The sequence below is a fragment of the Anas platyrhynchos genome, chromosome 5, assembly GCF_047663525.1.
Source record: "Anas platyrhynchos isolate ZD024472 breed Pekin duck chromosome 5, IASCAAS_PekinDuck_T2T, whole genome shotgun sequence".
NCBI lineage: Eukaryota > Metazoa > Chordata > Aves > Anseriformes > Anatidae > Anas > Anas platyrhynchos.
In genome coordinates, this window is record NC_092591.1 from 34,417,589 (window position 1) to 34,661,381 (window position 243,793).

Genomic DNA, 243,793 nt, shown 5'->3' on the forward strand with positions numbered 1-243,793 from the left:
CTGGGGACCAGGACTGGGGACCAGGACTGGGGACCAGGACTGGGGACCAGGACTGGGGACCAGGACTGGGGACCAGGACTGGGGACCAGGACTGGGGACCAGGACTGGGGACCAGGACTGGGGACCAGGACTGGGGACCAGGACTGGGGACCAGGACTGGGGACCAGGACTGGGGACCAGGACTGGGGACCAGGACTGGGGACCAGGACTGGGGACCAGGACTGGGGACCAGGACTGGGGACCAGGACTGGGGACCAGGACTGGGGACCAGGACTGGGGACCAGGACTGGGGACCAGGACTGGGGACCAGGACTGGGGACCAGGACTGGGGACCAGGACTGGGGACCAGGACTGGGGACCAGGACTGGGGACCAGGACTGGGGACCAGGACTGGGGACCAGGACTGGGGACCAGGACTGGGGACCAGGACTGGGGACCAGGACTGGGGACCAGGACTGGGGACCAGGACTGGGGACCAGGACTGGGGACCAGGACTGGGGACCAGGACTGGGGACCAGGACTGGGGACCAGGACTGGGGACCAGGACTGGGGACCAGGACTGGGGACCAGGACTGGGGACCAGGACTGGGGACCAGGACTGGGGACCAGGACTGGGGACCAGGACTGGGGACCAGGACTGGGGACCAGGACTGGGGACCAGGACTGGGGACCAGGACTGGGGACCAGGACTGGGGACCAGGACTGGGGACCAGGACTGGGGACCAGGACTGGGGACCAGGACTGGGGACCAGGACTGGGGACCAGGACTGGGGACCAGGACTGGGGACCAGGACTGGGGACCAGGACTGGGGACCAGGACTGGGGACCAGGACTGGGGACCAGGACTGGGGACCAGGACTGGGGACCAGGACTGGGGACCAGGACTGGGGACCAGGACTGGGGACCAGGACTGGGGACCAGGACTGGGGACCAGGACTGGGGACCAGGACTGGGGACCAGGACTGGGGACCAGGACTGGGGACCAGGACTGGGGACCAGGACTGGGGACCAGGACTGGGGACCAGGACTGGGGACCAGGACTGGGGACCAGGACTGGGGACCAGGACTGGGGACCAGGACTGGGGACCAGGACTGGGGACCAGGACTGGGGACCAGGACTGGGGACCAGGACTGGGGACCAGGACTGGGGACCAGGACTGGGGACCAGGACTGGGGACCAGGACTGGGGACCAGGACTGGGGACCAGGACTGGGGACCAGGACTGGGGACCAGGACTGGGGACCAGGACTGGGGACCAGGACTGGGGACCAGGACTGGGGACCAGGACTGGGGACCAGGACTGGGGACCAGGACTGGGGACCAGGACTGGGGACCAGGACTGGGGACCAGGACTGGGGACCAGGACTGGGGACCAGGACTGGGGACCAGGACTGGGGACCAGGACTGGGGACCAGGACTGGGGACCAGGACTGGGGACCAGGACTGGGGACCAGGACTGGGGACCAGGACTGGGGACCAGGACTGGGGACCAGGACTGGGGACCAGGACTGGGGACCAGGACTGGGGACCAGGACTGGGGACCAGGACTGGGGACCAGGACTGGGGACCAGGACTGGGGACCAGGACTGGGGACCAGGACTGGGGACCAGGACTGGGGACCAGGACTGGGGACCAGGACTGGGGACCAGGACTGGGGACCAGGACTGGGGACCAGGACTGGGGACCAGGACTGGGGACCAGGACTGGGGACCAGGACTGGGGACCAGGACTGGGGACCAGGACTGGGGACCAGGACTGGGGACCAGGACTGGGGACCAGGACTGGGGACCAGGACTGGGGACCAGGACTGGGGACCAGGACTGGGGACCAGGACTGGGGACCAGGACTGGGGACCAGGACTGGGGACCAGGACTGGGGACCAGGACTGGGGACCAGGACTGGGGACCAGGACTGGGGACCAGGACTGGGGACCAGGACTGGGGACCAGGACTGGGGACCAGGACTGGGGACCAGGACTGGGGACCAGGACTGGGGACCAGGACTGGGGACCAGGACTGGGGACCAGGACTGGGGACCAGGACTGGGGACCAGGACTGGGGACCAGGACTGGGGACCAGGACTGGGGACCAGGACTGGGGACCAGGACTGGGGACCAGGACTGGGGACCAGGACTGGGGACCAGGACTGGGGACCAGGACTGGGGACCAGGACTGGGGACCAGGACTGGGGACCAGGACTGGGGACCAGGACTGGGGACCAGGACTGGGGACCAGGACTGGGGACCAGGACTGGGGACCAGGACTGGGGACCAGGACTGGGGACCAGGACTGGGGACCAGGACTGGGGACCAGGACTGGGGACCAGGACTGGGGACCAGGACTGGGGACCAGGACTGGGGACCAGGACTGGGGACCAGGACTGGGGACCAGGACTGGGGACCAGGACTGGGGACCAGGACTGGGGACCAGGACTGGGGACCAGGACTGGGGACCAGGACTGGGGACCAGGACTGGGGACCAGGACTGGGGACCAGGACTGGGGACCAGGACTGGGGACCAGGACTGGGGACCAGGACTGGGGACCAGGACTGGGGACCAGGACTGGGGACCAGGACTGGGGACCAGGACTGGGGACCAGGACTGGGGACCAGGACTGGGGACCAGGACTGGGGACCAGGACTGGGGACCAGGACTGGGGACCAGGACTGGGGACCAGGACTGGGGACCAGGACTGGGGACCAGGACTGGGGACCAGGACTGGGGACCAGGACTGGGGACCAGGACTGGGGACCAGGACTGGGGACCAGGACTGGGGACCAGGACTGGGGACCAGGACTGGGGACCAGGACTGGGGACCAGGACTGGGGACCAGGACTGGGGACCAGGACTGGGGACCAGGACTGGGGACCAGGACTGGGGACCAGGACTGGGGACCAGGACTGGGGACCAGGACTGGGGACCAGGACTGGGGACCAGGACTGGGGACCAGGACTGGGGACCAGGACTGGGGACCAGGACTGGGGACCAGGACTGGGGACCAGGACTGGGGACCAGGACTGGGGACCAGGACTGGGGACCAGGACTGGGGACCAGGACTGGGGACCAGGACTGGGGACCAGGACTGGGGACCAGGACTGGGGACCAGGACTGGGGACCAGGACTGGGGACCAGGACTGGGGACCAGGACTGGGGACCAGGACTGGGGACCAGGACTGGGGACCAGGACTGGGGACCAGGACTGGGGACCAGGACTGGGGACCAGGACTGGGGACCAGGACTGGGGACCAGGACTGGGGACCAGGACTGGGGACCAGGACTGGGGACCAGGACTGGGGACCAGGACTGGGGACCAGGACTGGGGACCAGGACTGGGGACCAGGACTGGGGACCAGGACTGGGGACCAGGACTGGGGACCAGGACTGGGGACCAGGACTGGGGACCAGGACTGGGGACCAGGACTGGGGACCAGGACTGGGGACCAGGACTGGGGACCAGGACTGGGGACCAGGACTGGGGACCAGGACTGGGGACCAGGACTGGGGACCAGGACTGGGGACCAGGACTGGGGACCAGGACTGGGGACCAGGACTGGGGACCAGGACTGGGGACCAGGACTGGGGACCAGGACTGGGGACCAGGACTGGGGACCAGGACTGGGGACCAGGACTGGGGACCAGGACTGGGGACCAGGACTGGGGACCAGGACTGGGGACCAGGACTGGGGACCAGGACTGGGGACCAGGACTGGGGACCAGGACTGGGGACCAGGACTGGGGACCAGGACTGGGGACCAGGACTGGGGACCAGGACTGGGGACCAGGACTGGGGACCAGGACTGGGGACCAGGACTGGGGACCAGGACTGGGGACCAGGACTGGGGACCAGGACTGGGGACCAGGACTGGGGACCAGGACTGGGGACCAGGACTGGGGACCAGGACTGGGGACCAGGACTGGGGACCAGGACTGGGGACCAGGACTGGGGACCAGGACTGGGGACCAGGACTGGGGACCAGGACTGGGGACCAGGACTGGGGACCAGGACTGGGGACCAGGACTGGGGACCAGGACTGGGGACCAGGACTGGGGACCAGGACTGGGGACCAGGACTGGGGACCAGGACTGGGGACCAGGACTGGGGACCAGGACTGGGGACCAGGACTGGGGACCAGGACTGGGGACCAGGACTGGGGACCAGGACTGGGGACCAGGACTGGGGACCAGGACTGGGGACCAGGACTGGGGACCAGGACTGGGGACCAGGACTGGGGACCAGGACTGGGGACCAGGACTGGGGACCAGGACTGGGGACCAGGACTGGGGACCAGGACTGGGGACCAGGACTGGGGACCAGGACTGGGGACCAGGACTGGGGACCAGGACTGGGGACCAGGACTGGGGACCAGGACTGGGGACCAGGACTGGGGACCAGGACTGGGGACCAGGACTGGGGACCAGGACTGGGGACCAGGACTGGGGACCAGGACTGGGGACCAGGACTGGGGACCAGGACTGGGGACCAGGACTGGGGACCAGGACTGGGGACCAGGACTGGGGACCAGGACTGGGGACCAGGACTGGGGACCAGGACTGGGGACCAGGACTGGGGACCAGGACTGGGGACCAGGACTGGGGACCAGGACTGGGGACCAGGACTGGGGACCAGGACTGGGGACCAGGACTGGGGACCAGGACTGGGGACCAGGACTGGGGACCAGGACTGGGGACCAGGACTGGATCTGTTAACCATGATCACATGACAGAAACTTTAAATACCCCAAGTTCCATGTTACAGACACGGTGAAAGAAATCCTCAAGCTCTCCAACCCGTATTAAATTTTTAACCCAGGAGCACTTACCTGCCAGCTTCTGAATTTTACCTACTACCAAATAACTTCATGGGGAAGTAGCACCACCAGGGTTTTCCTGTTCTGAGTAGTCACCACCGATGTTACTAGCTCATAGATTGTCCCAAACTATTTCACAGAGCTTGTAGAGAACACGATGAAAAAAGCAGCCTACTTAGAAACACTGATTCCATTTCACCAGGACAGCAGAAAAGCACCCTAAGTAACCTGAACCTCATACTCCCCTAGAGTGGCAAGTCTTCCCATACTCCTCATGCTTCCTTTATAGCAAACGTCAAATGATCCCCACCTGGCAGATTTCACTTCACATGTGTGGAGTCATGAGACCTTGTGGAATAGGCTCATCAACCTAGGTTTCAATGTTTAAGGTTCAATTGCTCCTTATTGCTAATAGAAATAACCTGATAAGGGGCTTAGTGGTTAGAGTTGACCTAATGAATTAAATACAAAAGGCACGTAAGGCTCATATTTCTGCTAGTCATTCTGTGAGGAAAATTAGTACAGAGCCTGTTAAAATAAGATCAATAAACTTAAATAAAATAAAAAAGAAAATGACCTAAAAGGCAAAATTGCCGTCATAGATTTTCATCTGTCTAGTCACGACAGATAAAGAATATAGCAATCCGAAAGACTTTGCTTTACATTAACGTTGCTTAAATTTGCTTTTCTGCGATCTCTTCTTTATGCCAGACTTTTCAAAATCTAGCGCCATGACATCCGACTGCAGTATTTACTTTGGCTGCATATAAACTATCACATATAAGTGCCAGGATGCGGATCCTCACTCCCTGTTCAGGTCAAGGACCGGGCTGAAAGTTTTGGCTTCAATTTGGTTACATGACTACATTGCTGTTGTCATGGTTTCCCCTAGCCGGCAGCTAAGCACCACACAGCCGTTCGCACAGCCGTTCATTCGCTCAACGCTTGTTGGAGCTGTGCCAGGGGGAACAATGGCAAGGCCAGGAGATAAGGCAATGTCCCAGCTGAAGTGCATCTACACCAGTGCACACAGCATGGGTAACAAACAAGAGGAGCTGGAAGCCATCGTGCAGCAGGCAGGCTACGACTTGGTTGCCGTCACGGAGACGTGGTAGGACCAGTCTCATGACTGGAGTGCTGCAATGCCTGACTATAAGCTCTTCAGAAGGGACAGGCAGCACAGAAGGGGTGGTGGTGTGGCTCTCTATATTAGAGAGTCTTTCGATGTTGTGGAACTCGAGGCTGGGAATGGCAAGGTTGAGTCCCTTTGGGTTAGGATCAGCGGGAAGGCCAACAAGGCTAGCGTCCTGGTCGGGGTCTGTTATAGACCGCCGAACCAGGATGAGGAGACGGATGAGGAGTTCTACAGGCAACTGACAGAAGTTGCAAAATCATCGGCGCTTGTTCTCATGGGGGACTTCAACTTCCCTGACATATCCTGGAAGCACAACACAGCCCAGAGAAAGCAGTCTAGGAGGTTTCTGTGGAAGGTAGTTTCCTGATGCAGCTGGTTAGTGAGCCTACCAGGGGTGGCGCCCTGCTAGACTTTCTCTTCACAAACAGAGAAGGACTGGTGGGAGATGTCGTGGTCGGAAGCTGTCTTGGGCAGAGTGACCACGAAATGGTGGAGTTCTCTATTCTTGGCGAGGCCAGGAAGGGGACCAGTAAAACCGCTGTACTGGAGTTCCAGAGGACTGACTTTGAGCTGCTCGGGACACTGGTTGGTGGAGTCCCTTGGGTTGCGGTTCTGAAGGGCAGAGGGGTCCAGGAAGGCTGGGCGCTCTTCAAGAGGGAAATCTTAATGGCGCAGGAGCGGTCTGTCCCCACGTGCCCAAAGACGAGCCGGTGTGGAAGAAGAACGGCCTGGCTCAATAGAGAGTTGCAGCCTGAGCTTAGGAGAAAAAAGAGGGTTTACAATCTTTGGAAAAAAGGGCGGGAAACTGAGGGGGACTATAAGGATGTTACGAGGCTGTGCAGGGACAAAATTAGAAAGGCCTAAGCTCATCTGGAGCTCAACCTGGCTGCTGCTGTTAAAGACAACAAAAAATCTTTTTACAAATATATCAATGCAAAACGGAGGATTAAGGAGAATCTCCATCCTTTACTGGATGCGGGGGGAAACCTTGTTACAAAAGATGAGGAAAAGGCGGAGGTGCTTAATGCCTTCTTTGCCTCAGTCTTTAGTGGCAATACTGGTTGTTCTCCGTATACCCAGTACCCTGAGCTGGCGGAAGGGGATGGGGAGCAGGATGTGGCCCTCACTATCCACGAATAAATGGTTAGCGACCTGCTATGGCACTTGGATGTGCGGAAGTCGATGGGGCCGGATGGGATCCACCTGAGGGTACTGAGAGAACTGGCAGAGGAGCTGGCCAGGCCCCTATCCATCATTTATCAGCAGTCCTGGCTATCGGGGGATGTCCCAGTTGACTGGTGGCTAGCAAATGTGACGCCCATCTACATGAAGGGCTGGAGGGCAGACCTGGGAAACTATAGGCCTGTCAGTTTGACCTCAGTGCCAAGGAAGCTGATGGAGCAGATCCTCTTGAGAGTCATCACGCAGCACTTGCAGGGCAAGCAGGCAATCAGTCCCAGTCAGCATGGGTTTATGGAAGGCAGATCCTGCTTGACGAACCTGATCTCCTTCTATGACAAAGTGATGCACTTGGTGGATGAGGGAAAGGCTGTAGATGTGGTCTACCTTGATTTCAGCAAGGCTTTTGACACCGTTTCCCACAGCATTCTCCTCAAGAAACTGGCTGCTCTTCGCTTGGACTGGCATATGCTTCGTTGAGTTAGAAACTGGCTGGATAGCCGGGCCCAAAGAGTCATGGTGAATGGAGTCAAATCCAGTTGGAGGCCGGTCACCAGTGGCATTCCCCAGGGCTCGGTGCTGGGGCCGGTCCTCTTGAATATCTTCATTGATGATCTGGATGAAGGCATTGAGTGCACGCTCAGTAAGTTCGCAGATGACACCAAGTTAGGTGCGTGTGTCAATCTGCTCAAGGGTAGGAAGGCTCTGCAGGAGGATCTGGATAGGCTGCACCGATGGGCTGAGGTCAACTGCATGAAGTTTAACAAGGCCAAATGCCGGGTCCTCCACCTGGGGCGCAATAACCCCAAGCAGAGCTACAGGCTGGGAGAGGAATGGTTGGAAAGCTGCCTGGCAGAGAAGGACCTGGGAGTATTGGTTGATAGTGGGCTGAATATAAGCCAGCAGTGTGCTCACGTGGCCAAGAAAGCCAACGGCATCCTGGCTTGTATAAGAAGCAGTGTGGCCAGCAGGGCTAGGGAAGTGATCGTCCCCCTGTACTCGGCTCTGGTGAGGCCACACCTCGAGTACTGTGTTCAGTTTTGGGCCCCTCTCTACAAGAAGGACATCGAGGTGCTTGAGCGAGTCCAGAGAAGGGCAATGAAACTGGTGAGGGGTCTGGAGAACAAGTCCTACGAGGAGCGGCTGAGGGAGCCGCTTGTTCCTCCTGGAGAAGAGGAGGCTCGGGGCAACTTTATTGCTCTCTACAGGTACCTTAAAGGAGGCTGTAGCGAGGTGGGGGTTGGCCTGTTCTCCCACGTGCCTGGTGACAGGACGAGGGGGAATGGGCTAAAGTTGCTCCAGGGGAGTTTTAGGTTGGATCTTAGGAAGAACTTCTTTACCGAAAGGGTTGTTAGACATTGGAACGGGCTGCTCAGGGAAGTGGTGGAGTCACCATCCCTGGGTGTCTTTAAAAGACATTTAGATGTAGAGCTCAGTGATATGGTTTAGTGGAGGACTGGTTAGTGTTAGGTCAGAGGTTGGACTCGATGATCTTGGAGGTCTCTTCCAACCTAGATAGTTCTGTGTTTCTGTTGCAGTCTCCCAGCTCAGAGCCAACTGCCTATTAGTCTGGCGCAACGGATTTGTGTGTTCCTTGCACTAGCTGTTCCTTCACCTCCTCTTCACATACAAGGACACGCATCTCTTTCACGCTCCTTCAGGAGTAAACAAGCCAGGAGAGATTAAAGCCTCTTTCTTCAGGTCAGTAAGATCCCTGCCTTTGGTTTCAGTGAGAATTCAGGCCCTAAAAACTCAAGTGTCTTCTGGACGGTGTTTCTTCTGGTAGGATGATTTCATTTCTCTTTTGAAGGCTTACAGGGATGTAGTAGCAAAAACAAAGGCATAAAACGGTACCTGAGTCACAGGCTACTTTTCAGCCTGCAGCAGACTACAGGTATGATATCATCCTTTGATATCATACCAATATCATATATCATGTTATCATATCAAGAAACGTAGAAAACTGCCTGTTGCTTCTCGGGTTTAAAGTTTTCCCTTAAAAGGTGTATGCAAAGGTGTGCTGAGTTGTCTGAGTACAATTCTCACGTATACATGAGCATTTTCCTCTCCCCTTCCCAACTTGGAGTGCAACACTTTTCATCATACTGTTATAAATTCCGAGTCAACTTAGCTTTATGAGATTTATTTATGGGGTTAATAAAAGGCAAGTAAAGAGCGCCGGGTGCGCAGGGAGTCTGGGCTCCTCCAACACGCACACACGTTACATCAGGCGGCAGCTTTTTCTGCTCCTAGGCTAATACATAGAATCATAGAATCATAGAATATCCTGAGTTGGAAGGGACCCTTAAGGATCATCAAGTCCAACTCTTGACACCGCACAGGTCTACCCAAAAGTTCAGACCATGTGACTAAGTGCACAGTCCAATCTCTTCTTAAATTCAGACAGGCTCATGTTCATTACTACTTCTAGAAAAGGCAGTGTTATTATAATTAGTTCCCGGATTCCGAACCCTCCCACTGGCACATGCGTATCAGTCCCCGGTGGTCCCTCTGGGGGTCTCTCGTGCTGAAGGCTCATAGTCTTCCTCCCAGGCTTTGTCCTTGTCCTTCTCCTTTGTCCATCTTGGCTGGATATCAGGCTTGCCTCTAACTCTACACAAAAAAGAGAGAGAGGCACACCTTTCTACTCTGTCAGCTACTGGCAGACCTAGAGAGAAAAAAAAAAAAAGTTGTTAATTAAAAAGTAATGTTGTTTTAAGGCATTTCACCAAATATGTTAATATTTAGTAGAAACCAGACAACAAATGAAAGGGAAGAAGAAACGGTAGAAGGTACTTGCATGGCCTGAATTTACATGGCAATGGACAACAACAACAACCTGCAATGATTCAGAAGTGCCTGACACCATTCACCCTTGAGACAGAAAACTGGGATTCCCATATGATGTAAGGGGAGTACAATCCCTCTCAAAATACGAGAGCCTGGGGGACGCTACTGAGTACTGAAAACGTTAAGGCTAGGCAGCACCGAACTCAACAGAGAAGGGAGGCCGAGTCTCCCTGGCTGTTCACGTAACAGACAAGAGCCTCAGCTTTTAGCCCTAAGCAGTGATTCGTAGTGCCAGGCGGGGAACTAGTTCTTCTTAAGCCAGGGACCATTTCAGCATCTTTAAAGCTACAGAAAGGCTTGAAAGCTCTGTGGAATCATGTTCCTGGCACAAAAATCTGGGGACCAGGACTGGGCAAGTGGGGCGCAAGTGTGCTGGGGAGCAAGCTCTCTGGGCTGATTACCAGGGCTTTAAACTAGGTTTGATGGGGGAAGGGAGGGGAGCTAAAGGTGACAGAGAAGGGCTGGGGGAAGTCCTCACTACTGTTATAAATGGCTCAGTCTTCAAAACAGGACTATAATCAAAGGTTACAATTTATTAAAGGAATAGAGGTAAGCAAACAGCTCTGGGTGCGCTGGGAATCTCTGCTCCACCCAGACTCACACCAGTTACATCAAGCAGCTGATTTTTATGCTCCTAGGCTAACACATACTCATTACTACTTCTAAAAAAAACCACAGGGTTATTATAATTAGTTTCCGGAATCCAAGCCCTCCTACTGGAGCATGCATAACAGTCTCTGGTGGTCCCTCTGGGGGTCTCTCATGCTGAAGGCTCATAGTCTTCCTCCCTCTGGTCCTTCTCCTTTGTCCAGCTTGGCTGTATGTCAGAGACTTGTGCAGCATCCCCTGCAAGCTTTATCTTTTAGTCGTTCTTCAGCTTTCCCCGTCTCCTTAGTCTCCTGGCCGGATACCAGAGACTTGCGTAGTGTCCCATGCAATAGTCATAATAGTTAGCAGCTATTCTGAACCCCCCCGCAGATATCAGAGACTTCAAGTAAAAGCCTACAAATACATTTCCCTTCAAGCTCTCTATTGACATGATTTGCTAAAACATTCCTTTGCAAGGTACAAGAACTACATACATGTACATTAACCACTCTGTTTTTCTTAGACTTGTGCTTATAGAAGGGTCTGTAGGACAGAAGGTCACATTCATCATACCATGCAGCCCTAGCATTGTTCCATATTGACACGAATCAGATGAACACTTTTCACACCACTGTCACTGCTGAAGACAGGGAAAAACTTCTGAGCTCTCCCATCGGATTGTCTGAGGGCTCCTCAGAGAAGGTAGCGTTCCCAATCCCCTGTCCAGTATCTTCTTCTTGCATCCCCCTGGGGTAACCATACCTGCTGCTTCCCTAAAGTGCTTGTGCACCAGTGCACGGAGCGTGGGAAATAAACAGGATGAGCTCAAGGTCTGCGTTCGGACGCGGGGCCACGATCTCGTTGCGATCACTGAGACGTGGTGGGACAGCTCGCATGACCGGAACACAATCATGGAGAGCTATGGCCTCTTTAGGAGAGACAGGCTGGGGAAGAAAGGGGGTGGGGATGCCCTTTATGTGAGGGAGCAATTAGAGTGTACCCAGCTCCAGCTAGGGGAGAGTGATGGACAGGTGGAGACCGTGTGAGTAAAAAAACAAAATGGGGGTGGGCTGGTATGGGAGACACAGTGGTGGGGTCTACTACAGGTCTCCAGGTCAGGAGGAGAAAGACAATAAGACTGGAAGATAAAAAGTATCACCCCTGTCTTCAAGAAGGGCAGGAAGAAAGATCCGGGAAACTACAGGTAAGTCTCACCTCTGTCCCTGGAAAGGTATCGGAGCAGCTTGTTCAGGATGCCAGCTTGAACCAGAAGGGGACCAGGACTGGGGGCCAGGACTATATACATATATATACATATGTATATAATATGTATAATATATATATGTATGTAATGTATAACTATGTACATTAACCACTCTATTTTTCTTAGACTTGTGGTTATACAAGGGTCTGTAGGACAGAAGGTCACATTCATCATACCATGCGGCCCTAGCATTGTTCCATATTGACATGAATCTGATGAACACATTTCACAATCCCCCATCTCCTTTTTCACGGCATTGATTCGTGTTTTCTTTTCCAATCAAGTCAATACTTGCCGAATCGATACCAATGGATACAAATTTTGGATCTTTGTTTGTTTTTATCATCATCAGGGAATGGGTTTTCTTCTTCCCTGGTTCTGGGTCAACAGGTACTGCAGATATTTGCATTCCTTGTATAATGGAGTATATTAGTCTGGTAATACAAGGTATTAAACATGGAATTATTAACAATACTCCACATATCCCCAATACAACCATCCTTATTTTAGCAAGCCAATCACCACCCATAAAGCCCCCTCCCATCATCCTCTTAGATCGATTCCATTTGAAATCTGAACTGAGACATGTGCAATTTTCTTCATTTCTTTTACAAGTTCATTTACAGGTTTTCTTTCTGTTATGGTTTAACCCAGAAGGCATCTAAACAACACACAGCTGTTCGCTCACCTCCCCCCCTCTTTCTCTGGGATGGGAGAGAGAAACGGGAAAGTGAAGCCTGTGAGTTGAGATAAAGACAATAAAATAATAATAACAATAATAAGAATGACAACAATGAAGATAATAGTACTACTAGTAATAACGTGTACGAAACAAGTGATGCAAACAAGTGATGCACAATGCAAATGCTCACCACCCACTGTCCAATGCCCAGCCTAACGCCGAGCATTCCGACCCTCCTCCCAGCTCTTGCACCCCCAGCCTGCCTGCTGGCAGGAGAGAGTGAGAAGCTGAAACGTCCTTGGCTTGGTGTAAGCACTGCTCTGCAACAATTAAAACATCAGCATATTATCAGCACTCTTCTCATCCTAAGCCAGAACATAGCATTCTACCAGCTACTAGAAGAAACACCCTCGTCATCAATCTCTAAACAGCAATTACTAAGGTTAAATTTTCCACAGACTTCTCCTTCTCTAGTAAATAATCCAAAGCTAAGCAATTTTGATACGAAGCAGTTCTCTTGGTCTTCTTGGTATTTTGTTTTGCAATTAATCCAAGCGCATCTCTGGTTTTATTTACAACTATTTCTATTACAGCTTGTAACCTAATTATTCTATTAAGTATATATATTGGGGTCCTATAGCCCCAGGATCCGTCTTCTGCCCATGTAGCTGGATCATAATAAGCAAACACCTTCAATCAAGGGGTTGGGCCCGCTTTCAGGGTTGATTTGGGTTTGTGTTCCCATTCAGCCTGTCAGGGTGATCCAGCTCCTGGAAAATGAATCACAATTTTATATGGGTTTAAAAAAGAGGTTCTTATGTTATTTTCTCGAGACCACCTGACCTTAGTGTGGGAGAAGTCCGTTCGAGGCCCTTTCGCTCGGCAGTCGATACCCATAGGGGTTGCCTCCCTCGGTAGACCATATACACCGCAGTGGAGGATCCTGCCCCGGCCTTGCCTTCTCCCTTTCCTCCCTTTATGCTTGTCCCCTTTATTTGGCATCCTTAATTCATGCAGAGCCTTGTTACCAGAATATTAGTTCTTTTGAGTTTCAGTTCCCCAGGAGCAGACTCAACCCTCCAAGTTTCAGTAGTTACTGGTCCTTTTATTCTGGATGCGTGGGTCCAACCCCTTTCTGCTGTGAGGTAGTAAGTAAAACAAGGTACGATCCCTCCCGTCAGGGGTTCAATGATTCTTCCCTCCACGTGTTTATTAAGACCTCCTTGTCTCCTGGTTGTATTTTACGAATAGCAAATCCTAAAGGTGGTGTTTGAGCCATCATTCCCATTTCTCTTAGCTCTTGTAATCTCCTTCCAGTAATAATTATACATTTCTGGATGCTATGATCCTCAACTACATTGTTCCCTAGAGGCATCCCTTGAGAAGAAGGCATACCATATAACATTTCATATGGTGAGAATCCAGTCTCACTGTCTGGTTTAGTCTTTATGTTTAAAAGTGCCAATGGTAAGCATCTCGTCCAGGGCATTTGTGTCTTGATCATTAATTTAGCCAATTGCTGTCTTATTGTTTGATTCAGTCTTTCTACTTTCCCTGAGCTTTGTGGGTGCCACGGAGTATGGTATTCCCACTGAATACCTAATGATTGACATAATCATTTTATTATTTTAAAAGTAAAGTGTGTACCCTGATCAGAATCAATGTAGTGGATTATCCCGTATCTAAGTATCAGGTGTTCTAATAGAATTTTTACCACCATTTGTGCTGCAGCTCGTGCTACAGGATAAGCTTTTACCCACTGTCTTAAATGATCTACTATTACCAATAGATATTTTATCCTCCCGACCTTAGGCAATTCAGTTAAATCAACTTGTACTTTCTCAAAAGGCCTATAAGCTGTTTTTTCTCCTTCCCGTGGTTGCTTGTCGAAACACTTTCTTATTTATCTTCTGACAAGTTAAGCAACTTTGTACAATTTGCTTTGCTATTTCAAAAATCCCAGTGCAACCAAATTGTTTAAGTAAATGATCACTTAATACCTTTGTACCCCAATGTGTTTGTGCATGCAAAAGTCCCAATATTTGCTTCACATAAGCTTTTGGCAATATCTCTCGCCTGTCTGGCAGCGTCCATTTTCCTTGTTCTAACTTAGCCCCTCTTTTCTCCAGTTTCTTTTGTTTGCTTTGTTTTGTTTTCCATTGCATTTCAGAGTCAGTCCAAAAACCCCATAGGGGTTTCTTTTGGATCTTGTTGGAACAGATTCTCAATTCCGAATTTAACCAGATTTTGGTATTTACCGTTCATTATTTCTGGGGTGACTATAGTCTCAGTGTGAGGTCGGTCAGGGGATTGCAATTGTCAACAGTTCCCTGAGTGGTCCCATTGGCAATCCGTGCTCAGCATCAACCTAGAAATTCTGTGATTCTGTGAAAAAAAGATCTCCGAGACTGGATAAAAGAGATGACTACCTTCTGACCATTGCACGAGTTGCATACACAAGGTGCCATTCTCCCAGGGCAGTGCCAGCATACCATATTGCTGGCATATGGATGCGCTTTTTATTTTTTTTATACTCATATCAGAGCAATGAATGACTGCAAAGGGGTACAGAAAAAAATAACTGAAAACATAGATAGGGAATACAGCATTGGCAAAGCACTGCACTCCCTATTACTGAATAAATACTTTGGAATTTGCAAGTACTGGTAATTTTTATTTGTAAAACTGTTGTTATCAACCCTCATCTGGTCTCTCAAGAATTTCCTTCAACTTTTCTTCTTCCACTGTTCTGTTGAAGCGGCAGTTTTTCTTTTTCCTTCCTCAAAGGTCATTAGCAAAGCTCATGCTTGCTTTTGTCCCCTCAGTATTTGGTTTCTTGGTATCAGAAGCAAGAAGAACTCTTTCCCAGGTAAAGCAGCTAGATGAACTGAGTTTGTAGAACGTAGTAAAATTACATACTTCAATTATTGCATCTGTAAGACTCATTTTTAATAAGATTATGCGTGGTTATTTAGTATTTGAATGGTAGCTATTACATAGTATGTGTATTGCTATGCACAAGAGAAAATAAGATCTCAGAACGACCAATAAACATATCTACTTAAACAGACCTTTATCTAACGTACACATGAAAATCTTGTGAACACTCCCCATGCATTTTGGATGTTGGTAGAATAAAAATGTAGCAGCAGTTACACCTTGACCATCACAATAATGCAGAAGTCAAGGACATTGGTATCACAAGTTTTGTTGCCATCATGGACATATGTGAGCTTAGAGAGGATTAATAAATGAAGCTATGATTACGTCCAAAGGCTAGGCTGTTTAACTGTTTTTCCAAACCCAGTAAATCTAAGAGTCAAAACCTTAACTGTCATCTTCAGCTTCAAAATCAACTTAGCAGGCAATAAACAGTCCAGACAAAAGTTCAGCAAAAAATTGATGCAATCAGATAATTTTTATCATACAGTTGGCAGAAAAATTAGGCTACTTGTCACATGTTGATCACTCTATCATAGTCCATCAAAAATTTAGACTCAATACAATGACAGCCAGACAGGTAAATTCACTGAAGATTACACTTCTGCCTGAAAGATGGCTACTGAGAAAATAGAGGACAACACATGCAGTTCCATTCTTCAGTTATCAGTCCTCCTATTCCAGATGCAAGCAGGTTTTGGTATCTGGTTTACTTCTGTCACAAGCAGATGTCTAAAAGCAAAGGAAAGCTTTGCTTGATCTTTGCTTTGGTCTCTGGGTCAAAGATAACATACCACCAAGAGTTGCAACTAAATTTGGAATAGACCTCTGTGAGGTAGAAACCTCATCATTATATTTCTGTATATCCACATGGAACACTTAAGGTTGATTAGTGCCTTCCCTTTCACTAGAACAGTGGATAAAGTTTCACAAACTAATCATGATTTGCCTACAACTTTAACATCAGAACCAGCATTAATCCTGACACACAATACTAAATAAAATGAATGATTTTCCTTTTTTTTTTTTTTTTTAAACAAGCTAACATGCATATTTATTCTGTATGGATTCACATTCCCTGGATACTTACTAGTCCACTAACAAGATGTCTGTATTTCTCCTTCTAATGAGATTTGTCAAAATATACTTTTAAGACTGTTTAGATTGTTTAGATTGAGGTTGTGAGCAGTTTCTAAATTGCTTCTTTCGTTCCACTGCAGCTTGCAAAGCTTGAAGAATTAAATGTTTATTATTCAGGATGTTGTAGTGGCAAAGGTTCAACAGCTTGTTGAAATTCTCTTCAGTATATGTAAGCAAACCAGTGCCATAGGGAGCAACAGAGTTGGACACATCTACTCTTCCCTGTTCCATCTCCTCAGGACTGCGCTCCACATCTAAAGGAAACATAGCAAAGTTGAACACAGCAAGGCTACTGTGATGGAAAACTCCTTCCATGCAATGGTTTAAAACACATACTGATAACCCCAGTAAACTGAATTCTCTCAAGAAAATGGTTCAAGATTTAATTGCCACATAAACACTGCTTCTGCTGTACCAATGAAATCCAGCACTTCATTGATTGGACACAATTGCAGCTGATCCAGAATTGATTGGCAGAACAGCTTCATTATGCAAAACACTTTCCTCTCAAAATTATAGTTTTCCATGGGAATATTTCATTTTTTGCTATTTGGAGTTTTGTCTTTTTAACTCTTCTATTAGGTATGTGCAGATGACAGCTCTTTAACTACCAACTGGTAGAAAATTACTCTAAAGTGCCCCTGGATTGGGAATTCTTCCTCTCAGATTGCTGAGATTTACAGTATTCTAAATAGATGTGAACAGGAGAGAAGATGAACTACATGAGGTCTTCCAATAAGGCAGTATATTATTTATTTATTTATTTTTATTATATTTTTGAGGAAGGTTTCCTGGCCCATACTAAATTGGAAATGAAGTTAGAGTTGACGCATGCAAAAGAATCAGCAAACAAACTGAATTTGACAAGTAATTTTTCTAGTGAAACAAATAAATCACTATTTATTCTATTGCGGAATTAAAGAATATAATCGGACAGCTTTTCAAAAATGACAGATATCACACCAGCTCAATACCCTGGCAAAACCTTTATTCCATTATGTTTTCCACACTTTCTAATCTAATTTTTTTCCCCATGTAAACTAAGTAATAAGAGGATCTAATCACATTAACAATGTAAACCGTTATCATCTCTTTTACAAAAGACAGTTAAGTGGTAGTGGTAACTGCTGTTGGTTGACAAGAAGCTCAACAGAAGCCAGCAAGGTGCACTTGCAGCCCAGAAAGCCAACCACATCTTGGGTTGCATTAAAACAAGAATGGCCAGCTGGCTGAGGGAGGTGATTTAGGTTAGATATTAGGAAGAACTTTACTGAGAGGGTTATTAGGCATTGGAATGGGCTGCCCAGGGAAGTGGTGGAGTCACCATCCCTGGAGGTCTTTGAAAGACGGTTAGATGTTGAACTTAGCGATATGGTTTAGTGGAGGACTTGTTAGTGTTAGGTCAGAGGTTGGACTCGATGATCTTGAGGTCTCTTCCAACCTAGACAATTCTGTGATTCTCCCCCCTTTATTCTGTTCTCATGAGACCCCACCTGGATCACTGCATTCAGCTCTGGGTCCCCCAGCACAATAAGGTTATGGGAGTGTTAGAATGTGTCCAGAAGGACACAGAGAGCTGGAGCACCTCTCCTGTGAAGACATGTTGAGGGAGTTGGGGTTGTTCAACCTGGAAAAGAAAAAACTCTGCAGAGACCTCACTGCAGCCTTCCAATGCCAAAAGGGGGCCTAGAGAAAAGTTAGGGAGGGAGTCTTTGTCATGAGTGTAGTAGTAGGGCAAGAGGGAATGGCTTTAAACTGAAGGAAGGCAGGTTTAGATTAGATATAAGGAGGAAATTCTTTACTACGTGGGTGGTGTGGATGCCCCATCCCTGGAGGTGTTCCAGGCCAGGCTGGATGGGGCTTTGAGCAACCTGGTCTGGTGGGAGGTGTCCCTGAGAGGTGTCCCTGGCAAGAGGTTAGAAATAAGTGATCTTTAAAGTTCCTTCCAACACAAACCATTCTGTGATCCTGTGGTCAGTGGATGTCACTTATTAGTTGCCTCCTGTCTTGAGCTATCAAAAGAAGGCAAACAGTCCCAGATCCAGATGACAGACAGTGAGTTTTGCCTCAAGCTACAGCTCTTCATGCTTCTAGTTTTGAAACCCTTCTGTTCGATCCCTGATTAGCTGGCCAACGTTATATCTATCACAACAACTCTGTGACTATGGTGATTTAGCCAACCAAGAATCTTTCCAGTCTTATTTTAGAAAGAAATAAAGAAATTAATTCAATGGATAATTTGGATGGAACAACCTCAAAAAAAAAATTTTTTTTGAAAAAAAAAAAAAAAAAAAAAAAAAAAGATTAATGCTGTTAACTTACTTGGTGCCTTGTATTTTTGGAAGGTATCACACACAAGTGGAAAATAGACCAAGATCGGTGCCTCTAAGCTGTCCTTAAACACATAGCACTCCTTCAGGTGTTCTCTGTCCTCCTGGCTCAGCTCTGTGGAGGGGAAGGGGATCCCTTGCTCCAAACAGTATTCTGAGAAGAGGTCCAATGGCTGGATTGACAAAGAGGAGAAGTGCAACACACAGAGGTTGAAGTAAAGCATGCATAGCCCATAACTGAAATTTTTGTCTTCTAAATCATAGATTGTCTGTTTACAAATAAGGGCAATTACACACTGGAATAAGCATATTCTCGAGTTTAATACATTTGGGTTATATAAATGTGGTTGATTTCCTAACAAAGTACACGTTTAAAGTAAAATTACTGTTCTCTGAAATTTATATGAAATTAAGGACTTTTTTTTTTTTTTTTGATTTATTGTGTGCAGTAGCTGATTCAGATCAGGAAATTTTGATTACACATGGTGTCTCACAGGACACAGGTTCTTGAGTGTTTGCATTCAGTGTATTTAACAATCAACGTTGTCATGCCCTCCTACAAATAAATTACATTAATTTTCATCATACACCCCACTTTTCTTCAGACAGCAAAACATAAGCCTGACAAACTTATGCAAACACCAAGTGAAAGAAAAAAAGAAACTCCAAAATTTCATTCAAAAAGTAGCAAAATTAAGTATTAACCAATTACGTGTTAAAAGTTAGTTAACTAAGTATTGAGACACTTAGTACCAAAATGACAAAGCTGCACAGATACACAGAATAGGTTATCTGTGTGTCTCTTTCTGTGTGCCCCAAAAAGCTACTGAAAATAGGCCCCAGAATGATTGTGTCATTTTGGTCATAGTGTTGACTAACATCACTGATACAATCATTTAAATTAATCAAAACCTGAACATTTTCTGAAAAATAAATAACATATTTATATTTCTGATAAATTTAGCTGGAGTAATACAGATAAAGAACCACCATTTCAAAACATCACCAGAGTCTGTGATCCTCCGCTGTAATTTAAATGCAAAATGACATCCACTTTCCTCTCTGGCCTCAAAATGGGCGGGCAGCTGGTATTGATGAAGAAAGCTGTATCTACCAGCTTGAGGTAGTCACCCATTTCATTCAGTTGGTTGGGAGAAGAATCAAGCACTGTGTCTGAAAGTCAAAAACTTATACTAGCAATTCATTACAGAAAGAGCAAGTGGATTTCTTTCCAAAACAGTGTAACAAAGAAAGGAAAGACAGATTACATTTATATTGGTATTTGACATCATTTCAGAATCCATATCTCAGCCTTCAGATCAATGAAAGTGAGCAGTTTTGAGACTCAGAGTCGTCCAAAATAATACATTAGACTGTTCAGTAAAAGTTATAAATGATTCTTTCATGGCTTTTCCTAGAAGGAACAGAGCTGAAATAATCCTGCTATGACTTCTCCAAGACAGAAATAAGATCAGAAGTAAACCACCTGTGGCTCAGCAAACTAATTCTACAGAGAGCTTCCCAGTCTGTGCAATTAACTGGTTATAACAGTATTAATCAGAATCTGCCTTTACACTAAACCTTATCAAATATTTGTCCTCACCAACTAAGAGCATTCCAGTCACCCTCAAAGCTGCATCTAAAAACAGGTGCCCTTACCTTTCCACATGCAAAAGCTTTCATTCTCTAAATACTTGTCATGCAGCTGTAAGCCCTTGATGAAATTATGATAGTTTGAAACCACTGGCCGTCCTGTCATCATTTCTCGAAGAGTATTGGAAAGGCAACCTTTGGGAACGGATAAGGAAGTTGTTTGCTCATGAGACCTCTTGGGAAGAGCTGGGTGTTCCTCTGCAGAAAGAACAAGAAGAGGATCCATGTCTGCATTAGTGTCTATATAATAATGAAGAATTAGTCTGAATTGATGATTGTTCCATATCAAGAGTTTGTCTGAGTACCTTAGCAAATGACAATGAAAAGAACTGCTAATTAACTAGCTGAGCTCAGTAAACTCCCTAAGCAGAACAAGCTCAAATCATCAACAGCAAATGAACAGAATAGGGTTATTGCAGCAACATGCAACTTGGAGAAAATAAACAAAACAAACAAAAATAATAATAATTCTGTGTTCAGCAGATTGCCAGAGCTTATCAAGCACACAGGAAAAGGTGAGCTCAAGCCTCTGGAATATGGAGAAATTAGCATGGAGATTGTACCCACAAAGCAGAACATACCACCTGTGTCAACTTTAGTGAAGAGGCTAGACAGCCACAACTATGGCCCCGTCTGATGGGGTGTCTGATGGGGTGCATGCACCATCATGCAGACTGTTCTGGGCAGAGGTGAGTTTCAGTGTCACCTTGCTGCTCCTTGCCTAGCCTCTCCCTTCCCAAAGGACTCGTAGTAACCTTCTCATGACTAACAGAACTACCCAGGGATGCTGCACAGAGAGCAGACCAATGCTTTTCCTCTTTTCCAGCACAACTGTTTCTTTTCTACTTTTTCTTGTCTCCTAGAGACTTGGTGGCCCCAATAAAATAGGACACAAAGCCTGAACCCTCCAGAATATCAGGCTTCACATTTCAGAGAGGTGAGAAGATGATGCAGATGCAGGCAAAAAATAATCCAAATAACTAACCAATTTCATGCTCAGTGTCTTGGGTCCATCTGTGCCAGAAGTCTTCTGAATGACCGGAGAGGTAGACAGCATCCATAAAACTCTGGGAAAATATATTACTCCATGTGCCTTGAAAGTTTAAAAAAAGTCATACTTAAAATTACTTTTGAATTTTTAGAGCACAGTTATCAGACCTACTTGGATTCAGTCCCTGTGGTTGTTTAAAAGAGCACTGTTTTACTTATGAAATAGTATGATTTTCAGTATGAACATCAAATGCCATGCCATTCCATATAATGTTTGGACTATTATTAGACCATTTTAAAAATTCAAGTTGCTCATAAGAGTCAGACTGCGATTTTGAATACTTCAAAAGCTCATTTCTCTTTTGCTCTAACATGTTCTTGTTTGCTCCAACCTAAAAAATCCAGCAAATTCATTGCATTCATCTTAGCAGTTTGCTTCTTCTTTTGACACTTTTGGCTGGTTCACTTAAAGTTTAAATTGCATGAGATACATGATCTGGTACTAGCGTTGCTAGTTGCAGACCAGTAGTTACTAAATGCCAATTCTCTGCAGCCAACTATGTGTTTGTAAACTTGACATTTTTCTGAGATGGTAAATTACCTTCTAAGAAGCAGATCCGGGATTCTGGGATTTTCTTCATCCGGTAGCCCATGAAGAACTCACTGCCAAAATCCTCTGAACGAACAAAGGCCCCATATTTCAGGAAACCCACCTCATAAGGCGTGAACTCCACCCATTCTGCAAATAAGGCATCAAGAAGGACTTATGTGAAAAAAGGCAAAAGGAACAGCTCATCAAAGAATCAAAAGCTAAAGAATAAGGCCTGTAGCTTCATCATTGGTGACTGACTGTTCAAGCAACCATATTTTGAAACAAACAGGTGTTCCTCAATGTGTTGCGTGTGAAGCTTGTGTATTCACCAATCTAATTCACCTTCTCCACTAACACATTGAAAAAAACCATTCCGATAAGGGTTCAGGTCCGTTTCTGTACAAGGAAGAAAAAAATGGGGCTGGAAGTCTATTGATTGCTAAGGATGTCCATTAGATGTGGCATTTTTAATTCTTTCAAGTCAGTAACAGCACCAGCTACCATTCATTCTTAGCCTGATAGCCACTGCCTTGTTGAAGCACAAGAAAGCTCAGCTGTACTGACCAAAACCCACCCAAATCTTAGCTGGACACAATGGGACTGCAAATTTTGTCTGGAAGCAGATGACTGGGTACAGTTCCAGTTCATTTCAGCCAGAAAATGTCATGGAAATAGTCAGTGGTTGGCACCACCACTGTTGGCACAAATCCTTAGATCTCTCTGGCTGCTAAGAGGCTCCTGCTCCCACTCCCACTTCTTTTCTCCTCCCTTCCTTGCCTTCTTCCCTCTGCTTTTCACAACTCTCATGAACTACTGCTGCCTTCGCAGTAAACCACCAGGTAAAAGGGACTGTGAGGAGTAGGCGGGGAAGAGAGAGGAAGATCAGTGGTTGCTCTCAAGGCTGCCAGCAAAAGGCCTCTCCACCCCTTGCAGGGTAGTAGTGTCTATGCACTGTGATCTCCCTACCATATTATTAGGATGTATGCTTTTCATACAGGTCAGAAACCAGATGTGAAAACACAAAAAAGAAAGGAATTATTTCAAAAAATTATTAGCTTGGACTTGCAGTAAAAGCTTTTGGCATTCACTCAAGCTTAAAAAGAAGCTCGTTATATCTATACAAATGTGTATAATAATCATTACCTTTAAAATCCAGAGTGCTAAAGTTATCCTTGACGTTAAGGGACAGGTATATGGGTAGTGGATTCTGTCCCTGATTCACTGCCAACTGCTGATCAGAGAGTTTACAGGTGTTTTCCTGTATATAAAGAACAGAAGTCATTGAAACAGATGAGCATGCTGCATTGACTTAATATGGTATCTAAGCATGAACTGTCAATGAAACAACTAAACCTCAGCAGATGTTGCTCTATATACTTCAGTTGTTTGACCACTTAATTGTGATCACGTTCTTCTGTCTGGGACACTTTAAAACCTTGCCAAAGTGTTGTCGCTTACACTTCTGGGGTTTTGTTTTGGAATTGGGATGGAGGGGAAATGTAGCAAGAGTGTTTCTTTGGTCACTAGCATGTGACTTGATTGAAGAAAAGATAAAGCTATTTAGCTATGTTGGAGGTGCTTCAGAGCAAAGTCCACCAAGGGCCACCTGAATACCACCGTATTGTTTTCTGGAATGAGTATATATTCCTGTTTCTGAACTTCACTACCCCTCCTTTGTGTGTTACTAGAACGGTCATTGATCTGAAATTAAAAGAGGAAAGTCAATTTCATGAGCACCCTGACTTTTTACGTGCTCAGACATTTCCCCCAGATGCTAACATTGTAGGTTTACCATGTTATTTTTCTTCTAAAAAGACAAAGAAAGTGCCCTCAGGAGTTTTAAGAGCCTTTCACATCAGGGTATAACTGATTCCAGCATTTTAGCCATGAAAAGTTAGAGGTCCTCTGGAAAAAGGGATGGATATATAATACCTCATCATGTATCATGGAGTCAATGAAGAGTCCCCATAAATCTGTGAAAGACAGCTTGTGCCCATCTTGCTTTCTCTCACAAAGCTTCTTTTCATAGTATTTCAGATGATCCAGGGAGAAACAGTGCAGCTTGCTCTTCATCACATGCTTCCGGATATCATCAACTGGCCCTCTGAGATCTTTCTGTGACCAATTTGCATCTTCGTACAACTTTGCCATGGTCCTTTTCATGATAAAAAGAATACTGTGTTTCAACATTGAACATGAAAATTCACAGGCTTTTATTACACATATGCATTTTGTTTCAGGTTATATGAGGTTCTTACCCTCCAACTTTTACCTTCAAAAGCTCAAACAGAATTTAGACTATACAATGATATTTTGCTGCAGGGAAGTATTCAAAATCATATTAGCTTCTTTCTTCTCAGAATCAAAGGAGTAATAAAAGATCACTCAAGAATTAGCACAAGCTTTTTCTAGAATTATCCTTTGACCATCCAGGTTCATGCTGCAGGTTCTGTCTGAGGCCAGTTCCCTCAGCTGTTCCAGAAGCTGTGTGAAATGTTAAGCAGTTTAGCAGCAAACATTGTCTTGGTCAAATACAAGCCCATCCTTCAATGAAGCAAGCTGTTCAACCGGGACTCCTGGCATATATCAGTGTGCCAGTGAGCCAGACTCTTCAGTTCCATTCCCAGAGTATGGGGAGATTTCAGTCATCCTCTCTCATCCTGACTGCTGCCCTGCCAGTTCTGTCTCATCTCTCTCTTTATGGTGGCCTTCCAGACACAAAATGTTTTAAAGCCCTAGACACCTGCTTGTAATGCAAGGCATTCAACTTCATATGTACTGCACTCTGCATTCCTCAGGGTTTTTCTTTTAATTTCTCCCTTTCAGAGCTGCATAGAAGTTGAACTAGATAAATACATAACAAAAGGATTTCTGTGATGTGTTACACATAACGTAGGCAACCCGAGAGATGCACAAAGAATGGGAAAACAGTCATTCCCTACTCTCACTTCCTGATTGCTCTCAAGCACACTTGGGTCAGGTCTGAGTTCTTGTGGAGATTCAATTTCCTGGAATTCCTGCTTCATGGCTTTTCTTGCACATCTACAGCATCTTCTCTGATTCTTGATTAAGATCCGATTAGTCTGCACTAGCAATCAGAAGTCCTCCTGCAGGAAGCAAATTCTTACAGTACTAATAAAATGCCAGCTTTGGGGGCTACCAGGCCCCATTGAGCCCCTTGTTGTTAGGCATGAACAACTTCTTTTCACATGAAGGGAAACACTGAAATATCTCTGCCACCCCATCTTAATATAGGAATCTTTTCTGCCAGGTAAATCTGGAAAATGAAAAATGGATAAGCATCTAACAGATAAGCTTTGTCATACAGATTTTTCATTAAAAAAATATGTGCATTACACCCCATTCTCTGTTCCAGACACTAAGCAATGTTCTTCACTGGATTAATGTTCTGCTAACACCAACATCAAATACAAACTCTCCTTACCATGTTGTGGCAGATAAACCACTGACATATGAAGCACAGTCCAAAACACCCAATTCCTGGAGAGCCAGAAGGCTGCCAAACATTGATGTCATGGACCGCACTCCCCCTGCTGTAGTCACAACTGCCACCACTGGCACCTGCTCAGCATACAAAGGCAGAGTCATTCATTAACAGATGAAATAGAGGAGTGATGCATATGCAGAAAAGGTAACAGCAATATCCTGATTTCATCAGGTTTAGACTCAATTCAGCTTATTCATGACAGTGTTTAGGTGTATGTCTGAATTGTGTAAATGTTGGTGGTACTTTGCATATGCTGAAAGCATCATCCTGATCCGTGATGTTTCGGTAAGTCATGAGCTGTAAGGATGGCTACCTAAGCTTACGATTAAGCTTTCTAGTTCTGAGTATAGGCCAGAGCATCAAGTGTGCTTCTCACTGCAGCCCCTTGTGGATACTGAGCAGACACCATTCATTTGTCCTGCGGGCAGGCTGCTCTAACCTACACCTAAGGGAGGGTTGAGAATGGCAAAGAAAAAAGGAGGTATAACTAACATCTTGACATCCTTTCACCATCTGTGCCAAAAATTCTTGGATATAGTCTCAGTGCAAATGAGAATCTGGTTTATACACCTTAGTATGACTAAAAAAAAAAAAAAAAAAAGATGTAGAGGAGTTGTAATGCATAGGCGTACAAGTACATAGTACTTAGGCGTACAATACATATCTGCTCTGGTGAGGCCGCACCTCAAGTACTGTTGAGGCCGCACCTCAAGTACTGTGTTCAGTTTTGGGCCCCTCGCTACAAGAAGGACATCGAGGTGCTTGAGCGGGTCCAAAGAAGGGCGACAAAGCTGGTGAGGGGCCTGGAGAGCAAGTCCTATGAGGAGCGGCTGAAGGAGCTGGGCTTGTTCAGCCTAGAGAAGAGGAGGCTCAGGGGTGACCTTATTGCTCTGTATAAGTACATTAAAGGAGGCTGTAGCGAGGTGGGGGTTGGCCTGTTCTCCCATGTGCCTGGTGACAGGACGAGGGGGAATGGGCTAAAGTTACGCCAGGGGAGTTTTAGGTTAGATGTTAGGAAGAATTTCTTTACTGAAAGGGTTGTTAGGCACTGGAATGGGCTGCCCAGGGAGGTGGTGGAGTCACCATCCCTGGAAGTCTTCAAAAGACGTTTAGATGTAGAACTTAGGGATATGGTTTAGTGGGTACTGTTAGTGTTAGGTTAGAGGTTGGACTCGATGATCTTGAGGTCTCTTCCAACCTAGAGATTCTGTGATACTGCATTCAAAGGGGAGACAGAATACCACTTCCCAGGATACTGTCCCACACACCTCATCCTCATTCAGGTCTTCACCAAGCTCAAGAATGTTTTTCAGAGCAGCAGCAACTATTTTCTTCCTTTTACAGATGAAATCCTTTTCCTCTGCACATAGATCAAACCCCAAGCGTAAATCTAAATTCTTGTAGCTAGGGCACAAGACCAAAACAAAGACGACACGTTACCTGTAAGACATTTCTAAAGCTGTTTCTCAAGACATCAAGCAAAAAATCAGCATCAAGAGTAAGCCAGTTCAAATAATAAACCAGTTCAAATAAAAGCTATTTCTATGCACATGAAGATCCATATATACCAATGAGGGCAAGATATCATAGGCCCTGTATTTCCTTACTATGGAGAATTTATGCAATCGTGAGTAAACGAAATGAATCAAGTTCCCTACTGATGAAGATCAAGAAATACACCCAAATTCCATCTGTTTCACACTAAGCCACCAAATCTGGATACCTCTTTGTGCTATTTTCCTACACTTTTCCTAAAGAGCAGGGTGGACCTAGAAATTACTGAAACTTAACACACCTAAGGAAAAATTAAACATTAACATGACCCTAATACAGTGTTAGTCTCATCTCTGCTGCTAATTTGGATTGTAAATAATGGAGATAGACAATGTCTCCTAAATGTTTCCCTTTGTAACTGTACATGATTATGAGCCTCATGTGCATCAATAATTCAATAACTTTTATTTTCATATGGCTACTGTTTTTGTGTTTTGTTTTGTTGTTGTTGTTGTTGTTTTGGGGGGGGGGGGGGAATATTGTTTAGGGTTTTTTTTTTGAGCATATTTTCCCCTTAAGAGTTTATTTTGTCCTTTTTGTGAGTTATAATTAATATTCAGCAAAATTTCCTATTTATATGTCTGCTTGCAATGTAGTGAACTAATCAGTAGGGGGTAATGTTGCCCTTCAGAAAGTCACTGCAAGGCAGACTATAAATGAATTTACTCACTGGCCACTTGTTTCACTGAAAAACATCCTGCAGCAGATTGGTAAATGCATAATGATGTTAGAAAAGTGTCAGAAACATGTTACATTTATATACGTATTATAAAGGTTACAAAACGGAGGTATTCGTAAGCATCAACATTACAAAGTATGAACATTAGGAAAAACATTGTGACTCATCATATCCCATGATTACATACCATCTATATGGTAAGAGTATGCTATACTCTTACCAACCAATTCAAAACCACGGATTTATTAACCCTTCCCCATATCTTAACCTCCATTAATCAATTAGTTTATTTCCCGTTTTCAAAATGATAAGCTATTTTAAGCTGTACCTTCCCTTAAGCTAAAAACCATAATATGAAAAGATAGGAGATGGCCAAAGTAATCATTCAAAAGAAGTAAGATTTACCCACGGTCTTCCTTCACAGACACCTCGTAAGATTCACCCTGCGAATCAAGAACGAAAACACCATAAATTTGAAACAGTATTGAAAGTTTGTAAAGGCACATGTTTACAGTTTTGGCAGTTATTCAGATATGTAGTCCAGTGATAAATCTTTGATCTGTTTCTCAGGCCTTCAGCACACAAACATCCTGCTTTTAAAATGCATTTGAAGTAATGTTACTTTTTCCTTGAATACCAGTTGTATATCCAACTGTATGCAAAGCTGAGCATATTCACAGCTATCACTTTTTTTTTTTTAGTAAGAAAATTAATAATGGACTAGGTATCACATAGATATAGCTTACCCTTTCCTGAAATAATTCCATACACTGTCAAAGTTTACTCACTCTCACTATTGTCACTTTCTCTCCCAAGTCCAGAGAATTCAGAGGCATAGTAAGGGGAATATTTACATCCTTTTCCTTCCTATTTGAGCCATGCTAAATTAAAATGGGAAAAAAAAATAAAGTGTTATAAAAGGAAAAGAATTTACAACTCATAGGTACAAATCTACCAGGAAAAAAGCTAACTCATCATGCCTCTCTCAAAAGTTAGTTTAGCTGTAATCACTGTCAATAAACAAAAACATACACCACAGTAAAAACGCCCCTTTGGCAAGACCATATCCAGTTGGGGTTGACTGTGCTTGACATAATGGAAGGTGGGGGTATGACTGTCTCTCTTGCTGCAGCAAGGACCTGTGGAAACATCCTGGGTTTCTTCATAGGATCCTTTCATTGTGAAGGTGAAATCTCTCCCTAAGAACAAAAAGTAGAGGACAGAGAAATGTTAACTGCATCTGGCCCTGAAAATCAATAAACGGAAGAAATCCAAATAAAGTTTCAGCCTTATTGCAGTCAACACTAATTTGGCCCATAATGTTCATCCTACTCAATCTGCATGAACAAAGACCAGACTGAATAAGCACCAAAAAGACATACAGCATTTCAGCTTCTCCCTTGCCATGCAAAAGAGAGGTTGTGCCAGACCAGTGGATGCCACTGGTTGTGTTCACATCCCCTGAGCTTCCATCATAGTCTTTTCAACTCTTGATGGTTATGTCTCCCCTCTTCTTTATTCTGTCCTCATCAGCAATATTTCCATTCCATCACATCGCAGGAATTTCTCTGAGTTTTTCCTCAGCCACCTCCACAGTTTCCCTTAAGCTATACAGCCATGACATCTACAGATGGCTCTTCCTACTAAGTGGGTAATTCAGGAAACAATCCCCAAGCAGCTCAGATACAAACAGAGGAGGCTGAAATGAATCAAATACACCCCAGATTCATCTGCATCTTCCATAGCACAAAAAGCAGTGACAAACCATTTAAATCAATAACCTCACTTGTGTAAGGGCTCTTGATTTTTTTGTCATCCACTTGTACTTCCACACAGGAAACTTCTCGAGACTGGAAGAGATAAGCAATAAAATCACGGATCACAGAGAGTTCAGAATCCTCACTGAGGATCTAGGGGTCCTGTGAAGGAGAGAGCAGGCTTGGCCATGGTGTCCTGTGAACATTAGAAGTCACACTGGTTGATTCTCAGTTTTTATCAATCATGAAAGCAGTTCTGTGGTCAATGGAACTGGGATGGCTGAGGATATATCTCATTACATTGAAATATCATTAAGTCCCCAACTGCTACGATAAGGAATTTTTCATCCCATCTAGATGAGTTTTAACTCTTGTCTACAGAAGAGTGAGCTAAAGGATACCTACTAACTCTGCAGAACAGCTGAATGGTTGGGCCTGTACTTTAGGACCTGTGGGTTGAAGCTGAAAATTCCCAAGAGTGCTGCATAGGAGGAAGTAGCAGCACAAAGACATCTTACAGCACTTTGGGCATGGTGTGAAAAGAGCCTTTGGATCCAAGATTGGCATCCAGTGATAAACTCTGCAATTACACTGGATTCACTTGCTCCTCTGGTTTCCTTGTTCTGTTTACAGCCATTTCATCAGTGAGCCCTTCAGTGGTTGAGTGATCCATGCCTCTCCCAACACATAATGCACTACAAGCACGATAAAGCTTTACAATCTTTACCTGAAAAATAATAAAGGCTATGCCTAGAGGCATAGTTCTTCCAACTACATCCTTCAGTTCTGCTCTACAATAAGAACTTAAGCATTAAAAAAAAAAAAAAAAGCTTACCACTAGTACGCCATTAGTAATTATCTTTTCTGATACACCAGGACTGAAAAAAGAAAATGAAAAGGCTTATTTAGCAGTGTGTATATGTGGGATAAACCTTCTAATGCAAACAGTTGGCTTAATGTTTTAACAACAGAGCACAGTTTTTCTAGATGCCAAGTGCCAAGTCACAGTCCCACAGCTCTTAGGTACTTCTCCTCTTCTTCTCCTCTTTCTTACTTCCCCTGATCAGCATCATCTCTCCCAAGGCTGAGTTACAAAATAAACACACATACCCCAGCTATAAATGGTAACTGTGACTATCACCCAAGGAGGGATTTCACCAGATTCAGGATACAAAGGGAACTATTGGGAAGAGGACAAGTTGGGATGTTTGAGTATAGGTACATGGAGCCAGTTCCCTGATGCTACGTTATCACTCCAAAACGTCAAGTCTTCTAATAACAATTTCTTTAACTTTTAGACATTACTCACATGTAATCCAATAGAAATTCCACTTCTAGTTCTTCCTGATTCTGAAAATAAAATGCATTTTTCTTTTAAGGTAAATCAATGAATAAGCTTTTTTCTTTTGATGGAGAACTAATGATTTTGTATAAACCTCTCCTGCAAGGTTTTGCTATTCCCACGACCTTGGTGTCATAGTGTACCTGGATGGAGCCTTCATTGGACACCCTTTTGCTTCGTATCTCTCTGCCTCTCTAATGTTTACGAACTAGCTATTCACCCAGGCAAGTATCATGGAACATTCTGTTCATTTATTAGTGGAAGACACAAAATGCAGACAAAGTGAGGTGAATGATTTAGAAGAAAATACTTAAAATAAATGGACCCAGGTGGTCAGTGTACCTGGGTTAAAACAGAAGAATTTGCAGAGTATGGTGATAAAACTTAAAAACTGAAGTGTGGGAAGATACCAGCTTGGAAAATGAAGGGAAGAAGAGAGGATGGGAAAATTGAAGCTGTGAAGGGAGACAAGTTCATGAGGGCCAAATCAAGTTGAAAAAAGAGGAAAGCGTATGACAGCAGTGAAAAGTAAGAGAAGAAAAATTAACACATCGACATATGGGAGGGACTGAATAACTGTATTCCATAACTGCAACCATTTGCTGAATCAGTCATTCCTGTGTATGGGACACAGACAACGCAGGAAATACCATGCGAAAAAAACGTGCAGAGATATCTTCTACATCACCCACAGGGAGGAAAACACCAATTAGTGAAAGATACAAATCTTTCTGACAAGCTCCATGTGGTAAAAAAAAAAAAAAAAAAGTAATAATAATAATAATTCATATTCAGAAGAGCTAATATTTACTGCCTAGCATCCTTTCAGTCTGGCTACACGGCATATTTTAACTTTGTGAAGAGACTGTGAAAACCATTCCAAGCCTGATAATATACTGCCAGCATAAAACCACCACTACAGTAAAGGCAAAAAAGTATTTTTGTAGTTACTACTTCATGTCAGTAAGTCAGAAATTTCAGGTGATTTAGAGCTGTGACACATAACCTAGCAGAGGTTGTTCTGCTTACTCATTTTGCACAAAGTGTCCATTTCATGAGAATTAAGTCAGTTCCAACAGTTTGTAACAGAAGGCTGAAAGATGGATTTTAGGAAGCAGTCATCTTACACAGATACAAGACAGACTTCATCAAGCGTCAGACTGTGACCAGTCTATACTATACAAGCTGATGGTCTGTTCCTACCTCATCCAAAGTACAGCAGAAAAAAAGTTCAGAAGAACTTCGCTTATATTATATATCCAATTGTGCCTGTCTTATGCTCCCATTCTTCTTATTCTGCTGTATATACACATATATACATACACACAAATTGTATTTCTATCAATTCCCATTCACATTTTTGTGGGTGAGAAAAGAAATGGCAAGACTTGTTAGACTACACAGTGAGCAAGAGGCACAGCAGGAAGCAGTCCTTTTGTTCTGACGTAACCCATCCGCTCTCCTCAGCCCTCCTTTTAAGATAGCTTGGTAGATGAAAAATCATTATGGGCAGAGGTGGCAGTACTATTATTATGGTTGCCCAGCATGCTTCATTACTAAAATCATTTTTTAAAAATTAACCCTAAGTGCTCTAAAAATCAATGTTCAGACCACAATCTGTGATGTCTCATGGGCACCCAGGTAGGAGTTATGGTCTGAATAAGGACAGCTTGACCAACACATTCCCAAGACACAGCTCACTGTGCCCTATCACCCCAGCTTCCATTTTGCTGAGACAATGAGTTAAGCCAGATCCATACACACTTCAGAGCAAACTCACAGCTTGAATCACGCATTCAAATGATCTCAGTCACATCAGGCTTATGTAAGGAAGGCCTTAGCATGCTGAAGTGGGTATATTGAAATGCTTAGTAAGGACTGGCTTTCTAGAAAACTAAATACATGTCCTCCAAAGCAATGATAATATAATAAAGGCAAGAGCCTTTTCCAGACAGCTTGGCACAGTGGTTTAAAATGAAACAGTGCATGCACAAGTTGTGAACTCAACCCCTTGTCAGAAACATGAAAAAGCTCCCAAGTTCGGTTACAACACAGCCTTCAAGCAGAAAAGGTGTTTTATTTTGCAGAAAGTAATCTGAGTACATATTTTGCCCTCTCAACAGATGGGTGTGATTTCTCTACCTGTCCTTTCAGCTACTTCACCCACCCAACACTGCATAACAAACTCTTAAGCCTCTGTTTACTATAACCAATTTTCTTTGAAATATATGCAGCACAGAAAACTCCCAGGGCACACACTGACCTACAAGAAAATAATAAAACACTGAGGAGGTAGTGACTCATCAAGCCTTATCCATTCTCTGCTGAAAATAGGCTCAGCTGCCTGAAAAGAAACATGTAATCATGTAACAGAATATTGTAAATACATTTTCTGAGAATTTTTCAATAAAATGCTGTCTTTTACCAGAAGGAGAGGAAAAATATTTTCATTAGAATATATAGACATTTATCAAGCATAATGCCTGAAACGACAGGACAGTTTCTGAAGAAGCTGAGAAGAGGTTCTCCCAACAAGCTACTGGCCAAAGAGGCAGCTTTCCAGAAAGGGGGGCAAGTGGGAATTTTGTCCCCATCCCTGCTCTGCCAATCTCCTACAACACAACAACAGCAAGATCTCTAGCTATCAGTTTCCTCATTTTTCCCTGTTGACATGCCTAAAAAAAAATATAAAAAGGCATTTTATAAATGGCCATCTTTTCTAATACAGAACAGTAACATTTTTCAAATGTCAAAAAAAAATCAGAACAGGAAAGCCATTTTGCATCAAATTGTAATCACAGCAGAAGGGAGACTGTTTCTGACTTCTCCTAAACCTTAGGCATTTAGCTTTGTACTTTAATAAGGTCCTTTTAACATAGTTTTCCTGTGCTAACATTAAACATTGTATTAAATAACTGCAATGTTTAATATGTTAGGAGAAGATTCTGTCCAAGATTATTATTTTGTCTGCCCACCCAGTTTAATTCATCTTTTCATTTCTCACCTCTGGATTCAAGACAAAATTCAGTTGAACCTTTTTTCCAGGTTGGATTTTAGCTACATCAAAGCGAACAGTCAAAAGCTGATCATCTGGTGTCAGAGTATCTTCATCACAGACTGTCAGCTCCAGGATGTTCTGAGGAGAGAGGCAAAGAAGGACATAAACGCCCTACTTGGGGACTAGAGATCCCAGAGGGAAGGCATGAAATGTTTCTGCAATGGTACAGAGCCCAGCTGGCTGCAGAAAAGCTTCACTCAGCTACACAGCTCCTGCAGCTCAGACTGCAAACTCAGGGAGCAACCCTAGAAAGATAAATCATCAGATTTTCCAATGAACAAGAGCTTAAAATAAAGGTAGCAGAAGTGATGTGCATGATGGTGCTGAAAAAAGTAGAGACTACACAGTGCTCATCGACACCTTTTTGAAGTCAATATTTCTATCTTTAAAAATGTCAGCATATCAGCTGAAAATAATAATAGAGGGCAAACTTAGCCCTTTACAAATGGAAGGTAAAGCACATCAGCTTGAAGTCTTTTACCAAGATTTAAATTACACTGATTTTCCTTGTATTTCCTCTGGGCTCAGGTTACTCATAGCAGCTGTAAGAGACACCACACTATTAAGCCATATGTCACTGACTCCCTGTCTAGATTTTGCTACTCACACTCTGCCTGATAATCTATTTCTGCTAACCTTACAAACATTAATTTTATTTTTTAAAAAAGTGCTCTGGGACAGGAAGAAAAAAGCTCTCAACTTTATCCCAAATGATCTAAAACACTTACAAGCTTACACTTATTTGAAGCACTGGAAAGGCATGAATCTATTATAAATCTATCTGTCACATGTAAGGTTTGATTTCTTGTAGCCTATTAGGCTTCTGAAAATGTGCCAGTTTAGTGATGGAATAGTTGGTATTAAAAAATAGTTTTAAAACTGTACTAAGGCATGGTACCTCTTATAATTCACAATGGCTTCACTGTGTGTGCACATGTGAAGCAGGTATTACAAGCTCACAGTAACACAGAGTGAAAATGCCTTCAGGATTGCTCATAAGAAAATATCACTAATCCTTTAAAAAGTTTTTAAGACCTCCTATTCAATTCTTGGGGTCCAGTCCCTGAAGGATTGGAAAGTCCAGCCAGGGCAGCAGAGTCCACATCAAGGTTTGTATGCTTACTTACAAGTAGGATCTTACCTTCACCACACTTTGTATCATGAAGTGGAAAGTTTCGTTCCAGACAGGGTTCCTGCAGTTGGATACAGTTCTTGTCCGGGCTTCCTGGCATGAAGCTGTGGGCAGCCACAGCTTCACGTAGCAATCGGTTTGGCTCACTGTGTTAACAAAAAAAAAAAAAAAAAAAAGAATAAAAAAAGCATAATTACTACAGCAGTACTATTTTTTTATCATCTTTTACTCAATCAGGTGAAGAAAAATATCCTCTGAGTAGTCCTAAATACTTCATTAGACCCAAAGGTAAACATTCTGTGTTTATAGCAATTTAACTGTGTATAAATTTATGTCAATTTCAAACAAAAGTCTATTTTAAACTACCAATACTATTTGGTAACAAACAAAAATATTCAGTTTTAACAATACAAAATGTGCTGGCTCTTCTGACTTACCTTTTTTTTTTTTTTTAATTACAGTTTTCAAATGCTTGCCAAGTTCCAATCAAATGCATGTATGATTTTGTACCTTGGAACTTTGCTCTTCAAAAAATGAATAATATTGTTCCGGGGTCTTTTTGACATATTGCTAATTATAACGGACAAGATACCCACAACCAAATAGCAATGAAGCGACAAACACAATGGTACCAAATACAGCTACTGATTTTTCTTATATTTCCATGAAGGTCCCCCTTTCCGAAGGAAAATGGGCAACTTGTAGGCAAAGGGGCATTGAAGAGTCAGGGAATAGGAAATATCACATAGCGGCCAGCAAAGGAAAGGATTACTTCTTTCTTGACATATAATTTTTTCTTTTCATAGAACACCCTGAGCTGGAAGGGACCCACAAGGATCACTGAATCCAACTCCTGGCTCCACGCAGGACCACCCAAAAATCAGACCACATGTTTGAGAGCGTTGTCCAAACATTCCTTGAATTTCAGCAGGCTTTTTCTGCTTTCCAAATGATTTTGAGTGTAAATGACAATGAAAACAGATATAACTTCTTCAGTCAAAAAAAAAAAAACAAACACTGTTTTAATCCAAACAGGTGTACAAGAGCATTGAAGTTCACCAGTAGTGACTCCCATGATAACAGATACACATGCCATCAGTGATACTTACGCACGTCTGCTTTGCGGAGATTTCGCATACATATAATTTTTACAGTAAGCCAACACAAGTGAGGTATTTCTGGCTGCAAAACAATTAGAAAAATACCTTAATTATTAGAAAAGCAATCAGACATAATTAAATGAACCTCTCCTATAACACTGCAAAGAAAACACCTAGAATATAAGTAATCATAGGCCATTCTCATGTATTAATGCAGTGAATATGTTTTCTTCTTAAGTATTTGCAAAAAAATTCTGAGCATAACTTCTTTCTTGTGACTAGACATGATATAAAATTAGATTCTTGCTTTGTTTACTCACCTTATGTTTTTTTCTTTCTTGTTTGCTTGTTTTATTTGTTTTAGCTTTGCTTTTTGAAGGTTCAGGTTTTAAAGTTTAATTTTAATGCAAAGTCGTAAGAAATATCACAAGATATTTTTCACACAGAAGACATTACGTAATCGCTCCTATATAGTCCAGCTACTTCTAAACTACAGTTTGCTTCTCTGCTTTCAGGCTGACTAAGCACAACAGATTACAACACAGCATTTTCCAATGTGTTCACCCAGGTACCACTGGATGCCCTCCTTCCTCAGGTAGGGACTCCAGCCCATGTGCCACATAACATTACTGCAGAACAGTACAGATACATTCTTTTTTTTTTTATAATGCCCCAGTCAAAATATCACTGCTATCAGCCAATCTGGCTGCATGATACGTAACTACAACAATTATAACAAAATACACAACCCTTAAAAACACATAAACAAATAAATGAGGTAGAGAATGGTTCTAGAAATGAACCCAGTATGGGATTCTAGAACTCTTCCAGTTACATCAGGAGAAACGAGGCTGAAATCAGACGCTTGGGTAAGCATTCTTCCATTTCACGTGAAGGTCCAGCTCCCTGTAAAGCAGCTCTAATGTGTCAGTGCACTGACGTATAACAACATATTGACATCCAATAGCACAGGGCTCTACAGGGCAATGCCTTGAAAGCTGCACAGCCCTATCCATTTTTAGTCTTCTCCCTCCCACTCCCCATCGCAGCTGCATACAACATTATACTTGGTTACAGGAAAAACAAGACAATCCTGAAGAACATCAGAAATAAAACTCCGCATACAGAAGCAGTAGCTCAATTAAAATGAAAGGAGCAATTAAATCTTCAAAGCATCATGACTTCTGAGAAATTGCTTCCTTAGGACCTCCTTGTATACCTCTCATTTCGATATGCCAGTCTCTTGACAAGTATAGATTAACCATCTAAAAAGTAAGTCAATTTCCTAAATGCTATTTACAGCCCATCAGAAAATTCTCAGCCCCATAGTTTTGTATCACAAAGTATGATTTGACCAAAACTAGCACGTTTTGAAGAAATCCATCAACCTCAACAGAATTTTTGGCAGCCATGTTTCTAAAGTGGATGTGGAGAAAATGACAGGAGTTGGTGATCAGAATTTCTGAAAGCTCAAATTTTCATCCTATATACAGAGGATTAATTTTCAATCCTCAGTTTTAGTAGTGTACATAATGAGAAGTTTAGAAAAAGCTTATTCATGAACCCGCTGAAGGGGTTCATGACAAAACTACAAACAAAAGCAACTTATTCTGTAGTACTAGCTGGTAGCGAGTTCACTGCTCTCCCAGATCTAGCAAGCAGGTAGTTTCATAATTTTACATTGAATACTGCGAAGAAGCAGATGCAGGAAAATCCCTATCTCCCCCTCAGGAATGTTGTTTCCCATTTTTATTTTATAGCTATCATTTAAACTAGCCATTACTCAGAAAAGGGAATAAATTGTTACATACTCAGCATGCACCACATTCAAGTTCCTTTCAACACCTTTTATTAGTTCAATTTCATAAAAGCTAGGGGTCAGAATTATTTTCACAGCAGTCACTGAATAATGCATTTTATCTGCCAATCCATCTCCATAGAGCAAAAGAAGAATGATCTGAAGAAAGCCTTAGGTGTTATGAAGTATGATTAATGTCACATTGTGGTGTCACAGAGAAGTCAAGACTAAAATCTAGCTCTCCCGGTTCCTTGCCCAGCATCTAAACCACGAGTTCATCATCTTCCTCACCTTCCCAACCCTCAAGTCATAGTAAATATTTTCCACTCTAGAGAGCACAGTCACAGAAGAAATAACTATTCTCTTAACTAACTGTTAAAAAATAACACCTCTCATAGTAACAGTCAAGTACAAGGACAGACAGTAGCTTCTGATGAAAGACTCCATGTATTACAGCCATTGTTCATACCCTGCAGCCTAGAGGTTGTCCTCTGTACAGTACCTCATCTTCAGCACTGCATGGTCTTCCATGATTCTTCTTCTTGATTCCAATTTTCCTGTGTGGATTTACTCGGATGAATTGATCCTGGGGATGAGGAAACAAGAGAGGCCAGTGAGGAAACCCACCAGTCAACAACTCCTGGTTTTCAGTTTCTACTAAGATTCACCAGGGCAATAGCACAGGGGTTTGTCTTTTCTCCTCCTCAAGATGACATGTCTTCATCTGACCAGTGATATCTATTTAGTTACTCTAATAAATCTGCCAACTACAAACTTATTTGACATTTAAGGACCAAAATAAACCAAAGACTTGCTTTTCATCAACCTCAACTAAAATAGCCAAACAGAACCTCCCACCCCACTGCTGATTTTCTCTTACCAAAGGTGAATAGGCTGATGAACCCATTAGTACCTCTACTTCATAAAATGCAAAGCTATAATGGTCCTGTCTGTATGCCTCACAGCTGGCAGGTGGTTCCTGGAACACACTATTCTCCAGACAGCTGAGGCAGGGAAGAAGAGCTGTATAGACTGACTCATAGCTCCACCTCCCACTGATTTCAAAAGCACAAATTATGTACTTGTTCTTTGCCACATAAAGATTTCTTTTACCGCTGCAGTGATTTAGGGGAAAGGAAGACACAGGCCAAACACTTCGCCTTTGGCTAATACCAAAATAAAATAGCTCTTAATCTCTGTAAGGTTTGATAACCACACACAGAAAGATATGCTGGTCTAGTTGCAACCCTCACAAACTAGAGAAGACCTAAGAGAATATTGCATCTACTGTCATCTGTTGAGAAGTTCTCTAATCCTAAAACCCATATCTGTGCTTTGGCAGCATCAAGTGAATCAATCTGAACTTCTGAACAGCAGCACCCCACCTCTACCTTGGCCAGCCTTGTCACAGCAGGGGTTTTGCTAATATCTCTACAAATCACAGCTACAAAATGAATTCTCATTTGATTCTTGTATGCAGTGGCAAATAAAGAAAACAGTTTAGAGCCTTTTCTCCTCTTACTTCCGTAATGTAAGGAATGTTATTTGGTGAGCAGAACCAGAAGGAACTTTTGCCATTGAAATGTATTTTTTAGTGAACATAATACTTTCAATTAACTTACGTTAGAAAGACATATAAGCTTGAACACAAATAACTACATGGCATTTTTTCAAAATATTTAAACATTAAAGTTTAAATTGTCAAGTCTGATTTCCTTTTCATACTAGAATAGTTTGACATTATTTTACTACAGCACTTAATTCATAGTAACAAGAGTACCTAGCACTATGACTAAAATATGACAGAAGCCACCTATTGCATTAAGCATTTTTAAAATCACTAAATTACTATTAGTAAATAATAACAAACTGCAATTGAAATAAATGTTTGTTTGCTTTTGTTTTTTTGACATTCCCAAGTTTCCTAAATCAGATAGGAAAGCACTTTTTGATGCAGCAGGACTTAAAGAAATTTAAAAAAAGAAATCTGACTTGCAACCATTTCTAATGAAAGTGTCTTATTCTAACTGTCCTGTAAAGGACAGCTGCCTTAGACAAAGACTCAAACAATAATAACGATTAGTCTTCTTTTTCATAGAATCAGGCAGTGAACAAAAAAAATTTCTGCCTGAGGGTGTGCTATCATTTATGCAAATAAGTGTGATGAGTTCTCACCCAGTTTTTTTTTTTTGTTTGGTTCCTGGAGTTTTATGTTTTTTGTTGTTGTTGTTGTTGTTTGTTTTGTTTTGTTTTTGTGGCACAATCTTTTTACAACAGAGAACTATTTCATTTTGATTATATAATAATGCTTTTGAAGCAACGCTCATCAATTTAAAGGAAAAGATTCAGCTAATGCTGTTACAAGAGGTTGAACACAACAGCCAATGCAAAACACTCTGAAGTCATTTTATGGCTCATTTTGATGACAGTGGGTTCTCTCCAGTTCTTCAAGATCAAGAGTCACCCATCCAATTAATATCTCCTATCCTTTCTGCAATCTCCATATTTATGCCTTGTGTGGACTTGATAAATTAAATTAAGCAATATCAACTATTCCAGCAACTATGGGCAGACGTAGCCCAGCAATGGTACAAAGTTTCTTGAGGAGCACTGTGTATCATGAACAGTAGTGCAGGTGAGTCAGAAGGCACACGAGAAAAAAACAAGATAATGTTTCACCAGTACCATTATAACAACAGAAGTCTTCAGCAGTACTAGTTGCTTGGCAATACGAGGACTGAAGTCGCACATGTACCTAAACTGGGTCACATACTTCCAGCACAAGTGCCTGGGGTGGCAGAGGAGCAGACTATTTGCAGTAGGGTCAGCAGAGGATCAACAGCCTCTAGGGAGGCAGCTGTGAGAGCTGGCTACTCCCAGTTGCCACCAGGATCCCAGATGAATTTTGACACAGGCTCAGAATTACTTTCCTCGTATAGAAGTCTGAGGCTGATAATCAGTGTTATTTCCAAATTTTTACATGGTTTCTACATCTAGTATGAGGCAAAGGGGAAAAACAAGCCTTGGAAGACTGCTACTTTCTGACAGGAAGGTGCTATTTATTACAAGCTAAAGAGACCTCTTTGTCTGAGATCTGTTCTGCTAAAGCACATGCAGAGTACCACAGGGTACAACTTTATTTCTGAGCATACTAATGTTTTTGTTCTTTATAAGCTCCAAAGCAAAAGTGGCTGGGCAATTACTCTAAAAATCAGACTTCATTTACCTGACACAAATAGGACAGCCCCAAACTGAATCAGTCATAATCCCCTGTTGACCTCAATTATGACAAAATCCCAAGTGACGGTGATTGAAATCAACAAGAAATTAAGTCTTTAAACAGATGCTCTGAAAATTGTATGTTTGTGTTTGGGAAAGATGAGGAACAAGAGACATCAAACAGCATTTCTTGCTTTGATATATACAGAAAATACCATAAGAAACATCTTTGCTGTGTAACAATCTAATAAGAGACTTGTTAGACTTAACAGTGTCTGTTGCACTTAAATAGCACAATTGTGCTAATATCCTTTTAGAATGAAGGTTTTGTTCTAACACATGAATCAGTAGGAAAGAAGACGTACATTGCTTATTTGGGCCTTATTTGCAAATTTGTTGGTTCATTTTCCTCAGAATATTTCGTAAGTACTTCAGCACAATTAGAATTGAACTGAAACAACTGGCAATGCTAACAGATGCACAGGTTGCCTTGTATTGTTGCTGAGGAGACAGTTCCCAAGGACTGAGCTGCTCAGGAGCGCCTTCCTCACAAAAAAATTCCTAGAGTCACCGCATTCACTCTTCAGGGAATGCTATCTCACAGCACCCAAGATTTTCCGTTCAGACACACAGCTGAGATCAAAAGATAGCATCTATTTATCTCTAATGCATAGAAAACAGGATGAACCCATGCTAGGGGCTCTCAAGTGAAATCCACACAACCAGTCAAGCATGCAATTGGGCATGTGGACTAACAGCCTCAGGGCCAAGGGATTTATCACACTAAGACAAGAGAAGAAAAGATCCCAAGACATCTTCAGTGCATGTTCTAATTTGACACTCACTTTTATTACTTGATTACAGTATGTATTGAGTATGAATTTCTAATTGCAGCTGAGTCACCATCACAAGTTAAAGGAAATAAACAGGCTAAAATGTTCTCTGGTAGTGCAGAGAAAAGCTGAACTGCTCCTTGGAAATGTTTGACTCTCTTCAGTGACGATGATAATCATCCTACCACCACTCTGACACATTAGTTAGTTACCTATAGCTAGAAGCTTGCTTTCCTCACCCTACCTCCACCCCGCCACCTGTTTCTGTTGTTGTTGCTTTTGTTGTTTTGTTTTTGTTGGTTTGTTTTTTGTTTTTAATTTTGGAAAACATCTGTACGTGGGCAGCTAGTAGACATGTAGCAACCATGAAGAATTAAAATACACCTAGCAATGACCTATTCAATTATTTTATTTGAACACTTTTTTATGCAAGGATTTGATTTAAGACCAGTTGCAATCTTCCGTCGTCTGACCCCACTAGCAAGATTATGAGATTAGCAGCCATATTCAGGCAGGCTTAACACTTGAACTCCACTATGCATATAAAGCAAGTGTCATAACTTCTCAAGCAGAAAGAATTAGGACTTACAAGATGTAACGCTGCTATAGATAAATCCCAGAAGAAAAAAAAAAAAAAAGAAAAAGATAAAAGCTTACAGCAAAGTATAGTCTAGGTTCTATGGGTTTGTTGCTCTCGTCTGACTAACAAATTATACTGTGAAGTGACACATTGACATAATTATAATAAACTGTGGACCCCAGCCAGCAGCTAAGCACCTACACAGCCACCTACTCACCCTTCCTCCCCCATCCAGTGGGACAGGTGAGAGAATGTGAAGAGCAAATGTAAACACATTCAGAGCTTGAAATAAAATAAGTATAATAAGTGTAAAAAAGAGGAAAATAAATAAATAATGCAAAAGCACTCACTAATTCCTATAAGCAGATTGATGCCCCATCAGTCTCAGAGCAACAGCTACCTTGGTAGACAACCCCACTGCCTTCTTCATCTACCTAAGTTTTTATTGCCCACCATGACACTGTATAGTATGGAATACTCCTTCAGCCAGTTTGGGCTAGCAGTATAGGCTGTGATCACTCACGAACTCTTGTATACTCCTAGCCTGGTCACTGGGAACAAGCAGAATGACAGAAGAAAAAAAAAAACACACACACTAAAACATGCAAGCACTGTTCAGCAACAGCCCAAACACTGGTGTATTATCCACACTGTTTTAGTCACATATCCAAAACACAGCTTTTCTTCATAACAGCGTGTATGGTGCTAGCTCCACTACTGCCAGACACAGTACATAAATACAGACATTTGCTTAAATTGGGAAGACAGGAACTTCACCTGTTTTCAGGAAACAGCTGTTTGCCAACGTTAACATGGTAGTCCCTACAAGTTGTGTCATACTCTATCAACAGAATGAAAAATGAGCAGTAATTGTTCTCAGCATTAAATAGCATCCAGGCCTTCTTCACTCTAAACCACAGAAAAACCTCAATAATGAAGAACATCTTTACTTGACACACTTAGTTTGGTTACCCGTTTGACTTGAGATGTTCTTGAGCACTGAACACCTAACTTCTCCAGGAGATAACAATTAGAGCAATTCAGATAAGGGCCCCACAAAATGTCTAATGAAAAGACAGCTGTTCTGGAGCAATAATCATCCATAAAATTCAGTCCTGATATCCAACACTAGACTTTTTATATAATGTATAGCAAAATACAGTTTTCAATTGGAGAAGTTTTTATTCACTTCTGAAATGAAATTATATATTACGCACACACACAAATTCTTTTGTTATAATGTTAGACTGAAGTAAATACATCAGACAGGAAAGACTCAAGTTTTCTGAGCACTGACTTCAGTTTATTATGTCTCTTCCAAGCAAAAGCCATGCAAAAGGCCTACAGAATCTGATCTGTTATTGTAGATAATGCAGTTACTTATAAGTATTTTGTCCGAACCATCCTTAGAGTAAGTCACATTCATATAATTATACAGGGAGCAGCAGCTAATGAGAGTTATCATTTCTTCCACCCCCTTCTTCCCATACAGAGCTCTGCTCCACTCCTACAAAAGAAAAACTGTCCTATTAGCAAAATTTTAGACTTCTAAGTGGTACATAGCTGGCATCAGTTTTGGCAGCACCTCTGCTTGTGACAGTTAGACAGCGGCTCAGAATAACTCTCCACTATGCAACCGTTTTCTGAGAAGAATAACTTCAAAAACTGTGCTTATGGAATGATACAAGATGATACTCTCTCTTCTTTCCTTCCTCTTTTTCAGGAGAAGTGGATGACAGGTACTGATGAAACACACAGCATCTGCAAGGTATAGTTTGTCTTCTGACAGTATAGTTGCCAGTCGGTCAGCAGCACAATACACAGAATTGGTCTGTACCTACCTTCATTGTGCAAGGGAATAAAAAGATTCTCCATCATAGACCTTTATCCCATCCTAACAGGGTTCCTTAGAGAAAAAGAGAGGCTTTGGTTTGTTATAGCAATTTAGCTTTTACCACAGTTGACTAGGTGCCACAAAAGAAGGAAGGACTTAAGGAAAATTTACGTAAACTGAAGTAGTCCTGCAACTCTCCCTTGGGGGAATAGGAGAGAAGCAAAAGTCATAAAGAGTTTCCAAAATGCTGGAGTTCTTCCCATGATTCCACTAAGCAATAATTAGTTTTTAGTGTATTCTTTATTTCCTAAGGGATCATAACAGATCATGACATTTTGCACTTTCTATTTAATTTATAGAGTGGTGCATTAGACTAAAGAGTGGACCTGATTTCAAAAGCTCCCATCTTCTTCATTTGTTAAGGGATTATCATACTTCAGCCTCAGTTCACCCAAAATTTGCCTAATGAAGTCCGTGTGAAAGAGCCCCCCGTACCAATAATAATAATAATCAGTTATGCAAACATCCTCTCATCCATCCCTAAACAATTTAAGCTTTACGGAACTGAAGAACACAAAAAAAAATAAAAAATGGTTGCATCACATGCTCTGGACAAACAGAACTGTCAGACCTCCAAACAAAAAGCAGTGTCTCAGGGATGGTGTCGAGAGATCAGGTGCTGTTACAGCTTCTGTAATCTCCTATGAAAGAGTGCCACCTAAGGGCTGATTGTAGGGAGAGAAAGCACACAACACCAGGAACAGATACAAAAGTCCTCAGAAATCCCACTGAATTAGGTGTATCATCAACCAAGTAGTTTCATGATTATTAGTCAGAAATTAATAACAAATAATAACAAATAAAGCCAATAAATAATATTTTCCTACTGTTCCACCTTATAGTTAATTGGTTAAGGTATCTTAACAGTGGATTCACCAGTTCTTCAGAAGACTGTGAAAGCATACTGCAGTGCTTTCCTAGGGGGTTATTGTGAGGAAGGGAGTCAATAATAAAAATCTCAATTCTTTATTCAACTATCTATTTCCACAGGACTTCTAAGGATTTGTCTTTAATAAATAAGACCAATTCAGTTCAGATCAGTCACAGGTTAAAAAATGTTCAAGGAGAATATGCATGCACAGAGAACACGATCACGTAAGACCTGATGTTTTAAAAAAGAATCAGGAAAAAGAATTAGCATTTCTTAGGAAGTTTTTTCAACTTAATCCTATTCTTATTCTTAAGTGAAAAAGGGTCCACATAATAAGGCCTCATAATATTATCATAACACATCTTGTGGATTTTCCATTGTCCTCTAAATCAAGGTTAATTGTATAAAGGGGCAAAAATCAGATATAGATATTAAAGACAGATAAGCATACAGTTATTGACATCAGAAAGTACAATAAGCATATATAGTTCTGTGCCACTCATAGCAGAGGAGGATCCGTAGCTACTTTTGAATTCCTACACTGCTTATGGGTATTTGCAGATATTTTCAAGCATGTTGTTAGTAATTAATTCTTAAGACATAGACCCTGAACATAGAGGTTGAATTTTCTCCTGAAGAAGAAACTTGTCAGAGATATGTATTAAAAACCCTATAAAGAGTGAAAATAGCAAGAATTATGAATTATCTTCCCAGTTTTTGGATAAAGTTTATATATAGACAGATTCAGCAAAGAGAGAAAAAAAATGAATTAGCTGCCAATTCTCCAATAGCTAGTGTAGTAAAATACAAGATGTAGATATTCCACAAGAGTTCTAATTTGGAGTTGTATTTATGAGAACCTGAGCATCCATATGAGCGGACATACATCCTTATGTGCTAATATGAATATAATAGATAATGATCAGTAGAAGTGTTTGCTTACTTTGACATTTACTTTCATTTTCCTCATTCACATTGCAAAACACATTGCTTGAAATAGTTTCCACTAATAACATTAAAATTCTCAAGTGTTCCTCTAGTGTGCATACACCAACATAAAAAACATTTTCAATAAAAATTGTCAAAAGATCATTAAAGGATACAGGTAAGCCCTGTTTAGCTCTCCAGCATGACTCTTTGGAGTAGCGTATCAAATGCTCGTGTGCTTCCAGACATTACCCAGATCTTTCTCGGACCAGGTGGCTTTCTCTGACATAGTCCCAAAGTAGATTCAGTGTTAGTGAAGTGTTACTGTCAGTGTTAGATAGTGTTACTTCTGAAAGGTAAATGTCACTTAGCCAAATGTTTTCCATGTCTTCTCTCTGTTTACATGTTAAATATCCTGTATGATCTATCTTATTTCCACTGGTTCTTGGTCTGAAAAGTGGCTGAAAGTCATGAAGGAAGGACAACAATACGAGGACAACTTCAGTGGCAAGAGCTGTGAAATGAGTAAGTCTCAGGAAAAAGGAGACCAAAGAGAAAAAGAACAAAAAGCAATTCACTTCAAGCAGACTGCTCACAACTGAAATCCTTTGTAACTAAGAAAACAGTTTGTTTTCCTAAGGGTTTTTCTGACATAATATGGCTCTTGGCAACTGACCAGCTCTCAGCTGAGTTTTAGCAGTGCTCAAGTTACCCACCTCAAACATTTCTTTCATTTTTGCCACTGTGAAAATATCCATCATTCACCTTGTTACCAAGGCCTGCAGAAAGTTGGATATCTGGTACTTTTCTGCAGCCTCTCTCCACAGCAACTCTTACAAGCTGCTAAGAACTTCATTCATGCTTTTATCTCACATCTTGGAATCTGTGACTTCTCCATTTTCTATTCTGCCATATGAAATTTAGTTCCATTCAGAAACAAGAGCATATCTGCAAATCATAACCCCCTTTTTTTTTTTGTCCTGTCATCATCCTTTGATGCACTTCCATGTGCTTTTGCCTCATCACTTACAGCACTAGAAACGTGTTTGCAGTTTTTGTCCAGTTTTAATTCTCTTCTGACACTTGAACATGACACAATTCTTCAGACTCATCTTGATAAAAAAAATTATACAGTTGGCTTAACTTCTTGAGCCCTAAGAGCTGTCCATAAAATGTCCACAAAATTATATCATTGTTCTAGTCCCACACAAATTACCATGATTGCCACTACTGTTTACTGTTTCTGAAGAAGAAAATGACTCAGAATGAGCGAATGAACTGCCTCACCATATAAAAGAGCTTTCAGAAGGTAGAAGAGTTGGCTATGAAGGGATCTTAAATATAATGAAGTAAAAAAATAAGAATTCATGGTTAGAGACTGAAAGTGTGCATTCTATCAGGATAAAAAAAAAATACAGGAAGAAAAATAATCTCAAAGAAATTTTCAGTGAGTAATTTGTATTTAGAAAACTTGTCTTTGAGGCAGACTGAGAAGCTAATCAAGGATAATCTTATCTTAATCCGGTAACAGTTCAACCAGAATACTTTTTCTTGATTTTTTTTTTAATTGCTATTTCTTCTTGACATGTTGCTTTAAAGCCACTACTGTGGCATTTTAAATGAACCTATGGCGTGATATTTTCCTTAAAGCATTACATACTTCTCTATGCAAATTTCAGTAATGAATCCACAGTAAAAACCAAGGTGAAATTCATAGATAAAGCATGCTTAAACCTGCTGTGCTTCACAATAAGGTAATGAACACAGCTGTCTAGATGTCATTTTATAGAACTCCTCATTACAAAACACAGGCTAACTTCTGCAGACAAAGCATTCAAGAAGCACTTGTAAAATACAGCCTCAGCTACTCTGAAGCTATTCTCCAGCCAAGCTTCCCATTTCCAAATCTGCTTATCAACTTCCCTAATTTCCTGGCAGCAACAAAATTACCTGGTGAGTTGGGAAATAATTTTAACAGGAGGGGGATCTCCATTGCTATATAGCTTCAGCTTGTGTCCAAATGGTGGAATGCTAAAGGAAAACGATTTCCACAGCTTACATTTAAAATATGTTTACTAACCCTGACAATGACAATGGCACAGTAGTACAACTGCTGCATTGGAGTTTAGGTTTAGATACAGTCAGCCCCTTTACAATAGGATCACATAAAAACACTGGAAATTGAAAGAAATATATTGCTAAGGTGCAGGTATCCGATCTATATCACTCTATTCCATGGGGGTTACGTAATGATATTTGTTGTTTGTTGTGAAGCTGAAGGCTGCATGTAAAAATTTTATTACTTACTAATGATATTGCAGGACTTTAAACAGAGAGAGAGACAGGGATCTGAATATTAATCCATCATTTTCTGAAGAGCTTTCATTCTCCTCCGAGTTATCACACCTGGTTAGTCAAGCTTTGCAGCTCTACGTGCTTACCCTCAAGGTAAACTCAGCCTGGTATTTACGTGAACACCCATGGATGAAACCACACGAGGCAACCACGTGGGTATGAATTCGTCTCCATAGAGTTCTCAGCACGATTTCTGATTTGTAGGACATTACACAACTCTTAGCAGAGCTGAGCTGACTTGAATGCCATGGTCAGCAACCCAATAACCAGTTCACCAAGAAAACAAACAAAAAAATTATCAGCACACACCAACAGCACTGCTGAGCTTGACTGCAATCGTGGGTAAATGTGCAACAGTCAAAACCACAGGCGTGACTACACACACAAGAACCTACAGCAGGGAAGACCACGTAAACTACCAAGAAATTTAGCTTCCAGAAAAATACACTTATCTCCAACTGTTGTTCTCTGGCAAAGAGATTTTAAATGAATGCGCATGTTTTTGTCTTTCACTGTAAATCTGCAGCTACTGCTGTCTCAGGGGTGCATGTACAAATCTACAAAGTTTACACTTAAGCAACAGAAGGTTTCCCTGCTCTCTCCTCTGTTGCTAACCCTGATTCTAACTGATGTATTTGGCCCTGAAGTTTAAAGATCCTTCTGTCAGAGACAGCTCATCTCAGAGAGGTTTGCTGAGACATTTGCAGGAAATAACATAGTAATAATATCATTGAACGGCACGTCCAGTAAATATAGCAGCCTGCTATGGCAACAGTTTAATGAAGTTACTGTTCCTGTACTTCAAGGTCTTGGGTTATAACACAGTAAGATTATAAATTTAACCAATGCTGCTGTGTGGAAGAGCAGTGGAGAGACATTGCAGCGTCATGTAAAAGAGCACTGTCTCTTTAATGTGTTTAAAAAAATACATGATTATGAAAGAGCATGTATATATCTGCATGTCAGCACAGAAGCACAGACTGTATAATCCAATCACTCTGAGGATGAAATTTCAGGACACAAAGAAAACACCCCAGGAGGAGTGCAGAGCAGCCAGCAGTGTGGGGCTGAGGTTTCCTTGACAGCCTGAGCCAGGCAACTGCAGCAGTAGCTCAGTGCTGACACAACTTATGACATATACCAAGGACAAGGCCAGAAGGTACCCACCCTGAAGCACTTCAACAGATACCTCCCCCTTGTATGTCAGCAGCCTAACCATTCTCAACTTAGAACTCCATTTCCTCTCTGCTGTTGTTTCAGAAGTCACTTTTTCTCTGCTTTCAGTTCTGCATGCTCACAGCTAACTAGCCCCATGCAGTGTTACCCTGACACAATCACACAGCCATGGGACCTGCCATGCCACCTGGCACACAATTTGGTGAGGCATGGGGCTGCATGGAGTGTAGTGTAGCTGTGCTTTTGGGGACCGTTCCTCATTTGTAAATTATGGATAAGAGTATCTCACTGGCAAGCAGTAGTACTAAGAGAAAAAAAAAAAAAAAAAAAAAAAAAAAAAAACAGATTAACAGATTTCTCATTGTATTTTGTGTTTGGATACTGTCATAAAGCCCACAAGGCCAAGTTGGGTAAATATTTATCAGGACATTTAAGGACTATCCAAAGAAATCCCATGCCCTATATATACTAATGTGAGGCGTTTCAAATTGGATCATTCATTTTGTTCTTTCCCCACCTTTTGGAAACTCATTACCCTAGGAATGGCTGCCAAGCCTTATTTTTCTGCAAATCCTAACATATGGTTTCCTGCAGAATAAGCAGTAGCTTAGTACTCCACCCTTCTTTAAGTACTAACTTCCTCCCACGTTTTGCAAGTTATTACTTCTTGCAAGTACATTAAACTACTCCGGTGTGTTGTTTTATGTTCATTTAAAAGCTTATCAGTTGTACACAGACCATTCACTCTGAACATTTATGAAGAACCGGAGTAGCCCACATTTTCCTGCTGTAAATATAACAGTGCTAAAAAAAAAAAAAAGTAAAAAAATAGTTACTTCGGACCCAGACTCTCCACTTCCTTAATGCCTTCAGTCAATTCCCAGAGCACAGCTGGTACCCCCTTTGAAAACCATGTGACAGTGCAAGTCTTATCTCTACTTGCAGCTCCCACAACTGACTTTGTCCTGCTCACAGAAACCTTTTCTCTTTAAGCAAAAACCAGCTACACCAACCTCTACAACAGTCTTACCATATGAATTAAAAAAAAAAAATCTTTTTTTAATACTATTCAATATTAGTATTGCTGCAGAACCAGCATCTGTTGTACATGTATATGGCCCTACTAAATGCTACATACAAAATACAGTTTTTGCATCTCAAATTTTATGAGTTCTTTTGGACAGCATGAGAGAGAGAAGATGATGAAAAAGAAAAATCAAAATGAGAACCCAGGTAGCACTCTTGGGTTAACAGTTGGTAAGAGCAATTCCAGTCCTCTGCATACTTTTTCCCTACAGTAGAATATGAAATATTTTTAATTATTTCACAAACACAATAAACTTTTAAGCAGTTAATTTTGGAAAATAAGCAAGCGTTTAATACATGGGGGGAAAAAACAACATGGCTAGTTTGGGTTATCAATTATGAGGTGTATATGATCAGCTAAGTGCACCCTGTCTCAACACAACAAAGTCTTCTTGGAATAAAACTAGTATATGAGGAAGACAAAATGGCCTGCAGGCTAGTTTTGTACACATCTTGTTTCTGGACTAACACTGAGCCTGCATGTGTACCTGCTCTTGCAAATGAACGGTAAGAACAAACACTTAGGCACCCACAGGAGTTTTCAGGACAAAACACGAATCTATGGCTCCTTTCCCCTTAAGCACTCCTTTGTACATGTAAGAGAGCTCTAACAGTAGGACTGAGCAAGAAAAACCTTACCTGCTTCCTGTTCCTCTGACTTGGGATGCAAGGCTGATGTCTCCTTAGTAATGGGCTTGAATTTAAATGCCAGAACAGAAGGCACGTTACTTCTATGGAACAAGAGGCACTTTTAACAAGACTGAAGAACATATGAAGGGCTGTCTGTGCACAGAGTAGTCTGTGCACAACTCTTCTACCATAACATGGAGTTTCAAAAGAGGTGGCTAGTTACATGCCTGTTTAACAAATTAAATTGAACGATTAAGGCCCCATATCTTGTTCCAACAGAAAAGCACTGCTACTATAGACAAAACTGCCAAGAAATTGTGCCCTAAAGGAGTCCCCTGTCTATGTCCAGCAAACGTGATTGGACCAAGCTTTGCAAAATACTCCCTTTCCACATCTATACGCTGCTATCTAAATACCCACACCGTGGAATCACCTCCTATTGGGAAAGGACCTCAAAAGCAAGAAACAAGTAATCAAACCATGCAGTTAACTTCAGATGCACATTATAAGAAAAAACAACACAGGAGGAACAAAGGAAATTCCCATCTCGCTATAAATTCAAAGGCAATGGCAGCAGGGTGAAAGGCAGCTGAGACAAGAATACTTGAAAATCCTGCACAGGAAGGAAAATAAAGCATCACTGAACACGTATGGAAGATGTCAGATTCCTAAAAAGCAGGTAGCTTTTTGGCACCAATTATAAATAAAAAAAGGGTAACATTAAATTGCCGTTTCTCATATTTCAGCTTAAGGAAGTACTGAGGACATAAAGGATATGTCCTTCCAGACATCAAGGAAGTTTAACCACCCAAAGTCACTGTCCAAAATGTATATAAAAAATACAAATCCTTTAAAAAAAAAATTGAGTCATGGTTCCTCAAAGAGAAGCTTTATAATAAAGAGATGACTTTCTACTGCTGCGCAGCCTGAAATGACCTTAATAAGTTACTTTCCCACCTCATCAGTTATAAATGAAGTAATAAGTGAAGCTGTACAATACAGTATTGACATTTTGCTTACCTCTTATTAGAATAAGGACTGTAACAATAATAATGAGTGTTAATAAGAAAAACTGTGAATAACTTTAATAGAATTAGAATTTATTAGAAGAGGAACACATTCCAAAAAAGAAATCAACAACCTTATCTTTGTATAAAACTATACATCATTTCAGAAAATGCTCCACTCTCCAATTTTCAAATACAGAATCAGTACATCTGGTTCATTATAAAAGCCACAAAAGCAAACAATTATTCTTCCTGTTGTTTTTGTGCTAGATATGTTCCAACTGCAAAATTCAGTCCTTTCCTCCAAGCTTTCTGCAAAGTGAGGTAAATTCCAAACCACAGCATAGCAGCATCTGACATTATTTATTAACATTTATAAGGTCTTCCTACCTTGAACATCAATGTTCCTATAACGTGGAAACACACAAATTAATTCCTTGAACAAAGCTCTGTCTGAATTGCAAGCCCAAGGTTAAAAAAAAGAAAAAAGATTTATTTTATATTCCTTCAAGGAGTCTTCTTTCCTCTTACACAGAAAGACAAAGACGAAACTTGTAGCATTTACTGATTTATTTTTAAATTTCATCATCTTGTGATGATCAAACTATAGGAAGAAGCAGCACAATCACATGGTTTGTCTTCAATTCTTAAATTTAAAAAATTTCTTAAATTAAAAAAAAAAAAAAAAACTACCTCAAAAAAAAAATCCTAAAAAAAAAAAATGTTTATCAAAATAATTTACTCTGATTGAACTTTTGGGACACTGAAGGCCATTACTAACTCCTGAGACAGGTAAGAAGGAAATACCAGGTATCTTAAAAACTATGAATAGCAAAAATGGTAGACAGCTAACAACTGTTTGGTCTTGCAAATATACGGGCAATAGCCAGTAGCAAGTTGAAAGCAAAAGAACATTTTCTCTCTCAATGCATGGTTACAATCCATTGAATTATATGCCAGATGAGGTAAATGGTAAAACCTCATGGCGGTTCAAAAAGCAAGAATGTTAAAGATATGGAAGAAATCAATGTTTCCTCATAACTACCCACATCTTTGACAGAGATCCTTTATCCACGAACCAGTGGAGTTTGTGAGATAATCTCCAGATGCTAGCACTCTTTGCACAGATCTCTCTAGTCATCAGCTGCCGTTAGATGAGATACCAGGCTAAATAATTTCCTCCTCTTCCACACTCACACACAACCCTATTTTTTCTGTTTGATATAACAGTATAACACCGATGTAACTCTCTCTTGGGTTTTTCTAAGACCATCTGATACCTTGAATAGACTTTCAATGTCACATGCGTTACTCCCTTCCCAAGAAGACAGTTTCCAGCTAACAGTTTTCAGCTTTCAGGCTTGAACCACATGGCTTTGGTACACTGCAGCCTGCCTTTACCCTCCATTATGGAAGGTACTCATGTATTGGATGTACTGCTGACATTCTTCCGCTTTCTCCTTTGCAGAGCCAAGTTCAGGGTTTTGAAGAGAGTGTCCTTGTTGTTCAGAACATTGTAGCGATTCACTTCCACTAACCTGCGGAAATCATATGGCTCAAGGGTGAAATTCAGTGTACGGTAAGGAGAATCTTTTGTCTCAATGACAAAGTCACCAAAGGATTTCTCATCCTCTGACTCGCGTTCAATGCCTGCAAGAAGAAAAAAATATATATATATTTATATTCTATATATATAAATATTTATTTATTTCTTAAAATGACTCAGCAGTGGCAGACTCATTTTAGTTAGATTCTGCAAGGAGGCTGTATCACAGGTAACTCTGTTGAACCTCAAATCTTTCCTCAGAGCTCTTCCTCAGGCATTTCAGCTCCTTCAGGACACAAAGTGCTTAGAAACTGAAGACAAAGCATTATTACCTCTCCTGCTTCCACTAGACTCCAAAACACAGGATTAAAATGCATTTTCATTATGATAAATTGTTTAGCATGTCCACAATAGCCATGCTTCCAATTGCTCAATTCTTCCTGGAAGTGCTATTAACTAGATAATAAAAGATACCAACACCCTGAGTTGAACTAACCTCAAGAGGCTAGTATAATTTTTTAAAATATGTTTAAAATGGAAACTAGTGGTTTTTAGCACCCTAACATTTAAATCTAAACACTAGTAGTGAAAGCTCAATGTTAAAGTCATTTGCTAAAAACACTTTTGCTTCTTGGTACTACAGAAAGAGCAGTCTTGAACCACAGTCAGGCCCACTAATTTGAATCTCCTCATCTTTGTGCACTGAGAGCCTGGCAATTGTCATTGTATTAATACAGAAAGCATTAACAGGGCAACTTATGTTTCCCTTGTCTGGTCAGTCCTGCATATTCTTCTCTATGTATTCCAAAGTTTTTCTCAGGACGCTGCTCTCTCCCACTAAGGGAAAAATACGGCATGGAATTTTGTCTGTCTCTACCTAAAAGTATAGCTCTACGCTTCATCCCAGCACTCTTGCTTGACAAACAGTGATAGACCTTATGGTCTATATAAATCACATTAACTGAAACAGGGATTGTTTTCCTTAATAACTTGACCTTTACGCTGCAAAGGCACAGAACATTTAGCACTGTTATATGATCTGACATACAGACTGGTCCACAACACTTTGCTGCCTATTGGCTCATTCATATCCAATAAACAAACAAACTTATTATTTAACCTGATTTATTGTGCTTTCCTGTATGTAGGGTAATTAGAAGTAACAGTATCAGACATCAGGACAGACTGATTAAAAATAAGCAAAAACATTACCCATTTTGATTCTTTCTGCCCTTTAGATGGTTTTATTGCTTGCATTTTGTTGCTGTTTTTTTGTTTGTTTGTTTGTTAGCTTTGTTTTTTAATTGCCAGGCTCTTCTCTCACTCTCCCTTCCAAAAAAATTGTGGAAGTTGATCCTACCTTAAATTAATGTAACAGTTTAATAATTTATAGGTAAGTACTAAGGAGAGTGAAAGTAGGAACACTGAACCCTTACCTGGAGCTTTGTATTTCCGGAAGGTGTCATTCACTAATGGGAAATGGAGCACAATGGGAGCCTTTGGATTATTGTTATCCACAAACATGTAGCACTCTTTTGGCTTCTTTTCATCTTCATCACTCAGTTTGATTTTTGGAAAAGGAATCTCCCGCTCCTCACAGTATTTCTGAGCCAACTCTAAAACCTGTTGTCAAAGAACAAAAGTAATTTTGATAGAATACCAGCCATACCTTTAAGATTGCCTAACTACTATCCTCAAAAGAAGAGAGATTCTATCAAAACAAAAAAATCCAAACAAACAAAGAAAAATTCATCTTCCAGTTGGATGAAGCAATTTATCTGGCCAATGATACAGAAAAAAGAATAGTATAACTAAGCACTACTATTAAACATCAACAGTTTTCATCTAAAACCCTTTTTATATATCTATATCTATACCTTGACTTTTCTGCACTTAAAAATAAACACTAGTATACATGTATACAGGACAACTTGCTTGCACGATGAAAGTCACCAATAGCCAATTTTTCATTAGAAGTACAAGCATAGAATTATGTAACAAAGATCTTATGAGCTAAGCAAATATTCTTATTTTAGGTAATATGACATACTTAGGCTTTTGAAACAAATCTTATTAGTTATCACTTCCTATCTCCTCATCTGATCTGCTGCCATTGTAGATATCATTCTGTGCTCATCCTCATGCTATTACATGCTATCCTCATGTAATAAAGTTCAGCTATGTCTCACACCTCAAACGGAGCTTCCCAGGAGAAATTGAACGACAAAATAACATCCACATCTCTCTCTGGCTGAAGTACCAATGGAAAGGGAGAGTTGATAGAAAAGCCACCATCCACTAAATACAAGCTCTCTTCCATGGGGGTCAACTGGTTAGGAAACGCATCCAGATGAGTGCCTGGAAGACATTTCAAGTAACTATAATGCTTCTTTACGCAGCTCTGGATACAAGCAACAAAAAGGTTGTGCTGGGGTTATAAGAGAAAAAGACATTCCAACCCACACATTGAACTGAGAATGGCCTATAACACCCTATAAGGAGCTTGCCTCATATGAGGGAAGACAAATAGTAGATCAACTTTTTGCTATGGCATAAGAAGAGTTAAATTCCCTCACTTCAATGGAATAAAATCAGTCTGGATATAGCACGTTACTGAACATTAACACACTGTCCTATATCCCAGATACATACAGGTTCATTCACCTTTCCGAACCACAAATTTCTTGACATTAACATAATCTTTATGAAGATACAATCCCTGCATGAAGTTGAATGTCTCTCCACACGTGACCCGGGACTTGAAGAAATCCTGGAAAATTTGCAACAAGGGGCCCCCAGGTATAACCAAGCGAGTCTTCAGTCGTGTTGGATCTCGGAAATGAGATCTTCGACAGTCATCTACAGAAACCACAACAGGGTGCAGAATAAATACACAATGCTCATCCAGCTTCATCATTTCAATCAGACTTTTTTCTGCAATGTTTAGTCTGAACACTGATTTTGTCCTCTAATTAAAAAATATTGTAATGAAATTTAAATAAGCTGCCATTTATATGGTTGGATATTTACCTGCCCTATTTAAAAGGGATTATTCGAATCATTGTCCCTTTTCATTTCAAATGCACACAAAGAAACACCTGGTAGCAAGTGACAGCAAGACAACAACAGTATTTATAGTTACAGCAGCACAAGTGTGAAAAATAGATCTGCAGAGAGGAAAAAATCTCTTCTACCTCTATTCCTTATGACGTTATAAACATGCACCTAAGCAACTCTCAGCCTTTAATACACTTCCTTTTCACTACTAGAGAGGCATCATACAAATGAAGAATACTAACATTCAACCAGATTATTCAACATTTAAAAAAAAAAAAATAGGCCAAGAAGGGAACTGAAAACTTATTCTTCACCTCCCGCATAGCTGTTGGCTTTCTGCCCTTCTCTTGTGATAAGGACCCCTGAACTGCAAGAGGTGTTTAAGATAGATCCCAGAACTAGCCAAAATTATAGTCAAGGTCATATTAAAATATATATATATATATATATATATATATATATATATATATATATATTATGTATAATATATATATATATATATATATTATACTCTATTCACTATGTATGCAATAGTGATATGTATGTAATAGAGTAATATACAGCACAAGAGCTATCTGTCCAAACCCATCCCTTATGCTAGCTTTGAAAACTACACACACTACATTCTTTAAATTTTTAAATGTTCTTACCTATAACTTTGATAACATCTTTGAAAGGCTCTAGAAAGCTCAATCCTGTTCCAACTACTTTCAAGCAGATATCATCCAAGCTTGCAGCAAAGGCACTGCCCCACATTCCTGCAAAAGAAGAAAGGAATAATTTAATACTTGAAAGGCTTTTTCTGGTATAACCAATGGCCTATTACTCAGCTGCCATCATGGAGAAGGTTGCCACTCAACCCCTACTATTCTAATATTTGTTGTTTGAGTTTAAACCTTTGAGTGAATCATGACAAATTCGGATGCAATAATCTAATGAAGAAACTTCTATGAGAGGAAAGCTCTTCTATGAGATAAAGAAAGATGGCAAGAGAATGGGAAGACCTAAAGCAGTAGTTTTTGGCAGGTATGATCAAGAGTGGACTGGGTAGAAAGATATAGGTAATTAGAAGAGACTTAGTGCCTAGAGCTTTGCAGACAAACCTACTAAGACAGAAGATTAGCAAGGTATCCAGGGCAGACTCTGAGCAATAGTGATTGGCAAAGAAGTTCAGTATTTCAGGTACATAGAAATGCCTGTATGAAGCAGCAGCTGCGTAGCAAGCACAGTTGCAGAGGGGTTGGAACTAGATGATGCCTTCCAACCCAAGCTGTTCTATGATTCTATTATTCTTTAAGAAAGCTTTAAGAGCTCTTGCAGGGTCTAAAGATCTTCTGACCCAACTGAAGCATTCCAGCTTTAAGTAACTACCATTGTGTTCCAAATCACGGAAAGAAAATACTTCCAGTACATTAGCTGTAGTTCTTTTACTCTGGAAAAAAAATGTTATAAACAATTTATAGTCTTCACATTCCTGACTCTGTTTCTAATAAAACAGCATCTTTGTATGTAGATTGTCACTGCCTGCATACACCTTCAAGGATAATGCTCCAAATAGGATGCAGCTCTTAAGTGTAAAGGCCATTAGGACTCTCTATGATCATGAACAATTAAGATTTAAACATAAGATATAAAATAGACATAAATAACATAAGATATAAGCAGATATAAACAACTAAGGCAAATTGGAGAAACCACCTAAAACTGAGACCTAGAGAACCACACTCACTGACAGCATCATCTCTAGCACCTAACCCAATTTTGCCTCATCTCCTTGATGCACTACACTCATGAGGGGTACATCATGGTTGAATCTGTTACTCAGGCACACCAAAGCACTAGTTTTAGGAAGACAGAGAGACAAATGTCTAATACCACAACCACAGCATTTGCAAGTACCAATAAACAAGGCAGTAAGTACCAATAAACCTTGGAAAAGAACAACACTATCCCAAGCAAAAATATTTTGCAGCGCAGGATACTTCACTCTAAGAAAGCAATAGTCTTCCCTGACCTTCCCTGGATTTTGATCTACAGTAATTGTACAGTAAGTGTGATGTACAGTAATTTATTCCTACAAGGATGTCATTTTAATTGAGGGAAAGGTTCTCTAGTTAAAATGCACGTCCTGTTCAGCAATCTGTCTGATCTCCATTTAACACTGAACATTAAGCTGACACTCGAAATACTTCTTTCTCTGTTCAGGTTCTGAAAAATATATGAGGGATCTTAAGAGACCTTTTAGTGACACAGAAGATAAAGCTGACAGAAGGTAAATGATTTAAAAAAAAACCAAAAACAACAAAAAAAAAACTTCAGCAACAAGGAAGACGATGTAAATGGAATGAAGCAACATGCTGTAACAGACAACATCACCTCCTACACGTACAACCATATCTAAAAGCAATGTGATGCTACACAGCTTGGCTGAACGTTAAATTTTTTGCAAACAGTAATATCAAAAATATATGCCCTCATTTTCTGAATTAATCTAGACACCTTCACTGGGCTTTTGTGACACCACTGGGAGCCAGTCTTCAAAAAGACTCTGCAGACTAAGGAGTATCAGACTATAATACTGTAACAACTGCATCTATACCTTTAGAGAAAGATTTGACATTTTTACCCTTTTTGAACTCTTTAGAAAGGGACAAAAAAGCATAGGTTTCAGTTGATAAGTCCTAAAAGCAATGTGATTTTCTATCTACTCCTTCTATTTACTACTGTAAGCTCATACCTTGTAGAAAACAAATTCTAGGCTCTGGACGTTTCTGGATAAGCCTTCCCATGAAGAACTCGCTGTCGAAGTCCTCTGTTCGGACAAAAGCTCCATATTTGCGAAACCCAACTTCATAGGGAGTAAACTCACACCATTCTAAGAACAAGACATCCGATTAGTGAGGATTTACTCACCTCAAAGTAAGTGTAGGTAAAAAATACTCATTTGATTTCTGTTCACACAAGTGGGGCATAAGGGAGTCTCCCTCCACTTCTTTCACTATTACTGTGGACTTCCTTGCTATTCTTCTCATGGAGCCTCCATCTTACATACACATCATTAATATCAACTGCTGTACAGGTTTCACTACCTCAATCCCATCTCTTTTCTTCCTGGCTTTTTGGAGAAAAATTTTTTTTTTTTGCTCCATTTTGACTGTTACTGCAGAAATATCCTACCCATTTCACCTCTATTTTAAACTTTTTTCATCATGCCAAAGGGAAGCTACTTCAATTTTCCTGTATTTACCTCATCCTGTTTACTATCAGTAAATATTACAATACTGATTTCACATCTCAGTTGACCAACTGTGGTAGAATTCATTGTCTACTTATTGAAATGTCCCTTCATGCTTGAAAGCTCTCCACAAATATTTGCAAATGAAATTCATTGTCCTTCAAGTTCTGCTTTAAAATTCATCTTCCTTACATACACCCACACACACTCTTCCTGAACAAAAGAAGAGCAACAAAAAGGGAAAAAAATAATAGTTGTACAATGATGGACACAACAGTTTGTGTTCCTGTTTGACTCTGTGATTGCTTGTTGCCTTGTATTTAAAATTGCAAGTGACATGCAATAGGACTGGCCTTTTTGTTCTGCAACTGTACAACCAAGAACCCAGGCTGTTAAATACCACTATTTTCATGACACATGCTGCAAGTTTTCCAATCCATCATATTACCTGAATTTTCCATAAATCAGATATGTGAGATTATAAAAGAAAACTCCCATGAAGTAGGTCTCTTGATTACCAAGTACTTCGGTTTTCCAATGCAGACAGACTTAAGTATTACAACAATCTTCCCTCTTAGCTCCTGAATATTTCAGGCATTTTCTTGTAAAACATGCAGAGTAGCCAGCTGAGTTAATACTCTTCCTTCATAGCCACAATGAAAACATTTGTAATTGGGATGACAACACACTGTTATTCATTACCCTATCGCCTTTTAAGCCTTGTTATCTGTTGTCAGCTGTTCATTACCTGAATAGTGAGTTTCAACAAAAGACAACTGGGACTGTGTAGGTGAAAGGAATTTATAGATTTTAGCAAACCAAAAGAAACCTGCCATGTTCATACCTGCAAAGTCACCACTACTAATATTGGGTCTCACATTGACAGCTGCATAGATGGGATAAGGGTTCTGGGCCCATTTCACTGCTTCTTGCTGATCAGACAGCTTTGATGCATCTTCCTGGTTACAAACAAAGAAGGAGAAACATATTAACATAAATTCTGTCCCCATACTTCAGTAATTTGAAGCTGTTTCTTACCATCTGACTAACAATGCTACTAATTCAAAGTCCCTTTCCTCCCTCAGTCCATGCATACAATTAAGTTTTGTCGGGATTTCTGCAGTTGTATAATTAGAATATCAGATGTTATTAACAAGCTACTTACCCCTCTGATTTCAATTAGCATAACAAATACAGAATAGTAATACAGTTTTGCAAAACCAATATCAACATTTTTTCAGGCTTAACCTGCCCAATACAAAAGCTATTAATTTAACAAGTTATTCCAAATAAACGCTCAGTTTTTCTATAGCACTAATACATAAGATTTCAAAATTCTTTAGTAAAGAGGGGTGCTGGGATATCTGAGGCAGAAAGAAATAAAAACCCTCTATGTTTATTCCACAACACTGCCTATTCCCAAACAGCCTATAAAGGCAGAGACTAATTAATTTCTTGACATTCAACATATGGGTGTGCTGAGGTCCCAGCTGGAAGACTAACATGAACTCTTTTACCTTCTGTTGTAGGAAATACTCCACAATAAGACCCCACAAATCTGTGAAGGACACTTTCCGTCCACTACTTTCCATTGAATTCAACTCCTGGAAATAGTATTTCAGTCGTTCTGGGGAAAATGCCCCTCCTTTGCTGCTGGACACAATACCCTGAGCTCTGTTGATTGCATCTTGAAGATCTTTCTGTGACCAGTAAGGGTCTTGATACAATGTTGATAAACACCTGAAAATGATTACATTAACATCATCAGTAAAAGTGGCCTTTATGTTAACAATAAATTATAGCTAAACATTGTTACTCCTGTGAGTAATATTTACTTCATGGCTTGAGAAGTCTAGCTAAAAATAAGACATTGTAAAGAGCCAATAATAATTGATCTCTGTGCTCTAAAACATGCTGAGAACCCTGCATGACAGTTTCTCCCTGATTCCTAATGTATCTTTCACGGACGTTACAAAAATCATGTATTAGCTCATGTGCTAACTTATAAATATGAGTTAACTTCAGGCCATAATGACTCTGAGAGACTAGCAGACAGCAAGGGTTCTATTGCACCGTAATAAAGGCCATAGCCTTCATCAGAACACAGGTCTGGTTAAAATGAGACAGTTTAGATGCTTGGTTAGAGGATGACTAAATTTATTTGAAAGTCTAACTTTGAATCAAAAGGTTAGTTAAAAATGTTTTACAAACAGAAGTTAATGCACAAAGCTATGGAAGGGAAGCTTATATTGTCAAGATTCAAAACTCAGTTAAATCATTTCACGAAAACAATGCGTACTTACAGGAAGGATGGATTTCAACACACACTCCAAAAACTGAGCTACTGAAACATTCTAACCATGTCTGACACTTCAGCACATTGCTCCAGACTACCAAATCCAGTGCTATTCCGCCACTCAGCTGCATATGCCACTGCAGAAGTTAGTGACTTAGTGGTCTGCATAGAGATGTTTCCAGTGTTGCACCACCCTGGTTATCTTCTTGGCAACAGTAAGCACATAGGGCAAGTTTTTGAAGTCAGGGTTCTGAGGGAATCCAGAGCAGCTTTATTCATGTACTAAATTCTGCTACTAGCTGCCATGCTTGCAAAAGCAGCAGATTTATAAATTTAGCCAATAGCTGTATAAGTTACAAGTGATAATGAATCTTTGACTCTTTAGGATTCCCATCAGAACTCTCAGGCAAAATCTGATGAAACATTTAACTTCATTTTCTGTCTGTAAATGGCAAAAATACAGTTCTGGCCTTATTTTTTGCATCGATACTAACATATTCAACTATAAGTTTCTGGAGTCAACACTGCACACAACTTACCAAGTAGAGCCAGAAATCCCACTCAGATATACTGCAGCATCCAGAAGGCCCAGCTGCTGAAGCCCAGCTAGGCTGCCATAGAATGAAGTCAGTGCTCTCATCCCACCTCCAGACCCCAGTACTGCTACAACTGGAACCTGCAGCCAGCAAACTCAGGAGTGACAATCACAGACTTTTAATTGCCAGTAAATCAACAGTTACACAGAAGTAATCCTGTTCAAGTCTCATTCTTACATAGGAAATAATATATCCGTTCCATTTACATTTCAATTAATTTTAGGTTTGATTTCCATCAGCACCCTTTTCCCTGTTCTGTAATTAAAATACATGGCTTACGATAAAGATACCAGTTATCTTCATGACAGTGACTTACTGAAACTGTTATGTATATTAACACACATTTAGTTGCATGCCATACAACATGCACAGTAGAATAGGGGAAAAAAGGAGCGGTGATTCTCCTAACAGCACCTGAAGATCACAGGGGAATATATCAGGATATCTAGAAATAACTGTTTCCAAATCAGCAATTTAGAAGCGGGTTCTCTATGGTGAGCTTCAACTAAACCATTCTAAAATTGTCTCTCCCATCATCACAATTCAGAGCTCAAAGTCCAATATATAGGAAATATATAGCAAATCACACACATCCCTCGGAATTTTAGAAATACAAGATGTGAGATTTCAGTAATGAAACGCTGCAGGGATCTCTCATGGTAAATGTGAACCATATTCTGTTGGTTATAGGCAAAGAATCCTACAATACTTAACTAATTATCAACAAGCACAAAGGATTTATGAATTTCTCTGTGCTCGATACCTCATCTTTCCGAGGGGATTCCTTTAAATTAAGAGTCTTCTTCAGCACCTCAGAAACTAATTTCTTCCTTTTGTCCACAAATTCTCTCTCCTCTTTACAGAGGTCAAAACCCAGACGTATATCTAGATCCCAAGTACTGAAAAAGAAATCAAAGCATACACAAAAAACAGTAAGTTCTGCAGGATTTGGAATTTCCTGGGAAAAGCATTTTTTGTAAACACATTCTAGGTGCTGACATGAATCACTGGATCAAACTGTTAGATGGCTACCACTCAGACTGCTGTCTGAAGTGTATGTCTATTTACTAGCTGTTTTGCAGTAAGAGCATTTGGAATTAAAAATGAAACATCTCCCTGTAGTTTTTCTCTCTATGTCTAAATACAAAATCTGTGTCAGGCAGTCATTCAGGTTAAGCTTCAGGAATTTCACAGACAGGAAGAAAAGATTCTCAGTGGTTGAAAGAAAATTGTACAAGGAGCAATTGAGAACACTACATTGACACGGATGGAAAATGAGGGGAAAGTGATTTTAAAACAGTGTCAGGACGGTACAACAGGAAAACAAACTTGCTATACAAGTTTTTGAAAGGGGAGGAGGATCTTCAGTTAATGACTATATACCTAATTACCCTACCAACTCATAAGACAACTTCTCAATTTTGTGTGTTATTATTTCCTTAGCACTCCTTTCTTGCACCATTCCCCCCATTCAAGCTCTTCACACATCAAGCTGTCCTTCCCTATTTGTCGGTACAGCACCGATATTCTGGGAACTATCTGCATCTATCAAAACTACTTCATATTTACACCATCAGCTTCCCACGCTTTAAGTGTTAGGAAAACAGAAAATGTTGTTCAGATTTCAGCAGGATTAACACCAATCCAAGAGATAGTGTCTTGAAAGAGAATAACCACATATGTGAAAAGAAAAATAATCGAGAAGGTTTTCTCTTTTATCTGTCCCAAGAGTTTGATTGAGACTGCATACTTTCCCAGAGCAGCAGGGATAATCACTCAGCTCCCTATGAGAATTAAGGCCTTTCCTCATTTTAGAGATCTTTGAGGTTCCCACTCACCTCTCTTCAGCTTTCAAACTTATATCCAAACTTTGTCCCTGTGAACACAGAAAAAATCTTGCAATTGATAGCAACTGCATAGGTGGCACTACTAAATACAGGTTATTACATCAATATGGTCACAAGATACTAACTAGAACAGCACTCATTCACAAAACTACCTCTGTGGAACACCTTTCTCTTCAATCTATTTCAAACATTTTTAGTAATCTGAAATAGTTTATTTACAGTGACTAAACAAAATCAGAGAGCAGACAAAACATTTATTTCTTCTGCAAGCTTCTTGCTTCTCTCCTCCTCAGATATTTTTGTTTCTTACCTTTGCCAGCCACAAAAACATTTTTAGAAAAGCTGCACTGAGTAATATTGCTATTTCATTCTAGATCTACAAGAAAACAGCACTCCTAAGAATCACATGCAGTTTGACTTTCCAAATGCCTAAAACCAGTGGGGGGTATTCAAAGCATGTTAAAATAGGTGCAATAGTTGACATTACCTCTCCCAGAGAAACAACTCTATCAACTTTTTGTCCAACAGGAAGGGAATTAACTGGTACAGTCCCCTGTCCCAGAACTGTAGTATGCTTTTCAATATCAGGGTTCATCCCATCCTAATAAAAAATAAAATGTTGTTTGAGTGCTTCAGTAAAAATGTTAATGATATGACTGTCACAAACAAACAAAAATAAAACAAAATAGCAAACAATCCTGGCAATCATTACAACTAACCCTTTTCCAAAGCAGTCTAAGGCTTTCTGAGACCTTGGACTCCTGTCCTGCTCTCTGCTTGACAGATCTTTGCTGGGATTATTTCTGTCACTGAAACAGCTGTTTTTGTGTTTTTTTTTTTTGTTTTTTTGTTTTTTTTTTTTTTTTAAATTATTATATTTTTCTAATATAGCTGTCTGCCACACACAAAAACCTTTATCTCCAAATATAGGATTTTTCCCCTGAATTGTTGTAGTGATACGTGTCAGAAAACCCACAAGGGAACTTGTATAGTCTTCAAAGCAGGATTTGAAATAGAGAAAAATGAATCCATAACAAGTGATAATAAAGATCAACCTAAGCCTGGCCATCGATTCCTAATGCAGAAACAGAAAATACATCAGTTGAAGACAGAATTCTAGCCTAGAAAATTCTGATTTGACCAGGTACAACATTAAAGAATTAACTCTGATTCTTGTATCTGAAAGGTGTATCTGGAAGTGACAACTAACCTTAATAACGAATGACCCTTTCAGCACCACAAGTACCAAGAAGAAACTTGCTTTCAGTGCAAGTTTTTGAGATCCATGCATACCTGAACAATATATCCAAAACTGATATCCCTGGACATCTGAAGACATTGGCTGCCTTCTTATGATCAAACTAAGGCCATTCAGTTTATGTTTAAAGGCTCTTTATAGACCAAAGACACTGTTTTCAGGGTGGATTTATTCAAAAGTGTTTATAACCTTTGTAGCAGCCAGGACAGTTGCTTACCTGTAGGATAGATATTGTTTGCTCCAGCTCCACTTGCAGTTCTGGATGCATTTCTTTGTCCACATGAAAAACAAAGGAGGTTCCATAATCCTTCTCATTATCTGGTCTCCAAGGAATACACAGCTGCTTCTGATACGCCCCTGGAACAGAAAGCTTCACCGCACAGCTACCTGTGTATTAGAATAAGACGTTTAGACTGCAGAATCCATTTGCTGAAAATCAAATACTTTTGTTAAATGTAGCTGAAAATATGAAAACACAAGTAAAGACTCTCAAGTCTCTTTCATGGGGCACCCAATGGAAGTGACCCAATATTATTTTGCCTTTATTTTTAATACTAAATTAACTAACAAAGTCAATTTTGTAGTCAACATATAAGAATACACTTGATAGACAGTGAGGGGTCTCCCCTCTCTCCCACGGAATAAACATGCTGTGAAGTAGATTCTGCAGGCAGACATACCTTGCTGTTTCTCTTTTATTTTTTCTTCTTTGTTGACAGTCCCTTGCAGAGACAAACAAGGATGAACCTATGAAAAGAAGAAACAAGTTCTGGCTATGAAATTTGAGTTCATTTTTTTTGTTGAAGCTTAATCCACCTACTATGGTAGGGACCAGGCTTACAGCTACAATGTTTCAAAAAAAAAAAAAATATTTGAATGATCAATATAATCCATAAAGAGCAAGTTTTGTTTTAGCAAAAAGGGATTATTTGGTCTTGTTTCAGAATGAAAACCACTTCTCCTATTCCAGGTTTTTTTTCAACCTGTACCTCATATTTATAAGTTTACTTTTTTTCCCTTCCTCTTTCTTTCTTCTAATTATGGTTTTGTTTTGTTTTGTTTTGTTTGGTTGTTTTTTTTGTTTTTTTTTTTTAAATGGACATGCGAGTACCTATACAGAATCTGTTCAGGTTCTAGAAAACACTTCATAAATTCTACCATGACTTTTTGTTTTGGATTATCCATGTCCTCATGAAACAGTGTCTCACACCAAACAATCTTCACCTTCCCTTCTAGGACAGGGGATACAAAATTTAATTAACCATAACTGCTCTCAAAGAGAGTAAACATATCTACTGCTTGAACTTAAGACTGATTTGCTGAGGGAAATATAAATACAAGGGGTTCTATACCGTGAAACAGTCTGCAGAAGTAAGCCATTACAAGCCATCAATTTTTTCCTGAAAAATGGAGGGAAGTAGTTCTCTCATTGTTGAAATGCAAAGTTTTAATCTGCATTTCAACAGTGAGATAACTCTTTCCCTCCCTTCTTTCTCCTATTAAAAATTGGCATCTCAGCCCCTTTTCTTTGGAAAAAAAAAAAAAAAAGAAAGATTTTTAATGTATAATGTACTTTTTGGAAAAAAAATCCTGATCACCCCAAGAGAATAGACAAATACCTCCAGAATTATGATCTACTTATTAATGGCAATGAGAAAATCCTAGAAATAATGAATGTTAAGATAAGGAAGAAGACTACATCCAAACAGCATCTAGGATAGAAAACACATGATGGTCCTCAGGACTCACCAGCCTTCTTAAGAGTTTTTTGTTTACATATTTTAAACAGGTATACTGGACAAAAAAATCAGCCTTCCCAGGAGTTGGTATCAAGTTTCAAAAACCTGAGGAATGTTTTTAAACAGCAAATTTTAAAGCAGAGGCAAGTGCTGGCAAGAATATGAGTTATTTGGATCCAGGAGTCGAATCTTAAACAATTCTTGTCCTCTAACTATTAAACACCTATGTTCAGGGGTAAACCCCAATACACATAACTGACTTCAGTGTACTCACCACAAGTACTCCATTGGTCAATACCTCTGTAGGGGTATCTGAGCTGTAAAAGGAAGAGGTTTAATGCAAATGAGTTTTAGTTTTAATTTTTGTATCATTCTACTCACAAACTAGCTCTCTGATAAGAGGCAGGAGAGGAAGGTCCTCATTGCAACGGATTATACTGACTAGACTGACTCTATTTCCCTTGACAGAATAACAGAAAAAAATTACTGAAGAAAAAATTCCTCTACCACTATAAACATGTCGTTATTTTGATAACATAAAGAAAAGCTGAGATTAGATAGACTGTCATACAGATAACCCGTATACTTTGTGTGTGTAAAGCTTTCCACTCTTAACTAATTTAGCTTATGCAAAATATGTTGAAGTAACTTCCTTTGCAGTGTTGCCATTCCCATAAAAATCAAACTTTTATTTCCTCTTCGGTACCCCCAAATTTTGGTGGTTGGCACTTTAAGGACACTTGCAATCAGCCACTGGTGACCAACTTATGCATCATAGAAAAACATAACACATTAGCCTCCTCATGAACAAGACTGTCACTGCTCAGAAAAAAGCAACTAACACAACATCTCCCTATAGCACAAATTCACTTAGCTCCTCAGGTATAACTCACCATTTCTCCAAGCAGAACTCTACATCCAGCTCTTCATTATCCTTTAAAAATAGAAGTTGGTCAGAGGTGACCCTTGAACGTGAGTATGATTATAACAATCTTTTCCATGAGATTAAGTTTTTCTCCTGTTAAAAATGATAACAACTACTTCTGTCACTTTTACAAAAACTCAAGCCAAGCTTCAGAATGCAGCCTTTTTTGTTGCTGCACTTTAAACATTCCTGTTCTCCCAGGCACTTTCTATATGACCAGACACATCTATGTTTGATGAGACAAGTGCCCACAAATGAGACTTGGCTCTCTGATCCATTACCCTGCTTTTGAATAAACACTCTTCCAGCTCAAGCACCGCTGCAGTGCTGCCTCTGAAAACAGCTTCTACAGGAGACTTGGTGTTTCCTCCCATTTATTATTTCAACAGATTACACTCCTAGCTCATTGCTGCCTTTATTTTGTCATGTATAGACTTCGACCCAGCCATCTTTCCCCCTGCCATAGCATACAGTAAATGATTGACCCAGTGCAGCTTCTAAAATAACTAAGTAGAAGCCAACTTGGGCTATTTTCTTTCACTGAAGTTACAGCTTCCAGTTCCATAGTTACTGATCAAGACCACTTTTTAAGCATTCAGCAGACAGGATAACGTAGTGGGAACAAGCAAGTTACTAAGTCTCCTTCTGTGATCACAAATCATTTAGAGGGCATGTGACACTGACGAAAACCTCCCTGCTAACTACATACCAGTTAATCTGCTTCTGACCATACCGTCAGCACTGAAGCCAGATTTCTCAAGAAAACACATCATTAGCTCACCTGTACTCCAGGCCTATTGTAGCAATGTGTTTGAGGCAATTACAAAAGAGATCAGATTGGTGACATAGCTTATTTTACGTAACTAAAGTCATCTTGTTGCAAGGCCATAAATAAGTGCCTAGGGACTGACAGCAGCTCATAGGCACCAATGTCACCCTCACGAAGCAGAAGTTAAATGTAACTGAACATAGCTCAGCAAAAAATAAGCTGTTCTTAAGCTTTTGACTTATTAAATACAGAAGTAACCTTTGCAGCAGTAAATTTCTTCATTGCAAACTGATGATGATCAAATAAATAAGATAGTCTGCAATTCACAAAACAGCTGACAACAAATGCCTTTCATTTTAAGCTCAGTTTACGCCTTTCTTGCCTGTTAAAAACAAAAATCCTCTTCAAAAACGTTTCAACATCTTCTGAAAGACAGAAGTAACCGCAAAGTTTTGTTTAGCTGGACATCCCAAAGACTGTGGAACACAAAAAAAATCACTTGTTATTTTAGAAACATCTCAAATAACAGTAAGTCCCTAAACACCATCTGTTGCTACATTTTCCCCTTGTGGCCTCTACAACACTCAGATGCATGGAACAAGCATGTACTGCTTGATATCTGTAACACGAGCTGCAGCTATTCAGAGCTCCGGGAAAGGAGCTGTGGACTAACCTCGGGGTTCAACTTGAAAGTGCGCAGCAGGGGCTGACCTGGCTTCATGCCTCCTACATCGAAGACGATGGAAGTGAGCTCATCGCTGACTAGGACATCCTTGTCATAGAGTGTCATTTCCAAAATGTTCTAAAACCAAACAAACAGTCTTAGGTGAAGACAGAAGCACTTCCATGAACCTCAGTAGCTGTGAACAGGCATTTTATGCATTAATCAGTACCGCTGCCCTTTCCCATCCCTGAAGGGAATTCACTGCGTTCAGCAGGACTTACGCATAGTTAAGCACAAAGCTTCTATTTGACAGTGTTTAGCTAAAGCTTTTTCTGAGCTTCCCAGCTAGAGAGAGGTCACAGCAGAACGGAGGCGGGGGGGATACTTCTCTCCACCAGGTTGCCACAGATTTGCCTGAAGAATGAACAGCAATATCCACTCTTTCAGCATGACTCAGTCCAGGATATTGCAGGGACCTATCACTTCTTGCTCAGCATTGTCTCAACAGTCCAGTTCAACAGAAATTAACTGAAACAGAAGCAATAAACTACACATGACAACAAAAACTAGCCTCGAAAAAACTAGTTTTCAGCAAAACAAGGCTGAACTTAAACTTGTGCTGGTTTAGCCTCACAGCAGCAACCAGACTGCGGCTTCATAAGCCTGCAGGGGAATAAAAAGCTCACACACTCAAAAGTTTCGTTTGCAATTTTCTTACAATTTCTCTAAGTCAATTAGCATTCCACCTTCATCACCAACCACTACAGAAAGGCACTCCAAGTGAGAGGGATAATTTCTTGTTAATGAACCTTATTCCAAAGCCTAGGATGTTATGCAAAGCAATGGTTCCACGCTAAAAATAATCTTCCAAAAATACTTTTTCCTTCCCTCTACCATTAGATCACTTTGAGAATGAATGCTCATAGTATGATAAAAATTTTTTATCATGTTTCATTAGGTCCTGCTAGGAAGATCTAACATTCTGTTTCTATTAAGAGTTTCAATTTAGCTTTCCTTGTTTTTTGGAACTAATGGCTAGACGTGGCTGAAGGGACAGGTAAGACACCTGGCTAAGCGACAGAGTGATTTGTAGTTTAGTTCCCATTACCTTCCCTTAAATGCTCGGAATCCTAGACAATATGCAGTGTAAGACAAGCAGAGATAGAAGAATGGAACAGCTACAATGTGAAAGTAGAAGCAACCATCAAATACTAACATGCACGATCAAAAATTTCATTTATTTGATAGTGCCTAACTTCCCTTTCTTGAGTTGCATCACAAGGACATTTACAGTAAATTCTAGGTGTAATTTGCAAAAGATGGTGCACCTATAAACAGCTGTGGTTATCACTAGACATGCTACAGCTTCTGGTACCACTGAAGACCACCACCTTACACATGCCACTGCTTTTGAGGATAAAGATCCCTTGGTTTTGAATGAAGTGTCAAAAGCAAGCCAACACACAAATGCAGACAGTCCAACCAGCTCCACAAAGGGCGTTCCTCACCTTGACAGCACTATGGATTCGGTACTGGAAGGTTTCATTCCACTCTGGGTTATCACAATTGTCAACAACCTGAGTCCGGTAGACCATTGGAGATGCAGTGGGCAGTTTCATTTCCACATAGCAGTCTGCTTTTGACACTGGAGCAGAGAGTGCAGAGATATATTACAACTACTTTAATCAAACGCATTCTTCCCCATGAGCTCCTCACTTACTAAATCGCATTGCATCATAAAAAAATGTGCAAAATTAAGAGCAAATTTGTAGAGCAAACAGAAAAACAGCAGTTTTTCTGTTCCCTGGACAATCATTTAGCATTACAGTGGTCTGATGGTGGATATCAAAAACAAGCCTAAGTCAAGCAGACCACCTTACTGTATTAACTCTATTCATGACACTTGATTCCTTCAAAGATCCAAATACCCCAAAACAGCCCTGAAAGCTTCACTCAACACAGATACATAAGAGGAATATATACCATGCTATCAAAACCAGAAATAGGTTAAAAAACAAAAAAAAAGATTGTCTTGGAATCAGTCAGTCACCTACCCCTTAAAAAATTTCAACCATGTAAACAAAACAAGCAGAAACATGAAAGAAAATGATACTGTAACTAATCAAGAAAAACATCTGGAAGCTAGAATTTAACTGAAAATTGGCACTTGCAGTTACTGAAGTCCTGCACCTGGAAGGGTGAACTTTCCCATAACCTGAGTGCTGAATTCAGACAGAGGTCTATCAAACAGGCCACAATGGATCATCATGAAAAGGAGCAAGGAAATTAAATTAATGAAATGGTACTAGGACTCACCTTATTTTGTTCTGCGAAGTTAACCTGTAGCTTGGCCACACATTACACCTTTAAAATGTACATATACATACATACATACATATGTGTGTGTGTATGTATATATAATGCCTTACAAGAAAAACCATTGTGCAGATATAAAAGCAATACATTACATGTAAGAAGTTCACATCACAATACAACCTGTGTTACAGATGACCTCTGAATAAATTATCTGTTTTCTTAATACCTTTACTAAATACTTACGCAGATCTGTACCCTTGATGTTTCTGGCTCGGAGGACTTTTACAGTTAGGTTGTAGTAAGGGTGCTTCTCCCACTGAAAAGGCAGGAACAAGGCTCAGCATGCAACTCAACTGCAATACCTGTTCTGTAACCACACTAATATCAATCCAGAGAGAAGGACCAGACCAGCCAGAACAAAATAAACTATTTATGATTCCATTTGGGAATATACACAGTATTTTTAGTTTCCTGGAGGAAGTCTAAAGGAGGCTAGAAGTGAACTCAATTCCCTTTCAGCAAGGCAATAAATGATTCTTAGGATAACTCCTCACAGCCTTCAGAAAGTAAGCCCCTGATTTAGGGTTTCCTGTAATTATAGATAATTTTAATTGCTTCATTAGCTCATTCCTGATGAAGGATAAAAAGAAACTGAAGCTCCTCAAATAATTTGAATTATGACTTGCCTGGTTTCTTCAGAGCACTTGCTAAGGGCATATGCATACTTGAGCAATAGCAGATGTGGGAAGAACCTTAAGAACTGAATTAATTAGCTTATTGTCTGAAGATGTAGAAAGCACATGCTGTTTACAATGAGGGGAAAAAATTACACTTTCTTATGGAAAAATACTTCATGGCACTATAAGCAACAAAAAGGAAAACCTGAAATTCCTATTCATTCTGAACTGTTATTCATATCAGTACTCTAAATAGTGCATGCTACCAGTATAGATTAAAACGCAATTCTTGTTCTTGAAAACTTCTGCAAGGCTATTTTTGGAAGGTAGTGTCTAACTGCCCAGATATGAGGGGAATATAAACCTGACTAAATTCTAGACAATCATAAAGAAGACAAGCCTGAGTGGCAGGGGACAACATGAGGATATCATTTGAAGGGATTTGGTGCAAACTGGAGAAAAGCAATCATGTAAATCTTGTGAACAGAATGGGATTCTGCCTCCTATTCCTAAATTAAGTGACAAACCAGGACAAAATAATGACCAACTACAAACCCTTCTATTAAATCCCATCCCAAAGTACTTTCCAGAAGTGGTCATTAGTTCTATATTCATCATTTTCTACCCTGTGGACTTGAGACCACAGTTTAATTTCAGGTACGCTAAGCATTCATTGACAACTGAATTCAATAGGATCTTTGCTTACAACAAAATGCTGCAGAGTGCTACATGTTATATCAAAAGGTTGTCCATTCATATCTCTAATTAGGGTCTCAAAAAAGAGAATAAACAATGAACCGTTAACTGTCAAAATGTTCTCGAATATTCCCTATCTAATAAATAGAATTCTACTGTGCAGTCACATACTTGTGGAGTTTTCCTAATTTCTTATCACCCTAAGACATTTGGTAGCTTTTGAAAAACAGGGTTTGAACAGCAGACTAAAAACCAGGACTAGTACACTGAACATCTTTGTATGGAGTGCCATCTACTGTGAGCACCAAGGGTAAAATTTACATGCATAGCCTAAGATACTTCATACTGAACTGCCAATTAAAATTTGAGCAAATAAACTCCAATTATACTATTACTAAAGAGTTTTTATTTGCAACATCAACGCAGCATTCTAGATACTCCTTCCCCCATTTGTTTCTGGCAGCAAGACGTGCCTTCACTTCTAATTTCATCCTGAGCTCTGCTCTTCAGATGCTTTTTCCTTGTTTTTAAACATTTCCTGATCACTTGTATTTCTTTTCAATCACAGAGTAGTTTCTCATGCAAAGTCTGCCCTTCTTTCTACCTCCTCAAACTGAGGAAGGGACTACAGAAAGAAATTAAGGATTGCATAGTTTATTCTCACCAACCTCCTGAAGGTGATACAATTCTTCAGGTTGTTGAGAAGTGAAGCTACATGACCATACTGTCACTGCTGCCAAAGCAATCTTCACTAATGTAGCTATCACCTTGAATTCAGTCACTAACAGCAGAGGAAGCACAGAATACCATAAAGATAAGCACATTGCTCTTTTACTGCACACCATCTGTCAACACAGTCACATGTTCAAAAGTTCCTTCCAAAGGTCTCCAGCACCTGTTGATTTTAAGCCAGTCATTACATAGCAGAGGATACATTTCCCACTCCTAGATCATAATTTAAGGGCATATAGTGCAAGAGAGATCTTCCTGTGCTCCCAAGGCTGCATTATCAATATGCCAGAACCTCACCTTCTGCCTCTTGTAATTATATTTTAGCCAGGGTTGTAACATACTACAAGATGAGCTTACAGAGTAACGAAGCCTGAGCATTAGATGTGCTCTATCTGAACACATCTGGGAAGAGGCAGGCAAGAAATGTGTATGGGAAATTTATGACAAATAACTACAGTTCTGTCTACACCAGTGTACATGATGATAGATGCAAGCAACAAATTTCTAATTTGCAGTTTAATGATTCTTTAGAACCACCCCTTTTTCAGAGCTCAGGAGAAACATTGTCTGAAAAAAAAACATGAAACCCTTACGTGAGGGTGCAAGACTTAATTCTCACACCCTCAGCCCTGCTAACAACTGTCTGTACCTTTAATCTAAACTGAAGGTGCTGATGTAGCAGCAAGGGACTGTAAAACAGGTTATCCCAGGTACAGGATCCAGTAGTCTTCACTCATACATCCCAGAATACCTGCCTTTATACAGTGGAATTTAAGTCCTGGAATCCTCTCCACATCTCGCAGTGGACACAGATGACACATCATAGGCATGCCAGTTTCATTAGAGAAATGTTTACAATAGTAAATAAAAATGCAGCTGCTAAACCATAGGTTTACTGCTAGCAGGCAAAGGGGCAGCTCAGTAAGAAGAATCAACTTTATCAAGGGAGAATGCCCCCTCGCCTTGTTCTTGCTTCCAAGTGAAAACGCTGCCTACAAATCCCCTCCTCCTAATTTCAGCCACAGCATCTTGCCAAGTTTGCTATTAAACCCAAAAGTGAATTCCTATCTTTCTCAGGTACTCTTTGCATTTTCCTTCTTTGCCCAGAAGTGCTCACCCACTGTTGGGAAAAAAGACTTAGACCCTGAACTACAGTCTACTGGAAGAAAAGTTTTATAACCAGTCAGGTGATAACGAGTAGTGCAAACAGCTCAGTATCACAATAGTAGTGGCAAACACTGGGCTCACTCTAAGCTTACATTGCTTTCAGAATTGTGAAACAGGCTAAACTTTGGAAAATTTATTAAAATAGATTAGGTCATACTTAATTCGCCACCAAAGCCGAAGACTGATATGCTTCCCTTCCCTTGATCACTTGCTATTAAAAAGTCAATACAAAATTTCTCCCTACCAGGCAACACAACCTTGCTTTTTAAGTAGTGCCTATTTTTTTAATGTATTGATTTACATAAGGAGTACTTGAGTGAAAGCATCACATCCTTTGATTTACTGGTTAATGAAAATCACAGCAGGCTAATATTAGCCTCTCCTACCCTGACTTGCTAAGTAGCGAACAACATTAAAAAAAAAAAAAAAAAACAACACTCAAGCCAGTAACAATCATTTGTATCACAAAGCAAACAGTAGACCAAAGTGGCAGTAAGCCATCCTCAGATATTTAATGGTCACCTCAATTTTAACTTCCAGATTTATGGTAATGGAAGCAGGTAATCAGATGACAGATCAGATCTTCCAGACAAAGGCTCCTTCTCAAACAGCTAAGTACAATTCAAAATTGAGGTTATTGGGCATACCACCTTGTACAATGGACTGATTATAAAGCACCTGAAGGCCAAACACATTGGAAGCGCTTATCAAATGTGGCTGTACTGCATTATGAATGGGTGTTTAAAGTAATAATCTAAAGCAGACTAAGTAACCATAAAGCCCAATGGGATAAGGTGGACAGGAAAAAGAAAGAGAATGCCAATCAAGGATATTTTACAAGAAAATTTTACAAGAAAACATGTAAGCACCATTCTGTCTCTACTACTGAGAAGCCTGATATGCTAGAGTTTCCTCCAAAAAAGTATCAGCTTAATTGTGTTTCCCAGAACCCAAGGAAACAGAGACCTGCTCTGCATTGTTTCACACAGAACCCAACTTTAGTAAAAAAAAAAAAAAAAAAAAAATCAAATCTACATTAGCATTGTCATTATCCAAAATTTTCATCCAACGGTAAATTTTTTGATTAATCACTGAAGAAGCACAGGACTGTTTTTTACATATGTGCACTAACAGGAAGTCATTGCCAAACAGATCAGCTAAGGAATGCTGTCTCAAAGACAACACAATTGGTCTTACCCGCCAGTGATAAAATCCAGTCTCTCTTCTCTCCTTTCTTTGGAAAAGCACAGCTGCCAGAAAAGGCAGCACTCTGTGTGGAACCAGACCCCGCAGCACCTCACAGAACATGGAAAAAAAAAATAGCCTTTTGTCTCAGTAGAAAACCTGACAAAAAACGCAAAAGAGTCCCTAGATATCTGGCTGTGAAGAGCTGCTTACTACAGGCTTGGTCTGAAGTTTTGCACATGAGCAGGCTTCGTTCCAACTGTGAGAAGCAGAGGTGTGGCCTGCACTTGCCAAACAACCCAGTTCAAAGCCTCACTGGCAGGTTTTTCAAATGCTGGTGCAAGATAGCAGCAAAGCAGCACTGGACAGGGAAGCTCTGAGTAGGAGGAAGTACTGCTGTGATTAAGCCACAACCTCACAACTACGAGTCCAGATTTTCTTTGACCTGATTTAGGACTTTGACTGTTTCAAAACTTTTTCAGATTTCAGCACACCATAAAAGAATATTTTTAAATAGATACAAATTCCCATCTTGCAAGCCTGACGAAAAGCTGTATTTCTCATTGACTACAGACGTTCAGAGAAGTTTCAGGGAGGCCTGAACTGAGACACTATCATTTGTCCTGTTAGGACTCAGAACGAAAAAAAATCCAGCACCACATCTAGCCTTGCACTATGTGAGCTGTCTGCATAAATCCATCCTTTATTCTTCCCCTTTCCATGTAGTATTGTCTTGATTCTTCCGCCAAATGTTCTTGAAAACTTGTACAACCGATAAGGCCATGGTTCTATGTACTTTAAGAAATATCTCAGTAGCAAAAGAAATTGTTTGCTTTAAGTGATGCTTGTTAACAGCTGCTGACAGCTCTCTCATCTGCAGGTTTTTACTGAAGAGTATGAACTGAAGCATCAAACAACTGTTTCAACAGTTAGAAAGTGGTAGCAAACATATGAAAGCCAGTAATGTGGCATGACACCAGCACAGACAAATGTGATAACGTGCCACATTCTCAGTAAGGTCTCATTAATTAATCATTTCCTGTCATTACTGTCATTCACTAGCTTAGAATTTAAGAAAATTAATAAAGCATCAGTGCTGGTATTCGTAGCACAAACAAGTCAGTACTAGTCAGTGAATTCACAGACTTACAGTCAACGCACAGGCAGAAAGTGAGTACAGTACCATTGCAAAACAGCCAGTAGTTGCATTAAATGGTATGGTAAACACAGCTGAAAAAGCAATTTCTTTGCATTTCTCCATATCATTGCACTTAAAGTGAAAGAGAACCCTATTCAGTTATAATAGAAAAATTACAGAACCATAAGCATGATTTAACTAGTATAGCTCATGAATGCAAATTACAGGAAAACTGAGGCTGCCTCACATAGTAAGCTAACATGGAGAAATCACACATTCTAAACAGAATATTACAAGCAGTACTCAGAACCTCTGTTTTATCTGGTGACTGCCTGATGCATTTAAACCAGTCTTACCTGCCTTTTCCTGAAGTTCTCTGCCCTCTTCCAATGAAATCTCAGTACAGGGACTGTATGTTTATAGAATTTCTCTCTCAAGAACTGAAAGCTCTTTAAAACATATACATAAGAACAGTTTCAGAGTCACATATCATGCACAAACAATGTTTGTGTACAGTTTTATATATCTAGATATACTGTTGACAGCCAACTTAATATCAGAAGAGTTGCTTGCTTCTGTCATTTCCTATCCAAATAAGAAAACAAGCAAAGAAAATGGCATCAAAACATGACACGAGAAAGACGGCCTCACACCTGCTAACTTTATTCCTGCTAGGACTAGTATCCCCACAGTGGTAAAGTAGATGTCTGTCTACATTTCATTCAGTTATTTTTCTGTCAGCAATTATGAACGATTCAAACCATTGCTAACCATACTATATAGTACTTAAAATGTGCATGAATAATGCAAGCAACCCCTTTTGCTTCCATTAACAGCACTGAAAGGAGAGCTGAAAAGTCAGAAGAGATGAAGATTCCAAAGGACAGTATCAATTTTTATTTATTTTTTGTTCCCCACAGGTTGGTTTCTACAGAAGTAACAGCATACCCATATGTTCAATTGTCTGTCACAAAGACTCTTCCTCAGAGCCTGTATATCTCCTTCCTATAGGATGGGAAAAATGAAGATCTATATTCTAACACTAGGCTAGTCTTTGACCTACACTTCAAGCAACTGCAAATCTGAGAACCTAAACGTTTCCTGATTTAGTCACACAGAGATCAATCACCTTCACCCTCAAACAGCATAACACCGCTCAAAAAACATGTCAATGATTTTAGTATTCTCTAATAAGTATGTATTTAATAGTATAAGACTTTCAAAAACATTATTCAAAGAATACAGAAGTGTTTTAGTAGGATTTTGAGAACATTCACAAGCATATTATAAACTTGTAGATCTAAAAACCAAAGTTGAGAAGTGGTAACAGCTGTCATATGACATGGTCTCATTTGGATTACATGTTATTAAAGCAGGAGTGATACTGGGAGACCCTCCATCAAGCCTGACTTCCAGGAGAAAGTGAGGACTAACATATAAAAAATAATCTAGAGCAGCCCAGAAAGCTTAACCTCACAATGACTGAAACACACTGGTTCACAACATTTATTACAATCTATTGCTTAAGACAAACCTGCTGTATGGTTAAGTAAATCCAAACCACATTGCAAGAACCAACAAAAATATTACAGCACAAACCACATCTCCGTAAAAGGTATGCAAGAAAGGTGAACAGAGGCACAACCTTAACCGTGAAAGTAAGAGCACAATGAAGTTCCTCATTTGTGAATACAGCTCTCCTGGTAGCAGATAATTAACGTAAATAAAAATCATACTAACAGCACTAAACCTAAGATGGGTAAAAATTAGAGCAATATTGTTGTATCTGTATACAAAGAATACAGGGCCTTGATAAATACCCTTCTGTCATTCTCAATGATCTGTAAACACAACTCTCCCGAAACATCCTCCCTCTGTACCTGAACTAGTATATAAAGATCTATACAGAATGTGCAAATTGAATATAAGTATTTTTAGGCTCTCTTCTTCAAATAGAAGAAATACAAGGTTAAAAACACCAACACCACCCATCCCCTCTTCTCAGCTTCTACAGAAAGACATCAGCAGCAATACTGCTCAAGATATCCAAATACAAAAGTAGCAAAACACTGGACCAAGAAATCCAAAGGAATGCACAGCATATAAACAATAAATACAAACGTGGAAAAAGAGAAGAACAGTTATCAAGGGAAATTATTAACAGTGATAAATGAAAGTGAATTAGGACTCTTGCCAGCCTACAGCAGATCTGTTCCTAAAAACACACCCATATAACAATGGCTTAACTAAACTTACGAAGTTAGCTGAGATCCAGTTATACCTCAGGCAGACAGGCTTTATTACTTGATCATTAAGAGGTGGTATCTGACAGTTATATGTCATGCGCCATATTATTTAATCATTACATATTTATAAGTATTGCTAGACCAGAATGCTTAGAGTCAAAGATCCACTCAGTTGGGTTATTTGCTACTGCTGCCTTTTCATTAATGATGCTCAGATTATTTCTGCATGAAACATTTTAATATCCCTACTACCACCTTGCTAGAGATTAAAGATTTCAGAAAAAGAAGTTAGACAAAAATATCACAGCCTACAAGGAGTATGGTACAATCCAGTTTTGTAGACCTCTGGCCCAAGTGTAACTTAAGAACAGTACCAGCCTGTGCAGACCACAGTTGTTCTAAAGCATTTAAAACAGAGAGATGTTGAAATAGTCTAAATTTTACTTCAGTGCTGGCAAGTGAACCAGGGACTGAAGAACTTTATATACACACACATCACAAGTGTAGTCTAGAAGCTCAAGCAATAACTGTAGTTCAATCCCTTGAAAAGTTGCTTTACAGGGTGTTCTTCACTTTTTGATATGAGTGCAGATGTGAACTTAGAACAGTTGCTGAGCTTCCAGAGATGCTAAGAGTGACCATGCAGTGCAGTGCAAACAGCACAGAAGTTAATTAAATTTACAGCTCTCAAACTAGTTTGTGTTTGTTTGTTGTTTGTTTAAAAAAAAAAAAAAAAAGCAGCTCACCAGTGGTTTCTCCTATTTGCCTGACAACCTGTTGTGGAAATTCTGTTCATCAGAAGATCAGGTGATAACACTGAACATCAATAAAAACATTCCTTTGGCCAGCATTTAAGTATTCCCATTACTGGGATGAAAAATAAAATTATTGTCTAGGTCAAGAAATAGGCACAGAAACCTTCTCTATGCTAAACACCTGGTGATCTCCATGCAATGCTGATACAGCTGCAAAGACTTCAAAGGAATTTTATTTTTTTGAAGAACTATTTACATATAAGACCAAATCACAATGTTGTTACTCCAATGAGGTAAGCTTTATAATAAAGCTTGACTTGTGAATACCCTACAACTGTCTGTTAACTCACAAGGTTGGAGTGCATTACAAAGCTCACTGCTGATCAGTTTCTATTCTTCATCCGAGAGGTCCAATGTAGTTTCCAGCACGATAATGACATGGTTAAAGTCAATTTCTAGTAAATCAATACAGCCAGATAGGTACAGTCAGTCCATAGATATAAATTACTTCTACCCAGTGTAAGAGAACCTAGAAACAAGACTCAAAAATCTCAGAAGTATCAACTTCTTAAGCCGTCACTTCGGAATTGCATGAGTGTTGGTATTATGGAACATGACAAGGTCAGGTGTCCAATGTATTAACTTCTTTGGAGCAGAAATAATGCACAACTATTGCATTAGGGTATCGGGCAAATGCACTGAAATAAAAAAAAAAAAAAAACAGAACACAAAAATCAACAGTAAATATGAACAGTTTTCCCAAACATGCCCTTCAAAGCCTTACTGAACTTTACTGCATTAGAAAAATTCTAGACAAACAAACCAATACTGCATATGCAAACTTAAATTCTGATACTACAAGCTACACACTAGTGACAAACCTGAATATGCACAACAGTAAGTATATTCAGACCTATATTCATTAATATGTTTTGTAAAAAGGATCATTCCCTATCATTGTGAATGCTACTGATATACCACAATGGTTCAAATCAACAAGAATGAATAAACTGATCGTGTGGCATTCCAATGGAGTTTCAAACAAAAAAGAGAAAAAACACAACTAAAATTTATCTTCTATACCAACCCATAATTATTGAATAGCGTATAGCAGAAGAATAGTTATTGGCATACAGGTATTAAGTGAATTAGTTCTACTTTTACATAAGATTATTATTAGACTACAAGCAGTAATCAGCTAGAGAACCACAAAGCTATATAAAGAGCAATTCCACATACATCCTCATTTGAGATTCTTTACATCATCCTCCTTAATTCTAGGTAAAAAGCAGGTAGTAGGCAGTGTTCTTACAGAACATTCCAAATTCAGTATGGGAAGTGACTTTTTCCCTTCTAGAATTGCAAAGTAAAATGTTTTAAGAATTTCTCAAGGCATTTTATTCTGCTTTATTGAAATCAGGATTAAAACTCTTGCAATAAACTTCACTGACTGAACTTTGATGTTTTCCCAGACATTGAGTGATATAATTTTTTAATTTGAACATTCCTCAAATTTCTTCCTCATAGTGCTGTTCTCTCTATATATATGCACATTGAGTTTTGCAACATTCTTACTTTAAGTATACAGATTCGTATTCAATTCTGTTTTCCAAACTCTAAGGCACATGCTCTCTTACCTGTTGCCTATCTTCTTTTTACATACAGTGCAGACCTTCTCCTCTGTAATTATGCACTTTACTTGCTGATGCAAAATTCGCTCCTCCTGGACCTATAGGACAAGTAAAAACTTTATCAAAAAGCAATGCCATGCTACAGTTCCTTTCTAGCCTGGTGAAACTGAAAACTGTCAAAACATTTGATTTTCAGTGGCTATATCTTTATTAGCAAGTTGTATGCTACAAAAGAAGCAGTTCTGTAGAGCAGAGACCCAAATCCACATTATACATATTCCAGGATTTTACTTTGACATAGTCTGATCTGCAGATTAAAGCATTCAAACCATTCAAGGGACGTTCAGGCAACTTTAAGTGCACCGTCTGGTTCAGTTTATTTGAAAGAAATCCAGTCCATGCTCTGAGATCATCCTGCAAAGCACATCAGAGCACAGTGAGTCCAGGGACTCACAAAGGCACAAGCCCCATCCAAACTAAAATGAATGCACTTGACATACCCTGAAAAGGGGAATTTTAATTCTATCTTGTACACATCTAATAATTTCAAGTGAACTACAGCACCATCTAGAGGACACACACCCCGTTTAAGGAATAGTTGGTTTAATACTGAGCATCAGCTTTAAACACCATTCCAATATATGACGGATGGTAGGTACTTACCCTCAGAAATTCAGCATGGAGAAGATTCTTGAGTACTTGATTGAATCTCTTTTTTTGGGCATTTTCTTCAAGGACTTTCTCTAGGAAGATTCGAATCTCACTAATCTGTGTATTTGCTGGTAGAAGGTTTATTGCCTAAAGCAAAATAACCTTAATTAGGATAAATTTTAAAGGAATAGAGAACAAAATAGAAGTTGACACACTTAGCTTTGACAGCATTAGTCTGTTCACATGCCTACTCCAGTATCTTCTAACAACAGTACACACACTGAGTCTTTGTTACCTTGGTGGTATCCAGTTTGCTGTGATGCAGCTCCAACACCTGCAGAGCAGCCTGCAGATTGGCTTGAGGCTCCAGCACTTCCATCTTGATTGGCCCTAGGCAATGAACACTAGGTGGGGAGAGATACATCCGGAGAAGGGATAGATAGACCTGTTTCACACAAAAGGAAAGTTTGTGAAACCATTGCACTCATCCACAACCGACAATACTAGTAGAACCCCGAGACAGTACTCATGAAGCTGTACCTACTCCATTCAAAACTCTAAAATGGTCATTTAAACAGCTTTCATCTTAAAACTACAAAAAAAAGTACCAAAGATGTTCAAAGCCTTTTAAGACTTACATTCTATGCTCAAGTTTTTCTATGAAAGTAGTATTTTTTTTTAAACACACCTTCCTCATTTATCTTACATAACACACGCATCTTTAGAAAGCAATGTCATTGATTTTTAACTTGTGTGTAAATGTAACTGTAATAGGAACACAGTAGGTTTTCATCTGAATTCCAGAAGAAATTTTCTACAGAATATATGCTCAATTCAAATGATATGGTAACACAACAGAAAATAAAAATCAGTGAAAGCTAGTAAATCCTAACTTCCAAAAGCTTATACATAGTTTCCTACCACCTAAAAAACTCTGAAGTCTATACAGAGCAAAAACTTTAAATTCCCTAACATGGCACGAACAGTCTAACACAGAAAAGGGAATACGGTAAAGATAAAGCTACTTACATCTTTGTTGCCATCTTTGTTTCTGTCGTAATGTTTATGGCAGTAGCTAGAACAGAGAAGAATTACGTAAAATGTAGGGACAAGCTTTAGAACCCAAAGGATCATTCCAGAGAAGTTAATATTTAAATGCTTGAATGCTGAGGTCATACACATGAGGTGACCATACTTTCAATTCTGATCAATTGGACCAGGTCACGTAACACTGTGTGCTTTGTGTGACAATGCTGAGAAAAGAGAGGTTTTGTGCAAGTTTCACACTTCCAATCAACTTAAAAAGATTTCGTACAGAAACTAAATTTAATTGCATTAAAAAAAAAAAAAAAAAGACAGTGTGATTGCATCTGAATCACAAGGAAAAGGTGTCCATTAGTGTACCACTATATGCTACAGTTGAATGTCCTGTAACAGCCATTTCATGAAACTAACTTCAAAAGAAGCTATGCTGAACAGTCCCCGCTTTTCAAACGCATCTGTCAGTGCTGGTTAGTTTTATTTTCAGTTAAATACTTCAGATTCACTTCGAAGGTTCCCTGACACAATGGATCCAGCAAAAAAGATGCACCTTTACTGGAGGGCTGTGTCAAACTGAAGGTACTTAACTTTGCATCTGGGATACTCAATCTCAATCGCAAGAGCAGGGAAGCAAAGCGACATACACATTCACAAACTAAAGACCAGTGGAAAGATGCATCTGACAAGGCGGAAACAAACAACTCATTAATGACAGTCATATTGCTCTAGACTAAAGTACAGTGACAGGAAGGTAATCCTCAAGGGGATGATGCCATTATTTGTAATCAACAGATACCTAAAGAGCATGAAACTCAGGAAAACATGGAAACAGAAGATCCTGAAGGCTTACAACACACACACTCCACATACAGCAACATTTTGCTATACAACCTATTTGCAGCAAAGTGAGCAAACTAACCCATTAAAAAAAAAAAGGGGGGGGAAAAAAGAACATCCTTACTTTTCGGCCATGTTGGTGTCCTTCAAAATATGAACATAAATAAACAGAGCTTGCTCGTGCTTCCCCATACGACCCAAGAGCAGAGCACGTTCTTCTAGAAGACCTAGTGAGATAGCATGGAAGTCTAGTCAAAAGCTACATAGAAAAATGAGAGCAAAAGGTCCATTACTTCCATTACCGACCACATTAACAGAAGGAAACATAAAGTATAGTCTAAGCATAGACTGAAGTTACACTAAGTATACTATACACTAGAAACAGTAACATTTTATGAATTCTTCAGTAATCTTAGGATACAATAAACTTCAGATCTGTTGAGCTACTCAAGCTCACCTAAAATTCAGGCTAAATATGTAAGTGATAGGAGATGCCACAATGTCTTAGGATGTCACTTAAAGGAAACCTGCAGAGACCAGAGACACAATTCTGCCAGCAAAACCACAGCAAGTATACACACCAGTGATTTACAACAGACCTAGCCATCTTCTGTTTCCAGTTACAATGATTCTATAATAACTTAGGAGGTTTTGCTGTAAAATACAAGAAAAGCAATTTAGTTAGTCTATGGAAACTGAACTCACCATCAAAGGGAAAGTCACTAATTAGTCGACTAGGTTCATAACAGCTAGACTTCTCCAAAAAAAGAAGAAGTTTTTTCCGGTAATCCCCCAAGTCTCCTCCTTCCTCCCCAGCAGGCACCGGAGTTTTGTCTGTATGAAATAAAGAAATATCAGCTAATGTATTACAACTATTTCACTACGCTAATACACAACAGAAGATAGAAACAAAATTACAAGGACCTACATTCTAATGAATCTGCTATATGGAATAAGAATCAAGTACACCTGAGAAACGACTTCAGCTCCCTAAAACATATTAACCAGTGGCTGATTAGATGATACATTATTATTCAACACCCTCCCCCTGCCGTTACCATGCAGAATAAAGCAAGCAGTAGCTGACATTTCACTTAACCATGAACAAAGTGTAACTAAGTTCTTTCACATTTCTAGGGAGGCAAGAAACCAGACTCTCTTATAAACCCACAGCTTCCATTGTTCCAGTTCCTTCACAGCGTTTAGCAGTATGGGTATTAACAGTGCAGGCTTAGAGCAATACACTATGGAGGCTTCCCTGCACTGTTCCATCCCCTGTTTTTTCCACCAGAAAATACTAAACATACCTGCAGGTAAAGAATGGAGATATTCTTTCATTAAGCCCTGCACTTTCTCACAGTACAGCTGGATCAGACAATTGTGAAAGTCTGCACCAATTTCTTCCCACACATGAATGATGTGTTCCTGTAAATACACGTTTAGGTTCAGTTAAAGATACTTCCTCTGAAAAGTAATTTATTAAAAGCAAGCAACAATTTCAAGATTGCCTTTACCAAGCTCGACTTCAAGATTTCATATTTTAAGTCATATTCTATTTGCTGTTAATTATTTTTCTCTGTACAACTTACGGCAAAGCTACAATTCTCCAAGACAGCATCATCCTCCAACACCTTGAGAACTGAAGACTTACATGGAACACATACTGAACGTAGTACACTGAGTTCTTACCAGATAAGGAATAGCCAAACTTTTGAAGTTTTCTATCAAGAAACTGAGCACTTTATCTCGTGGCAAAGCTTCCACTTCAGGGAGGTCTTCTGTAAATATCTGTAAAATAAAAATATATTCACAGAAAATATATATATTTTATATATATATATATATATATATATACACACACACACACATTTCTTAAATGTTACAGTGTATTTTCTCTGAGGCACTGAAGCCCACATTACACCATAAAAAAAAACCTGAGCAGCTTATTTAGGCACCTAGAAGCTGTGTCACATCTGAAAGGGTTAACAAACATCCCCATTTCTGCCCTAACTAAAACTTATCTTTTACAGTGCCCAGCACCTCCTAAATACAGGAAGTCAAAGAAAAGTTAGAAAGGCAAATTAATATTTGACATTTAAATATTAATTTAGGCTCTTTTACAAAAAGTGTGATATCAAAAATATTAAATGTTGTATCAAATGTAAGGGTTATTACGCTTATTACAAGGTAAGGTATTCGATGAATGGAAGAAACAGAAGAAAAACTGAACAGCTGTCCTGCTCTATCTACAGATAAGCTTACTACAATACTGAACACAGACAATACCATTTATACACTAAGCTGGATTTAATGTTAACACATGGATTCTTAAATCATACACTGTACTAGGAATCTCAATGACAAGGTACTTGTTAAAGCCAAACTTACCTTCAGTCCATCTTCAGGAAAATCTCTTAACACCCAGACAGAGTAAGAAAATACTAAGTGCAAGTTCTCTGTGCCTGGAACACAAGAATTAGCAATGCTCAGTGTTAAATTTCTGAAGACGTACCTACTCACAACACAAGAAGATGCTTTCAGAGCTAGCAAATCTTCATTTACAGAAAAATCCTTTTTTGTTTTCTCCTCTATCATCAAGGAAATCACATTTCAGGTTAAAGACAATTTCATTACTTCGCAAACATGAGTTCAAACACGAACAAGTAATGACACTGTCAAATTCTAAGCACCACAGAATTTATACAAGTCAGACCAAAACCTAGCTCTGTTGTCTGAATCTCTTCACAAATATTTTCCCTTATGAACATCAGCCATTTGTTTTTATTAGGGTACAAAAACACTATACTTTTGTGTAATTTCCTTCAGACTTTCAGTCTAATGTCTTCTGTAGCAGAGGGTCAAACACTTTCATAATAAGTAGTAAATGAACAGCTGACATAGGTCCATCAAGATGAATTTATCAAAATGACAATCCTTTTAAAAAAAAAAAAAACAGAAGTTTGTTTTGTAATGCTATAATCTGAATGTCGCATATGCACCTCATTGTCTAAGAGATGAGTGGCATTAGCAAATTGCACCAGTGAATAAGTAGTGTAATGTAAGATACATGGCATAAATAGGAAAGGTCTCAATGTCAAGGTAAATAATGTTTACCATTGAAAAAACATGTTGCTAACAAGAGCCAGCAAGAGTTCTTGAAAGTAATACTAAGTAATAAGTAATATCAAATTTTGTCAATAATTTAAGACTAGGAGATAAATCCCTCATAAACCACTCTGGATGGTTCTGTCTGCTTTACTAGTACCGTGATACATTAGAAATAAATAATATAATTGGATGAGAGGGGACTATTCTCATCATTGTGAACTTCTAAGGCCTTTTTTGGTTTTGCTGATGAACAGTCAACCAAGCAAATTGTTACTATGATGCTGTGAACAGCAACTTGAACTGTTAGACCATAACCTAGATTTCTCTACGCACAGAAAACAAAAACTTCATACAGGATTCTTTATCTAAGTGGTGGAAAAAAAAAACAGAACAGCAGCTAGCAATTAGATTTTCAGATGAAAAACCTAATCTAGAAGTCAGACTTAGTCAGTGATGGCAAATCAACACTGGAATAAAAGACGAAATACTGTGTTATATTCTCTACGTATGATTTTTTTAAATATTTTTTTTTTAAATCAGAAATAAGGAATGTGCTCTATTAAGACACTCAAGTTTGAACAGGACACACCTGAACTTAATACTTAAAGTTTGCATTATGTAAGAAAACAGACTAGATGACAGGGGTGTCCTTTAGCTTGATAGTATCTATAAAGTTGCTGAACAGTAAAATAACCAAAGCCGTGAATAGTTAACATCTTCACAGAAACAATGGTCTCCATCATTTACCCAAATGCTGCAGATATTGCACTGTCCTCTCATGACCCTTCAAAGGTGAGTTGGCTTTCTTTGACTGATCCACCAGTACCTGTAATGCTTTCAGATAAACAAAAAGATTAATTCCTTTGCAACGATGAGTATCATTCCAAATTGAATCACAAAACAAGATACATTTCACATTAGGCTACCTGAGCACAAAAAGGCTTCGTTGTAAACATGCAGGTCATACAGGTAATGGGATCTAAGATAGATTTCATCACAAGACAGACCCAGAAACAAGCCCTCTTGAGGAAAATTATCTTCAGTGGGCTGGTAATAAAGACTCAGGACTAGGGAGTACCTCCTCCTACCCCTTCTCTCTTCTCCCCAACCCAACATCATACCTACCTTTCTCATGCAAACCTTTCTTCTCATACAGTATTATCAGCTCACTGTATTTATGTGCTTTCTTTAGTACATGCTCACTCTCCTCAATATGGCAGTGATTGTTCTCCAGACGTAGCAAGGGTGCCACAAGTGCTACATTTGTCTGCAAGCAAAAAGGGAGCATTCAATCATACTTCTAACATGCTCCTCCTAAACTCATAGCACACGAAGTGAGTTAAAACAATAGAAACAGCACAAGAAGCACATTTATTTAACTAAAATGTTAAATAGCTTAACATTTTAGGTCAAGCCTCATCCTTAAAAATTTCCATTCAGAATTTGTCAGAATAGAAGAAAAAACAATACATCACAGCTATATTCCCTTTCTAGAATGGAAGCCTACTTTGGAAAACATTGTTCACAAAGATCACAGCCTTCTGCATTTAACAGTAAAGACACCACGATAAGCATTTCTCAAAACTTCAAAACACATTGACAAGGCAGAGGCAGCCACCCAAAACAGATGCAGCTGCTTTGTTTCATGAAACTGCCTCCTGACCAATGAGGGAACTAGCAAAGACTCCCAGATCATTTTTAAACCAAAGCAAAACGGTTGTGTGAGAATTTTGAAAGTACCTCCTTATCCTCCTCCTCAAATTTTTCATTCTAAAATATCAATACATTTTATAGGGATGACCTTTAAGCCAGGCAAAAACTCACATGGAGGTAACACTTCAATAGTGTGGTATCAATAATTTGTAGCAGCTTCTTTTTGGATTTGATTGTGGGTGTTCCTTCCATGAGGGGCGAAGTACTGGATTGATGGTCAGAATCGTTTAGCTTCTTTACCAGTTGACTTCTTTTCTGGAGGACGTAAAATCAAGTTTTAACATGGAAAGGCCATGAATTTCTCCATTCCACCCCAACAAATATATCCCAACAAGTAAAAATAAATTATATTTAATAACTCATTTTATCAATCAGTTCCTGAAGAATTTTTATTATTTCTAACTATTCAACACTTTCCCCACATCATTTAGGTGTGTACATTTGTTTTGCGAATTTATACTTTTGTAAGGTGTGTGAAGTCTCAAGAAAATCATCAGAAGGAAACAGTTAACCTGAACAGAGACATTTTAGAGAAATCAGTAGACACTTAAAACATTTGGAGGACAACCTACAATTTGAATTACTATATGCAAAATATATGTTCCTTAAAACACAAGCTTCCTTTGTCTTGTAAGAACGGCAACAGAACAAGTCAGAGTCCAGTTGCAAGAAAATGACAGGAAGCTATTGTACCCACTACCTCCTGTTCCACTTATAAATTCATGCTTTTGACCCATCTCCTGGACAGAGTGCCCTCCATAAAAATCATTAAAAAAAAAAAAAGATGAAAAGATGAAGAGCCCAAGCCCTTTTTGAAAGGCTACTGAAAATAAAATACTAGATTCACATTTGGATCTAGTCCATAAGTAAGTTTTACCCAGACCTCACGAAAGTCACATGTCTCTCACATATCTGTATAATACCTCACATCTTCCAATTTCCCCACTTTCTCAGGAGCTGCTGCCATAGAATTTCCAGCCATGAAGACAGCCTATTAAGGCTAGTCTGACAGAGCTGGAGTAGGCATACTGCTTCCTGCACAAAGCTACCCAGACAAATACACTATACCTGAATAATCCTGCTCTAAGAACAGATATAGCACTCACTTGAGTTAGGTAGTCTATCAGAGCTAAATGTGCCTTTTCCAGCTCTGCCCCTGAGAGCCCTGGCAGGGGGTTGGGATACTGTAGCTGTTTCCTGTAATCTGTGGGCAGGAGGTCAGGATACAGACCCATCACATGAGTGGGATCTAAGCAAAAAATAACTAGTATTAGTAGTCATACATAACATACTATTTTTGCCAACTCTTAAATGTAAATTGGCCTTCAAGTACAGTTAGCTTTTCAACAGAGTGGTTGTCAACTTGCATGTCCACGAGGTTTCAGGTAACACAACTTGCTTATTATGAAAAAGAAGCTAATAAGGCAAAAGCAGCAAGAGAAAGACTGTTTTAAAGTCCAAGCAGAACAAGTTTCAACCTGTACTCTTGGCACACACTGAAGACAATCCATTATAATCCTTTTACTGCTCTTCTTGCCGAATCCCAGCACTAACAACTCTAACAGTAGGACAGGATTTCTAAGAACAAGCGATGTTTTAAGAAAAGATTTACTGGGCTTTTGAAACATGAACTGAATGGCACCATTTGCACTAATTAGCATCCATTTTCATGGAGTTTAAACAAATTCAGAATTACTGTCCTCTAATTTATACTCCAAGTATTTCAAGTTCTAAGTCCTTCTTTTCCACTGTAGTTTTGAAAACTAAGTATGATGTTAAGCATCACCAAGGAACATAAAAGTTCTAGATTTAAATGCACAAGGGATGTGCTGTCAACAAAGAATAAGTCTTAAGCACTATTCTATGGTACAGTCCAGTCTTCAGGTGGTCTTCCAATTAGTACAAACCAGAGGAATACCATCAGAGACCATTTTGACTTCCAAAAATCACAGAAAAGTTTCCTGGGTTTGGTAGCTTAGTCCATTAAACAGGAAACAGGGCTGAGGGTCCTCAGCATAGTCAGAGAAGAAGGTGTAGCAGATCTACAGAAGTTACTCATTTTCCATTCCAAAATACGAGATGACTTTTGACAGCTGTTGAAACCCTAAGCTTTAAGGGTCTGTACATGCCATATACACTGCAGAAAATGTTACCAACTACACCCTGCACAAAGGGCAAATTCATGTTTTACATTAATTTACTTCAGTTTCTTTAAGTTAAATACTATAACCAGTATAAAAAGCAAAAAAACTGTGTAGGCTACTTTCCATTCACAAGAAGACTGGTCTGCACAAGACAATACTATTTTAAAATAGAACCCAAACACACAATGACTTTTGAGCTTCATCTCATCTCTCCTAACTCAAGTAATCTTAAGGCCAACCCAAGCATTTACCTGTACCAAGTTTGGCAAAAACTTGCATGGATTCATCAAAGCGCTTCTGACAGAAGAGGTTGAAGGCAAAGAGGTTCTTGATGTGGTGTATTTGTTGTCGCTTCTCACTATCTGAATCATCTTTCATTTCCTACACACAAATTGATAAACATTAAAAACTTTGGGGCATCATGAACGATAAGAAAAGCTCTAAAGAAATAACAGGAGTATTATATTTTGGAGAGATTATGAAATCCAGAAGCCTGACATAATCAGAGAAAGATAATCTTCCAAAGTGAACACCTTTGATACTGATTTTCATGTACTACATTCATTGTGTCAGTGAGATAACCTGAAAGGTTTGAAAGCTACTTCTGGTTATCTAAATACTTGCTGTATCACAGCAAGTATGTCATCATTTGCCTTTTCAATTTTATTTTTTTCCAGTTAGCAACACAAAATGTAATTAATTCATTTTAGTGTAGCTCTAGGGAAGTTTTTGGAAACCAGAAAAACCTACAACTGCAAGAGCAATGTAATTAAACATACTGCTTCGGCATCTCTAAGAAATTACTGTTTCAGGAGTAACTATTACAATAATTCCCAGTCATTTCACTTCGAACCCAAAGAATTTTGAGTACTTACTGCCAACTGCAAAGCCAACTCAAATTGTTTATCCTGAAGAAGTTGCTGGATCTGTGTGGCTATGGACACTGGGATGAGCCGCCAAACAAAGTGATTACTTGCCACATATATAATATTTGTCCTGCAAAGAAGTCGAAAAGTCAGTTACTAAGTTCCAGCATCGAGAAAGGAGCAATACTCATACAAACAATCCTGGTTAAAACATGCACGTATCAATCAGACACGAAGGCAACTTAAGCAATATTGCAAAGCAGAACGGAGCAGAAATATCTCCAGTAATCAGATATTCACAAAGATGCACAACTCTACAGTATGCTCCTTAAAGTACAGCACCCACCTTTCTGTTCATAAACAACAACAGACTGCTTCAATGCTGCTACTCAAGCCAGGGGAGTCAGAAGAGCTCCTCTCTCAGTTTTTCAGCATGCTACCACACATACAGACAGCCCAACAAAAGCAATCATGCTCTACTTAATACCCTCCAGAGGTGATGAAGCGTGGTCTCTGTAGCTCAATACTCTGTACCAGCAGTCGGGGTTCAAACGTGCGGATCTCCACATACCTCGGCAGAACAGCAATGATGTAGGGAGGCTGGTGCTCTATTGGCAAAGCAGGTGAAAATATAAGTTAATTGTTCTCTCTTGAAGCAAAGCAAGGCTTCCTTTTTTTTTTTTTTTTCCTCCACTTGAAATGCATGCCTTTTTTGCTTATTAACAACAGAAGTCAATGCCCAAGGCTGACAGCAAGTTGCTAACAAGGCTTTTTGTTCATCTTTCAAAATACATTATTTCTGTGTCACTCAGGTACCCACAAAAACTACAATGCTTTAACACACTGCCTTCCATTCCAAATCTTGTTCCTGTGAAGGAATAGGCAATAATGCCTGTTTTTCAAGAAGGAATCAGGCAAGCAGACTAGAAGCAAAGAAGGGGAACAAACAAAAATAAACAAATAGAACCCTCCACAGCTGGAAAGTACAATTTGTAATACTTTAGAAACCAGTTGTCACACTCCAAACCCAGCTAGTTTCTAAACACCAGGAATGCAACAATTTTATCACTTCTAAAGCAGGAAAGAGACAAAAAAAATTACTGCTAATTCTCACCCATGGCTATAGGAATATCTGTCCAATTCAAGGCACATTTCTGGGTACAGACCCCTTCTTCATTGAGCACAACAGTTAGATCATCTTGACCAACTGCAACTTTTCCATCTGCCACAGGGGCAACCAGTGGTTCCAACTGCTTCCCCGTTGGAAACAGTTCTTTGATGGATCCTTTTCCATCCACCTAAGATAATAAAGAAAACAGAAAATATGTTGTTAAAAATAACCATTTCCAACATGCAGAACAGCAAGTACCTGAAAGTAAAAAAATCCATACCTAGTAGAAAGATTCAGAACCCAGATTAAACAGTAACAAGACAATTGCAATTTTAAATGCTAACAACAGTATTTTCTGTATATCAACATTTCTCTTAATTATACATCATTTAGAAATAAAGAATTATTGCTCTTATGTCTGAGGTGACATATCCCTATTACCATGGCAGTAGCTGAGCACAGAGATTATAAAGGCAGATAAAATGTCTAGCATCCCTAAGAGGTCCAAACACCTCTTGGTGTAACTGCAAGATTTAATCAAACTTTAACATTGTTTGATTTCTAGCATGAGTAAACACTGCCACATAAGAAACAAACTAAAAGTAAAGCAATCTCTCCAGACTTTTTCCCTGCCCTATCTTCTTATTCTTCAGGCCATACACTGTTCAGGGAACTGAACTCAACCACCCCCCCACACACACACTCAAAACCAAAAGAAACAACCAGAAATTCAAAGAGATATTTCATGAGTTGATCTAACAACTCACTGCTGCCAAAATGGAGAATCTTCCTCCCTCAATTCCAGCATTACAAGTCAAGCACTCCTATAAAAGTTACCAGCTAGCCAGCAGAAAACAATTCCATAAAAGCACGAGTATTTTTAATGCATATTTCGTGAAATGAAGCTATTCAGTAATGGGCTGGACAAGCAGCAGATCCAACCAGAAGTAGACACTTCGACAGCAATTCTCTACTCCAGTTCCTTGAGCAGCTGCACAAACACTTTTACCATTAAAACAGCAGGAATCAAAATCTACAAGAGGGTTACAGAAAGGCACCGCTTCCATCATTAATATCAGCTTAAAATGCCTGTAAAATTGCTACATCATTTTCCTATCAACTAAAAAACAGAGTTGTGATTGTACATTTGGTACACCTCATCCTCATCTCATTTTCCTGTAATATAAGCACAAGCCAGTTCTAAAGGCATAAAATGAATGGACTATAGCTATCATATGAAGCGTAAATGGAGACCATAACACTAAATTAACAACAGAAAATTTAGAGATTTTCAAAGAGAAACTGCCATGATTCAGAAAGAGAATCAAAAAAAAAAAGTTAAGTTGGCTCTTTGTCCCAGATAAGAAATTATCTGCCTTTCTGTCATTTTAAAGGTAAGTTCTTCCTTAAAACACTAGATAAAATGCAAGCAGAGTTTACAAAGACTGCTGCCCAACCAAAAAATCTTTTCTGATGTCTTTTTCCTGCAAGAGCTTCAAACACTACATCCAACAGTGACAAAGCAGAGATCACTTCCTGACAAAACTTCAGTTTAAAGAGGACATATTTAGATTGCCATTTCCAAAAATGCATAAAACAAGAACACCAAATACTGTTTTTCATATCATCTACCAGCTAAATCCTTGAACACTGAAGCATCCTACACAGTGCCTACTGCTATTCAAATCTCCTTTTTTATTCTAAAACCCATTCTTACCCGTATCAGATAGTAGTCCCTCTTAAAACCTACGCAGATAGAATTTTCACACCAGGCCATAGACTTGGGTACATCAGGTACACTGAAGTCCCCCTGGGGAAAACAAGTCAAAATGGTAGTTACAAGAGAAAAATCGAATGACAGAGTGTAACAGACAGCACTGTTGTTGACATAGTGATCCCCAGCACACATACACCTGACTTCTGCTGGTCAAGGAATAACAGTACTCAACTAACAGACCAGATTCACACGCAGATAAAAGGTGTGCTGCGAGTCAGCTGTGTAAGTGCTAGAAAAGCAGCATAGCTGAATAAGCAACAGAAATATTTAAAGAATTATCTTTATCACTGTGGTATTCAGAAGTGCAGTTCTCTGCGCTTGTTGTAAGCAACTACCTTCTCACTTAGGACCCACTTCCACAGAGGTATTGACAAGTATATATTTATAAAGGCTGCTTGCTAATGCATTTCACTAACTTACAAGCACACTATAGAACACAGCCTTTGACTCAATTCATGAAACTGCATTAATGCCATGAACTGTGACTTAAATCCTGTATTTGTACTTTTACACGATGCTGTTTTGTTAAGTCACTGCAAACCCAACAGGACTCAATGCTCTAAGTCAGTAGTGCCTCTAGTAGGGATTCCACAAAAAGTAGTAGAGTCCTTGCTGAAGCATGCTAGACTATAGAAACAGTCCAACTCACCTGTAGTTCATGGAACTCTCTGTCCTTCCAAAAATAAAGTTGTAGCTTCTTCCTCACTGCCACACACATTCTCAGCACCTCTTCCCCTGTATCTGAATGCTATGAAAATACAGACCTAAACTCATTAATACTAGAAGGCAAAGAAGATAACAAACCCCAGTGACTCCTCAGCCTGCAGCAAGGCTGTCAGCTGACAAGTGGCTTTGTTCATCCACACCCGAAGGGGATTCCCTAAACATGGAAACAGAGAGAAGGCAAGCAGGGTATTTAAGAATGAACTTTGGTTAGATGGCAGGAATTGCAACACCAAGGAAATACAAGAACAAAAAAATAAAAAGAGCACAGAAGACAAACGTGCAAACAGAAGATACGTCGAGAGCTATCAGACCAGCCCTGAAGACCAGGATAAACAGCTTGAACTCTGTGCAGTATAGGAAAGGGGAGGAAATGGAGCAATGCAAAGAATGTGTTACACTGATAAAAACATTAATAGCCATCTTTTATATTCTACCCTGATGGAAGATTCCTGACAAGAAACACTAGTAAAGTTAAGTGCCTATACACACAAACAGTAGGGCATTTTGGAATGACCAGATTTAAATGTGCTTCAAAAGACATCACTAGTTTTAACACCTAGGAAGCTCTAAGTTCTTACTAAAAAATACTTAATACTAAGCTTCCCATGGTGCAAAGAGATAAAGGTACTGATGAAGAGCGCATTATAAACAAGATTTCTGAATAACACAAGTAGGCTGAGAAAGTCAGTTAGATAAAAATAAGTCACTCAATTAACAATAACGTATTAACAGAGAATAGATATACCTCATCAAACCGTTTTATGGCCTGAATCTACCATAACTGCCCTGGGAGTCCTTGGGCCAATGCAGCTTAACAAAAATGCAATAAATATAGTGATAGAGATCCTTGCTGTAGGCAACCACTGTGACCTAGTTCACCAACAATTTAAGGGATGGGAATGGCTTTTATATTCAAGAGGACCTTTCAGAAAAAAAGACACCTTCAAAGTTACCACAGGACAAAAATGCCTTCAAGTTTTCTATTAGGAGGTTCAAGGCTACAAGCACAACAGACAGAGGAAGATTTGTAACAGAACAGAGGATGAAGATTATGGGGCCTCCGTTCGTTGCCATAAGGAATGCTTCAACATCTGTTACGTACTTATTTTAAGAAGCATGAAGGAGCTTGTAAGTTACACAAAATTAATGAACGAAATCTATACAGCAACATAAAAAGGTACCCTTATTACAAAGTGGTAAGGATATCTGTACCACTGTGTTCCTCCTCTTACCTGAAGATCACAAGTGAAAAGAGATGCACCTTTTGCCTTGGAAACTGTAGTGATTTGTTGAAATGTCAACAGGTCGTGGACATAAATGTTATTTTCTGTTTTAAACAAAATTCCAATTATTTTTCAATATTTAACATGCATTGAGCTCATTGCTAATTCAAACAAATTACACAGTTTACGTTTACATAAAAAGAAGAACTTGTGAGAGAAATTAAGAGCTCCAAGAAAGGAAAAGGAACATTTTCCCAAAAACTGAAAAGTGCTGAGGCACAGAAAGACAAACCAGTACATGCAGAAGAGAAGACTAACACCAATTCTGCTAAAATTACACAAAGGAACTGAGAACAGGTGCTAAGCAAGCAGAGGAAGCGAGAGTGGGAGACAGCAAACAGACCAGACAAGAGCAAGTTCATGATGGGAGATTGTATGAACAAAGACCATTTTGAACTGGCTCCTGAAATTAGTAGGAAGTGAGTAGTTGCAAATGGAGGATGCTGTGGTCAAGTTTTTGTACGCACGAGGACGCAGGCAGCAGAAATCTACGCATGCTGGAGTCGGAAGTGCCGGGACTTGGAGACCATAAAGAAGGGAGTAGCAACATAGGCAAAAAAAGACATAGGAAGATCATAAGGCTAAACAGAAGCCAAAGACAAGCAAATTTAGATCTTCCAAGGGAGGGTAAAAGATCACTATCTGCAAATAAGCTAAATTTGGCACAATACATCTCAGGTAATTTTTATACAGAAACAAGTTTGGACAACACAAGTTTTAGCACCTATCATATCTATGTGTATATATACGCCAATATACGTACATTTATATATATACACACACACAATTTAGTTTATATTTTTTTCATTTTTAATCACAAAACTTGTTGTTGATTCTTTGTTCTCCAAGTTGGCTTGCAACAAGCAAAGCTGCTTCTCATTCTAAGCTGCATAATGCTTCCTCTGCAAGGTGAAAAAGCCTGAATACCAGACAATGACTTTCCAACAACTGGAGTACTATGTATGTGCGGAAGGAATGCAATTATTTGGCCATATGTTGCACCAACAAGAGCTCACTAAATATTGCAACCTTTTCTTTACTTACCTAACAGACTGACCAGAATTTTAAACTGAGAAACAACATGAATCTGAAATAAAAAATTCTAATTAGTGGTTCCATTCATAAACCAACCCTCTGAAAGAAACCTGATTATAGATTAAGAAAATACATCTTACTCTCATGTACTCTCAAAATAATAAGAACAGCAAGGCAGCTATCTGCGCACAACCTTCCTCCTAGATTACTGCAACCCCTTTCACTTACACCCAATTTTTCAAGTAGGACATAGAGCTTGTAACCTAAGCTAATAGAAAACGTTGTAGTATAGGGTACGTTACCAGTACAGGTGTACCTCTGAACACATGCACAAGCATTACTGCAAGAGGCTGCATAATCTTTTTTGATATAAATCCTTTCCTGAGTATCAATACAATCAATGAGCCAACTTCTTCCAAAAAAAAATAATAATGAAATAGCGGTGAGACTGGTAGTAGATGATCAGATACTTCAGTTCTGAATTCCAGGTAACAGGAACTATATTCACATTGCCACATTACATCCAAGAGTCAAATTAAGTATTGCAGTCTGTTGGTATATTACCATAAATTTTATAAATATTCTCAGTCAAGAGTAGATGAAGACTTACTGCAAACAACAGCATTTCCATAAAAGCCAGAAATAAACCCCTACATCCCAACATTTCTGTTCTAACAAACAAACCAAACATATTGCTATTATGGGAAGACAGTGGGCAAAAACACCAGGCTGTGCTACCCCTAAAAGAATTTATATTTTCAGGATTTTTTTTAAGCTTAGCACAGATTCAAGTCATACATTTGAGATTTCATTTTTTGGCTGAAAACACTGGAAAACTTTTCCAAGAAAATGGTATTTCCTACCTGCTGAATCTTTTTTGAGAAGTTCTTGTTGGATTTCTCTAGTGTCACTTCAAACCTATTGCAACCTACCAAAAAGATTTAAGACAGTATGTAAACTGAAGTTCCCCTTACATTTATGACCAAATAAAATCTAACACTGAATAGATCATAAAGAATTGTGAAAGTAAACTTGGCCACTTGAAGAATGACTCTTCAAAATATCTGGGCTATCTTTATCTTAACAGCTAAATGCATCAGAAGGTCTTCTACACAATCAGGTGAAAATTAAAATTATGCTACCTGCGCTTGTCTGAGAATCTCATCAACAGTTATGATTTTGCCTTGCTGGGATTTTAGATTACAAAATTTGTTATTTGTTTTGAAACCCATAGATACAAAGATACCCGTAAAGAATGTATCCACACCAATCAAGTATCAGAAACTTAAATTGCTAGGGAACACATCACTGAAAAGTAGACAAGGAATAAACATTACACCACAAGGGTTTAAAAGGAGTTTTATGGATAAAGACTTACAGACACTTTCTGATGACAAAACCTCTCCTGGCACTGATGCAAAAAAGGGGGAGAAATTTACCATGTGAGATAAGACACTAGCAACTCAAGACTAGCATGTTCTGATTGGAATAGATGGCCTACAAGTTTCAGAAAAAAAACAATCTGAATTCAGTCTCAAGAATCCAAGTAGCTACAAATGAGTGTCTTTCCAAGAGCTGATGAACTTGGACAGAGATGTTTCTTTTCTTCCTCTGCTGTCCCACACTAGACTACATTACTGTGTTCAATAACACGAGTTTCTACATAATAGCAGATATTGCAAAAATACAAATCCATCTAGTGAAAATCAATTTTAATTAAGTTTCAAATATAATAGCGCTCTTTGTGGCATCTCCAGAATAGACTATGAACACTTATAACTGTCTAAGAGGGAGAAAGAAGAGTAAATACATAACAGAAATAGATAGGAGGGCTCCTTCTCTCCCATCCCATGATGCTGATGGGCCTACTGAATAAAGCTGCTCTTTCACTTGTTTACTAATCCAGTCTTTTATTAACAGATGACAAGCATCAGACTTCTGACAACTAGCACACTGTCTGCTTTTCTGCATGTTTATGCACAATGAGTACTGTATTCACAGAAATTACACTAACCCTGCAAAGAGAAGGTCTGGAGACCTTATATAAAGCATGCTTTAATGCAGGCAATAGGCTGACCAGCTATCCTTCCCAAACACCTTATAAATGGTATGTACGCTTCTATCAAAGATCCTGCACAAATATTCTTTAAACTCTAGGTAGGAAAAATCAGCAATTGAACATATTTGTGGTAACATAACAGCAACATCTGAAGTGCATGAAATAAAAATAAAATAAAAAACTTTTCATGACACACTTAAAATGAACTTACCCATGTCTTTCTTGATCCTGTAAAGAAGAAGATGCCCTTGTTTGGTACCAACAAGGAGCCATTCCTCTAAAAAGAGTAGGAAGAAAAGAGTCTAATCAGTACCAGCAAAGACTTTCTTGGCTAAGCAGTGTTTATCAGAGCACCTGGAAACGTGGCTCAAAAGCCAAAGAGGACTTCATGTGGTGACTACACACAAGTCTCCCACCATCTCACCAGTGCAAGTGCTAGATAGCAGCTTGCATTCTCAGGAAATGATGGACAAAAATCAAACTGTAAAACAGAGGCTGCAGCCAAGACATCACATCTTGCTTATTCATATGACTGTAAAGATAAAAGCAATTGTATCTTTTGTACAATCAAGAGAGGAAATAATCTATTCTTCAGACAAAGTCCCAGAGTGGAACACTGCTACGTAACAACTGTCAGGAAGACAAACAAGGATTTCTTTTTTTGTTTTTTCTTTTTTAGGAATGAAGTTTTTTATAAGAACTTTCTGAAATAGTCAGCTATGCCTGAAGCAACTGTGGCAGCTTTGCTTAAATTGCATTTGAATTGCTTGGACAACCAACAGTCACGTTAAGATTTATAAAAGAGAACCAAACCCGTTTACATACAAACCCTGGCAACGTTTCAGACTTGGAATTTACAGCATTTACAGCATGCAAAAAGTATAATATCTTTACCAGGTCTCAAAATCTGACTGAAAATTTTCCTCCTTGCTTAAGATCATATAGTAAAAAAGTATATACAAATATTTATTTCTACAGCCAGTACGTCCTCACTACCAAAGACACTTGTATTTTAATCAAGTTTTGTTTCCTGCAAGCCCTCCCTTCCATTAGTTGAGGGAAGGGTTTTAAAGCCAAAATTAAACCTTTTTATGCAACCATGCTGTCACGGGCCTGTGGGTTTTGGTTCCTTTTTGCTTTGGCAAAATAAGTGCCTTCAAAAAGATAAAGATTAAAACCTCAACACAAAAATAAGTGATCTTCATGTCTCCTCGTCTACGTAACTCCAAACAATTCACGATCAAACGCGGCAGCTTTATTAACGTTACAGTGCTGTTTTTCAGACAGATGAAAGGCTGACCATTCCACAACGTGTGGGGGTTTTTATCTCCAGTTTTGTCCCACTGTGGCACGTCTGCTGGAAACAGCTCAAGCGCCTGGAGAAGCCTCAGCGCTGCGAGCAAACCGGTGGCTGCCATCACCTGACCAACAAACACCTCACCCGACAGGCCCCACACCACAATCCCTACATTTAGAGAACACTAACGCACATAAACTGGATCCAAACCAAGCTCTCAACGCGTTTAGGAAATAAAAATCAGGCGAAATACAGACTACGGGTTTTCTTCGGCGCCGAAGCGGCCGCGCTCCCCGCACCCCGGGCCTGCCGGCGGCAGCCGCCCCACCGCCGCAGCCCAGCGGCCCCAAGGAAGGAGAGCCAAGGAGAGCCGGCGGCGTTTCGGGCCGGGAAGCCGGGGGAGGCTCACCCCAGGCCGCCAGGCAGTCGATCTGCAGCGGCAGCTTCTCCAGGATCGGCACATGCTCGAAGGCGTCGTGCATGGCGGCGGCGGCTCGGCTGGGCCTGGCTGCGGCAGCACCCGCCGGCCGGGGACTGGAGGGCGTCGTGCGGGGCTCCCCCTTCTCCGAGGCGGCCCCGGGGGAAGCTCCGCCGCCGCCACGGCCGGCGGCTCGCAGCTCCCCGCCCTTCCCGGCAGCCTCCGCCGCCGCCGCTTCCGTGCCGGAGCTCCGCCCGCCCGCCCCGGCCCGCCCCAACCCGGCCTAGCCCCGCCATGGCGGCCCCCCGCCCGGGGCACTGAGGGGAGCTGCAGTAAACGTGGGCTATTGGGTCCTACCCGAAATGGGGCTCGAGGGTATGAGGGTTGTTCTGTCTTCTCGTAATAACCTTAACAGCAGGGAGGCTGTACAGGCAAAAAGTGACCCGTATAGCCTGCAGAAATCAGATGAGAACAGCAAAATAGCTCCTGTGAGTGGAGGTCCTAAATTTTTCCTCTGCAACATGATAGCACATGCAAAACGATGTTTTATTCCCGTTAAAAGACTGAAACGCCATTCCAGATAAATTAATTTAGCCAAGAAAGTTCAGCTTTCACAAGGAAATCTTTGCCTCGTCGCTTCCAGATGAGGTGCAGCTGCATTTATTCTGGTACAACACTCACGAACAGTGACCAAGAAGCTAAACTACCAAAAGCGAACATAAAAGTTCTCCAAGCATCTTCACTGACAGACTGCTGTTTGAGAAAACAGGGACTGAAGACGATTTGTGCTGGGAGATTGAAGAACAGGAATGGAAGAGTAAATGAGGCAGTCTTACACCCAGCTTTTCTGCTCAGGGATGAAGCCTAACTTGTGAAACCATGCTAAGTCACATCTTCTTCACCAATAACAGAAACGCAATCTCCAACTGGTAGTATGGCTCAGGCACGTACCTGGTCTCCCTGCCTAAGACTCCTACAAAAGGGAGAGGAGCATAGCACCATTTAGTGAAAGGAAATATAAGATTCAGAATCACGAGGTAATAAATTGCTTTGTGTGGGAACAGCTGTAACCCATTTCTACCAGAGCACAAATTATGCATGAGGTATTGGCCTCCTCAGTCTTTAAAGAGCAGTATACTTTTCCATTGGCATTTGATGTTATATACTAGAGTGATCAGAACGATTAAAAAAATCCACACACACCCCTGCCTGTTATATAACACAAACATACTCTGTCCTACCCTGGGTCTTATGATCTTGACTCACTGTGTGCCTGTCAAGCCTGTTGCATTTCTGTGCCACATCATGGGATCTCTTACTGCTTCGTCTCTCCTCTAAAGGAGAGCTTCTAGCAGGAACATCTTATCACCATAATAAAAAGCTGGTCAACATCATCATTTTCTCACTTCTACTACTTTTAGTATTCCCTGTGGCATGTACATGCAACAACAGTTATATCAGTAATATCACAGCAAGTTCTCACAAACAAAATCCACACGTAGAATAAGATTTAAAAAAAAAAAAATCTCCCTGCATTTGAATTGCTGGCAGTGTGCATTCACAATTCAGAACAGCTTGTTGAAGATTTTTAAGAAATGTGGATGCTGACTGCATATGTTGTTTCTATATATTGTCCTAATCACTAAAAACCTCTGCAGATATCAGACTAAAAAGTAATTCACATTTTCTCCTTGCTTGTTGTTCATCAGGTCTTCAGAGTAGTATGTACAGCTTGCTTTAAAGTTATGATATCTGCTTTGAAATAATGTATATAAATTTTAGTTAAGTCTGCGTAATTAAAAGTTAACAATCCTGCAGGCTTTGCAGCTTCATGCATTCATACTTTGGGAACTGCTCTCCAATAAAAGCTTTCTGTATGACTGCATGTAAGTCACAGCATAAGTCTGCTGCACGAAGGAACAGATGTTATTTACCAAGGCTGTAGCAACCCGACAAATAAGTGGAAAAAACAGAACAACTAAGGGAGCAAGAAGCTATAATCAGAACATCTAATGCAGTAAACCACCTATGGAATTCAGAACTTCTACTACTGGTGGAAGATACATAGGGATAGAAGGGAAAAAGACAGAGGACAAGTCAAAACAAATGTAGTTGTAGGCTCAAAGTACCACACCCCTACTGCATTTATTTTGATCTTTAAATTATTAAGCTTGGATTAGAATTATGGAAACCGTTTAAATCTTTGTTTTGTTCAGAAATGTATGATATACCCTATGTTAGCTTTTCAGTTAACAAGCTTAATGGGAAAAAAAGAGCTATCAGAAAAAAATGCATTATAAAAGTAATGCTGTAGAGTTAAGAAAAAGTGAGGGAGTTTTGTGAAGAGGTTAATACTACTTGTTCTCTCACAAGTAAGAAAGTTGAAGGAAACGATGTAAGCCTTTCTACTCTTTGCCTAGCTTTTATTAAATAGTATATACAAACTTCTTTTGTGCTTCCAATAGAGAACATTTTGCCTTGTCTCAAAAATAAACACCCCAAAACAATAGGACTTAGAGGAAAAAAACATTAAATAGTTCCATGTTGCTGTCACAAAATTTCTTCTCCCCAAAGGGCATGGAGACCGCCTGGTTTCATCTTTATCAATTGTGCATAGCGAATTAGAAGTCGACGTGTTTTCTCATTAAAGATCCATCCCCTTTAGGCCACAGGTAGATGCTGGGGGACATACTCCCAAATCTTGGAGATGCAGCTGCTATAGGCTCATTTTTTTTCTCTGCCCATCTGCTGACGGTTTGCTGCCTCCACAGCACAGCTGACAGAAGACACTGAACTTGCGCTTCAACTACTCTACTGTAAAGTGCCATGTTCCAGCATCAGTTGCTGATGAACTAGAGCTAAGTCCCCCCTCTTTACAGTGGAATCAAGTACAGGCATGCATTCACTTCTGCTGACTTGGCTGTGAGTGAAGAAAAAGAAAAGCTGACTCTTTAAGCCCTTCCAGCAGTACCCACAGTAGTTTGTCTAGCAGCTCCCTAAAAGTCTAGCTCTGCTGACATGTACTTGGTAATTGTCAGATGTAAAGATTACGAACCCAAATTAGAGCTTTTATCATACAGTCTACATCGGGTTTCCAGGTAGAAGTTTCTGCAAGCAAAGCCTCCGCAGCAAACCAAAATAAAAACAGAAAACTGTCCAAAAGCTCTTTTTCATTTGAAAAGGAGGAAAAAAAACAATTGTATAGAATAAAAATCTACAGCATTGACTTAAACACAATGATCTTATCAGAGTACCTCTTGGCCAAAGGGACCAACTGGGACAGGAAGGCCATCATCAAATCACTTCCAATAGAGGCAATAAACAGACATTAGAAAGTAAAGTATCCCAGCACTGTGTCATCCCATCCAATCCTCTTCCAAGTAAACTAAGCGGTGCAGCAGTGCTGACACACTCTGGAAAGCAATGCCATCTTCTCATAAAGGAGTGTTGACTGGGTGGTGTGAGATGTTACACATGGAGGGATGAAGAGGTTTGCTGAAATGTCTAGTTAGTATCTGCTTAACATGAATAGTCAAGCACTTGTGGAGCATTGCAGGAGTGGGTTTGGTTTTTCTTTGTTACATGTTTTGCTTTTTTTTTTTTTTTTAATTAAACCATGCAACACATGGAAGGTAGGGGCAAATATTTTTTCCAGGCATCCACCACATTGCCGGCAATGAGATGTGCCACAACAAGTGTTAGCTCTACACAACTGTTACCTATAGGTCAATGGCATTTTAAAATAGAAAATCTCTTACACAGTGTTATGAATAAAATTGCACTTGATTTTGTTAAAAACTCCTATCCCTGTAACTTTTCCAAATATCTCTTTTCTGACATCTTAATTTTCTTAGTTAACGGGAGCTTCTCTCTAAAACCTCTCATTCACGTTGGACATGCAACACAGAACAGCCTAAGCCCTTTCCTACCAGAAAATAACTTTTTTCTTCAGTGCTTATTTCTATCTGTTCCCACCCTCCACCAAAAAAGGTAAAGGCAATTCACCTGCACGTTGTCAACTTTAACACTGAAATATAAACTCCTCAAGCAGACATTAGGAATTTTAGTTTCACAGATTAAATATTTGAAAAGTTACAGAAGGTGCTGGAATAGTACACATTTAAATTGCTTAAAAATCCAAACTTGCAGCAACTTTGTAATTTCAAAATTTCCAAATGGTTTATCAATGTCCTTGTGAACTTCTTCCACAGCAAGACGTCCTCGTGACAATAAAGCATCAAACTTCCAAGGCTGTGATCGAGAAACAAATCAGCAGGATGCACTTGCTCCACCAAGCAACTTTGAAAGAGGCGTCTCCACTTCCAACAACAAAAGCCTTATCCTTCATTCCATTTTGGACCTTTCGAAGTGTGTAATCATTCTTTCCTGCAAAATAAAAAAAATCCCAATTCTGTCATTTCCATCAATAGAAATATATTACTCAGTAATAAGGAGGTATGCTACGCACACTCACAACAAATGCACGCTCACGTGCACTTTACCACAGGAGTCCAACTTACAGCAGGCAGATACACCTCTTCTTCTAGAATGAAAAGTTACACCCTTCCACCCACAAGTTCTTCATCCATTGGATTATAGAGTATAGGTCACGTCATTCACGCATGTCCACATCACAGTTTCCACTACTGTGGAAATAACTCTTCCTAACCAGCTAATAATGGCTTGTGCTCTTTGCTTCTGCTCCACAAATTCTTAATACAGACTCCCCTTTCAAACATTTCATTTCTTCTACATTTATTATACTGCTCTTTAAATTGACTGAAACTTACAGTATTTAACAGTATCTTGATGCAAGAATATCTTTGCACAAAAAGTTCTAACAGTATTCATTACCCACAATGTTAATCAAAAACTTTCTCCGAGCCGTACAGCTCACTTGCTTTTCCACAGCATCGTAAGTCTCCATAAGAATTCAACATAACAAAGAAAGGAGGAGAAACTAAGACTGGGAAAACAAGAACTAACCCAGCATGGAAAAAAATTTGCATAGGTACAGTCTTCAGCAGGAAGGACTTGTAATCCAGAAAACAATGGTTTCTTTCTGCTTAACTGTGTTCTTCAACGAGGGTACAATGATCCCTGAAATCATGTCTACTTTAAGCAACAAATCTTTACCACTTATTTGTATTCTTAGAAGCTGTAACACAGTTGTGCCCGCTATCCCTCCCCTTGTATTTTACTACTGCACTGCCAAGATCAGATGCCAGTTCTAATAAGCCAAGTCTTTAACAGCTGACTCATGACTCCTTTGGTATGTCAGAAGACTGTTTTGTACTAAAGACTTGTTTACTGACCTCATCTGAATCTAGAAGAGCTGGAAGCGCACTGCAAGGGAAACAAAAATTGTTAGTATGGCTGAAGTACATACTGAGAGCGTATGTTGACAACTGTTCTCAGCCTTATCTTCTACCTTAAGCTTTTTAGGACAAAGGAGAGCAGTAACAAAGACCTTTCAATTAAACACATAGAAATTACAGAAAGACACACAAAAAGAGGAAGAGCCCAAGCAGTATCTTATCAATGACCTTCACGGCTTAAACATTATTTCATCACAGCTTCTGAATTTCTCATTACCTTCTGAACAATTTCCAGGTTGCCAAGAAACAAGTTGCACACATAGTATCTTACCAGTCTGGCTCCAACTACAAAAGGAGCATTTTGCAATACAGAAAAAATGTTACACCACACAGAAAACATCTACAATATGAAACATTTACGAGACCTTGTTATTAGAAAAATCCCACAAACCACACAATCTACACTGGTACCACAGCCTTTTCAGCTACAATGACCTCCCACCTATGTATTGGGATCTCATCTCTTCACAACCATGATCAACATACTTTAAAGAACAGAAAGCAAGCCTTCCTAGCTTACACCAGTCTTGTCCTTAAGGAATCCTAACATTCCTCAAAAAAAAAAAGTGCTAGACTAGGGAAAACACATTTATTTGAGAAACTGCACTTTCCTCCACTTGAAGCTTGATTTCTTCTCTTTAATTGACTTCAAGCAGAAGAATTCTACTTGAATCTAGACTCTTTGCCAAAATTCACTGTTCAGATTTGTGAACATGAAGCATCTGTCACCTTCTGTTTTGCTATGAACAATTTAGACAGACACTGACCTTTTTAGGATATAAAAAAATAATATTAAAAGCAGAACAGATATGGACTGCACATACAGTTGACTATATTGCCAGAAGCATAAAAATGACTCAGACGTACCAAATCAAGTACAGAGCTAAATGAAATTCCACGGTTTACATCCAGCAAAATACTTGAATAAATTTTCAGAGCACTGAACAGAAAGATGGGGTTTGTTTGTCCTTTGCTTTCTAGATTTGCTTTCTTTATCTTTAGTGAAGTGCAAACAAATCAGTCTGTGGCTCCACAGTCAGAGAGGGTGTTCCTTGAGTCAGTATGCGTTCAAGTGGCAGGAACCACAAGTCTGACAGACTGCAGAAAGCCAGGTGGTAGCACGCTAAAAATCACGAGGCCAAACCCAGGTTGAACTCAGTATCTGTTCATGTAAATGCAGCATGCAAGTTATAGGAACACAAATATATTAGAATGCCCTATGTCCGAGGAACCCACTTTTATTGTGACTACAAAAATACTCACACATCAGTCACCGATGAAGGAACATTCTCTTCTACCCACTTCAGGTCATCTTCCTGCTACAAGTGCAGAAATTAAATGGAAAACAAGAGTCAGTTTTCCCAAAATGCTGTCAGATACAAACCTTTTTCTTCTCAGTCTACTTGACGAAAAGCCTTCAAATTGATTTTTGAATTACAGAAAAAGTATTCCAATAGGAAAAAAAACTAACTTGCTAACAATTTAGATTATCGATTCTGTAATACTCTAATAGCTACTAGGCAAAACAGGCCTTCATGACATCATTTACAATAATACACACACACACCCCCCCCCTTTGAATAACTGGTCAAAAAATCTCAAAATTAGAAGGCAGATTATTTAAAATATGGTTCAGCCTCCCTGTGAGCCTGACAAAAAGTTTTATCTATATTGCATTGTGCAAGCGTTCCTGAAGAACAGACTGCATTCTAAATTCTCCATTGGCATTAATAGGAAGTTACACGAAAAGCCTTTACAGAACTTCTGAAAAGCAAGTAAACACACATGTAATACTTGGACTCACTCCCATTCTAGAGCAAACCTGGAAACTCGTATTTATAGGCCAAAAACTGTATATTGTGAGCTACTACTGGGGGCAGCCAAAAGGGCTATGTTCCTCTAGGTGGGGAGGACATACTTACAGCTTTATTTGCTTTCACATTCCCATTTGGCTCTTGCTTTGTACTTCTCATTTTCATTCCTTCTGTAGACAAAAGAAGGGGAAAAAAGACTGTAGTAACTAAACTCTAATTGCTCAGAGACTGTAAGTGGAAGTGTTGAGTGTTCATTTAATCCAATGATTAAGAAAAACAAGTTACTCATTAAGGCAATACTTTTTCCTATTTGAAAGGCTTGTGATACTTTATGAGAGGTGGAATACTTACTTGTCCTGAATTTTGCAGTTTTACCTAGAAAATATCAATTTCTACTCCTTTTCTCTAGACGAGACATAAAAAGCATAAAGCTCAGAGACACTGTGTAATCTCCCTCCTTGGAAATACTTCAAAAGCCATCTAGACATAGATGGTCCTGGGCAAGCTGGTCCAAGTGACTGGAACAGAGGTCCTTTCAAACCTCAGCCATTCTGCGCTATACGCAACTCCCCAAATTTATTTCACCTCCTGACTGCTGAGCAGCCTTGTTTAAGAGCTGAGAAGCAACACACATCCCCCAGCCTGGCAGACAGCCAATACAGCTGATTTAATACAGCTGATTTGGCAAACACATTGAGGAGATAACACACTTTCTTAGCTCTCAGTAAATCAAACAGCACTGATATATCCCAGCAAACTCATTTCAGGACAGACAGCAGCAGTGAGTATATATCACCCTACCCTTTTTATAAAATGGTTTTGTTCCAAGGACAACAGATGTACGGAGATGGGAGGCAGAGGTTATTATAGTAGGAGAGGGTGAATGGACAGAAAGGTGCCACCTTGTGTTATAAAGCAGGACTGCTTCAAGGCCCATCTATATGTTTACACTGGACATTTCTGCAGAATTCAGAGAACACATAATACATATGATTCTTTAAATTTTAAGAAGAGGAACTGCATGAGCCCACTGTCTAGCAAAAGTATTTGAGACCTTTGTCATCGCAACTAGATCCGCACCTATGGATTTTTTTTTTTGAAGTAGATATAGTAAAAACAACCATAACAGCATCTTCAGTGTCATCTGAAAACCCCAGGATTAAACATGTAACGTAAATGCTAAACAAAGCCAATATTCCTCTGCAACTGCATAAATGAATGGCAACAAGCAAGCACGTACTCCACTTTTACAGCTGTTACCTGTTGAAATAAAAAACAGATGTTTCCAACGCAAAAGAGGTGGAAAGAAATTTTGCTCTTACCAAAGCTTTCCTTCAACATCGGCTCTTTCTGCTCATCATCATCCTCTTCTTCAGACAGCGGTGAGAAAGCAAACCTTTAGGAGGGAAGGGAAGTTATAGAAGAACATGTATTGCCACCTAAGAGAGTTATTGACATTCACATCACTTAATTATTCTGTGTAGCACATTGTTTTGGAGACCTATGCTCAGCTACATAGGAGTTCAAGCAACTTCTTTTCAACTAAGGTCACCACCAAGTACAGATTGAATTTTAACTATGTGACTTCTTCCACCTACTTTTCTCAGGCCCTATATATATTGTTTAGTATCCTACGCTAGGATGCTATGGACCAGTATACTGCAACTGAAGTCATCCCTGAGGACTTCTTTGGGATATACAAGGATTCCCGCAAAAACCCTGTTTTTTGAAACAGTTTAGAAAAGCTGAACCTTTGGTTGTTAGCAGATGGTCTCCACAGAATCATGATGACAAAAAGGATCATTGAAAACAATAAGCGCCAGATAGCATCATCCACCCACAGCTCCTGCCAGTCCTGTCAAGGAAAACAGCAACAGAAACAGAAAAAGTTGAGAGAAGTTTCCACATCCCAAGCTCTTTCCAAGGATGAATTACAGATATCTGACAAAGAGGCTCACTTCCCTTACCTGTGAATTTTACCATATGGTATGCTACTCTAGACATAATCCACAGAAAAATCTGTTCCAGAATCCCCAGTCTCACCTCTTACACTGCCAAATTTAAACTTATCAAGAGGCACCAACCACAGGAAGTATTCAGTATAAGCTCACCGACTGACAGTCCACCAGCCTGAACTTCATGGTGGTCCAGATGATAAATACAATGGATGCTGCAAGATTAAAAACAAACAAGCTACTTAGTACTACTACAAACTATGTTAGTGTTTGTATACTACTAACAGGGTTGTGTTTCCCAAACAAAGGGTGAAGAGTTAAATAGTGAAATTATTGGAAACTAATTCATTAGGTTTGGAATACATGAGATTGCCTTATTGCACTGACCATATCAAGATGTTTAGGCACAGTCCAGAGTATTTTTTTACTCGTTTGACAAACCAAAGACAAAAGGCATAAGTCAAGCAGAAAGTATTTTAACCAAAATCCTCACCCCCCTATTTACTGTTCTTATATTCATCTACTTTTCAAACCATGGTTTCATTATTGGTTGACAAACAAAAGCTACCTTGAAGTAACTGAACATTTGATCCATCTGAATGGATAAGCATTCAGATCTTGACACATAAGAGTCTCAGTGCACAAACTAAGCTCTCACCACGGTTTTAGAAGGTGAGACTTCCCTTTATTAGAGAATTCTATGACGACTAAGAACCAAATGCTACAAGGAATTTAATCAGAGCTTTCAATTAAATGAATGCTGCTGTTTTTTTGTTTAAAGTTAAAAAAAAAAAAGATAAAGTACAGCAGTTAGAAGCTTTCTGCTCATCATGTAGATGGCATTACCAAATACATGAAAGAAGCAAAGCAGCACTGAGATTTATTCTTGGAGTTCAGTTTATCACTCCTGTAGAGAGGCTGAACCTCTCTCTATTATTCTTTCAGAAAATAGGCAGCACATTATGTTACAATACAAAGAACATGTTTTTCCAAGAGTCACTCTAGTCGTCACCTAAGGAGGAAGAACCACCAAAAAAATGATCTCAGTAATGCACAGCCCAGAGACACCTTAAAATTCCATACTACATAGTGATACTGTGATTTTGGTACAAACTACCACTGGGATGTTAATAACGCAGGATAAAACTGCCAGGTGCAAAAGATTATTAAAAGGAACAAAAGCACTCCATTCTAACCAATTTGCTGACTAATAATCTACTACCTCTTAAGTATCAACGTAACACTTGACAGCAACCCACAATGAGAAATGGCTCAAGTGTTATTTCTAACATTTTCATTGCATTTACAGAAAAGTCACTAAACTGGAAAATCTGCTTTAGTGAGCAAATCGAGCTATATATGGAAATAGCAAGTACTCTTACATGGTTCATGTAATTTTCTACTTACCTGCTACTGCCAAGATGAGTGTGTTGGTAAAGTGCCGATACAAAGAGAGTTTCACAACATTCCTTCGAAGTTTTAGCAGTTTCATTGTTTGAGTCAAGCTGATGAATATGTATGGAAAGTCAAGGAAAATCTGAGGGAACAAGCTGGCCACAGACTTAGGAGAACACTGGTCTTAGGAACAACAGCTTCCCCCCCCCCCAACACAGCCCTCTAAAAATATAGACAGACTCACAGCTGGATCTATCCCTTTCATGCAATTTAATCACTTTAATAGCTTAAAGCTTTTGTCACACCAACATGCTATCCTAACACCTATGTTGGACTACGGTCCACTCCTACACAAAAGGAGTCAGATGTCTTTCTGATAAAGGAAAAAAAAAATCAAGGCAACAAAACAAGTTGCTAGAGGAGACACTGTGATAAGAGAAACATGGAGCAGTCATAACTGGGCAGCAATTCACATTTTAAATCTTTTTGCAATTGACTTTAGCTAAAAATGCTTTATAAGGGGGTTTTGTTATGCATTGCTTTGAGGTCAGCATTTGACAGCAGTTGCTCAAGTTACAATATTATGGATATTTGGATACAATATATCGACACTGAAAAGTTAACTTTGCCGCCATGTTGTCACCTAACTACTTCAAGATTTACTTTGAAAATTTACCTGAAAGTTACAAGAATTTCAGGCTTGTCCTTGCTAAGAAGCCTTTTGTCAAAAACAAGTGGCCTTCTCCCAAGGTTATTACTGTCGTACTGTTCAAGTGTCACATTAGAACAAATTAATTTGATTCTTTAATAAACAGAGACTGATAACTGACTTAATTAGTTTGTTTAGTTAGCCAGTAGATGTGTTAGAGCAGCTCTTGGTTTGCTTTGCACTGGCTGAGGCAAAAGCTTACCTGCACACTCAGTTACAGAGTTTCTATTAACTTCACTAGAAGTAGAAGGAACATATGCTTGAAGCTCATTTAAAAAGGAAAAAAAAAAAAGTTCAGCCAAAACAACTCCACAAAAAATAAATTTGAAAGAAAACACACCCCACCAAGTAAAATAGTGAAGGATATCCACCAGCACAGGGCAGTATCTAGGAAAGCCAGGGGAATAAAAGCCAAGGAGGCAAGATCATTCTGGGCCTGGAGACAAAGAAAGAGCCAATAAGAACAAACCGAAAAGGAAACAAGGCATAGAAGAAATGAGTAGCGTCAGGCTATTTTATAAGAAACCACAAATACTGCACCACAATGCTTCCGAGTTGCACTACAGAAATAGAGGGTTTGAAACAAGTGTTCAACCTGATGCACAGAGGGGTTTAAAAAGAACAAAAGCAGACTACAGCACAGTCAGTTCCCAATTCTCCACCAGCAAGGCAAGAACTACTTTCCAGATGAAGTTAATTTAGCACTGTTAAAAAGAGATGATTGTTGTGATACAGTCTGGCCACTTCCGTTATAGAAAATCAGCAGTCAGCTCGTTAGAAATGTAGTAATGAACTCTTCTACACCATCCATAGAAGAACTACATGCTCCACCAGTATCTATGGGTTTTACTGAAAGTGGCAGAAATTGCCTTTGTGTATCCATCAAAAACTAATGAAGTTCCAAATGACAAAATCAAACCGCTTTTCATTTCTTTTAAAGTGTTAGACAAACAATTCGGGAAGTTTTTAACATTCTGGAGTTTATGAAAGGATATCCACAAAACAATACAGGCATCAATCAAGGACAGGGCCAAGTTTGCTATCAGAGCCACAGTGTCATAGAAAAACTGAAAAAGTACCAAATATATGACGTGTTAAATACCTTGTCCCAAGATATCAAAGAAACAAACAACAGAAATTCACACCCTGAGATGCACTTACAGATTCAAACAAGTATCAGCACCACTCACATGCACTTCCCCAGATCCAGCCTCAAAAATTAAAGGCTTTTTTGTTTGGTTGTTGTAGTTCCTTTGTTTGGTTGTTGTAGTTCTTTTGTTGTGTGGTTTGGGTTGTGTGTTTTTGTTTGTTTTAATATAAAAAAAACATGGCTGAGTGAATTAAGCTGTACATTTAGGTCTGGATCTAACTCAATACCCCAAGATCCATCCCTACCTAAACTGAATGAAACCAGGCTAATCACAAAGTTATGAAAATTATTTAAAAATTCACAAAATTATATGCTGATGCATAGAAAAGATAACAATCTTAAAACCGGTAATCCCACTAATCCTCATCTACAGTCTGAGTTTAACCACTTCACTCTGTTCCCTTCTTTCAGCATAACCCTGGGACTCTTCATTGGTATATAAGACAGTAGCATCTGTAGTTTATGGAAAAAAAAAGCAGCAGTTACTGACCCCTGTGACTCTAAGAACACCTTCCATGCCGGAAAATAACAGATAAAGGGCTCCAGCCATAACTACTTTATGAAGAGTAACTCCAAGGCGAGGCCTGTAGGAAAACAAAGAAAAGTTTAGATTAAGTGCGGAAGAAGAGCGAAGTCACATCAGCTTGGGTCTAGTGTAAGGCAAGAGGCACATAAGGCACTACTAGATAAGTGAAATAATTTCATTATGGTGCTATAAGCTTATGACATGGCTAAGGAAGAGACTGGTAACACTTAACCTATTTGGCTTTTTATTACCATTTCAAGAAGCCCCATACCTTCTTCCCAAGTTCTGCCAAACATACTTCCACTTGCTGGAAGTTCCCAATGCCACATGAGATGTTATTTTACCAACTGATACAAGATGAGGGCAGACAGATGAACAGCTCATCTTGTCAGCACTAATCTCCTACAGCAGATCCTTAATACCAATTCATGACCTCCCCTATTTCTAGAAGCTCTTCCTTGCCCAAAAGGGGCATAAAAAGCTCCCACTGCAGTCAGTGAAATATCTCAGTAGTGAGACAAACCTACTCAACAGTGGTGAAGGCAGGAGGATGTAAAGAAGAGCAATCCCTACATCAAACTGTGTGTCTATGCTGACAGATCAAAAAGTCTGGAGCACCTAACTTCTAACTAGCAAAGTACAGGGACATGAATACTACTGTAAGTCATGAAAGAACAGCATTGAAAAGACTTGTAATACAATCAACCACACTCCACACCTGTAACAAAATTACTCACTTGACTATTCCATATCCCAGGCTGACTATAATGACCAGAGTTCGAGCCAGTGAACGTTTCACAGCAGACAGCAGTTCTGCCAGTATTAGTGCTCCTTGTACTACCAAAAGCAAAGAGAATGAAGCTAGGTTATGAAAAATATAACTTATGTTTTACTGAATACTGTATATGATTGTAGTATGACAGCAGACACGGTAAGTTTCAGGAAGTAGGCTGTTAAATTTAAGTCATTTTATTTCCCACATCGAGAGCAAGCTTTCAGAAAACACAGGTCTCTTACTGTTAAAAAGGAACAAACAACACACACACACACACACACAAACACAATAGCACATTAGTGAAAAATCAAGTCCAAAGAAAGTGAAGAGCAAGTGATCCGTAAAATGTTTATCCACAAGATCAGTCTGGGAGATCTTCCAAGCAAGTACACCATGAAAACCTTCTGCACTGTGGGTATGACTAATAAAAAAGTCATAATGAAAGTTTACTTAACTTCATTTGCATGCATCCATGCTAAAAAAAAAAACAAAAATAGTATCTCAAAGGTGTTTTGTTTTGAGGGAGAGAGAGAGATTTGCTTAAAATGAATTATCAGGCTGTTGGCTGAAAAAAAATCAAGTTTATCTGCAATGCTGTCATGATAAACAAGGAATTTCAAAGTCTCCAAGGCTAATACCAGTTATAAAAACTGAATTACAAACTACACTTCGGAAGTCCTGTTTTAAAGCTCAAGCAAGCATTACAGTGAATACTTTCAAGAATCTAGCATTCTATATTCCTGAGATACTACATTCAGAAGTCAGAGACAGTCAAAGCATTTTAATTTTAGCGGAGCACAGGTTGTCAAGAGATGTTAAAAAGCACTGTATATGAAAAAAAAAAATGAAGAAACTCTGTTCCCTGTTCTTTGTTTTGAAGCAATCCTCAAGTAATCACATACTTGCAATGCATTTGTCACCCGAATTCAGTGTATGTTAGCATACGGCTTTAGTGCTATGCTCATCAATGAAATTGCGAACCGCAGCTGTTACCTACCTGATTCTCCCGTGTAGCGGATATTCTGGAACTCTGCATAGAAGACTGCTTTCTCAAGCATGCCCAGGAAGATAACTGCACCAATCCAGAACTGGATCCTCAGGAGATCCCGCCAGTAACACGCTGACCACGCAAGCCATAGAACCCCGAAGAACACGTACACAATACACATCACCATGAAAAACTATTACACAAAGAGAAGCAAAAAAAAATAGGACCCTTAGACCAAAAATGAGAAATACAGATGTAAGAAAACTACTTTCTCACCAAGAATATCAACTTTTAAAGGTTTGAAACACATTGCTTCATTTGTCTTCTCCAGATTCTATTACAGTGACAATCTTGTTTCTTCTAGTTTCTTACTGAGAACAAACATTCAGAGAAACTGAATTTCTGAACAATTTCTCTTGAAAAGCCGTCTGCCAATCTATTCACAAGCAATGTTTAAAGATAGTATCACATGTTACATGTTCAAAAAAAAACTTCAGATAAGAGTTTTGGCAAGAGATCAAGTACCAAAAACCCTGCCCCTTCTCATACATTATTCTTTATATTACTAGCTTCCTTGTACACTTACAATTAATACTCTGCAAATGAACTTAGGAGTCCCCTTTACACACCGTTCCACAGAACAAAGATAAACAACTGATGGCTCTACTTCCTCTGTGCAAATAATTTGACAGCTCTCAAAAGCTAATTTTTAGCCAACTCAGTTTTTGACCAAGCTTTCCTTAGTCAGTCAAAAATCTAGAATTGAAAAAAGAAAGCCCCAAATCCATTTAAATGCTATCATCTTGTGATTTTTCCAATCTAGCATTATGTGCTTCAGATGAACTTTCATAGTATATCTCCTATACTGAACAATTAGCTGCTACAACGCTACTCAGTGCTGAATTTTGTAAATCACAGCAGCATACCAGGGCAAGTTAAGTTTCCACAAAGCACAATCAAATTGAAAAAGAAGGATAAGAAGGAGAGAAAGATATGAAATGAATAGCAGGAACTACCTAACCGAAGTATAGGACAGTGATAATCAAGGACTCTCCTCTTATAGAGGGTGGTCTGTATTTTTTTTTTTTGTCTGTTTGTTTTGTTGGTTGGTTGTTTTAAAGCAAGCAAGCTCTAAAGTTGGCTGCAAGATTCTCTGAAACCTTCACAAACTGAAAACATCTCCCTTTGGAGAACAGCTTACTAATCCTTAACGCGTTTTCATGCCAGAGTGATCCACGCAATTCACATGTTAAGGATCTAGATGTCAGTTCACATTCAGACATTCTGTTACAGAAATATGTAGACAGAAACCTTTTTCTAGACTTGACACGTGGGAATATTCATACCAGTGAATTATTTGGCAATAGAACTGCTGAAGCTTTCACTCCTGCAGCGAGTAAAACATCTGGTTCAAAAATGCAATGAGGCTCTCCTCTTTAAAGGCTACTCTTGCCAATAGTCAGCCTACAGTTCGTACTTGTTACTGATCCCCAGCTAAAGTCTGTCTGCACTAGATAAGTTCTTTCATTTTCTTAGCCTCCTCAAAAGAAGCAATTAATGATCAAGTCAACAATCCCTCTGAAGGGGAATTAGCTCTTTGTAGTGCAATTATGCTTTCATTGTAAGGCAGTATTGAGTACGTTATCATGGCATGGAAGACAGCTGGTGGGAGATGAGGCTACAAAATAATAAAGTAACGACAAAGGAAAGGGTAGCTGTAAGCAAAGACATAAAAGAGCTACTTTTCTAAGATATGAGCTAAGGAGAAAAACAAACATCAGTAAAACTGCTCAGTTTAGAGTTAACGGTACCACTACCTTTGGAACGACAAACTGACAGGCTCTAAGTCAAATATTTGCAATTTGCATCTGTTTTCTCAATCCTATATGCAACACAAAAAAACCCCTCTGCTAAAATTAGTTCTTCTAAGCTACAGGCTTTGTATCCTGAAGTATGGAGGGAGAGTATTTGAGATTTACATCCACTGACAGCTTTATAGGTCAAAGAAAAGCTGGTTTACTTACAATCATCAGAGGATAGTCTGCAAGTGATAGATACTCATATGGCCCCTTCAGTTCTACTGTCACTGTCAAAAGACAATACAATAACCAATTTATACAAGAAGCAAAAACAGGAAGCCAGGATAAAGTACTTAAATGATTTTTACTCAAGTGTAAAGAAATAAAAATCTTCACATGGGCAAGCTTTTAAATTTAACTTAACCTTATTTGATTAAAATACAAGATTCATAACACATTCAGTTAATTAGATTATATTAAAGCCATTTAATATGCACCATTACTGATTAACTTATGGTAGCACTTAGAGTGAAAGTAATTTGTGCTGGAGATTTCTGCGTAACAGTGAAGTTAGAAAACACAGAAGTTCCAACTTATTGTAAGAATTTTAGAACTTTGCTAAAATTTGGATACATTATCAATACAGTTAAATATATTATAATAAAGATCATTGTTGTCGCTTTGAAATTACATATTCTAAACTATTTAAGCTCTTTAATATAAATCACTGTGTTGGTCTGGATATTATTTAAATACCAAACCTCAAAATTGAACTACTCAGGATTCTTCCTTACTTCCATCATTACACTGACAGACTAAGAGCCGTAGGATCTTCCAAACACTAGCAATCACCTATTTTCTTAAGATGAAGAGTTGTGGTAGCTACTATTTACAACTATATAAAGTAAAAGATAGTGTCTTATGATAAAGAACTGGATAGTATGTATTAAGAAGTACCTTCGAACACAGGCAGAATGGCAGACATCAAAAACTGCAATAGCTATTTATACAGTAAGTTAAAAATAGATATCTTACTTGTGAAGAGCTTCTCTTTGACATTTGAGGAAGGTGTTGTTTTCTCCGTTCTTTTAACTTTCGTAGTAGAATCTTTTGCAGATATAGCTCCAATTTGTACAATAAATATATATGGCCCATCTCGCCAAGTTTTAATAACAGCATTCATTTCCTGAAAATAAAAAGTCTACATGTAGATAGCACACCAAAAAAGGAACAAACAAAAACAATAAAAGCATGTTCTCCATAAATGAGTGATATTTTCCATGTAAAAATATTAAATTCATCTCTTGCCAGGCCTAAAACTTCTTAATATATATTTTATATGCAATTTCTGAATGCACTTGTGAGACATAATACTGTAAAGTTAGTCTGACACAATATTTTTAAAAGAGTCTAGATTTTAATCCAGAAGAATCATTAAAAGGCAAGAGGTGATCAGTGCTTATTTACCAGTTTAATAGTGCCTTATTGCAAGAATCACTTTAAAGGTACTATAAAAGGGTCAAATAATTCAGCAAAGCATCCAAGTCCTTGTTTTCAACCTACAAATATTAGGACTGTCAGAGATTATTATTAGCCTCATGAAAGTAAGTGTTTGGCAACAGGACAACTGCACACAGTGGTTTTCTGATGACTAAATTTTCTACTGTAAGATAAAAGAGGTAGTTGAAGAAAAGTAAAATAATTCCACATTACTCATCTCCTGTGGGAACTACTACTGCATCTGCAACAGCTCTCATACCTGTAAGATTCAAATCCTGCTAGTAAACTAAGAATGAGAAAGCTTGCCCAGACTAAATATTTGCACCATAAAACAAAATACAAAATAAGAGATTTATTTTGAGCTCCAGTACCCAAAAACATTAGTTCCACAACTGAGAAAGCTCCAGCCATCTCAAAAACTGCAATAATATAAGAAGTTAAGGTTAAAACTAAGACTACCTAGACATACACTGCTTACAAGACCATTGTAGAAGTAGCACAAGACTTTATAATGGCCTCTCCAAGAGAACGTCAGTATTAAAACCATGCATTTCTACTACAAATCCTCCTGCCCACAAGACCTAAAGCAAACAGCATTTTATGCATCAAAAAAGTTACCGCTAATATTGACTGAAGTTGAAATGCTTAGTTAAAAACATATTAAGCTTCAATGAAAATATATTTTTGTACACTACTTCTGCCTTTAAAATATATCCATCTCTTGCTGCATTGATTCCTTATTACTACAGTCACGCACGTTTACATTTTAACTTTAAGGTAAATGGCCCTGTTAGTACAAATGGAGTTAAGCATATTTTCTTTGTTGGCATCCAGGAAATGCAGTGTGAAGTTGATAATTCCTGGCTAAGGCTCAATCAAAATACATAATATAACTACTAACAGATTTGAAACCTCAAAAGAAATCATTCAACTTGCTAGGTACAATATTTTAAAAGATTGACTAGGCCAAGATGAAAACAAATGTAACCCCTAAATATTAGTGACCATTAGCGATCACTTAGATCATATCTCTGATTACTTACCTTAAAGCTAATATATTCTACATACTTTAAATTACTTTTTTTTGGCAAGAATTTTATTTTTTGATTTATACCATCAGTTTGAATTGTTTGCGTTACTTCACATACGTACCCCCAAATAAACAAAAACAAAAAAAAACAAAAACACACACACACCACACCAAACACACACAACTTTACTATCCTTGTAAACACTGGTAGTTTTCTCTAGAATAATAAATATAAAAATAATAAGAAAAAGAATGCTGGATTCCACATTACATTTAAATTCAATATACATACAATTTTATCTGCCACCATTGTGTGATTTGCTGCGCTCTCCTTCTTATCTTTTACACCCTTAGAGAAAAAAAAAAAAACAGAAAAAGGATAAATCGGTAGGTCAAAATTCTATTTCACACCTACACTCATTCATCAAAAAAAAAAAACCAACATACCTCTTGTTTCTCAGGTGAGAGAGGCTCTGGATGAACAAATTCTTTATAGAAAATCTGAAAGATCAAAAAAAAGAAGTACATCATTTATAGGCATTACAGTTTAATATGGCATTACTTTACCAGAGCAGTAAATTTGAGTTTAAGGAAGGATTATCAGAAGAGCAGTATTGAATAGCTTTCATTTCTTTAAATCAAACAACTATATTTGTGGAAGGAATACTACTACTTAGATAATACTGAAATTTGAGAGTTGCTTTTTTCCCCCCCTCAGACAACAGGTCTCTATTTTTAGAACTAGACTCCCGGACATGACAGCAGCAAAATTAATTTCTCTTTCAAAATAATAATCTGTTGACCATCTCCATCACTAGATGAAATCTACACAGACAGAAACAAAATCTGAAGATTTCTACCTCAGTCTATGGAAAAAAAGAAGTCCCTAGACAAGTGGGTGCTTATTAGGGATCCAGATTCTGCCAACTCTCCTGAATTTGAAATTTAATGACTGAAATCTCCTGACTTGAAATCTAATGAAATTGCTATACCACAAGAAACAAAGCTGAACAACCAAAAGGAGATGTTTATGTCAAACTTCAGAAATGAATAGCTGGGAAGAATAACTTCTGTTAAAAATTTCAGCAGACTTCAAAAAGGAATTGGAGGTTTTTAAAGACTTAAAAAAACCTGCTCACCAAAAAAAATGTTCACCAACTTGAACATTCAGTTAAGTAGATGCCTCAGTTCACATTACACATATAAGCCCTCACGAGCTTTTCTATAAAACCACAGAAAAACAAAACTGAAATTTCTCATATTACTAAAGACAAAAAGCAAGCAGCATAAAGATTTAAAAAAAAAAAAAAAAAACACCTTTCAAGACATCTTCACATATCAAAGGAGTTAGAGGCTTGCAAGAGACATCATTAAAATCCTTTTCAAGTCACATTTAGGCACACATTTTTCTTTAAGAAAAATGCTAGACTCAGTACTTAGACAATTTGCAGTACTCATTATCCACACCCCTTTGTCTAAAGGGGGAGTAGTTCAGTAAAGGCACAATGCTGTCCACTTTACCTTGAATCCTTAAGTACACCATAAAACAGACGATTACATTGGCACTGTCAGTAGTATAACTGCATGGCTTCCTCTGGTGATACATATCTTCCCTGGAGGCTATGTTTGCACATTATGTCACATTTTCTTGTTTCTTCCATTTGATTTGTTTCAGCTACTTTTTGCACTACTTATTTTTCATTTTTTAAATATTATCAGTGTTAAATAACCTATTTTGCAACATACTTATTTCTATTATTATAAACAACCATTATCTGAGCAAAAGTCCCAGTCCTTTAATGACCTAACTTCAGTAAGAGATTCACTCTGTAGCCAGAGACACACGCTCCTCTTCTAGCAGTAGACTTCTGTAGGCCAATTCTTAGTGTTAAGTGAAATAGGAACATGGAACACAGAACCACAAATGGAAAGAAGCACTGGGCTATAAAGTGCAGGGCTTTTTCTCTGACAAAAGAGAAACAGGGAAAAAGTACTTTCAAACCTTCAGAGGTCCTCACATAAGCTAATAATGCACTTAACAGGAACTATCATCTTCTCTGTATTATTGTACAACAGAACAGAGTGGAATTAGATTTCTACCCGTACCTGGGGCCTGAAGAGCTCAGAGCAATTTGGAAACAGTAGAGAAGCTGTGGCATAGTATCCGGACCAACCCGCATGTTCTTCATATGTAGTCCCAAAATAGTACTCTGCCTGTTCTTCCTGCCAAACACAGAACAGAATTTACATTGGCATCCATTATATCAAATGTTTCATCTGAGTAGGCAGCTGCAAGACCTGGGAAGTGCCAAATCTTCCCTCTGCATATACTCCTGAGCAGAATTTATTAGGATAAAAGCCATCATGCCCACGCATGACTATTCTTCCTCCATATATTTTTGTTTATATATATGCATATATAAATATATGAAATATTCATATATACTATATATATACACACACAAATATTATATATTATTCATATATTACATATACACAAACACAAGAATTAAGTATTAATACCCAAACGAAAATAAATAAGTCTCAGTACTCCTACATGAGAGGTGCAGCAGCCAGTGCAAACTCAAGTCTACATGAGCAAACTCCAAATCATTCTATTAAAGGTCTCAGTACTGTGCCAGGCTAGTAGTTAACCACTGTCACAGTTAATATTTTAAGTAAATAAGAAAAATATATTACAAACAGTACAGATGTGTTCTACCACATTTGAGAGACATTATACACACTGAAAGACATTTTGTATAAGTCAATAATACTCATAATATGCATGCAGGAAAGAACAGAATTAAGAATAAAGCATCTTAATTTTTTTTTTCCTATTTGCTGTAATTAATGTTCTCATCTAACAGATAAACTCACCCACTTCAGTTTAGAGTTGATGTCCTTATTTCAAAATATGGTTTTAGAATAATTCTGATAAATGCCTCTACCTTACTCAAAACCCAAAAAAGGTCAGTAATTCCAGACAGCTGTAGACCAATTCTTCTCTCATCACCTTCCCACTGATACAGAAACTTCTTCCCACGGATACAGAAACTACTAAAGAGATGCATCTCTTTAGGCCCACCAAACAAACATGACACAAGCAAGAAATATCCAATCCTCTCACCCCCAGAACTGCTTACTCACCCCCAGAACTGCTAAAAATCATAACCCATGTTTTTCCACACAATTCTTACCCCAAAGTTGAAGACTTCATTGTAGCAATCAGAGTATCTTAAGTACCAAGTAACGTTGTAACTCTGGGAGGGATCACAAGCCTTCTCATCTCCTTCAACTAAAAAGATACAAACATATAAGACAACCTTTCCATGACATTCTTCTGTTCTGTGCCAAACTACTGTAATTAAGTTTAAATGCAAAAAGTAAAACAATAGAAAAACAGTCTCCTCAAATAATCCACTAGTGTTCAGTGAAAAAAAAAAAAAAAGGCATATGGAAAACAGAATTTGACTACAACATCGCATTAACTCCACTGAAGAGCTGAAGATCATTTGGAATTATTTTTTTCTTGAGACAACCAGGGATATCCCAGCAACTGCAAACACCAAGCAAGATGACAGGAACTCCCAGTGATCGCAATACACAACATTATTTCCCTTTCTAAGACACTTGGGGGATATAGCAGGTGTCTAAAGCTAAGAACAAGTTAATACTAAAGGTGATTTGCACATAACTGAAATACACCAATATTTGAATAATACCTAAACAAACTGATAACACCACCAAGACAGTATAAGGAAACGTAAAGTTTTGCAAGTCAACATCCACCCCCCACTCCCAAAAGACAAACAAAGACAAACAATCCATCCATAAATTAGCTCACTGTCAAAGCTGCAATGCTACCTAAAACCACAATAACGCAACTTTTGCCATTTTGATATTAAGACAAATAGACATGGAAGATGAAACACAAGATTTTATCTACTTCTGAAACAAGTATCATGACAAAATGTTTCATATCTCATACCAAAACTAAAGCCCGATGAAGAAAATTTGATGTTGAGAAGGTAAACTTCACACGTAAACGAAATGAGTAGTGATTGTTCAGTCTTGGAAGAGCCATTTAATGATTATATTTCAGTTTTGCCACTCAACAGATGGCAAAACAAAAATCAATGAGTTGACAGTATGTTTCTAGTGCTAATAAATCCCCACAACTTCACAGTGAAGGTTTATCTCAGACTACACACCCACAGGTTTGTTACATGTGGAGGACTTTTAATGAACATTTCTCTATTGACCAAATGAGAAAAAAAATATCCAACTAGTTAGAAGACCCTGCCAAGGAGCAGGAACTGACTTTAAGCCATATGACTTCTAAACCTAAGGAACTGTAGCCCTACGTATAGAGCTACAAACAACTGGGTCCCCAACGCCAAAGATTAAAAAAAAAAAAAAAGATGCAAAGATGCAATCACTGAAAAATCTAACAGTTTCCTTATGACACCTTCTGGCGTACATGCAAATAAGACATATGTTCTCCACATAGCCCTAGATACTGCATATGGCAAAACAATGAAACTAAGAGGCAACATAAACACTACAATAACGTGGGCTGATAGCAAATTCTTTGGTGACAAAGGCTGTTCTGATAAAATTGACCAAGTGAGGAATAACCCATAACAGTGCAACAAAGAAACAGTGTTATTTAAAAAATATATTTTAATCACATTTTTACCTATTAAAAATAGATCAGATTATTGAAGCACTATATTCAGCAAGCAGCAACCACAACTAAAGGCAAATCAGGCCACAAACAGAATAATGCATCAATCTAGGCAATCACCACAGAAATGCTGAGAAGAAGCACTCTAAGAAACAGAGGAGGCACCCATGGCATTTACTGAACTCAGCAACAAAGAAATCGAAGTTCCTTTGTTTTCAAGCAAAGCCAGCAATATTCAACTCAAATACAGTCCTCATTTAATAGACAAGAGCGGGGTTTCCACCATGATCCTAGACAGGAAACCAGGTATCTTCAAGAACAGCACTTAAGAAAAGTAGCAGATAAAAATAAATTCATTACTGATAATACTTAACAGTGGCATTTTTCCCAGTCAAAAGCAAAAAAAAAAAAAAAAAAAAAAAGAGCATTAGATACCAACACAAAATATGCACCATAAAAATCAAGAAGGGGAAAGAAAAAGTGCAGGAGGAAATACAGTTGCTATTCTAAATTCATGTAAGTTTTTTTAATCACACTGGTATGTAAAACAGAGATCTTCCCAGGTAATTCTAAAGCTTAATCCCTGATCAAAGGCTGACAAGCAGAATGTAGTTGAAGTCTACACCAGGAGCCAGAAGATGTAATTCTTACTGCCAGATCTGCCACAAACCTCTCCTGTAACAAACACAATCTATTTTCTGCATGCCTTGATTCCTTCCTTCTCTTGGTTATTTCAGTTGTACCCCTCATGATTAGACTTATCACACATTACTGCAAGTCTCACATACCATATTAGTATGAGCATGCTGAAAAAATCCCTACCAAACTTCCAGATACCCTTTGAAAACCACTTCCTTTTCCCCCCAAGCATCAGATTTGCAGCTGTCTTGATGCAAGCTGTGAAACTCAGCATTTGAGCTATACTCGGAAAGTGGGAAAACCCTAATCCTTCACTAATAACCACCTTAATACTAGCCTCCTATTTCAGATTCCTATGAGATTAATGGAGACACTTTAACAAGCTCCCTTTGAAACAGTCCTAAAATGGGCAGGCATCCAAAATTAAACCTGAAAATCTATATAGTAAGCATAGTAAACATAACAGAGCATAGAAATATGCAATTTTACCAAGAAGCATCAGTCAATCCTACCACCTTGCTTTCCTCATAACTGAGAAAATTAATCACTGCAGTAACTACGTATTAAAGCAACAAAAGCACAGATCCTACTAATTGTTTTTTAAAGTGGCTTATTTCCTCATTTAACACAAATGCAGAAAGCCATACACAGACGCTGTACCTGTATAACCACCCAATTCACATCATGAGAGCAAGAGCTTGTCCCCCTGATCAGTGGTAACAACTAGTGCAAACAACCCCTTAGAAGTGCTCACAGCACATGGCAAAGATTCTAGCCATTAGAAATCAGTCACTTCCACAAGTCACCTTTGTCATCTAGTTGCCACCTCAGCAATGTCTTCAAGTTTACAGATCATTGGCTATTTTACAGACACTCCTTAGTGCACTGACCTACATAGCCCATAACCCCAGTCACATCAGAAAACAGCAAGACAACAAAAAAACGTGAGGGCTGCAAAGATATTTTCTCTGTAGCTCACTCACACACACTGTGATCAGGAAGAGAAAATGGCTCTCAGGAGACCTGTCATAACATCCAATGTCACTTCCTTACAACTGCCAGAGGTGTCCACCTAAAAAAAAAGGAACAGGGCCTCAAAAACACTGGCTTCAGTCACCCAGTCAGGGCCAAGACTTCCCACTGGGGCAACACAGCACACCTTACTGCAGGGCTCAGCACATCCCACACCTCATAACCTTTGACCTGAAACGAACCAGTACGCGCATTGCCCATCTCACCCTTTCCACACACAGGACAAACACAACAATCCACTTCCACTGCAGCCAAAAGATACCACAGCTGGGAACATCAAAGGCTGTTATTGAACCCAACCATATCAGACCTGTGGCTTTCATCCAGTGCTAGGAGGTGAGCTGTCATTGCAGCAAGTGTTGTTAAACACTTCACAGTCTTTTAAGTCCAAAATGCAAAGTAAGGACTGTATCTAACAGCGACACGAGCAGGTTAATGCCCTGGGAGCACTTACATCTCAGGAAAATGGTGGTGTTGCTGAAGAGAATCTTCCCAAAGTTAAAAAACTTCTTCCCCTGGAAAGGCAAAAAGAGGAGGAGACATTAGCGGGCTTAATGTCATCCAATTTAAATGCCATTTTCCCTCAGAGTTTTAACTTAATGCAAAAATGAAAGTGAATACCAATTAGGAGCCGGCATTACTGGATTTTCCGGTCATGCTTCATCACCCCTTCAATCTACTTTTAAAGAGAGCTTGACAAGCTTTTTTTTTTTTTTTGGTTCTGCAAGCCCGAATTAGTTTACCACCCCTTATTAAACCGATTTGCGCTTCCTTGTTGATAAGGCCTAGACTTTATCCAAGCAAGCAAACTCCCTTCTTAGAAGCAACCGGAGCGCCAGTCCCAGTCCTTTCAGCTCCTTCCCGAAGCTCAAGAGTCTCCCAGAAAACACCCACCACTCCCTCCCACAGCCCGATAAACGCGAGTTAAACGCCAGATAGAAGAGCTTCTCCCCGTATTTTCCAACAGGCACGGCAGCTGAGAGGCGCTGGAAGCCTCCCCGGCGGCCGCAGCCCCCTCAGCGCAGCTGAGGTGTCCCGGGGCCAGGCCCCGGCTCGCCTCGACGACGGGGTCCCCCCCCCTCGGCCTCCCGCCGCGGCCTCCTCTCCCCGTGCGGCCGAAGGGCCCGGCACCAGCCCCGGAGCCCGGGGCCGGAGCCGCGAGGCTGCGGGCAGGCCAGGCCGCGCCCCGGCCGCCCTCCGCGCACTCACCATGGGCACGGGCACCCGCCATTTGGAGAGCTGCCCGGCGCCCGCCGCGCCCGCCAGCAGCAGCAGCGCCAGCAGCCGCAGCACGCCGGCCTCAGGCCGCCGCCGCTCCCCGCACCGCGGCGCCGCCGCCGCCGCCATCCCGCCGCACGGAGCCCGTGGCCGCGCCTCTTCCGCTCCTCTCGGGGCCACGCCGCCGTCGTGGGCGAGAGGGAGCGGCGCCGGCAAGGGGGGGGGGGGGGCGGAGCAGCCGCTGCCCGGCCTCCGATCCCCTCCGCTTCGCAGGGCACCCCCGGGGAAGCCCGGCCTCCGCTGCCGCCCCTCCGGCTGCAGCAGCCGCGATGGAGGCGGCGGTGCCGGGGGAAGCCAGGTAACGCTGCCCGCTAACGGCTCCCCGGCCGGCCCGCTGCTCGCTCCCGGTTGTGCCGGGCCGGCTGCACGCAGCGGAGGGCCCGGAGCCGGCCGCCGGTGGGACGTGGCCGAGCCGCCCCCGGCTGCGCGGGGCCTTCAGCTGACGGGAGGGGGCCGGGGACGTGGCCGGAACGGGGGGGGAGGGGGGGGGTTCGGGGAGGTCCCCCGGGGCTGTGAGTGCTCGGTGAGCTGCTGCTGTCACCGACGGCTGCCCTCTGCGTCTGTGTGTGGTGTTTGTGTGTGTAATTAGCGTCCTGTGAGCGTCAGCTCTTCGTTTGGCAGGACTAAATAAAACCTAATGCTCTTCCATGCGTGGCTGAACTCGGTATGGTAGGGGAAACGTGCTGATGACAGGCGCTATTGGCAGTCCAATGTTTTCAGGCAGGCCAAAAATTTACTGTTTTCTAATACATCCAGAAGTTCTCTCAAGTCCCCAGATAACACAGAGCTGTTGGTAGAGCCAACAGAAGCCTCCTCTTCGCTAGTCCCACTGCAGGCAGAAGAGGGACGCAGGATTCCTCCTTTTCTGCCATCCTGTCAATTTTTATTGCTGGAACATAATGTTTAAGGACTGCAGAGAGAGAACTTGCTTCAAAATGCAAAGCCCCAAGAATTCACTTATGCAGAAATTCATCTCTGTTAGTCACAGATCCAACTGGCTGTCAAAATTATCACTTTAAAAGGAAGTGGCTTAGCTTTGACCTAAATGCATACAAATTTTTCCTATATCCAAACACAGTAGTTCAGAGTCCAACACGTTTTATGTCATGGTTGTCTCCACTCTATTTAATCCTCACCACTCTAGAGGGAGACACCCATCATCTGATCTGTCAACAGGTGGTTTCTGAACACATGTAAATGTTTTCTGCTCTTTCCAGTGTTCAAGATGAAGCTGTGGACAAAAGCAACTTTAAGGAATGCAACCAGATTGCTTTTTACAGGTAAAGAGAAGAATTGTAGTGTAGGGTTTTTGGTTTTGACAACTCTTAAAAGTTACAGGAAGTAGTTTCACATTGATTTTTAATCACAACGACTGTGCTACTTTCAGGATGTTCCTTTCAAAGTGAGCATTCCACTAACCGGCCAGCATATTTTAAAAGGTAGAATCTCACCTCCATTGTATCCTGTCTAATGTTGCCTAGGTAAAACAAATGGTTGCCCAGTGTTACACCGATTAGCCTCTGACATACAGGGTTATAGTTTCAACTACCCAATTCCGTTCTTCAGGAAATTATGTTCTGAAGTTCCAGATAATATTTTGCCAATGGGAGCAAGACATCTTTTCACATCAGCCCTCTCTCACCTATCACCGTTTTAACTTAAGACATCTAATTTCTTGACAGGAAGTTACTGCACAGTGGCAAGCCTCAGATCATGTTTCTGCTCTACTTTTAAACTAAATCCTTTGCGTGATTGCTCACATCTGCATAATGTCTGTTTGCAAGTAAACCAAGTCAGTTTATTGATAAAGAAGCATCCCTTCGAGGACACCCATCTTCAAACAGTTTAAAAACCTGGGCTCCACAAGGAGAATTCTCCAAACAGTTGACAGAGCCTTTATTTCAGGGTCTCTGTCCTAAAAACATCATCAGGACCAAAAACTGCAGTTAAAACTCTGTAGCAGCCCATCCAGACTGGCCACTCTCCTTGTTCAGTTCCTGCTTTCATTTTAGCAGCTCAAGCACTGGGTCTTGCAAAGCAGAGAGCCTTCTTAGGTCAGTAGATACGTGAGTATCCCTTGAAAATCAATTTCCTCAGTGTATATCCAGGAGCTTACAAATTACAAATATGTATTGCTTCATCACTACAGAATGTAGAAGCTGTTAACTGGAGGTTTGGAAACCAAACATTACTGTATGTAACACAAAATAAAAAATGGATTATTCCGATGAAATTTATGGAGTTCTGGAAAGAAGTGAAATGTAACTGGGCAACTTTGATTTTAGTTGGTCACTTGAATTTATCCTGTTATTTAAAAAATGATTTTTGGTATGGTGTTGGTTGACCAGGCCCCCCTATTTTCCATCTCATTTATATACATGTTTGCTTAGAATTATATTCCCTCTTTTTCCCCTTTACTTGAAGCACTAATAAAAATTGTTTGAAAAAATTCAAGACAAATGATTAGTAAATATTTCCAACTTAGTATTATGTCCCTGTGTGTGATATAAGCCACAAGTAGGGAGACTAAAAACAATTCTCTGTCTTGTCAGGCGTCAGAAACTTCTACGTCCTGGAAAATCCTTGTATCGAGCATTGCTGGATTCAGTCACATTAAGTGATGAGAATGTCAAATTCCAAATTATTCATGAGGAGAATAAGGTGAGATCTTACCTAGTATAAGAAAGAGCAGTGAATATTATCACCAGGTCTGATAATGCTTGCAGAAAGTTTTGAGATACTTCAGTGGTAGGTACTTATGATGCAAAGTATCAGCCTAAAGATGTCCTTACTAGTCAGTATTTATTTGACAACTTGAGACTGAGCAAGAAAAAGGGACATTTTAAGGAGGACATTTTAAGGAACTTAAAAAAAAAATCTGTGCTGACTTTATTAAAAATCTAAATCGACTCTTTTTATGTGAAAAAAATGTTTTTAATTCAGGTTTTCCCCACTATTCCAAAATAATAAATCATTTTTCCATAACGGAATAAGAAGACACATGTTTCAACACCTCTCAAGCATACCTTTGTATTCCCATAATTGATGAATGGCAACCTTGTAGGAAAAAAGTCTTTCTCACCTATCAAATTATTCATATATAAAAAGAGATCCAGGAAGAGGGATATCTTCCATTTCTCTAATTTGACAGAATACCAGCTAGCATACTCAGGGAAAAGGCAACATAAACCATCCTCAGATTATGGGAGTTTGGAATGGCAGCTCTCCCCATTCCATGCTCTAAGCATCGCATTACGCAGGTAATGTGTATGAATGTATTATCTGCCTTCAGTGTTGAATCTGACCTTTGAAGTCAGCATAGAAAAAGGAGTCTTTTTTTTTTTTTTTTTTTCCACCTAGATCTTAACGTAGGTGAAAGACTGAAGACCCTGCAGTTCTGTAGACTGGGAGTTTATTCAAAGATGGCATAATATGAAGTGTATCCTAAGAAGCAGAATCTGGAACTCCAAATCATTTTTTCTGCCTTGCCTACCCTCCATCTAGTCTTATGGCACTTTCATTCTTTCATGTCTTTGAAGAGAGTGGTACTGATTAGCTCCCAGGTAAAAGGAAAAGATAGCAGGCCGAAATTCTTCATCCAATTTTTGTGTCTCATGGGAGAAAAGATTCAGAAAGTGAAAAAAACAGAAGTGCGAAAAAAAAATAATATCTGATTTCTTGCATAGAGATTCTCCACAGAATAAAAATGAGTCATTTTGTGTGAGCTAGAACAAAGTGAGTTTACAGTTCCCTGAAGTGTAAAATAGCTAGTTACACGTCTTTATGAGTAGAGCAGTATCATCCGTTTTTCTTCAGGTGTCTTTCTGACATGGGTCATCAGTCCAAGTACCATTGTGAATACCAGTGAACACAGAGCACTGATGCTTTTACAAAAAGCCCACATCTCAGTAGTATCATGCTCTTACATTTACACCACAGTACTAAAATTACCCAAACTTCAAGGTTATTGTGTACTATCCCTGTTTTCCTTGTTACTTGTGGGGAGAGCTGCAAATATTTTAGGCATGAAGATAAAGAATCCACTTTAAAACAGTTGCTCGTCAAAGCAGCAAAGCAGACTTAGCTGGTGTAAATTAGGTGGATGGTGACTGTTATTTTGTAGTACTAAAGAACATTAAATCAGAAAGCAGGCATGAGTGCTTTTTTCCAGACGGAAAGTGTCTGATGATGTTAAGTTGAAAAGTAAGTTGATGTTTTTTATCATTACCAGTTTATCTGTGTTTGCTCCCAGGTTCTTCTACAAGTAGAAATATATGAAATAGAAGGCAATATTTTTAGGATTAAAATTAATGAGGCAGCTCCTCTCAGAGCAAGATATGAAGTTCCTGATGTTCTTATAAAGGAACCTACCACCCAGAGGTAAGTGAAGGGACAATGATTTAGCACCTTACTTAGTAACTTACAGCTTCATTTGCAAGGTTGTTTTGCCTTTTCCCTCATTTGCACCACACTAAAGTTGACTCTCCATGTTGTAAAGTTGTTACAGGAAGAGAAAATAAAAAAGTACATGGTTAATTTGCTTTCAAAAATTCATGTTAACTACATAGGAGAAAATTTTGTCATATATATTAGAAACGTGAGGCTGTTTGACTAAACTGAAAAATAGTCTACTTGTTACACTGCATCATTTTTACTAAATGCATTACATACTGATGTGAAAGGAATGCAAACTCCGGGTAGTTTTCATGGTAGTTCTGCGTCCACCTGTTGCACTGTGCATTGAAGCCTGAACCCAGCATGTATTTCTGGGGTTCATCACCTCAGCACAAGCCTTGAGGTTTTGTAATGTACGCAGTCTTAGCCTATCTTTTGTTTCAGATTGCATTTAGTTACAGTGGATTTCACATGCTGCTGATTCATATAAAACTGTTGTTGCTTTTCTTTTGTCAGACTCTCTGTATCCCAGAAGGAGGCAGGTATTTTGGTGCTGACAAGTGTTAATAAGGACTACACGCTTCAAGTCACAGCAAACCCCTTCCAGGTTGAGCTACACTCCAAGGGTGAGACTGTTCTGAGCATGAATTCCAATGGGTTGTTATATTTTGAGCACCTCCAACCACCTCCTAGTGATAGGTACAGTACCTGTCTATCCCACCATTTGGTAATTGAGCTGTAGCTGAAAATAAACAATTATATTGGAATAGCAATTTTTGTGATAGAAACTCCCACATATTGAAATCTGTCTTCTCTATTACTTCGTGCCAGTAAGTATGCTAGTGAAGTTTTAAAAAAGAATGTCTAAATCAATTAACTGCAGACTCTTTGAATCCCTTACAGCGGACATATGCTCATGCTAACCTAAGTTATTAGCCAATTCTTTAATAAACTAAAGTGTCATGTTCCCCTTGTCTTTTGGGGAGTGAACGACAGTAATATGATAAGGTTCTTAGTTTTGCCTCATTTTGTGAGTAAACTTACTCTTCAGGTAAGTTTTGTTCACCATATAAGCTCTTCGAGTAAGTTACAATATGCTATATATGAGCTTGCAGATCAGTCCCACTGCAAAGTGCTGGAAGAATGAGAATTTACAAAGCAGACCATGTCATGGCTAGGAAACAGGCATAGCAAGTATGTTTCTCATAGAAAGAATTACTTGAAAAAAATTAATTAACAGAGAGCCTTTAATAGAGAACAAAGACATGAGGATCTTCTGAGTGGGTAAAATGCTGGCACAGATAGAAATAAATGTGGAATCTGAAAGGATGAATTTAATTCAAGTGTAGAGTGAAGGCTATTTTAGGACATCAAATATTAAAATGATTTGCCAATCAGAGCTCTCTACAATTACATCAGTTTTCAGAGTAGTCTGGCACCTTAGGACACAAGGAAACAATCTCAGTTTTTTTCAGGGGAGGCTTAGATTGGGTATTTGGGAGAATTTCTTCATAGAGAAGGTGGTCAAGCATTGGAAAAGGCTGCCCAGGGAAGTGGCGGAGTCACCATCCCTGGAGATATTTTTTAGTTGTGTGGACATTGCGCTAAGGGACGTGGTTTAATGATAGGTCAGGTAGATGGTTGGACTTGATAATTTTGAAACTCTTTTCCAATATAGATGAGTCTGTGATTCTAAAGCACTTATATAATATGTAAGTGAATGCATAATGCTATATGGATTTTCTATTTTAAATCCTTCCATATGTTAACAATAAACTGATTATTTTTTATATATTTGTTTTCACTAGAAAATCTACAGCAGAAAACGAGGAGGCAGCAAGTGATTCTTCTAAGGTAGCCTATGCTTACTCCAATTCCATCATTAATATTTTGTAGAAACGAGAATTGATTAAACAGAATCACATTTGTGATTTCTTCTGGTACTGTTCTTACAAACAGCCAAACTAACATGCAGCACATAATATACAGTAGATTGCCATGACTTCATCTTTATCATGACACCAGAATGCAGTTCTTTTTCTTCGCTATTGGAATGTATTACAGTGCACTTTGGGCTTTGTGGGCCTTTCATTCACATGAGAGATGATAGTAACTGAAAGTCCCACATCAGCTATTCCTTTATGAGATGTATCAAATATATTTTTTTCTTAATCTAATAATTTTTTCAGTGAAATTCAAAGAGGATCTGGTATTTCAGACAGCAGTATGTGTTTTACCAGGGCTGTAGGAGGCATCAGCACGTAGATCTGGCTTAAAATGTCTTCCATGGCCATTTTATTTACTTTTTTTTCCCTCTTTTGTTCTTGATCTCTCATTTAATTTGGACTACGTATGTAACAAGGAGTTTCCTGTTGATATTTGGTCATTTTCAAATTCCCTTTTCTTTGCAAAGAGAGTTTCAAAAGAAAGAGACCTCTTCTGTAACAGTCCAAAGATATGCCTATACATACATCCATGCTTAGTACTGATGTAAGATTCCCTCTGGAAAAAGGCCAGGTCCTGGCAGTGCATATAGGCACATGCCAGTTTTCTCAGGAGGCTGAGGTATGCCCATGACAATTTTAGCCTCCTGTAGAGCAGATGGCTTACTGTACCATCCTGTTAAAAACTGGAGAAGCTATGCTGCTTTCAGCATACATGCATCTGAACTCTGGATTCTGCCAAGGAGTGTTCTTGCTTTGGAGGATTCACACTGCTGCAGCAGAATCTGAACTGCATTTTGGATTTATTTATATTATCCATATTTGACAAAAAAAAAAAAAAAAAAAAAAAAAACAATTCATGAATCTCATGTGAATAAAGACATTTTTCTTAGTACATGGTGTGAGTAGTTGCACTTACAGGCTTAGCTATTTCTGTTTATATAGGAGAAACAGGAGGATCTAGGTCTCTGGCAAGAGAAATTTGGCAGTTTCTTGGATTTCAAAGCTCATGGTAAGTCTCAATTTAGTTCTGAAAATGTCTTTACTGCTTTGTACATGTATTGACCTTTATTCATTCATATTTCTGTTTAGCTGCTTAATGTTTATCGATGTCTCACTCAAACCTTTTAACTTGCCTGTAAGGTGTCAGTGGGTAACAAATCTGACAGAAGCACTGGAAATAATCATTAGATTTCTGTTCATCTGTGACGCATTTCATCAGCTAACTGCCATTTCCAAATGTAACACTAATCTGCATTGGCTGACTACTATGTAATACACTATTTCTTTTTGTTGTTTTCTGCTTTGTATATATTAACATTGATTTCACATGTTTATTCTGATGACATATCAGAAATCATGGTATCTAAGCAATAATTGTTGCAGAGAAACTTCTGAAGTGGGGGACTACAAAGGAAAGTACTGAGCAGTCTTAAGGGACACTAAGAAGGGGATAGATACCTGGAAGTCAGAAGCTCAAATACAGTTTAAATTATGAATTACAAAAACTCATGACCCTTTGCTGCCTGTCCAGTTGCATTCTGCATTAACTAATTCTGTTAGCTTTGTCTGTTACTTCTATCATGCAGCCTTCTGTGGCAACTGGCACTGCTCAGCAGCTGCAGTATGCAGAGGGAAGTCTAAAAGAGCTTCCTTGTGGTGATAGAGGTTTCTGCTCTTCACCATTGAGACACACAGGAAAAAAAGCAGGAAGCTTTTGCCCTCGTTATTCATGCTGCATCTGACATATTAGGCCAGCATCATGATTTTGCTGCTTCTCTGTATTGAGGGAGTAAAGTCCCTGCGGTAAGATTCTGATACTGAAGCCACTGCCTGTAGCTGAAAAGTGTAGAAAACAAGCAATTCTGACTCTGATGTTCACTCTGCTGTACCACTGTGCTGCAAAGATTGGCTTGTAGTTGCTAGGATAGAAATAGGAGATCATTTTAAGCAGTTTTACTACATAGTAAAGGAACTATTACGTGCTTTTTTTTTTCCTTTTTTTCTTTCTTTTTTTTTCGTTTTATCTTAAGCAGATCAAAACTGGAAGAAATACAATAAAATCTGTTGAAAATGTTACCTCTGCAGTATATAACTAATGATGAAAGAAGTTGAAAACAAGTTTGAAAAAGCTAATTGTTAAAATTTGCTTTTTAATTTATTTTTTTACAATTAGGTTGTGATGCTTTCTTGGTTTCAGCTAAGCCCAAGAATGGAACTCTGTGCTATTCTCTTTTAATGTTATTACCTCAGGTCCAAGTTCTGTAGGTGTGGACTTCTCTTTACATGGATTTGACCATGTCTATGGAATACCACAACACGCAGAATCACTACTTCTCAAAAACACAAGGTAAAGCTGGCAGATTGCATTATTGCAGAGGAGAGCTATAATACCATGTAAATGATTTAATACAAACAGCAGCTTGAAATATGTATATTATATCCCATATTTTATTTTAATGATATAGCAAACTGAGTCATAAACTGTCCATGCGGAGTGAGTTGTTCTGCTTTACATTCTGCAATTTCATGAATGGCCCCTTTTGTTCTCTATCAAATTTCTATGCTGTCTTTATTCAGAATTGCACAATTAGTCACATCTAAGCAGAATTCTTAAAAGAGCAACTTCATGGGGGACAGAAGAATTCAGAATTTTTATTTCAGGGCTTGGAATAAGTGAGCAGTATTCTCACTGACAGCCAAAATGTTGCTTGATTGAGATAGGTAGGACCAAAGCAAAGAAGCAGTATTATAGAAGGTCCACATTTCAGCCTGGAGGGTAAACAAAAGACCATAATACAGAGTGTTCAGTGAGTTCAGTGGAATGACAGTAGAGCTAAAATTGGCCTGGTTCAGGATGCTTACATCTAACAAATACATCTTTTTCTTTGTCCTAGTGATGGTGATGCCTACCGGCTTTATAATTTGGACATCTTCGGACACAAGATACATGAAAAAATAGGTATTTATGGTTCAGTGCCCCTTCTCTTAGCACACAAGCCTAACACAACTTCAGGGATTTTCTGGCTGAACTCTTCAGAAACACTGGTGGATATTAATACAAAGGCAGTAGCTGAGGTGAGAGTTGCCTATTTTCCTCGGAATTTAATATCAAAAGAAAACACTACAACTTGGGGCCAAAAGCAAGATGGCAACATCACTGGAGACAGATCACATCAACTCTTGAGCACAAATATGTGAATTATGCTAAAACTGAAATAGTGAAAAAATCTTGCTTTATTCCAACACTTGATTACATGATTAAAATTGATCCTTTTCTTTATTACTCATGAATTATTAGAAACTAGTCACAGAAAAGTTCTAATTACCTTGCCCCTCACCATTTTATGTGATCTTTAACTGTTGCTCTTTATTTCACATAACCAGTGTGCAAGGTAAAGGATTTGCTAAGAATATATAATAAACTGTGTTTTTCTAATACCTGCGAGATATGTTTTAGTGGTAGAATTTCATGGGTCTCCATCTTTGATCCTTTAATGAACAAAAGTTTGATAGAGAAGAATTCAGCTCTACTTTGGTTTCCTTTAAAGCACAAACAGTCCGGATCTGCTGCAGATACTGCTAAGCAGAGGGCAGTGCCTCTAACTGATGTGCGCTGGATGTCAGAAAGTGGGATCATTGATGTTTTCCTGCTGATGGGACCAACTGCATTTGATATCTTCAAACAATTTGCACAACTGACAGGTACTAACTTAAATAATTGGAGTCAGTCGGTATGACAAATTTACCTGGGAGATTCCCCAAGGAATATTATGTACTCAAGAGAGGGTTAACTTTTCTGTAAAGTCTTCAGAAGAAATTCTGAAAAGCATTAACACTGTTAGCTTCATTCATATACTCTTCCTAGGCACTCAAGCCCTACCTCCCCTTTTTTCTCTGGGCTACCATCAGTGCCGCTGGAATTATGAAGATGAGCAAGATGTCAAGGCAGTAGATGCAGGTTTTGATGAACATGACATTCCATACGATGTGATATGGCTGGACATAGAACACACAGATGGGAAGAGGTATTTTACGTGGGACAAGAAGAAGTTCCAGAACCCCAAGAGGATGCAGGAACTTCTCAGGAAGAAAAAACGCAAGGTAAATAATATATCAGGAAGGAATGAAATACTAATTTTTAGTGTGAAGTTACCCAATCAGCCTTAACCGAAGTACTTGAGACACTAGAAACAGTGTAATTAACAAAGTAAATTAGATTGTGTTGCAGTCTGGTGATGCTTCTCATGTGCAAGCTTTTTTTTTAATCCACCTCTTCATGCCATTATATTGTTTCATAGTTAGTTTAGTACCCTGAGCATCAGGCTGTTTGACCCCTTTGAAGCTCCATCTTAAAGAAGCAGCCCAGTGCTGTCGCTGATCAACAAAGGAGAAAATCCTTCTACGTAATGTGAGCTTTCACCACTATGCCAACCTTCCTTCAGCTGTCCTTGCTTCAGTTTTTCTTTCTAATGTATATGTTTAACATCTGAAAGTTGTGAATTGCTTAATGCTTGATGTTTGCCAACAGGGGAACTGTTGAAATAGCATCAAGCTTTATAGTCTCTTAGTTGGAGCTATTAGTACCTTCTCAGCTTTAGGGCAAGGCAGTTAATGGCAGAAGAAGGTACCTGCAAAATACAATACTTGGATGTTAAAAACAGTAGGAATTTCTGTTGTTGTTGTATGTCATACAAACTAAGATATATTTAAACGTCTTAAGGCAAATAAGTATGTTTTCCCATTCACAGAATATAGCCATGAATTAAACATTGTGTTTTCAGGGAGTGGGGTATTAGATTTCAATTGAAACATTTCAGGGGACTAAGTATGAATTCATGCCTTCCTTGTAAATTAGCTGTTACACATATGTGTAGTGCAGGATATACAAACATAGGTAAATGCTTTCTAAAATGAGTGACATAGCTACCTTCTTTACCTGAAATGAACTCTTTATCTGCTTTGTATCAAAAGTTAAATTTCCCTGTTTCACTAACTGGAGTTGATGCTAATGATGCACTTTATTTTCTTATCCTGGCAGCTTGTCGTCATTGTAGACCCCCACATTAAAGTGGATCCCATGTATGCCCTGTATTCACAAGGAAAAGACAAGGGATATTTTGTGAAAGACAGAAATGGACAAGATTTTGAGGGCATCTGTTGGCCAGGTAAAAAAAAAAAAAAAAAAAAAAAAGTTGTTCGATCTGCATTTCAAGCTGTTAATTTTAAAAATTTTGCAGAATTGGGAGCCATTAAGGTAGAATTAATTTCTCACAATGCTTTTTTTTTTTTTTTTTTTTTAATTCATAATTTCAAATACTTTTGATTAGTTTGTCTTTTGTACATTCATGTTTTAACTGCCTCGGCCATAAAACTTTGTTGTGTCTGTTGGCTCTACAAATAGTCCCAGTGCCTAGAGCTAGAAAAGTTTTGATCAGAACAACCATCCCCTCTTCTCAAACTTGTTCTTGTTAAAATAAATCTAGTCTGGTCTGTTGCACTGAACACAGCTGTTGTAGGTTGGGTGAAAATTAAGTGAACCATGAAACTGAAGACTGATTCAATCACAATACAGTGATTTGACATGCTGTTTTTCATGAGGTTATCTCAGAGTGAGTTGGTAGAGGGTGTCCTTGTTCTTTCCAGACAGCCCACAAACATTGTGGAACATCAATGAATACAGAAAAAATCGAGGGTATGTTACAACTTCTAGTAGCATGGCAGTTTTTAACTATTACCATTTTAAGTATTACCATTTTATTCTCCCTGTGCATATGTATGAACATATAACTGCAACAATTGGTCTTTCACTCATACATCTCAGGACGTTGTTATTCAGCTTCACGATGTCGCTTTCCTGTTTCAAGTTCAGAACACCAAGGGTGCCGTTTCTCCCTGGCTTCCTGCTAACATCCAAACATTTTTCAAACAGCTGGCATTCATTCTGAAATGGTGCTGAGCTTCAGACCTCCAGAGCCTACGTGTGTTGATCTGCAGATAGTGGCAAGAGGTGTACTGAGTTCCATGTTGGCCTGGAATTTGTTTTGGGGCTTTTGTCTCAGAAACAATATCAACCACGTTATTGCTGCCTATTGTGGAAAGCATTCTAGCTGTAAGCTGCTATATTTAGGTGCAAAGACAACACATACTCTTAAAAGCAGCTAAATAACTAGGATCTCCCACATCCACAGGTTCGTCTTGTTACCTAGATTTCACCAATCCTGAAGTGCGAAAATGGTATGCAGATCAATTTGCCTTCAAAACATACAAGGTGTGTATTGATTTGTTCTGATCTACATGCTCCAGAAAGCCCAAAAACGGTTAAAAGAGAGAAGATAAAAAAAATGGCTAAGCAAGTTGGTGGATTTTGTAGTTGTATTATCATAACATACATGAAAATATCGTGAGAAACTGAAATACCATAGAAGGATTCTCTCCATGGACTTGTCTACACTGAGAAAGCTAGACCCTGTACTCTGCCACTGAAACTGCTTACTTAATTGTAGCAGTAGGATGGACAGTGCAGGCATTTTAGCAGCCCATCATCTAACACCACTGCTGCATTACCTGTTTTTACTACCATGACAACACACAAGGAGTGAGATGGGAGTGCTGTCGTAGCTCATGGTCACATCTCCTTCACATTCCTTTCAGCACTTCGGCCCAGTGCTGAAGGTGCCTGGGTGGACGCTACCAGACACCTCCAGTTTCTCCCACCCTCCACTGAAGGTTGCTTCAACATTACTGCAAAGCTAATCACTCCCTTCACAGACCTTGCTTGGCATTTCCCCTGGTGCTTTTCCTCTACAGTTTTTCTCTTCTGGCCTCTGATTTATTTTTTTTTTTCCTTCATGGCTATTTATTACGTCTCTTTTGGCCTTCTCTGCCTCTTCTCCCTTACCAGAAGGTGGGAACAGCAGGTGACTTCGCAACTCCGTTGAGTTTTATGAGAACTACAAAAATCAACTGGGCTTTTAGACTGCCACCCTGAACGCAAAAGCCACCAAGAGAAAAGGGGGGAATGACTGGCAGCTTTCAAGTGACCACAGTAGCATAATAACCATACCTTGCTTTGCTGCTGCTGTTCCTACTCAAACCCCAGACTGGTCTGACACCCACTATAGAGATTTAAGTCTCAGCAATGCCTGTCTTATGTCCTAACTGCAACCCTGTACTATAGGGGTCCACTAATATCCTCTTTGTGTGGAATGACATGAATGAGCCATCAGTTTTCAAAGGAGCAGAGCTAACAATGCAGAAAGATGCTGTGCACTACAAGAACTGGGAGCACCGGGAATTGCACAACCTCTATGGATTCTACCAGGTAGAGTATCTGGAGACACAGACCAGCAATTATCTGCCCTTACAGGGTATGCCTAATGTGATAAGGATTGTATTTAAACAGTAATAGGTATGCTCTAACCTCCATCAGGTTACAGAATGAAATTCTGCTGTAATAGGTATTGCCGTATTTGAAATAAACGTCTCTGTCACAAGATAGTATGACAATATCCATACATCTCTAATGTAACAATGTAATGACATTGGCTGTGACTACACGAAATTAATATTTTGTTGTTGTTCAAGTATATTGTAGTAGGAACGTGTTGGTTTAACAATAGCTGTTATTTGTGGGCACTCATTTCTTAATTTTCCTGACTAGGAAGGGCTAAAAAGGCAGCGTTGCAAATTTTTTAATTGGAAAGCTCATCCTCCTGACTTTTATATTCATGATTTTCAGCAAATGGCGACTGCAGAAGGACTCATCAAACGATCTTCAGGAAAGGAAAGACCATTTGTTCTCACACGATCGTTCTTTGCTGGGTCACAGAAGTATGGTAAGCAAGGACTAGCTTTCCTTCTGGTTTGTTTTCTTGAGCTTGGTATATAGTAGTTAAGTCTAGAGAGGACAGATACATATTTCTATATCTTAGAAATACTGGAATAGTGACATCCTACAAGTGCAAGTGATTAAAAAAATACGAGGAAGGGCTGGCAAAGCATGTGCAAGTTAAAGTCAGAATAGCAATCCTTATCCTGGGACAAAGCACTATGGTTTTTGGATATTTCAGGAGCATGCATATAAAGGAAAAAAAAAGAAGTTGCAATGAACAGCAGTTCACCAGTTTTCATGACCATCCCTGTTTTCTTTCCTTAACTGCAAGCATAAGTTGAGTCATACACCTGAATTTCCTGTGTAAGCCTGAGACTGAGTAAATTTCAGGGGCAGTGTGGACTGGAGACAACACAGCAGAGTGGGGTTACTTGAAAATCTCCATTCCAATGCTTTTGACCATCAGCCTGGCAGGGATTTCATTCTGTGGAGGTAAGCTGTTTAGTTGGAGTTGCTCACTACACAAAATCTGCTAGTGCCACCAGACTTCAACACAGATAGTGAAAAGCTCAACAGCATTTCCAGTTGGATTCACAGACGATTCACAAACGATTTCAGATGCTAAAAACCTGTCTCTCACCATCACTTCTCCTCTTAGTCTTCTGTAGTGTTTGTGTCCTGGAACAACAATCTCGAGGTGATGGTCTGCAGTATCAGTGTTGCAGTCCTCTGCCACAGGGGAAGGCACTCAGCCTCCAAAAGGTCTTGATATTTTTATTAAAGGATAACTTATTACCTCCATTATCTGCTCTTGATTGGACAAGCAGTAACTCAACAGCAGAACTGCAAGTACACTGAAATTCATGAATTTATATCCTTGGAATGTTTGTTAGAGGAGATCTTCGAGTTTTTCAGAATAATTTCCAAAAATGTGTATTTTTATCTGTCTGCGCAATATCTAGCTGATGTGGGAGGGTTCATTGGAGACCCAGAACCAGAATTGCTTGTTCGATGGTACCAGGCTGGAGCCTACCAGCCCTTCTTCAGAGGTCACTCTAACATGGAGAGCAAACGGCGAGAACCGTGGCTCTTTGGGGAGAAGAACACCCAGATCATCAGGGAAGCCATTAGAGAGCGCTACGTCCTCCTGCCATACTTATACACACTGTTCTATCGGGCACACACAGTGGCTGAACCAGTTATGAGGTAAGCACTTAAGTCAGGAGGTTTAGTGATTATCCTCAGGAAGTTACTTAGATGAAGGACTTAAATTACTGAATTACTCTCTCTTACATTTGTGATTACTTATTTAAATAGTAAAAAAGAAAGAAAAAGCACAAAAATGTCTACATTCTGTTTTATTCCTTTCTGCAAGCCTTCAAATGAAGCTGGCATTGATGTGTACTGCCCACAATGTAAATAAAGCCTTGAATATGTTAAATTTACTGCAGTAGGTACAGAACTAAAGAGGAAGCATGGTATTTTTCTCACAGACACAGTGGAAAATGTGTCTCATTAGCACCCACATGACCAACAAGGCTACAGTGAACAAGTGAAGGTCTGTAAGTAAGTGGGTGAGCCAGGCTTTCTTTATAAGGAAACCTGGAGAATTGCTGCAGACTGTAATTTGAATGAGCTGTTTTTCTTATACTATCTCAAACTTTAAATATATGACACCTATTGGGCACCTATTGCACTTCCCTTTTTTGAGAACAGAAGAAGTTGAACTTCTGGTGGAGGTTACCCAGTCTGTGACAGGAGACATACTGCAAAAGCAGTAGTGAGCTTCTGAGAACAGGAAGGACTAGTCAGGGACTAGCTCATCAGGTTTCAGCATTGTTGGTCAACTTTGATAGAAAGGCACATCCATCTCTCCTTTGCTAGAGGGAAGGCATCTGTAGTGCAAGTTCATAGGGAAAAAGGCAGGAAGGAAGAAAGCGAGGGTTTAGGGCGCTAAACAGTGGACATATAGGAGTGCCATAGCCTGTATTGTACTGGTAAATCTCATCAGTGACTTAGAAGTGGTACTTTAAGGCACAGAAGAGGATGTTACTTTATCTTCAGTTCTTGATAGCTGTAAGGAGAGTGAAAAAAATGGAACCTAAAAATGCCAGAAGGTCTTGAACAAGGTGGTGGGAGAAGAGAAACTAACTGAATTCCACTGTCTGTCTTTCTGCAGGCCTCTCTGGGTAGAGTTTCCAGGGAAATTAGAAACTTTTGGTGTGGAAAATGAGTATATGCTAGGTAAGCAGGTGTGGGTGGGTGAGCAATACAGCCCAGCTGCATTACGGTACCATAACAGAATGAGACTGAGCAATCACGAGCTCCTCACACATGCCTTTTTTTCTCAGTACAAAGTGAACATAAGCACATGCCGGCCTCAAGCAAGCCCTTAAAATGGCTTTGGGAGGTTGACAAGGCAACACCAGACCACAGTGCTGCTGCTGTGATGAGACGCAGCTTTGAGAACCACAGCAGTCACTCATTGCCATGTTTATCTTTTACTCCAGGAAATGCTCTGTTGGTGCATCCAGTCACGGACAAAGAGGCCAAGGCAGTGAGTGTTCTGCTTCCAGGGTCAGAGGAGGTGAGGATCATACAAAGCTGCTCAGCCCACACAAGTGTTTTATATGGCAACCTCCCAGCTCCCCACCTCATAATTGCTGCACGCTGCCACTGTGCTGAGTGTTAGCCATCCTGTGTCACTCAGCCTTCCTTACATCTTGATACCTCACAGTAAATTTACACCTGTGCTCTTCCAAGCTCTTCTATGCACAGATCTCAGGTCTATAATTTGTATCTCCCCTCAAGGCTCACTGCTTCTCATGAAACACCAAAAAAAAAAAACTCACTAAATTATCAATTAATTATCAATTCCTTTTCTTTTCTCATGTGTTTCACATAGGGTTGATCTTGTCTTTTCACATGGAAGAAGAGGGTTGTTTGAAGGAAGGTCTTAAGGAAACCAGGGGGAAGCTGAAGAAGGGAAAAATTATAACAAGGAGATACAAGCTTCAGTAGCCTGGGATGTGCATAGCAGACACTGACATGTAGAGATCAGTTCCTCTCTGAAACTGAGTTATTAATCCACAGGATGGCACTGTAATCCACTTCTACACAGACCATTTGTCTGCAGCAGCTGAGAGGTGAAGGAAGAGAAGGAATTTCAGGAAAATAGTTCCAAAGGGAAAGCTTGAGTTTCATCTCTAGAGGCAAATGAGAGGAAAGACAGAAGTAAAGGAGAATGCTAAAGACCATGCAAAGCTTTGTGACTCCACCAGTGCACCAGAAGATACTAACAATTCTTTCTTGAATTTAAGGAGAAAAACAGATAAGGCTCTCCAAACATGCTAAGAAAAATAATTTTATCAATATCTCTGTGGGAATTCAGTGTCTGCCATACCTAAAGTAGTTAAACCTGCTTGCAAGAGCAGTGCGTGGGAAGTTTCAGGTGTCGCTCTTTCTTGTGACTTATTAACAACTTCATTGTTATTATTTACTTCAAGATAAATATGCTCATTCTGGACCTCAGCATTTCTAGATCCTGCCATATATGTTGTGCTCATTCTTTTTTCATTTTTCTTAGATTTGGTATGATTTCAGAACATTTATACGAATGGAAGATCCAGGCACTCTGAAGATCCCAGTAACACTGGACAACGTATGTTAATTAAATAGTTTTCTTTATGTGCTTGCAGTAAAATTTTATATCTGAGGTTTGATACGAAATAACTTAAGTTTTCCCTGTTCTCAGTTGAAATTATACAATTAAGAGGATGTGAACCTTTCTACCCTGGCCTTGTTTTTGGCAGATTCCTGTATTCCAGCGAGGAGGCACTGTGATACCTCTTAAGACTACAGCTGGAAAATCCACTGAATGGATGATAGATGTTTCTTATGAACTCCATGTGGCCCTGGACACAGAGGTACTTGGAAGTGATATTCCCTTTACAAAGTTGTCTTTTACTGCATTTATGCTTTTTTTAGGTGCTTGTTCTCTGTTCAATGAGCATAGTGGTAACTGCATCTGGATTTCCAGTGGCTCTCCTCTACTGTTCTTTATTGTCAGGGGCCTCACACCTCCCTACCACTGTTTCCTCAGAGTAAAAGTATCAGAGTGTAGCACAGGTAAAGCATTTTTCTGACCTTTCTCAGGCCTCTGCAATTCCCTTAGAAGAAGAAACAGAGAATTGGCAAGCCACAAATTTCTTGGACATATACACAGAACTTCCCACAACTGTCCTTTCTAATGAATAAAGTGACATCTGACACCCACATTAATAACATGTAGTGAGACTTTTTCTTTTTAAATGTTTTATTGTCTACCCCTAGAAGCTGCTGTTAATTTGGACTCTATCTGGCGTGTTTCACAGGCCCGTGCAATAGGTGAGCTCTACCTAGATGACGGACATTCATTTCAGTACCTCCACAAGAAGCAGTTCCTGTACCGGAAATTCACTTTCCACAAGAACATTTTGTCTTCCAGGTAACATCAATTGATGCAGACAAAAGCCACTCAACATACTGTCACTGGAAATGCGTTTTCCAGTTCATTATGACTGCCTTGCAAATCAGGAAATATTAGTATTATCTGTTGCTTAGTGAAGTTCCAAAAATATCACTAAATACTTGAAAGGAAACAGAACCTAAATATGCCACTGTCACACTTCTATTACTGAAATCTGCTGCTCATGCATAAATAGCACTGTGAAGTGTAAAAATAATAAAGGCATTTCATTATTCCCTCAGGATTCAGAAATATACAGTCGGTGGTCCTCAGACTACAAAATTTAACACAGAGCAAAAGTATAGATTAGATTAAATAATGTAGCCAAAAGCATGCTTCAAATTCCCATATCCCAAAGCATTCCCAAATCCCCATCTCTTAAATGAAATCTGAAAATCTTCAAAATTCAGGATAGAAATGAAAGATTGTTGCTAAACTACTATAAAATCTAAGAGTTGCCAAAATAAAGTAATTTAAATGAATGATATAACATTGTTTCCCCCAAAAGGAAAATTTTAGTTTAATTTGGATATGAGGGCTTTTTTTAGAGCTTTATAATAAATACAAATACATGAAATTATATTAGTTGCAAAATGAAATTTAATTTTGTTTAAGACTGGAACATTTTACTTGCAAAATTAAAATAAAGATTACATTTATATTTAGGGTTTTCTACTACCATTTTACAGAAATCTAGAATGTTTCTGGGTGTCAAAGCTGCAGCTTTTGCCACAAAACTTCTCAAACTTTGTTTTCCCCTTCTAACTTTGTGAAATCTGCCGTGCAGTCAAAAAATAGCTGATAATGGGAGAAAAATTTTACTTTTTTTCAGGATAAATGTAAATAGAGGAATGGAAACCTGTTTAGGGAACTTTCAGGATGAGACTAACACAGTATTTTTTCAGTGTGATACTGAACTTCTACTGATGGACAGAAACTATATTAAATAATTTTCTTCTTTTCAGCTGCATGTGCGAAAGTGGACAATACCACACCACATGTGTAGTTGAACGGGTGGTATTTCTGGGAGTTGGACAACAACCCACTTCTGTATCAGTCTGTTCCAAGGGTAATGCATTGACTTTCATTTTACTACAATTATTCAAAATACTGTTATACCGCTGCCATTCATTAGAGGTGACAAACTGACAGCTCTGCAAAGAAACTGCTATAGCACAGGGAACATCTTTGTTTATGTACTGCTGCTTGGGTAGCAAGGACAGAATATAGTTAAATTATCCATTAGCTAATCACTACTAATATTACATGCAGACCTGAAGAACACTTGTTTTGTAAGGCAGTGAATGTACCAGTAGATGTGCTGCAGAATTACCAAGTTCTGATAGTTGTACTACACAGAATACGACCAAAAATAGCATTTTGATTGAAAAACCAGTCAGTCAGTCCAGGTACAGATAAGATCTATAAACCTGCATAATAGTCAAAACCAGGAAATTTGCAGACAAAGAACAAATTACTTTTCTCTTCACTTTGTTTATTCAAAAGCTCTTGGACATCTTTAATTTATGGGGATCTCTAGAAGTTGTGAGGGATCCTACATGTATAGACAGCAGCATTTAGAAAAAGGGCTTTTCTCTTCTGGCTGCTTTCCAAACATATCCCTTCACCGTGCAAATCATGGATATGGGTTTCCTACCTCTACCTGTCAAACTTAGGACATTTAGGGTGCTTGAAGTAACAACTATGTTCAAACAAGGCTTAACTTTTGCAGAAAATTCTTTGAATAGTTGTAGGAAAACTGATGGACCATAAGTCAATGATTTAACTACTATTTCTTTTGTATTCAGTCCTTTTCACCAGTGGCAGGGAGTCTGAATTGGAAACTGGAAGGAGTCATGCATAGTTGTGTTTCAAAAGTGTTTACCTAAATCAATACAGTAAACTCTCTCGTCCTGTTCAGATGGGAAAGAAAAAGAAGTGGTTTTCACATACGATACGAAGACCTCTGTGCTGATGCTGGAAAATTTAGCCCTGAGCATTGATGCTGACTGGAAGATTTGTGTCAAGTGAAATACGATGCAACTTCTTCAGAGAATTCATTGAAAGGTTGAAGGGAAATCAGTCTGGAGGACTTAGAGCATTCACTTGAATCCAGTCAAATCAAGTAACCTATTTCCTACCCAGTCAACCCCAAACCAACATTTTTTTCTTTAAAACACCAATTTGAACTTGGATAGCTCTTCTGTTCAGCAAAGGTAATAGCACCATGATTGTATCTGTGGGGAAAGAGCTAAATACTATCTGTTCCAGACTAGCTTCAGTTAGGCTTTAAGATTAAGTTCTACTTTCACTTGCATCAAAAAAAATCATGATTTGATGGTGTGAGATTGTGGCTTATTGGCATGGGGTTTAATGTATTTGGCAATCACACCTTTCACACATTAGAGTACTTGAGAAGAGAGAAACTGTGCCAGTTTGACAAAGAACATCATTAGGTACACCTGATACAGAGGTTATCATCAGAGTTCTGTCTGCAAGCTGCCTCGTGAAAACAAACCCAGAAGGAGACACCCAGGGTCATTACAGATATTTCCTCTTTTAAGTCTTTAGAACAGTGCAAAATTAGGCAGTCTGTACAGGAAAATAAACAACAGGCTAGCTGAACAGTTCAGTCATTGAAAGTAAAGTTTGAATAAGTAGTGCCAGCCAGTTTCATGATAGTAAAAGACAGTGATGTGGGAGTGTAGAAGTCTTTCTAATAGCTGGTGAAACTTTTTCAAAAAAGGCACAGGTCTATAACAGTGGTAGCAGGTTAGGGTAGCAGCTAGACTCACATGGAAACATCTTCCACAGTATTGCTCCTCTCTTTCTGCCAGTGCTACTTAAACAAACGTACAAAGAAAAGTAGAAGGTATTTTGTTAGGAAAGAATTGACCTGTTTTGATTAATTGAATGTCATTGGTTAAGGTTAGCCTGGTGAAGCAAGGGTCCTTATGTGGAGCTCTGTTCCTCCACATCTTCAAGCGCTTGTTATGATCTGGCTTCTGTTACACATAGTTTAGTAATTTCTTGGTCAGCTTTTAGTTTCTGGATGAGATTTGAGGTTTGTAGGTGACAATGAAAGAGCTTATTCACAGAAGGGAAATTTGAAGTGCTTAAAATTTTCTTTATAGCAGAAAATGTTTTAAATTAATGGGATAAGTTCTGCATTTGGCTGTCTGATTTCATACTTACTCCCCTATTCTTTTAAAATTGACCCTAATGCTCCCCTGCCTCTTTTTCCAACCATCTCTGCATACAGAACTGCTGTGTCCTGCTGTTTTCTTTCCTTTCAAAACTAGAAGACATCATGAGAGCCCTACATCCTGCTTATTTCCACAGCCATTTCCATATGAGGTCTCTCTCTTCACAGGCTACCCACTGCTCTACAGTTCAAGTTGTTTGCCCTTTCCATTTGCTATGCTTTTAAAGTATATTATTTTAAAACCAGTTCTGCTTTGAGTCAAACCTAAACGTGCCATTGGTTGGGTTTTGTGGATATAAAAAAAGGCAGAAATGACTCGGTATCTTTTAATATGATAAGGAAATATTTTCTAAAAACATTAGTGAATTAAATCTTAGGAAAAAGAGAAGGGCGGTTCCTATTTTTGCCCACTGAAAGGGACATAATAGTCCATTTGTATGTTGTTTCTTACTCCTCATCCTAAGCCCTCTCTGTGCTTGCCCAGTCATCTCCCACCTGCTGCTGTTGGTCCTCTGCAGGGCAGATTTCTGGGAACATCAGAGCAGACTATGTGTGACTACTACACTCCTGAGTACCAAGTGCAGTTTGTTTCCCACTAGACCCTTAAGTTCCTACCCCCTGATTCTGCAGAGCTGTTTTTCAGTTCCTAGCAGATACCATGAACCCCCAGTCCAGGAGCTGGGAACTAGCAGCCTAAACTAGCAGACTAAATAATGCTTAATGCAAATAAGTAAATCCAGGTGGGACGGTAGCATATAGATCTTATACATCTGTAAGAAGAGAGACAAAACCTATTTTTGAGACAGACCCTATTTTTCTATCAGTTTCTAAGCTTTACTTGATAATTGCTTCTTTTATTTAAGCATAGTGATGCTTCTGGCAGGGTGTAATTATTGTCTGGAGCATTTTAGTGAAATGTTTTAACTGATTTTTCTGAAATTTGAAAGTAAAATGAAGTAACAATGAAGTGAGTTGTATGCTTCTTCCTTCTGAATTTCTACTGTTGAGAATCATTTAAGTATTATTTGAAGTGTATCTGATTAAAGTGAATCACTAACATTTATGCTGTGACTCAGTATATCTGCACCACAGAAAGTACTCATAAGTCAAATTTTCAGTGTTATGAAGTGCCTAACTTCTGTGGACTTCAATACGAATTATTTGCTCAAAACCTTTTTGCGGTTGTCTTTATACAATAAATTTAGGGGGAAAAATTCAAAAAAAGTTTACATTCATGTTTGTAGCAACTCACATGCTTTTCCACACATTTTGCCATAAATGAAGAAATAAGTTTGTAATATATCTCTACAGAAAGTAACTGAATTCAGATACTGAAAACATCAGATAGAGCTTCATAAAAATAAAATAGAAAGATTATCATCCATGTAGATGAATTTTACTGTATCTGAGCAGGTGTTGTGGGTTGGGGTACTTCTACTCACAAGAAATACTATTGCAAAGGGTGTTTTGATACCTAATGGACAAAGGGATTTTTTGCTGTTTGTAGCAGACAGTGTATCTATTCTTTTCTGTGGCAAATGGTGTTTCTTTAAAGACACCAGTGTTCTTTCACTGGCAACTCCTGTTCATCACAAAAAAAAAAAAAAAAAAAGACCAAACCATCTGTCTAGCGTAAAAAAAAAAATGGAAAAGAAGAAGCTGTCTTTTGAACAGATATAAGCAGAAAATACTTCTCAACATCCGTAAAGAGCAACATTGGGTTAAAAGTGAGACGTGCCAACCTGCCATTTCCCCACCCCAAGAACAAATATATATAAGCCACTGCCAATCCTTCACTTGATCCTTCTCTGCAGTCTACAAAGAGTCTGTCAGGTACCACACCTTGTGCTACTACTGTCTTTCTTTCCAAAACAGAGCTCTGTGTATGAGACATAACAGATAAATGTTTGTATTGGGCAAAACAGGAGAAAGTGAAAGACAGAATATACACATTTATTCCAAAATGAGCATTTTTTCTGAAGTTGTGCGGTGAGAGGCCCTTGCATTTTACTACTTGCAAACCACTTACTTACTTACCACTTGAAAAATCCTAGATAGAGTGACACATGGCTATGCCGGACAGCTTGGCAGAGACATGTCAAACATGAGACCTGCAATCCTTGCATCTAAATGTAATGAGGAAGTCATCAATTCTGCAGCTGGACAACCTATCATGAAGCAATTGCATTCCTATTTCCACACACAGTCAAATCTCTCCTTTCTGACTTCCCTGTTGGTGCAGGAAGCTTGTATTCATGATAAAAAGAAAAAATGTCACAATTAGAAGCATAAGTGTTAATAACTTTTAACTCCTACAGGTTAGTATAGCTTAGCTATATTACCTTCTTCAAAAGGTTGCCCTCATGGGGTTTTTAAAAAGACCATATAAATGGTCTGTTGTACTCGATTTGAAATTAATAAATTGAGCAAACAGCTGAGAAACAAAAAAGAACCAGTGCTTTGGCGTAATACCACAGTATTAGAGCAAAAGGTCAGCGATGCGTACATCAGCCAGACTCTAGATACTAGTTTCACTAGGCAAAAATAACATTGATGTCACTGTGTGATTTAAGACTTCACAATCAAAAATAAAAGTAAAGGTTTAGGGGGCTTTTCTTGACATACAGACAATGTCAACTATTAAAAAACTTTTTATAGAGAAGAACAATGGGATTAAGGAAGAGCAACTTGATTTTCTTTCATAAAGACACTGAATTTATCCCTCGCCCCAATCTTGTGTTACATAATAAATGTTTCAAGTCAGACATCTCTAAGACTGGTATATCCTAACACACACAGAATGGACCAGTTTCCATACTGGGCCCCTTACAAATTTTACTGCCCCTGTATGAAAAGGTCCTTCTCACATGGGAAGTAGGTATCACTAAGTGAATCTTAGCGCTCGCAAGCTGCTCTCTCTGATGTTACCTGGAGGATCCAACTCCCAGCTGGCAGGTGTTGAAATGGCCTCAGTAGCATCAAATAAAATTACTGGTTTTGCTATTGGGACTGTGTCTTCAGATAATCATCTCAACATTTTTTTTTCTTCTGTAGCAAAGAGTAGAAACAACAAGTCAAGTACAACAGTTCCTTAAGGAGAGTTAGGACTAGTTTATTGGCTAGGGAGACCTCATGAATACGTTCCCAAACCAGTGGGAGTTTTTTTCTCTCTAGCAAAGGAAAAGAGGAGCTGCATGCACCAGGAGTCAGGCTGCACACAGCTCCTGGCCTCAGCATAAGCTGTGCAGCAGACTGACACCACCATGCTAACCCCCTCCCTATCACTTTCCCTCTCTCTCACTCCTTGCCCGTAGATATTTTTAGATTTCACTGGTTAAAGCTCGCCTCTTCTCAGTGTTCCTACACACAGGGCCAGCAAACATGCTGTAGATAGTACAACTCCAGCACAGGAGTAAGCCTACAAATTACCTTGTGCCACATCAAGGAACAAATTCCAGCTTCTTACAACAAAATACTGCTGCCCTTTGAGAAGATGCACGATGTGCTCAATCACAAGGAATTTCATCGCTTACAACTCTGACTAGGAGATTTTCAACAGGAAGAAAAAAGGGGGAAGAGCAACTTCCTCTTTTCACAAATTTCCTTCTAGTTTTCAAGATCTTGCTTTCTTTCAACACTTGCTCGAAGGCTGATTCCCATGCCGTCCGCCATAAATGCAGCAGTGGCTCAGCAGACAGCTGCTGGGTCAGTTCCCAGTGCTACTGTTAGCACTACAGCTGAAGGTACAGGTGGGGGCACAGGGGGGATTTATTCTGCCATTATAAGTCGCAACCAGCCCATTATCAAAGTAAAGGAAAAGACCTATGAAGAGCTTCACAGGAAGTGCCTGGAGAAAAACATTCTCTATGAGGATCCTGATTTCCCACCTAATGAGAGTTCCCTCTTCTACAGCCAGAAAATCCCCATCAAGTTTGAATGGAAAAGACCACGTGTAAGTAACACATTTGCTGATTATTTTTTGTTTTCTGTAAATTGTTCACCCTGAACATGCATTCTTCTTGCAGAAGGGGTTGAGAGGAGAATAAGCTGGAAGTGTATTTGCTTAGAGCTCTCCTGGAAGATAACTAGCTAGGCTTTAGAAGCTTAGCAAGTATATGTACTTCTGTATTTATGGCCAAAATACAATAAAAACAGAAAAATTGAAGGAAGTATGTAGAAGGATGGGACTTAATTTTATTCTTACATGACCTGCTAGGAATTTTCTCATCTGAAAAAAAATTGTCCTTGTTGTTCTGCAACATACTCCTGGGTTTGCTGAGGCTTAGTGTTTCAACAGTACCTCATTACAACTTGTCTTTTGTATTCTGTTTTCCTAATCTGTGAAAATAAAAGGACAGATGATACTCCAAAACATGCTTTTATTCAGTTGTTAGTTCTCCACATTGCTTAATAGACTTGGGAAGGTTGGTTAGCTTTTTATATGCTTGCCAAGAGTATGGGTGTTGCAATCACTATGAGGACAGACTCCTGCTTAGAAATCCTCCTTCCTTTTAGTGTCTTGTGGCCATTCCTCAGCCAGCTGCCTTCTTTACCACACATGGAAGAATAATTCTTCAATTTATAACTGATTCCCTGTCCTACTGCAGGGCTAGTTTTCCTCTTTCTCTGTCATTCCTGCTGGGCATCTGCTGTCCTCTAGCAAGCCAATCCTGGAATGTCCCCTTGTCCCCTGCATGACAAGAATGTGGTTCTGAGGAGCTTCCCTGGCTCCCTCAGAAGCCACACCTCTCCAACACTGAAATCTGTACTTCAGGGACAAAGTTAGCACAGATAGATAATACCGACTACAGGAACATAAATAAATAGCAAAAGAGCAGGCACTCTAGTGGGTGGCTGTTACGCAACGAGAGGCAGGCTGTATGCTGCCCTCACAGCAGAGTGAGGGACATCTGGATGCCCTGTGCATCTGTGCTATCACATGGCAGGGTGCAGCTCCACGCCTTCATCATCATCACCACCTCAGCTGCATCAGCTCCCGGAAATGGATGTGAATGAGCTAAATGCAGCCATGACCAGTCGTCTTAAAAGGGTGGGATTACCCGTATTTCTACAGGGAGGAATGTGGTTTGGTATGGTACTATAGTGGATGGGTACCAGCAACCTAGGGCAAACAGTCTGCAAGTGTGAATATGAAAATATCAAAACATCAAAACTCAATGCACCATCACCTTTGACTAATATAAATGAGCATGTGCAAATCAAGCCTGTTTTTTAGAAAGGTTCAGACTTCAGGATCTCTATCCCAAAGGTATTTATTTAGGCCAGTTACTAACAATGATTTTTTTTCTCATCCATACTTACTATTCACATAGCTACAACACATCTGAGACTGTATAAAACTCAAAATACAGTCTAAATACCAAAACCAAAGCCATCTTTGTTTTTGCAACACAAGAGTCAGGCAAATGATGTATCCTTGATACCAGTCACAGGTTGGAGCAGATGCAGGGGCTCCAGAGAGTAGGGGTCATGGCCTGCTGAGTTCTGGCATGCTAGGGGTCACAGAACCAGTTGTTCCTGACCCTGACATGGGTGGCTGCCCTGCCTGGGGCCCACAAGGCCTTGGTGGTTGAGATGCCTGTGCCTTCTGCTACAAAAATGTTTGTTTTAAAGCCACCCTGTAATTCAGGCCATTGCTGTACCCAGCAGGTCCCCAAACAGGGAAGAGCGGCATGTGATGCTTGCTTCTTTTACAATGAACCCATACCATGACTGAAAAATTAAATTTCTCTTGAAACCTGATGCAAGCAACCTATATATGCAGATCTCAGATTGACACAAATCTTTGTTTTATTGGACTTTGAAACTGAAGACTTTATCACTGTCAGCAGGGCATGTCTGATAATATCCCACACAGGAATAGACATGACAGGTGTATTAAAGAACATCACAGACTCAAAACATATGTTTTATAATACCATAAAGATATGGAAAACATTTCTTCTTATCAAACTGTAATTTTTTTGTTTGTTTGTTTGTTTTTGGTTGTTTTTTGTTTTTTTTTGGTTTTTTTTTGGCAAAGGAAGTGGCTAGTTCATAAACTGTAGTCTTATAAAATAGTAATTTGAAATTGATTTGAAGTTCACATTGAATTTGAGAACATATTCTAAAAGAAAACAAAATACCAGACCGTTCAGTAAGTGCCAAGAGAGTATCTTAATACTTGCTTCACTCTAAATCCTTTCCCTATAGTGTATTGCATATATCACTTAACTCCCAGAAATAGCAAATAAACAAGTGGTCCATGTGAGATAAGATCTTGTTTGAAACAGAGCCGGGAAAGAAGTGATCTGTTCCTGACTGCCTCTGGCTTTCTGTGTCAGCTTAGCCATGCCATGCAACCAATTTATATCCAACTTCTCTCTCAACAAAAAAGATTAATGTAGGAGAATGTTAATATCCATGAAAGAGTGATGTAGTAAATGAGCACTATTTTCCATGACACAAATCCACATGGGATTGTTGAATGAACATTTCTCCAGAAATTCCAAGTATTTTTCAAGGAATCACAGTCAGTCTAAAGGGCGTGTATCTGCCATTCACAAACACTGTAACCAAGCACTGGTAGCAGCAATGTTCCGCAGCTGAACAGCATTGCTGAATTGAGGCCTCAGCATCACGTACTAACACAAGGAATGCCTGCTGCTTTTTCCGGGATTTGGGCAGGATCCCACATCAGGGACAAGATCCCCCTGGAGCTACCCCCCTGCTATCCTGCATCTAGCCCTGCGGGCTCTTCCCTTCACAGTTGGGACTCCCCAGGGATCAGCTCCTCTGCCAGTGCCTCTGAAAGCAATTGGGCAGGGAGGTCACGAGGAGTATCACCGTCAAAGGGACGGCTGCCACATGGGGCAGCTATGAAGCCTGCTACGGGGGTGGCAAAGAAGCCTCTGTAATTCTATACTGTGATGGCCGTGCCATGACCTGAACATGAAGAGAGGACCTCGCAAGCACAGCTTGGGTTAAATCCAAGCAACAGCTGTGGCGGCCTTGTCCTGCTGAGCTGCAGGCCCCGTACACAGAGGGAATTGGCCCTCCAGCTGAGAGCAGCCAGAGGAAGCTTCAATGCCTCACCTGACCAGGCTACTGAGGTGTACAGTATGGTTTATCAGCCTGTGGCAGTGACAAGGGCATCTGAAACAGTCTGTTTAATGTTACATTGAACTAGGTCACAGGGAAGCATAGGTTTCTTGTCATAAAATGAGATCGCTAGCAGCTCCTAGGTTGATGTCCTGCTTTCCCCTGGAAATTTCACGTTAGCTCTGGGAGATGAGGACACTGCTACCACAAAACAAGGACATTGTTTAGTACCACCAAGGCAGGACTTTCAGATTAGGGGAATCCAACTCTAACTCTACAACCAGCTTGGTGTCTGACAAGGGTGGGCTCTGCCTTGAAGCCTGCAGTGCAGCCATGTCATGGCAAACAAGGTCTGGACCGTAAGGGGCTAAGAGAAAAGCAGCAGCCTACAAATTCTCTTTGGCCAAGAAGATGCTTCCACTGCTTTATGGAATGAGTTTAGGGAATTTACTTAGAAAACCATAGTCTATGGTCTATAGACTATTTATATTTATTTTATTTATTAATAAACTGATCAGAGGAGACTCTAGATGAATGATGGTATCAGTGAGGGGCATTCTATTGGAATTGTCTGTGGTAACTTGACCTCAGAGATGAGGAGCAACCTGTTGCTCAGCCAGGAGGACTGGAAGATCAGATGAATTAGCTGCATCTTAAACACCAGGTTGTCTTGTTCTGCTGACTGTTTCTCATCAGCCTTGGAAGATGTTGAAACCTTTCCCTGCAATCTTGTCTGTACTCGGCACAACTAGCACAGCTGGAGATGAAGCAGAGTAATACAATATTGAAAGAATATCCAGAGTGTACTAAAAGCATCTAGCCACCATGAAAAAAATGCAAGAAAAGCATTTTGGTCATGCCCAAAATCAGTCCATATGGCAAATGTATGATTCCCTCCTTTGTATTCCTTCACAGATCATCCTCCAAAGCAAATGAGCTCAAGATGTAATAAATTGCACTGCATAGCAATCAATCATCAATGCACATTTAATCTTTGGAAACAATTAAGCATCATCTAACTACTTTCAACTAAAATACAGCATGCTGAATTCCAGAGCTGGTTACTTCAGTAGTAGCAGGGTCAGGACATAAACGCAGATTGGTGGAGGGAAAAAAAATCCCAAAGCCTGATATCTCACAGCTAGTTTTCAAGACAGAACCATGACAATGTGAGGAAGCTAGTGGGTGGAGAACAGCATGAAGTTATCTCAAACAGCTTCCTTGACAGAACTGGACCTCAGAACAGCTGACTGAGGCTTGAAATAACAGGACAATCCCTCCATTCCCTTCTGCAGGGAGAGTAAGGCAATTGCTGCAGGGAGCCGGAAGAGATGGTCTCTATCTGGCTCCATGACTAATCCAAATAGTTACATCAAAGCAACCCTCCTGGACACTGCAATGGGGCAAAAAATGGGTCGAAGCCAAGTGTAACTATTAGACTTGAAATATGAGTCTGGGAAAATCCAGGGCTACCCTGATGACATGGGGGAATGTTTCAGTCCACAGAGGTAGCATCAGCCACCTGTACAGCCAATTTTTCCACTCACACAAGCAATTATCAGTTGTATTCTCATTCTCCTTCCCATTCCATCCCTGTGATCTTCCAGAAAGACAGGTTCTTGGACTATGTCTTCTTCCCCATTTGCAGCTGCTCAGGAAACTAGTCCTCAAATTGCAATATCTTCCTTTTTGTACACTCACAAGTGATGGTCCAAAAGTTAGGTGTCTTCCTTTTCCTCCCAAAACCAAGTATTTGAGTGTGAGGGACAGGATAAAGCAGAGACATTAGAGATAGTTTATTTCCCCCTGTAGGACAGATTATACCTACTTCTTTCCTTGGCTTTCCAAACCCTGTGGGGGTTTTCATCCCACTTGAGAACCAACGATGTAATGGATATGGAAAAGGTTCTGTGCAAACACTGCAATAGTCCCACCTCCATTTGCTGGTACTTCCTACATAGTCCTTCCCTCTGCTGCCTGAAATTTGGAATATTGAGATTCTAAAATATTTCATTAGTGAAGCTCTACAGATGAAAATCTAAAAGAGATTTTCATATCCACAAACTGTCTTACAGAAAAACCATTATCCTAAAACAGCCTTTATTTCTGTGGAAAAGAGGTATCCCAAAACATGCTTTTACTTCTCAATCTGTTTGTATTTTACAGGAAATCTGTGAGAATCCACGATTTATTATTGGTGGAGCTAACAGAACAGATATCTGCCAAGGAGAATTAGGTATGAAATTGTTACTTCTTCCCTGTACTTTTCAGTCTGCATCAGAGTTTAGCTCTCAATTTACTTTTGCTTCCAAGGTGACATTTTAAATTCTCTCAGTATAGTACCACACATCTACTAATTCTTTCTCTATAGCAAAATGGTGATATCTGCCTACTACCAGTCTAGGAAAGAACTTTGAGCAAACAACTCTGTTTTTCATCAGCTAATTTCATGACTGTGTTACAAAGCACCATCTGGCAAAACTTGGTCTTTTTCTCAAGCATAGAGGATGAACAAAATAAGTCAAGATAAGAATAAGAGATAAGGAGTTACTTGACTTGGATTAAAATATCATCAGCTACCACTATTGTATTGTTTCAGGTGTTTAGTCTTGTTATTTTCAAACAGGAGCTTCTGGAGGTCTTCAGCTAAGTGTGCCTTGTAGTCAAGGACAATCCCTATACTGAAGAACCTAAGCTCAGAAGCTCAAAAATACTTTGATATATTAAACCACTACTCAGGTACAAGTGACACCTCTGCAACTGCCATCCATATGGTGCTTACCTGCACTGCTTTGGGAAGTCATTCCCCTCTCAGCTTTTCGGGTTTTATAACTCTCAGGTTTTAAAACCTCTCAGGTTTTATAACATCTCCCCTGACTGTCTTCCTAATATGTATTAATCTTTCCATTCTGTTTAACAGGTGTATGTAGCCAATGGTGCCAACGAGCACTTCCGCAGCATAAATAAGAAGTGCTCAAGTACTGCAGAACACATTGAGAACAGCCCTTTACTGAAAGGCCATGGCATGCTGTACTAAGAACTAATGTATCGTTTCGCAGTACATTAGCTTTTCCCTCTGATTCTAGCTGCTCTGTCCCTTATTTTTATCTGCTGCTTCCTCTTTTTTACAGGTGACTGCTGGTTCCTGGCTGCCATTGCTTGTCTGACACTGAATAAAAAACTGCTCTGCAGAGTTATACCTCATGACCAGTCCTTTATTCAAAACTATGCTGGCATCTTTCACTTTCAGGTGAGTCCCTTCGTCTAGCAGAAAGCAAATCTAATTATATTCAGAGCTCAGCTCTTAGTACCCTGTTCCCTTTCCTTTCTCCACTCTAAGAAAGCGTGAGCAAGAACAGAGAAGGAATAAGGATTAAATTCCCTCACCCTAAACTCTTCCAACAGGGCAGTCACAGAAGGGCAATCAGGGAGCATTAACCCACCAATGAAGCATGTGCAGATCAGCATGGCCCGTGTGTAAAGGAAACCAACAGGTGCTCAGTCCTGCCTTGCTGATCTGATTCAGTGCTACAGCCAGCACAAAGACACTGGTTGGCAAGAGCATCTATTTTTAGACCCACAAGCAGCTGCTCTCTGTCAAAAACAAGTTCTTGAAGAACTGATTTTTTATTTATTTTTTTTTCCCAGAAAAGGATGGCTGCTCTACATATTCCCCATGGTTCTCTTAAGAGACTCCCTTAAGATGGATGCATTGCCCTAGGTATTTCAGTACAGCTGCCTCCCTCCCCATGTCATTGCTTTTTGGTCCTGTACTGCAGGACCTGGCAGCACAGCTTCACCCCAGCCACAGGCCTTTCCCCATGCTTGTCCAAAATCCAGGCGGCTGCAGGAGCATCAGCTAAATCTGAAGGATCTGAGATTCAGTATAAACCAGAGCAGCTTTTCAGCCAGGCTTCCTCCTCTCTGCAAAGAATGAACCCAGAGGTTTTTCTGTTTGCCTTCATTCAGTTTTGGCGCTATGGAGACTGGGTGGATGTCATCATTGATGACTGCCTACCCACATACAACAACCAGCTGGTCTTCACCAAGTCCTCCCAACGCAACGAGTTCTGGAGCGCTCTCCTGGAAAAGGCCTATGCAAAGTAAGAGCAAAGTGATGCACCATGCCACACTCCCTGTGGTTGGGGAGGTGGCTAAAATCCCGTACAGAACTTGTCATGTACACATAGATGGGCTCTGCACATACCACTGCCTTTTTGAATAGAGTCTAGTGGATCAGAATTAGGGATAGGGTAAAGCATATTTTCAGGGTACTCATTCAGAAGGCTACATTTTATTTTCAACATATTTTTTTTATTTGCAGGTGGCAATTTTTGAAACTGTAAATTTAAGGGTTACCAAACAAATCCATGTAGTATATGTATACGTATTTATACATGCACACAGTAGATAAATATATTACGTATAAGAGAAAAAATACATAGTATATACATGTACATATCTTAATCTATGTAAAAGAGACTCCTGCTGTTCTTTTCTCATTCCAAGACTCCATGGGTCCTACGAAGCTTTGAAAGGAGGAAACACCACAGAGGCCATGGAGGACTTCACTGGAGGAGTGACAGAGTTCTATGAGATAAAGGATGCTCCTAAAGATATCTATAAAATCATGAAACATGCCATTGCCAGAGGATCCCTCATGGCCAGCTCTATTGATGTGAGTCCATATAAACTTGGCAGATAACCCTTAAGCTATGGCAAAAATCTCCATTTGTAATCAAATATATACCAACTTTTGGAACAGCTTGGTTTAGTCCACATAAACATCCATTTGTAGGAGACAGGGCAGCCTGCACTAAACACCTATAATTAGAGAACGGCAAGCACCAAAAGGGAAGTGAACAGAAGCAGAAGAGGGAGGTCAGAAGAAGGGGTCCAATCAACAAAAACAGCACCCCCCTCTCAGTGCCTTCACCTCAAGTAAAAAGGGGTTAGTAGGGGGGTGCTGCAACTTGGTTGAGATGCAAATCTTCACGTCAAAGATGCTAAAAGTGTCCAAATGATAATCCCTTGATTCCCAACATAGCCTTAGATCATCTATATTCATTGTGACTAATTTAGAAATGAAAGTAAAAAACTATTAGTTTCAATAACTAGTGTGACATAGCAATAAAAGCAGAACAACAGGTGATACCAACCACTGTAGATAAGTATGGACCATCTAGAAGAGATAGAAGAAGAAAAGCTATCAAGGCTTTTTTAAACAAAACAAACAACAACAACACTCCTCTTTCTTGCATTATTTCTCTGCTCTCCCTGCCTCCTCTTTCCACACTGAACTTTTCTGCTATTCTCTGTCTCAGGATAACCTAGGCTTTTCCTACGGATCAGCTCCTAGAAGCGACATTGGTGAAATGATTGCTCGAATGGTGAAGAATCTAGAAAATGCACAGATGTCTCACCCCACTGTGGACTACCAGGGGACAGATGAAAGGCCAGCCTGGGTTTGTACATTTCTAGAAGCAGTTAATTTCACAGCACTTTCATTTACAAATAGAACCGTCAGAGAAACATATCTCTGAAAATTTGAAACCCTTATTTTACTTCACTGAATTATCCCAAAGGTAAAGATCTGTTCTTTTCAATGCTATTTGACATACATGTTTAAGGACTTCAGTCCTTTCAAGTGTATCCATCACTGATACACCTGTCTAGAGGGCTTTGCTGATACTGAGGCAAAGGGCTGCTGACTTTTGGTACAAGCTTCTAATTTCCAGAGCTTAATTGTACAGTAGAAATGAAAGCAGAGTCACATAAAATACATCCAAGTTCCACATTTGTCATTACATTTAGTAACAGGAAACTATTAACACATTTTAGCAAGTCCCTCAATTGCAGAGGATGTAAAGAGTGAGAGAATTAAAATATTAGGATGGAACAAGTTCCCAGAGCGTGTGGGGGTGTGCTCAAAAGAAATTAAAAGCAAGCTCTGTATAGCTCTCACTCCAGGCACAAAAGCTCTTGTTGAACTTACTTTGTAACAAAGCACTATGGAACACTGCCCACAAATGGAGGGGTCTGCCCTTGGGGTGGACTTGGATTGAGCGAACACTCAGATATAGGTGGAGAGCTCTTACTAGATTACTGCCTTTAAGATCCTAATTTTAAAAGCACAACATGGAAAAGGAGAAACACGTCTAGCTTTGTGTGTGCTATGAAAAAAAAATGGTACTCTGAAGTTGCTTGGTATCTAGAAAAATAAAGAGAGGGTTGTTACACTAAATGAAAATCCCATATCTTAACTTGAAACTTGAAAGCTTCCAAATCTGTAAATGGACACATTGCTGCCCCTTTCTCTCTATGAGACAGTTGTCATATGTTGCAGGAAGAACGTCCGAAAACACAACAGACACCAGTACGGTCAGATCATGCTCTCTTTATTACCTGAATAGCCTGACTTTTACATGTATAGTGAACTTAACAGGGGCCGATAGTGACTCACACAAGATTATTGGTAAAAAGCACAACTGCACGAAAACAACCCCACCTGCAAGAAAACAACCCCCTTGTGATTAGCAGTCACATAGACCTTGTCCTTGAAGCCAGCTGCTGGCAACAATACTCTTCTAAATTCCTCAGCTGGGCAATGAAATTCAGCTGCAGCAAGCCATGGGATCTTTGCTGTTTCAAAAATCCCTCAACAGTCATACCTTGACTTTTTAGGGAGCTGCATTTCAGTGACAGAAATTACTTCTCTCGCTTTATAGAGAAAAGAAAAATACACCTAAAAAAGCATATTACATTTCTAAAATTTTTGATTGTGCAAACTCTTCTGCATTTGCAGCAGTAGCAGCCATTTTTTCTGCTTTAGTCATCCATATTTAGTCTTCTTGAAAGACTGAAATGATGTAATTCTTTGGGAAAGCCCCATTTGGTTGTCTTCTTTTGCACGCATGACTGTCCAAATCACCCGCGTTCTGAGGGGAATTTCCCCCTCGGTGACTGCCAAAGGTTGGAAGGTTACAAAACTCTTTCTATAGTTGCTGTGTTTTGCTGCTGGTTGTTACACTCCCAAGCCATCACTAGAAAATATCATGGCTCTTGATGGAAAGAGGCAGACAATGCATACTTCAGAAGCACTCCAGAGAAGCAGATCAGGATACCAGCAACAGAAAATAATACTATTAAATAGGGAAAAGTAAAAGGGGGTCTGCTAAGTAATGAAGGTGACAACATGAAGAGAAATTAAGAAAAATGAAAATAGATAGGAGGTAACAGATAGAAAGTGTATAGAATCTAGAGCAAGATAAAAGAAACAAGAGCAGAAAGGAAATAATGGAAAATAACTGTGACAGCCAGGAAGTATTTGGATGAGATTCCTCCCTGCGCAACCTGAGAATGTAACTGCGTGACCTTACTAATTCTCCATTTCCAGCCCTGACTTTCTCATGTCCTCAGATGTATCAAAAAACAGATGGAAGAGTTACTGGCAGGGCCTCACTGTCATTTCTCTGTGAGGGAATTAAGGAAGGGAAGTTTCACACATGATCCACCTGCACTTAGTGTAGCCTTCCTTTCCCACTCTTTTCGGTGATTTCTCCTGCAAGGATACTGAACTATATAAACCTGCCACCCTGCTCCCAATTCTTTATCTCCCAGATAAATAGTATTTTCAGACTTACAAATAAAAATGCATCAGACACTGTAACAGTTGATTACCAAGAGAGAAAATTTATTTATACCTGCTGAAGAAAGCTACATCCTTCCTGTGTGACAGATAAAAAAAAAAAAATACAGTCACAGGATTGTGGAATAAAATGTGTATCTCTACTGGAGATTATTTTTTTTTAATAGTCTAATTTAGTACAAAGTCTGTGAAACAGTTTTTCTTTTTTTAAAAATGTTGTTGTGATAAGGTTGCAGCAGTGTGCAAAGATGAAAGTATTCTAATACGTGCTGAGGTGCTCCCTGTTTTATCTGCAATAACTTTACTGAGCTGTAGAAGAACATACTACCTCAGGCTGAACAGTCCTACTAATAGAAAAATTAATCATGCTATATACTAGCATGTTCTGAGTGGAAAAAAAAAAAAGCGAACTACAAAAAGGGGAACAAGTAAAACATAAAATGTCTTTTACAATGAGTATTATTAACTTTTTGCTCTTATAATTCATTTTTAACTCCTTTTTAATCAATAATATTAATTCTGTGTGCACTAAGTTTGGTCACCTTGATAAATGGGAAAAAGGGAATAAGACAAAAAAGACTTTGTCACCTGAACAGTGTCATTCTCCCTCCTGCCTCAGAGCAGCTATCTGTGCTTCATGTGTCTTTCACAAATTTTTATCCTGTGTTTAACAGACCATAGTGCCAATGCAGTATGAAACCCGGATGTCTTGCGGACTGGTCAAAGGTCATGCCTACTCTGTCACAGCTGTGGAAGAGGTATGTATGGTCCCTTTTCTCCTACTGTGGGGACCTGTGTTCTAGAATGGCCTAGAGTCATGCACACTAGCAAAGTTGTGGATTGGGAGCAAAAAAGGAGAGGAGGGGGAGATGAATTATGAAAGAAAGAAATCTAATAATTAAATAAAAGAGCAGCTTTGTGGAGAAACAAACCCAAGTTTTGACTTTCTAGGTAAACAATTGTTCCTCCATGGTCTGCATGGGCAAAGGTGGCCACTGCTGGCCACCTCCTGGTCTAACAGTCTTCCTGCACTCGTTCAAGTCGGGTTGGGCTGGGTTAAAAATCACCACCACTTGGGCAGCTGGTATCAGGGATGTGTCAGACAGAGCATTTCCTTTTTGAGCCTATTTCTCACAAAATAATTGAGCTGATTTTTGTTGCCTTCTCTTTCAATTAGACAACATTTAAAGGGGAAAAAATACGCCTGGTAAGGTTGAGAAACCCCTGGGGACAGGTGGAATGGAATGGACCTTGGAGTGATAAGTGAGTAAGAAGTATCCAGCAGCTTAACTTGATTTGAAAAAAAAAAGAAAAATAGTGCAGCTTCATTTGCCCTTAGACAGCTTATGCATGGTCCTAGCATTTAACAATGAGGTATTTAAATGGTCTTTTTTGGCATTTTGAAGAACATCACATTTCAGTGCTTAGATAAAGCTGTAGAAAGCAAAGCATATCTACATGTAGAAAAGATGTTGAGTGAAGGGGGTTTAACCAATGGAAAGCTGGTCTAATGATACATTTAGTCTGTTTTTACTGTCTAGCAAGGTCAGCAATGTTCATATGCAAATCAAGAATTTAAAGAATTTACAGGGAAGAATCTTCCAAGTTATGGAAAAACTGAGTGAAGCAAGATGTCAGCACATGAGCATGTTTGGATGAAGCTTTTCATCATGTTTTGCAAAAAGAATTTTGTGCAGCTACTCTGGCAGTGAAAGTCTGCAAGCAATTTTGTCTTTATGCTAAATAAAATAACAGATTTCTGAGAGCTGCTAGTAGGAAGTCTGAAGTGAAGGTGGAAAGGAGCAGAGCAATTCCTTCTCTGTTTGAGCATGTGGAGAGGGCAGCATTGAGAACAAATAGTTGCAGATTACACAAAGAAAGTTTTTTTGTCAATTAAATTCAAGTGTTGTCATTCTACAACAGATACTTACAGTAAAGAGCAGAAAATTTTAGAGAAAATTGTGTATTGCAAAAGTGTAATGTAGCTTGTTTACTCCTTTGAAGATCAGAAGAGTGGAACTTCATTAACGAAGCAGAGAAAGTCCGTCTGCAGCACAAGATCGCGGAGGATGGGGAGTTCTGGTGAGAATATCAGTCAAAAAAAAAGTGTTCCTCTGGATGTGCAACTACAGCAAAAATGATTCATACTACACTACTTAAGTGTGTTAAAACTATCACAGTAATCTGTTTCCCTTCATATTTCCAAATAACCCCTGCTCTGCAATCTCCATCTCCCACCAGGGTTTATTGAGTCCTACCAGCAGAGTCCCTCCAGTTATCCCACACTTCTCAAGCTCTCTATCCTTCCTGTGCACCATCCTCTCATTTTGGTGTCCCCCATTTTGGAGCTGTACCTGTGTTAATTGACCAACAGGTCAAACACATTAGGAAATCACAGAGCTCCCATGTCAAACTTGCCCTAGCGGGAGCAGTAATGTGGGTCACTCTCTACCATCTCTCCAGGAGCAATATATCTTTCAGTTAACCACCCACCACGTATATTCATTCAGATTCATCTTCCCCTCATTTCCTCCAGGATATCTTTTGAAGATTTCATGAGGCATTTCACAAAACTTGAGATCTGTAACCTCACACCTGATACTCTGGAAGCTGATAAACTCCAGACCTGGACTGTGTCAGTCAACGAAGGGCGCTGGGTGAGAGGCTGCTCAGCTGGAGGCTGCCGCAATTATCCAGGTGAGCAATGAGTCTTAAGGGATATCATCACTTTGACAGGGACTATATTACACCCCACAGGCTACATCACACTAGAACCTGATCAGCGCTCAGCCATAGAAAATCTTTGATTCCTCAGTGGATGAGCCAAGCGATTTTCCATCTGGAAATCTTCTGTCACCATGTCTGTGACAGTACATCATAAACCCAAAAAGGCAGGCCTGGCAAAGATAAACCATTGTTCAAATACTTTGCAGTGCCTCAGGTAAGAGATACCAATTCCATTCTATCAGCTAGATTTCACTTGGGAAATCCAGTGGTAAACTCTGCCAGCTTTCAGTCCTTTGGATGTTTGTCAGCTGCTAATTCTTCATTTTAAATCTTCCTTATAACTATGTAAAACTGAAAACACATGAAAATAAATAAAAACATATAAAAAATATAAACAAAAACTCCATTCTATCCTTTCCCTCAGGAACTGCAGACAGGGAATACTAGAATCATTTGGTCATAAGTATTGTTAGAAAACTGAAGCTTTACATGTTTGCTTCGGGTTGTTGGTGGCATTTCACAGATACATTTTGGACCAATCCCCAGTATCGTCTGAAGCTCCTGGAGGAAGATGACGATCCTGAGGATGAAGAGGTTATCTGCAGCTTCCTTGTTGCACTGATGCAGAAAAACAGGAGGAAAGAACGCAAGCTGGGAGCCAACCTGTACACCATTGGCTTTGCCATCTATGAGGTACCAGCTCTAGACTTTGTTCTTAGCATCAGATCCCCACATTTTGGCAGTATGCGTTTACCAAGAGTCACTGAATTGTTCATCCTGACTACATGAACTGTAATTTTTACTTTGCAAGGAAATGAATGGAAAAGAAGAAGGAAATTCAAGGCTTCATAATCATTTAGCCCACAGTAACCTCAGGGTTTACCCTATCTATAAGTAGCACATTTTTTAAGGCTTTTACAGTGACTTAAAGCCAGATTTTAACATATTTTTCCCCCATATATACTTCAATCTCCCCTTTATCCATGCTGAAACTAAACAGACCATTGGGAGAATGTAAAAAGGGAAGCATATCCAAGACAAAGGTAGTGATCAACACCCTTCTCCCTAGTGATTTCAGGAAGTCAGTTTGCTCAGTCATATTTAGCTCAAATCTTAAGGGATCTCATATAGATCCTAAGAAATCTGGAAAGGAAAATAAATTGCTTAGAATATTTATATAACTTGGAGCATTTTCATTACTGGTTGCATTCCCAGAAATCTATGTGAAAGCCCTTCTATATGATCTATAAACAAGTGCACTCACCTAATACCTCTGTTTCTTCTCTTTGTTTCTCCCTTAGGTGCCCAAAGAGGTATGAGCTGAATGGGAACCGACTGACTTCTTGGTGTGTTCTCATAGCTAGTGTTACTTTTGTACCTGTCTGCAAGTCAGTAGGAAAATGGTCAAGTTTCCTTTTCAAGGATGTTACAGAAGTAAAACCAATAACCTTTCAGCTTTGAGTGTTTAGTAATATTTTGTGAGCCATTTTGAGTTCCTTCTCACTCACACCCTGTTTACACCTGCACCTCTTACCCAGTCCTTCTTTTCCATTCTATTCTACATGAGGCCTACGCACAGCTTTCACAGCTGGTTGGTGAACCTAAACTGCAGGAAGCAGCATCAGCTAGCACTTGGACATTACACCCCACACAGAAGACCCTTAAACCACTTCTGTTTCCTCCTGCAAATAGTGCCAGCTGCCCTAGAGTTTGCTCTACAGTCTCAGAACCAGTTTGGAAAACAAATGATATTTTCAGCCTTTGAAGAAAATGCATTAGAAGTGCACAGATGGAGTTGTCCTGATCCTGCTAGTAGCTGAATCATTGGCACCACAAGTTCTGCAAATAAGCTAATGTGAAGGCTGTGTTACCTGAAAAATGTAAAGTTGACAATGTAAATGGTGTGTTTACAGACTTATTTTAAAAGGTAGTTATTTCTGCAGAAGAAAACTAGTATTTGTTTTTAGCCCACAATTCTTGACTTCATATTGAATGAATACCTTTCATGAAGTATCTTTAGCAAAAAAAAAAAAAAAAAAAAAAAAAGCTTCTGCTGCTGAATTTGTGTTTTCTGTCCTGACCACATTGTACCTGCATGAGAAGCCACCTGGTAAATGGATAAGATGACATGCTAATTCCTTTGTTCTGCAGATGCATGGCACTAAGCACCACTTGCAAAAGGATTTTTTCCTCTACAATGCCTCCAAAGCTAGAAGTAAGACTTACATAAACATGAGAGAAATCTCTGAGCGCTTCCGGCTGCCTCCCAGCGAGTACGTTGTCATACCATCAACATATGAACCCCACCAGGAAGGAGAATTCATTCTGAGGGTTTTCTCAGAGAAAAGAAGTCTTTCAGAGTAAGTTGCAGATCTATTTATCTGTCTCTAAAGGTAGAGGTGAGCTTACTACTCTGTTATTTTCCCAGTTTGCAACACCCTGCTCTTAATTTTCTTAACCCCATTAGAAACACCAAGCTGTGAACTTAATTCCACAAGCTTACCTCATAGTTTATCAAGAACCCGTTTAGAATTGTCTGTGGATAAGCTCACTACTTGCAGGTTATCCTTTGTAAACATGCTCTCCACCATTTTTATAAGGCAAACAAAGTTTGTTATTTACTGCTCTGCTTCATGAACAGAATACAGGAATAGGTAGTTGCTTTTACATCCTGCTCTTCAACTACTTTTCCAGAGCTCAAACTGCAGCCAGTATCACTTCACTTAGGCCATGAAGCCTCTGTTTTACTCCCAGCCATTGATGTTCAGTGTTGTGAAGGCTCTAAGAGGAATAAACCAGGCAGCAGTGCTCCTGGCAGCAGTGCTTGGGATGTGCAGCTCAAACTGGGGAAGCTCCATCCAGTCTGCTGCTGTAACGTCTAGAAGCCAACCTACACCAGTAGTTTGGAAAGTTCAAGTGGCTGCTTACTAACCAGATAAACAATCAAACAATGTTTTGAACAGCCACTTGCCTGATTTATTTACTTCCTGCTTTCTTCTAGGGAGGTTGAAAACATGATTGAGGCAGACCGTCCATCAGTAAGTACTGTCCTGTGCCTCTTTTGTGTGACTAGAGGGAGAGAGGGAAGGAGTGTCACATTTAAGGAGACATATAGCAGGAAACCATTTACAACCACACACCAGTTCCTTTAACATAAGTTTTCACATTTTCTCATCAAGATACTCCTATTAACACTTGACATTATATATGCTGCTTTCTGATTCAGACAGACCAAAATATTTTTTGCCAGATTTGAAATCTGCCCCTGGCATGAAGGTGTAGCATACTAAACCTTGCCTTTGCCTCCATCATTTGAGAGTATTCAGGTACTGGGGGAGGCCTAGCTCTGTGCTCTTGGATTTTTTTGTTTGTTTGGTTGTGAAATTGGCATCTCATCTAATAAAGAAAATAATATTTTGAAGTACAAGCTTTCTGGAAAGGGATCCTAATGATACTCTGATTCAAACTATAATCCACGAGAAACTAACTCTTTGGCCTGGGGTTTTACACATCTGTATAGGAATAGCTGTCCAAATCTGGTGGAATTTAATGGCTACTTCACATTGATTTGTGGGCACAGAAGTCCAATTTCTACTGACTGGTTGGGAAAAAGAAATGGAATAGTCAGAGATAAAGATACAGCAGAGATTTCATTCAAGTATACAAAGCCCCAGACAACATGGGCCACTGTTTTGATATGTTTTCATCTATTTCTGTCCATCAGTACATAATTTCTTTATGGGTGTATTTTCCCTTCCTTTTGAAACCTGTATGAATATACAAACTAGATAGAAAAGAGCAACTTCTTTTCTCTTCCTTTCTCATATTTGTTTTCCCATTTCTACAGTTATACTTTTTTTTTTTTCTAACTGAATAATGTGGCTAAAATCTGTAATTCTGTTTTTAAAAAAAAATATTGTGTTTTTGTTCAAACAGAAGAAGAAAAAAGGCAAGGTGGGTACTTGCACAATTTGCTGAATGACAACAAGGCAAAAAGCATGTGCAATGCATGCAGCAGAATTCCTCGACATCATTAGTGAATTCTCTGCATCTAGAAACAGATCTAGTTAGTCAACTAATTATCTTGTTAGTACTGAGTAAGAGGAAATTTTCAGGGAGCAAAGATTTTTGTCTTCCTATACTAAAATCTGATGAAATATAGCTATAACAACAGGTGCCTCTCTCACTCAAGGAGGTGGCAAAGCCATAACAAAACTTGTTCAGTTTTATAAGCTTGAACCTCTGAGTTGCTCAAATGATCCTCCTGCCTGCCCCTCCATAGGCACCCTGACACCTCTTTCTGGTGAAATGCACCCCTTCTTCAGACACATGCCCTCACATTCACTTTCCAACACCCAGTGCATCTACTCGTCTTTCCTAAGTTTCTGTTCACCAGAGTTCAGGATTCTCCTTGCAAGTCTATGCAGTGTATTTAGCAACCAAAAACCATACTCTGAGGTTCCAAGAAATATTATCAGGCAGAAGAAGGGTACAAAAAGACCCACAAGGGAAACATTTTGAAGGTGAATGTGGTTGACTCTAATTTGGATTCTTCTTTCATATATACCCCAAAATTGTCCACAAATCAACATAAATCAGATCACAATATAAAATCGTATTTCCTACAAGGACCTTGAAAGTCTAACCAGACATGTTAATCTCAAGAGAGGTTGATTGCAATTAATACTCTAGGATAACACATTCACATCTGGTAGCAGCTTTCTTTGCTTTAAGTACAGTGAAACAGAACAATTGCATGTGGTTCCTTATGGTTGAATGCCTCAAGAATTAAAAGAGAAATAACATTCGCTTTACGTAATTAACAAGCTCCTACACAAATACACATTCTTCATGCAGGATGTGGATTCTGTTCTTCTTTCAGTACTACTGTCCTTCATAGAGAAGGGAAAATTCAGATGAATTGACAATCAGGGAGACATTTAAAAAAAAAAACAACATAACATTTAAAGTGTTAGCGCTTTTCTGAACAGGAAAGCAAAGAAGCAAAAAATTGTACAAAGGCATCTGTAGATTTCTTTTTGGCATGAGAAGAACAGTAACTTCAGAAATTACTTTTTTTTTTTCTTCTTTCCCAGATATGGCTGCATGCACTTTACCACAAAATGGGTGTCCCCAACTACTTTCTCTACTACTGTTTCTTGTGTAATTTCCACTTCTCTTTTGCTGTCTTCCCTCTTCTAGCCTATCATCTTTGTTTCTGACAGAGCAAACAGCAATAAGGAGCTGACAACAGATGAAGACGCTGGCAAAGATGGTGACAAAACCCTCAGAGATGAGAAAAAGGTTTCTGCAGTAACTGGCAAGGCTGGGGAGCTTGGTCTGGCTAACATGAAGGAGTAGCTGTGGAAAGCACAGGAACTGTGCAAAGAACTGTCTTTAGATACACAACAGCATTTCCTCAAATCTCAACATTACTTATATCTGTTTTAGGTGGATCTAATGAGCATGAGCAGAGACTATCCCTTCAGTTATTTGGTGCCTACACTAACATTATAGTAATATAACACTGAAAACAGCTCCTGGTTGTTCTCTCATACAGGGATCCTGGCTGAAAAAGACCTCTTCCCTGCAAGCAGCATAGTTCAATCCACTGCTGCTCAGCCCCCCAAACCAGTACCCACTTTATATAGGACACACATGCAAATAGCACTCGAGGGGCTTCAGGAGCTCCTGGCAGTGATCACAACTTCTTCCCATTACAAGTTACATAGCCCTATACCAGTCCTCATTAGCCAGAGAACAATAGGCTGAGTAACCCAAGGTGACCCCTGGTCACTCTTTCCTCTCATGACCAGAGAGGAGAAAATTGGGACAGTGAAGTCAGAATTTCTGCTTCCAGAAAATGGGTGAGAGGCCTAAGATGCAACATCAGATCCTGCACCCAAGCTTGTGGTTTTTGAAGGCATTGCTTGCACGTCTGTTTGTAAAGTGGGAACCAATCTTAACTTGCTTTTGTGTTCAGACACAGGAAAATAAGGACTAAGCCAAGAACTTAATTTTGCTATGCACAAGGTAATATTGCAGGGAAAAGCATATAGATAGTTCCTTTTCCAGTACACTTCAGAGTGTACATCTCAGATTTCAGGCCTGGATTTTGCATGTGTCTGAGAAAAAAGAAAACAATGAGTGTGAAATTATTGCATGTGATGTGTCTCTAGAAAGGGTCCTCCATGTTATAAAGTGCTCTCAAACCCCTGAGTCCCTCTGGACAATTCATAGGCTACATGGCAGCCATGGAACCTTTTCCTCTTCTGCTCCAAATTTCTGCTTTGCCATGTTTCAAAACGAAAATTAGAAAATAAACATCCATCAGTGAAAGTAAACATTTAGGCTTATTTCAAGAGAAATGAGAGCAATGAGATGAAGCTAACAATGCAGCAGTCTTGCCAAGGAGTACATTTAACAAAAGAAAGGGGAAAGGACCAGGAGGGAGACCTGTTCCTCTGAGCAGTTCCAGCATCACTTAGAGGCTTGTTCGCATGAGGGGGAGTGAGACATCCAGCTCCTAGATCCCTTCATTTTCCTGCTGGGCTAAGGTGGTATATCTTCGTTGCTTTTATCTTGTCAGCGTCATTCAGCAAAAGCTCGTGAAGAGAATGAAGAGGAAAAACAATTCAGGAATATTTTCCAACAGATTGCAGGAGATGTGAGTATGCTACCAATTCCTACCTCTGCCTTCAGAGAAGCCTAGCCACAACAGAAACTAAAACTTCACAGATTCAAGACATTTTAAAATGTATCTACATTTCTTTTGAGATCTAAAGCTAAGCAAAAGCAAACCAAAATTGAATTAAGCATACAGCTATCTTCATATGTACATCTAACTTATTATTCTAATTGTGTACAAGGGAGCCTTATTTAATTTCAGGCTTTTATTTCTATCACTACTGCATGAGGTTCTTCAGGATTTTTCCAGCAATTTTGCATAGCATGTGAAGTTATAAATACAATGCTGTCCAGTATACACTTAGCTAAGAAAGTCAAAACAGATCAAAAAGCTACATAAATCAAGAGCATATTTTGCTGCTTGGCTCACAGTGGCTTGAAGTTACTGGTTGTTCTTCTAGTTGTAGTTTAAAAAACACTGCACAGTAACTTCAGACCTGCTTTGTACTGAAAATATAGCTGCAGCCTCAAAGATTTGGACTGCTGCTTATACAAACCTGGAATGCTCTCTATTTTGAAGCATACACAACACCTAAAAGTGACCAGAGACTTCATACTTTTAGCATATCCATCCATAAAGTGATTTTTGTAATAAGAAATGTTGCAATTAATGGTATTCTTCCCCCATTTTCTACCAGGACATGGAGATCAATGCTGAAGAACTCAGGAACGTTCTAAATAATGTCGTAAAAAAACGTGAGTTTTTAACATGTTTTTCAGTAACCCTAGATAAAGAAATCTGTGATATTATGTACCCCTCCACCTCTGAGTTGCACTCTCAAAATTCTTTATGGTTTCAATTTCACAAGTTTCCTAGTTTCACTTAAATGTAATCTGCATCTGAGACTTAGCAACATCTTAATACAGATGCTATCTATGACTGATCAAATACTGATAATGCAGTAATGAACAAAAGTTTATTGGAAGCACCACACAGGATAATATAGCATTTCTAGCAGTCTGCAGATGGCCTTAAAAAAAAAAAGATTTCTAGTGGAGAGGTAGACCTTCTTCCCTGATTATTAAACTTCATCTGTCATTCACAAACTGTAATGTTACTCAGGGCCTTTTCAGATTTCTTTCTCACTCATTTCTTGCTGAATGAAGCAAGCAGATTTGGTTTCCACTTAGAGTCCCACCTAAGAGGAAGAAGGACTTGCTGACTTGCACGATTTGTTTTTATCTGGGATTATTTATTTCAGATAAGGACCTAAAGACAGAAGGATTTGAACTGGAATCCTGCCGCAGCATGATTGCTTTAATGGATGTATCCTTTGCCAGTGATAGAGGATTGCTTGATACCACACTAGTCCATCTGAGTTTTACTTTCCCCCACCACATGCAACAGATTGTTTTTGAATCAAATGCAACTTAGTAAACTGGAAAACAGAACAGTACATCATAGTCCAGGTTCAGATAACACAGCATTCCCAGCGTGGCACATCTTAACTGCAGTCTTCTTAACACTAGAGTTACAAAACTATCCCAAAATACAGAACTACTGAATAAGTAATTCAGTATAACAACTTTCCTTTAACCCATCTCAACATAACTGCTGTTCTTGCCAACAGGCTTAGTGTATTTCTCTCTTACCTTTAAGTTTTTAAACGCATTACATATTGCACTGTATACTTAGTATGCAAAGCATATGGAAAGTGTCTCAGAGTAAGTACAATAAAGCACATTACAAGATGCCACATAGGGTTACCTCCAACACATCACTCAGTTTTCCTATTTGACATAATGTAGGGTTTTGAGAGAACTTAAGCACATCCAAACCAAATCAGACCAAATTATAAATACAACCTAGAGCCATATTAGTTGGAGGCTAAACACATTTTGGCAAATTCAACATTTTGCTTGATCTTCAATTTGTTCTAGCAAGGCAGAAAGGCTTCACTCTAGGATAAAGCTCAGATACCATAAAAAAATACTGAAAAAACTTTACCAGTATAGGCATTTGAAAGAGCCCCATAAAACATCTTGCTCTTAGGTACTTTATAACAGCTCCAGGAACAAGCCTCTTTCCTGTTTTGGAGGTTTGCTTCTACTCAAGGAAATACTGCCTCACAATGCTGAAACAACATGCAATTCATGATAACTGAAGTGTTCACAAATACTTTGCTGCTCTGTCCAATCAGCTCTCAATGCTGAGGAAATTCTGAACTAGGTTTCACATTCATCCCCTCTCACCACGAGCTGCAGATTTAGTTCATTTTCCCTTTAAAATGCTGTTGTTTTTTGTTGTTGTTACCTGAATGCTTGCATCACAGACAGATGGCTCAGGGAAGATAAACTTTGATGAATTTCGACATCTCTGGGACAAGATTAAAAGCTGGCAGGTATTGCTGGTATTCACAGCAATGTTCTTCAGAACTTCTGTAGTATAAAAGCTTGTGTAGGAAAACCAGATTCCTCCACATACACCACCACCACACCAATGAAAAAAAATGCTCAAAAAAATGAAAATTAGCTTTTAAGGAGAAAATTAATGTCTTTCTTAATCTTACTCTCAGCCTAAGAAAACTTCTGAGGCTCCAGCTTTCCTATAAAGATTTCAGCCCAAGAGTGTAGCAGAGAGACACAAGGTGGAGGAGGACGATAGGAAATAGAATCAGGCATTGCAAATAACTTAATTAGGGCAATCAAGAGAGAGGGTTAACAGCATAAACTCAAGCAAGGAGGGTCTCTAGAGGAGAGCATTTTGTTTCTCAGGACACAAATTTATATGTTGGTAATTAGAGGACTGCTTAGCAGCAGCAGCTGTAAAAACATGAGGCAAATGGCAAAACCTTCAAGTGCGTGAGGGTAGCACCCACATCAGTGGGTATGTTCAACAAAACAAAACAAACAAACAAACAAAAACAACAAAACAACAACAACAACAACAACAAACAAGTTTTTTATTTTTGCTGTGTATTTATTTTTTTCTTTTTCCAGAAAATTTTCAAGCGTTATGACACAGATCATTCGGGAACCATTAACAGCTATGAGATGCGCAATGCAGTCAAGGATGCAGGTACTTCTCCCAGTGTACACTGCTCAACAGTCAAAGAAACCTTATTTTGGTTGTTGTATCACAGGCTGAAAACAGGAACACAGTGCAGCCTTTTAAAGAGGACCCTAGAGAAATTTTAAAAATCCCTTTTTTTCCCCAGCAGAGGTTCTCAAAATATCCGAATTGCAAGTGTTGTACATCTCACCAGCTTCACATTTCAGTGAAAAATACACGACTATCTCAGTCTCACAAATCATCAAATGTCAAGCACCAAATTAGCATTCACACTTGCGCTGTTTTACCCTTTTATTGAGTGCTTGATTACACAGCACAATGTTTGTGCAACTGCCCAAGCAGCACACAAAAGGAGCAACAGGGAGCCCAGCTACATCCAGCTGTTGACAGATGCACCTGTGATGACTCAGTCTGCCACCTAAGCTACACACATGCTCTCACTTAAGCTGTGGATTCTTTATTTTTGTGTAAGTAACAATCAAAGAACAGTGGAAAATTTTCATCCCAATTGTACAGAAAACTGAGACTGAGCAGGTCGATGTCCAAGCTTGTCTTAGACGCATTTGGATGGACATTTCTTGATTTCAGTTCATGTTTCTTTGCAACTAAGCACATGGACTCAGTCTCCTCTCATACATGTGCAGCACAAAAGTATTTTTGTAGAAGTTGCAGCTAATGAAACTCATCCTGCAGAGAGATTTCCAACATTTTTTGCTTCTTGTCTCACACTGACACGCTTTTTTTCTCTGAGCAGCAGGCTTCCCCCAGCAAATAAATATCTTTATCAACAGCTTTTTCTCTAAAGGGGTGAGATGACTTCTTTATTCAGAAAAATATGGAGTTTCATTATAAACATAAATGGGATGATCATTATAAATATAAATGGGATGATTTCAGTTACACTTCTTCACTGGTATCTTGATACATCAGTTACCAGTTCTTCAAGGAACAGAAATTGATGGCTGTATGTACTTTATAAAACATCAGTGATTCAGTTCTTTGCCAAGGACAAAACTACATCTGGATTTGAACTCTTGCTACAGTAGAAACATGGGTCATTTTTATTTTCCAGGTTTCTGTTCTCACCAGGAAACTTATTAATGTAATGTATATATACATGTATAATATAAGTAATTTTATACTTATATAAAATATAACTAAAATAAATATATATATGAATACCTCCTGACTTTAGAACTAAGCACACATTTCACTATAAAATTTGTCTCAGCCTTGCAGCGTATAAACTACACATGATCTTGTATTTAGCTATCAACCAACAGTACTCAAATCATGAAATATCCTTTAAGTAGCCAGGCTGCAAATTGCAGCAGTCAGTGCCACAATTCAGTAATACCAAGATGAGGAGTTACAACCGTATCTATTTTTTGACCATTGTGCAATTGTATTTCCATAGCAACTTCCTCTTACATTTCCGTCCCCCAGTTTTTGTTGCTTCACTCTCACCAGGCTAACTTAAGTTGTAAACCCTTCAGTGTACACTTCTCCTCTTTCTATTTACAGCATGAGATAATGTATATGCTACCGGAACTCTCAAATAGTAATGTCAAAATGTTACGTAAGGCAGCTCAACACAGGGCAGCCCCTTGTAGCTTTACTTATTTTATTTTGTGGCTGCAATAGTCTCCTCTAGCTTGAGCCCAGCCTGGCCCTGAGAAGCACTTATGGCCAAACCTTTTATTTGGGACTGACTGGCACCAGCGCTTCCCCTCAGCCGTGGCCCAGCTGTGCCCCATTTCTGCTCCTCTGCAGGATTTCGGCTGAACAACCAGCTCTACGACATCATTACAATGCGCTACGCTGACAAGAACATGAACATCGATTTTGACAGCTTCATCTGCTGCTTTGTGCGACTGGATGCTATGTTCAGTGAGTGGCTGACTCCATTTTACTGTGTTGTTCCCTCCTCCATCCTCAAAATGCAGTCATACTCAAAGCAAACTTTATTTAAACCACTATTACCTACAAATAGTTTTAATAATTTAAGATATGTCCTTGGGGAATCAAAACTATGACAGTCATCCTGCATGCAAAAGATAACAAGCCATTACATTTCTCCTTGTATAAGCTAAGGAAAAGCATAGCAGAAACTCTTGCTGACCAAGTAAGTAAATATCTGCAGAAGTTTGTATAACACAGCAGGAATACGATGTAGTTTGCTATGTGGGATCTTCTTTACACTTTGCACAATAATTTAATCTATTCTATATATTTTTCTTCCATTGTTCTAGGGGCATTCCACGCCTTTGATAAAGACGGGGATGGAATCATTAAGCTCAATGTGCTAGAGGTAAACTGCTTTATGCCAGTATTTCTAACGTATCACAATACTAAATTTTAGTTATATTATTCACCGTACAGATCCTTAAGGGAGGCTATGCAAGTTGGACTGAAATTGTCATCCAAGTCAGTAAGAGTCCACAAAGCCTCCTCAAATTTTTGCTATTGATTTTACCCAGAAAACACCTGTACCCATGATCTGCCAGTAGTAGCTGCTGTGTAAGACTCTAGCTGGTGCTGTAGGGCACAGCTGTGGACTTTCAGATCATTTTAAAGTGTTTCAAAGCGACTTTGAGTGATTTTTATGAGGCAGTTTAAATTAGACACACTTTATTTTAGAGGCATTAGCTGATAAATGGGGGTCAGCATAGTTCCTTACCTTTTTAAAATCTTATACAGAGGACTTAAATCACTTTTTGCAAGCAAAAGAGGAATAGGAGAAAAGCCTTAGACAAAATTCTCCACTGCCAATATGCTTCCTACTAAATGTTAGCAAGTAGCTGCCTTCCAGCTACAGAGCTTATGGCATTTCAGTAGTAGTGGCACAATCTTAAATTTAGTCCCAGCACTGGCTCACGTGTTCAAGTTGTACATTGCCTTGCCCAAGGGGCTGCACTTATCAGGGTGTCTGAAAAGGGGCTTAAGTCTCAAATGTTGTCAGTCCCTCAGCACAGGATGTGCCTACACACAGCAAGGAGCTGCAAGATGACTCACATCACAGTCTTCACTACACAAAGTTCAGCTGCTGCAGGAGCACAGCTGTTAGTTAGGCAGCTGCTCCTTTGCTTTCTCTCTCCCCTTCCCACAGAATGTACAGACTTAGTTGTAATTCCCATTCAGCAATCGGCCCTGATAGTAACACAGACATCCTCTTGTCCAGAGACACAGTAAATTTGAGGTCTAGAGGAGGGAGGGGCACAGAGATACAATGTAGAAGAGTATGGACACTATTTGTACGTACAAGTTAGTGTGAGAAGAGCGTAAGGAAGAGGACCACAGCTTTGAAGAAGCAGTGAACCTAGGGCGAGTTAGTACATCTAAAGGTGTTCCTTGCTCATTGACATGTAGCACATTTCAAGTCATGAAAAAGGCACACGGGGAATTGCCTTCCCCGCTTCATCTCCCCTTCTTTGCCCCAGCTCCCCACTAAGTCCTGCCTGATCTTTAATTCCTTTACTTTTAACTCTCCTTCCAGTGGCTGCAGCTCACCATGTACGCCTAACACCGGAGCCCTCTGCCACCTTCATCAAGAACACGCTCAAGACCTCTCTTTTAAGTAATGAACTCCATTCATCCCCAAGTGCAAATGAGCATTGCACACTATATATGCGCTTCACTCACTGAGATGAATGGTACATGAAAGAATCCCTTGGAAAAGAGACAGCTGTACTCCAGTAGACCAGTGTTCATAATCTGTAACTACTTTTGTAGTATCTCTATGACATTTTACTTTGGGCAGCAAGGATTAATTTATTAATGACTGTGTTAAGATGTTTCTGCATGGTAATGAGTAATGGTTCATGCTCCGTGTCTGCTTACGCTGACAATTACAAAGTCTTCCCTCAAGTCAGTGCGAGTCAGGCAGAACTGGGACTGTATCTAACTGTGAATGTCAGAGATGTTTACTACCACCTTGGAATTAGTCAACTCTTTGTTCTGATTTTGGTACTTTCATTTTAGCCTCTTCATAATGTGGACTATTTCACATGAGATTGCGCTAACTACATTAATGTTATGCATCCTAATAATGTTAATGTATGTCATTGTAGCCATGCAGGTTGGTTCTCTGCTGTGCTAAAATGTGGAAGTCAGGCACAACAGGCTGCACCATCTAGGTATGTCTTGGGTCTAGTGCCTCAGTAAAAATGGCAGAACAAAGCAATTCAGTCTCAAACATTTTTAGTATCCCCATGCTATCTGTTATGCATTGAATGGTTTTACTTTTTCATCATAACTGCATTCTCTGTAAAACTGAGGAAGTGGTGTTCTGCTTTCAAGAAAGCCGCTCAGGAAAGAAAATCTCTTATACACACATATATATATATATATATATATATATTATTTATATATAGATGTACATGTAAAACCATACACGCACACTTTTTTGTCCTCAGGGTTCTATGTTGTTGACTAACAGTTTCTGCATTCTGTTTTAATCTCAAAACCAGCTGGATCCCAACTCAGAGTCCTTTCCCTGGTTATGAAGTAAAGGTTTTACTGGTTATGAAGTAAAAACTCCATTTTTCTGAATATTGTAAAAGAATCACATCTACTACTTCTACATTTAGGAACATAGTATTGCCTTTTATTAGTGTATTATCTTCTCAATGTATAGGCAAATAATTTAGTGGCTGTTGTATTAGTGGGTATGTCAAGGCTAGCCTAAATTTTCCTTGATAAAACCTTCCTCTGTTCTGTCTTCCTATCAGTGATTTGCAGATCCTCTAAAAGGTGTTTCCACCTCTTGTCTTAGTTGATCATTATCCCTCTTGCAGTTTAACCGCAAACTAGGGAGTCAATGATTAGGAGGAAGATTAAAGAATTACTAACTACAACCTAACAGTAAATTTCAGGGGCTCAATAAATTAAAATAACACCAGACTAATGCAGAGAGCAAATAAGCAGCGGGTTTTTAGTACAGGTTATGCACTAAAACAATGAACAACAACACACTCAAAGTATAGAAGTATTTCCTGGCATTATTCAGTATTTCTTTATTGTAAGATGTGAGTTTTAGCAGAATCAGACACTTAACGTTGGTGTGACCACTTGGGGAAGATGGTTAGAATGTGTAAGTACAGTTTAACTGAACTGAAAATACATCAACCGAGTTTTGACCCATCCTTTAGAGTTCACTTTTTTGAAGAAACAAAGGGGGATGAATACTGAGCACTCTCCCATCATTCTCATGAATATACAGCAGCTTCTGTAGTTTTACTGCAAACGTGAAATCAGTTTAAGATCTCAAACGCCAGTCAGTTCATGATCTGAATGCATTAAAAAAAGCAGGTAAGCTTGATAGGCTTTCAGAACTGATCAATCACTAATCAATACAAAATAGGATAGAAAAACATGCGCAAGAAAGGGGTGTGAAGAGACCAGACTTGGTCAGGAGAACCTTCTACTGAGAGGAAGCCCTTGCCTCATGCATGTATGCACAAAATTTTTGGTGAAGTCTGTATTTTAAATAGTGTATTCTATTTTCTAATTAAGTGTTAACATATATGAAAAGTAGCTAGTCAAATTAAAAGCTCTTATTTTTTTTTCCCCTTCTTCATGTGAGGCTTAAAAAATACAATCTAAGGAATCATTAGAATAGCTGCTTAATTAAGGCAACAAAAGATGAATAGTCTTAGTTCTTTAGTAGTGAAAAGTAACAATGCAAAACAAGCTACTATTGTAAAGAAAAATTGCAAAACCAAATCCTAGCATACTTACTCCAATAAGTATCACATTTAACTGACAGTTCACTAAGAAACAGAAAACCTTTTGACTATAAAGGTTCTTAATGTTGTCTTGCACTGTAACATACTCTAAAAGAGTAAGAAAATCCTATAGTTCATGTAAGGAAGGGTTATTCTCCTTTAAATTCAACTTTTGTTTTAACCCAAATTAAGATTATAAAATGACTGGAAGACCAGGATCCCTAAGTTCCAGCCACATGGTATCCCTAGTAAGCCATTATTTTCCACACAAAAATATGGCAGAGATACACTTGGTTGGGGTCCTCATAAAAAAAGAAAATCCATCAGTCAAAAAAAATATATCAGGATTTTTGACTGGCAACTCAGACCTTGTCCTTAAAGTCCTGGTGAGCGAACAACCAACAGCTTTAGAGAATGTTTTAGCAACAAGTCACAAAGCAAGGGAGTCAGTGTGTCGCCTCAGAGATCCCAGCTGGGTGGACAGTTTCCATTTTCCCTGCAGAACTATGAGTCTTAGATTCCTGTGCACTGGGAGTGAAAATTTTCAACAGTCCTGTCAGTGCTGGAGCCTGGCCACTGGAATATACAGCTTCAAGGTGGCCAGTCTGATTTTTTCTCACCCTCAAAGGGAATGTCATGTTCTACCAAACCCTAGGAAAGAATCATGATATTCAAAATGAAGAAGAATCAGGCTGACAAACCATAACAATATAAAGAATTTTTATTTTTATTTTCTTTTCATTTTTTGCTGTGTAAAGTTTTGTTATTACACTCACAGCTTTGTAACAAAATGAAAGAGGAAAAGCAAGGTCAATCTGTGCAAATGTTCTACACAGCTTAATTTATTAAATATTCAGTCATGTTGTTTTATCCCATTTTCTTTCTTCCAAAACACTTGTTGTGTTTAACACTTACTTGCAGCACAATGAAGTTTGAGAAGCTGGCAGGTGCATATAACAGAATACATACCTACACAGTTTGCTCTTACTTACACTATTAAATATTTTACAAACAGCAGCTGAGACTGCTTCCTTATCCTTCCTAAAATATTCTGCAATTCTGGACAACTTAGATTATGTTTGAATGATAGTACCATACAAGCCTGAAAACCAAGACTCACTGTACCTGTGTTTTCATTAAGAAAAGAGGAAAATACCTTCTCAACACCACGTTTTTGTTTCTGGAAACCTAGAGCTTATTGCGAGCTTTCAGTTATTGTTTTACCATGATTCAGCATAATGCACACTTTCCAACTAAACAGTCAAAACCTGCACTACTTCAAAAGACATTGCACAGCTGAACTGCAATCCATATAAGTTACACATGGCAAACAGAAGCTGGGGTATTGAATGCATTTTTGTTTCAACAGATGCAACAGTTTTCCCTCTGGCCCCTTCCACACAAAGCAGCAGCAGCATTCGCCCATACAGTGTTGCATTGTCAGTTAGATTTTTTTTTTATTTTTTTCTCCTGTGACTTGAAGGGAAAAGGAGCAAGGAATACAATTAGTCTTAGCATTGTTATGATTGAAACTCTGATGAAATTGTTGGGTAAAGTTAAGCTTTGTGGCACGTTTGAACTTTTAAGTGGTCACTTTATGCTATTGACAATCTCCTTTTTGAGCCTGAGTAGGCCTTAACATATATACGCTGCAGCCAGTTCCCCACTTTTTAAGGGAATGATATCTAACCGTGCTCAGTTATGCCTATCCCATTCTTTGTATTACAAAAAAGTACAATAGCTTTGAGCACTTGCCATCCACCAAGGAGGCTCACAGCTGACTAAGCTCAATGTCAGTACTGCTCAAAAGAAAATGGCGGCTTGTACCTGAAAGCTGCCGCCATTTTCAGACAGCCATGTGGCAAGTCCAGAGCTTATTGTTTAACATTTGACTTATAAAACACAGCTAACCATAAAATAAATCCTCACTCTACTCACTTCTCCACCCGCAGCTTTTTAGTTGCATACAAAAAACAAAAAACAACAACAACAACAAAACTTTAAACAAAAACAGTCCTGAGCAGAGGCTTCAGATGTGCAGTGCTGCTTTTCAGGCAAATAGTATCCCCAGTCAAATTTTTATAAGTTTTTCCCTACCCAAAGTTATTTCACTTTTTGACCAGAGGTATATCAGAAGTCAGAACCCTAAGTTGCAAGACTGGAGAGGATCTCATTAATGGCTACCAATCTAATACATGAGTTTACCATCTCTCTCCTCTATGTGTAGAGGAAATGAATGGCCATTAATGAAAGCTGCATTTCCTGAAGAAGTTCAAAGAAGTCTGTGGAACTTCATATCCACATGACAACTTCATAGCAAATCCTTTTCGGATATCCTCAGGACAAAGCAGCACAGTATTTTCCTCTGAACCCCTGAGCAATATTACACATGTGTGTGTGTGTGTGTGTTTAAACTTATGAAGCAAAATTTTTATAAATACTTGTGCATCTCTGCTATTTTCCTGGCTCCCATCCATTTTAAAATTCTAATAATGCTCTTGAAACAACCTAAGAAGTACCAAAAGACACCACTGTTAAAGCTGGATTTCAGAAGTCCAGGCTTTTGGGAAGGACTGTTTTCAAGGACCAAGAAGGAAATATGGTCTACAAGAAGAGGAATTCTGCTTTTACACCAACTAGAAAACATAAACCCATTAACTAATCAGGAATGCAAATAAAGTGTAATAACTGCGTTTGTTGCAACACCTAGTGAGAAAGATCTTTGCAGGTTCCTTAAAACAGTCATCAGCTGGCAGAATGAGAAGAACCACAAATTATGAAAATCTACTCACACACCATTTTTACATACAACTACTCCACACACTTATCCTCAGAACACACAGCTCCACACCGTCACTTCAATAACAGCCTATGAAGAATAGTTTGAAAAGTTTGCATCGTTTTTTCCCCACACCTTTACATGCTCCCTTACTGTAGTTCAAAAACTCTTGAATATCAATGATTTTGGAAATGGTTTAAATCTCATGCAGCCCTCTGCTTCTAGGCCATGAAAAGAAAAAAGATAGAAAACACTCCTGAAAACTCCAGAGCAGTCAGAAAACATTTACACTGCTCAGAGATTTCCCTGAACTTGATTCTTTCAAATTGTTTCATCCACATAATAATAATAAAAGAATAAAAAAATCTACCCCCCAAAAAACACATAAAACTCTCAAAACTGCCTGGGGTCTAAGTCACATATTGTTTTTATTTCTCCTGTCTACAAACAGTTTAATTAAAATAATAACAATAAAAAAATACAACAAAAAATACTCAAAAACAAGAGCACTGGAACCTCAAGGATTCCTATGTGTTTGAAGTAGGATGCTACTGTAACTTGTTCCTGTAACTTGTTCTTGTCTCTCAAGAAAAAAACAACATCCATATGTCAAGCAAATACAGAGAAATGATGCTCATGTGCTAAGACAAAATAAAAATTGTGTGCTTCAGAGAAGGCCCTGAAATTCCTTCATTTGATGGCAGAGCTGAACATCCATGGGCTTCCCTCAATCACAGTCTCAGCCTTAGAAGACTTTCTTATAGTCAAAGAATTTAGCTATAAAATTTATTTGGTTTATGGCTGGCATATGAAGTTTCAAATTAGATACCCAGTGAAAAAGTCATGCAATTTGTTTGAAAAGCACTCAATTTGTTTTTAAGCAGCTTGGTTTTGACACTGGAATTTCTTTACCTTTTGTTACAGTTTAAGGAAACCTCTGTTTTTTTATCCTGAGCTGGAAATTAGTCAAAAGCAAACAAAAATGTCCTTGCCAGATTTGACTTACTATTTAAGAGAGCATCACAAATATAAGAATTCCATTTCACTGAACTTCACAGGCCAATGAGAACAAGTTTGCATCTCCAAGAGACAACAGCAGAGGAACCTGGACAAGTAGAAACATTCTCCTCTGCACTGGCTTCCCTGTATAAATTACGTATATTTCTGGAAACAAGATTTTTACATGCAATATGCATTTTGTATCCCCAGCTTCTGCTTGAAGAGCTTTAGACTTTAAAACCCCTTAAAATCCTGCTCCATTCTTTCCAGTTGACTTTTTGTGAACCAAGCATAGCCCAAGCAAATCAAGACAGTTCACAACAGAAATAAAATACCGTGGAAATAGATGATTTGGACACATAGTGCCTCTGAATTTCTATTTGTTTGCTATGCAATGCAGACACAGGAATTCCAAATAAAATAAAGAATCCAACTCCGGTGTTGTATCAAGGTTGTAGTGGTTATACTGGTATTTAACTGAGAAACAAAAGCTGATACTGGTTCCTCCTTTCCTGAACATTAGGACTTATATGAGATTAAGATCAGAAAGCATGTGAGTGGAGATGCTTTGCTGCTACTGGCATACCTTTTAAAGGACTGCTTTAACAAACAAAACAACACAAAAAAAAATCCTCTACCACCGACATACCTCAGGAAGTGTAATATTTAGGGCAGTCTGTCACTGCATATATTGTGTCAATTATAGCAATTTTTAGACAATGATTAAAAACTAAATTACAGTTAACATTAAAAAACTGATTCCAGTTCTCCATAAAATACCTTTCATTTTTCTGAATAAAGCCAATATGTACAGTAGATACTCAGGTTACACTGTCAGAATTTGTGACGTTCTGGCTTGCAGATTTTTATTAAAGTCATCTAAAAAACTGGATACAACATAAGAACAGTCATATGTCAGTTAGACAGTTAACAGGCTTCAAGCTGAGTGTGCAAACACCAGCATCCATTGTAATCTAAGTTCTAAACACCCCTCTGTACTTCCCTAAAACTCTCAAGAATAAGCTTCTTTAAAAAACAAGGCAGACAAGAGGGGGGAACATTCTTATTTGTCAGTGAATTAAAAACTTGCAAGAATCTTACATTTGGGCCAAGTCTTAATAGACCAACCTTATTTCTACAGAGTGCAACACAACCTGCAGTCTCTGTAGCAAGGCTTTTCAGCCCCACTCCCTTTTTGCATTCCAAGTATGAAAAGAAAGAGAAAAGACTGGAGTAAGAAACTGATGTTATTTGGAATAATTCTGACATAAAATTACTTCCCAATGTGGGAGGTGAAAAGCTTCATGAGTCAATCCTGCTGTCATCTTCAGCATGTCTTTCTATGTGTCCTACAGCATCCTAGAAAAGAAACAAAGAAGTCAGGCAAAAAAATAACACCAAAATGCAAAAGATTTTAGAAACCTCAGTTTCTAAACCTCAGAAATTCATGCATTATATTTAAATAAAGACTGCTAATAAAACCAATCTCATGTAAAGAACAAACACCATCAGCATCTACAAAAATGAAGGTGGTGTGTGCAAATAGAAATTAAAAGAATAAAAAAAAATATTTCAAACTGATGCTTGTTCATCTTAAACAATAAAACTTATCCCACAAAAATTGAACATCTTGAGTATAGTTACCAAAACTTCTTTTGGTATTTTGAGAATTTTACCACTATCATTTAAAATTTTAAGAACAATATGTTTTAAATTTACCATATCCGTGTTATAGGCAGCTGCACTCCTCATCTATCACAAGCTGAACTCCGTTAGCCTTGTATGATGTAACTATATTCAGTTATGCCCATTTACTAATAGAATAATTTAACCATCTTCAAGAGAAATAGAAGTCCCACACTTGTGGTGACAGCGCTTACTTGGTAGTTAGGATTCTTATCTTTCTATATATAACAATGTTATTTTAACCACACACCTGCTTGGAACCTTTCCTAGAAGTAAAGAAAGCATCACAGTTCTTCCAACGACATTTTAGGGTCTGAAAATTTGGGTTGGTATGGTCAGTTAGCAAGTGTTGTTTCAGATGGTCGACAACACCAAAGATCAGTGAACATCCATGCCACTGGAAGAAAAAACATGCCAGAATAACTTAGGGAAAAAGAACTTTAGTTAGTGCTTTTATTCTTGCACCTCAGCAATATTCTGTCAAGACTGCTCACACACATGCCTCCTATAAATTTAACCTTCTTATTCCATTGTTATTCTCAGTGGTCTCTTCTTTTAATTTACATTTTACAGAGATTCTTACTGCCTCTAGCCAAATGTATGCCATCAGTAAGAATGGAAGGAGGAAGAAAGGAACTTAGAGAATTTTTACAGAATTTAAATTTATCTTAGACAAAGCCACTGGAAATTTAATTGAACTTACTTAGCAAAGTAAAATAGTTTTTCTGTATCACTCAGCTGGATTTTTTTTTAATGTTTTAAGGAATTACATGCCACTATCTAAAGACTGCACAAAAGAAAAATAATTTAAGACCCTATTATTGACTTGCCCCAAAGCACACACATAAAAAGGTCATGATGAATGCAACTGTATATATATATATATAGGTAAAAGACTGAGTTATAGTAAATTAGAGCTCAATTTATCCAAGATTGACTAGTGACCACCTCCAGAAAATTAGGTTAAAAATTGCAACAAAGCAAGGCTAAAAACATATTGCTCACCCAGCAACGATAATTCTGCATGAGATTAAGCCTCACAGCTCTGACACTGCCATCATAGCATCCAGTGTAGATCTGTAAAAGAAATATTTTTGAAGCAAGTTGGGAATAATAGAAAAAATGAAATCAAATTTTGAAAGAAGCTTCAGTATGTTAGGAGAAGAACAACAAAATATCAACGTGCAAGGTTTCCAAATTTTTAAAATGTGTCTAAGTTAATTCTTTTGAGATTTGCGTTTATAGCTCATAAAAAAACTACTAATGAATAAGAAATATTTCCATATTTTCTATCATTGATATTATTATTTGTGTAAGAGTTCAGAAAACAAAAATACAATGTTGCTAGCCACTGAAGTGGAGAAAAGCAAAGAATCTTAGGTATAAATGTCACACTAAATATACTTCCAGGGCTTAACTGGTTAAATGAATATAAAAAAAAGGATGGCGTGGAAAGGTGAGCAAGAACATCAGATTCTCAGAAAGAAGATTCTTGTACTACAATAAAGATTAATTAATAAAACCAAGTCTTCACATAATACAGAAAACTCTAGAAGATGAAGATTTAATTTGTTGTTTATTTCAAGTCTTTCTGCCTACTGGAAACTCATCACTGGAATATAACTGCCAATCTGCTCTGGGTAAGAGACTTACTTAGTACTTCTTACACTATTACAGAAAATTATTGTCCTTCACTCTTCAAAAGCTGCTCATCTGAACACTTCTCTGATTTCAGAGTGCCCCAAACAGACTATTAGTGTGGGAGAGTTCCAGTCTCAGACTGTCAGCACATAGCCTGGATGCACTTAGCTCTTCATCTCACTCACATGAGAAGTGAAGCTAGTGCTATAAGTATTCCAATTCATAGATAATTTCTGTTATTACAGATAACTATTATACCCTTTTATTTTATAATCCAGAAAAAAGTTGGGAAATTCTTACACATCAGGCAACTTAAGTGCGCTTAATGACTATTTTATCAAAGTATTTATCTAGAAGTACTTCAGAATCCTATCTTGCAGTGCAGACACACGACAGAATCTGTACACCTAAGTCCACTGCCTAACTTTGCCTATGTCCTTTTAAGGGTTACTAGATTTGACCATGAGTGAAGTTTTTCTCTAGCATCTGTTTCACTGTCTTTCATAGACGACAAACAGAACTGATGCTTGAAAAGAGGAAATATTTTACTATTTATTTATAGATTCTTCATTGTAATCATAATTGTAAACAGAACCACTGTTTTAAAATGACAGTAAGCTAGAAGGTAATTTTCCCCCTGACAATACTGGTACATAAATACAAAGCTTCTGTAGCAGATTTTTAGCTGCCACTTCTAAACACCTCTGTCTTAGTTAGAGAGCAAGTTGATTTCATTATCCGAAAAAAATAAAACTGTCTATATGTGCGTGGATATAACAACCCAGTAAGAAGAAGGAAGTTACCATGCTCTTATGGATCGTCATACACATGATCATGTCTGTGTGGCCTCCATAGACTTGCAAGCGGTCATGTGACTTGAAAGAAACAGAAACAGGCATTTAATGGCATGACAGTTAGTATGTATTTTTCACAGGCATGCAAATGATGATGCTTCCTAAAAAAGTTTCCTGAGTAGCAACCCATGCCCCCGCTGGTGGATTGCAAGCTTTGTAGCCTCTAGGAAAGCTCACTATTTTACTTGCATTACTTCTGTAACCCTTTCTGTCCAACCAAGCACTTGGTTTCTCATACACACAAAACTAACATTTGCCCACTTTTCTGGGCTGTCATAATCCTTGGATAACCCAAGCTCTGAAAAAATGGTTTAGGTTAAGCTCTTTTAAAACCATGTATTTCGGCTGGTAAAACCAAATTCTGAGCGATGGGAAAAAAAAAATCAATGGGCTGGAGAACAGTAAGCACAAAGATGACCTCTACATTTGACCCTGAAACCATTAACACATTATATAAATTTCAGTAATAACCATCTATTCTCTTACCTGTAGTTCATAAACACGAACAAATTTATCAAGACATGCTGTCACCATCACTTTCCCCAGAATGTTCACAACTGTTACTGCGTGGTTATGGCCTTTATAGATCCGTACCAGTTCTCCAGTCTGTGCCAAGAAAATGCAGAGACAGTATATATTTCAAAATTAAACAGAACAATTTTAGTTTTACATTGATAGGGTAGCTAGCTTCAATGCTCACCACTCACAGAACAGAAACACCTTTTATCGGACTTCCTGTGAAAGCACTTCTAAATCATGATCAAATATGATTTATCCTTTTCTTTGCTTAACAAAAAGACATTCTAAGTCCAATAGAAATGCATGCCACTATGAACAGACTTCTTCCTCTCTTTCCATCATTAGCTACATGTTCCCACCTATCCTGCAGATGGTACTCTGCTATTAGTACTAGGAGTATTTATGTAGCCAAAAAAAATCATTGAGCAAATTTAGCTAAATACTGAGAAATAAACAATTTTGGGGGGAATCTAAGTAAAGATGTGGTTTTAGTCTCACTCATTGCATAGCTACAAAAACCCTTTCCACATTATCAGCACCTTTGTAGTAATATTTGTAAAACCAAGATCCCCAGATAAAAGGGTGCTGTATGTCATATTACAAGAATCATCAAGTTTAATGGCTATTTCCCAAGGTATTTTACCCTCTACTTCCCCCCTTAATTACTATAGTGCTTTGTCACATTAACAAAATCATATGACTACCTTTTCTGAAAGGTATTTTTTCCACTAACATTCAGAATTTTTGAAAATACCAACTTTATAGCACAGTCAGTAGACGTTATAGATAGTTTTCACTGTCTTAACAGCAGAAATCATTCCAACTTCATATATGAGACTTACATGAATGTTGTGGGCATGGACAGACTGATCACTGGAACCACTGAATACCAGATCATTCACAACCTTTCAAAAAATAAAAAGAATATTCTTTATTTCTGTAGCAGACATGAAAATGGGCAAGCAAAGTATTCAGGTGCTGCTCAGTTTGAAGCTGCACCATAATATTTCCTGTATCTGGCAGGCCCAAAAAAATCAACTGAGTATGAAAAAATGTACACACAGTTCTTCATGTAAGAGCTAGAAAATATTCTAAGCTACCTTAATGCTGACTTCTGCTACTTCACAATTGGAATTAGACACTGTTAACTTGCAGCCCACCAGGCTATGTCATCCTACCCATGGACTGTTATCAAGGACAGTTAAGCAGATCAGACACCCAGTGAACCGAATACAGAATACAGCTCCCCACACGCACAAAAAAGCCCAATGCTTCCTGGAAATACTGAATCTGTGGTGCACTTTGGTAACTTAAGACAGTGTTCCTGACAAGTACTAGTATAGAAAGGAAGCTCAACAGATCCACTGTGGATCACAGAGGGACCACAGGGTGCTGACACACAAGCTGGATAGAGTTCACAGGGCAAAGGCTGTGCCACTGCATCATTTCAAAGATAAACAAAATTTACAGAACAGTCCTCCCCTATCTGTAGATGACTGTGGTCTGAGCAAAGCAGACAGACAAACTTATATTCCAATTTGTAACCTCAGACACTTCATGTTACGTCAATCAGGCTAAACAATAAAGAAATCATTAAGTGGGCATGCTTATGTCATTTAGAACAATACAATTAAAACAATTATAAACAAGTCACATTATCTGAAATGTGATATATGTGATGCTGTGAGGACAGAATGCTATACCAGTAATGAAGTCCTTTTACCAGTGTCCTAAAATACATCCATGCTCAGCAGATCAAAAGTTCCAAGCCTAGCCTGGAAATAACCACAATTTACATAAAGACTGTATTTAGACTAGAATGAATAGTGATTCTTCTGTTAAAAATGAAAAATATTTTTCCAGAGTTACATTTTTCTTCCCCAATTTCCAAAGAGGTTTGTACAATCAAAGTATGTGAAAGCTACCTTCACCTTTTCCCCAACTTTCCCTATATTCTCCCATTTCAGGGAACTCAAATTAAAAGATTACCTGAATCATCTAACAACATGAAATAAGCATTCACACAAATATCAGCATTTATGATGGGAACATGAGACATGGCAGCAAGACAGAGTTTTCCTACCAAATTTCTCAGTTTTTATTATTTAAGGTACAGAAATAATCTATTCCCTACCATGATCTGCTCACTATTAGATGAAGAAGTAAAAGAAGAACAGTTCTATGAATTTTTTGTCAAAAACGTATTTTTGGAGACACTTGCCTTCATGCAGAGTATAGTCTTGCTGTGACCTTCCAGAGTTCTGAGAAGCAGCCCATTCCGTGCATCTCGCACACTGATGGTGCAGTCGTAGGAGCCCACTACCAACAACTTGCGTGCTCCTTCCTGAGCTGTGGCTAGGCAGCTCACTGCTCTAGGGCCATGGCATTCAAAGGTGTCAACCTGCTTGTTGTTCTGTTAGGGGAGGAAAAAATTGTATTTAAGAATTAAAACTTTGCTATGACACTGACTGTAGACTGCTGAGTCCTTTCTGTGAGGTACTTGGTATAGTATCTGATTTCAGATCAGTAACACTGCATCAACAGTGCTAGGAGTTACATCTTAGTACAACTAAGTTTCAACTTAGTTACAACTAAGTTTCCAAACTGAGGAAATAACTCCTAATGTTGGGCTTTGATTTTCTGTATTTAAAAAACAATCATCTTAATTATTGAGCAAAAGTCCAGTAAGTCCTCCTTCAGAATTAAAACAAGCAGAAAGTAGTATTTAGAGAGAAAAACACATGCAAGCACACACATGCAACTCTTCTCAAAGTTCATTAATGAAATCAAAGCCTCTAGGATATTTCACACTACTTAAAAAGCAAATGATTTTATAATAAGAAAGACTTTTTCCCTCACAATGGATATAAGATAAGAGTTTTCTGAAGACAATTTAAGATATTCTGCTAGAACATTAATACTCAAGTAAAGAAAGCTTAGTAGATCCATAAAACTTGGGCGTAAAAAGTAAAGAAAGGATAAATTTGAGAAATTAGTCAAGGCTCCATAAAAAGAATAATCAGAATAATAATTCACTTAATTTTTATTCTCTTTTAAATATCAGGGCTGCTGTTTAGGCTTCTTTGCTAGAAACTCATACGAACAAGTCCCTAAAACTGTAAATGGAGCAGGCCAAACCAGTAACACATTCAAGTCTCTCACACTACTTTCACAGGCAAGAAAGGATTCACAGGAAGATTCACAAATAATCATCTCTGTCAGCAAATCCTCATAACGCACAACTGGTAGACTAGGTGGAACCTTAGTATCACTAACAAAAATATGACATCACCGCTGCAGTTAAGAGAAAGGCAACTGGAAGACAGGGGAGATGGGACAACTCTAGGCACTAACAAAATCAAGGGCCAAAACGCGGGGCCAAAAATAACCACTTATACCAAAATACTTTCATTACACATATACTTACTACTCAAGAGAAAGAGATGAAATAAACAAAAAGTGGAGAGAAACAGCAACACAACAGGCTTTTAGGTGCCAATATTTGAACAAACTAACCTTTATGCTGAAGGTAACTACATTGCCGTTAGCAAGTCCTGCATAAAGGATTCGCCATCTGCTGTGTAAACAGAGCACTCGATCTTCCAATTTAAACTGTTCCATGCATTCTTTGGTCTGGCAATAGAAAGAATTATTGAAAGTTTTCCAAACAATTGAGGGAAAAAAAGCCTGAATAATAATTTTCACCCACCAGCCACATTTTTTGAACTAGCAAAGTAGGAGAAAAACATCTCAGTGTCTGCTGTCACCTGGCAGCTAGATTCTGATTTTAATCAGCTCACTCCCATCTTTGAGACTTGATGTTACTTCATCAACCAGTTATAGCCCTAAAAGCTTTCTTCTAATCACAACCTCAAATGTATATACAAGTTTAGGCCATACATGAAAAACACCCCGTTAGACACTTGAGTTCAAGAAATGCCCATGAACTTCTCTCTACAGGAAACTACCATGAATCACCAGCTTAAGAGTCAAAACCTCTGGCAGTTTGCCCCCTGAAGCAGATATTTAATGATTCTATGATTCTAGTCCTTGCATCTGCATGTTGGACAACCTTTCCTATAGCTTCTCCTTTGAAATCCAGTTTCAAAAAGCCCCAGAATGCTCTTCCACCTGTTCTCTCAATAGTCGATCTACAGAGAGCTGCATCTTACATAAGCAATGAAGTTAGAAACACAATTAAGGCAAATTCAGTATTCACAGTCAAACAACTGTCCTGCACATTAGTGTTCCCAGTATTTGAGATCCCATCATGTTATTCTGGCAAAAACTGCAATAATGAACTAGACAAAGGATCAAAAGATTGCACCAGTAAAATCACTAAATGTTTGGGTTTTTGTTTTTGTTTTTTACTCTGCTCTCCTCTATTGAGGTATAAAGTGAAGTTCATGCCCAGCTCAGTGTTTAAAACGCTTGTTTCATTTATATTTGCAAAGAAACATTACATAAAAAATCAGTATACGTTAATCACCGCAGACTTTGAGTACCTTGATATTGTAACAGTTGATAGTGTGATCACTTGAACCAGTGTAGAGTGCAGCATTCTTCCCATTCGTCTGAGTGACCAGGAGGCAGTTCACTTTCGAAGTATGTCCTTCAAAGATAGCCACACACTTCCTGCTCTAGAAAGCAAAGTATAGGGTCTGTCAAACTAAAGGTCTGTAATACCTCTCAGGACAGGCTGCCCTGAGAGGTTGTGGAGTCTCCTACCCTGGAGGTATTCAGAAGCCATCTCAACACAATGCTAGGTAATGTGCTCTAGGGAAAACTGCTTGAGCAGGGGGGTTGAACTAGATGATCTCCAGAGGTCTTTTCCAACCTCAACCATTCTGTGATCTGACAGAGCAGTGTGGGAGAGCTAACAAAAATGTTAGGACATGCAACAATGTCCTCTTACCCCTCTCATGGGGTGAAACAGTGGAAGGGGAGAGGAAGAGAAGTTTGAAGAAAAAGAGTAAAAAATTCAAGCACTCAAAAGAGCTGCTACTTCCTTAATTACATAATAAGGCTTTATAAAAACAGAGTTTCAACCTTGTGACTGGAATTACTCTTAAACCAACGTCACAACCTTACTTACAACCAGATTGTAAGCACAAACAGTTTTGTCTGCTGAGCAGGTGTACAATAAATTCCCAAAAATCTGAATAGCATTCACTGCAGCCAGGTGTCCTTCAAAGTTCCCCTCTGTAGGTTCTTCATCCTCACCTGGCTCTGACGACACTTCTGCAGGATAGAGAAACATGTACTTGGATTACTTGAACGAACTCAAGCAAACACTGTTTCTTTGTGTTACCAAACAGCAGAACTATTATGGGGGCTCAGCATCTTTATAGTCAGATTTCACTGCAGTTCTCAGCTGGAGCCTGTAAGTAGCAGAATGTAATATAAAATACCAGAAAGATCTTTGTATAATATAAAGTCCAGAAAGATCTTTCAAATAACTAAAGGATTGTATTAGTTTTTATCTGACAGCTCTATGGAGACTGTGTAGAAGTGTTTGTGTGGAATGGGGTGGTAAGGACTCAAGGCACAAAGTATTCAACAAGGGACAGGGTAAGTGAGCATTTATCACTTCACACTTCATTTTTTTTAGTGCAGGTTTTTGCCTTCAGGGCTAATTTCCTCTAGAAGCAGTTTGATCTAGACATAACTGGAATTCTTGCAATATATCATAAAAAGTACAAGATGAAAAGCTTAAAAGATATACCAGATGAGTTCTTTGATCCTCTTAGTGATGATATTGAAGTCTGTGTCTCAGCTACACTGTAACACAGAAAATAAGAGTGGAAAGATTAGACTTTGCTCATTTTCAGACAAGACAATGGTATAAGTAATACTCCAGAACACAGGACTCTGCACTATGCAGAAAAAAAGCCTAAAACAGGTAAGCTCAAAAATATAGTTTCCATGCAGTAGGGCCATGTTCCAATTATCAGAGAAACTGGGAGAGAACAATAGACATTTGTTTGGAGGATCAAAGAAGCAAATTTAATTTATGACACATAGAGGAAGACATTCTCTCTCATTTCATTTCTGAATTAAATTAAAATTTACTGATGTTGTAAAACTTTCTGAATAGGAAAAATATATATTTATATTGTTTAATGCTTTTGAGCACTAATCTCACCTTTTTTTCACATCATCCCTATAGTTTGTGCCAATCTCACTGGTAGAGCTCACTTCATCATAACCTGAGCAAGATGCCTCTAGGACTGCTTGGTCCACAGAGCTGCGTGACTCCCTCTTTGATGGGCTGTCTGGTTTCTCATCTCCTGATTCTGATGAACCAATGTCAACCACCTCGCATTGTGGCGTTGCAATTTCCACTAGTTCCAGAGAAGCATCACTATCGTTCTCATCTCTGTTTCTTGTTGCTTGAGTAGTAGCTCCATTCTCTTGCTTTGGAGGAGTGGATGTAGTGACTTTTTCTCCTTTAGAAACCTTTCCACTCTTGAGTTTCCGGATGGGCTTAGGGTCGTTTACATCCTGTTCTGTGTCACTGTTCTCTGGCACATGAGTTGCCCTCAGAGTTTTCTTTTTCCTTAACTTTCTTCTCCTCCTGTTCCCTTTTTCTGCGGGGACTAGAGTGTTTGCTGTCTGTTGTTCAGACACATCTGCTGACAGTTTGGGGGTTTTATCCACGGGCACTTCTGGAAGGACTGAACGATCTGGAAGCGAGGTGCTACACTGATCCAGTAAAAAGCTTTCAGTCACTTTATCACTTGCTTCTCTCTTGCTGAAATCAGACAACGAATGAGAAGGATTTTCAGAAATTCCATCTTTTCCCCTGTCCTCAGCAGGCTTCTGAACATTTTGATTAGTTTGTTGGAAACAAGCTGCCAGTTCTGACAGGGATATGGTTGCAGAGATAACTGGATACACAAAATTGTTCTGGCTGATCTCTTCTGAAGAAAAGAGACTAGTGTTATATTTGATCTCCACAGCAATAAATATTTATTCAAAGTTTGCTTTCTGTGCAATTTTCTGTTTATACTTAAATGTGCACGTAAAGCACATACTCCTATGTGTTTGAAGGATAGGTAAACAAGCAGATCTGCTATTTCAATTAGCTATCCATCCTTTAAAAAAATATAGCTAGGAAATAACATGTTTACCTGTGTATACAGAATCAAAGGAATGGGGCAAATCATTTAAGTCACTGGCTGACTGAATGCTTTTAGATTTCCGAGAAAAAGACAATTTGTGTGTATTTAACAATTAAAAAATGGAGTCCATCTGGATACGTTGTAAGGACGGTCCCACCTTCTAAGAGTATTAAGTTGCAAAAGGACTACACAAGCCTACGGGAGTTTATTCCTGCACAAGAGGCTGCAGGTTTGACACCCAACTTGTATTCTTCTGGGGAAAAAAAAAAAAAAAAAAACATTTCCCACATTTTCTTATCACTATTTTTAAAGCAAATAAAAGCCACACATACCTTCCTTCTGCTCCACAACTTCTGTTCGTGAAACACATAGAGAGTTCTCGAGTACACAATTCGTATTTTCTTCCGAGCCTTTTGGAGACACAGGTTCTCGTTTAACTTGTACTGAGGAGTCTGCAGGAGTAGTCAGTGTGAGGCTAGAGGATGACTGGAATGGTGTTGGTGTGTTGATACGAACAGAAGCTCCCAGTGGAGATACAGGAGACAAAGTGTCCAAAAGGGGCAAGAAGGAGCCCGCAGGAATCAAATCAGCTGCCACCTGAGATTTGCTATTTCTTCTCTCACTTGAGACACTGCTGGAAAGTTGCTCTGGCAATTCAGAAGGTTCATATGTTTCTAATGGCAAAAGAGGTGAAGAAAAAAAAAGAACAAAAACACATTCATAACTTACAGATTCTTGCAATAAAAGTCAGTGGTTCCAAGAGCTCTTTTTTTCTGGCAAACAGATAAGGAAGAGAAAAAATTGCAAGACAACCACTATACAACATTACCAAAGACAACAGATCATACCTGAACAATAAAGACTGAAATATGGAAAGCCCTCCATTTTGTTCCACATTTTAAATTAATCAACTCTAGTTACATGCAATTTTTACTAGACGCCAAGTTCAAAGAACATGCAAGTTAGCATTCCACTGCTGTAGTTTGTTAGTATGTCCTACCTTGTAGCCCTTGCAAGATCCGGATTCTCTGGCTTCTCAGTGTGCTCATTTCCATTGTTATCTGCAAAAAAAGTAGTGATTTAAATCAATTCTACTTAAGGCAGCTTCTCAGGCTGCTAACTTCTAGGTCAGACAATCTCAAAAGCCTACTGTTACCTGTTGCTTTAATACAAGGAACCGTTGAACCTCAACATATGCAGCCTGCAGGGCAGCCCTAGCCTGCAAGAGACTGCTGTCCACGCTACTCAGGGACTTGCTTAATTCTTCTTCCCTCAGTGAAATAGCCAACAACTGGTCTACCTGAGAACGTTCTGAAAAACAAAAAAAAAAAACAAAAACAAACAAACAAAAAACATATAATTTAGCAATTAATTGTATATGGCAATACATTGAAATAAATTCCACATGATCACTAAATACTATCACCTCTGAATGTGAAAACATAGATGAAGTCAAGCATTGATAGTTGCAGAAGAGGCTGAAGAGTACACACAGGAACATTCATGTATTACATGGAAGAAGAGTAAAATCAAGAATTTCTCTTTATGGAATCTCAGCTTTGACCCTATTAACTTTTTTTTAATTGCAGTTTTGCCAGCATTGACTTAATTTGTTGAACAAAAGAAGTCACCCTCTTCCACAAAGATCTTTTGTTGAAGTATAAATACATATAAAGTACAAGTACACAATTTTCATTAATGTAATCAAAAAGGCAGAGACTAACTTAAACTAAACGTGAATTAAGTTATTCAGTTAATTCAGAGGCCATGAAAAGACATATGAAGACAAAAGGAAACAAATGCTAAAACCACGTACTATCCAAGATAACATTTGGGCAGTGAGACTTGCATTTGCAATCTCACAACAGTTTCCAAGCTCTGTACTCAATAATAAGATCCTCCTTTTTCAAAGATTTTACTACAGAGATGTTTCAAGCCAATTAAGTTTCAGTCTGTGCACTGCTCAACTTCATTTAGGTTATAGTTTCTTTTAGAAGATTTACACAATGATACAGTGATAGAGAAGTCTCTCTTTTTCATTACTTTGCTCTTTGTCAAATGCATTATTAGAGTAGTAGTCATTGAAGATACAGGCTGATAAAAAATACCTTTTCACGTAGGGAAAGACTAGCTCCTACAAGATCCATATTAACTGCCCTGCATTCTGAACAACTCAATAGAAATTAAGAAAATTAAAAATAAAAATAAAAAGAGAGAGAAATGGAACATTTGAAAGTTGTGTTTGTAGCTTAGTTATGAAAACTAAGCTTCTGGTCCTAAAGCTCCTAGACGGTGATGTAATGATTTAGCTCCCAAAGAAACTATTCTTCCTAAAAGACAGATAATTAGTTTTGCTATGTGGTGATATAGACAGGTTAGATTTCTTTGAAAAAGGCCTGTCTAATGCCAGGATCAGAGCTGCTTTCTTTATTGAGGAGAAGGAAGGAAGGAATGAGGCATTCCATATTAATTTCAATTACATTCAGGGCAGGAATAGTCTAAACTGAACACAGCCCAGGTGACTCAGTGGCTCCTGTACAAGTTTTCTGGTAAGAACATCCAGAAGAAGAACACAAAAGCTGAACTACTGAACTAAAATGGAGTGATGGGTGTTCTTTTCCCTTCACAACTTCCGTCAGGAGTGGCAGCAAGATGCTTTCCCCTGAGCGGGGGAAAACACAGGTCCCATCTGTGCAACTGTGAACATGAACTGCAAGCAGGAAGGAAGCAAAAAGTCTCTTAGAAACAACCTCAGACATTAACATGGGACTCTTTAGAGAAGAATGTGTTATGATGACAGTAGAAGGCAACACTAGGGACAACTTCATTAAGTCAGGGCTCATCCTGAATGCCTCTAAACAAGCATACTTTTGAGCAAGCCACCAACAGGTATTAAGAGATACAAAAGGCTTGTTAGGCAATGGTACAAATTGGGAAGAATCCAGAAATGTCAACCCCTGTTCCTCTACATCTTGTACTGTAAAATGGAAAAAATAGAACATTATTTAGAGAGGAATGTACCAGTGGGTTCTTCCACTGCTTTGAATTTCAGTAGCTCTCTGGAAGTCAGGACTCCCACAGCACGATAGAGAGAGAAGGGACTCCACTGTACCTGGTTGCTCTGGCTCTAATCTTACAGGTCTCGCAGGCCTGACAGGAGTACACCCTATAACCTTCAGTAAGAGCCAAGAAGCACCAAAGTAACATTAAGGAACTGCCATTTTAGCCAAGTCAGAATACTACTAGGTATTTGTAACCTCTATCCTAGACAAATATATGCATGACAGTCACTCACCTTTTTTACCTTTGATTTTTCTTCTTTTATTATTTCTTTCTAGACTGGGGATTTCAGGAGAAGATCCCTCCTACAAAGAAAAAAACACAAAACAAACAAAAAACACCTTTATTAAAAGAAGTTGCAATGGCAATTTTGCCTAAATCAAGAAATCAAACAATCACATTCTCAAGAAGCATCACTTGTACCCACAGGGAAGAAAATATACAACTCTGTACATTCTCACATAATTTGTCCTTCCCTCTCCTCTTAGAAGTAGGGAGGGTAACAAAGTGGGTGCCAATATTTTCATGTCAACTAGGATGAAATATTAAATAAGCAGGCAGCCTTCTACATGATCAGATGTTCAATAATAGACGTGGTTGCAATTTTCTGCTTCACAGATTTAATTGATAGTGTAAAGAATGAAATCACCAAGGAATTAAAATTCTTACTTTCTGCATATAACAAAACCAGTCTGATTATTTTGATTGGAGACAATGAAACAAATTCAGATGGAGAAAGTTGTGACTTAGATCTTTAATATTTTTTACCTCATTTAAAGTACATAATTTTTAAATATTTTAACAAATTTTGTTTACTAGCATAGTGTAGCAATTACCAAATCAGAATTAGAGAGCATTTGCTGTTCCTGCTAATTAAAAAGATTAAGCAAAAGTCCTGCACTAAAAAGAACACTGAAATGAAAAAGATTCTTAAAAAATAAGTCAAATAAGCTAATTAGTTTGAGCTTATCAATCTACTAGACAATCAAATGAAGAAAAAGCCATCCTTACAGATATCATTTCAAGGTGGTCATAACACCTGTCATGGAAATAACATATTCCAGCATACCAAAGTTGCACAAAAATTGTACACTTACTCCTGTTGCTCTTCGCTTCTTTCCAATTCCTTGGCTGTCATTCTGCTCAGTACCAGATGTGCAACTACTGTCTGTAGCTGCATCTATGTTATTAGACACTGCAAGAAGTACATCATTTGAGATCAGAGTATTCTCTTCTGAGATTTCCAGTACATTTTGCTTTTCAAGAAGAGGTGTTCTCTTATCAGGGGTCTCCTGCTGTTGTTTTATGAGGCCTGCAACTTCACAGGTCGCCTGTAGGCTGTGTCTCCTTCCAGTAGTCTCAGTTCTTTCCGACATAAATGGTGACAAAGGAAGAGAAGAGGTCTCCCGTTTCAAGTCAGCCTCAATGTCAGCTCTTGCCTCATATGCAGATGTTATGCAATGTGAGTGGCTGGCTGCAATTATTTGCCTTCCCTTGCTTTCTCTTGTTTTGGCTTCTTCACTGAAGAAACTATAAGTGGAAGGGTTTCTGTCTGCAATGACACTGCTTTCAGAAAAGCTACGTTTTCTGGCTGATCCAGGCACTGCTAAGGAAATCCCTTCCCACTGGAATCCTTCCAAAGTAGACAGATCAGGTTCTTCAGTGAGTTCTAGACCCTCTTGATCATTTTGAACAAGAGGCACCATTTCTATACCAAACCTTTAACAAGAAAAAAAGAAAAATAATTACACATGTAAGAAACCAGCTGAAAAGACTTCCCCTTCCCCAGTTGCACATTATTGTTTTATGAGATTACACTGGTATTCTGCACCACTATCTTATGTGGCAATGTAATTGCTTTTGTGTATCACAAAATCATATTTTGTTGCTAAGAACTGACAGCATGATCTACAAGTCAGAAAAAAAAAACAACAAAACATTAGCTTTTAAGGACTCTAAAAATGTAGATAGCATGCAGAAGGTCTGTTCACTCTGTTTTTACATTCTTCCACTTACTAGAACTTGAAATGCAAATGTGTTGCTAGTGTCCATAGTCAGATGTTAAGCAATGATTATGAACTGACCAGAACCTTTTCTGAGCAGCAAACTACTGTTGCTCATTTGTGAATAGGCTTCCGCAGCTGCAATCACAAAAATGCCAAGTATTTGCACATGCAAAAGACAGCTGTATTAGAACGCTTCATTCTGAAGTCCTAGATTCTGGCATTCTCTTAAGACCTGGGGAAAAACAACCCTCTCCCCTAAACAAACACAGACATGGTTAGACTTGAAAGCTACCAACCTTGGTAAACCTTTGCCAAGCTCCTGTTTCTTCTTGGTTACTTGCTGGATGACTTGATCCCAGTTGACGTTTCGCCGGGAAGCACTAAGAATTTGCCTGAGGGTGGGTTTAAGCCCTGACTCTTTCTCAGTCTCGCTTCTCCGATGGCCACTCACATTCCGAATGCGTCGTGCGTTATTCAGATTGGGCTCTGGAAGATGTACTCCCACTTTGCTCTTCAGACTAATATGTCGTGTTAGATCTCTTTGCAGAGAGGCAGGGAGGCCAAGTTTGCTTAAATCAGGAAGGAGGAGGCCTACTGATTGGCTTCCTCCTTTCTGCAGATCGTGATCTGAAGGATTTTCAAAACCTTCCATTTCAAAGTGAGCATGTGACTTGACACGCTCTTCATCCCCTTCTTCCTGGGAGGAGGTTTTCAAACCTACATGCAAGTTGTCCTGATTGCTTGATGGAGAAACTGTCGATTCCATCTGCAATGCAGAATCTTTTAGATCAGCAGAAGCAATACTTAGAGCAGACGGCTTTTCATCAACTTCCTTTTCAGAGGCAGCAGGTTTACCTTCTGCAGTGTCACAGGGTAAACAAGAACTAACAGAACGACTCAGCTTTTCAGCTCTTGTTCCTGACTTCTCGCTTCCTGTTAATTCATCATCACTCACATCTTCTAGGGAATCTAGTCTGAACTTGTTATTTGGTGATACTTTCTCAGTTTCTTCCATATTCTGATCACTTGTATTCTTACAAGAGCTTACGGGAGCATTTTGCAATGAGTGGTTGGATTGAACATCTTTGGATTTTTGTTCTGCCTCACTCAAGTTATTAGCAGGCTCCCCAAGATCACTGTCTTTGTTGCCTCGTGAGTTAACTGCACATGCACCACGCAGCTTTGATGAGTAAGAGGGGGAGTTGTTGGTTTCCAAGTTCAGTGCATTCAAATGGTTCTGCTCTTCACTAGCAGTTGAGGATAACAGCAGCCTGACATTTTTTAAGAGATTTTTTGCGTCTTGCTTTTGGGAAGACAACTTCATGTCTGTGATATTCAGAAGAGGAGATTTCAGCAATGGCATCCTACTACTTCTGCCATCATCTTTGTCAGGTTTTTCATCACTGGAACAGTCCTTCGCTACCTTGCAAGAATCAAGGTAATCTGAGGTTACATTAGAACGGGAAGATGCTTCCCATTTTTTAAGTTTTGGGAGGCTCACACTGGCTTCACAAGTTTTTCCCTTACTTGATGTTTCAGTAAAAGGTATAAACACAGAATCCATTTTATCTGGAGTTTTAGAAACATTCTCTTCAGACCATGGTTGCTGCTCTGCAGCTTTCTGGGATGGGTAGGGAGTCCAGCGATGTATTTTGTCTCTGGAAGGACTCCCACTTTTTCCATTGTTTCTTGAAATTTTGTTTTCTGGTTGCTTGGAAGTACCAAAATCCAACGCTCCCTCACTTGGAAGTTTATCACTAGTAAAATCAAGTGAGTCAGTCCTATTACTTCGATCTCTGTATGGCAGAACATCAATAACGTCTTTCTCCTGCCACTGCCATGTATACCTTTCCATATTATATTTAACTGGCTCTAACGAATATGCATCTCCAGAGCTTCCAAAATTCCAGCTATTTGCACCATGAGGATTGGACTTCCAGTTTCCTCCATAACTCTTGGAATTCCAGCTAGAAAAATTCCCTTCTGAGTGCCAAGTAGAATTTCTCCCCCTGCCACTGTGATGCCAATTTAATGTTGCTCCTCCTCGCCCACTTGGATGCCAAACACCTCCAGAATTCCCATAGTTATGCCGATTTGAAGGGCTTCCTGAAACATTTTGGTGCCACCCAGAGCGCCCCCTTGGACCACCTGGATGCCTGTTCATGTTAAGGTTCCTCTGAGAGTGCGAAAATTTTCCTTGTCTAGGACTAATGTAATCATCCTTTTCCCATTTCCAGTCTCTTTGTGATGCATTATGATGATGCCACGAAGACTGATCATAAGCTTCTCTTTCTTTGTATGCAGCTCTTTCTTCTCGCCTTCTCTGTGATCTCCTATCATCACATTCTAATTCTTGGTTTGCACAGCATGCTTCAGCTTGCCTATAAAACAATTCAGACAAAAACTGATGCTATAAATAAATAGATAATTCCGATGCTATCCCAACTAAAATCCAACGCTACACAAGCCCCATCCATTTAACTTGCACCAAAAAGATAATGCTTTATGTAAGAAGAAACGGCAACCACTTATTTAGTTGCTTTACTGTTCAGGGTTCTGTAGTATTTGACTATCAAGACTAGTGTTGTACCTTTACTTAAACCTGGTATTTCAAAATTGCTCTTAGAAGAATGAGTGATTTGATGCAGGGACAGTTCATTAGACTAGTTCTTCAATATTTCTGTTTAAGTCAGAAGAGAATATTCCTTTCAAGTTACAAGGTATTGGAATAAGAGAACAAATGAAAAGAAAGCTTCCTTCTATTGTATAATCTTTGCAATTTGAGTTATCTTGATAGAAAGAAGAAAAAATTAGTCAGATTTCCTTTTCCTGAAGACTACTCTGTTGGTACTAGACAGCATAGCTAGAGTGAATGGATACAAAACAGAAGGAAAGCTAGGCTGAGAAAAGCAGTTATTCTACTTATAAGATAAAACAACTGAGACCATGTGTCAGTTTATTAAGCTTAAGTAAAAACATATTTGGAGCATCTACAGAAGTTGTGCCTCGGGTACAAAAAATATTTTGTCTTGTTTTAACTAACAGACAAACAGTCCACAGCATGCAATGACAAATCTGTAAGAGCCTCCCAGAAGCACTATCTACTGCCCTTTGGATAATACTTACACTTGGCAGTCTGTCATGAACACGTGGTAAATTATCACATGTACATTTAAAGATAAATGCTACCTTCATGCTAACAGCAATTCCCAGGATCAGCACTCTAAATATTCTAAGCATTTATTCTATCAAATGAGGAATTTTTAATAAAAGCGTTTCAAAAGCTGATTACAGAAACAGTGCTCTAACTCCCTTGTTAAGCAAGCCAGAAAGCTTTCACACCACTCTGCCTGCTAATGGGAACAGATTTACTGGTATCAGTAAACCAAAAATTTATATTGTATCCACTTCTAGGATTACAACATATTCCAGTTTTGTTAAAAGATGCACAAATAATTACTGTCTAATGGAAAATGGGCTACTGCACGAGATAAAGCAAGCTTTAAGACACTAATTCAAAGAAATGATCCATCAGTGAGTGATACCTTTGGTTTTAGGAGCTGACTCAACTAGATTATGATCTAATGGAAACAATTTCGCTGTATTAGTGAATTTAGCCATGTACTTTTTTTTTCCCAAACCTGCATCCAACAGAGATTTTATAAGATTTTAATTGCCTCAAAATACCACTGCACTGACAAGCATTACTCTTTTTACTACGGAACTAAGAAAAATGATGTTGTTACTACCTACACCCACTGATATGAAAACATGACCACCATGCAGCAACCAGGGTACCCCAGTATATGACAGGGTGGCTTCAAAACTAAACAATCTCCTTAGCCTTGTGCATTCTGAGACACTAATTGAAATTTCCAGTCATAACCAAGTAAGATCTTCTTTCAAAAATCATGTGGCTCTTTAATACCATCGTCATGCTGTCAATCTATTGAAGCAATATATTCCCAGTTGGAACATCACACTAGCAATTCACACTTGGAGAGTCACATGCAAGACAAAAAGCAGTACTTGTTACTCTCTGCAGCTTCCTATTACACAGTCAGCTATTAGAATTATCTTTAGCTGATAGTAAGCAGGAAGGTAAAACATGAAAAAAATTTCATTCAAGGATTATGGGATTTCAGTGTAACACTAACAGAACAATTCTCTTAAAAAAAATAGACAAATAGAAAATACATAAATAAAAAATAGAAAAATAGACAAAAAAAAAAAAAGAGGTTTATAACAGAGCATGTTCAGCAACAGTTTTGAAAAGGCCAGGTTCCTACAGAACCATGCTCCTACCCCCTGGACAACAATACCAGCACTGTTACATTTATTGAATCCTTCAGTTAAAATGCATATCAAATATTAAAATAACAGCATTAGACCTCTCAAAGCACAAGATTCCACATTAGGGAATTGTTTACAGCAAAACTGTGTTTTGTTTTAAATCTATAATGGAGAAGAGCTGTACTTCCTATGAATAGTGGATCAATAGAACATTTAGCAGAATCACGTTTACATACTGAAATTATAATCTCCACACAGTTCTCCTGGATTGTTCTCATAACAAGTATACTGGCTGCATGCAGTTTACATTTCATGAGCATCTAGTCCTTCGGAGCATATCACAACTATACCAAATGCACTTCTATAATGCTACACCAAAAAGAAGAAATAAAAACTCACCGGTTCCGTTCCTTCCTTTGCTTGATTAGTTGAATGAGTTCTTTGTCAAGGTATTCTTCTTCTGCCTCCTCTTTCTCTTCCGCTTTATCATGGGCATCAACATTGTCTTTGTGCAGCTGGCTGGAGATGTGCTTGGCATATGCTGACAAGCCCACCACTGTCACCCTGCACACCTGGCACTCATGGTTGCTGTCCCTAGGAAGAGAGGCAGAGGGTGGACTTTCAATTCTGCCAACAGGCATGGTAGATTATTTCTGGTCTTACTTTGTTTCCTCTGAATGTGCCGGTCTTTAGCCACGAGTTTGCGTTCAAGGCAACTAGATTTTGCTCAGTATATTTAAGTTACTTGAATTCTTTGGATTTTTCATTTAAGGTCTACTTTTTTGATGGTAAGTTTTCAATAGATTTTTTTCCAACAATCAAGAGGTAGAAGACTTGGTAATAAAGCTGCGTTAACTGGTAGGAGGAATTCTTCTTGAATTGTTGTACTCAAAATCTTTTCAGAGGAAACAGAGTGAGCGAGGAGGCAGAATGGAAGGCTTACAGAGCTAGCAGGAGCTGCTCTGAAGCCCATCCATGGTGCCAGCTGCACTGGGGAAGCCTGGTGACAGCTTCTACATTTAATCTTTGCCTTGAGCCTTCCCCCAGTGAAATTTAGAAAAGGGAGGAGGCAGTACATGGATACAGCCAATCCTAACAGAGCACAGCCTAAACTGGGACAGCTGAGACTGCTGCCTGGAATCTAAAGACTCCACAGCACAGCAAGTGATGGGAGGGTATCTTCAGTTCACTGTACTTTATTTGGTTCAAATGTGCATGAGGTCTGCTTTCCACTTTAGAGGACATATCTTAAAAAATACAGTAATTATTTCAGCTGGAGGAAGTTGACAGCTGTGTCAGACAAATGGCTTCACTCATGTTTCAGTGAATAGTGAACTAAGGTTACAACTTTTTTTTTTTAATAAAGAAATTCAGATTTCTAAAAATACCTTATTCTCCTGACAATCCAATCGATACTCCAGTTAAGGAAATAGTTTTTTAATAATAAACCTAAACAAGGAAAGTATGTTTACTGGTTTAAAAAAAAAAAAAAAAGAGCATAGTCCACTGCAGACAATCCAGTGGAACCAAGTCGACTCACTGCCAGCCTCCACAATGCTTTCCACAACTGTGTCATTTAATTCATAAAAGCAGATCTACCCAACCCCAAGGCACATTCAAGATTGAAGTCTTGTAGCTGTAGTGTTGTAGTACCAACACACAGTTCATGACTGGGGTCAAGAAACTGGGATCCATAAATGAAAAAGTCAAGCATGAATTCACAATTTTTAGAAAAAAATGTAAAAGTAAAATGAGAAAAAGATTAGAAGACGCACCTTCACTCTAAATATTAGGCCAAAATCCTTACTGGAGTGCTTAATGGAATATCTGCTGCTAAATATGAAATGCAATGTTTTATTTTTGCTACAGTTACGTTTTTCCTCCTAACATGTAGGAGATATTTAACCAATTAAGTCATTCAGGCACAATCAGAGAGGAGGTTGTTTTTAATTTAAACTTTAATTTAAATTAAACACCTAATTCATAAAAATTACACTTTTACAATTCATTCTTTGCATGTTGCTGCCTGATTCCGGATGAAACATTTAGGTAAATTTCAGTTACAAGTCAGTAGCTTACAGATTTACTGTGTGATGTGTGGAGAGGTGTACTTCATTTTGTACTTCACACTCACCAAGAGCAGTCAAAGCCTAGATTCTGTATATATCATCATTCAGGCTGCCTCATTAACCCAATGAAGATAACCATATGCAATTAAATGGATTTTACTAATGCATTGGAAGAATGCTCTTCACAGTCATAAGTGACCCAGCTATGCATTGCTATTAAGTTTTGGTTTTAACTTTGATCAGCACAGAAGGCAAATGGCACCTCCTAACTGGTTTCTTGCTGAAAAAAGCGTTCTGTTTCTGTAACGTCCCACAAGGACACTTCAACAAGAAACATACCTCAGGGATACTCCAAATCCTTCCTAAGGCCCACCTATCAATTCTTTCATAAAACTTCCATCATTCTCACTTACAGACTGACTAAATATGTGCAATGCTTCTACTGTGTTTGGACAAAGCCAATGAGTTTTTAACTGGCTTAAAAGACAAAGAACTTGTTTTTCTCTCTAACTTGTGGGACTTGTTACTAAGCTGTGGTTTTGGACCACTCGATAGTCTGGAAAGAAAAGACTCAAGGGGGGGAGGGGTAAGTATTACAACTCCCTAATCAAAAAACAAAACAAAACCCCATACCCATACTTTTTTCCCTCCATGCACAACCACTTCAAGTAAAGAAGAATTGTCTGAGAGCTTGGATGGTTACACTAATGGGAAATATGATTTGACTTTTTTCCTTCCCCCATTCCCACTAATAGCAGCCATAATTGGGTGCATTCCTACCACACACACTAATCTTGTCTATGGATTTCCCAACCCTGAAGGTCAGAGCTTCATCCCCTCTGAAACACCACAGTCATAGCTGTTCAAAAAGAAGGCCAGAAGCAGATTGAAATAAACAAGAAAAAAGTATTTTCAGTATGACAACATCCCAGAGCTTTATTTTTCTGCATGCATACATCAGATGGTAGACTCAATGCCCTTCATACAGAAGCATTATTTCATTTCTTATATTTAAAAAGCTTACTAAAGCTTTGTATTTGACATCCAGTTCTCATTACATATCACAGGGAAGAAGACCTCAAGAAGAGGAAAAGTTTCACAAAATTGTTCTAGCCTTGAGATTACCAAGTTAGCTTTAGAAGGAGGAAAGCAAGAACCAATAAATGCACCTCCTTTACCTCTTCCCTACAGGAAATCTAAAAAAAGTGACCTCTAGCTGGATGCTAAATTTGATGGTAGTAAGATGCTGATATAATACGCTTGGATGGTATTATCTTCTGTCACACAATGCAACTACCCTTATGAGGTTGTTGTGTTCCAAGTAGAAAATGTAAAACACAAGTATCTTGCTTTAAAAGGCTGTAGAACTCCTAAAAAACCTCTATCAAACTGAAATGGGAAGGAGACAGGCACAGGACAAGAGAGCAAGGATGTTACTGCACAGTAAAAAATGAAGTCCATAAATCCTTTTTGAGAACAAATTTCTTCTATGCATTCCTGTAAAGGAAAGGATGTAGACAGTTACCTTAACATTAAATTTCTATTACGAAAATGTAATTCTGATGAAGCGAGTTTAATTTTATTTCAGTCTTACAGAAATAGGAAGCCAAGAACTGCCAAATCACTTGCAGCATACTATGAACATATGTGACTTCAAAAAATTAGTGTCACCTGCATAAATTTGTCATAAACTAGAAAAATACTGATTCAGAAAGACAGAGTATCTTCTACCAAGAGAGGTGAAATTTTAAGTTGTAATCACAACACTTTCTGTCCCTGTAGCTACCCTAATCTCAAAATGATTGTCTGAATGAAGTCTAGACTAGAAATACTCTAGAAGTTAGCTGACCAGAAGCCCTATTTAAGCCTCCAGTGATGAGGACATTCTGGTTTCTGAGCAACCACGTCCCAGCTGTTCAGAAAGAGAACAAGTTCTTCTTACTCTTAACAGTACAGATACTGATGAGTATGATGTGCCTGATCCCAGGCACATTTCAGAATGTTCCTAGCTCCCAAGACCCAGTTGTGTGGGGCATAGCAGAGATGAAAGCAAGATGATCTAGGTTTTTTAGTTATTTCTTTCTAAACAAGCAGCAGAACTCTGAAGAAAAGACAAAGGGTTAAGCAAGGGATGGCAACTGTAGGGGAAAAAATGCAGTGGAAAGCAAGGAAGTTATTGTTTTTATGCCCTCCCTCTTGAATCCAAAGCAAATTTTATTTGAAAAATGAAATAGCTGCCAAGAAGCTGTTTCGTACATTTCCTCAGTGTGACACAATAACAAAGTTATCAATTGGAAATCTGGGCAACTTATCTGAATCTCACTGAAACAACTTTAAGCTCAAGAGAAAAAAAACTAATTAATTTGTTTTACCATATATTTTAATATTTTGATACATCACACAGTCTCTGTCTAAAGAGTAATATTTAGCAATTACACAGAGGAGTAGGATAAAATATTATACAGCTGGCTCAAGCACATGTATTCAGCTGCACTATGTATGTAACGCAATCCTGCACTCCAAATGTGGACTCTTTTTTTGCAGCTACACATGTGCTTTGCACACAAAGTATTACCTAAGACAAATAAATGTCTAACTTATGCTAGTCTTAAAGCATTATAAATAAAGCAGTTTAGGAGTTTTACTAGAATTCAAACTGACAAAACTTAACTATGTTGACATTAGCATCTAACATAATATGAACCAGTCTTAGTTTCAGTCTGCTTTTGTTCAATAATTAATTCTTTAAAGAAGGGGCCTGGAGCTACTGGAGCAGCTGCTCCCATTTTGCATTAAAAAAAAATGAGAATAAAAGCTTGTAAACTGAGAAATAAGGTGAACAGAAACAGTCTACAATTTATTTTCCTTGGATTTAAGACAGATGTCCTAATAAAATGAATTTCCAACACCTAAAAGTTGGAAGAAAATAACTTGTTATTCCTTTAAAAGGTGTTGAAAATAGATGTGCTATTTTCATATGAAATCTGTGGTGCATGATGACTATAATAGTCATAGGCAATAGTCATGACTTGTCTGTAAGTCAAATATTTAAGCTCAGACCATCTGATCTCTGGCTACCTCAAAAACTGAAATGCAACTGAAAGCACTTTCAAGTGTACTCTGATTGCACCCTGATTCCATATTATCAGGATGATATTTTAATACTCTTGAGAGACTGTTTTCCAATGGTTATAATTAAATCCATGGAAGCCAACATCTGCCCTGGCTAGCTCCATTAATTAAACTACTGGACCAGAGTGGCAGAGAAACAGGCTTTCACACACACAGATGAAGCCTTTACATCCAAGATGTCAGACTTCTTACAGAGGTTTAGAAGACCAACAATTTTTTCTGCATCATTTTAAGCTTTTAAAGATGATTTTAAAAGGAAAATACCAGTGTTCATAACTCTGCTAAAGGCAGAATTCTAGTGCTTCTAAGAAGCCAAAGATGAAACAGCCAAGAACAAAAACACATTTCTGTCTGTCAGTTGGGTTTTGTTTTGTTTATTAATTCACTACAGTCCAAAAAATGTAGGAGAGCTTTTTTCTTATAATTTGTTTCAGTTAAGAAGCCTCACAAGTTTTAGACATTCAAGAACATGGTCATTGCCAGCTTTACTATAAAGCATGCAAATATGTGACACATAAAATAAACTGGCAATTCAGCTTGTATGGGAAACCACACACGAGTTCTTCCAGAGTATAACATACAAACTGCACTGCGAGGACAGATTCAAGATTGTTCTCATACCTTCCCTTCAGGTTTTCAAGTTCTCTGTGGTGAAGCATGCTTCTCATGTGTTCTTCCATTTCCTTCAACCAGGAGAAAGGAAAGTAGAAATGGTCATAACAGAACAAAATGGTGTATTGCATTTGAAAAGCTCACTTGTGAAAACTCTCCTGCCTTGCAGGAAGGCATACCCTGCCCCTGTAGGGCTGTAGCAGTTGCTTTTCCTGTTTCTATGACCATGAAAGTGCAAGTAGTCACAGTCTTAGAAGTCATATAGTGTTACCTTCCCAGCAGAAGGGCACACTGGAGTCATTAGAATTCTAAAAGGCAGCAGAATTCCAAGAGAACAGAATGTATGCAGCAAAAATCAGACTTATTTTTGACAAATTACTGCTGATCAACATTTTTGTTCAAAGTCTCATTGATACCACCTCCCCATTAGAGCAATTAAAACACTTTTCCTGTGCAATCTCAGTAGGTCTCTCTGTATCTGTATTGACACAGCTGCAATTTCATCATCAAATACTATTTTACTCTGCTAGCTGCACTTCAGAAAGTGAAATGAACATAACAAATCAGCTTGTTGTTTACAGCAACCTTGATCCACAAACTGCAGTGGTAATTAATTGGGAATGAAAGAAAGCTCCTGGAATAGAGTGTTGAGTGTTCGTAATTTAGAGAAATAAAGCAGTTCAGAAGACTTCACTTTCTCTTGGTGTTTGAGCCCAAACATTTGGAAATCTTCAAAGAACAGCTACTAATCACTATCCTCCTCAGTTCTCAAATTCCCATCCACAAAGGGAAAGCAACATCTAAAGAGTTGTGTGAATTAATACACTGGCATTTGCAAAATATTCATGTGCCAGGTGGCTAAGCAATATATGAAAATTAAAAAAAAAAACAAAAAACACAAAACACTGAGCTTTAGTGCAGGCTTTGCATGATATCCAGCAAACAGAAGACATATACTAAATGGCAACATTAATTTAAACACGTTGTGCTGTATAGTTCCACATTCTCATCCATACAGAACCAAGATAAAAGTCCAAAAGGAAAAAAATGTATTGCATAGTATTCTTAACACAGCACAGCTTATAGCCAAATAGTTTTTTGAGTGATTCACTTTATTAGCTTGACACAGCAATATTAATAAAACTCAAAGCCCTCAACGTTTTCTGCATTCAGAATCAAGGATCCTGCACAGTTCATTTCAAAAAGATGCTCTAAAGCACACATAAATGTACTATTTGATTTGTGATACATCTAGATCAATATATTCCTGATACAGAAAAAAAAAGAGTTCTCACAATTCTAAAATGGAAGTACTACTTATACACATTTAGTAATAGTATCTACTGATGTTAGATGTAAATTATTTACCTTTTTTGAGCTGTACACAATGTGACATAATATGCATTTTCGTTCTCGAACCATGCTTATTATTCTGGAAAGGTCTTATCCTATACCTGCAAATAATTCAAGAAGAACCAACATTCAGATTTTGATTTTTCTTTAATTGGTTTCAGTAAGCATTACTATTCATGAAAAGATCTGTGCAGAGTTCCTTTAAGAGAATACACACCTCTCACACATAGTCAACATACTTCAGGAAAGATAATATATTTTTGAGTATTGCTCTAAATTGCTCTTAAAAGAAAAAGTAGATTTCCCATGCTTTCACTTTTTTTTCCCTTTGTCCTCCAACACATGACACTCACACTACAAGCAAACAAAAATCTGTAGGATTGCTCACAGATACTCGAATCAGATTAACAAAAAACTTGCCAGCTAGCATAATGAGAGGGAGGTAAGGAATTGAAGAAACCAAGCAGGATGAACTCACGTTTTTATTATAGTACACAGGGCAACTCAAGTAAGAAAATCTATAAAGATCTATAAGGACCTAGGGAAACGAAATGAAGGCTATTCATGACAACCAAGACTGCCAGTCTTCATGTTTTATCAGTCAATTTATTCACTGTGAAATAAAACCTGAAGTGATTTAAATTCAGTATTTTTCTTCTTGATCTCTGTAAGAATTACACGTGTGTACACTGAAATACCCAAAAGTGTTTTAAATATATTCTCTAGCTTTATCACATGGACACATAATTTATTTGAAACATTAGTAAAGGCTACAGATTTTCATTAATTGTTCCCAAAGGTACAAGACTATTATATTCTGGTGCGAAGTTTTTAATAGACATTTTAACACTGATCCACAGAAAATGTGCATACATGCAAATGAAGTATCAGTAGGTTAAATTACTATTATTTTTAATAATTTTGTTTAGTTTATAAGGAGAGCAATAAGCTAGAGGTACCTACATGTCTAGGTTATAATATGAAGATGGATGCATCTGCATAAGTAACAGGACATTGTCATTGCCCTTTTCTTTCTCTCAAGAGACATTAAAACGGGCAATGATCAAGTCTCACTTTTGATTGACTTCTGCAAGGCAGTTCCTCACCTTGTAGCAAAAAGAAATATATCTTTCTACTGCCAATACTATTATTCATTTTTTATCTCCACTCAAAAAGGCAATTCATCCCAAGCTTTGCTCTTTTACATTAGTCAGCTTCAGAGCTAATTTGGCAAATAGCACCAAACTTAACCTGCAAAAGCCATCAAAAGCCTTCATCTGCACAGTTCACACAGCCTACAAAACTAATCCCAATTATTCGCCACCAACCTTCTGTTTCTGGGACGCTGAACCCTCAAGAAGCTGGCACTGACCAGAAGCTGTGAGCAGGAACTGTATTTACACCAAATCCAGAGCGCACAGAATTAAAGCAGCTCCAACATTCAGTGCTGCTGCCCAACTGTAAGCAACAGAATAAGCAAAACCTCACTCACTCTAATTCAAAATGTGAATGGTTCTTAGACAAATAACTCCTTTCCTCTGGATTTGCACATCCACTTACAGCTCCTGTCTGCACCAGCAGATGTCCAGCATAAAGAGAACTCACCTGAGAGTTGCAAGAGTCCTTTAATTTTTAGTGATAAGAAAGTTTCCTCCCTAAAAAAATCCCCTTACCATGTCAAAACAAACACATTTAAAATAAAATAACAGATTCAATCATCTTGTGTTACTTATACAACATTCTTAGGGTGTCATTCTTGAAATACTTGATGGCATTTAAATATGCATTCTCCAGCTTTATCTCATTTGCGCCAGATATACTTGAATCATTAGTAACAGCTCTGTATTTTGACCAAGCACCCACAAAGGCACAAGATCACTCAGAAGACTGCACCACTCCAGGTCACACAGGGCATACATATAAATTCATAGGACACCTGTGAAGTGCATGCAAAAGCACCTGCCTTCAGAGAAGATCAGAGCACAGAAATACAAAATTTCAGGACAAAATCTTTTGCATTCATCCACGTTCTATTTCCAGATCATAGAAAGTATGACTTGTTTGTAAACACACACATACTAGCTTTGAAGCTAACTTCTTAGTTACATGTATCTTCACTGTAGCTGCTTGCTTCACTGAAGTTGCTGTCTCAGTTCAAGCGGTGATTAGAAAATGAGATATCAGCCTCAGAGATAATAACCTCCTGGAAAACCTATGCAAGCATAGGAGCACATCACTGATGTACTGTTTACATATAGATCCAAGCAGCTGCAACAGATCTAAGAGAATTATTTATTATTGTACACATGACAGGTTTGGATACATACTCAATCCAGGAGAGCTGTTTGAACATGATTAACTTGAAGCCACTCCTGAAAAGCAAAGGATGCAAATGCTTACACCAATTTTGCATGAAATCATGCTCTACTTCCCCAATACTCTTCCCTTGCACTACTTTGTCATTTAGTGGAATAATACCCTATACGTGTTCAGGATCTTGCTTAAGACTACTTCAAGTACCTATGGAATTTATCCTTCACAAGGGTAATGCAGCACGGGACTCAAATCAGGCCAAACAGGCCAGTAGAGTATGGCGACTTGCTGACACCAGCTAGCACACCACATTGAAACGCTTTCACAAGCAGAACTAACATTACACCTGTTTTGGCTAATTAAAACATATAGTAACTATACACGATCACAGGAAGAGTTTTAGGCTAACTGCCCAATCGACTGAGCATTACTTATGACAGAGTACTAAAAATACTAATGGAATTCAAATGCTATTGGATGTCACTATGAAAAGCGAAGCTTTCACCTCCACAGAGAGAAGCCCTTCGAAGCAAGGGCTCAGAAGCAACGAGATATTTTGTAGATACTAAAAAACGCACATACAATGACTAGGAGAGGACAAATCCACACTCTATTTCCAGATCACCTCTTGACTGAGTGCCTACATGGAGATAAACCACTTCCCTTCATGCTTCACTTTCTTACCAGTCCTGCTATAAAAGCCAAGGCTCACTTCAATGACTTACTTTAACTTCACTGCAAAAAAACTTCTCACAGAGTACTTCAAAAAAAGCACTACAAATTCTAGGTATTCCCTCATTCACTGCGTAACAGTAACAAGAACCAGGCAGCTTCTGAGCCATGTATTCAGTAATAGCGTTTCCCTCATTGTACACTGGCCTGGTCAATCATAAAACTTCCATGCTGATAAACTTAAAAAATGGAGCTTTCTCTGCACAAATGCAGGTCTATTTAAATTCCTTTTGAAGAAAACAAAAATTCTATACTTAAATCCTGAACAACCTTCAGGCCTTTATCAAGTTTTCCAGTTAGTGCTTTTCAAGTCACCAACTTACCACACAGCACAGAGAACTACTTCTTAAGGGGGCATCACGTGGAAAAGGAGCCAATGCAAAACCAAGTACAGTCCAAGAGTGAGCAAAGATAAGAGTCCACCAACAAAAACCACCACCACCATGGAGAAGAAGCAAACCTCAACAGCAGAATGTCAAGCCTTCAAAACAAATGAGATGTCACAACAACTTCCTATTTTGAGGGAACGTTATCCATCAGTAGGGGATTTTTGTTTGTTTGTTTTAAAGGAAAGGGATGGATGTATTTTACAACTCTGTGATGTAAATGCTATTTGCCCACACCCTGCACCTGCCCAGAGCCTGGAAACACCACACGCATTTAATTAACTTCAGCAAGTCTGTTAAGAGCTTTCGGAAAACGCTTCTCACAAGTAAAAATAACCTACAAAGAAAATGAGGCATTAGACTACTTCCTGCTACAACACCCATTTGCCTCCAGTTATTCAACTTCACCGGATAGCATACATTAAAAATGCATGTCAAGGCTAAATCCGCTGCAGATCAGTGGCTGAACACCGACTATATAAAGCCACACGCGCCCCGGAGAGGGGTGGGCAGCCCGGCATTCCGGCTGCCTAGGAATCCTCAGCAGGCCTCGGAGATGGGCAGCGCCGGGCCGACAAAGAGCCAGCCTACCCACTCTGTGTTCCTACAGACAGCAGCAGTGACTCTACACCTGACAAAAACGGGAGCCTGGAAGTTCATCACGGCACAATGCCCTTCAGCAGCACGTTCCTCAGGCCCTCATGGGGATGTCGTCATCCTTTTGCGTCAAGGAACTCTCTCCTGAGGCAACTGGTCGCATAGATGGCTGGGCTGAGCTACATGAGTACCACAGGTGCCACAGGCCAGGCAGGATAGGTGTGAAGAGAGGAAAGAAGCAACTCACTGCAAAGCACATTCTGGAAACCTTCTGTTGGTTGATAGGAGGAAGAGGTGGACACCAGGTCCACCTGGAGGGAAGCCTCTGGGCTAGAAGAATGAGGAATGAGTAGGGCCTTTAGGCCCAAGAAAGCACTGAAGTAATCGCTGCTAGGCTAGAGCACAGGTAGTTTGGTTACTTTGGGTAGTTTGGTTAGCAGCAAAGCTTCTTTTTTTCCTCCTGCTGAGAAGCCTGGTCTTCACAGGAAAACCTGGAGAACACCACAGACATCTGAAAGCAGTATGCAACCACCTATTGCAACAAACTAACGCTATGTAGCAAATCAGAAGCACAACCAAATAATGATTTATTAAAGCCTAGCAAAACAGATTTTCTTAAGGAAAAATTCTTAGTATCAAATCATTTCCCTGTCCTACATGCTGCTCCAAAAGCCCTTGTACAGACTGCTGTACAAAACCAAGTAACTCACCATAATGAAGAAGGGCCTGTAGTCATATTTCATCCCCTCAAGCAGAAGTTACATGGAATAAAGCACCAACCTTCAAAAACTACCTTTCCTTCCCAGAATCACTGCCCTTGAGGCACCTGAATTCACTATGCATCTGCTTACTAGACTCTTTCCCCAGTTACCTGAACGTTACTTCTGGGCATACGTGGGAGGTATTTTAGCATTCCTGCAGAGATGCTGATCTTTGCAACCCGGTCTGATCAACAGCCAAAAACTTACGGACTTAATATAGTTAAGCCACGACTAACAGCATTATTCTCCCCTAGTACATGAACAGAATCATGCATTACACAAACTAGTTTGTGGTCATACTTTTTTTTGAACACGGCAAAGGAAAGAACTGTATTGCAACACAGTAGTTACAATGCTTGTACGAGATGCAGAATTTCATTTCAATTCCTCTCTGCTTTCCCACGATTAGCTTCATTCTCATGACTGAGGGTCCCTGAGGGCAGCTGGAAGGTATGGGAGACCCCCCAGCACTGAAGCAGCACTGCTGAACAGCAAAGGCTGTAACTGAGCTGCCAAGCGATCAACTATTTTGACACTGAGCCAGGAGATAAGAGTTGTTCCACGGATCAAAGTTCTCTAAGTTCCTGTTAAAAGCAATGAAGTTAACTACACTACCCTAGAAGACATCTGCAGGAAGTGGTCCTATGTGATCCCATGAGTACTGCTGTTTTTTTAGAGTATACAGGGAAGGTATACTGGAGATAAGGAGACCATAGAGAAGTACCTTATACAACAGATCAGCACGTACACAAGAGCACGTGGCATGAACACAGACTTTTCATTAACAACTACTTTTACTACAAGCAAAGCTAAGAATGGGCTACAGACCAGAAGAATATATACATCTTAAATCACAATCAAACTGTGGCTTTCTAATCTCCCATATATATAAGCAATGCTAATAATCTCCCAATATCCAAACTAAGCTTTCCTTGCTGTAAACTGAGACAGTAATACCTCCCCAGTGAAAGTAAATACCTTACTGCTATCTTACTTATCACACTGGCAGATTCAGGAACACGCACTGCCCTAATTTGAATGGAAAGCTGTTCAGAACCACTGTTGTATACTGCCATTTCAGAGACCTAAAAACCACACACCTGGACAACTGCTGTTTTCTCCTATATTCCCAGTTCCTTTCCAGACTTATCCAAACTATTTCTTCAGATGTTTTCCTCAAACACCTCATTTTCTGAGCATACTAAAATTCCTGCTCCTCTTTCCAAATTGCCTACAAAACTATGAAGGAAAACTGGACACACTACTCCAATTGAAATCCCTATTACTTCCCTTTGGAGAGGGGCCTTTTACTACCATTATAGCCTCAAACACCAATTGAGACAAAGTTTTAATAAGAAGCAACACAATTATTCCCCTTTCCTGCGTATTTGAGCTTATGGTACCCTTCACAGGTGAGCAAACTATGTCTCTTTCACAGACTGGAAAGTAAGAACAGGTACTCAGAAAACAAAACAGACTGCTTTACACATCCTATCTATTGCAGTTCCACAGAAGCAGGTAGTTGGCTTTATCAAAATGACTCAAGACTCCCTAACAAAGGTCTACGTACCACGTACTCAGACTTCCTAACAAAGGTCTGTGCACTAGAGAGTATTTAATCACTCATTGGGCTCTTCATACAGTCACAACAGAGCATTAAAAACCCCTGTGGAGTGATTTGAGGCACTCAAACCAAGGTAGTCAGGTCATTTGTCAATATATGGAACTTTAGGGACAAGTAAATTCAAGCTAAGGATCCCAAACATTAGGCTAGCAGTCATCAATGATTCAGCAAGAGAAATACAAGCGTCTGTCCAAATTTTCACACCTCTGAAAGACAGTCGTTTTGTTCCAGTGGTGAATATTCAGGGCTCCATGAATTTGGGATCAAAATGTAGAATACCCTAGGTCTAGATGGAAAAAAAAAATCCCATACCCAACAAATAATACCTTTTTTTTTTATTTCCTTGTTTGTTTGTTTTAAATAAAACAAAAGTATTTTTGTAAAGCATTATATTTTTTCATTTTTGTATAATCCGCTCGAGTCAGGTAACATCTCAAATCTTATGTCACCATCTGGTGGCAGAGTTCACAGAAGACAAGTGCCAAATATTGATAAGAATTTCATCAAGCTAGATTTGTCTCCAGATATCTTATGAGCTTTATCTTTAAAAGATAAAGCAGAAAATCAATAGAAAATGTCTTCATTTTATGAAATGATGAAATTTATCTAGGAATCTTAGTATCCTGCACATAGTTCGAATACTTATTTATATGACAGTCCTTGTCATAATTTTATTCTTTGTACTGAATACATATTGGAGCCCTGCACAGGTTATGATACATTTGTCTGATACCTCTTCAAACATATAACATTTTTGGTCATCAGTGCTAAAAGTTACCTAAAATTTGGTCCCAGTGACTCAAGTGATGGACTAACACAGTTTGGCTAAAACCACCTATTTGCTTGAATTGGGAGTGCCAGATTATATAGCATCTATGTACAAAACTTTGCATACAAAAATCAGTCAATGATGGAACATACATGGCGATAGTGATGCAAACACAGTTGCCTTTTACTGCCTGTTTGGTTGAAGCCAAACAAAGACTAAAAAAAATAAAAATACAGTTGCCTTTAACAGGAGACACAGTCTCTTCTCAGTTCGGGATTGGAAATTATTTCCTAAGGTAAATAAGTTACAAGCTGAACTTCACTGTCCCTAGGGTACTGAACACTCACTCCCAAACACTACAGTCCTAATGGGGAGCTACTTTCAAAGCTCAGCAAACCCATTACCGAAATTAGGATCTATCAGTTCAGCAAAGCAGTCAATCAGCTTAATGGAATAATTGAGGCTTGGCTGAAAGAGGCAGCCACTAAGAGACAGCCAGAAACAAGCAGCGGAGACCTCAGACGAGCGGCCCCAGGAGCTCCTCCTGCAAACAAAGCCCGTCGCACCCCAGCCCCCTCCTTGCGGGTCCCTCCTCAGCACCTGCCCGTCCCACAAAGCCTCGGCAGAGCTGCGCTGCAGGGAGACGGACGGGGAGAGGTGCCCCGCTGCAGCGCAGCACCGAGATTGCACCGATACAGAGACAAACCCCGTTCCCTCATGGAAATGCCACACCGAGCCCGCTGCCGGTACTCACCTGCGGCGGCCCCCGGCGGGGCAGCGGCCCGCCCGCCCGTCCCATCCCCGCCGGCACCGAGCGCCCCCCTCCCGCCCGGGCCCCGCCGCCGCCGCCCTGCAGCCCCAACGCCGCGGCACCCCCAGGAGACCTGCGGCGCACGGGGAGGCGGGGCGAGCCCTCGGCACAACCAATAGGAATGCGAGGAGGCGGCCGCGCTGCAAGCCGGGAAGCTTTCCCTTACCTCCCGCGGTGCCTGCTGGGAAGTGTAGTCGCGGCGGCGGCGCGCTGCCCGGGCGGAAGGGCGACCTCCATTACGCGCCGATGGGCGGTGCTGCCGCCCGCTTCCGCGGGGCATGGGCTCTTAAAGGGTCGGGCGGCGGGGTGAGGCTCGGCTTAGCACGGCTCCACACGGCTCCAAACGGCTCCGCTCGGCGGTAGGTGCGCGGCACCGGCTCTGTCTCCCTCCTGGGCGCGTTATGGGGCACTGCGGTCACTTCTTTTGGGTATAACCCCGGGGGGCGGCGTTCCCGGTGCCCGGGCTGTGGGCGCCGCGCTGAGGCTGAGGGAGGCGGTGGGGACAGCAGGAAGCGTGCGGGGCCGGCTCCTGCCTTAGCCTCGGCGATGAGGTCGCTTTGTTTGTTGGGTTTGGGGCGTGAGGGGGCAGAGGGCTCCGGCCCGGTGCCGAGACCCTGCAGCGCTCCGTATGGGGTGTCGTAACGCGTAGGGTGACTCCTCAGCTTGTTTCAGGGAGGGTCTTTAATAAACAACCCCTCCTAAATTAGTGATAAGAAATTTCTGAAAACACAACAGCAGAACAAACGCTCGATAAAAGTTCCACCTACTCCGTAATCTCTCTAGTTGTTAATCCTTACAACAAGGCCTAGAAGCCCAATAAATAATGTGTGTCTTTATCTAAAAACAGCCTTTCCTCAATTTATTATCTCACGGGGAATGGCACAGCTCGCCCTCTCGGTGAAGGAGCCGGCAGAGCATCCCCGATCACCGGAGGCGGTATCAGAGCCGATGGCTGAAATTACAGCTGGGGAGATCCTGGCTCCCCGTCAGCTGCTGGAGCAGCAGGGTTATGTCATCTCCTGGCTCATACCTTTCTGGTGAGGTTATCCTCGAGGAGGTGGAGGCTGCATCTCTCCCGGGTTTTAGATATATCATCTGGGGGATATTGAATGTTTCTTCCTTTGCACTTCTATATGTAAAAACAGAAAATCAATGGAAAGCATATTTTAGTGTGCTTAGTAGGGCATTATATTAAAAGGACAAAGTACAAGGATTCATTTCTAACTTACCTACAATGAAGAGGTAACCAAACGTGGGTATTCAGAAAGGGGAGGGATAGGATTCTTTCATACCACAACTTGATGAAAAATGAATAATTTGGACATAATATGTATGAAAGCTTTCTGCTTAACTCTGTTATGTGTAATACCAGACTGTAAGGAACTTGTACCACATACCAGGCTGAAAAACAACTTGAGGATTTAAGCATGGAGTCTTGCTGGAACACTTCATAGGACTGAAGCAGTTTTTATTCATGGCTTGGGAATAACTCCTAAAATCATCATCCTCTTGTGCTCCGAAGGGAAACTTAATTTCTCATTTCAGATTAGCAGTGTGGGAGGAAACCTTGTGGTGTTGGTTAGAATGGGCTAGGCTCAAATAAAGAGGACCACTAGACAATGAGGAATTTATCTATGATATTTGGTAAAGGCGATGGATGTCTGACACTTCTGAAAGGTGTTTGGTCTGTTGGAGACACAAAACTGTTCCATGTCTGCCAGAGATGCAGGGCCGAATCTTGTGACCATTCAGGATGGGTTTGTGAAAGTGCAGGTGATCAAAACAACTTCTGGTCTAATAGAAGTTAAATCCATCTGGTTTAGGAAAAGCTTTCACTTCTGACAATCGCCCCCTTTCAAAATAAGTGTTTTGAAGTGTAGTAGGTCAGAGGAATGGAATAAATGCATACAGTCTCCAGCTGTAATGATGTTTTTAAAATATTCCTATACTGAATACTGTTTTAAAACAACTTCTGTTTACAGTAGGTACCTTGATGTCCTTTCTAGATGCAGATGGTGTAATTGTGGCTCAACAAGCACTTCTGTAGGCATTCTGGTGGCTTGCAGTTGGTATAAATTCATAAAGATCTGTAAGTCAGAAAGTACGTAAGGATTTTGAGGGCTTTGGATAGCACAACTTGAATATACCATGACTATTATGAAACAAGGAAGTAAGCTTTCTGTTTTTTTCTTAGAGTTAATACGTGTTAGATTTGCTTTGCAGCATGTGCTGGAGAAAAACTTATTCAAGCTGTGTAAATTGCCTGCTATAGCTTTTATTACCTTGGAAGTGTTCACAAATATTTTTCTTGTGCTCACTTGTAAACGAAAGCTTGAAAAGACTATTCAGAAGACATCACAAGCAAGGTTGCAACTTACTTTCTTTTATAACTGAGCCCTGCTTATATTGGAAACTGAGTGTTGGTGTAACTCTAGTCAGATGAAGAAACTACTAAAATGCTTCAGCCAATCATGCTTTGAATGGATCTGACACCATGCTAATACAAGCCCTGAAGCTACTCTCATATCACTCATTTCTCTGCAGGGAATAGCTTAATTGGGGTTTTTAACTGTTCTGTAAAATTGCCTTTGATCTCTTTTCCTCAGCCTTCTCTAACCTAAACGTTTTGTGTAAGAGTGTGAATTCAAGGCTTTTCCTGGGCTTTTGGAGCCACTGACTTGAATGCATAGCAAGTGGGGGGGTAAAAAGTCTGTGTAGACACGCATTCCTTTCCCTTATCTCATTGTTCCTCTTCTTGAAGTGACAGAAGTAATTTAACTCTTGTCCATCCTCAACTAATATCAAAATGAGAATGTTTTGCTCTGGATGATAGCAGTAAGCTTGTAGAATATCTTAGCACAATTTGCGTCAACTTGTGAAGAGATAATGTCTTATCTAATGCTTGTGGTCAGAGCTGGAAATGTAAAGAACTTCCTCCTGACCCCGGGTCTCCAAAGTAAAACATGTAGGAGAAGGCAGATCCTTATTATTTGCAGGCCTTGTGTCTGTTTGCTGCCCTTGTTTCTCAATGAGCCTCTCTTTTTATAGGGCAGTGATAATTAAGCTGAAGGATGTGTTGTCTTCTAACTTGGTAGAAAAGTTTCATGACGCCCATTAATTCAAAAAAAAATATGCTTTTGATAGCAGCCTCAGCTCTACACAGTCCATGGGTGCCAGGTTTTCCTGAGCAGGGGTGGGCTACGAGGGGAGTTGCACTGGAATGCGTTTCACCATGATCCTTGCAGTCTGGTAGCTGAGTAAATACTGCAAGGAGCTGATAACAAAAAGCAAATATGGCTGACTCCACGTCCTTCTCTGAAGATCTGCTTTGTATTTAGGCACACTGTGAATGGATGCATAAGTCCTTGTGAGGCATGCCTAGCTTGGTGTTTAAAATTTGTTTCTCACTAAACAAAAACAGCAGAATGCGAAGAAAATGGACGTTGTTGATACTAAAAATAAATGCCTACATTTAGCAAGTCTTATATTATGATAAAATATATGCCAGGAACTTTTCAGTCACATTGAGTGCTTCATAGGCAGAAAGACTGGGACCTGAATATCCTTTATGTATGTACCTCATGTTCTGTTGGGATAGCTGAACTACTCTGCCAGTAAAAATTGCATAATCTTTGGTGCTAACTTGTTGAGGGAAATCTTGCAGCATCCCTACCTGCTAGGCACTTGCTATGTTCTAACTATTCCAATTAGGCACGTAGCTACAGAGTATATTTCTCCATCTTTGGAAACAGGCTTTTTTGGAAATAATTGGTTTCTTCTCAGTTACTCCCACGTGCTTGTTTGGGTGCTACAAACCACTGTGTGATCAGGAGTCCTAGGGAATATCTCTGTCTGGCACTGCCTTCCTCTGCAGAGCTACTGCAGTCTGCAAGAGCATGGCTGACCAGCTCAAACAGGAGAAGGAAATTACAGCCTGTTTTGGAGTCCATCAATTCCGGATATTCAACTCTGAACAGGCATTATAATAAAACCAACTCAAAAAGCATGCATTCTGAGGCCTATCTTAAGAAGGAAGTGCCTCTTGTATATAGCTCTGGCAGTGGCTGAAAAGTGAAGGTAGGTAAGCTTCTTGTGAAGTCCAGAGAAACAGAAGGTGGTGCCGCTGTTTTCCAGTGGCGTGGGATCTCACGAACTGACCAGAAATGACTGGAACCCTTTACCTGTGAAAAACTTTGTCAGAACTCCAGTCTCAAAAGAGTCTGAGTGGTTTAGTTTAGATTCCTCCAACAGAGATCAGTTATCCTAGCAAGTTTAATTGAGCATGTGAACTGTCTCTCCAGATTTTGGTGTTTTGTCCAACAAGAGGCAAAACACTACAGGAATCCTAATGTGAGCATCAGAAGAAAAGCGCAGGCATAACTCAGCTTTGAGGCATCCTAAAAGTGACTGGGTTAAGAAGGTTTTGCTCTGAGTTACGGGCATCTGCTATATGGTGGGGCTTTTTTCTTCTGTGTCATGCAGCTGGATTTCTTCAGTGTTAGGTCAACTCAAAAAAAAAAGTTGCAACAACAACAACCATTGGTCTGAGGGAAAGCAGGACAGAAATGCTATGGATTTCCACAGAGCTTGTTGCTTTCTGGCAATAGAGTTGTTTAGAGAGCTGTGAGAAAGCGAGAGGAAAGCAAAGATCATCTGTGAGCTGATAAAAGTGGTAGCTTCAGCAACAAGTGCTTACATCTTCAAGCTGTCTGGTGCCAGATGCAACCTCTGATAATTTCTGGATTTAATATTACCCCAAACTTATTTGTGCCAAATATGGATTGCTAGTTTTTTAGAAAGGTGATGTAAACAGGGTGAAGTTGGGGAGGTATAGTTTGATAGCTACTAGTACATGAAGCAGCGCTTCAGCTAACTGCCGAATCTCTTTAGCTAATTACTTTCATATTTCAGCATTGCCTTGTCTTTCATAAGACATTAATAATTCTGCAAACCCAGGGTGAATTTGGGATTGCATAGGTGAACTTCAGTCCTGTAGTTAATTATTGCCTCACGGTAATATGTTACCTTCCGGATTATACCACCAAGAACTACTAGCTTGAGAATTGGAAGTGTTGACTTGTCTCCTTCTCCTTTCTCAGTCTCGCTGCAGTTCTGTTTTTATTGTCTTCATGAACTTGTGGCTTTAGCAGCACAGGATGACATTCTGACAGTACTAAACCAAGTAAACAACTCCTTATCTGGCCAGATAAGGTTTACACTCTTCCTTCAGACTTCAGGCACTGTCATGACATGAAGGTAGTAGAACGATGTATTTGCTAATATCTATTCAAAGAGGCAAGAGCCTTATTACCCAGTAAAGGCTTATTTTATAAACAAATGTTTAACACATGGCTGAGTGTTTAATTTAGTGTTGTACCCTGCTTCAGAAGCACAGAAACTGTTACTGCATTGTGTAGTGGTGGCTGTAACAGCCTGGAGCCAGCAGTTGTGCTTACGCTGGGTAGCCTGACCCCACAGCTGCAAAGAGAAGCAGGACAGCAGGGCTGCTGCGAAGGAAGTCTCTAGGTTGCTCTGGGAATACAGCTGCGTGTCCAGCCCTGTTCTGCAATTACAATGGGGTTCTTGGGAAGGTGCTGCACTTGCAGGGTGGGGACATGATATCCCTTTGGCTCTTTAAGACAGGACATGAGTTTCATGGCTCCAAGCTGCAGAAGCATTTGACTGTTGCAGGTTTGGCCAGGCCTTCCCTGCTTCAGGTGCTACCCAGTGACAGCAATCAGGATGGTAAGGAAATGCTTGTTCAACACCAACTATATAACTGAAATTTCATCCTGCTTCTGAATATTAAGCAAATGTAATTTAGTACTTCTAATTTAGTACTAACTTAAGTTCGTGATTGTATGGTCTGACTGGACTAATGCGAACTGAACTATTAGAGGCCTTATGAGAGCTTTTTTTCATGATTGAAAAAGTGTTGATAGCTACTTGGAAAAACCTCAAAGTCTTAGACTGAAGAGGTATGTGAGAAGCTAAAGATAGATCTGCTGATATATTCCAAATCCTGAAGTACTTCAGTTAAATGAGATTGAATCAGATGTATGTACTTCCTATTAGGAGCTGTTCCCTAGCTGACAGCTGGGTGCATCTGGATGAATTTGTCCTTCTAGGAGCAGTTACTAATGCTATGCCTGTGGTTTTCGTAAGGAAAAATAGAACATGGTTTTGCCATACAAGCAGGACGTTTTGGAGTGATTATCTGGATAACCTGAATTTAATCAGAAGCTGCTGATGTGGAACAGCAAAGATCAAAAAACAACTCTTAAAGAATTTCCTTAACTTCAGATTATTAAAATCTTATGTAGGTTGTGACTTCTGTTCTTCCTGTTGCTGGGAGTACTGTCTTTATTAGCATTCCTCCAACAAAAATGCACAGTCTTGATTTTGAAAAACATTTCTCTGATAACAATACACAATCTATCAACTGACTTGCTTTTTCCTGCTGTCTCCTCGGGCAAAAATATATCTCCTGTTTACTCTACAAGTTAAGTCCTAGTGTATTAGGACTTGAATTATATCGAAAGAAAAATCTTGGTCCCATCTAATTACAAGGAAAGTGAACTCAAACATTTGCAAGAGTTGTGGAGATGTCATTTATAACTTCCTGCTGCTGGAGGGATTCACCATATTATAACAAGAACTACTTCTAAAGTGTTCCTGGAATCCCTTTAGGTGGTGCTTGGTCTGTGTTAGTGCTTTCTCTTCTGACTGTGTTGTCAAAATCCTTCACATAGAAGGTGAAGAGCACTTAAGGTTCATGCTAGGAATTTACATGCTTTAGAAAACTACTTCTTTCCGGATTAATGGGTAAACAAATACTTTTCCAACATGGAAAGGCTTTTTATTTTAAGACATGTCCATGTCCTGATTTCTGTCTTAAGCTAACAATAGATAGTTTTCCAAAAATGTTTATGAAGTCAAGCCTTGTAAAGGAAACAATTTCATGTACTGATTGTTCCTGCATTTCTCATAGCTCTTCGGTTATATCATATCAGCTGAGCAAATCCTTCAGGGCCTTCTGAACACGTGTTACGCAAAATGCAATGTGTATGTCTTAGTTCTTGGAATTGTCCTGTTTCAGTGCAAAATACTGATAAAAGGTTGTTTTGACTTAACCAATAGAATTATTTGAAGTGTTCACACTGTCTAACTGTTATCTCTTATTCCAGGGAGAAGATCCTCTTTCAACTCGATTACTTGCAAGTGATAGTTCCTCATCATGGCTGAACTATCAGCTGAAGAAATTCATCTGCGGGCCAACCAGGTCACTGATGAGGTAAATACTTTAGGAAGCTGTCTGGGTTTAGAATAGTTATCTGCCAAGATTACAGTATCTTTTAAAATAATGTAGGGTGATGATTTTGCAAGAGTATAGCCAAATGTTCCAAACCTCTCTTTACTTAGTAAATACTAGCGCCAACACTCAACTGATTCTTAGTTTCAGGAATAAACTGTTCAGTTGTAAAGCCACCTGTTTGGTGAGTATTCCCCACCCAGTCCTGATTACTGAGACAAGGCAAATTAGGTGCTTATGCTTGATTCTTAGTCATGTTGATACTTCATGCATCTAATTCTTTTCTAATTAAATTTAGTTAAATGAAAATATATTTTCTTTGACTTCTGTATGCAATAGCAAATTACTATTAAGTACTAGAAAAAAGTTTCCACAGTGGCTAATTAATCTCTAGGTTGGTGATAATTGCAACACAGATGTAGTATTACATAGCAGGCTGATGAACTTGTGTAAAATAGTTGCCTTATTACAATTAACTAGTAAAGAACACTTTCAGAGACTGATATATGCTATTAACACTCAAAACGCTTCTCTTCCTAGTCTTTGGAAAGCACAAGGAGGATTCTTGGCTTGGCCATTGAGGTAAGGAAGCTTTTTTCCACTAGGGTTGTATACATTTGGAGTATGAAAAGCAGCATTTTAACTATCACAAAGTGATCTTCATCACTTTGTCTTTCTCAAACTTTTTTTAAAGAAATGTGCCATGGAGTTAGAAAGATTTAAACCTAATGTTTTCAGATTATGTGAAGTAAGGTCTCAGAAGGATCAATATCATTTTTGGCTACTTTCTTCATAAGCAAAATGGCCTAATCTCCAAGTGCATATCAATGCAATCAATTGCATACAATTCTGTGTCAGTCAGTCATGGCGTTGGCAATTTCATCACTTGGTTCTCATACCACTTCACATTTTTCTTCTAGCTCACACTGTCTATGAATAGCGTGAAAACGTCCTGCTTTGAGGAGGAGGGTACAGCTTAGTAGGGTATGGTGGAGTAGTAGAGGGCAGGGCTGTTTCTGCTTCTATACAAAAGTGGTTCTGCATGTACCTTCTTACCATCTGTTCATTTGTAATATTAAAAATAGTGAAGTATGATAGTTTTTTCTTTGTTTATTATGATACATTTTATTGTTCTGTGATATAAAAGAAACAGATAGTATATAAGGTAATGTTACCAGGGTAATGTAAGATCCAATTTGAATCTTAGTGTAATTTACTAGAGAAGTTATTCCTAGCATAGTATTTTATTATGAACCTGAATTATCAAATTTACTCCAGAGACCTGATTTTGCACTGGTATATTGAAGTCTGTTTATATATACAAACTTCTTTCTACAGTCTCACGATGTTGGCATCAAGACTATTACAATGCTGGATGAACAAGGAGGTGAGTTTTTCCTTCTTCCCAAACACTAATGATCTATCCTACCTTTGTAAGAAATAGATCATCATTCAAGAGTTGTGGAAACTAAAGGCTTCTTAAAAACGCGTTTCTGAAGGTAGGTGAGAAGCAATATGATGTGAGAAAAACGTTGTGCCAGGAGAGCTTTTGATTAGATATTAGGAAGAATTTTTTCATGAAGAGGGTGTTCAAGGATTGAAATTTGCTGTCCAGGGATGTAGTGGAGTCCCAAGCTCTGGAGGAATTTAAGATGTGTGGGGATAGCATTAAGGGACACGGTTTAGTGATGGGACTTGGTAGGTCAGGTTGATGGTTGGGCTTGATGATCATGATGGTCTTTTGCAATCTACACGATTGTGATTCTGAAAATGAGATCTATTAACTGGCTATTCCCATACATTTGTAGCATTTACAAGAAAATTTAAAGTAGTCGAGAAACTATTAGTTACAATGTGATGAAGACTGTACTACTGAAGCCATTTCTTTCCACAATAGCAGGACTGCTGCATTTATCCTAAAAGCAACAGCAGAAGGGCTGTTCTGAGGACAGGGAGAAATGGTTTTAATATAGTAGACAAAACTTAATTACTTAATCTCTTTCTACAAAAGTAATTCCAGAAGGCAGGAAAGCAAAGAAGACATTTGTCTTTATATCAAGATGGAACTGAATCTTGTAAGTTCCTGCTGGAAAGGAGTGCAAGTTCACGCCCAACTCCAAATGTGTGTTTATTTAGGTTACTTGTTCTTCTTCTAGAACAGCTAAATCGCATAGAAGAAGGCATGGACCAAATAAATAAGGACATGAGAGAAGCTGAGAAGACACTGACAGAACTCAACAAATGTTGTGGGCTCTGTGTCTGTCCTTGTAACAGGTTGGTTAAATTGTTACACAGATCTAAAGTTCTTGGATATTCCCAATAGCTGTTGTGTTGGGAGATGGTCTCTTATAAAAGCTAAAATGATACATCTCTGGGAACTTCCTTTTGGTTTGTGGAGGTGCACACTTGTAAAATCATATGAGACTAGCTAAAGCTTACTTACATCTGACCATATATTGTGCACCTTTCGCTGTAAATGGAGCTACTGTGCAACATCTTGCACATTTGAACCCTAATCTCCATAAAGCTATGTGATTTTACGATTCTGAAGTGTCTATTCAGTATCAACATACATACAAATGAGACCAAACTGGACTACAAATAGCTGTATGTGAATGCCTGTGTCCCTTAGAAATGTGATTTCCCCCCTCCCCCTCCCCCGCCACCATCACTTATTCTCAAAAGTACTTCTCTGCTAAGTTACATAAAGGCTGGTAGTGGTGGACAATTCAATGTTATAATTCAATATCATGCAAAAATATTTGTTTTGGAGGAGGGTAGTATTGGTTCTCCAAGCATTTAAAAGTTCATGCTTTAAGGATGAAGAGAGCAGGAGAACAGATGTTGGTGTTAGAGCTTTAGTATTTCACTAGTGACTAAACAAACTATTGCATGCATGTTTCGTGGTAATTAATATTATCTGTGTGTGTGTTTGCTTTTAGCTCTTTAGCATGAGGAGGGAAAAAAACACAACTTACTCAACTGAGAGATAGTAGAAACTTGAGTAAAAATCCCTTGCAGTAGCTGAACCTGCTTTTCCAACAAAATAATACTAGGGGAGTGTTTGGGATACATAAGAATGTGGCTTCTAAGACTGAAAATCTTACCGTTTGTATCTTGAGAAAAGCAGGTAGTTCTGTCCTGACCTCAAGATAGGTGTGCACACTGTTCTATAGTAGTTTTATCAAGTTGATGGACTTCGAGCACTTTAACACACATAGTCCAGTCACATTGTTTCCTGTAAGTCACATCGTTTCCTGTAGTTGGCTATTTAATTTCACTGAATTTAATTATGCAGCTTATTGCCTCTGAGCAAACTCAGGATCTGTAAACCCTTGAGGCAATCCAAATATATAAATAAAAACATAAACGAGTATTGTACCAAAATGGGAAGTAACATGCAGGAAAACTTTATAGGTAAGGAGTAGGCAATGAGGAAGAAAATGAATGCTGTTCGTATACTTTCTGGTATGTGAAATTTTCTGTCGATGTCAGAGTTTTTTTTGCCAACTGGCTATCTCCAAAGTTTGTACTTTTTTTTTAAAAAAAAAAAGTCAGAATGTTTAATTGATGAAATACTGCTTTTTCTCACTTCCACTACTCTTAGTTTATTCATGAAAGCTTTGCAAAACCACAAAATACCAGCAGTACTCTAATATAAACTGTGCACTAATATCAATTTACCTGTTTGCTGGTCTTTACTATTATTTCTTCTCCGTTCTCTCCTAACACTGATGCTTGCTTTCTTAAAATGAAGACTAGGATAAGAAGCTGTATTCGCTTAACTGGTGAAAGCGGATTTTAGGACAAGGTCAGTCTTACTAGCGCAGCATGTATGTTTAACCAGCTGTCTAAGGTGATGCTTCTCCTGGATGTGTGCTTGCATGCGCATGATATCTGCACGCGTGTCTCCTTGTGATCGTGATGTGTTGTAATAATAAATGTCAATTATTATAGATTGCATTGGCTGTGGGAAGCTTGACCAACTGCTATAACCCTTGCTGTTTTGCTAGGCTATATAGATTGCCTAACTCTTACAGAAACAAAACACGAGAAATATAAATGCATAGTAGCTTAAACAACTCTTAAAAGATCAGGTGATGAAATTTGTTCTTAGGAGTTGTGTTTAAGTAACAACTTCTGTTTCTACTGGTCTAAATCAGATGTGAAAGTTTTCAGGCTGCTTCTTCAATAAATTCCTCACTGTTGCCTCTGTCACTGAATACTTTGATATTTCAAAAGCCAAGTGTTCAAATATCTCCAGCTGCTGCAACTTTAGCGTGAATGAGACAAAAACGTAATGCTCAATCTTGTTGCAGAAAACCTAAGGAGATCTTTAAGGCTGTGTAGGCACAGACTGCTAGAATTCAGTAGTTCAGGTTTCTTCAGGATTCTCCTGCGTGTAACGTTGCCATTATGAACTGAAAGATGACTCCTTTTCTTCCTCTTGAAGTATTCACAATAGGTTGTATTTCACAGGTCAGCTCCTATGAGAGGTATTTTCCTATTTTGTTTACATAAATGTCGAAGGAATGAGAAGATATTTCTTTATTATAGCTAATTTCACACCTCTTCAAATATGAAACATCTGGGCTACTGATGTTGAAGGCACTACAAATATTGAAATTTATTACCTGTAATTGTAAAGTTAGATGTACTGGAGACGCTATATATATATCTATCTATCTATCTATATATATATATATATGTATTGTCTTACACATGCTTCTGCTGAAGCAGAAAAGTAGCAGTGGGGTCTTGATTATCCAAACTCAAAAATGACAACAAACAGAATATTGTTCTCAAAATATGTTCTGTAGAGGTCACAAGAAATTGATGTAGATAACTTCTCTGTTAATTTCCTTTCTCTCTTGCTTTTGTAGATATGTTTTCGTAGATATGTGATGCTTAAGATTGCTTCATGTTAGTGTTCTGTGGGCTTACTTGTTTTTCTCCTGTATTGTTTGGTAAAAGTGTAATGGTAAATTATGGAGCGAAGGAGCCATTACTGTTTAAGCAAGATTGCTATTTTATGTTTCTCAAGTTCATTTTGGTTAATGTTAAAAAGAAGGGCTTGGCTATAGAAACTGTTGAACAAAACAGATAAATGGTGACCTTGCGGAGTGTAGCTTCTTGTATTGGTGGGAATTTTTTTCATTAATCTGCTTTTCTTCCTTCAAAAGTACCTAAGCATCACATTACATTAACTCTTGTTCTAAATGCAACTTTATGACAACGTAAGCTTTCCTGATACTGTTGTAAGCTTCCTCTCTTCTGTTTAAGTATGCTACTTCAAGGGAAATACTGTGCTTGTGCTAACACTTGCAACAAGATTAGCCAACTGTCCCTAGAGTAACTTGGTTATATTTGTACTGTCCTGATATAAGAATGTGTAGTATCTAGACAAGGCTTTTTATATGCAAAACCTAATATCTTTAGGGCACAAGACAAATGTTTCTGACAATCCTAGATTAATTCAGGACTTCAATCAGGATGCCATTTTTTTTTCTGATGGAGCAGTTCAGATATCTGTTTTTAATGGAGTAGGACGAAGAATTTTGAGTCTAGCAAAGCATACCGAGCAACGTGGGGAGATGGAACGGAGAACTCGGATCATGTGATATCCATGCAACCAAGAAGTATAAATCAGCAGCAACCTCAGACTTCTGGTGGACCAAGTGGTGGATATATTACACGGTTTGTTCCTTCATATTTATCTGTCCTAAATGCAGGAATTGTAAGCTAGCAGTTGTCAGCTTTCAGATATATTTCAAGTGAATATGCTAAATAACAAGCTTTTATTGTTACTTGGAGGATCTATTAGTCTTTGCCATCTCCTCTTCAAGTAGTACTCTTTCAATAGTGTAGTGTTTCATCCTGTACTTCCTTGCTCTATAGTGAGAACTGTGGAGTTCTAGTGCTTAGTGTCTAGTAAGACTGTTAAAAATGTCAAGTACTCTTACTTATACATTTGAGGCAATGTCTTAAACTTTCTTTAGTAGCTGCTATTTTAAATTCTAAGGCTATTTTTAAGTAGGTGGTAGCTTAGAACCTTCTTTTTAGTGGGTTGCCTGCTTGAAATATCTGTTTTAAATGAGAGAATACCTTAGCTTGACTACATAGCCTGTCAGGTGACTTTACAACAAAAAATCTAATAGAGTAATTTTAGGGTAAGGAAAAGCAAGTTCTTGATTCATGGAAACACTTGTCATTATTGGGACAGGATAACAAATGATGCCAGAGAAGATGAAATGGATGAAAATCTTACTCAAGTAGGAAACATTCTTGGGAATTTGAAAAATATGGCTTTGGATATGGGCAATGAGATCGATGCCCAAAACAAACAAATAGACCGGATAAATGTAAAGGTAAGTGTCAACGGTGTTTTCTGCCTTCAACTTGAGGATTGTTACTAATAAGTGATAAGGCTTGCTGTCTTTGACCTGTAATTGCCATAAAATATGCAGTTAAGATGATAGCATCCTCTAGTTGTCATGACTTGAATGAGAGAGAGAATTGGTGTTTGGGTATGTAGCTGAAAACTCAAATGCATTAGAGTGTCAGAGATCTTAAATACAGCTCTTAAATATAAGTCACTGCTAATTCCGAAAGAAACTAAATTATATTGGATCAGTAGCATAGACTTTTTTTGTAAGTATAACTGAGGTATTTGCTTTCAGGGTATCTTCTTGTGTGTAGTAGGGAAGAGGTTTTTTGTTTTTTTTAAACAATAGCAAAACTCTTGAAATTCTTCTAAAAAACAAATACTATAAACCAAACTACTGACATGAGTATTTCTTTGCCCTAACTCAAAATCTCTACTGGCCTGGCCATGAGAAATTATAGCTTTTGTGGTGCACAGGGACATGGTCTGCTTTCATTTGCACATGAAGTTAGCTAGTCCCAGCCAGAAAAAAACTCATTCTGTGCCACCACTCCTCCCTGTTTTTATTATTTTTTCAAGATTAACTTCCTCAAATAGATTTATCATGCAAATCTGATTTGGGGGTTTCTTCCAGTGGGCAACTTACGAGGAAGTTCGTAATATTTCAGAAATCCCCATATTTTGAAATGAACAGAAGCTCTTTTACAGTCTTCTTGGTTAAGAAGGGAAACAAAGCTTTAATGAATGGTATGTGTTATGGATTTTAAAAAAGCAGAAGTAGACACGTTGCTGTAAACTAATAAAATGAAGACAAGATAGGAAGTCAGATACCACTGAGAAGCCTAGTCAGAAAAGCCTAGTAGGTTTAACAGCTCTCAAATATTCAGAACAAGAGTGGTTAGTGTGATGTAGATGCTGCTTGTGCATATGTCAGCATCTCAATTTTGACTAGTAATTAGTAGTAGTACTTGTTGTATTAATGTCAATCAACATGATCTTATTGGATGTGTCTAAATTGTCTTTCACTGTTCTCTGAAACTGCACATCTGAGGTAACTTAAGTAAAAAAACTCAAACATTTTAAAAGACACTAAAACTGAAGTTCATCAGAATTTAAAATGTGGTGTGAAACCTTTAGCACTTAAAGTGGTCTGAATATTGTCAGTCAAACCAACTGCAAGTAGAAATTATTATTTTTAGCTTTAGTGTTCCTCTTCTGGTAGTTTCAAGCACCTGTTTTGTCTTGATGCTCTTACATTTTAGTGGTTTGAATAAATCTTGCTCGTTAAATCTTACTAACTCTTGGAATGTAATCTAAAATTAGAATTGCTTTACAAAAGAGGAATAAAAATGCCAAATGCAGCCCCTGGCTTTGAGACTAGTGATCTGACTATGGTCTCAGCATACTTTCATTCTTTTCTGCTAATAACCATTTTTTAAATGTAGTGAACAGTGTGGAAACTGAATTAAGATGTTGAGGGTAAATCTCCAAAGGACCATATGATATAAAGAAACAAGGAGCAGTACTAAGCTTAATTCCAGGAGAGTTTATAGGGATTTTTTTCAAGTCCAATCCACAGGGAAAGTAAAGACTTGATTGGGTGACTCCCAGCCTGCAGTGTTATGATACAATTGTAGTCTGAATATACCCATAGTAAACACATTACTGCCTTTTCCTTGGAAGAGTATCTGCTAGCTAAATCTATGTATTTACAAAATCGTGGCTTTTTTTGACAAATTTCTGTAATAAGTTTCTGCCACTCCCCAGCCATCAATGTGAAGGGCAGGAAGGAAAAAACATAATGGAAGGGCTTGAACGGCTGATGTCATACTAGTTAATTTCAGTATGAGTTTGTGAAATGGCTAATCTTTACCATAGGTAGAGCTTCTCGGGAGTTCCATGCCTTGTGGTGAGAGGAAAGGCTAGCTTTGTGCTTATTATCCCTACTGCTCTTTCCCTGCAGCATCTTGGATAGGGTATTTCAAAGCTCCTTATTGTACCATTCAGTGAAGCTATATCTTGATACTTTTTCATCCTACATAGTGGCTGACTTTTTCTGAGGCTCTGGTAGCAGTAAAACAATTATAAAATAAAGGGCTTTACTTATAGACACTATGCTGTTATGATACCATGACACTGTACGGATGTGTAGGTGGAAACCAGGGATTTCCACTTAGCAAAACAATTCTAACATAATGCCTAGAGGTCACTTTCAGTTCTCATTTATTACTCTTAGTCCATAATATTGAAGCCTCTCTGTAGGGGTTCTTATGATGCCCAAGCACTTGGAGGGAGGTGATCATTAACTCTTTGTTCTGTAAATTCTCCCTGACCTGCTGGAGCAGGCTACTCTATTTTGAGGGTTAGCTAAAGACTGATTTTTTTCTCCTAATTTTGTTTATGATAAAATTGACAGCCTAAGGTGATTTTAAATAAAATAAATTTACGTCTATTTTACAAAAATTGCTTGTTTTGTCTACATAATATTTTGCAATTCAAACATCCTGTCAGTTTTAGTTTTTAGTGTGTTTTGCATGCAGTTTGCAAATGACCTATGAATTTGTCTTTTTCAGGCAGATACAAACAGGGATCGCATCGAGCAAGCCAACATCAGAGCAAAGAAACTCATTGAAAATTAAAACCCTCTGTCATTGTTCAGTGACACTGTCCTTTCCAGCTGCAAGCCACCGTATTCTTGGATCTGTGAAACTTCCTCTATGCTGAAATGAGAGGGGCTGGGAAAAATGAAGCAGTACCCTTTCTATAGGGATTCCTTTTCTTTTTTTTTTTTTTTTACTGCTTCATGTAAACATGGTCTTGACTCCAAGAAAGCAGTCAACATAAGTTCCTCCTACTCATTTACCTTCACTTTCTTAAACTGCTCAGGGCTGAAAGTGTCATGGCTTTGAGAACTTTGTCATGTTTTATTCCCCCCCAGTCTCTTTTCTTGCATCCAAAATACAGTTCTTTACTGAAGTTGAATAAGCAGGGTAACGTGAATTCACAGTTCTGGAAAGTTGAGGAGGGCACTTTGCACTGTTTGAAATACCTCATAAGTTGAGTGTCTTCACTAAAACAGGGACTTGGTGAGTATTGTCTGCCTTGTATCTCTAAGCAGGTTAACCATGGCTTTACAATTCAGACCACGTGACTGGTTTGGGGTTGAGCATGTGGACTACAACATTCAAGAGGCCCACTGGTTACTACTTCTGGGTTGAGGGCTTTAAAAACACTTCCTAAACATAAAAACTTTAATGTAAAGCTAACTGGAGGGGCGTATAGTTTTCAATTTATTTACTGTAAATTGACATTTGGAGGCCATGACTAGGAAATCATGCTGCATTTTTCTAGTATCTAGTATTATCATGTGTTTATATAGCTGATCTTACACTCTCTGTGCATGCAAGTAGAATACAATAAAAATCTCCCTGAAGCATTTCTTTGATGGCAAACTGTGTCCATCATCTAAAAGTTAGGTTTTAAGTGTTTGAATGAGGCATCTGAACTGGAAGGAACTAAACTGAGTAGAAAAGCATGCAGCTTTCTCACATCCCATATTGGATTCTATCTTGGCCAGTTCTCACTGGAGTTCAGTTGCTCTTTCTCCAGTGCAAAAGTGATGGAGATTGTGCAGTTTATTCTCAAAAGTGACTTTGGGGGAGCTTCTTAAAGCTACTGAAAACTAAGATTATAGAACTTCTTTGTCATAAGTCTGGAGGAAGCTTGGAGTATGTAAGAACTGTTTGTTAGCTGTAAATAAACTAGTTGTAAATTAATTCCTGACTAGTTTATTATTACAGACTTTGGATCTGGCAGTTGGAAATATTCCAAGTTGATAACAACTAAAATGTTCCTCATCTGTTGCAGAATAGAAGACCAGGTGAGGTAAAGCTTTCCTCTAATGAAGAGGAAAAACACTTCTGTTTTACTATGATAAAACCAGACTTAATCCCAGGGTTTTCTTTGTTTTTTGACAGTCCACAGGTATCTATGTAGCTATTAATAAGAAGTCCTAGGGCTAAAGAGATAACACTAATCTGCTGAAATGTAAGACAAAAAATGTTAAATGTTCTTGTTTTCAGAAGTACAATCAGTGTTACAAATATATTGTCAGTTTGCTCCCAGCACAACTTCTTGTGGAAGAAAAAAAACTGACCAAAGGATGAAGATGCTGCATATAGTAAATAGGCCAGTAGTAGACTGTCTTATGTAGGGCAGAGTGTTTTTTTTACAGGGACTGGATATTTTAGTACCATGCCTTGGCTTCTGTCTGGCATCCAGTAATTATTGGAAAGCTAATGAATTCTGAAAGTTTATTATCTACCCCTATTGGTAACAAAGGCTACATGCTTAAAAACATGAATAGCAAAGAAGTACTTGTAAGAACATTGCATAGTAAATTTCTAACAGCCTCTTGCTTTGGAAAGCATAGGGAAGTGGAATGTTTTTTCTTCCTTCTTATAGACTTTGGGTTAATTGAAGGAATACTTGCTGCTGATTATGAAAGCAAAGCATGCATTATTTAGCTGTGATTGTCTCCTGGAACGGAATACTAAAGCAGTTCTGCATTCTGCTTAGAACGGTGCAGATCTGCGCTGTGGCATCTTGAGACACCTTGGAATGTTCTTCCTTGCTATTGCAAGTCCACGTTCTTGACTTCCCTGTGCTTCAGCCACAAACTCTCATATTGACTGAAAGAATGCTGTGATGAGTATGCAGAAATCTTCATGTTACAATGCACATCACACAAGGAAATAACTGCCAAGACTCTAAACTTAAGGATTAGCTAAATATAATCGTTTTGCAGCAAGAGCCAAACCTGTCAGGGAGCTGGTGCCTTCATGTTAATGAACAAAACAGTCTGCTTCTTGGATCATTTTATTGTCATCTGTAGAGTAGATGCTTGCTTCCCATGTCTGTGGAATGTAATCAACACTTGTGCATCTTTATATTTCTGAATTCTATTAAGAATGAAGGTTTACAGTTTCTGCTTTTGATTGTTAAACTATATTGTGCACAACAAAATACATACTTCTATAACTAAACGTGATTTAGAACTATTTTGTCTTACAAGTGTTTTTGTTTAATTTCCTGTCCTTGAAAAACTTGGCAGAACTAGTTGCTACTATGCAACCAGGAAGTTTCCCTTCTATTTTTATTTCACAGAACTCCTGATGTTTACACAGGAAGGGATGTGGCTGGGAAGAGAGGAATATTCTGATCTTTCCTTTTCTTAAACACTCTAAGTTTTCATCCCTGCATAATCAACATCACCTGACTTCAAACTATCAAATGTGTCCATCTCTTTGAAAGACTGGTAAGGCATGGGGCTACA

General features: G+C 39.5%; 8 protein-coding genes across 28 annotated transcripts; 3 read left to right on the top strand and 5 right to left on the bottom strand.

The window, feature by feature from the left end:
* Positions 1–15,158: 15,158 nt before the first annotated feature.
* On the bottom strand, positions 15,159–39,114 carry LOC101794749 (cytosolic phospholipase A2 epsilon). Of its 5 annotated transcripts, none has more exons than XR_011809682.1 (22): positions 38,959–39,114; positions 38,548–38,664; positions 36,290–36,362; positions 35,190–35,326; positions 33,995–34,126; positions 30,958–30,998; positions 30,484–30,526; positions 29,678–29,741; positions 28,924–29,090; positions 28,680–28,772; positions 28,297–28,334; positions 26,927–27,062; positions 25,596–25,732; positions 24,083–24,305; positions 23,294–23,408; positions 22,160–22,297; positions 21,554–21,661; positions 20,575–20,766; positions 19,922–20,088; positions 18,908–19,088; positions 16,536–16,839; positions 15,159–15,392 (listed from the first exon to the last, which is right to left on the bottom strand). XR_011809682.1 is itself a non-coding variant. In XM_027459503.3 (21 exons), exons 1-21 carry the CDS (start codon positions 38,983–38,985, stop codon positions 16,595–16,597), a joined length of 2,541 nt encoding a protein of 846 aa, XP_027315304.3. In that variant the 5' UTR covers positions 38,986–39,114; the 3' UTR covers positions 15,159–16,594. The 5 variants fall into 5 exon arrangements, 2 of the variants coding, with proteins under 2 accessions (XP_027315304.3, XP_071894878.1); XR_011809681.1 differs by having other exon boundaries at positions 15,159–15,446; XR_011809680.1 differs by having other exon boundaries at positions 15,159–16,177.
* Positions 39,115–52,728: 13,614 nt separating this feature from the next.
* PLA2G4F (phospholipase A2 group IVF) lies at positions 52,729–79,830 on the bottom strand. 4 transcript variants are annotated; one of them, XM_013101554.5, is made up of 20 exons: positions 77,374–79,830; positions 73,148–73,220; positions 72,097–72,233; positions 70,598–70,726; positions 69,124–69,164; positions 68,505–68,547; positions 67,172–67,238; positions 66,709–66,878; positions 65,721–65,834; positions 65,225–65,262; positions 64,150–64,285; positions 63,330–63,466; positions 62,012–62,234; positions 61,339–61,453; positions 59,997–60,134; positions 57,910–58,017; positions 56,867–57,061; positions 56,394–56,560; positions 55,639–55,825; positions 52,729–54,306 (listed from the first exon to the last, which is right to left on the bottom strand). In XM_013101554.5, exons 1-20 carry the CDS (start codon positions 77,482–77,484, stop codon positions 54,077–54,079), a joined length of 2,559 nt encoding a protein of 852 aa, XP_012957008.2. In that variant the 5' UTR covers positions 77,485–79,830; the 3' UTR covers positions 52,729–54,076. The 4 variants fall into 4 exon arrangements, with proteins under 4 accessions (XP_012957008.2, XP_012957009.1, XP_071894888.1 ...); XM_013101555.5 differs by lacking the exon at positions 77,374–79,830 and adding an exon at positions 74,946–77,326; XM_072038787.1 differs by lacking the exon at positions 73,148–73,220 and having other exon boundaries at positions 77,374–77,490.
* A 152-nt stretch (positions 79,831–79,982) lies between these two features.
* Positions 79,983–103,427, bottom strand: VPS39 (VPS39 subunit of HOPS complex). Of its 2 annotated transcripts, XM_027459495.3 has the most exons (26): positions 103,189–103,427; positions 101,694–101,759; positions 100,287–100,351; positions 99,433–99,475; positions 98,856–98,906; positions 98,338–98,432; positions 97,029–97,127; positions 96,320–96,412; positions 94,606–94,789; positions 93,979–94,099; positions 93,501–93,621; positions 92,877–93,006; positions 91,588–91,730; positions 90,593–90,736; positions 89,894–90,035; positions 89,516–89,602; positions 88,049–88,122; positions 87,350–87,448; positions 86,968–87,085; positions 86,366–86,494; positions 85,785–85,887; positions 84,812–84,857; positions 84,078–84,227; positions 83,795–83,929; positions 83,138–83,229; positions 79,983–82,198 (listed from the first exon to the last, which is right to left on the bottom strand). In XM_027459495.3, exons 1-26 carry the CDS (start codon positions 103,259–103,261, stop codon positions 82,123–82,125), a joined length of 2,679 nt encoding a protein of 892 aa, XP_027315296.1. In that variant the 5' UTR covers positions 103,262–103,427; the 3' UTR covers positions 79,983–82,122. The 2 variants fall into 2 exon arrangements, with proteins under 2 accessions (XP_027315296.1, XP_027315298.1); XM_027459497.3 differs by lacking the exon at positions 98,856–98,906 and having other exon boundaries at positions 103,189–103,426.
* Positions 103,428–104,594: 1,167 nt separating this feature from the next.
* ZNF106 (zinc finger protein 106) lies at positions 104,595–224,838 on the bottom strand. Of its 3 annotated transcripts, none has more exons than XM_027459489.3 (22): positions 224,705–224,838; positions 216,784–216,869; positions 215,425–215,486; positions 210,002–210,196; positions 205,606–207,690; positions 204,401–205,022; positions 203,539–203,608; positions 201,400–201,554; positions 201,244–201,304; positions 200,576–200,917; positions 199,265–200,039; positions 198,845–198,900; positions 198,215–198,360; positions 197,625–197,759; positions 196,636–196,752; positions 195,341–195,532; positions 193,962–194,024; positions 193,087–193,206; positions 192,550–192,621; positions 191,111–191,182; positions 190,356–190,502; positions 185,345–189,778 (listed from the first exon to the last, which is right to left on the bottom strand). In XM_027459489.3, the coding sequence occupies exons 2-22, from the start codon at positions 216,835–216,837 to the stop codon at positions 189,722–189,724; spliced, it is 5,598 nt and encodes a 1,865-aa protein (XP_027315290.1). In that variant the 5' UTR covers positions 216,838–216,869; positions 224,705–224,838; the 3' UTR covers positions 185,345–189,721. The 3 variants fall into 3 exon arrangements, with proteins under 3 accessions (XP_071894883.1, XP_027315290.1, XP_027315289.1); XM_027459488.3 differs by having other exon boundaries at positions 199,265–200,042; positions 224,705–224,837; XM_072038782.1 differs by lacking the exons at positions 185,345–189,778; positions 190,356–190,502; positions 191,111–191,182; ... (2 more) ...; positions 193,962–194,024; positions 195,341–195,532 and adding an exon at positions 104,595–104,900 and having other exon boundaries at positions 199,265–200,042.
* Positions 106,351–129,945, bottom strand: TMEM87A (transmembrane protein 87A). 2 transcript variants are annotated; one of them, XM_072038789.1, is made up of 20 exons: positions 129,787–129,945; positions 129,032–129,092; positions 125,417–125,514; positions 124,323–124,439; positions 122,664–122,717; positions 122,509–122,565; positions 120,722–120,872; positions 119,912–119,973; positions 117,897–118,080; positions 116,862–116,961; positions 116,089–116,182; positions 115,440–115,515; positions 113,752–113,856; positions 112,501–112,559; positions 112,141–112,244; positions 111,712–111,785; positions 110,498–110,559; positions 109,839–109,894; positions 108,513–108,543; positions 106,351–107,583 (listed from the first exon to the last, which is right to left on the bottom strand). In XM_072038789.1, the coding sequence occupies exons 1-20, from the start codon at positions 129,922–129,924 to the stop codon at positions 107,542–107,544; spliced, it is 1,725 nt and encodes a 574-aa protein (XP_071894890.1). In that variant the 5' UTR covers positions 129,925–129,945; the 3' UTR covers positions 106,351–107,541. The 2 variants fall into 2 exon arrangements, with proteins under 2 accessions (XP_071894890.1, XP_071894889.1); XM_072038788.1 differs by lacking the exon at positions 115,440–115,515 and adding an exon at positions 114,812–114,884 and having other exon boundaries at positions 129,787–129,944.
* GANC (glucosidase alpha, neutral C) lies at positions 130,022–152,802 on the top strand. Of its 5 annotated transcripts, XR_011809683.1 has the most exons (25): positions 130,022–130,153; positions 131,073–131,135; positions 132,408–132,516; positions 134,108–134,235; positions 134,767–134,949; positions 136,059–136,104; positions 137,139–137,205; positions 138,447–138,543; positions 139,091–139,271; positions 139,745–139,898; positions 140,062–140,297; positions 141,235–141,361; positions 142,385–142,464; positions 143,374–143,517; positions 143,935–144,031; positions 144,418–144,519; positions 144,990–145,233; positions 146,207–146,271; positions 146,538–146,614; positions 147,614–147,688; positions 147,840–147,953; positions 148,401–148,513; positions 149,500–149,603; positions 150,456–150,750; positions 151,797–152,802. XR_011809683.1 is itself a non-coding variant. In XM_027459490.3 (24 exons), exons 1-24 carry the CDS (start codon positions 130,125–130,127, stop codon positions 150,563–150,565), a joined length of 2,745 nt encoding a protein of 914 aa, XP_027315291.2. In that variant the 5' UTR covers positions 130,022–130,124; the 3' UTR covers positions 150,566–152,802. The 5 variants fall into 5 exon arrangements, 4 of the variants coding, with proteins under 4 accessions (XP_027315291.2, XP_071894885.1, XP_071894887.1 ...); XM_027459490.3 differs by having other exon boundaries at positions 150,456–152,802; XM_072038784.1 differs by lacking the exons at positions 150,456–150,750; positions 151,797–152,802 and adding an exon at positions 150,343–150,413.
* CAPN3 (calpain 3) lies at positions 155,098–186,638 on the top strand. 4 transcript variants are annotated; one of them, XM_005021679.6, is made up of 24 exons: positions 155,098–155,691; positions 161,007–161,076; positions 161,972–162,090; positions 162,810–162,943; positions 163,350–163,518; positions 164,165–164,305; positions 167,163–167,246; positions 167,666–167,751; positions 168,493–168,570; positions 169,025–169,185; positions 169,739–169,908; positions 170,517–170,528; positions 171,367–171,575; positions 172,217–172,253; positions 173,152–173,169; positions 174,418–174,519; positions 175,805–175,882; positions 176,541–176,598; positions 177,105–177,169; positions 178,176–178,244; positions 178,843–178,921; positions 180,689–180,805; positions 181,168–181,226; positions 182,412–186,638. In XM_005021679.6, the coding sequence occupies exons 1-24, from the start codon at positions 155,398–155,400 to the stop codon at positions 182,436–182,438; spliced, it is 2,436 nt and encodes an 811-aa protein (XP_005021736.2). In that variant the 5' UTR covers positions 155,098–155,397; the 3' UTR covers positions 182,439–186,638. The 4 variants fall into 4 exon arrangements, with proteins under 4 accessions (XP_005021736.2, XP_012957002.2, XP_027315307.1 ...); XM_013101548.5 differs by lacking the exon at positions 173,152–173,169; XM_027459506.3 differs by lacking the exons at positions 173,152–173,169; positions 174,418–174,519.
* Positions 224,839–224,939: 101 nt separating the features above from the next.
* SNAP23 (synaptosome associated protein 23) lies at positions 224,940–243,518 on the top strand. 3 transcript variants are annotated; one of them, XM_027459513.3, is made up of 8 exons: positions 224,940–225,120; positions 231,949–232,055; positions 232,614–232,655; positions 233,412–233,460; positions 234,230–234,347; positions 237,621–237,770; positions 238,297–238,441; positions 241,032–243,518. In XM_027459513.3, the coding sequence occupies exons 2-8, from the start codon at positions 231,999–232,001 to the stop codon at positions 241,095–241,097; spliced, it is 627 nt and encodes a 208-aa protein (XP_027315314.1). In that variant the 5' UTR covers positions 224,940–225,120; positions 231,949–231,998; the 3' UTR covers positions 241,098–243,518. The 3 variants fall into 3 exon arrangements, with proteins under 3 accessions (XP_027315314.1, XP_027315315.1, XP_071894891.1); XM_027459514.3 differs by having other exon boundaries at positions 225,012–225,124; XM_072038790.1 differs by lacking the exon at positions 224,940–225,120 and adding an exon at positions 225,614–225,798.
* Positions 243,519–243,793: the final 275 nt, after the last annotated feature.

Coding starts and splice junctions, on each gene's coding strand:
- ZNF106 (XM_027459488.3), bottom strand. CDS start 216,837: ATGGTTCGAGAACGAAAATGCATATTATGTCACATTGTGTACAGCTCA. Junction 210,197..215,424: donor CTTGAAAACCTGAAGGGAAG/GTATGAGAACAA, acceptor CTCTCTTCCTAG/GGACAGCAACCATGAGTGCC. Junction 198,361..198,844: donor AGGATCAAAGAACTCATCTG/GTATATCTTTTA, acceptor TCTATCCTGCAG/AAGTGTCGTCAGAGCCAGGT.
- CAPN3 (XM_005021679.6), top strand. CDS start 155,398: ATGCCGTCCGCCATAAATGCAGCAGTGGCTCAGCAGACAGCTGCTGGG. Junction 174,520..175,804: donor CCCTCAGAGATGAGAAAAAG/GTTTCTGCAGTA, acceptor TTATCTTGTCAG/CGTCATTCAGCAAAAGCTCG. Junction 181,227..182,411: donor TTAAGCTCAATGTGCTAGAG/GTAAACTGCTTT, acceptor CTCTCCTTCCAG/TGGCTGCAGCTCACCATGTA.
- SNAP23 (XM_027459513.3), top strand. CDS start 231,999: ATGGCTGAACTATCAGCTGAAGAAATTCATCTGCGGGCCAACCAGGTC. Junction 232,656..233,411: donor TTCTTGGCTTGGCCATTGAG/GTAAGGAAGCTT, acceptor TTCTTTCTACAG/TCTCACGATGTTGGCATCAA. Junction 237,771..238,296: donor AGTGGTGGATATATTACACG/GTTTGTTCCTTC, acceptor TTATTGGGACAG/GATAACAAATGATGCCAGAG.
- PLA2G4F (XM_013101555.5), bottom strand. CDS start 75,122: ATGGTGTGCAGTAAAAGAGCAATGTGCTTATCTTTATGGTATTCTGTG. Junction 65,835..66,708: donor AAACAATATCTATCCTACAG/GTAAGCAACTGT, acceptor ATTTTTTATTAG/GATGGGATGAACCCTGATAT. Junction 55,826..56,393: donor CCTGGGAAGCTCCGTTTGAG/GTGTGAGACATA, acceptor CTTTGACAACAG/GTTTTAGAGTTGGCTCAGAA.
- TMEM87A (XM_072038789.1), bottom strand. CDS start 129,924: ATGGCGGCGGCGGCGGCGCCGCGGTGCGGGGAGCGGCGGCGGCCTGAG. Junction 118,081..119,911: donor CAGACTATCCTCTGATGATT/GTAAGTAAACCA, acceptor TTTGTGTAATAG/TTTTTCATGGTGATGTGTAT. Junction 115,516..116,088: donor GTGTTCTTAGAGTCACAGGG/GTCAGTAACTGC, acceptor GTACTTTTTCAG/TTTTTCTATGACACTGTGGC.
- LOC101794749 (XM_072038777.1), bottom strand. CDS start 38,985: ATGGGTTCATCAGCCTATTCACCTTTG. Junction 30,527..30,957: donor GAATTTCTATTGGATTACAT/GTGAGTAATGTC, acceptor TTCTTTTTTCAG/TCCTGGTGTATCAGAAAAGA. Junction 19,089..19,921: donor GCGGAGGATCACAGACTCTG/GTGATGTTTTGA, acceptor TTGTCAATCCAG/CCATTGGACCTCTTCTCAGA.
- GANC (XM_027459490.3), top strand. CDS start 130,125: ATGGAGGCGGCGGTGCCGGGGGAAGCCAG. Junction 134,950..136,058: donor CAACCACCTCCTAGTGATAG/GTACAGTACCTG, acceptor TGTTTTCACTAG/AAAATCTACAGCAGAAAACG. Junction 145,234..146,206: donor GTGGCTGAACCAGTTATGAG/GTAAGCACTTAA, acceptor GTCTTTCTGCAG/GCCTCTCTGGGTAGAGTTTC.
- VPS39 (XM_027459495.3), bottom strand. CDS start 103,261: ATGCACGACGCCTTCGAGCATGTGCCGATCCTGGAGAAGCTGCCGCTG. Junction 100,352..101,693: donor CAGGATCAAGAAAGACATGG/GTAAGTTCATTT, acceptor TCTTTTTGGTAG/GTTGCAATAGGTTTGAAGTG. Junction 83,930..84,077: donor GCAAACTGGATACCACCAAG/GTAACAAAGACT, acceptor ATTTTGCTTTAG/GCAATAAACCTTCTACCAGC.